The sequence below is a fragment of the Carcharodon carcharias genome, chromosome 25 (genome assembly GCF_017639515.1).
Source record: "Carcharodon carcharias isolate sCarCar2 chromosome 25, sCarCar2.pri, whole genome shotgun sequence".
In the NCBI taxonomy this organism is placed as follows: domain Eukaryota; kingdom Metazoa; phylum Chordata; class Chondrichthyes; order Lamniformes; family Lamnidae; genus Carcharodon; species Carcharodon carcharias.
Genome location: NC_054491.1, coordinates 10,241,799 through 10,530,156, shown reverse-complemented (window position 1 = coordinate 10,530,156; position 288,358 = coordinate 10,241,799). Strand labels below are relative to the sequence as shown.

At 42.9% G+C, this 288,358-nt stretch overlaps 3 protein-coding genes, 2 long non-coding RNA genes and 1 other non-coding gene across 12 annotated transcripts; 4 read left to right on the top strand and 2 right to left on the bottom strand.

Annotated features, from left to right (window-relative positions):
• Nucleotides 1–152,947: 152,947 nt before the first annotated feature.
• LOC121269556 lies at nt 152,948–218,272 on the bottom strand. Of its 3 annotated transcripts, XR_005941377.1 has the most exons (6): nt 218,008–218,272; nt 216,996–217,117; nt 205,218–205,323; nt 155,474–155,575; nt 153,902–153,968; nt 152,948–152,994 (listed from the first exon to the last, which is right to left on the bottom strand). It is a non-coding gene; the product is annotated as an uncharacterized LOC121269556 (long non-coding RNA). The 3 variants fall into 3 exon arrangements; XR_005941376.1 differs by lacking the exons at nt 152,948–152,994; nt 153,902–153,968; nt 155,474–155,575 and adding an exon at nt 201,766–205,114; XR_005941378.1 differs by lacking the exons at nt 152,948–152,994; nt 153,902–153,968; nt 155,474–155,575 and adding an exon at nt 201,766–203,633.
• Nucleotides 188,624–236,449, top strand: LOC121269554 (cytotoxic and regulatory T-cell molecule). Of its 4 annotated transcripts, none has more exons than XM_041174235.1 (17): nt 188,624–188,708; nt 196,393–196,539; nt 202,983–203,060; nt 203,242–203,382; nt 204,973–205,134; nt 205,515–205,559; nt 208,625–208,723; nt 211,139–211,237; nt 213,046–213,090; nt 217,018–217,119; nt 217,206–217,256; nt 227,357–227,461; nt 227,555–227,602; nt 231,493–231,594; nt 233,295–233,444; nt 233,882–233,971; nt 236,015–236,449. In XM_041174235.1, the coding sequence occupies exons 1-17, from the start codon at nt 188,660–188,662 to the stop codon at nt 236,128–236,130; spliced, it is 1,629 nt and encodes a 542-aa protein (XP_041030169.1). In that variant the 5' UTR covers nt 188,624–188,659; the 3' UTR covers nt 236,131–236,449. The 4 variants fall into 4 exon arrangements, with proteins under 4 accessions (XP_041030169.1, XP_041030168.1, XP_041030167.1 ...); XM_041174234.1 differs by having other exon boundaries at nt 202,908–203,060; nt 227,360–227,461; XM_041174233.1 differs by having other exon boundaries at nt 202,908–203,060.
• LOC121269555 lies at nt 224,878–239,723 on the bottom strand. Of its 2 annotated transcripts, XR_005941374.1 has the most exons (5): nt 239,651–239,682; nt 236,287–236,345; nt 232,293–232,804; nt 228,778–228,936; nt 224,878–226,449 (listed from the first exon to the last, which is right to left on the bottom strand). It is a non-coding gene; the product is annotated as an uncharacterized LOC121269555 (long non-coding RNA). The 2 variants fall into 2 exon arrangements; XR_005941375.1 differs by lacking the exons at nt 236,287–236,345; nt 239,651–239,682 and adding an exon at nt 239,706–239,723 and having other exon boundaries at nt 232,293–232,651.
• A 230-nt stretch (nt 239,724–239,953) lies between these two features.
• On the top strand, nt 239,954–258,670 carry LOC121269551 (heat shock cognate 71 kDa protein-like). Its single transcript, XM_041174231.1, is given in 10 exon segments — nt 239,954–240,019; nt 248,389–248,598; nt 249,191–249,396; nt 251,668–251,820; nt 253,311–253,866; nt 254,215–254,417; nt 255,503–255,701; nt 256,174–256,406; nt 258,295–258,398; nt 258,400–258,670. Coding segments are annotated over 9 exon segments (1,956 nt in total). The 5' UTR covers nt 239,954–240,019; nt 248,389–248,393; the 3' UTR covers nt 258,497–258,670.
• A 7,245-nt stretch (nt 258,671–265,915) lies between these two features.
• On the top strand, nt 265,916–271,541 carry hspa8 (heat shock protein 8). The gene is made up of 9 exons (XM_041174232.1): nt 265,916–265,997; nt 267,378–267,587; nt 268,037–268,242; nt 268,325–268,477; nt 269,191–269,746; nt 269,919–270,121; nt 270,327–270,525; nt 270,721–270,953; nt 271,182–271,541. The coding sequence occupies exons 2-9, from the start codon at nt 267,383–267,385 to the stop codon at nt 271,356–271,358; spliced, it is 1,932 nt and encodes a 643-aa protein (XP_041030166.1). The 5' UTR covers nt 265,916–265,997; nt 267,378–267,382; the 3' UTR covers nt 271,359–271,541.
• On the top strand, nt 270,560–270,655 carry LOC121269759. Its single transcript, XR_005941406.1, has one exon. It is a non-coding gene; the product is annotated as a small nucleolar RNA SNORD14 (small nucleolar RNA).
• Nucleotides 271,542–288,358: the final 16,817 nt, after the last annotated feature.

Genomic DNA, 288,358 nt, shown 5'->3' with positions numbered 1-288,358 from the left:
ATATGTTCATGGCTGATTCTCTATCTCAAGCCTACACTCCCGCTCCCTCCCCATACCTCTTGACGCCTTTAGAGTCCAGGGGTGGAATCGTCTCAGATTTGCACTTAGTGCGGTAGCGGGCAGGTAAAACAACGTTTTACCTGTCGGCCACAATGGCAGGTATTCATGTTGTCACCCCAAACCCGCCACATTAGTTATGCGTTCCGGGAAACACGATGTTCCGATGGTGGGCGGGCTCTCATTCGCCCTCCTCGCCACTTCATCACGCCGAGTGTCATATTTGAAGTCCAGCCGCGCGCACCATCTCAGTGCTTCCAGCCCACAACTACTGCAGGGAAGATATCCATGAAAGACAAAAAGACTGCAGCCCCCACATTTAGTGATGCCTTTTGGACACCATGGAGGCCCATTGCGATGTCCTCTACCCACACTCTGGCCGGAGGATGGGCAGCAGCGTAACTAACCAGGCTAGGGAGGCGGTGGTAGTGGTGATCAGTGCCAATGCTGCACAGAAGAGGTTGGCCATCCAATGCAGATAGGGGATAAATGATCTCACCTGTGCAGCCAGGGTAAGGCAACCATCTCATCACTCTAAACTCACACACTCAAGCCCATCACACACTCAAAGGCATCTCACTCACTGCTAGCTCAAGGGACATCTCCAGCCATTCTCACACACATTCCCTCACATGTTCATCTGACCTCACCTCACCTCACCTCCCCCCTGGAGGCTGCCTCCTCCGGCATCACCATTTGGAGGTCACTTGCACAGATGCTCCCACACATGCCCTGGGTTACCCTCCTTCCCCAGTACAGCCCACGCCCTGCAGCCTCTTTCCTTGCCTGAGGCCACTTCTCCCCCTTCACCAAGCAAGCCCTAGCCCTGCAGCCATTGAAAAGCCACTCACATATGGCTGATCTGGTGGATAGACGCCTGCTATATGTCTCCCAGAAAGTGAAGTGGTGCTGTCCGTGAAGCCTGGTGCTGATGACCGCAAGTGCTGACTGAAGCAATATAGGCAAACAAATCTTGAAGTCCCGAGCCAAGTGTACATCGCTTACGCGCTATTGTGAGACACGTCGGTGTGTTTTCCTGCCAGAGTGGGCTGACGATCCAGCGTGGGGGACGATCCAGAGTGGGCAGACGATCCAGCGTGGGGGACGATCCAGCGTGGGAGACGATCCAGCGTGGGAGACGATCCAGCGTGAGGGACGATCCAGCGTGGGGGATGATCCAGCGTGGGAGAGACAATCCAGCGTGGGAGACGATCCAGCGTGGGGGATGATCCAGTGTGGGAGACGATCCAGCGTGGGAGACGATCCAGCATGAGGGACGATCCAGCGTGGGGGATGATCCAGCGTGGGAGAGATGATCCAGCGTGAGGGACGATCCAGCGTGGGAGAGACGATCCAGCGTGGGAGACGATCCAGCGTGGGGGATGATCCAGCGTGGGAGACGATCCAGCGTGGGAGATGATCCAGCGTGGGAGACGATCCAGCGGGAGAGACGATCCAGCGTGAGGGACGATCCAGCGTGAGGGATGATCCAGTGTGGGAGAGACGATCCAGCGTGAGGGACGATCCAGAGTGGGAGAAACGATCCAGCGTGGGAGACGATCCAGCGTGGGGGATGATCCAGCGTGGGAGAGACGATCCAGCGTGGGAGATGATCCAGCGTGGGAGACGATCCAGAGTGAGGGATGATCCAGCGTGGGGGACGATCCAGCGTGGGGGACGATTCCAGCGTGAGAGAGACGATCCAGCATGGGAGTCGATCCAGCGTGGGAGACGATCCAGCATGGCAGACGATTCCGGTGGGCTGGCCTAATAATGATATGCAGTTATATTACAATGAGGTTCCTGATGTCCAATGACCTGCCACCGGTGGGCTGAGCAGACGATCGCCAACTGGATTAATGCCGTCGTGAAACTGATGACGTCATGTTGTCTGCTCACACCACCGAACATGCCCGACGCTGGCAGGCACGGAAAATCCTGGCCTATAAATCTATCTATTTCCTTCTTAAATATATTCAGTGACTTGGCCTCGACAGCTTTCTGTGCAAGAGAATTCCACAGGTTCACCACCTTCTGAGTGAAGAAATTTCTCCTCATCTTGGTCCTAAATGGCCTGCCCCTACTATCTCAGAGGTTTGTGAGGTTGGATGAGATCATGGAGATAGGGATGCCCTAAGCCATGGAGGAATTTAAAAATATGCTTGTGGATATTAAAGTCAATATGTTGCTTGACCGGGAACCAATGGGCGTCAGCAAGCACAGGGGAGATAGGAGAATGGGACTTGGTGCGAGTTAAGACATGGGGCAGCAGAATTTTGGATGACCACAAGTTTACAAAGGGTAGAAGACCAGCCAGGAGTGTATTGGAATAGTCAAGACTAGAGGTAATGAAAGAATGAATGAGGGTTTCAGCAGCCGACAAACTGCAGCGGGGAGAGGTTGGGGGAATTTACAGAGGTGGAAAAGGCCGTCTTAGGGATGCTACAAATATGAAGTCAGAAGTCATCTCGATATCACATGTGACACCAAGGTTGTGAACAAACTGGCTTAGTTCCAGGCTGTTGCCAAGGAGATGAATTGAGTCAGTAGCTAGGGAACAGAGTTTAGAGCAGGTTTAGTTACAAGGGTTTTTGGGGGGATTTTTCCAAAAAAAAAACTTAGTGACAGAAAATGTTTAGCCACCCATCCAGATATTTTGAAGGTATTTTATGTTTTATTTTGGAAAAGAGTCTGAACAGTAAGAGATGCAGATTCAATTCAGCTTTCAAAGTGACTCAATTTAACCATTAGCCAGCTGGTGTCAAATCTGACAGGCAGCTTGTGTAGGAACTCCAAGCAAAAGGCAACAGAAAAACCAAACTTATTCACCAACCGACTCCCCTCCTGAAGGCATTGCAGTTTACTGACGTCATGTTACAGATTATTCATACACTGTATCCCAAAATATTACTTGCTGAAATAAACCTATCTAACATGCATTTGAACGGATCAATACTAACTGCTTCCACCAGCTCCTTAGGGAGCCTGTTCCATAGATTTACTGCCTGCTCACAGGAATAATGTGCTACAGATTAAGTTTAAATTTACCCTTTGTTAATTGCAGGCCATGTCCTCTCTTTCTACTGTTCTTGACAAAAATGAAACAGCTCATCATGGTCAACATTATCCAGTCCCTTATGAAATGAAGTACACCTCTCAACCTTCTCTTTTCCAGTGAGGACAAGTCCAATTTATGTAATCGCTCCTCATACCCCAACCCCTCCATCCCACCTTTATTAAGTGGCAAGCTTCCCTCAATATTTTGGATCAATATTTATCTTTTAATATATGCCAACAGGCAAGCAGAGGTAGACCAGATACTAGGACTAGAATTTTTCTCAACATGCTCTACAAGCCCATATCCCAATGGTAGCTGAGTTAGACAAGGAGCAGAAGTTGATCAATACTGTAAGGTGGTTCACTGCACAATTTTAGCCAGTTGAACATCAGCAGTATCACTGAACACCTATTGTCCATAAGCCTTCACTCTTGCCAAACAATGGCTACATTTTTGGGACTTGGTTACATGGGCATGCACACCACCTCAAACAGAAGGAACCTCTTGTTCATGGATTTCTCAGCATGAGACCCTTAAACGTCGCACTTGGCTTGTGTGTGTCAGACACCCATCTGACCCCACTAAAAACGAATAATGCCAAGGGCAGAATTTTTAGCTCAGTATGCGGCCATGCACCTGACCTGCTCGAGGGTAAAATAGTGCGCAATATTTCAGTCGGCAGATGAGTGTGAAAGTCAGAAGCGCGTCCACCAACAACTAAGAGGACAATTAAACCCATTAAAGTTCCAACTGACTCCGATTTTTTTGTGATTCATCCAACCTTGTGGTTGAAGGACAGGTGGATCTGCCAGGTGGACTTTGTATTTTCGATGAAACCACATCCAAGGGCTGGATGAGGTTTCCGTTATTAATGAAAAAAAAACGTTTGGACAGTGTTTTCATCATCTATATGTTCAGGTGACTGATTCTAATGCGTGGATGTTTTTTCTGCATTTTAAAATCTTGATTCATTGCTTTTAAACTCTTCAGCTCCCTGAGGCAGCTCTCTGCCTTCAGGGAGCTTTCATTCTGCACTCCCCCCTCACCCCTGCACTTACGTCAGCTCCCACTCTCTTCCCACCCCCACCCCAGCAGTGCTGAGCGTTTCAGAATGCTTTTCTCACTGGCTGGCCGTTAATTGGTCAGCCAGTGTGAAATCATGGTCAGGGGCCAATCGCAGTGGGCGGTCCGTTCCCCGGTCACTCCTGGACCCACCAATCACGTGCGCCCACCAAACTAAAAATCCTGCCCCAGGTTTCTATGGAGAGATTACAGAGAAATCCTTATGTTTTTGATTGACTAGAATTTAAGCCAAACACAAAATAATTAACCTAAATCATCAACAAGCAAAATATAACCATAAGTCATAAAAACAAAAAGACTACGGATGCTGGAAATCCAAAACAAAAACAAGAACAGAATTACCTGGAAAAACTCAGCAGGTCTGGCAGCATCGGCGGAGAAGAAAAGGGTTGACGTTTCGAGTCCTCATGACCCTTCGACAGAACTTGAGTTCGAGTCCAAGAAAAAGTTGAAATAAGACTGTTCAGAGCCCACCATAAAGTCCTGGTATATTTTAAAAGCAGGACTCTGTGCTCTCTGCATTCTTGTGAACTGCCTGGAACTAAATAAGTGTTGACTTATTTGGACACCAAGAGAGATGTGCCAGTTCCTCTGACAAACTTGTCCATTGAGTAAGTGAATAACTTTGACATGTGTAGTGTTTCCTAGATGTAGTGAGATGGACTCATTAGCCATATTATAACAAACTCCGGTATCCACCTTGAGTTTAGATCGGGAGTTCAGAGCGTGGGAACTATATTTGTGGCGAGCCTCAGGACCTCTGCACATGCGCCAGCCGGGAAAGGGCTGCACATGTGCAGTTTGTCCATTTTCACGTCTTCAGGCCAGGAACTGGCCCTGTGCACATGCGCACAGGAGAAAGAAGAAAAGTGAAATGGCATGAAACAGCATGACCTGAACAGAACTGCCATTCAAAGGAAGGTGTCCCAAGGAACAGGACACAGGAGGGAGATAGGGAGAAGATCCCAAACAAGGGAGTGGGACAGAAAGAGGTTCCAGAAGAAGGTCCTAGGCAAGGGACAGGAAAAAGATCAGAAACAGGTCCACTTAAGTAAAGTTGAGAAAAAGGAGCAGAGCAATAGGCACCAAATGAAATTGAGAGAGCTGTGGGGAGCAGGCTTGAAGCAAAGTGGGCTTGAGAGAAGCCCTAAAGATCTGAGGAGGCAGCTGATGGTTGAGGACTCCTTACTGTGGGCATTTTGGAGCAATGGTGTTCTGTTTGGCACAGCCAAAGATCTGAAATTGTTCTTGGAGGAGGAAGCTCGAGTGAGCTTGAAGATTCAGGGGAAAGGAATCTTGGAAGGCGAGATGGAAACCCTGGAGGAGGATCCTTATTGGAGGCATCTGAATGGGAGCAATGTTGTGTGGGAATTCCAAGGTGAGCTCTTCGAATATGGAGATTGGAAACCCTCTGGAAAAGGACAGAGTTTCAGTAAAACCGGTTAGCCCACAGTGTAACAAGCATCTGGGTGGGTTGTTGAGAAATCCATAGTATCAGCTTTGGTCACATCTGTCATTTACTTTGGAGTGTGGTATGTCTGACCACAGCTCGGCAGTTGATTCACATGTACCACATAGTTACCCTGAATATTAGAGTATAAGATAGATATGATAAATTGTTTTATTTTCCTGAATTTAGCAGCAAAGATATAGCTCAGATAAAGGAATAATGAATATTTATATTGAGACCGTTCCTACTTTTTTATTTGGTGTAATATAGTTAATTTTTCTTGTTCAATAGATGTTTTATTCTTTGTATTAAAAGTTCATCAGCAGACTCCTGTGAATTTGTTCAGTAATTTATCTCCTCAGTTTCTAAAAATAAGTTAGGATCTATCAAGCCAGGTTTCACTCTGGGATATGACTTGTCCAATATTAACATCAGCTGAGATCGTAACAATATACTTTCCAATCTTCAAGAAATTAGTTATTGTGTACACATTGGCTACTGTGCATTAGTGGAAACACCTGTCAATATTGGCACTCATAGCATCCTATTCTTCTTTTGCATTATATTAAGACCCCTCTTCTAGCCTTTCCTCTAAGGTGCGTGTGGTGTCAGTATCCAAGCTGATCCTCATGAGGATGAAATCAAGTAATGCTATTTCTTCAGGATCGCTCAACTCCTCTTCTTTGATTGACAGAGATATCTTCACACCTTCAGCAACAGAGAGGAAAGAGAGGGCCAGGGGTTAGCTTTTATTGTGGAGGAAAAGCAGAGAGAGAGAAGTGGCTGAGCATCTGCATTGAATCATAAAATGTTACAGCACTGAAGGAGGCCATTCAACCCAACATGCCCATGTTGGCTCTCTGCAAGAGCAACTTGGATAGGCCCACGAACCCACCCTTTCCTCATAGCCCTGAATTTATTTTCCCTTCAGGTGCTTATCCCATTCCTTTCTGAGAGCCACAATTGAATCTGCCTCCACTACACTTCTAGTACATTCCAGGTCCTAATCACTCGCTGTGTAAAAAAGCTTTTCCTCATGTCGCCATTGGGTCTTTTGTCAATCACCTTAACTCAATGTCCTCTGGCTCTCAATCCTTCGGCCAATGGGAACAGTTTCTCTCTACCCACATTCTCTAAACTGCTCACGATTATGAACACTTCTATCAAATCTCGTCTCAAGCATCCCTTCTCGAAGAACAACCCCAGTTTCTCCAATCTATCCTCAAAACTGAAGTCTCTCATCCCTGAAACCATTCTCATTAATCTTTTCTGTACCCTCGTGCTTCCTAAAGTTTGCTGCCTAGAATTGGATGCAATGCTCCAGTTGAGGCTGAAGCAATGTTTTATACAGGTTCATCATAACTTCATTTTTGTATTCTCTGCCTCCGTTTATAAAGTCCAGCATCCCTTGGCCGGGATTTCCCGGCCCTGTTGTGGGTGGGACCCGCTGTGGGTGAGGTGACGCCTCAGCCAGAAGACCATTGACCCGGCGGCGGGCGGGTGCAGAAAATCCCACCCCTTACACCTTTTTAACCATCTTCTCAACCTGCCCTGCCACCTTCAATAATTTGTGCACATATAGCCTCAGGTCCCTCTGCTCATGCACCATCTTTAGAATTGTACCCTTTATTTGATATTGTCTCCCTTCATTCTTCCTCTATATCCACAGTTTGTGATGTGTTGGGTGAGTTAACCCAAATTAAACATTCACTCCCTCCCTGTGGCTGCAGTGAGTATTATATGCAAGATGCACTGCAGCACCTCATCTTCGACAGCACTTCCCTAACCCACAGCCTCTAACACCTAAAAGGATGAGAGCAGCAGATGCATAGGAACACCACCTCCTACAAGTTCCCTACCAATCCACACACTATCCTGACTTGGAACTGTATTGTCATTCCTTCACTGTTGCTGGGTAAAAATCCTGGAATTCCCTCCCTCACAGCACTGTGAGAGTACCGACACCAGATGGTACTGCAGCAGTTCAAGGAGGCAGCTCACCACCACCTTCCCAAGGCTAATTAAGGATGGGCAAAAAATGTTGGCCTTGCCAGTAACACCCACATCCCATGAAAGAGCTTTTTTAAAAAGTTAGAAGTAATGAGGGAAAAAGAGAAGATATGTTGTGTGAAGAAAACCTGTATAAGATTTCCTGCAGCACTGCCAGTTAGCACAGCCAAGACTGTTTCCCTGCCCCTGGAGGCCAGATCACTTGCGATGAGGAAAGGCAGAGAGCTCAGCCGTCAGCTGGCAGCCTCATAACTGGAAGCAAGAAAGGGGTATGTTAATGTCAGTCTTGTGAGGTACTTAGAGAATGTGCCCATCATTGTACAATAACCAATAGCTAGTATATAGTATGTCAGGTGTGAAGGATAAGGAAGCATTGCAATACTGGTGATTGGGGAGGTGTAGTGAACTGTGGTGCAGTGATTGTATGCAGTGTCAAAGGAAACAACCTTGGGGTGGGGTGGGGGGGGAGGGGTTTCGTGGTTGCAGGGGGGTGGAGTATTAAAGGTTGTGAGGCTGGAGGTTGTAGAGGTGTGGCCAGAGAGTAAAAGTACAATATTGTTACCTTGACAACTCCAGCAAGGTTGTTGAACTTTTTTTCTGCATCACAGCCATTTCCATGGAAATAAGTTCCCGGCATTAAGCTCCCCAGTCACCACTTCACACTGACAGAGGAGACACTGCCAGGAGGGATGTCTGAGGAGAGGGCTGGGTGCTGGAGGGGGAGAGAAAAAGAACTGCCTTCAATAGGGCCTCTGAGAACTTGGGGCTTGATCTGCATATCTCTCTTGCAGCCATTTCTCAGGGTACAAGCTTTCGCTGTTGGCTGCGGCCAGAGTGCACTTCTCATGCTACTGGCTCCTTTAAGTGGCATCAAGGATACCAAATCTCCTAAGCAGATGTGCAGCCATCCAGGCACAAGCATCCTGCCGCATGTTAAGGCAATAAATGGAGGCCATATTTTAAGCCACCTAGAGCAGTGCTTGAACCTTTCAGTTTCTGACTCAGAGTTTGGAAATATTATCACTCATCCAAATGCTCACTCCCTTTATTCACACTCAGCAACAATAGTGTCTCATTTCGATGCTTGAAATGTTGCACTCTTGAAAAGAGTTGTGGCTTTAGTAAAACTCTAGAGACATTTTATATAATAGCAGATTATTTGTAAAGGGCCGCTGGCGTACCATTCCATTTAGAATACATGTTTTAACTGTTTGAAGAACTGCATTAAATTGGAATTTTGTGCGATTTTGAGTTAAGAAATGTCATTTGAAGAGTTCGGTGCAAAAACCCACCGAGTCACACTTTTGTTTAGCTTAATGAAATTTGGTCGGGATGTGACAACTCCTCTACAAACACTAATAATGATGGTCTATGTCTGTGGGCCCCAGTCTGAAAGCCTATGTTTTAGGTGTACCTTAAGTATTGTCACGCTCATCATGACTAGCCAGCAAATCATCAGCATGAATAAGCACCAGAAAAGAAAGTAACCCTTGAACTCATCCCTTGTTGCTGTTTTTCTATGTTGTTACAAAACCACAGATGAAGATTACTTCCTACACACCCAACATGGTAAATTATTTTGAAGTAAACGGCCTTGGACTAAAAATCACCATCATTATTAGTGTTTGTAGAGGAGGTGTCACATCCCGAACAAATTTCATTAAGCTAACCAAAAGTGTGACTCGGTGGGTATTTGCACTGAACTCTTCAGATGATATTTCTTAACTTAAAATCGCACAAAATTCCAATTTAATGCAGTTATTCAAACTGTTAAAACATGTATTCTAAATGGAATGGTACGCCAGCGGCCCTTTACAAATAATCTGCTATTATATAAAATGTCTCTAGAGTTTTACTGAAGCCACAACTCTTTCCAAGAGTGCAAATTTCAAGCATCGCAATGAGAAAAAAACAATGCATGATGCTGCATGTGATGATGATGCAAGGCAGTTGAGGATGATAATGGAACGATAAAGCAATAAGAAGGAGGGCTGGAGGAGCTGAAAATGACAAAAGCAGAATCCGTCCCAATGAAAGGTCATTGACCTGAAACATTAACTCTATTTCTCTTTCCATGAAAGCAGACCTGCTGAGCATTTCCAGCATTTTCTGTTTTATTTACAAACAGTGAGTGCTCTTGAGAACACAAAATGTCTTTTTTTCAGCTCCCCATTATAGAAGGGAATGTATTATTGATATTGCGTCAATCAGCCTCATTTCTGCTCATGGAGTTAGGGATGACATTGCTGAAGGACATTTTTTTATCCTCCCTGCACCTGTGACATTCGATAGTCAGGTCTGGGAGGGAAATGAGCTGAGTTGGACTTCAACAACCTTATTCGACTGCAAGGGGGAACCATCTGGACCTTTGTTGCCATTCTTCTGGCAACAGGTTTCTTATTTAAGACATCAGTTTTCTACACCATCAGATTTGCTGTGACATTTGCAAGACTGGAGCACAAGTTCAAAGAAGGAGCTGAAAAATGTGTGAATCTGGCTCGAAAAGGAATGGAACACTTCATTCTTTTAAAGCCCATCGCCACACCCCAAATTTAGCCAATAATGCAACTTCATCCCAAACTCAAGAAACATTTCAGCTGCTCCATGGCCTCTATGTCCTCTAGTTTCAGTGCCAAAGCTGACAGCTCAGGTTAATTGAGGTTTCACTTTATTCTTTTGCACATAATGCTGTATCTTCAGCGGGCACCAATCTGAGCATTTACCTCCTTTGCGATCTTACAATTAGCATTCCGATCTCACAACTTCCTAATTACATCAAAAGCAACTTAACTGCCTTCAATGTTTCATTGTTTCCAGATGCAGTATATGAATTATTTAAATATATTGCATAATTTCTGATTTCAGGGGAAACCCAGGGCTGGGGAAGCCCAGTGATTAGCGTTATGTGTAACATCATCAGACCATGGTGGAATCGTCTCGGATTTGGACAAAATGCGGTAGTGGGCAGGAAAAATGACGTTTTGCACACCAGCCACAATGGTGGCATTTCAACACGTATCCCCCCCCCATTCTCGACGCATTCCGCCTTATTAATTATGCATTCCCGGGGAATACACAGCCTCGTTGGCAGGTGGTCTCGGATTTGGCTGCCCCGTCGTGATGTCAGTGCTGCCTCGCTCCGGGCGCCATACTTAAAGTGCACCAGGGCGCAGCCCACTTCATGTCTACAGACCAGGACTGCTCCAGGCGACGGATTGTCCCGAAAGCAAAGAAGACGGCAGCTCCCAAATTTAGTGATGCCTCTCTCGGGCACCTGGAAGGCCATCGTGATGTCCGCTACCCCTGCTCTGGCCGCAGGAGGTCCGCTAGAGTCACCAATCCAGCCTGGGAGGCAGTGGCAGTGACGGTCAGTGCCTCCAGAGCACAGAGGATGTCAGCCATCCAGTGCAGGAAGAGGGTGAATGCTCTCATCCATTCCGCCAGGGTAAGTCAACCACCTCATTGCTCTCAACTCCCAAACACTCCCAAACCCATCACACATCCACAGGGATCTCACACCTCAAGGGACAACACCACTAACTCTCACACAGACCCTCGCATCTCCATCAGGCCCATACCCTCTCAAGCACGTGTCCTCATCCTGTCCACGACTCCACTCATCACACAAACATTCCACGCAGTGCCATATGTCCTGCTCACACACACTCCATCTGTTTTCATGCAGGAGAAGCTGGCTCAAAACAGCAGGGAGAGGTCCCAGACGCGGGGTAGAGTGGCCCACATTAGGCTCCTCACTCACTTTGAGGAGTGTGCCATCATGCGGACTACTGAGGACATGGACCATGCCTGAAGCAACTGTGAGTTCGAAGACAAACACCCAATTGAGGATCATGCACCACCTCTCTCTCAATGCAACTGTGAGTGGCTCTCTCTCCTGTTTTTGATGCTGCTGCCATGCATTAATTATCTCTACCTTGGTTCACAGGGAACTCTGCCAAGTGACCAACACCCTCAGGCAGCCAGGCCCTCAGCTCCGGCCAAGAAGACACCTCCTCCATCGAAGAAGCTGGAAATAAGCGCTTACCCACACCCTCCACCAGCACAGAAACACACTCCTCGGTGGGGACTAGATCTAAAACAGGCTCAGGCTCACAATCTGCTGGTCACCGCACGGACACGTGTCCCCAGCAGGAGGAGGCGGATTCAGCCGAACTCCCCGGCACTCGGAGGACTGCTGGGGAAGAGGCATCTGTAAGGTCCAAGTCAGATGACGAGCCTCTGGATTCAGCCTTGCAACTGTAAAGAAGATATAATAATTCTCATAATGTTATTGGAAGTAGAGTAATAATGGGAGGTGTCTATGTGGGCGAGCGTCCCAACATCATTGCTCACTCGCACGATGTTTTGGCCGATGGGCACACGTGGGAGGTGGCAGCAAACTGCCGGCAACTAATAGGCCTATGAAGGCCCTTAAAGATCCAACTGAGTTAAACTTTCCGCTGCCGATCCAGCCTTACAGTTGGCGGGCGGGCAATTATTTCTGTCACGACAAAAAAAATTTTCAAACTGATTTCTAATGGGTTTTTTTAACATTTTTAAACTCTCTCCTTTTTATTTTCACAAATCTGCGTCCGCCTGAGGCAGCTCTGTGCCCGAGGGAGCTTGCCCTGCGCTCACTTTGCGCACACGGTGCGAACCTCCGGGTGAAATCGCGATCGCGGCCCAATCGTGAGCGGCAGTTAAGCTTCCCGACCGCTCCCGCTCACCCCCGCCGAGCCCGCCGGACGAGGGCAAAAATCCTGGCCAAACACTTTAGTAAAAGTTTTTAAACCCGATATCAGACCTCGTCCCGCCACTGGATGAGGTTTGCGGGAAAAAAAAATCAGCTACCCGCTTTTTTATACTTGTAATGCTCACCCTGACACACAGCCTTTGCTCCTTTATACATATTTTTCCCCTTTGAACGTAAATACCCATGGGGCAGAATTTTGCCCTTGACCGGCGGGCAGGCCTGACTGACTCAGCGGTGGGAGGGCAGCCGATCGCCGCCGCTGAAACGGGCCCCGCCGCCATTTTAAGTGGGCAGGCCACCGGACAGGAAGCGCTATGCGCTCCCCTTGTGCCGGCGCGGGGTGGGGTATTCCCCAACTGCCAGAGTGCACACTCCTTCACGCATGGGCACGAAAGAGCGCGCATCTCCCCGAGGCAAAGTGCCTCTAATTCATGGCGGGCGCGCGTCCCGCTGCATAGCGTCCCCGCCGACCGGAATATCGCGGTGCCATGTCCGCTGACGCTCGCGTGACATTTTAAGCGCTGGTGTGCGGACTCTGTCACCCGCACTCCAGCCAGAAGATTCAGCCCTTTGTGTTCTTCACTTACATGTCCCATTTCGCGTGAAATTTTCCACATGAGGGGGGACATGTTAATGATTTTTTTTTTTAAATTTTTCTATTTTTAGGCTTTCGCGGGGTTTCAGCGATCTCCCTGATGCAGCACTTTGCCTCAGGGAGATGCGCGCTCGTTCGTGCCCATGCGTGAAGGAGTGCGCACTCTGGCAGTTGGGGAATACCCCACCCCGCGCCAGCACAAGGGGAGCGCATAGCGCTTCCTGTCGGGTGGCCCGCCCACTTAAAATGGCGGCGGGGCCCATTTCAGCGGCGGCGATCGGTTCCCCCCCCGCCGCTGAGTCGGTCGGGCCCGCCCGCCCATCAAGGGCAAAATTCTGCCCCATGGGTATTTGCGTTCAAAGGGGAAAAATATGTATAAAGGAGCAAAGGCTGTGTGTCAGGGGGAGCATTACAACTATGAAAAAGCCTTCAGCATCTATGCCACAAGCTGTTGGCCTCAAAGGACTGAAGTTAAGAAAACTCACTTGGAATTTAGCTTACTCAGGGTGTCACGTTTCTTTGCCAGGGTCTTTAAAATCTGTGTGTCTTATAGTTGCCTTAACAAAAGTGTAACTGGGAGTTAGATTGGTTAGGGGATTTAGAAGTTATCACAGTAATAATTTGTAGATCTATGTATGTATTTAAAAATGATTTCTCTTATTAATAAATGTTAATCTAGTTTTGTAAAACCTAGAAGACTTGGGGGTCTTATTACTACTGAATTCAAGGCACCCATCTCGAAATTTATTCAAATTGAAAATTACTTGTGACAGTTGTTTCAAGTTTCCTTCTGGGATTTGAACAGCTCAGCATTTACCATCAGCTATGTCATGACAGAACTCACTCTCGTGGCGAGTCAGCAGAAGGTGGGGGACCGTCACGCAGAGCTGCTGGAAGCCCTCAATGGAGTGGCTCATGAGTAGAGGAGTGCATCCGCCTGCTCTCTGATGAAGTGATGCCCACGTGCCTGCGTATAGAGGTCTCCATGGGGAGGATGGTGGACACCATGGAGACCCTGGTCCGGCAGAACGCAGAGATGCGGGCAGACCTGCTCTCTGTCGTGGTAGCCATGGGTGAGTTCCTGCAGTGGCAACTTGAGAAGGAAACAGAGCACATCCCTCCAGTCGCTCCTTCCTCTCAAGGAGTCTGGCCGGAGCTCTCGGGCACCCGAAGGGAGGAGGAGTGGCAGCTGGACATCCCTAGGTCATCCACTCAGGAATCCCAGAGGCTGCCCTGTCCCTCCAAGTCCCCTTTGCTTGTGACCCCACTCAGCTTCATCCTGTATCACTGCAGAGGGAGCAGCTGGCCCACAGGAGGACAGCCAAAGTAAGCCGGGGCCCTCAAGGCCTCAGGTGTCCAGACGATGCACGCCAAAGTCATCAGAGGTAACAGGGCCAACCATTGCACAGGCTCTATCCCTCCTGCAAATATCAGGGAAGCACAGAGAAGAAGTGGTAGGCCTAGAAAAGTTGAGAGTTTCTGATCACAGGTGGTTGCACGGGTGAACACATTTTGTCACTTCATAATCTGAAAATATATTCCCTTTCACTGAATAAATTGTAATGGTGTTTTGTAGCTTCATATACAGGCTTCACGAGTCCTCCCCCTGCATCCGCCCCCCACTAGCAGTTCAGCTGCACGCACAAGTGAGTCTGGAGGGAGAACTCTGTGTGTGTCAGAGCCTTTCAAAGCCTCATGTAAACATTCTCCATGAGGAGAATGAGGAGCATGAGGAGTCTTCCTCCATTACATTCATTTCAATGTCCCGAGCATTTTCAATGCTGCCTGCTGGGGTTCTCTTTCAGTTGTCTATCGGAGCTGAGCTGCATCTCCACCTACCCGCTGGTCACACCCCCATGCAGCACCTGTGCCCGTCCAACATGGGACTCCACGCATTTTTGATTTCGACGACCATGGTAGTCATCGTTTCTTCTCAGCTGTCCTGCCCTTCCCTCCAAGCCAAGGCACTCATGTCCTTGCCCCCATCACTTTTGACCCTCCGGCATCATCTTCCACCTTCCAACATCACCCACTAACCTAAACCTTTTTCTTTCCAGGATGTTCAGTGAACATGTATGTTCCCTCCCTTCCTGAGAATCCCACCCCAGAGTCCACATTGACCTCTTTGACCTCCTCCCTCCCACTCCCAGGTCCCTGTCTGCCTCTGAATCCCCATCAACCACCCTCACCGCTCCTTCTACAGATATGATCAAATCACCAGCCTCCCGTCCTTCGGGATCACTCTGCCCCCGTCATACTCATTATTCCCTCCTGCCACGTCCACCTTCAGTTTGCCCCCAAGAGGTGGTCATTGACACTACAGCCATCTCCCTTGCACATTTACCTAGACATCCTCCTGCCTTACTTCTTCCTGGACTCCTTATTTCACCCCCCCGCCCCCACCTCCCCCTGAACCCCAACTCCTTCCCCCACCCCAAATTCTTTCATCCTCCTCCACCCTGGACTCCTTCACCAACCGTCCCCCCCAACCTTGGACTCCTTTGCACCACCCTCCCCCGACTCTCCTTTGCCCCGGACCCCCACCAGATTCTCTTGACACACAACCCTCCAGACTCCCTCTCCTGGACTCCTACCCACCTAGCCCCTGCCCCTCCCTGGACTCCTTCAACCCCACCTTCCCTCCTGGACTCCTTGCAGACCGTGCCCATCCTGGACTCCTTCATTGCCCCCACCCCTGCCCCAGGACTCCTTCACTCTCCCCCACCCCTGGACTGCTTCCTCCCCCCGGATTCTTTCTCCCCACTGAACTCCTTCCTTCTTCTGAACTCCTTCCTCCCCCAGATTCTTTCTTCCTCCGAAGTCTTTCCTGCCTTGAACTACTTCCCCCCTCTGAACTACAGCCCCCTCCGAACTACTTCCCCCCTCCAAACTCCTTCTCTTACACCTTCCAACCCCCTTACAGCTACCTCCCCAGTTCCTGCATTTTCCCTCCAGTACACCCTCCTCCCCACCATACTCCCTCCCTCCCAACCTCATCCCTCTGGTACCTTTGTTTCCCCCGGCTCCCAACATCACCACACCCCTCCCTCACCCCCGGAAATTTTCACTCCTCACCTCCCAATCTTACCCTCCCCCCCGGTACACCTTCCTCTCCCAGTCAAACATAGACCTTCCCTTCCCGCCAACCCGTTACACCTTCCTCTCCCATTCACAGCTGGCCTTCCTCTCCCCCACCCCATTGCCGACCATCCGTAAGAGTCCACGGCCAAGACCGTGATGTCCCGAAGCAGGCCCCAGACGTCAACAGAGACATCCCGCCTTCCGTGAGCTGCTTCATGACAGACGTATGTCCATGACATTCCACCCAGCATGTGATGTACATGTTCCTCCAGGGTCCAGTAGCTGTAGGGCTCCAGTACCTTCTGCTCCTCGGATGTCCACGAGGTGAGCAAGGCGCTGACGGTAAGTCCCGACTCCTGCATGTCACACTTGTCCAGACGTGTTTTGGGCCAACGTGGGCGGTCAATTTTATGTGAGGGGATGATTCCGGAGGGCAGGCAAGATGATGAGCTGCAAATTAAGTTCCCGATGTTGGACGGTGGGAATGGCCATTGACGGGCAGAGCGGACGTTTGCAAACTGGTTTCAAGACAACATAAAACCAATTTTTGGCCTTCTTGCCATATTGTCTGTCCATGCCCGTCATGACACCTACTCCAACAGGGATGGAAAATTCCGTGACTTTGCTTCCACAATTAGGCCCGACACTTCATCCTGATGCCAGAAAATTACCCACCAAAATGGGACACATTGTGAATGGTTCAGGAATGATGTGGGGAGCCTCCAAATTTAATTTTAACCCCTTACTCCTTTTAGCTCCAGGGCACTGAGCTGAGTTAAAATCAAGTGTAAAGAGACAACAAGAGAAAATATGCGAAAGACAGAGGGAGGAGACAGAAAATGTGGAGGTAAAAACGAAAGAGAAAAAGGACAAAAATATTTAGGGGCGGAACTTTCCATTCCCACCAGCAGCTAGAATTGTGACGCACAGGGATAAATAATTTGGCTGAAGGCAAAAAATCTATTTACCGATGGCAGGATAAACTGTTGGAATTCTGTTCTCCCGACTTTTAAGGCAGATTAAAGGTCGGTGGAGGTTCCCAATAGGCAATATCAGGAACCCCATTTGTATTTATTGGCATCTCAGTGAGTTGGATGCCTCCAAGAGGCACCGCTGGTGGAGGGCAGCCAACTCGCAACTCCAAAGTACATGCTCACTTAATATGCCACTTCAATTCATTCACATATCCACTGAGGTATCGCTGATGCAGATGAGGAAAGGACCCATCCCAGTTTGGCGCAGGGCCATGAGGAGCAAGGGCGTGAGCAGCGGGAGGCACTGGGACCTCATGAATGTCAAAATGCTGGCGAACAGGGTCCACTGCAACAGCGAGCATTAGCCTGAACATGCGTGTATCACAGGTGGTGCTCCTACCTCCAGATGAGCAAAAGGCACTGCCACAGAGCCTTCATATGCCCCAGGATGTGGTTGCTCACATGCGCCAGCTTCTCCAGACCGCGGCCCGCAAGGACTCTGGGAGAATAAGGCAGGCAGCTTCCTGAGCGCCCCGCCACGGGATTCACCGAGCTCCTTGCTGATGCATAATTAATGAGCTAAACAGCGGAGGATCACGCGTGTTCAGCCACCCTGCCGTCCAGCGGGAATCATGCCGACTTTCCCACCCGCCACCGGATTTAGGCTCCAGAATGGAAAATTCCGCCCTTCGAGTTGGCAAAGAGTTTAGAGAGAGTAAGGGAAAGAGTGACAACTGTTTTCTTATTTTTCTATTGGAAATAATATCAAGGGAGATCAACTAGTAAATGAATAAAGCTTTCTGATAAATATTACTCATAGTAATGAGTAATTTTGAGTAATACTTGGCAGAAAGCTTTATTCATTTACTACTTGATCTCCCTTGATATTATCTTCAATAAAAAAAAGAAAACAATTGTCACTCTTTATCTCCCTCCTATTATCAATTGAATGATTAACCAGACACCAACACAAACACTTATATCCAACCATATACGAATCTGCTGAATGCCAACAATAGAAATTTCTAAGAGCGAAATACTAACTCTAATATCTATCGCATTTCTTCCAGAACAGTGCCATACGTGAGAAACCGATTATAAAAGCAAGTTGTCCATTGTTCCATTTCTACCGAGGTGTGATTCAAGGATTGTTATTGTGAATTGAATAATAAAGTACAAACCAAGAAATGGAAAATTTCTTAATAAGATCATTTGTTTAGCAGGAACATTTGCTCCGCTGCTGATTCAACTCTGTGTGCTTTGGTTAAATAGGTATTGAATAAAGAAAATGCTCACTGCTTGCTGCAGGAATGCCTAATTAATGAGGCTTCAAAAGATGCAAACAGCACTCCAAAGAAAGGTTGTGAATAGATTCCAAATATTCTGTCATTCAGAGTGGCAGGACATGGGCTTGCATTTGAAATTCTGCAGGAGAAGACAGCAAATGCAGATCATTGGGAGAGAAGGAAAAATCCCTGGGGTAATCGCTTTGGGGTATTCTTTGTAAAGAACTACAAAATGTATCAAATAATTGTCCAAGTGTACTTTTAAAAAATTTTCATGGGATATAGGTGTTACTGGCAAGGCCAGCACTTTTTGCCCATCCCTAATTGCCCTTCAACTAATTGGCTTGTTAGGCCATTTCAGAGGGCAGTTAAGAGTCAACTACGTTACTGAGTATCTAGAGTCACCTATAGGCCAGACAGGGTGAGAATGGCAGATTTCCTTCCCAAAAGGATATTAGTGAACTAGATGGGTTTCTACAACAATTGGTGATCGTTTTCATGGTTACCATTACTGAGTCTAGTTTTCAATCAATTCCAGATTTATTGAATTTAAATTCTAGCAGCTGCCATGATCTGATTTGAAACCCAAAAAGTTAGCCTGGGTCACTGGATTACGAGTCCAGTGATACCATTATCTCCCTCATGTTTATATGTTTATACAAGATGTAAAGGCAGGAAATCATATCTTTGATAATTTAATAATTATCCTAATAATTGACTCAATTGATTATTTCTGCCCAACTGATATTCCATCAGATATGTGGTGGAATACTCCCCACTTGCCTGGATGAGTGAAGCTCCCACAACACTGAACAAGCTTGACACCATCCAGGACAAAGCAACCCCGCTTGATTGGCACCTCACCCAAAAGCATTCACCCATCCACCACCAACACTCAGCGGCAGCGGTGTACTATCTACAAGATGCACTGCAGGAATTCACCAAGGCTCCATTGACAGCACCTTCCAAACCCACCACCACTACCATCTAGAAGGACAAGAGCAACAGATAGATGGGAACACCTCCACCCAGATGTTCCCCTCCAAGTCACTCACCATCCTGACTTGGAAATATATCTCAGTACCTTCATTGTCACTGGGTGAAAATCCTGGAACTCCCTTCCTAACAGCACTGTGGGTGTACCACATGGGCTGCAGCAGTTCAAGAAAGCAGCTCACCACCACTTTCTCAAGGGCAATTAGGGATGGGCAATAAATGCTGGCCCAGCCAGTGAAGCCCACATCCCATGAAAGAATAAACAAAATAAACATGATTTTAAAAAGGCCTGAAGTAATTGTAATTACTAAAGGGTCTTGAAATTACATTACAGGACAAACAATCCACCTGAATATCTGAAATTCTGCTCCTCTCCTTTAATATCAATGTTAATATACCAGCAAGGGGAGGTGGTGTCTTAGTGGTATTGGCACTGGATTCCAGAGGTCCAGGGTAATGCTCTGGGGGCCTGGGTTCAATTCCCACCGCAGCAGATGATGAAATTTGAATTCAATAAAAAAAATCTAGATTTTAAAAGTCTAATGATCACCATGAAAACCCATCTGATTCACTAATGCCCTTCAGGGAAGGAAATCTGCTCTCCTTACCTAGCCTGGGCTACATGTGACTCCAGACCCACAGCAATGTGATTGACTCTTAAAATACCCTCTGAACAAGGGCAATTAGGGATGGGCAATGCCCACATCCCATGAAAAAATAATTTAGAATTAAAATAACAAAGGAAGAAATTTCAGATAACTGTAATAAACATCTTGTGTCTTTGTAGTCTTCAGTGTCATTTCAAGGTCAATGATTACCATTTCCCACTTGGGAGGAAGTGAGATGAACAAACAAATGGCTCATGATCTTCATGGGGTTGTGATGTTTGTTAGAGCATGATAACACTCATGTTAATATTTAACTATATTGATCTGTCTTCCATATTTCAAATAACAAACCCCTTCCTTCATACTGACGAAGTTAACTTGAGCATTTTTCTGGTTTTTGAAAACTAATCAAAAGCCTGAGCAAAGTAATGAACTCCTACAGGACAAAAAGGTCTAAGGACCTTTTATAATAACAAGGCCAACAGTACAAGATGTCAGGCAATTAGTTAGGTCATTGTTTGTACGCCCCTAATGCTTCACATCCTAGATAAAACAGGGTGGAATTAATGCGTCAACCGGACCTTCTGAAGAAACGGCCAGAACGAGGTAGGGACAGAAGGAAACAATATGTTTTAGCAGACAGTGGGATAAGGAGACTATCTTGTTCATGTAATAGCTCATTGAGTCCCAGAGCATTGCAATTATGTTGAGGAAAAGGTCACAGATTTCAGCTGATGCACATTGAGGCATGACAGGAGCCTACTGAGACTGTTGTAAAGTTGGTATTTCCACCAATTTTGCAGAATAGTTGTGACCTTATAATGATCCTTAGATGCAAACATAGTGAGCCTTTTTGGATGCAACAAATGGCATTTGATGTGTGTCCCCTGTGCCAGGTAGCCATGGTTGTCTCACAAGGCTACTTCACAAATGCAGCAGGCAGGTTACTGGGAGTATCCTCAAGAGATCAGACTTTATTCCAGTCATGCCAACTCTGCAAACCTGTATTGTACACTGAACCAATCCTTACTCATAACTAGTTATATTGTAGAAAATGGTGCAGTATTGGGTGTGCAGTGCATCATGATTCATGCCCTCCATCATCTCACCAGCGGCACCAACTTTTTGCAAGTGTGTCTCAACAGTGAATAGAGTGTGAGTAGTTTCAAGTTGATGGTGAAAGATATGGGCTTCAATGTGTACAGGTCGCTAAAAGCTGGTGAACAAACGCTAACTTTGTTGGTCTTTTTCTCAAGAGGATTGGAATACAAAAGTGAGGAAGTGATACTTCAATTGTTTAGAGCTTTGGTCAGATTCCATCTGGTGAACTGTGTTCGGTTTTGTGAAGCAAGCTTCGGGAAAGATTTATTGACTTTGAGGGTGTGCAGCACAGATTCACCATAATTAATCCAGGATAAATGTATGAGGACAGATAGATTTGGTTAAATTTGGTTAGTATTACCTTTCGGTTAGAAGGATGATGGTGGATCTAATTGAGGTACTATTAAGGGATTTAACAGTTTTGCTGTATGCACCTTATTTCCTCCGATTGAGGAAGCCAGAATAAAGAGGCATAACCCTAAAATTAGAGCTATTTAGGAGCGAACTCAAGCAGTACTTTTTAACACAAAAGAGTAGTGGAATGTGGAACTTACTTCACCCCAAAGGCTGTAAATGCTGAATCAATTAACGTTTTCAAAATTAGTTTATTTTTATTGGGTAAGAGTGCCAGAGATATGAAACAAATGCACAGATCAGCAATGATTAAAGAGAACAGACCGAAGGGGTTGAATGACTTACTGCTGTTTATGTTCCAGCCTAAACCTATTCTCCCAATTGCCCACACACAGATGCCCTCTCTGAGGGGTCATTCAATTCTGCAGAACAAGAATCTTTTCTGATTATCTTGACTTCCCCAGCCCAAGGGTGTGGAAGTCAACTGTAGTATGGTTGCCATGGTGCTGTCCTGGCCATTGGAGCTGGCAGCCATATTTATATTGCTTACTACTACTGCAGGAGTGCAGGTTTGGCAGAAAACCGGCAGTTCAGATCTGATCATGAGCTTTGGGGAACACGCTGGCATGGACCTGATAGGCCAAATGACACCTTCAGTCCCAGACTCCACCATTGCCATCCCTGGGTATGTCCTGTCCCACTGGCAGGACAGACCCAGCAGAGGTGGTGGCACAGTGGTATACAGTCAGGAGGGACTTTCCCTGGGAGTCCTCAATATCAACTCCAGACCCCATGAAGTCTCATGGCATCAGGTCAAACATGGGCAAGGAAACTTCCTGCTGATTACCACATACCGCCCTCCATCAGCTGATGAACCAGTGCTCCTCCATGTTGAACATCACTTGGAGGAAGCACTGAGGGTGGCAAGGGCACAGAATGTACTCTGGGTGGGGGACATCAATGTCCATCACCAAGAGTGGCTCAGTAGCACCACTAGTGACCGAGCTGGCCGTGTCCTAAATGACAACGCTGCTAGACTGGGTCTGTGGCAGGTGATGAGGGAACCAACAAGAGGGAAAAACATACTTGACCTCATCCTCACCAACCTGCCTGCCGCAGATGCATCTGTCCATGATAGTGTCAGTACGAGTAACCACTGTACAGTCATTGTGGAGACGAAGTCTTGCCTTCACATTGAGGATACCCTCCATCGTGTTGTGTGGTACTACCACTGTGCTAAATGGGATAGATTTCAAACAGATCTAGCAACTCAAGACTGGGTATCCATGAGGTGCTGTGGGCCATCAGCAGCTGCAGAATTGTATTCGAACACAATCTGTAACCCCATGGTCTAGTATATCCCCCACTCTACCATTACCATCAAGCCAGGGGATCAACCCTGGTTCAATGAAGAGTGCAGTAGGGCATGCCAGGAGCAGCACCAGGCATACCTAAAAATGACATGTCAATCTGGTGAAGCTACAACTTAGGACTACTTGCATGCCAAACAGCATAAGCAGCAAGTGATAGACAGAACTAAGTGATCCCACAATCAATGGATCAGATCTAAGCTGTGCAGTCCTGCCACATCCAGTCATGAATGATGGTGGACAATCAGACAACTCTCTGGAGGAGTAGGCTCCGCAAATATTTCCATCCTCAATGATGGAGGAGCCCAGCACAACAAAAGATAAGGCTGAAGCATTCACCAGAAGTGCCAAATGGATAATCCACCTCGGCCTCCTCCAGAGGTCGCCAGCATCACAGATGTCTGTCTTCAGCCAATTCAATTCACTCCACGTGATATGAAGAAATGGCTGAAGACACTGGATGCTGCAAAGGCTATGGGCCCTGAAAATATTCCGGCAATAGTACTGAAGACTTGTGCTCCCCTAGCCAAGATGTTCCAGTACAGCTTCAACACTGGCATCTACCTGGCTATGTGGAAAATTGCCCAGGTATGTCCTGTGCACAAAAAGCAGGACAAATCCAACCCAGCCAATTCCCACCCCTCAGTCTAATCTCAATCATCAGTAAAGTAATGGAAGGGGTCATCAACAGTGCTATCAAGCGACACTTGCTTAGCAATAACCTGCTCATTGATGCCCAGTTTGGGTTCCGCCAGGGCCACTCAGCTCCTGACCTCGTTACAGCCTTGGTTCAAACATGGACTAAAGAGCTGAACTCCCGAGGTGAGGTGAGAGTGACCGCCCTTGACATCAAGGCAGCATTTGACTGAGTGTGGCATTAAGGAGCCCTAGCAAAACTGGAGTCAATGGGAAACAGGGGGAAAACTCTCCGCTGGTTAGAGTCATAGCTAGCACAAAGGAAGATGTTTGTGGGTGTCGGAGGTCAGTCATCTCAGCTCCAGGGACATCACTTCAGGAGTTCCTCAGGGTAGTGTCCTGGGCCCAACAGTTCAAGAGGGCAGCTCACCACCACCTTCTCAAGGGCAGCTAGGGATGGGCAATAAATGCTGGCCCAGCCAGCAAAGCCCACATCCCGTGAATGAATAAAAAAAATACTCTATGATTCTATGTTTCAGCCACTCAAGCTACACTCACTAGTTTAAAATATAACCTGAATCTTGCACTTAAATCCCTCTTTTCAGCCCATATAAAATCTTGGGTCCTATTCGACCCAGGCCTGATCTTTAAACACCACATCCTTCCCATCACCATGACTACTTACTTCCAACTCTGCCTACCTCAGCTCCCTCACTGCTGACACCCTTACCCATGCCTCGGTCACCTCTAGGCTCAATTACTTTAATGCCCCCCTTGCTTTTCATTTATTCTTCCTCTTCCATGAACTTCAACATGTTCACAATGCAGCCTTCCACATCCTGTCCCACACTAAATCCTACTCTCCCATTGATCCTGCTTTCACTAATTGTCCCCCAACACACATTTTAAGATCTTGGTACTTCTATTCAAACCTCTCCATGACCTCATATGCCTCAGTCTCCAACATTTTCGAGCCTTACATATAACCTTTTGTACTTTCCCCTCTGCGTATCATCAATTGTGCCAGAGGCTTCAGATTCCTCAACCCAACTCCCTAAGTCTCTCCAACCTCTTCACCTTAAAAAACTTCCTCATAATCAATCCATCTAACTCTCAGGTCATGATTTATCCATTCTTTCATTGCTTTTATATCTATTCTCTTCTCCTCTTATATACAAGCCCTTGGAATGCTTTCAATGTTAAATGTCCTATATAAGTGTGAGTTGTTTAATTACTGAGTTCTAATTATCCTGCACGGATCCATTTTTTATGCAGCTGTTCTCCCTTTAGTGATGATGATCTTCTGCTCCATGTTTTCAGAATGGACACAGCAGTGAGTTATTTTCTGTATCTATTCGCATCAAACAACAAATTGTCCAAGATTCAATTACAAATGTGCAGAAGATCCTTGCTTGATTCCACGCTTCAAGATTCATCTACAGCTGGCCAGAAGCAGCTCGGGACATTCTTAATTCATGCCGACTCTTCAGTACTCTGTCAATCATGCTTTAGATGAGGGGATGGGTGCAGAATTATTTATAATGTGTTGAACTTAAATGGATTTTACCCACCTTGAGCTTGATAGACCTTCATCCCAAATGCTAAACATTTCCTTTGAGGTGATAAAAATTAAGCTGGTACCTGAATTAACGGACTGATTTAAGCTAAAGAGAAGGTTGTTTGTTAAGAGTGTTTACAGAATTGATTGAAAATCTTTGAAGGCATTCCCTGATGCGCTGCATTATTCAGTAGCACTTAGAACAGCAGCAGCAAACTAATAAAACAAAGCTGCTGGGCAGGATGCGAGTATTGGCTCTGACTGTAGCTGAGACCAATGAAGACTGGATCCAGCCTCTGGTGAGAGTTTACATCACTTCAAGTATTAAACCACGTTACGTTACAAATTGAAAAACGGTACAATATCTCCCTCCAGATAAAGGAATGGTACACTACAAGCTGAGGATTCCATTATAAACTGAAGGCCAAAAAGTTCAGTGTTTACATCTCATCTGCTCATTGAAAAACTCAAACTTTTCTTACGTATTTTTCTTTACAACAGGAATGCTGAATTAATGGAGACTGGAAGTAGACCAAGGTGCATACCTTCCACAGTTTACTTATGTGAGCAGTGAGGCACACTTAAAGAAATTAGGTATCTTTTTTAAGTGAAATTCAGCACTCCTGGCAATGGATCCTTTTTGACTATCCATCACATTACATTGGGAGGGTGGGAAAGGGATGGAGGAGAGGGGGGTGAAGTGCTGGCATGTTTTCAGGTAAGAGGCGTGTCAACCAAATGCTGAAAGGACGGGATGTTACCAATTGGATGAGGATTCAGGGATCTTTGGCATTCAAGTAAACCACAGACACAAATTCTTAATATATCCTGTTTGGTACAGTCGTATCTTATAGTTAGCATAGTCATACACAGCTTGAATGTGTAACAGAAAAATACAGATGTTGTTCACAATCAGGACGATGTCACCAGAAGAAGTGAATTGGAAGGTTTGGATTCACTAGCTGATTCTCTGTCTTCCCTTCCCACAATCTTCAGCCTTTAAAACCCAAGACTGCTATCACTCAATTCTTACATTCAAATTTTACTTTGCCCTTTTATTCTTTGTTTGTGTCTTCCAAAATGGACCTTGACCATCCAGCCTTCAACAAAAATTTTAAAAATTCTACTTAAGGCAAGAAATGAGACCCGTACTGGCTTGACGCTGCTAAAATTTGAAAGTCAGTTGATGGCAGCCTAGGTTGCCAAATGTGTTTCTGGAGGTTTCATCACATGACTTGCCCAAAGCTCCAGCCGTTAGTTAAGCAACACATCCATCCTGGTTATGCATTGCCTTCCTACGCCAATTGGATTCATTACCTAATTGGATGATGCTTGACTGTCAGCCAAACAGCCTTTTCTCCCCCATTTTCAATATTTTTATCTGGTAAAGTAGAATGTTCAAAGAAAATGACAGCAAAACAATCCTTTTTAATGTCCCTATGATTTTTCTCCAGGGTTGCACGGACTGTGTCCTGGAGATTGATCTTCGATTCCTGGAGACTCCAGGCCAATCCTGGGGGGGTTGACAACGCTATGGCAGCCAGTAATTTGAGCCTTTAGATGATTTAGAGTTTGCTTGTTTGTAAGCCTGCATAAAGAGATTAGTGAGTTCATGAACTCTTAAGTGCAAGACTCAAATGACATTGATCACCATCAGACTCCAGGATTATGTAGCCTCTAAAATATTTTCAGACATCTGTTGACTACTACAGGTATAAGAAACACTGCTTCTTTTCAACCGAATACAATATTCATATCATTTGAAGGCAGAAAGAATGGTATAATGAGATGTAATAAAGATCCATTGGATCAGTTACAACAATTATACTTGGGAATAGCAACTACAAATATGTACAGAGACAGGTTCTGTTGATCACTACTCCATTAGATACTGGTTAGTTTCTATGCAACAACAAAAAAAAAAAATCCCATGTAAATTATAACACAACAAAAGCTCCTCCTTCATCTGCATTCATAGGTCAAAACATACATGCATTTTTCATGAGACATCTGGAGACACAAATGATGCCAACTGCGCTGTTAAAAATTGTTACATGCGTAAGTAATAAATGGATCATGTTTGCAGTTGGCTCAGATCTCCAGCATCTGCAATATTTTGCTTTTATCAACATTAGGCTATTTTGGTTCACATTTATTCCTCTTTCCTGGCTCAATACCATTTCAAACTTATCTTTATTTTTCATGGAGATACTGGGACATTACCAGCAGTCCATTTTTGGGTCTCTCAATCACAAGAACTGATCACAACCTCCGATGTCCATAAAAAATGGCAGCTTTCTACCTATGGGGGTGGGAGAATGGTTCACGTGCCCTAGAATCTAACACTTGTAAAGAAAATCAGGCACCGTTTTTATTCCTTGTGTATACACTTCTCAAGCCACACAACAGCATCAATTTATAGCAAATGGTTTGCCATGAATAAAGTATGACAAGTTTTGCAAGGAATGTGTACTTCAGTGAAATAATACTGCTTTCATAGGAACAGTAATAGTCAATTCTTCAGCCTGCTTCAATTAAACCATGGCTGACCTCTACCTCAACTCTATTTATCTACCTTTGACCATAATCCCCTGGTACACTGACCCACTAAATGTCTATTCAATTGACTCAACATCCACAGCTTTAGGAACTGTAATGCTGAGCAACAGTAGTTCCGGATTTTCACCACACATTGTGTGGAAAAAATGCATCTCCAAATGACCTCGTTCTAATTTGAAGATTCAGTCCTCTTGCTCAGGGTTTCCTCAGCATGGAAAATAGTTGCTCAGTATCTACTTATTCAATCCCATAGCCATTCTAAATACCCTGACTAAACCATCCCTTAACCTTCTAAACTCAAGGAAATGCGAGCTATGTTTATGCAACCTGTCCTCCTAATTTAACCCTTTCAACCCTGATCTTATTCCAGTGAATCTGCGCTGTACCCTTTCCAAGGACAATTTATCTTTTCCTGAGGTTTTGTGTCCAAAACTGAATACAGTTTTCCAGATAGGGTATGACCAAGGCTCTGTACAACTGAAGCCTCACTTCCAACTTCAATTCGAATCCTCTTGAGATAAAAGCCAACATTTCATTAAACTTTTTGGCTCCTTTCTGTACCTGTGCACTAGATTTTAGTGCTTAGTGAAATGGACATCTAAATCCCATCGCTCCATTACAGCTCTGTGACACTCACCATTAGGAAAATAACTTCCAATGCCAGAACATTTTATACAAGACTCAACACTTGGGCTGCAAAGTAAACCATACACATCAAGTGTAGAAATTTTCAGCAACTTATGTGCCAGTGATAAATCAGTCTCCACTCGCCAGGTTGGCCAGATAGCAAGCAGTCAGCTGCGACCTACATGAATTATGGTTACTTTGATCTGAATAAGGGAGTAAGTTGCTAAGAAGAACTTGCAAATCTTTCATCCAAAAGCAAATAAATCATTTTAATGAATTGTTTTAGTCTGAGGAAATTGCTTGGCAATGTTACTTTGTCCTATTTTGTTGTGTTAGCAGAAATGCGCTTTGCGTCACTTCTGCACAACTGTGATAATGAACAATGAACAGAAATGAAATTTCTTCTGGCAAGTCAGCACTTAAAGTGTTACACTTTATTGCTTATCCATTGATTTCAATATCATGAACAGACAAAAGAGCTCCAGTAGATCATCAGGAAAAAAATATCACAGCTTACCAATTATATTCAGGTAAACAATGATGATCCAATGTCCCAGCTGCTTGAATTCTAATTGCTTTGCATGACAAATGTTGGCCCACTTAACAAGATGAACACGCGAATAACTCTACAGGCCTCATCTGGACAACAATGCATACATCACAGTTAGAACACTGTCATTTCCACTTAAGTAGTAACTCATACTGGATTGAAAGCTATAATTAAAGTAGCATCAAGGGAAACTAGGACCTTTGTGCTAGCTAAAGTGCCATAGGTGACATTGTCCAGGTAAAGTAAGTCCCTTGAAGCCATATGTGTTGCTACTGTTGGAGACTGAGCTGAGCATTACTGTTCCTAAAGAGATTAAAAAAATGTTATGTTTATGTCCAAAGAGAGGTTTTACTCATTGGCAAGTCTATGAAAATAATACATTTCTAAAAGGTTGACAAATCCAAGTTTACATTTTGATTTCAACCAATCTTGATTACTTCAGTTCTCCTATAAGCCATGTTGATCTTTCCTGAATACAAAGCATAAAAAAGACACATGGATGAATCCTGTTCTTAAGATTAAGAGCTCTTGAAACAGTATTTTGTTGGGTAGCACCATTCTGTTGTGCAGAAAAGACCTATTAAAGTCTTAATGTTAAAGCTTGCTGACAGATATATTGAATGGCTTGGATCTGGCATCCCTTTGTTACTATGCAACAACAGCCATTTGATTTGCCCAAACAAACAACATCCATTGCTTAGATAAATGTGAGAAAACAAAGAAGTTTGAATTGATAGACTTGAGGGAAGAATATCAAAAAGTTGATGCAATGCTTTAACAGAGAATTGACCAAAGAAATCAAAGCAAGCTTCAGTTTGCCAGCAAGTGAATCAAATCTCCTTCTTCGTGGAGTGCACTATAACTTTGGTCATTTGATGTTTAAGGTTAAAGTGAATCAATTCAAAATGTAGAATATAACTGTGACTATCTTGCTAAATGTACCACATAAACTTATATTATTATAATATTGTCATGGAACAATAGATGTCTACAGCATCAATTGAACTAATGTCAGCTGTCAATTATGGTGCATTAATAATACTCTTGCCTCTGTATGAAAGGACTGTGGCTTCCAAGACTTACTCTAGAGGAAAAAAATCTAGGCTGATACTCCAGTGCAGTACTGAGGGAATGTTGCTCAGTCACAGACACTGTTTTTCAGATGGTACATGAAACCATAGCTCTGTCTACTCTCTCTCTCGGGTGGGCATAAAAGAACACAATTATTTTGAAGAAGAGCAGGGGAATTATCCCTGGTGTCTTGGTCATTATTAAGCATTGTTAAAAATAGGCTGTCTAGCCATTACCAAGTTCCTGATGACGTTTTGTGTCCGTATGGCTCTTCATCAAAACAGGAGAGTCATAGGGACTCGAAATGTTAACTGTCTTCCTCTCCGCAGATGCTGTCAGACTTGCTGAGTTCTTCCAGGTATTTTTTGTTTTTGTTTCCGATTTCCAGCATCCGCAGTATTTCGCTTTTACCCAAGCTCCTGTTTGTGGGTAAAAGCAAAATACTGCGGATGCTGGAAATCTGAACCAAGAACAGAAAATGCTGAAAAAAACACAGCAGATCTGACAGCATCTGTGGAGAGAGAAACAGTTAACGTTTCAAGTCCATATGACCCTTCTTCAGAGACTCAAAACATTAACTCTGTTTTTCTCTCTCCACAAACGCTGTCAGACCTGCTGTGTTTTTCCAGCAATTTCTATTTTTGTTCCTGTTTGTGGGATCTTGCTGTGTGCAAAATTGACTGCTGTGTTTACTACATTGCAACAGTGACAATACTTCAAAAGTACTTCATTGGCTGCAAAGTGCTTTGGGATGGCTAGTGATTGCAAAATTCACTATATAAATCCAAGTCTTTCTTTTCAGACAAAGAACATTCAACTTTTCTGCCCCAATATTTAGAGGGAGGCAGGAAGGGTGCTAGCGAGGCTAAAAATAGCCAAACAACTTGTCAAAGCCAAAAACATAGAGGTCTTTTCAAAATTAACAACAGAACCTAATTAGTATCTTTTAGCTCCATCTCGCACCCAGCACCTAGCTAAAATTCTTCCTTAGTTCTGTTGAAGAGTCATATGGACTCGAAACGTTAACTGTGTTCCTCTCCACAGATGCTGTCAGACCTGCTGAGTTTTTCCAGGTATTTTTGTTTTTGTTTTGGATCTTCAGCATCCGCAGTTTTTTTGCTTTTAGCTAAATGGAAAGCCTGGCTGGCAACTGGGGGGGGAATACCAGGAGCTCGCAAACTGGTATGGTCCCTGGCAATTGGTAGGGCTCTGGGGGAGTGTGGGCAGTTAGCCTAATTGGTTTTTAGGGCTGAAGAGAGGTTGTGATCGGGAGGGGTAGGGAGGCCGGGAATCGGGATGGGGGGAGAGGCGGAAATCAGAAGGAAGTTGCCAAATCAAGAGAGCTGGGAGAAACAGGGAGACTGATAGTCAGGGCTGGAGAAGGCTTTGAGAGGCTGAGGGGGAGCACTGATGCACTTCCTGGCCCACAATTTGTGCTGAAGAAAGATACTTACCTCATGGAGTCAATAGCTCCTCCCTCCCTTTCTCTGTCAGATTTCTCAACCCTTGGAAAACAAATAGAGCAATTTTAAATTTTGTCATGAAATCACAGTTTTTTTTGTAAAATGTTTTTTTTTCAAAAAAACTTCAATTGCAGTTCTGTAATTTGAAATGAAAAAGCAGGAACTGCCACCTTCCAAGATGAAGGGGAGAAAAGCAAACACGACCCCACCAAGGAATCGTGAAGTGAGAGAGAGAGACTTCTGGTGATCTACAAGCATCAAAACCCAACACTAAGTAGGATATTAAAAATGCAAATTGCTGGCCATTAATCAACTGTAATACTATCAAGATAATGGGAAACTGCTAGCCAGCCAGGGTATATAACCAACAGACACTCAAACCCTCCTGCGGAAGATGAAAGATCCTTATCTTCTAAGATAAGAGCAAAAAACTGCAGATGCTAGAAATCCAAAACAAAAATAAAAATACCTAGAAAAACTCAGCAGGTCTGGCAGCATCTGCGGAGAGGAACACAGTTAACGTTTCGAGTCTGTATGACTCTACAACAGAACTAAATAAAAATAGAGAAGAGGTGAAATATAAGCTGGTTTAAGTGGGGGAGGTGGTGGGACAGGTAGAGCTGGATAGAGGGCCAGTGATAGGTGGAGATAGCCAAAAGATGTCATAGACTAAAGGACAAAGAGGTGTTGAAGGTGGTGATATTATCTAAGGAATGTGCTAATTAAGGGTAGAAAGCAGGACAAGCAAAGTACAGATAGCCCTAGTGGGGGTGGGGTGAAGGGAAGGGATCGAAATAGGCTAAAAGGTAGAGATAAAACAATGGATGGAAATACATTTAAAAATAATGGAAGTAGGTGGGTAAAGAAAAATCTATATAAATTATTGGAAAAAAAGAGGGGGTCGGAAAGGGGGTGGGGATGGAGGAGAGAGTTCATGATCTAAAATTGTTGAACTCAATATTCAGTCCAGAAGGCTGTAAAGTGCCTAGTCGGAAGATGAGGTGCTGTTCCTCCAGTTTGTGTTGGGCTTCACTGGAACAATGCAGTAGGCCAAGGATGGACATGTGGGCATAAGGGCAGGGTGGAGTGTTGAAATTGCAAGTGACAGGGAAGTCTGGGTCATGCTTGCGGACAGACTGAAGGTGTTCTGCAAAATGGTCATCCAGTCTGCATTTGGTCTCTCCAATGTAGAGGAAACCGCATTGGGAGCAACGAATGCAGTAGACTAAATTGAGGGAAGTGCAAGTGAAATGCTGCTTCACTTGAAAGGAGTGTTTGGGCCCTTGGACGGTGAGGAGGGGGGAAGTAAAGGGGCAGGTGTTGCACCTTCTGCTGTTGCATGGAAAGATGCCTTGGGAGGGGGTTGAGGTTTAAGGGGTGATGGAGGAGTGGACCAGGGTATCACGGAGGGAACGTGACGAAGGCGAAGGAACTGAGAGAATGGGATGGAGTCCTTACAGGGAGCGGGGTGTGAGAAGCTGTAGTTGAAGTAGCTGTGGGAGTCGGTAGGCTTGTAATGGATATTGGTGGACAGTCTAGCACCAGCAATTGAGACAGAGAGGTCAAGGAAGGGAAGGGTCTTCGTCGCATCTGTTCTGATGATGCCACTTTCAAAAACAGTTCCTCTGACATGTCTTCCTTTTTCCTTAACCGAAATTTTCCACCCACGGTGGTTGACAGGGCCCTCAACCGTGTCCGGCCCATTTCCCGTGCATCCGCCCTCACACCTTCCTCTCCCTCCCAGAACCATGATAGGGTCCCCCTTGTCCTCACTTATCACCCCACCAGCCTCCACATTCAAAGGATCATCCTCTGCCATTTCCACCAACTCCAGCATGATGCCACCACCAAACACATCTTCCCTTCACACCCCCGGCGGCATTCCACAGGGATCGTTCCCTCCAGGTCACCCTGGTCCACTCCTCCATCATCCCTTACATCTCAACCCCCTCCCAAGGCATCTTCCCATGCAACTGCAGAAGGTGCAACACCTGCTCCTTTACTTCTCCTCTCCTCATCATCCAAGGGCCCAAACATTCCTTTCAAGTGAAGCAGCATTTCACTTGCACTTCCCTCAATTTAGTCTACTGCATTCGTTGCTCCCAATGCGGTTTCCTCTACATTGGAGAGACCAAACGCAGACTGAGTGACCGCTTTGCAGAACACCTTCAGTCTGTCCGCAAGCATGACCCAGACCTCCCTGTCGCTTGCCATTTCAACACTCCACCCTGCCCTTATGCCCAAATGTCCATCCTTGGCCTGCTACATTGTTCTAGTGAAGCTCAACACAAACTGGAGGAACAGCACCTCATCTTCCGACTAGGCACTTTACAGCCTTCCGGACTGAATATTGAGTTCAACAATTTTAGATTATGAACTCTCTCCTCCATCCCCACCCCCTTTCCCATCCACCTTTTTTCCAATAATTTATATAGATTTTTCTTTTCCCACCTATTTCCATTATTTTTAAATGTATTTCCATCCATTGTTTTATCTCTACCTTTTAGCCTACTTCGATCCCTTCCCAGCACTCCATCCCACCCCCACTAGGGCTATCTGTACCTTGCTTGTCCTGCTTTCTACCCTTAATTAGCACATTCCTTAGATAATATCACCACCTTCAACACCTCTTTGTCCTTTTGTCTGTGACATATTTTGGCAATCTCCACCTATCACTGGCCCTCTACCCAGCTCTACCTGTCCCACCCACCCCTTAAACCAGCTAATATTTCACCTCTTTTCTATTTTTACTTAGTTCTGTTGTAGAGTCATATGGACTCAAAACGTTAACGGTGTTCCTCTCTGCAGATAATCCCTATCTTCTGTTGGTTTTTGCTATCTTAAAATGTGTCAAAAGTTTCTGAAATGAAACATCAAAATGTGATTACTTGTTTCTACAATAATGACTACAGCAGACATAGTAAACAATTTCCTTTGGAATATCCAATGAGCAGGACTTTAAGAACTGGGTTTCCAAGCAGAAAGAGAGTAATCTGGAGAAGCTGCTAATGGAACAGTAAGAAATCTCTCTCAAAACAGGTAGAATGTGCCTTTGCAAAGATGGTCTGGAGAAAGATACAGTGGATTTTGTCGAGGTTCATCCCGAGCTCTATGCTCTATGGGCTGTTCCCAGGGACACACACTGAGACAAACATCAACTGCAGCTGGAGGATCATCAACTTGGTGAAAGACACTCTTTGGTCTGCCCGAAATCTATTGGTCTTCCAGCACAAAGAGTTGTCCCCGACTGAGTGTTGCAGACTGGCATATTCCAAGGTCCAGGACTACATGCTGAGGGACGCACTAAATCTTGGGGCAGCTGCCGCAAAGGCACAATGGGGAAAGGTCGCTATCTAATTCCTTTCTGCCATACTGCACCAGAGAGGATGGGAATGGTACAGACCATTCAGGCTGTAAGACTCACAATGAATGTAAGCATCGAAAACTAGAGTCATAGTCATAGAGTCATAGAGGTCTACAGCACAGAAAAAGGTCCTTCAGACCATTGAGTCTGCCCCAGTCAAACAAATACCTAACTATTCTCTTCCCATTTTCCAGCACTAGGTCCATAACCTTGTATGCCATGGCATTGCAAGTGCACATCCAAGTACTCCTTAAATGTTATGAGGGTTTCTGCCTCTACCACCCTCTCAGGCAGTGAGTTCAAGATTCCCACCACCCTCTGGATGAAAAAATATTTCCTCACATCCCTTCTAAACCTTCTGCCCCTTACCTTAAATCTATGCCCCCTGATTATTGATCCCTCCACCAAGGGGAAAAGTTCCTTCTTGTCTACCCTATCTATGCCCCTCATAATTTTATATACCTCAATCATGTCCCCCCCACCCCAATCTCCTCTGCTCCAGGGAAAATAACCCCAGCCTATCCAATCTCTCCTCATAACTAAAACTCTCCAGCCCAGGCAACACCTGGTAAATCTCCTCTGAAATCTCTCTAGTGCAATCACATCCTTCCTATAATGCGGATTCCAGAACTGCACGCAATACTCTAACTGTGGCCTAACCAGCATTTCATACAGTTCCAGCATAACCTCCCTGCTCTCATATTCTATGCCTCGGCTAATAAAGGCAAGTATCCCATATGCCTTCTTAACCACCTTATCTACCTGTCCCGCTACCTTAAGGGACATGCACACCAAGTCCCTCTGAACCTCAGTATTCCCAAGGGTCCTACCATTCATCGTGTATTCCCGTGCCTTGTTTGTCCTGTTCATACCATCACCTCATGCTTAGTTCCATTTGCCACTGATCAGCCCATCTAACCAGCCCCTCCCGAAATCTAAGGCTACCCTCCTCACTATTTACCACACCACCAATTTTCATGTCATCCGCGAACTTATTGATCATCCCTCCCACATTCAAGTCTAAATCATTTATATGTACCACAAACAGCAAAGGACCCAACAACAATCCCTGTGAAACCCCACTGGACACAGGCATCCAGTCACAAAAACACCCCTCGACCATCACCCTCTGCTTCCTGCCACTCAGCCAATTCTGGATCCAAGTTGCCAAATTGCCTTGGACCCCATGGGCTCTTACCTTCGTTCCATCTCCCATGCGGGACCTTATCAAAAGCCTTGCTGAAGTACAGGTGGACTACATCAAACGGATCGCCCTCATCTACACACCTGGTCATCTCTTCGAAAAATTCAATCGAATTGGTCAGACATGACCTCCCCTTAACAAAACCATGCTGACTGTCCTTGATTAATCCCTGCCTCTCCAAGTGTAGATTAATTCTGTCCCTCAGAACTGTCACCCTCAGAATTGTTTCCACCACTGAAGTTAGACTGACTGGCCTGTAGTTCCCTGGTTCATGCCTTCTTCCCTTCTTGAATAACAGTACCACATTGGCTGTCCTCCAGTCCACTGGCACCTCTCCTGTGGCCAGAGAGGTGTTGAAAAGTATTGTCAGCACCCTTGCTATCTCCTCCCTTGCCTCATTCAACAACCTGGGTGCATTTCATTGGGGCCTAGAGATTTATCTACTTTTAAGCCTGCCAGACCACTTAGAACCTCCTTCCTTTCTATGCTAATTTCTTTAATTATATCACAGTCCTTTTGCCTGATTTCCATGCCCACGTCACCCCTCTCAATTGTGAACACCAACACAAAGTATTCATTTGGAACCCTACCTACGTCTTCTGGCTCCAAACACAATTTACCACTACGATCCTTAATGGGCCCTGCTCTTTCCCTAGTTATCCTCTTACTCTTAACGTACTTGTAATTGTATTGAAGCATCTCAGAGTGCAACATGATTTATGTCGATAACTCCAATCCCATTGCACTGTTTGACTGTCTGTAATGACCATGTTGAAATGATTGTAATATTCATTGATTGTATTGAAGCACCTCGTGATCCATGTGTAAAAGTTGAATATGATTGCACTTTTTGTGATGGCCATTTGGACATGTTTTGTAATGTTCTTTCAGGTATTTTTCCAGAAAAAATCTCTCTCCCTCCCTGTCTCTCCCTCTTAAATAAAGCCTAATCTCCACAATCTAAAAATCCAGCACAAGAGATAGCGAACACCCATCGAAAAGAACCTCAGGAGAAACTCATCGATTTCTGAAAGATGGATTACGTATTTTAATAAAGGAAATTGTCTCCAGCAAATGCAGTTACATTGACTTCAATTCAACTCTAAAAGCACCGGCTAACTGAAAACAATCTGCGCCTCAAGGACAAGCAAAGTACTTAAATGTATTTCTTTGAACTTTTTATTTGGACTCCAACTTTCTTCACTTCTGAACGTGTGTGTATGTGTATGTGTGTGGTTTGTGTGTGTGTGTGTGTGTGTGTGTGTGTTGGTGTGTGTGTTGGTATGTTTTATATTATTTTTTCCCCTCAGGTTTAGTGTCGAATAAACTCGCTCTTTAACTCAAGAAAACCTCAGTTATTGGTTTACTGCATAGATAGCCAAAAAGATACATTTGGATTTTGAAAAGTCATTCGCAGAGAAAAGAAGTTTAAAAACCTTTATTGTGACCAACCAAGGAGGCTGAATAGAGCGGAACCAGTTCACTCCTTCTCACCTGGTTGTAACAATTAGGTTCCCACTTGCACTGTGAGAGGCTGATTTAAAAATGTGAATTAAATGCCCTCACCCGTGGACTCCAAGACACTCAAGATGGCTTGATATCGCAAAAAAGGCAGTGGCCATGTGTGGCCATGGGTGCATTACCCAAAATTAAATCCTTAAACTCTCCCTGATCCTCACGTGCCTGATCTGGGGGTAATGGGATGGATTAATATTGAGGCCTGCACTTGCTCTTTGCTGCAGTCATCAGAAACTAAGCCAGCTTCCTGACTTTCACCCTCTGCTGCTTCAAATAGTTCTCCAATTTTCCTTTAAAATTAGCCCCCATTCTCCTTTCCTTCAATCCCCAACAATTATCAGCAGCCACGTCTCCTACCTGTGAACCATTCCTTTTTCCAAGGATGGACTAGAAAACGTTAAAGAAACTTGGCACTCTCTCTGTAGCCTAATCAATCTTTTGTATAAATTTTCCAATATGTTCGTCTTTCATTCTTCTGGAGTTCAAATCCATTTGGGTCAATTTTTGCACACAGAATGGGAATCTGCACAGAAACAGAGCCTCAGGGTTCACTGGGGGAACATTATTCAGACGAATTGGCAGCTCACCCATTTTAAGAAGATGAAGGGCATTACATTTTCCTCACTGGCAGCCACGTCCCAGGAAGGAGAGTGGATGGAGGAGCCTAAAACAGGGATGAGTCCTTGCACACATTCTCCTTTTCCTTAGGCAGTCCCTGGGTATCGAGGATAACTTGCTTCCCTCCAGTTCAGTTGTTTCTGAGACGGTTGATAAGACCAGTGCTCAATCTGCAGACTCTGCCACAGGTAGGGCAGGTGCTGTTTGAAGGCTTGAGCAGATGAAGTGCTTGGAGGTTTGTGCGCTCTCTCTGACACTTCAACTTCACCTCTGCACGTTCCCGAAGAAGACTGTCCATGTGCTCGGTTCTTTCTAAAAATGAACCTTTTCCATGTTGGTCGGTCTCAGGCCAGGGACTCTCATAGGCCTCTTCGGGGATACCTTGAGGACATCCCTAAAGTCTTTCCACTATCCTCCTGGGAGTCTTTAGCCACAGCCGAGTTCCAAGTACAACAGTTACTTCACGTCTAGTGACATGGCCTGCCCAGTGGAGCTGTTTTTGAGTGATTAGCACCTCGACATTAGGCTTGGCAGCCTGAGAGAGGACACTGCTGTTGGACCACCTTCCTTCCACTGGATTTGGGAGATCACGCAAAGGCAGGATCTTACATATGCAAACGTAATCATACAAATATACTTAGAGCAGAAATGCTCACAGCACTGTCCTCAAAAGTATACAATTTGCACCCTATCTCAAATCTGGTTAACAGTCAAAATTTGGAAGCATTGTAAGCTGTGAGGAGGATAATGTAGAACTGCAAAAGGACTTAGACAAGTTGGTGGAATGGGCAGATAGGTGGCAGATGAAGTTCAATGAAGAGAAATGTGAAGTGATTCATTTTGGTGGGAAGAACATGGAGAGGCAATATAAAATAAAGGATACACCTCCGAAGGGGCGAAGAAGCAGAGGGGCCTGGGTGTATATGTGCATAAGTCATTGAAGGTGGCAGGACAGGTGACAGGATGGGAAATAAAGCACACAGTATCCTAAGCTTTATTAAGAGGGACATAGAGCACAAGAGCAAGGAGGTTATGTTGAATTTGTGTAAAACACTTTTTTGGCCTCAGCTGGAGTGTTGTATCCAATTCTGTGCACCACACTTTAGGAAGGCTGTGAATGCATTGGAGAGAGTGCAAAAAAGATTCATGAACATGGTTCCACGGATGAGGAACTTTAGTTATGAATTTAGATTAGAGAGGGTGTAACTGTTTTCCATGGAGAAGAGAAGGATGACAGGAGATCTGATAGAGGTTATCAAAATCATGAGGTGTCAGGACAGAGTAGATAGGGAGAAACTGTTCCCTCTCATGAAAGGATCGTGAACAAGAGGGCACAGATTTAAAATAGTTGGCAAAAGAAGCAAAAGTGACATGAGGGAAACCATTTTCACGCAGCGAGTAGTTGGGGTCTGGAATGCACTGCCTGAGAGTCTGTGGGGGCAGGTTCAATCTAGGCATTCAAAAGGGAATTAGACTGTTATCTGAAAAGGAAAAATGTGCAAAATTTCAAGGAGAAGGTGGAGGAATGAGACCAGGTGAATTGTTCATTCAGAGAGGAGATGCAGAGATGACGGGCTGACTGGCGTCTTTCTACACTGTAACTATTCCGTGATCCTGTCCCTTTTCCTAACTCTTTGTTTCACATCCATTATCCAACTTTATATCACTGTTGCAATATTTTCTTTCATACCTTACACCTGAAATCTTCCAACAAGCTTCTTGTAAGGCATCTAATCAAATGCCTCCTGAAAACCATTCTCACCTTTATCTACTCATTTCTTCAAAAGAACTTCATGAGGTGTGACTTTCTTTGAACAAGTCCATGCCAACTGTCCTTGATTAAGCACATGCAATGATCTCAAGCCCATTGCCTTTGTACATTGACACCATCAGATCCAAAATACGCTGCCAGCTGCTACCTCGCTCTCTGCCCAAGATTAAGAGATTTCTTCACAGGCCGATTTGCACAAGTGCATAACTCATCAACAGATAACTGCTAGTTGAATGTCAATGTTGGGCAAAGCTGATTTATCACATTGACTGTTTGCTAACACTAAAAGGTTACACCAGGTGGTTCACTGAACCGCCTGGGCACACTCTAAAGTTGGCCTTTCAACAAGCTACAGTTCAGTTAGAAAGCCAAACTGTGTGAGACTATTTCTTAGCGGTGGCCCTGCACCTTTTCCCTCAAGTGTGACTTCACACCCGAATTACACTCTGCAGTTTGCATTGATGTGAAACTAAAACAGCTCAGCATCCATGTAAACTGCAGCATGATTGGCCCATTGCACACATGGCAATGCTGTCTCCACCATTCTTCTTAAGGAAGAAAGGCTTATAAATATTGTAGCTGGGGAGTCCACAGGCTCACTCCCTCAGCTTCCAGTCACCTGTCATTTTAATGTTCCACCTCATTCTAAATCTGACCTTTCTGTCATTGGCCTGCTGCAGTGTTCCAATAAAGCTCAACACAAGCTTGTGGAACAGCACCTCATCTTTTGACTGGGCACTTTACGGCACTTTTGACTCAACCATGAGTTCAATAATTTTAGATTCTAACCCCTGACCCCATTTTGTTTCATTTATCTTTGCAGGGTTGGATTTTTCTTTTTGGGTTCTCGCTTATTTTCTTATTCTTTGATTTCAGACGGCAGCTATTCAGGATCATACAATTCAAACTCCCTTCAGACACATCTTTTATTTCTTTACTCATCACATTAGCACTCCCTTTGTCCTTGCACTATGAAATCTTTTGTTATTTAATCTCTCCTGCCCTCCATAGACCTTCCCTTTTGCTCTTCCCATTCTCCCCCATTTCGCATGCCCAAAACCTTTCTAACATTTCCCAGTTCTGATGAAATGTCATAAACCAGAAACATTCATTTAGGGCAGAATTTTGCCAATACCCTGGAGGCGGGAAGGGAGACGGTGTGGGGAAGTTCGGGGACAGGTAAAATCTCAGGAAGCCCGGGTCAGATTGTCACCCCAAACATGTCCTGCTGATAGCAGAAATGGGATTGGACCGACTGTCTGCCCAGAGAAGGCGGTGGGGGGGGGGTATCCAATTTACATGGATAAAGGCAAATTAAGGGTCATTTTACTGAGCCTTTGGCATTTTATCGAAAGTGGATTGACCCCACCCTCTCCCCTACCCCACCATCTGAGATGGCCACCAACTAAAGAGAAACAGCCTCCCAGGGGCAATCCAGAGGGGCTTGTTTTTTCTTAAAGCATTGAAGGGGCGGCGGGTAGGGAAAGCAGCCTCCGCAGTTCCAGTGATTTCTTCAGAGGGGTTTCCCTTTCATCACTTGTATATTTATACTTTTTTTATTCTTTTAGGCTAGCCCTCTGTAGCGTGTAGGGTTTCCTACCTGCTTCAGAAGCTACCACCATTCCTGGTGGCGCTGTTGAGGCTCCTGAGCTTCCCTTCCTCTGATTGGCTTGGGGGTTCTTGGGGGGCAGGAAGCTGTCCTCAACAGTCCCACTGGCAGCTACTTAATTGGCAGCTGCCCATAAAACTGAGTGGGAAGCCCCGACTCCCATCCAGCTTGCCAGTGAACAATTTTCTGGCCAATATTGGGTCATCCATCCAATTAACAAAATTCAGCCCATTGGTCCTCTCTCCACAGATGCTGCCAGATCTGTTGCACATTTCAAACATGTTCAATTTAAGGCTCGTTATAATTTTGCTGTCATGAGGTGCTACTTTATATTCTGGTCTCAATATTTCACCATTTGCTTGCTCTGCAAGAAAAGACTCTATCTAAGCATGCTTCATCTCAACAAACAAGGTCATGAAAACTCTCCAGTCAAATAATCTTTTCCAGGTCCCACCTGCAATGTATTCTGACTCGGACAAAATCAATTTGGGATGCGCATACTCTAAATCTGCAGCAGAATTTTGGGCCTCATGAGAAGGTAATTAAAGCTTTAGAGTGCAAGTAAAATAGAATAAAAGTACTGTACTCAAAAGACATTGGAGGAAACTGTGCTGTCTCACCAAAACGATGTACACTTTAGTGTTTTTTTCTTCCCATTATTATACATCTGATGGAATATTAGGAATATTATCAGTTTTATTACAACAAGTTCATATCCCATTGTGTTCAACTGTAATGACTTTTCTGGTCATATGTGAGGTTGCTGAGTTTCAGTTTTCATAGGAAGAGGAACTGATTTACACATTGTTGTCCCAAACATTAATTAAAGTCCTGGTATCCAATGTAATGTGAAAAAAAAATAGCTTATTTTGTTGACTAAAAGAAGTGACCTTGGTGATGTGAATTTATTCAGGACCGTTTCTCAGTTGTAATTGATTTTTTGAGTGGTTGGTTTTATAACGGCTGCTTCAAGTTTTTTTTTGGAAGATTTTTGCCAGTTTTGTATGCTGGCATGTATGCATTTGTTTCTTCCTCTTCAGGTCTTCTCCCATAATTTTAACACCATTCTTTATCTGCCTTTCAACAGTGCAGTATGAAAATCACTTTTCACTAATGCAAAATTTACAGCATATAGGCACTAAGTTTCATATTTATAATGTGGCTATAATTGCACTTCATGTATTAGCTAGGTGCTAATGGTTCAGTTACCCCTTGGCTGTTAATCTCCAATATTTAGCCCTAAATTGCCACTGATTGGAAGCTGAGCCATGCAATTTAAAGTTACTTAAAATAATTGAAGTTTGCTGTGCGCACCAAAAAATACTGCAAGTTTTTCCCAAAGAGCTCAGTCAGGCCAATGCACTTACATTAGGGAAAGCCAAGTGGTTTCTTATACACATTGCACAATGAGAAATGTACCTATCCCCATATCAATCCCAACATATTAACTGAGGATCAAATCAATTTAGTTCTAAATGACTGTGGAAGGCCGCTTTCACCATAAATATTTTGCTGTATTTGGAGTTTTATAATTCTAGAATCATTACAAATAATATTTAAAGCATATATTTCAAGAACACATAAATAATGGAAATCTAAATGAGCACATTTCTCAACTGCAAAATAGCTATTGGGAGACATGGGAATATTTTATATTGTGTCTTTATGACCACTATGAAATTGGACTAGCAAGCTGACATAAAGAGGGAACTATCTGTCCAGAAGGAACACTAATCAAATTGCAGATCATTACATTTACTTTATGGCGTAAGGCAGCAATGAGATTTGAACCCAAACCAGAAGTCATGAAAATGGCTCTCTCGCGTGTTATCTAGCATAGAAATGAGCTGTTGCTTTTTTGCTTGAAGCAAGCTGCAGGCTTGTAAAGCATCCATTTAATTTCTGTTGCAATCCTGGTTTAATTCTACTGGAAAAATATGGGAGCAATCAAGCTCGATAATTAAACAGGAGCATAACAATACAAGTAAAGAAGTAAAGAAACACTTCATGCTGGCAAAAGGCAATGTACAACTTCATGTTTAAAAAGTTAACACCCAATAACCTTGCTAGATATTGATTGTTCCTTTCCTTCCTAATCAGACTGAATCTTAATTGCCTTATTATTTAGGGTAATGCAGTACTTTACTTGGCTTGTGACCCACAGCAGTTCCTGAACAGTCTCAAGTTTATCCCCTGATACTATCTGAAGTTTTAATTGCATGACATCTGCTCACACATTCATAAATAGGGACAGATTAATGAGATTTGTCATATCTGAGCATTTGCTAAGGGGAGATACACAGAATATTCCACATCTTGCATGTCTCAAAATGAATGATTTCTATTTTCTCCCAAATTAGTTGGCATCTTAATGTTTTAAAAAGCTTCTTTCATTGTACTTTGAGCTCAGTGGGAGAGCTCATTTTTTTTTCTATAATTGTAACAAAGTTAATTTATTAAATTTCAATGTAGTCACTAAAGCTGTATGCATACATAAGCTGTGGACCCTTCCTGCTGTCCTCACCTAGCTGTCAATCAAACTGTACATTAATGATTGAGTGAAATATTACCCAGTGTACACTGTCAGCATGTTCAGTGAGTACTTCTGCCTTCCTGAAGTAACTCATTTTTCTTGTTCTGAGCTCATGCACTTTAAAGTTGAAAATAATATTATAATAAAGACATTGGGAATAGCTTCATTGCTTAAATATTAGCCTTACCACATGAAAAAAAATTGAAATACAATTGCATTTAAAATACAGCACAGTCAGAAACATTCAGGCTTGCAGTGACCCCAATTTAGCAGCTTTACTGGAAGGGTGAAATTGGAAAAGTAAGTTGCTGCTTTTAAAAAAACTCTTTTGCTTTAAATGAGATCTAAGGAAGCAAAGTGGACAGAAGGAGAAGGCAACAGAAATAAGGTTGTTCAGGTAAGAAGTCCCAGAGGGTTACTTCAGTAACAAACTATTCACATTCCAATAACATTGGGGCTAAGGATAAACAACCCATTTTAGACTCAATGTGGAAAAGTTTATGTGTGCTTGTCAATGATGCAACATGTGTTTTTAAAAGCTTGGCAAATTAGAATTTGGATTACATTGCATTTTGTTTGTATTAAACGTGATTATATTTTTTAACACACACAAAGCTGTTCAGTGGTAAAGAGACAAAGTGAAAAAAAATGCACAGCTGAAACAAAAACTGAAAATATTGTTAGAACGCTGCAGGATTGTACCTGAAATGTAAACCCATCTTTTCCCTTTCCACACCAATAGCTGCTGTGTACTTCAACAGGTCTGTTTGTATTTTACATTATAAAAGCCAACTGCAAGCGAAGTGCAGCTCCAGCAACATTCAAGAAGCTGGACATCATCCAGGACAAAGCAGCCCGCTTGATTGGACCCTCCCACAAACATTCACTCCCTCCACCACCGACACAGTAGCGGCAGAGTGTACCATCTACAAGGCACACTGCAGAAACTCACCAAGGCTCCTTAGGCAGCACCTTCCAAACCCATGACCACTACCATCTAGAAGGGCGAGGGCAGCAAATACATGGGAATGCCACCAGCTACAAGTTCCCCTCCATGCCACTCACCATACTGACTTGGAAATACATCGTCGTTCCTTCACTGTCGCTTGGTCAAAATCCTGGAACTCCCTCCCTAACAGCACTGTGGCTGTACCTACAACACCTGGACTGCAGCGGTTCGAAAAGACAGCTCACCACCACCTTCTCAAGGGCAATTAGGGATGGGCAATAAATGCTGGCCTGGTCAGCAATGCCAACATCCCACAAATGAATAATAAATAAAAACTTCTGATAAAATGTAACTGATTGCCTTTCTAATCCCGCTGGAAAAGCATTTATTTTATGCTTTCTTTTTATAAATATGCAATACTACAATTTTTTTAAATGTTATTGATATTTCAGCATCAACCCAAAACAGAAAAAGGAACGAACATACAAACAAGGAGCAGGAATAGGCTATTCAGCCGCTCACCCCTGCTCTGCCATTTAATAAGATCATGGCTGATCTGATAGTAACCTGAAATGTGCATCCCACCTACCGCCGATAACTTATCACCCACAGTGTACCAGGTGAGTCAGAAAGTAAATTTTAGTTTTCCCCAATAGCCAAATGAGCTATTGGATGGATGATAATAATAATTCACAACATGTAAAATTGGGCAAAAGTAAACAAAATGATTAAAGCCTTTTAAAAGAGAATTAAAGTGCTCTTTTAAATTATCCATGTTCAGGCTGGATATTGTTTTACTTATCATGATGTATTTTTTTCTTTGTTTGCCTGCCTTCTTCATGGCAGTTTATTGATTTTGTTGCCAGAAGGTATGTAAGTGAAAGTATCATTATCTTCAAGGGTTGATGTGAGAAATTCAAGATCAGACCACCCAAAGTCCTGTATCCACATTTTACCTTGAACCAGCTCAGACCATGCCTGAGAGGAGCAAGATAGAAAGGGATGGGAACATGTAGAGAATGAGCTCTTATTATTTTGACAAGAACTGGAACTCCTTTGTTGAGTCCATTTGGGACCCTGCAGCTTACGAAATGACTCTAAATTGCCCTTTAGCCTCAAAACTAGACACTCATAGTCAATTGCCGCCAAAGCAAAAGGCCACCAGCTGTCAAGGGTAATTGTCTTGTGTGTTTCCCAGTAGCTACCTGGAGAGACACTCACAATTGTCAGGTTTTAGATGAGTTTCAGATGTCAAGCACAGCAGTGCCTTTCTAAAAGTGTATCACACAGCCAAGTGATTTTTTTCAAAGTATTTTTGGTCCCTTTTGACTGCCCTTCATGTGAAACCATGCTGTAGAAATATCCTTATGGTGTGCAGTCAAAGGCAAGTCTAAAATGCAAGTTCACCCATAATGTTTTCAAACTATATTGCACAGTGATGTATCCACTGTCAGAGCAAATATGAAATTGTTAGTGTGTGGTCAATGTGGATAATTGTTTAATGTATTCCAATATATTGCTAGCACAATTAGTCACTTCACCAGAGCTCTATCACATACACTTGTATAATGGATGGCATATGTAAGAATACAAATGCAACATGCATGTAGGTCAGAATAGTTGCTATGGGAGTAGCGCAAAATTTCATAGAACATTTAGAACACAGAAGGGGAACACAGGAGGAGGCCATTCAGTTCGTCATGTCAGCTACAGCTGTTTGTTAGAGCAAATCAAAACTAACCCCACTGCGATGCTTCCTCCCTGTGTACCCATATCTCACTCTGCTCCAAATCATTATTCACTTTCTGTTCAATTGATGAAAAGGTCTCTCTCTCTCTCTAATTCCCACCCTGTGGAAAGGCATTTAAAATCTTGCTGCAAAGATATTAAGATGTTCATATGTTCATAGGATTTTCAGTAAGTTTAAACCATCAACAAAGTGAACGTCAGAGCTCGAATCTCAGCCCTATTCCGACTGTCAATCTCCCTTCATACTTTGGGAAAGACACCAATGATATTACAGAGCTGCACTATTGCATCAGACAACAACCATTGAACTGAACTGAACCATTGAGAAATTCATATGTTAGCATCAAATTCAGAACTCTTGAAGATGAAGTTCCTAATTAAATGGGGTTCAACATCTTTCTAAGCTTAAAGTCCCAATCCCTTCTAGGACTGCTCCTTCTTGTCCATGCAACTCTTGACCTTTCTAAAAAATTCAGCAAGAGCCATGCTCAGCTAATTCAATATTTAAGTTTGGCTATGTTATCACCATTGGGCACTAGTTCTATTTCTCCAGAACTAACATACATTCTTTTTTATTCATTCATGAGATGTGAGCACCGTTGGCAAGGCCATCAATTGCTGCCCGTCACTAATTGCCCTTGAGAAGGTGGTGGTGAACCACCTTCTTGAACCACTGCAGTCCATGTGGTGTAGGTGCACTCACAGTGCTGTGTGGAAGGCTGTTCCAGGATTTTGACTCAGTGATAGTGAAGGAACAGCGATGTTACTCAAAGTCAGGATGGTGTGTGGCTTGGAGGCGAACTTGCCGGTGGGTGTGTTCCCATGGGCAGAATATTTCCCTTGCCGAGCGGGCACGCGCCCAACCTGAATGGGAGTAAAATAGTCATGATGGCATCAGAACGCCCTCCAACGTCATCCCACGCTCTCACGATATTTCGCTCAGCGGGCGTGCATGAGAGGCGGCAGTGCACCTGCCAACAATTAAGAGGCCCATTGAGGCCCTTAGTCAATTAATTAAATTGAATTTTTCGCTGCCCATCCAACCATTTGGTTGGCAGGCCCAGCAAATAGGCCCAGGTAGCCTTTGCATTTTTAACGAAACCTCATCCACCGGCGGGATGAGGTTTCGGACAGTAAATTAAAAACCAAAAAACAATTTTATTACTCATTTTTAACATGTCCTTGCTCATGTGACAAAATCACACGAGGGGAACATGCTTTCCTTATTTTTGAAATCTCTCTTTTTAATGTTAAAAATCTTCAGCTCCCTGAGGCAGCCCTGTCCCTTCAGGGAGCTTTCACTGAGTGCACCCCTGTGCATGCGCACACCTCAGCACTCATGCTCCTTCTGCCCCTACCCCAGCAGCGCTGAGGCTTTGAGCACCCCTTTCACGCTGGCTGGCCATTAATTGGCCAGCCAGCATGAAATCACAGTTGGGGCCCAGATAGCGGTTGCCTGTCCTATGAGGTAAAAATTTTGCCCCATGTGTCTGCAGCCCTTATCGTTCTTGGTGGCAGAGGTCACAGGTTTGGAAGGTGCTGTTGAAGGAAGCTTGGTGAGTTACTACATTGCATCTTGTAGATACTGCATACTGCTGCCACTGTGCTTTGGTAGTGGGGAGAGTGAATTTTCAAGATGGTGGATGTGGTGGTGGATGGGGTGCCTAACAAGCAGACTGCTTTGTCCTGGATGGTGTTGAGTTTCTTGAGTGTTGTTGGATCTGCCCTCAGCCAGGCAAGTGGGGAGTATTCCATAACACTCCTGACTTGTGCCGTGTGGTTGGAGAACAGGCTTTGGGTAGGTAGCATGTAGGAGGATGTATATAGTTGAGATAAAGACTTCGGGGACATGTAGAGTAAAGGGTTAACATCAGGGGCACCTGACATTGATCTGGCAATGATGCAATGGCACATGACTAAGAGACTGAGATCTGATGGGAAGTATAGATCTGTAAATAAACAAGAATGGTTTTTACGAATAACAGTTATGGTAGAATCCTTAGGGTAACAAGTAAACCCTAAAGAAACCCCATCTAGACTCTGAACTCAAGACTAAGCAGAGAGTATTCCATTACACTTCTGACTCGTGCCTGGTAAATGGTGGGCAGGCTTTGGGGAGTCAGGAGGCGAGTTACTCACCACAGAATGTCCAGTCTCCAACCTGCTCTTGTAGCCACAGTACTTATATAGCTGACCCAATCCAGTTTCAGATCAATGGTAACCCCCAGGATGTTGATGGTGGGGGATTCAGCAATGGTAATGCAGTTGAACATCAAGGGAGATGGTTAGCTTCTCTGTTTTCAGACATGGTCACTGCAAGGCACTTGTGTGGCATGAATGTTGCTTGTCATCAGCCCAAGCCTGAATATTGTCCAGGTCTTGCTGCATGCCGGTACAGACTGCTTCAGTATTTGAGGAATCGTGAATGGTACTGAACACTATGCAAGCATAAACAAGCACCCTTGCTTTTGACCTTATGTTGGAGAGAAGGTAATTGATGAAGCAGCTGAAGATGGTTGGACACTGCCCTGTGGAATTCCAACAGCGATATCCTGGGGCTAAGATGATTGGCTGCCAACAACCACAACCATTTTCCTTTATGCTCCAATGATCCAACCAGTGGCAAGTTTTCCCCCTGAATCCCATCGATCAGGATTTTGTGCGGGTTCCTTGATGCCACATTTGATCGAATGCTGCCTTGGTGTCGAGGGCAGTCACTCCCACCTCACCTCTGGAATTCAGCTCTCTTATCCATGTTTATAGAAAAAATTGTAATGAGGTCTGGAGCCAAGAGCCCCTGGTGAAACAAAACTGAGTATTGGTGAGCAGGTTATTGCTGAGTAAGTGCCACTTGACAGAACTGTCAATGATATCTTCCATCACTTTGCTGAATTGAGAGGAGACTGATGGGGCAGCAATTGGCCAGATTGCATTTGTCCTTTGTTTCTAAAATAATGTGATACCAAAAATAATGAATACCTGTAAAAATCAGTACAATAGATTTTTTTTTTAATGAAAAAGTAACATTTATTTTGCTTTTCTGATTGATATTTGAATGCTATGTTGTATTCAAATTGTGGGTCTATTTATAAGACAGTAACTTACTACATCCAAACAGTGAAATAAGTGTATTCAGGGTCAATACTCTGCTTAATAGTATAGCCAGGAGCAGAAGTGCCAACTTTAGAATATACTTTACAACAAACATTACAGCATGTTAAATATTAAAATGGACCAAATACTGGGGTAGAAGAAACTGAATATGCAAACACGATGAGACATTAATCCATAAAAACACATAAATGGTTTGTGAAACAATTATACAGTAAATACCTCTGTCAGTCCTCCACAACATCCAGTCCCCAAGAAGCAGGAGGAAAATAATATTACACAGGTATAGAATAACTGAGATTCCCCCCCTTTTTTTCCAATAATTTATATAGATTTTTCCTTTCCCACCTATTTCCATTATTTTTAAATGTATTTCCATCCATTGTTTTATCTCTACCTTTTAGCCTTTTTCGATTCCTTCACCCCACCCCACCCCCACTAGGGCTATCTGTACCTTGCTTGTCCTGCTTTCTACCCTTAATTAGCACATTCCTTAGATATCACCACCTTCAACACCTCTTTGTCCTTTTGTCTGTGACATCTTTTGGTTATCTCCACCTATCACTGGCCCTCTATCCGGCTCTACTTGTCCCACCCCTCTACCCCCCAACTTAAACCAGCTTGTATTTCACCTCTCTTGTATTTTTACTTAGTTCTGTTGAAGGATCACTCGGACTCGAAATGTTAACTGTGTTCCTCTCCGCAGATGCTGCCAGACCTGCTGAGTTTTTCCAGGTATTTTTGTTTTTGTTTTGGATTTCCAGCATCCGCAGTTTTTTGCTTTTATTTTAGAATAACTGAGAGATGGTTCAGGTGATGGGGGAGATCCCAGAGTCAACCCCTAATATTAAATTAGCTGGTTCTAGCGGTGGAGGCTGCAACCAATGCCAACTTGCCTGGGCGAGGATGGAGGGATAAATCAGCCGGGTCACAACATTCACCAGTTTGTCAGTGCATTTGGTGGTGAAGTTCCACACCGGTGGGGGTTGGCAGGGAGATGAAATGGATGGTAGAGAATCAGCTGTCATTACAAACCCATCCGATTTTCCTTTCCATTGACTCTGGCAACTGACAGAACAATCGCAAGCTTTTCAAAAAAAATGAAGAAATACTGTTTCTTACAGTGGCCCAAGAGGCACATGAGAGTCAATGAGAAAAATCTCAAAGATAGATTTTCCAAAAAAAATATCTGCGTAGGTCCTCTCTGGTTGCCACTTGGTTCTGTTCTCTACGCCATCTGAGTTTTAACCTAGTTAATTTCCACAGAATCTTCCATTTAATGGGAAAGTAGAAACAGGCATAGGCCATTCAGCCCCTCAAGCCTGTTTTGCTATTCAATTAGATCATGGCTGATCTGTAACTTAACTTCATTTATTTGCCTTTATATCTTCGGGCACACAGGTGGAATGTACAAACAGCAGTGGTGGAAAAACTTCAACAGGAAAGCTCACTAATGTATATCTTTTTTTAACCGTTAAAAAAAAAAGCTTGCTACATTAGGTACAATAAAAACTGGAAGGTTCCAGGTCATAAATGAAATTGTCTGCAGAGTACGTACAGTAGCACAATACACAGACAAATCCTGGAGATAATCAACACAATAGATGATATCAGTACCTGCTCGGGTAAAAAAAAGCCTTTCAGATTTATAACTGAGTCACCTGAAAACATTCGGCGGCATAGGTGATGTTTTTTCCAGCGCTGTTTTCAAAAGCATTGGCCTGGAAAGTGCCCTGCCCACAGTACTGGTCATGCCTGCAAGTCACGTCATGGTAACTTTCTGCAAATTGTGCCCATTTGCAGGAATTTGAGGAGGTTCCTAGGGCAGCATTTTCCCGTCGGCGAGCGGAGGGCGGGGCCCGATTCCCCACGTGTGAAACGACGTCAGTGACGTTGGGCGTGCGGTCCCGACATCGCCACGGGTCATTTAGACTGTCAGTCTGGTGGGCCCGCAGCCGCCAGCCGACCTGTCGAAGGCCTGTTAAAAACTTAATTAAGACAATTAAATGAGCTGCCCGTCCAACCTCAAGGCAGGCGAAGAGCCCAGGCGGCCTTCGCATATTTCCTGGAACCTCATCCACGGGCGGGATGAGGTTTCGTGAAGTGTTTATAAAAAAATCAGTGAAGTTTTTTCCACGATTTTATTAACATGTCCCAGCTCACTGGCAGAATTTTCAGTCTGGCGTATGGGGGGTGGTGGGGGGGGGGCGGGGGGGGGGTGGCGGGGGGCTGTGGGACCCGCACATCCATGTGTAAAATTACGGGCAAGCATCCCAAAGTCACCGCACACCGCCATCACGATATTTTGCTGGGCAGGCTCGCGATGAAGTTTGACGCGCGCCCGCCATTAATTACCAGGCAGGTTAACACCCTTAATCCGTCAATCGACGCCGATTTTTCGGCACCCGTGAGATCTTCGGCTCGGCGCACGGGCGCAACGGGCAGGCGGGTGAGACTTTTTTATGAACCTCATCCACGGGCGGGATACGTGGGCTCAGTGGGGTTGTCGATCTGCTTTGTGGAGTCTTTATTGCAGAAAGTGTTTTAAACTTGCCTGTGTGACCTGTAGCAGTTCAGGACAAATTCCAGCAGCTTTCTCTGTACTTTGAACCTTCAGGTCAGCTCTCTGCTGTCAGGAATCTTTATCGGGCCTGCAGCTTTCTGGAAGCCTCCATTTAGCCTGGGTATGGGTTCTGACATCTCCACTGGAGGCAGCTCCTCTGAGGAGGAAGGGAGGGCTAAAATAAGGAGGAGGCCAGGAGTGGACAATCAGCCTCCAGGGGAGCCACCTTTGGGAGGACAGGTGCAGGCACAAGAGGCGTTGGGCCAAGATGTTGTCCACGGTGGAAGGAACCACAGAAGATGCCACTATCCTGCTGCCAGGGTATACAGGCAGTGAAGCAGATACCTCAATATGACTGAGGTGCAGTGCCGAAGGAGGCTCTGTTTCTCAAGGGAGACTATATCTGTCAGATGATTGGGCCTGAGATCTCCCCTAACTGTGTGGGTGGACACCCCAGTCCGGTGGCTCTGAAGGTCGCAGCTGCCCTCAACTTCCATGCCTCTGGCTCCTTCCAGGGCTCGGTGGGTGATCTTTGCGGTGTGTCCCAATCAACTGTCCACACTTGTGTCAAGCAGATCACAGACGCTTTGTTCAGATGGGCATTGACCTTCATCCACTTCCGCTGGGACCAGGCAAGTCAGACACAGTGAGCCAGAGGCTTCGCAGCCATTGCTGGCTTCTCCCATTTCCATGCTGCAATAAACTGTACACATGTGGCCATCAAGGCACCTGCAGGTGAGCCCGGTGCCTTCGTCAACAGGAAGGGCTTCCACTCCATGGACGTGCAGATAGTGTGTGATCACAGGATGCTGATTCTTCAAGTCTGTGCAAGGTACCCAGGCAGCTCCCACGATGCTGACATCCTCAGACACTCCCAGGTGCCGGGGCTCTTCAGTGCTCCAGCCCGGCTGGATGGATGGCTGCTGGGTGACAAGGGCTATCCCCTCAGAAGGTGGCTCATCTCACCTCTCCGCCATCCAAGAACAGAGGCTGAGCAGCGGTACAATAGGAGCCACGTCTCCACAAGGGCTGTGGTGGAGAGAACCATCGGCCTTCTCAAGATGCGCTTCCGATGCCTGGACCGCTCAAGGGGCGCACTCCGGTACCCCCCCAGATCGTGTCTCGGTGATGGTGGTTGCATGCTGCACTCTCCACAATGTTGCGCTGGAAAGGGGGGACGCAGTGGACAGTGAAGACATCAATGCAGTGTCTGCAGCTGCACGCGATGAGCCCAGCAGTGAGTCTGAGGATGACAAAGCACATGGGGAATGATGAGAGGCTAAACGCTGACCCAGGACTGCACCAAGGAGGGGGAAGCTCTTAAACATACACATGCAGAACAAACGAGCCACCCTCAGCCACGGTAACACATCCGATTTTTGTTCTAAACATCGGCTGTTCTCACAATTCCAAAGCAATACTTTAAGCAAGCAAAAAAAAATTTATAAGGACCTAATCTCGGGCCAACATAAAAGCACCAGTGAGAAACCCGTGGTGTGGCCTAAGGTGCCTTATGCTTTTGTTTACGGGTGCTACGTCTTGGTGCTGCCCCATCGCTCGGAGCAGTTTCTGAGACAGCCTGCTGACTCTGCTGCCCTGTCGGCCTCGATGACCTTCGCAGTCGGCCTCTGGCCCATGGAGCCTGTGCTGGCCCCGCCTGGGAGGGAGTGGCCAGTTCCACAGCTGGCACCTCCCCAGTCGTCGCAGCCTCACCCGATGAAGTGGTCACTGGGAGGGGTGGGGGGTGCGGAGCAGCTGGTGCCCTCATCCCGAGCGCCGTGGGAGCCCGCAGATACGACCGGCAGCTGCTGCGCTGACGTGAGGTCACCTTGGGCATCCCTGCTCACCGTGGATGGATGGGCAACGAGCTGGGAAGCTTGAAGACCCACACCATCTCCTACATTGGCACTGACCAGCTGTGGCCACCGGCACTGTGAGGGCCTGCAGGTCCGAACATAATGCCAGGAGGACCTGATTGTTCTCCTGGAGGCGCCTCTCCATGAGACTCACCACTCTCCCTGTGGAGGAAGCATGACGCTCTGCCATGAGGCTCATTGCATCACTGATGCTCCGTGTGGACTCCTCCACCTCAGACACCAAGTGACGCACAGCCTCATGTGTCACTCCCAGATGCTCCCACACACCCGGCCACATTTCCTGCAGCTGCTGTGTCACGGACGACTCCAGAGGCACATCATCAGGCACCGACTGAGCATGTTCCTGGTCCCCTGCAGTCCTCTGGCTGCTGGCACCATGGGCACTCTCTGTCTCTGCCAGCTCCTCCAGCGATTGTGAAATGCCCTCTCCACTGTGCCCCGGGACACTGGCTGATGTTACAATGCTTACCAATGTGATAGTATCTGCGCTGGTGCCTGCCTCACTGAAATGGTGTGATGCAGGTGACAGTTGAGGGCCCTCAGGTGTGAGGGGGGCATCTGCAACTCCTCCTGGTGGCCTTGCTCTGATGATGCTGAAATGAACAACAAGGACAGTGGATCAGTTAGTGTGCACACAGTGACACACTTCATCCCTTTCCCCCTGGCTCATTTTGCGCTCAACCTTCCAGAAGCAATGGACACAAACACTGGTGCGGTGGCGCATAGTAAGGAGGATATCCTTACGTTACAGGCAGATATAGACGGGCTGGTCAGATGGGTTGATGAATGCCAAATGGAATGTAATTTGGACAAGTGTCAGGTTATGCACTTGGGCAGGACAAACAAGGCACAGGAAAACACGATGAACGGTAGGACTGTGGGAAGTAACGAGGATCAGAGGGACCTTGGTGTGCATGTTGACTGGCCCCTTAAGGTAGCAGGACAGGTATATAAGGTGTTTAAGAAAGCATATGCCATACTTGCCTTTATTAGCCAAGGCATAGAATATAGGAGCAGGGGGTTAATGTTCCAAGTGCAGAAAATGCTGCCTAGGCCAAAGCTATGGTTCTGCATGCAATTCTGAAATGTGCTTTACAGGAGAGATGTGATTGGAGTGGAGAGAGTGCAGAGGACATTTACCAGGATGTTGGCTGGCCTGGAGAGTTTGCTTTATGAGGATAGCATAGACTGGGGTTATTTCCCCTGGACCAGACGAGATTGAGGGGTGACATGACTGAGATGTATAAGCTTATGAGGGGCATAGATAGGGTCGACAGAAAGGAACGTTTCCTCTTGGTGGAGGGATCAGTAACCAGGTAGCATAGATTTAAGCTAAGGGGCAAGAGGTTTACAGGGAATGTGACAAGCAACTTTTGCACACAGAGGGTTTTGGGAATGTGGAATGTACTACCTGAAAGGGTGGTAGACGCAGAAACCCTCCTGACATGTAACAAGTATTTGGATGTGCAGTTGCGATGCCATGGCATACAAGGCCATGAGCATAGTGCTGGGAAAGACTTAGGAACGTGTTTGACCTGCATATCCTCGAAGGACCGAAGGATCTTTTTCTGTGATCCACACCTCTGAATCTATCAGTCTGTGACCGAGCAATGTTGCAACAATAACAAATTAAACAATCGTCAGTGCTATGGATGTTGGGAGGACATTGTTGGCCTCAAATATCTGGCCTTGCCACCCCAGCCTCACCGACACCAGTTGACCAGGGTGTATGGTGCCTCTCAACTCAAGGGCCTCCTGTTCCAAGCAGCTTAACATGAGGAGGTGAGCCTGGCTGCCTCCAGCCCTTTAATGCTCCAACACATTATGAGCATTCTTCTCCTGAGAAAGAGAGAACACCATTCATTGCGGCAATTTGCACATGGACTCTGCACGCGCACGCTGCACCCCAACCACAGTGGCCCATATCAGGCCTGCAGTGTCTCCTCTCCCCACTACTGCTGGTCATTCACACAAAGATAGTACGCCTGCTCCCAGCCACCTTGGACACATGCTTCTTACATCACTTCAGGAACCACATGGTCTTTGCTCCCATAGCAAGGAGGCGCAGCTAGTGCAGCGTCGACGGCAGCAGATGGTTCTTGGCCACGACACCTTGAGGCTCCCCTTCCACCATCTCATCAGCGTAAATAGGACATGTGTTGGAGTTCTGAGTATGCGCCTGGCTGCATCTCCTGCAGGTTGCCCCCAGACTAGTCATGTGCGACTAAGAGCAACACATGGTGTGGGGGAGAACTCATCTCCTCATGAATCACTCAGGCTGATCTAAGCATGGGCTCTATCTGCTTGGCCACCCAGCGTAGGAAAAATACTCTACATGATTTAATGCAGTCATGACAGTAAGACTTGGGTGGGGCCTTAAAGGCTAAGGCTACCTGTTGGGTTAAATGCCCAATGCCAACGTGGTACTCACCCTTCCAGAGCACAACAAATCCTTAAAGCGCTTACAGCACTAGATCCAGGTGCGCCACAGCACATCACGGGAGCTCACCACCTCCACCACCTCCTCCCAGGCATGTTTGATCTTTTGGGGGGGACCTCCTCATCCCATCCTGGGGGACTAACACCTCCCGCCGTGCTGCTACCTCCTCGAGGAGGGCAGCAAGGCAGCTATCAGAAGAGCAAGGAGTGCATTGCACCCCCCCCCCCGCTAGCCTACCCTGCAGCCTGCCCTGCTCCTGTGGCAGACCCTGCAGCCTGCCCTGCTTCTCTGCCCTTCCCTTCAGCCTGGCCTGCTTAGCTGACCCCCTGTGGTGCACCCTTGAATTGGCCATTGTCATCAGTCTACAGGAGGCTGCCAGGCTTTCCTTTAATCAGACAGCCAGGTCGCCATTGGACCCGGCTGTCTGTGCACGCCCACTGCTGCCCACACACACTCCTGCTATCCAGGGGACTTGGCAAATACGCTGGGCGGGCCTTAATTGGCCCACCCACGTAAAATGGCGGCATGGACCCAATCAGATTCGCGCTGCCCCCCACCAGCACACCAAGTACTGTTTTGTGCTCTTCAGTTAACATGCTAAATATTATGAACGCAAAGGAAAAACTTAAGTGCTTCAAGCGTTTACTATATACCTGTTAAAGAAATGCATTGGTTAATCTATGACCGATTTTCCATGCATCAATTTTTAATCCCGAGTTAAAATCAGATTTATGGATGTTATGACGAACAGACCATTTTTTCACTGAATGTCAATCAGTCAGCATTGACCATTCAGATGTGAATTCAGATTTGGCAGTTTTATACAGCAGTAGACAACCCTAATTATCCCAAAGGGGGGAAATTTCTGGCCTTAAAATTAAGCTTTTTTTTTAGACATGAGGCCACTAAAAAGCACATTTTAAAAGCTTTTAAACATGAAAAAAGTCAATGAATGTACTATGAAACTATACTGCTGAAATACATAAAAGTTTCCTATAGTTTTTTAAAGTAATTTCCAATTATTTAAAAAATCAGGTTACTCACAGGCGTTGGACAAGGCAGACTATAAAAACTGCTTATCCTTTGTGATAAACCCATTTTCAGCTGTATTGGTAGAACTGCACCAGGTTAACATTCCTAAATATATCAAGGAATATTTTTACTGCAAAAAAGATTGCATTCAAAATTGCACTGGATCATGGAAGATTTTACATTCAATAATATGCAAATGAGTTTGAGGGGAAGCTTGAGCAAAAATTTTAATTCAGAAAAACTGGCGCAATTTTGAATGCAATTTGCAACCAGATTGCTAATTGTGCCCAAAGCAGAAACTTTACCCATTGGTTATAAATAGGACCCATTAAAAATCTCAAAACGTTCAATATAATGTCAAAACTCCAAAAAGAAAATCTTTAAACTGAACACCAAAATCTATGTTCTCATCAGCAGTTTATTCACAGGATCCATTTAATCCCTTGTAAACAGAGTGTTTCTTAAATTGATCCTTTAACAGACTCATCATAATACTAAACTCTTATAATTTATATCGATATGGCAAATCTGCTGGTAGGTAACAATTCTGGCTGCCATTTATTTAAAGCACATTCACATGGCAAACTGTTGCACAAATATTGTTTCACCCATGCTATCTCATTATTAATGCATGCATTAATTCTTTGGTATAAGTAGGATTTCCCACCAAATAAACTTCATCTTAACTGGACTTGTCCTTGTGAGGATGTAAGATAGATTAAGACTGGGATTTTAAGTTGCCATTCTATTGAACAATGGATACTTCGGGCTAAGTGTATTTAAGAAATTGCTGGTCACAGCTTGCTGTTAAAGTGGGATAGATTATATTGATAAGTTCTCAACTCTTTTCCAATACAGCGAATAACATATACTGGCAACCACACTGTGGTAAAGTGAGGGTACCCTGTCCCTTTAAGAAAATGTAAGTGCGACAGCACTGACGAATCACGGTATAGCGCGGGCAACTGGGAACTGTAAGTCCAGTTCTGGAGGTTTCTGAGTGAGCAAGTATGATCTGGTGCTCTGCCCTATGTCTCAATAGACCATCACTGTTTATTCTTACATCAATCTCCCCGTTATGGTTTGCAAGCAGCAATTGATGAGAACATAGGAAGGTGTGCAGTTGGAGCTCTGTTGGCCACCAAGCTCATTTACCCAAGACATAAAACGCACCCTGGTATTTTATTGGCATCTTGGGTATTTCCACACCCTCCTGTACTTGTAAGATTCATTGCATTTCTACAATATGCAACAAATTCCTGATTGCAATATATTTTGGTTCATGAACAGGCTGGGGCTCTTTCTTCCAGAAAGGAGAAGACTGAGGGGTGACCTGATAAATGTCTTTAAACTGGGTTTAAAGGGTTTGATGGGGTAAAAGTAGAGACAATGTTTCCACTTGCGGGTGAGGCCAGAACTAGGGGCCATCAATATAAGATAGCCAGTGATAAATCCAATTGGGAATTCAGGAGAAAGTTCTTTATCCATAGAGTGAGGAGAATGTGGAAGTTGCTACCACAGGGAGTTCTTGAAGTGGATAGTATAGATATATTTAAGGGGGAAAGCTGGATAAACACAAGAGGGAGAAAGGAATAGGAGGACATGCTGATAGGGTGAGATGAAGAGAGCTGGGAGGAGACCCGTATGGAGCATAAACAATGGCACAGAGGAGATGAGCCAAATACCCTGTGTTTCTGTGCTGTAACTTCGAGGTAGTTGGACAGCATTGGAGTAAATAAGCACTCTTGTATGAATGCTTAATTTTCTACTTGGCAAATCTCATAAAACTATGTAAAAACAAAATACAGCAGAAGCTGGAAATGTTTATCTCCCCACAGATACTGCCTGACCTGCTGGGTGTTTCCAGCATTTTCTGAGATTATTTCAAATTTCCAGTGAGGAAAGTCATCGGCCCAAAACATTAACTCCACAGGTGCTGCCTGACTTGCTGAGTGTCTCCTGCATTATTGTTTTTTACTTTGAGAAATTTATGCCCCAAATATACTTTTCCTCTAAAGTCACACAGACACCCAGACTAATGGGTTTTTTTTTTATTTGTTCATGCCATGTGGGTGTCGCTGGCTAGGCCAACATTTACTGCCCATCTCTAATTGCCCTTGAAAAAGTGGTGGTGAGCTGCCTTCTTGAACCGCTGCAGTGCCTGTGCTGTTAGGGAGGGAGTTGCAGGATTTTGACTCAGTGACAGTGAGGCAACGGTGATATGTTTCCAAGTCAGGATGGTGTGTTGCTTGGAGGGAAACTTGTAGGTGATCGTATTTCCCATGTGTCAGCTGTCCTTGTCCTTCTAGGTGGTAGAGGTCATGAGTTTGGAAGCTGCTGTCAAAGGAGCCTTGGTAAGTTGCTGCAATTCATCTTCTAGATGGTACACACTGCTACCATTATGCATCGGTGGTGGAGGGGGTGAATGTTTAAGGTGGTGGATGGGGTGCTAAGCAAACGGGCTGCTTTGTCCTGGATGGTGTCGAGCTTCTTCAGTGTTGTTGAAGCTGCACTCATCCAGGCAAGTGGAAAGTATTGCATCACACTCCTGACTTGTGCCTTGTAGACGGTGGACAGGCTTTGGGGAGTCAGTAGGTGTGTTACTCTCTGCAGAATTCCCAGCCTCTGACCTGTTCTTGTAGCCATAGTATTTATATGGCTAGTCCAGTTCAATTCCTGGTAAATTGTAACCCTCCAGGGTTTTGATAGTGGGGGATTTAGTGATGGTAATGCCATTGAATGTCAATGGCAATGGTTACATTCTCTCTTGTTGGAATGCTCATTGCCTGGCACTTGTGTGGCGTGAATGTTATTGGGACCTTATCAGCTCAAGCCTGAATATTGTTCAGGTCTTGCTGCATATGGGCACGGACTGCGTCAGTATCTGAGTCATCGTGAATGGTGTTGAACATTGTGCAATCATCTGCAAACATCCTCACTTGTGACATAATGATGGAGGGAAGGACGTTAATGAAACAGCTAAAGTGGGTTTGGACTAGGTCGCTAACCTGAAGAACTCCTGGAGTGATGTCCCAGGACAACTTTCTCAATGTAGTTTGTGAGTGGGTTAACTGAACATGTTGCTCACCATCCCAGCCTCAAAAGGAAGGTGGTCTTCCCCAACTCTTTTAGCAATATTGCTTTGAAACTAGGTAGGTGGTGCACAAAGCAGCTTGGGCATGGCTGTTCCTCAGCTATTCCTTCCCTATTTGTAGGAAGGAGTCTGGTCTCCCTTCAATGGCTCAGCTAGTATCAGAATTCCGAAGGCTGTGGTGAGTACAAGAGTTGAGGCATGAAACAACATTACACAAGGTCCCCGCTCTCCCTGAGATTTTACAGATTTCCATCATCAAGAAGTCATGTTGAGCATTTGAACACACACAAGTCAATATTTCTGAATTGTAAACTATCATTTTGATCTTTCCTCTGCTGTTATCTTCTTGGGCGGCAACCACAAAGATTACAAAGAAGAGGGAGCACTGCTGTGGCTTGTGGAGATTGAGGGATCTTTTCCTATACACAGTGCAAATTAGGAGGATCAGAAGAGAGGTCTGAATGGAAGAATGCTACAGTTTAATCCACATTTACACCGAAGACTAAGATTTTAGTTTGGGGCAGTCTTACACCCAGATTTTCACCACGACAGAGACACTCTCCATCATGGTGAAAATGGCAGATGAGTCCAGAAATCCTAAGTCCCGTCCCCAAACATGGCACTTCCTATTTTCATGGTGGGGGGGGGGTACAGGCATGGTTCCTGTGTGTGCATTTTACATAGGCAAATGGCCATTTAAATCACCAGCTGCCTCCACTGAAGTGGGATTTTGGTAGGTCAGGAGTGTGAAACCTGACATGTGCAGATTAGGCCAGGTAAGAGCTAATCTGAGTTTGATGGCTTCATTTGGATAGCCAGGGTAGCCTTTTGGAGAGGTAAGGTACCCCTTTGGATATGATTCTGGGACACCTTTGGCAGAGATAAAGCACCTTTTGGGAGATATTAGGCACCCTCTGGGATTGTTAAAAATAGAAATGATTGTGCATAAAAAGTACATAAACACAACTGAACTGTCAAAGCTGTCAAAAAACTGTCAAAGCTCATTGGAACTGTCAAAGCTGTCAATGGATTTAATTCTTTAAAAAAAAACAGTCCAGAGTTCAAAACAAATCAGTGCTTAATATGTTATCTTGTCTGTTGATATAAGCCTGAGGGTCATCATTATAGGCTCTGTGCTGCAATTACTGAATTTACAAACCAACAATATCAGTGAGATGCCTGTTAAGTGAGCCATTTGACTGACAGCCCCAAATGGTTATAGAATAGAAATATTTGTTTTCATAAGAGATCAGTTGAAGGAATTTCTATGTATTGAATTGTTTTTTGACCAAAGAGCATTTTTAACTCATGACATCTTCAAAAGACACATAATTTTATTTTCTGTCAGCATGGTTCCTGAGGATTGCCCATGATGGATACTCGGTGAGTTGGCAGAGAGGGCGTAAAGGCAAAGAGTGGTGGGTGGGGCACATGGTTGCCATGAGTTGGCACTAAGTTGGCATCAGGACTATAAAGCCAAAATATTTGGGGAAGTGGGGGGCATAGGAGTGTGAGGCCCATGGGAGTGGGTAAAGCAGCATGGGCTGGCATTGGGGATATGGGGGATTGGGGGTCATGATGTGGCAAAGATTGACATGGATGGGGCATGGGGAGTGTATGAGGGAATGTGGGGGTGAGGGTTGGGAGGGCTGTTTCTTGTTTCCAGTTGTTGTTTTTTGATTAAATTCAACAAAGTGCCAGAGCATAGAGGCAGGCCTTCCGCAAAGCCCGTCTCCATTCCTGGCAGCTGCCACTTTTGTTCTGGGGGGCCCTGAGCCTGACTTGTAATCCAGCACACACTCCTGGAACGAAAGTCAGAACTGTGGGCCGCCATTTTTAAAGTTTGCTTCGCAGAGTCGGAAATTCTCCCATCTCTACACGCCCAATCCAGAAGTGAAAATTTGAGGCTTAATCAACATAAAGATGCATATACTACATGTAGCATGGACACAGGCCATTCAGCCCAACCAATTCATATCACCAGTCACTCTCCTCATGAGTAAATATTTCTAATTGAATTTACCCACTTGTTCCCATATTCCTTTAACCACTGTCCTTCACGCACCTATCCAACGCAATCTTGAATGTTGACATAGGGCAGGGTTTTTCAGATGGCAGTGTTTCCCTCCGTGCCACCAGAAATGCCAGCGGGAAACACACCCCCACCAAAGTTGGCAATCCAGCAGCCATTTAACACTCGTGGCTGGAGGTGGGACTTCTGCCTCTCACTCTGGAGTAAGTCCTGCCTCAGAGAACTGCTGGTCAGTCAAATAGGTCTGCAGCTCTGTAGTGCCAACAGCGCCACAGGGAGGAGTGGCCACTGCTGGGAAGTTTTTTTTAATTCTATCATGGGATGTGGGCGTCACTGGCAAGAACAGCATTTGTTGCCTATCCCTAGTTGCCCTTGAGAAGGTGGTGGTGAACCATCTTCTTGATAGCGATTCATAGCAGTTTGACACAACCGAGTGACTTGCTAGGACATTTCAGAGGGCAGTTAAAAGTTAACCACATTGCTGTGGGTCTGGAGTCACATGCAGGCCAGAATAGGCAAGGAGGGTAGACTCCAATCGGGAAAGGGGTCTAGTAATGGAGGCGCCTCCCACCTTTCCCAATTTGGTCTGAGTTGGATAAACTGTCGGGCTTCCCCATTATCCCTGACCTCGTTCCGTCAGCCAAAAAATTGTTGCCAGGTGGGAAGCGGCCCTTAATCGGCCCTAAAATGCTAATGGAATGCTATCCTTTATTACGAGAGGGATTGACATAAAACTAAGTTATAAAGGGCATTGGTGAGATTGCACCTCGAATACTGTGTGCAATTTTGGTCTCCTTATTTAAGGAAGGCTATAAATGCATTGGAGGCGGTTCAAAGGCGGTTTAGTAGATTGATACCTGGAATGAGTGGGTTGTATGAGGAAAGATTGGACAGGTTGAGCTTGTTTCCACTCGAGTTTAGAAGAGTGAGGGGTGATTTGATTGAAGTATACAAGATCCTGAACCGCTTTGACAAGATGGACATTGAAAGGATGTCTCCTCTTGTGGGTGAGTCTAGAACTAGGAGGCACTGCTTTAAAATTAGGGGTTCCCCTTTTAGGACAGAGATGAGGAAAAAATTTTTCTCTCAGAGGGATATGCAACTTTGGAACTCTCTGCCTCAGAAGGTGGCGGAGGCGGAGCCATTGAATATTTATAAGGCGGGGTAGATAGGTCAAACGGATTCGAGACATCAACTGTATCCCTCTCCGCTGATGCTGTCAGGCCTGCTGAGTTTTTCCAAGTATTATTGTTTTTGTTGAAGATAGATTCTTATTAGGCAAGGGAATTAAAGATTGGGGTTAGATGGGAATGTGGAAATCGAAACACAAGTTCATCAGTCATGATCTTGTTGAATGGCAGAGCAAGCTTGAGGATCTGAATTGTCTACTCCTGTTCCTATTTCTTATGTTCACTTAAGGACCTTAATTGGAGCAAGTGCATTTGGACTGCCCTAGACCTTTCCCCCTCCCTGTAAAATTTCTGACAGGTCAGGAGCAGGCAGGAAGACAGCAGTGAAGTCACCATGAGAATTATATGAGGCTCCTCTGCCTGCAAACCTACTGGTAGGAGTCAAAAAATTTATCCCATAGTTTCCACCTCAACCTCTAAGTCCGGAAGTGAATTTACACTGTGTATAAAGCAGTTTCTCCTGCCCTCTGTTCTAATTCACTTGTGCTTAACATTATATACAAGGCCGTTTTCTCTTGACCTCTCAACTGCTTTCTGCTTCTATCCACCCTGTCCCAACCTTTCATAATTTTAAACATTTACATCATTTCAGCTCATAATTTTCATTTTTCTATTGAAAAAAGATCCCATTTTTCTTCGCACTTGTAATTTCTCATGCTTTCTATGGAATCTGGAAGTGTCCTCTCAAAAGCTTCGATACCCTACCTTTTGTGTGAAGACCAATACTGCGCATAGTATTTTAAGTTGAGATGTATAGGCTCACCATGATCACTTGTTTTTCTATTTTATAACTCTTGTGACACCATAGAATTTGCTTATTTTTCCAGCCTTTAATATTTTGTGTCCCTCTGCTCTTGCACAACACTGAGAAAAACATAATTATCACTGTTAGTTTCTTAACCGAAATGTCATACCTCACACTGACTTTGAAATTCATCTGCCACTTTTCAGCCTATTCAGTCTCTCAATGTTTCATTCCAGTTTCCTTTAGTTTTCCAAATAATTAACAATAGCCTCTGACTTGATATTATCTGCAATTTTCAGCACCATTCACATTAGACCTATATCCGAATGATTGATACGCACATCAAACAGAAGTGGAGCAAGAGACAAGTCCTGTGGGGCACCACTACTACTACCAACAATCTGAAAAATTGCCCTTAACTTCTACTGTCCATTTTTTTCCTTTCTAACCAATTTTTTAATTGTTTGCTATTCTCCTCCTTAGTATACACTACTTGATCTTTGTTCATAGTCTCCCCTGTGGCAGCCTGCCAAAGACTTTCCTAAAGACCACTATATCCACTGAATGCACCACCCACCCCATTTACCATGTTTGTTACCTTCTCAAAGAATTCTATAAGGATTGTTAAGCATGATCATTCCCTTCAAAATTGGTGCTGGCTCTACTTCAAACTATTCTGCCTTTGTCAAGACACATGATTATTTCATTCTTTAATTAGAGTCTAAAATTTGCCCTAGCAGAGATGTTAAGTGAACTGGTCTGTAATTACTTGGATTAGTTCTGCTTCCCATGTCCAATAGGCAAAATGGCATAATTTAGCTATAATTGATAATTTAATTCAGATGAGACACACATAAGACCAATGCAAGAAATAGACATATCATGACAATGGTAAGTGCTTATTTGAGAGTGATGTTAAAGCTCATTTGTCAACAATTCCCTTTCAACTGTAAACATAACCACAAGAGTAGGCCTTGAGCCCTTCAACCCTGTTTCGCCAGTCAATTAGATGATGGCTGATTTTGTACCTTAACTCCACTTTAGTTCCTTAACCTTTAAAACCTGTGATTGACCTATAACCTTGTAAATTCTAGAATGGCTGGATGTTAATTGAGAGCACAGGAGTTGGATAAGTGGAACAATATTAATGTTCTTCACCTTGAAGAAGACACTTCCAACTATGATATTTAAAAGGAAAGAGGGGGGTTTAGGATGAGGGGAAAAACTAAAATGCTGACAGGAAGAAGTCTGTGTGCTGAAGAGTAGGAGACATTTTATAAAACCACATCATCAGAAGGTGAACAGGCGGATACATCACAGAAATGTCGACACGTGTCCAAGTTGTGACAAATATCTAGTTCATGGTTTATGTTAATACTTTAGAGGTAATGTTTAGTTCTAGGAAGATTTATTGTTGTGAAAGTAAAGTAACTGAAATGCTAGGCTTTAGAGAGTGCCAGAATACTTAAACGACAGTTCAGAAGGTTACCCTATTTATTTAATAGAGTCAGAATAGAAGAGATGGAGCCATAAAACAGCAGATGGGCTTATTTAGCTGGAGAATTGGAGATGTGATGTCTACAATGCTTGCAAAGAAGTGCAGTCCAAAGGGATGTTTTGTTTTGGGAGTTAGAGCCAAATTAGTGTAAAAGCATTCAGTGAACACTGAAAGGCTACATCCTGGAGACCATGGCTGAGCTTAAGAAGCTTCACTGGTTTCAATCTATCTGTGTGTTATCTGGGAGAGAGGTTTGGCTGCAGTTTGGACCTCATGTGGTTTTTACCTCGCAGAGAAACCCTGGGAGCCTTTTGGTGCAGTTAGGGCTCAGGAGAAGTCCAAGGTAGCTGACAAGATGGCAAAGGTCACTGGTTCCATGCTGGAGAGGGTTAGGGTTCAGAAAAGCCCTGGGAGCCATTTATAGCTCAGCGCAGCTGGGAAAATAGAATTCAGAGAAACCCCAGGAGCAGTGCCAGCTTAGTGAAACTAGTTGGACTGCAAAAGAGCTAGAATTATGCTGTTAATGAGAGACAGGGAGTGCAACTTTGTGAATTCTGTGGAATGAAATCTCAGGAGGAGATTGAACAATCAGGAGGTTAGCAGTCATTGAGGCAGTCCAAGTCAAAGCAGCTTTTGAGGGAATTCAGAGGCTAGGTCTTCAAAATTCAAAAGCTGAGAGGAGTGAGGGAGACAGAGTTTTAATAGGTTTTGCGCCTCTTACTGGTCACTGACATATGGGTGGGTTGCTGATTAAATTCATGGGATCTGTCTTGGTCACATCTGCCATTTAATGTGCAATGGGATGTGTTTGACCACAGTTTGCCTGTCAATTCATATTTACCTCATGTTAATTCTGAATGTTAGAGTATAAGAAAGATATGGTAGATCATTTACTTCTCGGTATTGATATGGTAGATTGTTTTACTTTTTTGACTTTGTATAGTAAAGTTTATTAAGTTTGTTTAAAACCGTGGAATCTTGTAGCTTTATTCTTATGGTGGGTAACTGGGATTTCAAACTTTGTCTGCTTTAAACAAAAAGTTACTGATCCCTAACTGGATCATAACAGAGTACAAAGTATTTTTAAAATCCTGAGGGATCAGGTAGATAACTTCTTAATACACAGACATAGATTGATGCTTCCACTTTACATAGTGTGACAGATTTTCAAACTCACTGAAGTCTGTCAAAATCCAATGAGACTGCACTCACTGTCAATTAAGGTGTTCCATGTATCCTTGCTCCCAGTACTCCCTCTCACTGGTCATATAACGCATGCGATTTTATCCACTCCTCTCCTGAAGCTGCTGACCCATGCTGAACTGTATGCCAATTGTCCAGTACCTCATCCAAGCGGGGTGTACTTTATATGAGTAATCCCTAACAGTGAGCATCAGAAGGCTGTCAGAAAGCAGAAGGCATCATAACCAAGCTGCTCTTGGCTGCAATCCACACATGGAGCTTTACAGCTCACAGGGTCACTGGGAAACAATCAGGGCCAGAAACCCTGGCTGTGTTTCCAATAATCTCAGTGCTGACTGGTCTGCATGGCTTATCACTACAATAGATGGTGCCTTTATGCAGTAGGCTCATTTTCACAAACTGAAAAAAATAGAAATATATTGCTTGGAATAGATGGAGCTTGTAAATAGCCTCCAAGATTACATTCACAAATTTGCTGACAGTGTAGGAGAATGGCAGTAAGTTTAAAAGAGTGAATAGAATCCATTACACAGGAAGATAATCATCCCACAGCTGAATGATGTCCATTAGAAAACATTTTTATGACATTGATAGTCATTTTTCATTAACTTCTGCAGTATTATATCCCAGGTTACTCAACTATATTGCTTTTCATCACTCATATACTGATTGTTGGCTCCTCCAGGAAGCCTAGTTTGCACTTTCGGTTTCTCTTCTGCTGGGACATCTTTCCACCTGATTTTCACAGAAATATGTCCTAAACAGCTTAGAAAATGAAGGGTTTACGTCAGTAATGTGCAAATGCTTTTTAAATGGCTTTCATGATTTCCCCTTATCTTTCTGAATTCTCTCATCACCTGAAATACCAGTAATCACATACTTCTTGTATCCCAGCCCATTATCACAAATCTTATACCAAGCCTACACAGATTTTTTTCACTAGGGGCTATTTTGTTCAAACCTAAATATGTATCTATGCCAATGGAAGGTTAATCATTGAAAAGGCACAGGATTACATAAGTATTAAGAGAGTAAATGTGGGCTCAATGGTATGGCATCATGCTGGGTAAAAACAGAATATGCAAATCTTCAGATTATTAACTGATCTTTTCTGTACAACCGCTCTGCAAGTTTGCTGTGACACAGAACATTAAGCTGATGTACAGCAAATAACACTTCACCTCCAAGTGCTGCGCAGTGAGCACTGTAGGAGCGGAAATAAAGAGCGGTGTTCTGATTAACTCTTCCGCCATCAACAGTTGGTGAATCTTCTGCTGATCCCTCAAGTTGCTTTCTCATTTTCTACTCTCCTTTGCTGTTTTGAAGGCACTGAATTTTGTAAGGACGCTGCAACTGTCTAAAACCCACCTGTTTTTTAGGAACACAGGAGCAGGAGTAGGCCATTCAGCCCTTCAAGCCTGCTCCTCCATTCAATAAAATCACAGCTGATCTTGTTGTAGTCTCAATTCCACTTTCCGGTCTGCCTCCCATAGCCCTTGACTCCTTTGTCTATCAAAAATCTGTCTAACTCTGCCTTTGTTTAAGTTAAATTCAATTCGATTATTTTTCTCCCCCTCTCCTTGCTGGAATATAACTCCATTTGCAGCCCACTAGGTTCAAACATGAAAGTGGTTATTCTTAACAGGTGAGCAGAGACAGTGAGTTCTGGTAGCTCATTCAACTACATAAGGTACTGCACCTGAGTCCATATCTGCTCTCAAATAATCATCAACCTCGTGCCCCATGATGAATTGTGTTGCAGACTGGAGAGGTGTATGGTTTATCTTGGTCGCCTCCTTTAAAGGATACATCTAGAACAGAGTTCGCAAAATGGTCCTCCCATAGGACAATTGTCCATCCTTATGGCCAACTGCACTGTTTCAGATGGTGTTGGGTGAGGGTGGGTGGATGAATATAAAAAGTAAAATTGCTCCGTTGATTCCTGAGTCAGGAGTGCCTGGGTTCTGTAAATGAGATTTGTTATGGACTGGGGAGGAGAGAAAAATTGGAACCCCTGATTACTTCCCTTCTGTCTGCAATCGATGTGGTTTCTTTTTGAAAGCGTAGGTGTGCATATTTCTAAACCCCTGTTAGAATGTGGTCAATTTTTAAAAGTGCCAGCAGCAGACTTTCATGGGTTTAAACAAAGAGGATTATTTATTCAAACACTCACCTCAAAAGTTCTGAACACTACATTAATCACATATCACAGACTCAAGAAAGATACAATCAAAGAAGGTAGTGCACTTCTACAAATATAAACCAAAAGAATAGTTGACATGTCTTTGGGGGACCAGTAAAGAAGGAAGTTTTTCCCACTCTTGAATTGTAGTTCAGGTAATTTCAGATGGCTGGGGGTTGGTTATCAGGATTGGTTTGAAGAGCAGAATGTTCAACAGGTCATGAAGTCAAGCACCCATGGCTGTTGTATCAGGAGTTCCAATTTCTTTACAGGTGATCTCAAAGCCTTGGAATCAGGCTGGGAGGCTTTTTAAAAGACTTTTAAGCCCCTTGTTTCTTAAAAGGAAAAGGTGAAATAGCCTTTCTCTGCAGCTGTTGTCTTGCCAGTGTTATTCTGCAGGTCCCTTTTGAGTTTTGGAATAAAAGGATTTCAGTATCAGAGGACCAGTATCGGTCACATGGTCAATGGCCATTGATATACAAGAGAAGATAGATGGTGACCTTTCACACTTAACTTGTGGATAACTGGTCTCGTCAGTTTTCCTTTGTTACATTGCAAACCTGGAGACATAGGGCAGAATTTTCTGCCCACCAGGTGGGCCGACCCGACCCAATCTCTGGTGGGCAGGGAGCTGATCCCCGCCAGAGAAGCGGGCCCTGCCACTAATTTAAGTGGGTGGGCCAATTCAGGCCCGTCCAGCATGATGCCCGACGGGAAGCGCTATGCGCTTCCTGTGTGGATGAGAGGGGATTCTCCAAATGCGAAAGTGCACTCTTTCCCTGCCTCAGAGAGATCGCTTACACTTGTACAAACATTAAAAATAGAAAAATAAAATAATCCTTAGCATGTCTCCCTCACGTGACAATTTCACACGAGATGGGACATGTTAATAAATTTCACTCAAACTTTATTGAAGTTTTTTAAACCCTACATGAAGCCTCATCCCACCGGTGGATGAGGTTTCATGTTTTTCAGAAGCCCCTGGGGCTCCTGGCCTGCCCACCAGCCTTAAGGTTGGATGGGCAGGTCCTTTAATTGTTTTAATTATCCTGTCAATGGCCTCAATTGGCCATTGACAGGTCAGCGGGTGCACAGCCGATTTGGCTGTGCCCCCGCCTTCCTGAAAATTTAAATGGGGTGGGGTGACATTGAGAGTTCTGCCCGACATCATCCCACATCATTTTGCGCGTTGGTGAGCAGGCCCCACCCACTGCTCGCCAATGGCAAAATTCAGCCCATAGAGTCTAGGAGTCCATTGACTGTGTTTTGGAGTGAGCTTCGAATAATGGAAGGTGTGACTCTCACAAAGGAGTGCTGTCTAGGCATGTCTATTCAAGGGGAAGACCCTACAATCTATGATTCAATTCAGAACTTTCCAGAAGCTTAATAGTCTGGATTGAAAATGCAAAGGTCACCTGACCCCCTTGGCAGCCATCTTAACAGTTCGTTAGTGTCCATTTTTAAATAAATAAAGGCAGTTCCAGAATCTTCCATACAAGCACAGTCAATGTCTAAATTTATGAATATGACATGCCTGTTACTGAGCATGACTGTTTGCTTTCAAGTCTTCCTGGTCTGGTGGATGCAAATGATCCCATCACATCATACCATACCTTGGACTTGCATCACTGTTCCTTCATTGTCCCCGAGGCAATATCCTGGAGTTTCTCCTTAATATAACTTTGGGAGCACCATCATCATAAGAAGTGCAGCAGTTCAAGGAAAGGACCCACAGCCACCTTCACAGGGCAAATAGGGATGGTTTATAAATTCAGCTTTGTCCGTATCATTCATACCCCGAGAATCAATTAAAGAGCAGGAATGCATCCCAAAGTCTTGGCCAACATTCGTCCCTCGAAACCTACAAAAAACAATTCACCAGATTCACCTCATTTGCTGTTTGTGAAACCTTGGTGTGCAAATTAAGCTGCCATGCTTTATATATATTTCATTAATTAATGCAAAATGCATTTAATCAATTCCAATACTTTGTACATATTAATATCTTTTCATTTAAATAAGGAAATTTCTTTGTGACTCCATGTCTATAGCAATAACATTTTTCCAAAACATAACAGTACAATCATACAACACCTGTAATGCAGGCACCACCTTGGAATCTGGCCTGATTTTTAAGAGGGGCTATAATTGATCTTTCAATCCCAGCAACCTAAAGAATCTAAAAGTTTTCAGTACAAAGCTTTATCTCTTTCACTTATTTGATTGGTTGACTATGTTGCTGTTGACATCAATGCACCATGGTTAATAGCAAGAAGAACTGCTTGACAACAGGAGAATCATTGATGCTAACTTAATGCTCTTCACAGCTGGTCTTTCTGGCAAGAACAGACTGAAGCGACAGGGCTGTGCTTTCTCCACACTGCACTGTAGAAAATGAAAAATTGAAACTGCGTTTTTATATTGCTTGTGGTGCAGAAATAATACTGCAGCTCTCAAAAGGAGGATTGCCATTTTATCTCGACTTGATTACTGTTCAAGTTGAAACAAAGTTATGTGTATTTGATGCAGAACAATAGCATCCAAATTATAATATATGAACAAAGCATAAGGCAGTGTCAAAATATTTTATGAAAAGGCTCCCTCGAAGGACATGGCAAGACTATTTAAATGAGTATGATGAAGAACTTTATAGAACTTTATATAAAATGACAAAGAGTAGATTGATTGTGGGGGTGGGTAGGGGAGGGCCATAGTAGTTGCCCACCATCCTCTTCTTTCAGACTAGATGTTAAAACCATGCCTTGTCTGCCTATCCAGTTTGAGGTAAAATATTCCACAACACTCATAGGAAAAAGAGCAGGGGAGTCCTTTCATTGTCCTAGTCGACATTCAGCCCTCACCAGTTTCACCAAAATAGACTAAATTGATCAATTCTTTTACTTGCTCTTTGTGGGATCTCGCTGTGCAACACAGCAACAGTGACTATATTTTGAAAATCACTTCAACATTAATGAAGAGCTTTAGGGCGTTGTGCTGCTGTGAAAGGCGATATAGACGTGCAAACCCATTTGTTCTTTCCTTGCCCACTCCAGTATTACTAATGTTCCCATTTGGAAAATCTAGGTGGAATGGAAAATGCAAAATTAATCAGTCAACAAGCCTTGGGTGCAGCAACTGCTGTTAAATACTATTTACACCATTATGATTTTTTTCTTATCTTTCCACTTTATTTTCCTTCAAACTTAATTATGAGCACGAATCTCCGAACTGCCATTAAAACTACATTAGGATATGTGCTACATATTCATGATCACAGATCTACATTACACAGTGGTTTGCTCAATTGTTTAACATGCAAGTTTACACAAATTCCAAATGAATAGAATATAGGAATATTTAATACGAGCACCTGAATACAATATTCTAAAAGTTGAAAGTATTGAATTTTACATGGCTATGTGCAGACACACACTGTTTGCTTTTTCTGAAGGATTCTTTGAATTAATTCAAAATTGGAACATTTTTAGCATAAATACGAATGAATCTTTCATGCTGATATTCATGGCAAGCCAGATAATATACAGTTTAATAACAGATGGAGCCTTATGCAACTTAGCTCACTGCACATAAAGTGAAGATGTGTTTAGTATGGCATGCCATTTCAGTGCAGCAATGTCTCCACTGTAAACATCTGATTGATCAGTTCATTTATATTTGTGGAGGAACTTGAGTTCTGTCGAAGGGTCATGAGGACTCGAAACATCAACTCTTTTCTTCTCCGCCGATGCTGCCAGACCTGCTGAGTTTTTCCAGGTAATTCTGTTTTTGTTGTGGGAGGGATAGGATGTCTTTGTATGGGAGAATCTATTGGAGGTGGGGCTTGGGTGGTCCAGACGAAGCACTCCTATTCCTTCTGGCCCATAAACAGTGCTGGAAAGGTGCTTGCCTTCTCTTCAAAACTTCCTCAAGGCTGGGAAACCTGGCCAGCCACTGTTAAAACTAAAAAAAAAGGGTTAAATCAGAGACTGCAAACCTCAATAGAATATTTCAATTGCCAACCTGCCACCTGGAAGCTGGAAAGCTGCCTTTTCCTTGTCCCACCTCCTTAAACTCAGAAGGGGACAGGTTGTGATCGAGTTTCATACTTATAAAATTTTAAAATCTGATCTGACCCCAACCAACCCATTTTTGAGGGTTAAAATAATGCACTTCCATCTGTAATTTCCATAATTTTATGGTTTTTTTATAATTATCGCAAATTCCTAGAGTAAAATAACTAATAAAATGACCCATCTATCAAGTTCAAACTTTTGCCATTTTTGATTCATCATTTCTATCAAAGAAGCATTTGATTGTAATGCTGACTTATTAAGTATCTTTAGTGAGCCAATCGTTTACATTAAAATCCTAACATTTGCAGCCAGTGTAGCAGTGACCTAAGAATCCCAAAAGAAGGACACAAAGCTGTTAGCTTTCCCTCTTCAGTAATAGATGAGAATGCTAAATATGCTGGCCAGTTTATGAAGTTAATTAATTCCTTCAAGCCTTAGCTTGGAATATAGTTGACAAAGAAAGGAATAACCAGACATCCAGGCCTCCTTTCACAGAGAAAGCAAATTCTTCGGAATAAAAGCAGAATGTGCCTTTAAGCAGTGAACCACAAATAGCCCACAATTATTGATTTGATCATCGCTCCATTTTGATTTTTTTTTATTTCTTCCATATCACCACTCCCAAGGATCTGCTTATTCACTTTTACAATACCTTGTGTCCCCAGCCACTGCTGGTTCATACCTGTACCTCTTCCCTCCTCCTACTCCTGGCCTCTGATTTGTACACTCTAACTTCCTTTCACCCATGTAAGACACAGCTAAACTCATTGCAAAGTGCGGTCAATGGAACTACAAAACTAGAGACAGAAAGAGATACACCAGCACTGGAACGATGTGCCAGATGTTTGTGCTAATCTTTATACCACATAAAGACCTGCAGAGGTTAAGAAATTAAAAGAGTACCTGAAGTATCCACAACAAAGTAAAGGAAGTAAAATAGGGAGGAAATAGCTAAATGTTAAATTTAGTATTTTCTAGCTTTAGGATTGCCATGCTGAATAAAAAATATATTCTGTGAAGTCAAGCTCTTGATGGGGCCATTTTCTTATTGAAATGTTTTATTGCAGCGTAGTGTTGTGGGGTGGTCTAACTGACCAGTTGACAGAAGGTAAATTAGAGTTTTACATAACACAGTGAGTTACTTTTGCCAGCAGTGTGGAAACTAAGGACAATTTTGCCTCTGTACTGGGTTGAGAAGAGAACTGGGCAGGTGTGTAATTTCCCACCACTGGCTGGGGTACCAGCACCATCCCGCTCTTGGGCCATTTTCCCAAAGGCAGAATGTGGGTAGAGGGGGAGGGCTATCCACCCACAAGAAGCGGCTAGTCAATGAAGGTGAGATGATCGCCAGTTAAGACTGATTATCAAAGATCAACCTTGCATTCAGTCGCCCAGCAGTGATTTTCCCTGAATTAGCCATTAGTGGCCAAAAGGCACAATTCCACCTATTGTGACACAGCCGATGGTGAAGGCTGAGTTGCTCAAATCCCAGAGGGAAACTTGAAACAACTATCACAACCCATTGTTGAAATGTGTATGTTTTGAGATGCAGGCTTTGAATTCAGTAGTAATAAGACCACCAAGTCTCAAGAAGATTTTTTATTAAACTAAATTAAACATTTATTAATACAAGAAAGATTATAAGCATGTACACATGCCTAAAAAATTACTACTATAATAACTACAAAATTCCCCTAATTATTCTGACTCTCAGTTAGACCCCTGGTAAGATAACAGTAAAACACATAGATTTAAACAGACCCCTGGCAAAACACACCCTGGACAGTCACATTCGAAATGAGTTTCTTTCAGCTCTGGGTCCTTGCAGATAGACTTGAGGCTTAAAGGTGGGAAGCTTTAGATCTTAGAATCCCTTCTCCTTTTGCCAACACTCTTCCTTTATACATATTTTCCTCTTTGAAAACAAATTCTCATTGTCACTAGGTTTTTTTTAACTTTAAATCTTCGAAAAATAAAACCCTTTCATAATACCCACTTTACTAGTAGCTTTTTTAAAAAAATAAACACATTGGAGGGGAAATTCAGGAGAGGGTGTATACGGGTGCACCTCCGATTGGCGCCTCCGATCAGTGGGTGCGCCGCCATTTTACGTGGGTGGGCGAATTAAGGCCCGCCCAGTGTGATGTCCGCCAGGAAGGGCTATGTGCTCCCTGTGGGGCGGAGGGGGGGGGGGGTGGATTCCCTTATGCATGCGTGCGAAAGAGCGCACTCATCTCCCTGAGGGAAAGTGCTGCCTCAAGGAGATCAGCGCCAAATTTAAAAAAAGGTAACTGTAGAGAAACAACATTCCCATGAAATGTCCCCTCATGTCACATGAGTTGGGAGATGTCCATCACTTTTAATTTAGCTTTTATTAAATTTTTAAAAACCTACATGAAACCTTATCCCACCCATGGATGAGGTTTCATGCTTTTTCTGAAGCCCATTGGGGCTTCCAGCCTGCCCACCAACCCTAAGGTTGGACAGGTAGATCCGTTAAAGAGTTGAATTAGTTTTCCAATGTCCTCAGTTGACTGTTGACAGGTCGGCGGGCACACAGCTGATTCAGCTGCGCCCCCATTGGCCTGAAAAATGAAATGACGCAGGGTGACATCAGAAGTTGCATCCGATATCATCCCGCGTCATTTCACACGTCAGTGAGTGGGCCCCGCCTCCCCGCTCGCCGACCTCAATATCCTGGCCGTTATTTCTAATACAGTGTAGGATATATTTCCAACTGTTCATGCATTAGAGATTGGCCCACTATACTGGACCTTTCTGCATCATTTTCCACCTGGAGAACAAAGGCCAATTTCACCTACTCTGTCATATTTGAGCTTAGTATGCATCATAGCTCAGCATTGTTGTAACAGGCCCTCATTTCTTTACAGAATTTGAGAAACTCAAGCCTGAGGTAAGTCTTTCCATAGTTCCTCTCCTCAGGAATTTAGAGTAAGCAGGTTTGTCTAGTTTCACATTCGTTATATCAAAGAGAGATTGCTTTGTTCTCGTTCTATATCATAACTCTGAGATTTGTTACAGCCTTGATGTATTCCCACCTTTTACCTTCATGCAAAATATCGTTTTATGAAAGGCATGATGCCAAATATGCTCCTTTCCTAAAAGATGTATAAAAAAGATTGGTCTTGAGGGCCTGAAATGCTCACAGAATTCTTCAATTATGTATCAAGTTCTCATTCACTGCAGGTATTTACTTGCTGGGCATGTATTCACTGGGCTATTGAGCCCATAGATAGAAGGGTGGCTAGACAGCTGCAGTAATATCTTCAGATATAATGGCTAAAAATATTCAACATGCAGATGACAAGAAGCAAGGCGTTATGCCGGATGTGCTGTAAAGATGTGCAAAAGGATTTTTATTTCCACGTTGGTAACCCATATCTTATACTTAGTGACTTACATAGTATTGTACTTTGTATATTCAGAAATCAAAACCTTGTTCTAGACTCCCTTACTACAAACATCTTATTGTAAAAGGCCTTTGTATTTTTACAGAAGCCCTATTATGAACAGTGGAGAAGCTTAAGCCTTGAGGTGAACCTGTTTAATAATTTTTCCTCCTTTCAAGAATTAAAAACAAGCAGGTTTGACTCACTCCACATTCATTTTATTAAAGAAACTTTGCTCTGTTTTCAGTTTATATCATAACCCTAATATTAGTTACAATCTTGATGTGTGTTTCCACCTGTTATTATTTATGATACACCATACATTAAGAGCTTCTTTCATTTCAAACTTTTTTCTTTAGAACTCTTTCATTTCGAATGCTGTCCCCACAACAATTGGACTTTTGCTTGGATAGAATTCCAAGACATCAACCACCTTCAATTAACTAACCTCAATAAGCTATTGCTCAAATATGAGCCTTGGTGTCAAGTGTTACTACAGTTTTTTGAGCCTAATCCCATTCTCACCTGCAGATGATTCCAAATCTGGCCTCAAAGGAGACAGAAGGAGAAACATTCAAGCCAGCAGTGACCTTGACTGGCAGTGCCATCCTTTTGGTGCATGCCAGATATCCTTTTACGCATGCCCTTTCCAGCTGAGGTCACTGAATTCCAATCAGGAAGAACGTAGCTAACCATGGAACAGTTTCTACCCCTTTGCTCTCACAGCCCTGTACCTCTGGCAACCAAGAGCAAACAGCAACTGTGCACACATTGCAGTATATATCCAATTCTCTCAATCAGTGTAAGCAAAATGAAGACAGGGCATGTGACACTCTAAATCCCTCTCTACCACTGCTAAACCAATGTACACACAAAAGCAAAACAACTTCTACACCCATGATCTGGATTGGAAACCTGGACAGATTGTTCTCTTCTTCAGCTAGTGTATAAAAGCTATTGAAGCACTCTGCAGCAGACCTGACTCAGCTTATTCAGTAAAATCCTTGCTGGTATACTTTGTACCTTCCATACACCAATAGCAAGTAGCAGCAAAGCGTTTCAACTGAAAAATTGTTAGGGTGATTTTTCCAGCCAGCAGGATCAGTCCCTTCAGAGAAAGAATAAGCAAAGTCTGGGAAATTGCACATCAGAGAATCACAAAATTGTTAGGGTGTAGAAGGAGGCCATTCGGCCCATCATGTCTGCACCGGCTCTCTCAGCATTTTAACTGAAGTGCCAATCTCCTGCCTTTTCCCTGTAACCCTGCACATTGTTTCTGTTTAGATAATCATCCAATGCTCACTTGAATGCCTCCATTCACATTCACAATCACATTCTCTGTAAAAGCGCCACTTTAATATATTGTTCAATTATGTCCCCTTCCCATCAATGGATTGAGCTGCAGGCTCTGCTTGTATGATGCAAAGTTAAAGTCCATTCCCAAAGGAGCTCCTAAAGGGGGATGTAATATGAAAGTTTGGATTTTAATTTTATTAGTTGCTTCAAAGGGCTGAGTTTTTTGGGGGTTGTATTCCATTTGCTGTCAATATTTAGCAACATTTGTTTAGAAAACAAAGAAAGCTTGATGTTTTCTTCAAAAATGACCACAAGAGAAGCATTTAGAAAAATTCACTGGAGCAGTAAAAGCATAACAAGACAAGGGGATGTCAAAGGGCACTTGTACAATACAAACTTACCTTACCCTCAGGGAGTGATGTGCGCTTTAATTGAAAACTACAAAGTCCCATATCTGTTAGTGTTTAAAGTTAACATTAACATGGGGAAATAAAAAATATATATTCTAACCCAGAAATTCTTCCAACAGCTTAACCAGTAAGTTACATGAAAATTTACATTTCTTACGGTTTCTAAACCAATCTTGCTGAGTGGTACTTACAACAAAATGTCCTACTAATCCCATTAGCTTGTAATGCAACACAAAAAGCAGCATTATCAAGGGGAGCCCAAGGAAAGTGCAAAACATATGCCCTATTCTTCATTTAAATCCTTCTTTACGTACGAAAATTAAAGTTTGAAGCCATCGAGTCATCATTTATGCACACTAGGTTCAGCATATTTAAGCAAATGCAATCATGGAAGCTTTTAATGTTCAATATTCATTTAGATGCCTTAAAAATGGATTCAAAAATACAGAAAATACAGTGCAGGTCTCAGTGAGAATGTATTAAAAGATCATTGAAAAACATCATAAGACACCAGAAATTACAGTCCATCCTGCTGCACCTAATATTTTGGATGTAAATTTACTGTTCAGAAATAGCAGGAAACTATCATTCTCTATCCCTTCGAATGCAGGGGGGTTGGGTTGAGGGGATACGGTCTATGCTGATGAGTGACAGAGAACTTCAGTCAACCACGGGTGCAAAAGATCAGGGAAAATCAGGCACTTTACTTCTGCGCAAATTTCCTCAGCATTTTGTGCTGAAATAATTGCATTACTTACACCATTAATTCCATGAAATTCCAGCCCATTATCTTGTGGTTGACATGGCGCAGGATATAAGAAGACATGCTGGAGAGATCAGTACTCCACCGAGATGCCATTCTGTAAATACAAGCAAGGTCTGGCCCATTTACCTGGCGATAATAGGACTTTCATTGGGTCTAAATGACATAAAGCCTGTTCCATAACTTTGCCATTTGCTGCAAGGTTACCTGCATTTATTAAGACTAACATTGCCAGTGGCAGTCAAGGTCATCACTATCTTGGATTTTTCTGCCCTGATTTCCTTCCTGGTACCTGCAGTATCAGCCAATATGCTGGCAGGCAGTACTTTACACATTTAGGCTACCTACATGGTACATAATACTGTTGTACAGCCTATCTTGACAGTGTTCTCAAGTGTACAGCACAGGCAATCATTCATTTATTTCATATCTTCACACACTCATTTTTCCCATTGGGGAAAAAGCGGTGGGGGGGGGGAAGTGTTGGAAAAATTTAGCAGGCTGACTACCAACCTGTTCAACTGGGTTATGAACGCGTCTTCCGTGGCCAACAAAGCCTGGAGTAGGACTTGCACCCAGAACTTCTGGCTCAGAGGCAGAGGCGCTACCTACTGCACCACAAGAACTCCTGTCAGCGTAGGCAATGGCATCACCAATTTCTACAGCAGGCAATGCTCTCGGATACATACTTTAACCTCACTCCACCAGCCATCAATTAGGGAAGGTGGGTGCTGCACTGGTTCGTCACTTGCCCATAGATTCAGTTCCCTGCCTTCATGTTTGTTTTGTTCTTCCTTAGCTTGTGTCAACCATCTATCTTGCCCCACCCAACTTTCTTCTCCCCACAGGCAGCCACTTATCTATAAGAAGTCACGTTCCTTCAAATCATAGCTGCAGCTCTTTAAGAGTTATTGACATGTCAGACATTCTATGCCCTTTTGTTTGTCAGCTACCAGTCTGAGGCCAATCTAAGTCACATGCTTGAATTTGAACAGAGGAATACCAACATCAGGAAAACTAACAAAGTCAACCATTTTTGTTCAGACGAGCAGAAAGTTCACTGTGCACCATTCAAACAACCTGAGCAATGGAACCTGGACATCTATCCCATTTTTGTCATATTTCACTGATTTTAGGATTTATTTCACTGATTGTTACAGGGGGGTAAAATACATTCTACTTTATAGGGCAGATAGCGAACTATTGCCAAAGGTGAGCGGAGAGTCTGGCAAGAATTCTTATGTCATAAGTCAGATTTTATGAGATCCAACATTTCAGAGCACTGCTTTAGGAAAGACACATTGCCATGAAACAAACTGTTTGCCACCAATACAATTTATTCCTAATACACATGTCTTAAAACCCGCTATTCAATAAATGTGAGAATTAATGTAATAAAGTTATCAGTAAATGCAAAATAGTAAATTACAGTAAGTGGCAGATTACCCAAACACCTGGATTAGATAATCATCTTGTAATTCACTGCAAATCATATATTCTGCTGTTTAATAAAACCATATTTGTAGAAAAAATTGTTTTCCACCTTTTCTTCTGTGTACACATATGTATGTACATTACTGTCACTTGGAAAAATTCAACATGATGGTGGATTTTCATCACAGTTCAGATAGCCTCCTTGATAAAATATTTATTGGCAGATGGGGAGTTTATTTTGGTGCTGCTTCTTCTTGCTCCACCCACAATGCAACTCCCCATTAAGGGATGCAGGCTACCTTTAGCAGTGCATGCTAGATAGCCACTAATGATATTGGTCCCCCACTCAGGTTTCCAGCCAAGCAACAGCATGGTTAGTGCTGGAATCATTTAAAACAGTAGATTGCATGAAGTTGTGTGCTGCCTGCATTGCAGTCTGCAGGTCAATTGCACTTTGTGATCCCCAGATCCTGTTTCGAGGTCTATCAAAATTAGTCCCCCAACCCCCACCCAGTGTCTGACATACTCATGTATTATTCTAACAGTATTTTGGGCTATCAAATTTTCAGCTGGGGAAAAGGGAGAGATAGGGTGTGAGTCTTTGGAGCTCTCTTCCTGAAAAGGCAGTGGAAGCAGAATCTTTGAATATTTTTTAAGGCAGAAGTGGATAGATTCTTGGTAAGCAAGGGAGTGATAGGTTATCGGGGGTAGGCGGGATGCAGATTTGAGACTACTGTCAGGTCAGCCATTGTCTTATTAAATGGCGGAACAGGCTCAAGGTGCCGAATGGCCTTCTCTTGCTCCTTGTTCATATGTATGTTCGTATGTTCTTTAGTTAAGATCATTACCACCGCTTTAGAAGGAGGAGCTTTTTGATGGTGGTGCTCAAACCAAGGCCGGCCTGGATTGAGTTACGAAATGAAAAGGGACCCATTACTTTATTGTAAGTATACTATAGAGCACCAGAGTGGGCAATAAAACTGAGAATGTGATTCACAGGCAACTCAAAGTGATCTGCAGCAGCGAAACACCTTGAATAACAGAAGACTCTAACTGTGTAAATATGGATTGGGATAAGGCAAAAGTTTGTGGTCAAAAACAGGAGGAGTTCTGAGAATCTCAGGATAGTGTGTTTAACGTACGACTATGAAGGGTGCAGTTTTTTTTATCCATTCATGGGATGTGGGCATCGCTGATTAGGCCAGCGTTTATTGGCCATCCCTATTTGCCCTTGAGAAGGTGGTGGTGAGCTGCCTTCTTAAACCGCTGCTGTCTACATGGTGTAGGTACACCCACAGTGCTGTTAGGAAGGGAGTTCCAGGATTTTGATCCAGTGGCAGTGAAAAAACGGAGATATATTTCCAACCCAGGATGGTGGGTGGCTTGGAGGGGAACTTGCAGGTAGTGGTGTTCCCATGTATCTGCTGCCCATGTCCTTCTAGATGGTAGTAGTCGTGGATTTGGAAGGTGCTGTCGAAGGAGCCATGGTGGGTTCCTACAGTGCATCTTGTAGATGGTACACACTGCTGCACCGTTGGTGGAGGAAGTGAATATTTGTGGATGTGGTGCCAATCAAGTGGGCTGCTTTGTCCTGGGTGGTGTCGAGCTTCTTGAGTGTTATGGGAGCTGCACTCCTCCAGGGAAGTGGGGAGCATTCCATCACACTCCTCACTTGTGCCTTGGGGAGTCAGGAGGTGAGTTACTCACTGCAGAATTCCAGCCTCTGACCTGCTCTTGTAACCATGGTATTTATATGGCTGGTCCTGTTCAGTTTCTGGTCAATGGTAACCCCCAGGATGTTGATGGTGGAGGATTCAGTGATGGTAATGCCATTGAATGTCAAAGGGTGATGGTTAGGTTCTCTCTTGTTGGAGATGGTCATTGCCTGGCGCTTGAGTGGCACGAATGTTATTTGTTACTTGTCAGCCCAAGTCTGGATATTGTCCAGGTCTTGCTGCACTTGGGCATGGACTGCTTCAGTATCTGAGGAGTTGCAAATGGTGCTGAACATTGTACAATCATCAGCGAACATCCCCATTTCTGACCTTATGATGGAAGGAAGGTCATTGATGAAGCAGCTGAAGATGGTTGGGTCTAGGACACTATCCTGAGGAACTCCTGCAGTGATGTCCTGGAACTGAGATGATTGACCTCCAACAACCACAACCATCTTCCTTTGTGCTAGGTATGACTCCAACCAGCGGAGAGTTTTCCCCCTAATTCCCAGTTTTGCTTGGGCTCCTTGATGCCACACTCGAGCTTGCCAAGGGCAGTCACTCTCACCTGGTTAATGGAGAACAAATTAACAACCTGAAGGAAGGTGAATATGTGTAAATAATGATAATATTAGCATTTTGAGAATAGATAAAGAAAAAAGAGGGATTAAAGTTTAAACTAGATGTTAGCTCATTTCATTAGGATGGAAAGAAACCAAGGCCCGATTAATTGGTTGGAAAAATTGTAAATTAAAAGAGTGAGCCAGCAGTGGGAAGTATTTAAATTTAAGATGGATAAGGTTCAAATACATTCCAAAGTAAAGAGAATACATCAATGATTAATTTCCATAGATAAATAGATTAAATACATAAATTATTGGAGGCTTATAAAAGAGGAAAACTGAGAAAAATATCAAAAGAGAATGAGGCAAAAGGGGAAATAGAGAAAGCCAACACAGTATGTGAAAGAAGACTAGTGAGCAACATAAAGGGGCATAAGAAGAATCTTTGTAAACATCTATTAACCAAAAGGCTAATCAATGAAGGAGTTTGCCCGCTTGGAGATGAATAAAGTCAACTTGTCTTTGTAAGTGAGAAAAAGGAAGAGATGCTTCATGAGTCTTTCAGCCTCACTTTTTAACGGAGAAAAATTGAAATAAAAGCGTAGGATGAGAGGATGTGCTTGAATCAATAATTGAGAAAAATCTTCAAAAGAAAATTTTATTGAAAAAGTTCTTGCAAGTTAAAATATAAAAGTCCCCAAACCCATATGGTATGCATCTTGGGAGAGAGGGAACTAACATCCTTTTCACAATTACCTCAGGCTGCACCACTTCCACTTCAGGAGTCATCAATCAAGTGAGTTGAGGGCAGCTCCATCACTTGTCTTCAGAATTAAGTCTGCACCTTAGATTTCTTTTCCCTTTGTTTCATGTTGCTGATTACTCCCTCCCCTTCCATCCTTGGTAAATGCTGCTAATGGGTTGGGATGGCTTTCAAGCCTTTCCAAAGACTTCGATTGAATCTTCTCTCCCACTTGTCTTTAATTTCCCCTATCCCTTTAAATTTCTCGTATGTACAATCTTCCTCTCCCACCACTGGAATTAAAGGCATTTAAATAGACTCAAATGGAATGAAAATTGGCTTAATTTCTGATCCATTCAGATTTCATTGTAACTTTGAGCATCATCCTTTTTTTTTGAGTTATGAGCCTTTCATGCTCATGAGAGCGTATTGATGGAATGCTCCATATTTATTGTGTACTTTGTTTATTGTGAAAATGTCAAATAATGCACTTTTAATTTCTACTCAGATTAATGGTCTATGGAGTCAGCTCCTTGGCATTTTGATTTGTTTTCAGACCTTTATCAAGCGGACGTGCTTGAAATGAAAATGCATTGTTCATAGAAAATAGGAAGGGTTTTAAAGCGCCTAGAAAGTGAAAATTAACACTTCCCACTCAAGAAAATTAGACCTTAAATTTGGAAAAATTGCTGATGAAAACAAGGATAGTGGTTTTGTTTGGAGTATTTGGCATTTACCATTATATCAAAGGCATTTTGTCAGTCACGGCGAAAAAAAAACTGAACTACATAAACCACGAAGGCACAAATATATTGAAAACTCATCCAAACTAAAATTATACTCGTGCATTTAATTATTTTTCCACATTCCATGCTTAAACACTTAAAACCCAATTGTATCATACATGCTATACAATCGTGTGCAATGTAAAATGGGTGTAAAGCTGACAAACGTCAAGAAATTATAACTTCTCCTGCGGCACTTGGGCTTCATTTCTAATGTCATGTACAATGTCGCACAAGCGTAAAGGCAGCTACAGAAAGTTCCTTAGCAATCAATTGACTGCTGGCAGAGAGCTGACTGTGCCACCAGCTCCGTTTGAATATGGGGACAATGGAGACAGCTGGGATTCCTCTATCTACCAGTTGTAACGCAATCACAAATGCATTTATAAAGAACAGTTACAATTTAACTACGCTTAATGCACAAAGGAAAATCTTCACCTAAGAAAATCCATCCAGCTGCCGGTTACCACAGGACAGAACCATGCAGGAATGTGCAGATAGGTCACCATCAGCTAATATGAAACCTACAGCAGAAGGTTATAAATGTAGAAGGAAAGTGGGAGGCTGAGTTGAGCAGTCATTTCAAAGGTGTAACAGACGCCTGGGTAATGTTAGTCTTAAAAAGGTTGTGTTTTATTGTTCAGCTCAATTATGTGGCCTTATATGAAGAAATTTAATACAGAAGTCACAGTTTAGGAGCAGAGTCATAGGCCTGAATTATCCCCCTTTGTGGGGGGGTTGTGCGGGGGTGGGTGGGAGCGAGCGTGAACCTGATCGGTGCCCCCGATCGGTCGGCGCCGCGATTTTACATGGGTGGGCGAATTAAGGCCCACCCAGCGTGACGCTCGCCCAGAAGCACTGAGCGCTCCCTGTGCAGGCGGGGGCCGGGGGGGGATTCCCTGAGTCCAGGCCTGCTCTTTTTTGTGCATGTACGTGAATAAAGTAATTAAAAACTTATAAAACATGTCCCCTCGTGTGACGGTGTCATCTGAGCTGAGACATGTCAATGAATTTTTTAAATAATTTTTATTGAATTTTTAAACACTTCGTGAAACCTCATCCCTCCCCTGGATGAGGTTCCATGAAAAATGCGAAGGCCGCCTGGTCTCTTTGCTGGTGGGCGGCCTCCGATTTGCCCACCATGCAGTTACCTTGCTGCTTCCTCACGCTGGGCGCCATAGTTAAACTGCAGCCACGCGCACGGTTCTCAATACTTGCAGCCTAGGACTGCTCCGGTGAAGACATGGTTCAGCGGTTCCCCTGCTTCAGTGAAGCATCCCTGCGATAGCCTTCTGGACTCCGTGGAGGTCCACTGCGATGCCCTCCCCCCCACTCTGGCTGCAGGAAGCCCATCAGTCTCACCACTCCGGCTTGGGAGGTGGTGGCAGAGATGGTCAATGCCAGTGCTGCTCACAAGGGGTCAGCCATCCACTGAAGAAAATGGATGGACGATCTCATCCATGCCGCCAGGATAAGGCAGCCATCTTATCATTCTAAAATCACACACTCACAAGGCCATCACACATTCACTGGCATCTCACTCACTGCCAGCTCAAGGGACATTGCCACTCACTCTCTCACACACACCTTCACATCTCCACTTGGCCTCATCTCCTCTGCAGGTTGTCTCCTCAGCCCTCACCATCCTGAGGCCACTAGCACAGATCAACATGTGTCCCACACACATCCTGTGTTACCCACTTCTCCCCCTTCCCCAAGCAAGCCCTAGCCCTTCGCCTTATGCTGGTCTGGTAAGACGACACCTGACCGTGGGCCCTCTAAAAGTGATGTGGTGCTGCCCGTGAAGCCTGGCGCTGATGATTGCAAGTGCTGCCTGAAGCAAGGTAGGCAAACAAACCTTACCAATTCTCAGCAAAGTGCAGCTCGCCAGGTGCACACCGCTTAAGTACAGCTGTGAAACACGCCGGCATGCCGGGATGATCCAGCATGGGGGGGATGAGTCCGGCAAGCGGGGCTTATAATAAGATGCCAAATTATTGAAATTGAAAGGCAGCCCGCCATTGATGGATGGAGTGGACAGTCGCAAACTGGTTTCACAATGGCGAGAAACCGATTCAGCCCAACCGAAAGACTTTTCACCATATTGTCATTCCCCCCACCCTCTCCGCCACCCACCCTGCCATGACACCTGATGCCAGCAGGGCCAGAGAATTCCAGTCAAGAGCAGCAGACATATGAAAACACCACCACCCATGAGTTCTTCTTCAAGCCACACAACTTCCTGACTTGGAAATATATCACTGTCCCTTCACTGTCACTGGGTCAAAATCCTGGAACTCCTCTCCTAATTACTACACGGATGGACTGCAGCGGTTCAAAAGGTAACTCATCACTACCTTCTCAAGGGCAATTAAGGATAAGCAACTAACATTGGCTTTGCCAGCAATGCTCACCTTCCATAAAAGCATAAAATAGTCCCTGCCTTTGCTCTTCATCCTTCACTCTGGTAGGATTTTGGTACCTTGACCAAGCAGGCATTCTTCACATGTTAGCCCAGACAGCAAGACTATTCCCTCCTGAGGCATTCTTCACATGTTAGCCCAGACAGCAAGACTATTCCCTCCTGAGGCATTCTTCACATGTTAGCCCAGACAGCAAGACTATTCCCTCCTGAGGCATTCTTCACATGTTAGCCCAGACAGCAAGACTATTCCCTCCTGAGGCATTCTTCACATGTTAGCCCAGACAGCAAGACTATTCCCTCCTGAACAACATCAAGCTGAGTCCACAACTATATTCATACAATCCCCAGCAAGGGTGGGAGAGGGGTAACTGGATGGTGATCAGGAGCAAACCACCTGAGCAACTACTGCCCTTCCTGAGACTCTCAAACCATCCGGAGCTCACATGGCTATTTTGGCTGAAGCCAGTTAGGTCAGCACAGACAAGGTATGAGTACAAATACATTCTCTGTCAACATGAAAGAGAAAAGTTGCAAAGAGAACTTTTGAACAGCCAGAAAGTAATGCTAGAGTGAGAGTAGTTCAGCAAACAGACTATGCCAGCTGGTGAATCGGTAAACAAGTCATGAATAATTTGCTCTTGCACAGAATTACAAGAACAGATCAAGGCTGTAATAACTATCCAGCAATATCTCTGTGGGGGTTGTACCTTGCACCTGGACAAAATGAATAATCAAAGCCTACAAAAAAATTAATTCTTATAACCACAAAGAAAACATTGTGCATTGAGGCACTAATAATTTAAAGTGAGTTGCGAGGATAAAGGGTATTGGTAATTTGGATTTCAAAATAGAAAGGTTGCCACTGAATGTAAATAAACCCAGAGCAACTCATTTTTTTAATATTAGGCTTCAGAAATGTAAATCTTCTGGTAAATGAGCACAGCAACACAATAAGCAATTCATTTGCATAAAGGAAAAGTGTTGTGATTAATTAAATTGTGTATAAAGCAATTAAATAATGGCAGCAGATTGTAAAACAAATTACTTCAATTTAACATTTTGTCAATGATTCAAATGGATTACGTAGATTTTAGTGTGCAGCTTTCCATCCAATTTCTACAGTCATTCCTCCTTTATTTTGTATATTTGTTTAGGCACATGAAGAGTAAGTCCCATTAAATAGACTGGATACAAAAAGTAACTTATATAAAATATAAAAGCAAAATACTGCAGATGCTGGATCTCTGAAATAAAAATGAAAATACTTGAAATATTCAGTAGGTTTAGCCACGTTTGTGAGAAGAGAAAGAGTTAGCAGGCTGAATTTTCCCAATCCCAACGAGGCAGGTTAGGGCGGGAATAGTCCAGCCCCATTGGCAGTGGGCATCATGGTGGGTGGGGATGGACAATATGGCCAGAAGACCAAAAATCGGCTCCCACCAGCATGAAAGCACAGCAGGATCACCCGATAGTGTCCGCCATGGTGGAACACAAATCTCGCTGGTGGCCAGTGTGAACCCAAATTGCACCCCGGTAATGAGGTACAAAGTAAAGCCCGCCCAGGATTGATCCCCTCCGCGCCAGATTTACCATTACGCTAGCAGGAAAACACGCCAGCCTAGAAAACGTCTGGACAAGTGCGATGTGCAGAAGTCAGGACTTACTGTTAGGGCCTTGCTCCGGTCATGGACATCCGAGGAGCAGAAGATGCTGGAGCCCTACAGCTGCTGGACCCTGGAGGAACACACGCATTGCATGCTGGCCAGATTCCCATGGACATGGCTCTGCGATGAAGCAGCTCTCAGAAGGTGGGAGGTCAGCACTGATGCCTCGGGCCTGCTTCGGAACATAATGGTCTTGGCCATGGGTTGCCACAGATGAACAGCGGAGTGGGGGGAGAGGAAGTTCTAGCTGCGAGTGGGAGAGAATGTGTACCTGGGGGGGTGGGGGTGAGGTTGGGAGGGCGGGGGGAGTGAAGGTGGCAGTGGGGTGAGGTTGGGAGGGGGGGCAGAAGGACTACGGGGAGAATACAGCAAGCAGGGAGGATTTTTGAGGGAGGAAGGTATAAGGGAGGGAGTTTGAATGGGGGAAGGAGTTTGGAGGAGAGAAGGAGTTTGGAGGCAGGAAAGAGTTTGGAGGGGGGAAGGTGTCCGGGGGGAGGAGGGAGTTCAGAGGGAGAGTGTCCAGGGCGGGAGGAAAGTATCCGGTGGGAGAAGGGAATAAGGGCTTGGGGGGAACGTCCAGGTGAACATACAAAGAACGAGTCTGTGGAGTCAATGACTGACTCCTGGGAAGTGAACTGAGTGTGGGCGTGGTAGGAGAGGGAGCAGAGGGAGGCAGTAAGGTGGGAGGGTGAGGGTGCATTAGTCACAGTAGAAGGGACCCAGAGGCAGACATGGACCCTGGGGGTGTGAAGGAGGTGGTTAGGGAAGTCACTGTGGATGGGGGTGGGACCCTAAGGCAGGTAGGGAATGTGCATGATCACCCGGACATTCTAGAAAGACAAAGGTTCGGGTTGGTAGGTGGCGGTGGGTAGGTGCAAGGTGATGCCAGGGGGTGGTCAACAGTGATGGGGGAAAGGACATGTGAGACAGGGGGAGGGGAAAGGATGGGGGAGTTAACAATAAACTTCACTCCTACCATGGCTGTCAAAACTGAAAGTGAGAGGAGCCTCATGCTGGACGGGCACAGGTGCTGCATGGGAGTGTGACCAGTGGGTGGGCGGAGATGCAGCTCAGCTCAGAGGGACAACTGAAAGAGAACCCCAGCAGGCAGCATTGAAAATGCTGGGGACAGTGAGCTGTGTGTGATGGATGAAAGCTCCGTGTGCGTGGGAGAGTGCTTGTACGAGGCTCTGAAAGGCCCTGCCACACACACACTTCTCCAGAATCACTCATGGTCCGGCTGGGTGCAGCTGAACAGCAAGTAGGTGGGGAGAGGAGCAGGGGGTGGTGGGAGGGCTCGCAACGTCATTCATTGAAGCTGAAAGAAAACGCTCCACATTAATATTTGACAGTGAATATATTTTCATATTATTAAATGACAAAATATGTTCACCCATGCAGCCACTTGCAATCAGAATTTCTTAACTTTTCTACGCAAAGTACTTCTAGTTGCTGCCCTCACATCTGCAGCAAGGATGGAGACAGACCTTGCTATGGTTGGCCTTGTTGCCTCTGATGACTTTGACATGCATCCTCTGGACAGCCAGCTTGCTTGGCTGTCCTCCAATGGGCCAGCTGCTCCCTCTGCGCTGACTGGGGATGGGGTTGAGGGGTGGCGGGGTTGGGGTCGGTGGTGGCTGGGGGAGATCATAGGCAAAGGGGACTCAGAGGGATCGGACAGCCTCTGAGATTTCTGAGTGAATGATTCAGGGATGTCCAGCTACCGCTCCTCCTCCCCTTGGGTGCCTAAAGGCCCCAGCCTGACTCCTTGACAGGAAAGAGAACCTAGAGGGATGTCAAGGTGTCTTGTTTCCCTCTTGCGTTGCCACTGCAGAACCGTACCCATGGCTGCCGCAATGGAGAGCAGATCTGTGCACATCTCCATGTTCTGCTGGACCAGGGTCTCCATGACGTTCGCCATCCTTCCCATGCAAACCTCCATATATGCACACGTGGGCACCACTTCATCAAAGAGCAGGCAGACACACTCCTCCAATTCGCAGGCCACTCTGTTAAGGGCTTCCAACAGCTCTGCGTGATGTTCCCCCGCCTTTTGCTGACTCTTCACAATGTGTTGGAAGGCTGAATCCACACACTCGTCATATGATTTGGACCTCACCGATGTCTATTCCCCAGCATAGATGCCTATCGCCGGGGAGCTCGGCTGAACCTGCCTCTTCCTACTGCGGACACGTTTGTTATGACTTGGCAGATGATGTGTGTCAGGTGGACCAAATCCACAAGGGAAACTTGGCCATGCTATCACAATGGTTTTGCAATTTGTATTTATTACGAGAAGATGTGTGCTCTGAATTCAGAAGTAATGAGTCCCTAAGACGTTTAGAGATTTTGAAAATTAAATTAAAATATTTATTAACAAAAGAAAAGGTTTCAAGCACATACATAAGTCTACAATTACTTAATACCAAAACAAGTCCTAACATTCCTTATTAACCTGAGTCTAAATTACACACCCTCTTTAAGGCAACAGTCCAAAATAGACTTTAAATTTAAAAAAACAAGCCAGCTACTTACCACAGTACCCACTTGGCAGAGGAATTCCAAAAAGCTTGTCTCCAACTTTAATTACTAGACACAACAGAATTGTGCACAAATGGCCGGAGGCTTCCTGAAGGCTGTTTTACACATTCCTGTTAGATCTTACGTGGCCCCTCCAACTTAGCATTTCATTCTCCTTTAGCTATGTTTCTCTCTCTTTAATATGTAAATTCCATTGTTCCATATGTCTTTCGAGCTTTACCTTTCCCATAATGTAAAAAATCTTTCATGTTGCTAATATTGTCAGTAGCCTTTGGGAAAAATAAACACACTGCTTAGCCTTGCTTATCTGGCTAGTTATAAACAGCCTAACATCCCCTTGAAATTCAAACAACCCCTTCACTTATCTAAAAACACAAATTCCCTTTACACTTTACATTAGCATTTCAAGCAGCCTTCCACTGCATCTAGCAGACACCCCAGAAAGGCGTCACCAAATTTAGAGGCTACTTTCTTCTTTGCTTTCAGGGCCATCTGTCACCTGGAGCAGTCCTGGTCTGTAGACATGAAGTAGGCTGCGCTCTGATGCAGTTTAAATATGGCGCCAGGAGCGAGGAAACGCCGAGGTCATGGCGGGGCAGCCAAATCCGAACCTACCCACCAGCAATCCGGAGTGTTTCCCGTGAATGCATCATTAATGAGGCTCCGAGAAGGGGACAATATGGCATGAAAGCCCACCATTGCAGCCAGTGAGTAAGACAACTTTTTTTCATGCCTGCTACCACACAGCGCAAATCTAGGACGATTCCACCCTCGGATGCAGGAGTGGGAGAAAAGTTGTAAAATAGCTAGTCGGGTCAGCCACTTGACAAGTTCCTGCTGCTTGCTGGAGGCAGGGTCAACAAGGCAGGCGCTACCCACCCAGCAGTGGAGGATGATCAATTAAGCCCATCAAGGGCAAGGCATTGCTGTCACCGGGCTCTTCCCCTCAGTAGATGAGCCACCCTCACCCCTCCACTGAGGCCGAAACCCAGCATTTAACTGGAGGCTAGCTCTCAGCAGCAAGCCAGGGGGCCATCAATGCCTCCTCTCACCCCAGCCCTGATGCTCTGGAACGCGACAGCCACAGCTGCAGCCACGAGCTATCCTATAGAGGGGTTTCCCCTCCACACTGATAGCCCGACAGCAGTTGCCATTATGTGAGTTTGATTTATCGCAATTCTGCGGAGAGTGCCTCCATTTTGAGGCAACCTCACCGCTTCTCGCCTGCTTCAGCCACGCCCATCTCTCCCACTGGTCTCTCGGTCACACATCGCTGTGAGCCATCCCATTGGACCTTCTGCTCCCCTGACCCGCCCTCTTATCCTTAATTGGACAGGTCTCCCAAAGGCGGCCCCTTAATTGGCCCTCTTTGGGAAAGTGGCACCCAATATCCCACCACAACCAATTCCAGGTTCGTGACCTGGAATTGAAGCCGATGGTTAAGTCCATGGCCCAATCGGGAAAATCCAGTTCAAAATTTCAGGTTGATGATGTTGCATCAGAACTGTTCTGGCTAGCTGAGTATTTCCAGCAATTTCTAGTTTTATTACACAAAAAGAAAGGGTAATAAATCCTTGCCTGTCCAGCAACGCCCACATCCCATGAATGAATAAGTAAAGCTTTGCAATAATACATCACTGTGTGATTGAGAAACAACTTGAAGTATAGCTATAATGGGAAGCAAGTAAACAATAAGGAATCACGCAATAAACAAAATAGCGTTTATAGAAGTGAAAATGTGGGTTATTAATTAACCAGAAAAGCTTCAATGCCCCAGTGCAATATATATGAGGTGTACATGTATATACAGAGGATTTACTGGTGACCAATTCCAAAAAGTATTTGGTGACAAATGTACACTAAGGACATAACACATCAGCTATTCTGGTGCTGCTGGACAGGCTGTCAAAGCAATCAGGGTGAACAGATGGCTGCTGTGTCTCCAGAACCAGAGTTAGTCCAAACGCTAGGTATAATAGTAAATTTGTTTTACTGAAAACAGAACTGTGAAAAAACAGCGAACAATGGGTAGCTGGGAGTGATTAGTAAATTCAGCAAGGAGTTTAAATCATGCCCGGGCCCTCGGATGAGATTACAGCTCTGAATTTCACTCGAGAGCATATTGCTTTTTGTGATTTGCACGACGAAGTCCATGGGATGTTTTTAGTCAGTTCTGTATCTTTTGTTTTTTTGCTGACAGCAGCAGTCAATGTCACTGCTGTCAGTCAGACCGCTCTATATGTTGTTGATCTGTAACGACATTGAGAGATCGACAAATGATGTCAGCATCATTGCTCGGCTATACATAAAAGCAATACTGATGTTATCTGCAGTTTTAGCCAACTATTTCCGTTTGCATCTTACTGAATTCCCTTCCCACTAAGCTTATTTCTGTCTGTCAATTATGGCTGAATATCCATACATCATTCCAAGGTCAATCATAAACAGATTGACTCAGTGCTACAAGACCTCGTTATCATGCTCAGCCCTCTTCCATTTCCTGCAACTGCCTGCCTGAGTCAGAAGGCTGTAGGTTCAAGACCACCTCCAGGATTTAAGAACATAATCTCGGCTCACGCTGCAAGAGACTGGACTGAGGGACTACTTCATTTTCAGATTCTGACCTGTGCATTAGAGGTGAAGCAGAGACTCGTTTTTGTTGGTTTAAGTGGGCAACTCAAAGTTCCCCTGGGGCGGGATTTTACGTTCCCCTGCTGGCAGGTTTCTAGGCAAGGTTGGGACTGTAAAATTTCTCGGACGGTTTTCCTACCAAGTTTCCACCCACCCTGACCTCTCCACAATTTTACACTTCAATGGACGAGGCCTATGCCGGACCATTCACCCCTTACATCAAATGAAGCCCTTAAGTGGCCAATTATTGACCACTTAGGGACCATTTCCCACCTGGCCTCAATTTTCAGGCTGGCGGATGGAGTTCAGGGGTTGGGGGGGTGGGTAGTGGGGGGCAGCACCCGAAAATGAATCATGTTCAAGCCTCGGGTGGGAAGTGGAGGGGTGGGGGGATCCTCCAACAGCAGACCCCTTTTAACATCGGCCGCCATCCCCCCTCCCCCTCAACACAAAAGGTCTGACCTCTATGGGAGCTCCCTCACCAACCCTCCCCGGCCTCTCTACCAACACCCACAACCCCTTCTGCGCTCCCCTGGACCTCACATCCCCTCCCCGCCCAGAGACCCCCCACACTCACCTGGTTCTGGAGTCCCGGGGCTTAGCCGGGATTTTCCAGTCCTGCCAGCGGTGGGAATCATTACAGGTGGGATTGAAAATTTGGAGAGCAGCCAAAAATCCTTTGACTTTGGGTGGGAATTTCCAGTTCCGCCCACACTCTGACTCCAGGGATTGCATGCAGTCCCAGTCCTGTCCACTGCAGCTTCTGGCGCTGCAGGGACTAGAGAGCTGCTGGCCAGTCAGATTGGCCGGCAGCTTTCTGAAGCAGGACTTCCTCCCAAATGAGCAATGGAAGCCCCACCTCCAGCCAATTAACGCTTGTCGGGGCGTGAAATGGCTGCGGGGCAAGCAGTCTCGGCAGGGATCTGTTCTCTGCTGGCTTTTCAGATGGCAGGGAGGGAAACCCCGCCATCCTAAAAATCCTGGCCCTGGTGTCAGGTCAATATTCCTCTTTTAACCAACGCGACCACAACCAGATTAACTGGCCATTCATCTACTGCAGATGGTGAGACCGAGCTCTCTTCAAATTAGCTGTTACAGGACAACAGACGCTGCACCTACAAAAATAATTAATTGTGGAGTTCTTCGACAAGCTTGTGCAGGATGGTATCAAATGTTCCAACTCTTTCCTTTGTTGGGACACATTGAAGCAAATCTTCATCCGTCAGACTGGTTGTCTAAGAAATCAGTGCCATCTGCATCTGAAGTGGTAAAGAAGGACCATGCTTGCTCCAATCACCTTGTACATGCACCACCTCCACTTCACTAACCATCAAACAGGTGGTGGGCCACTCACGCTCGCCTACAGACTCATGATACCACATTGGCTTTCCTTTTTCTTCATTATTACTCTCCCTTCTTAACCATTCCCCCTTCAGCGGGGTCAAAATGCTTTTTGAGCCTTTCCAAATTATGGATAGATTCAGGTTTTCTCTGATGCTGACCAAATGGTTACTTTGGCGGGGTTGTTTTGCCTCTCCCAGACTGTGTAGGAAGCGGAAGGGACTCCTCGAGGACAAAATAGCACAGACTTAGATCATCTTGCTTACTCTTTCTCATGTATTTTTATTGTACCAAAATACGTTAAGACATCACCTATTCAGATTTTTCTGGTCACACTGCTAGACTACTTCACTGCACATATCCAAATCTTCAGTCAGAGCGCTGAATAATTATGAGAACGAGCTGATCCCAGAATATTGAATGTTAGAGCATGAGTACTGTGACTGGATCTTAACGATGCTGAACTGAATCATGTCAATAAGCAATAATCTCTGCATTTCTTACACACCATTCTACACAGCTCCATATAATCATCAAACACATCTAGATTCATGTGTTTTTCTGATATTATTGATATTGAATGGTAATCAATTAAAAATCCTCAAGGATATTTGTCAGCCAATTCCGGGTTGGCCAAAGATCACATAATATTGGTGCATGACACCAAACAGCAACAGCCTGTGAACACGATTCTCCATGTAGCAACATAATAGACACTGACTCGAAAAAAGATGAGATGTTTCTTAACAGCGAAGATAAAAATTAAAAGCCAACTCAAACCCTGGTTCACTCGTACCACAAAAATCATTGCAAAAGCTACATTGGCTCAAGGACCAAACACAAGGTACATATCCGTCTCTCAGACAGATTGGATAACTTAATAGATGTCACAGTATCTCTACAGTGCAGAAGGAGGCCATTCGGCCCATTGAGTCTGCACTCGCTCCCCGAAAGAGCATTCCACCTAGTCCCACTCCCCTGCCTTATCCCCATAACCTTGCACATTCTCTCTTTTCAGGTAGCAATCCAATTCCCTTTTGAATAGCTCTATCGAAATTGCCTCCACCACCCTTTCAGGAAGTTTGTTCCAGACTCCAACCACTCTCTGGATGAAAAAAATTTTTCCTCACATCGCATTCACTTCTTTTGCCAATTATTTTGAATCTGTGCCCTCTAGTACTTGATGTTCTCTTGATTGGGAACAGTTTCTCACTATTTACCCTGTCCATAACTCTCAGGATCTTGAATACCTCTATCAAGTCACCTCTGAGCCTTCTTTCCTCCAAGGAAAACGGTCCCAAACTTTCCAATCACTCCTCATAGCTACAGTTCTTCATCCCAGGAATCGTTCTTGTGAATCTCCTCTGTAGTCTCTCAAAGCCTCTCCAATGCCTTCATTAAGATTATGAAAGGTTATTGTGAAGAAGGCTCTACTTGCAAGTGAGAACAAAACAAAGGGCCCTAAACATAAGGTGGTCACTAATAAATCCAATAAGGTATTCAGGAGAAACTTCTTTATCCAGAGATTTGTTAGAATGTGGAACTCACTACCTTTAGAAGTAGTTGAGGCAAATAGCATAGATGCATTTAAGGGGAATCTGAAAGGGGGGAGGAACAGAAGAATATATTGATGGTTTTAGATGAAGGAGGGTGGGCGGAGGCTTGTGTGGAACATTAACATTCGCCTGATCCAAATGGCCTGTAAATGTGCTATAAATACTACATAACTATATTACAAATAAGACATTATGAAACTTCATGAAAATAAGATAGCAAAAAAAGTGAAACCACAGAATATGGAGACGCTAACAATGAAAGGTGTCACCCAACATTCCATGTTTCTGTTATCAATTTTATCATGTCCAGTTTGACATTCTACATTCTGCAGTTTGTGTAGTTTTAGATAATGTCCTCCTGCAGCTGAAATACGAGCATTACAATTTATTCATGCTTTCCTCCTGTTTATCGAAGCCTGCAATAAATTTACTTCATCATTCCAGTGTCTGACTTTCTAATGAGGCATTGCAGGCTACAGTGATTCTGAGTGATTCACCCCGGATGTGATAGACCTCATGCTGCATGTACTCCATCTTTGGCAGTGAGTGATGTAGACTTCCAGCATAACCAGAAGGACAGGCAGTTACAAATGCATGTTCTGCAAGAAGTTATTTAGGATCTGTCAGGGCTGCAAGGAACCGTGTGGCAATTGTACCTAAGTTTATTCTGCATTCACTGATCCATCAGTCCACTCTTTGGCTTTCAACTCTATGATACTGAAGTATTCTCAAAGCATCGGTGTTTCCGTGAAAGTAAAGCAGCTGCATGTAAAAGGGGTTTTACATATTCTGAAACACCGTGACTAAGAAATATTAACATACTTTTATTATGCTTTTCTATTTCTGAGAAGGAATGACAGTCAGGAGAGGTAGTATGAGGCAAGCGAAACTCAGACACACAGGTTTTAGGAAATTAGGAAGGCTGTCAGCAGAACCAAAGTCCCTTTCTTGCTCCTCCTATGCTCCATTTCTTCCTCTGCATCCTCACTGCACTGAAATCAAAGCCCTCATCATTGTGCCAACAACAACTTACATTTACACAGCATCTTTAAAGTAATAGAGCATCCGAAGGCACTTAAAAAGAGCATTATAAAATGAAGTATGACATTGAGCCACATAAGGAGATATTAGGTCAGATGACTAAAAGCTTGGTCAAAGAGTTGGCTTTTAAGGAGTGTCTTAAAGGCAAAGGAGGAAAAGGAGGTGGAATGCCTGAGAGGCATATGGAGAGTATTCCAGAGTTTGCGACCCAGGCAGCATTGCCACCAATGATGCTGCAATTAAAAGCAGGTATGCAGAGGAGGCCAGAATTAGAGGACCACAGATATCATAGAGATTATTGAGATAGGGAGAGGAAAGACCATGGAGGGATTTGAAAACAAGGATAAAATTTTAAAATCAAAAAGTTGCTTGTCTGGGAGCAAATGTAAGTCAGCGAGTACAGGGTTGTTAGGGGTATAGGACTTGGTGCGAGTTAAGACATGGGCAGCAGAGTTTAGGATGGCCTCAAGTTTACAGAGGGTAAAACTTGGTAGACCACCCAGGAGTGCATTGGAAGGGTCAAGTCTACAGGTAACAAAGACATGAATGGGAGTTTCAGCAGTAGATGAGCTGAGACGGGGCGAAGTCGGAAGATATTACCGAGATGGAAGTAGCTGGTCTTAGTGATGGCACAGATGTGAGGTCAAAAGAGCAACTGGGGTCAAATGTGACACCAAGGTTACAAACAGACTGATCTAATCTCAGACTGTTGCCAGGGGAGTTCTCTCCCATGGGTGAAACTGCTCTCTGCCAGCGGCACAAAACGGTCTCTTGGCAAATCAGCGGTCAATTTCCATTGTGTCAGTTCAGCCTTGGGAGATATTGCCAAGACTTTTAATTTCTAACCAAGTAAAATGTAACAATGAGGCTAGGAAACGAGTCTCCAAAAAGGTTTGAACTGTTGCTCTATGAACTTCAGTGGTAAGAAGATCAGGCATGATGAGAAATTGACAACTGATTTGTTATGAGTCCATTTCGCACAGCAGGTGCAGACCAAATTCACCCCTGCATTTGTTATCTGAGCAGGGTTTAAATCTTCATCTTTGTGAAAACCAGCACGAGATGATGATAGGCTCTGATTCAACTCCTCACAGCAGGCTGTATTACCTCGAGCACAACTGGCACCCAGATTGTTGCATTAATCTATTTACTGTCATAAATCTAGATAGATTTGACCACAATGCCTCCAGGATGGCATTAATTTATTTAAATTTGTGCTGTTGTTTTCCTTTATGGGGCTCTGATCACATTTTAACAGCTGTGTGCCATTCTGTGACTGAAAAACACATGTAACAGATGTAGCTGAGTGAAAGATTATTGAAGTACAATTTTAAATATTCATTGGTACAAACAAAGATGAACTTCAAACAGCCTCACAGGGTGGCCTGCTGGTTCATCCAGTCAAGACGCTGCCTAATGCTGTGGAGACCCATAAGTATCAAGGCTTGAATTCCAGGCTGTACACAGTTAGCCAACTCCTACAGTGCTGCCAGAAGCTACATAATCTCAGTGTTCCTGACCTAGCAGAGCAAGTAACTATTACCCAGAGTTCTCGCTGTCAATTGCTTTCCAATAAATCTTGCCAGAAATCTAGGCGAGCGTGGGCAACAGGTAAGAGCCATTCGACTCTGGAGCTCCAACTCTGTACAGCAGGAGTTTAAGCCTCCACAAGCAAATCACTAGCTGCCATGTCACATCTGGCACGTGGGGTCTCCAATTATGCCTAAAATCGCCACCCACTTTAAAGTGGACTACAAAGTTGCAGGACTGTTTTCCAAGGCTGTGTGAATTCAGCACTGGTGCTACTCTATGACGAGGGTTTTATGGCCCCAGCGTGACATATCGCGCGCCTCCCCCTCCCCCCGGCAGTTGCAGTGAGCCATTTAAATCTTTGTTTAGTTCGACGGGACTGTAATATCCTGCCAGGCTGGAGGGGCCATAAAATCCTGGCCTATAAGAGCTACTATCTGCAACATGCTGCTTAACATGGTCCCCAGTTACTGCATCAATGCATGATGCTTAGAAACCATCCTCCCCCCTCCTTCCCACTGCCCCTCCGCCATCCACCTTTATTTGAAAATGAACCAATGAGGTTTAGATCCTTAGGCTTAAGTCAAGGAAAAATGTGACATCGCTCTCCAAACACCAAGCTCCGTTCCTCCATCACCCACAGCAGTTATTCATTCTGGATCTCATCCAGTGCGTTTTACTATCTCAACCCACAGGATTAGATGCACTTATGTGGGCACTTGGCAAGGTTAAAGTGATGATGCATAGTGTGAAATGTTGCAGATTTATGTCAATGGGGACTAGCTCAGATTTCTTTGTTGGGTCTAACTTTCTATACTTTCACACATAAAGGCCAATTCCACAGACCTGTAATCTCAGGCAGGAAAGGCCTTCCCAGAGCATAGACGGCAAGAAATCACAAATATAAAGAGTATGCCTTTCACTCATGAATCATGATGTAGAAACTGATGGACTGTGCATCTGAAATTTCATGCGATGCACTGCCTTTTGATCATCACTCATTGCTGAGAGTGTAGGGGTGTGGAATTATCTCCATCGTCTCCAACAGAAAGAATGATGTGTTAAAATACTTCAAAATATATGGTTCATAATCAGTGAGTGAAGGATGATGACAGGAGGGCTGATGGTCATAAGCACAGACACACGCATACGTACGCACACATGCACAAAAGCATTGCAAGTTATTGAGGACAGTGTGGGAGATGGTAACTGTAAGCGTAAAGGTGCTTTGTACATGGAATTAATGAGAGGTTCTCTTACCTTGATTGTCTCGGTAAGATCATGATGTGTGGGGGTGGGTGAGATGGCAGAGGATGGTGGGTGGGGTGGGGTGGGGTGGGGGGCAATGAGGGTCATTTTTAAGGTTTAGTACCATGGAATTAAATAACGTACACTTCTCAAAGCTCTCTTTTGAATTTAAACCAGAATATAAACAGCTGTCTAAACTTTCATTATGTCCTAAAGTAGACACAATTCAGGTGAAATGCTGTGCTGATGTACCAGAGACTTGAAAATCTTGGGCCTCATCAAAATAAATATAAGAAACTAAAACAGGAGTGATGCAAAACAGGATGTTGATTCACTAGCGCCCATTTTATTACTCTTGCAAAGTCTGGGAATGAAATCCCTATTTGTCATGAGGAGATTACTTAAAGAAAGGGTTTACAAATCTCAACTCCATCCTAGGCTCATCCCCGATAGTCTTCAAATTCACATTATACAATACAATTTGTATGACAGCTTCTGGGGGAAGGGGAAACAATCCAATTCTTGAGTTAAGGCTATACTGAATTTATGTACCATGTTTCATTCTTCTCTGAAAAATTCAGAACAACAATACAATCTACATTTTTCCTGAGCTGCTTCTAGATGTCTGACAAATCCTGGGTATAGTGTCATTAGCGTAAAAGGGGCAGATGCCTTGGCATCCTGGCAAATTCTGGGTTGGGGCCAGAGAAGTTAGCATGATAAGGTCGTATTAGCTACAGAGTTAAGTTGTTTTGTCAATGTGGTGATTTCTTTGTAACCACTTTCATAACACCAGTTGATTGCTCTGTGATTAATTATCCTTAGAGAATCAACATTGGGCCTCCAATTTTGCCATTGCTGCAGTCACTCTGCCCACTGCATGCAGGTGTAATGCAAGAAAGAAAAAACCTACATTTATACAGCACTTTTCATTATGTTCAAAATCGCTTTATAACCAATTAAGTACGTTTGAGTTGTGGTCACTGGTATAATGTAGGCAATCTTATCAAATGGCAGAGCTGGCTCAACCAAGGCTAGGAAGAATAATCATGGGTCTTAGTGCTTCTGCTGTTTCCGGCCTCCTTATTCCCCATGCCCCCCAATACCTCCCTCTCAATCATGCATGATATTTTCTCCCCTTTTAAGATTCACTAATCAATTCACCAAACAATCACAGAAACGTCCTAGTAAAGTAATAACGCCCATTGTTCCATTGTTGGCATCTGGTTACAAATATCATCCGATTACATATGCAACATCGGTCATTAAAATTAAGAGTAGCAACAATATAATGCAATATTAGTTTGTGTGTACTCTATAGGTGATCCAACCGCGACTATTAAACACAAGAGTAAAAATGTTACTTTAACAGTGTTGTGCAATGTTGCTAATATGACAGGAAAATATTCCATTAGCTATTTATAACACTGTGCAGACAAACTGTGGTTTTGGTGACTGCCTCATCCCTCATTAACATGTTCTGCACATTGCACCATAGGGACACGGTGACAGTAAATTCATATTTGGGGGAAGGATTCAATACTTGCAACCCAGATAAACTGCACAAGATCTTTTCCATTCTGTAGAAGAATTAGAAGATTTTCTCATGCCTGGGTGTATGATATTATTCAATACAATTATTTCATAGAAGTGGTGTAATTGGATTTTATTTTATCAGTAATCTCACAGGGTAGAAAGATCAAATGACTCCTGAGCACCAAAGTGGAATGATTGAGCAACATAGGTCTCCACGGTCAGCGAGAATACAACATATTTGCAAAATCTACCATGCAACACACCTTCATCATGATATTTCAATACGTCAAAAACCTCATAAAAGCATCAAGATAGAGTTGGGTAATAGATAAGTAGACAAAAAGACAAGATTGAAGTCAATGGAAAAGACTCTTGAGAATCGTGTGCAGCTGTAAAATAGATTGCTGATTCACCATGAGCCCATTACGTACTCCAGTCCTGGTATTACCTGGAGTGAATCTAGGATAGAGTAGAGATTGGTAAAAGCTGTCTTTAAGCAATCTCCTAATGACAAGTAGGGATTTCATTCCCAGACTTGGCAAGAGTAATAAAACAGGCAATAGTGAGTCAAAACGCTCTGCTGCATCACTCCCAGCTTTTATTTTCTTACATTTATTTTTGCAAGGCCCAAGATCCTCAAGCCTCTGGTACATCAACGCAGCATGTCATCAGAATTGTGTTTAACTTAGATCATAATGAAAGTTTAAACTGCCATTTATATGCTGGTTTAAATTCAGAAGAGAATTTTGAGACATGTACAGTTTTTAATTTTGGTACTAAACCTTAAAAGTGACCCTCCTAAACCCCCTCCCCACCCTAACCCCCTCACCCCTCCCACCACCCCCATCCCCCACACATCTGCCAAAGCCCTCACCCCAAGTCTCACCATACCCCCTCATCCCAGCCCCATCCCACCACCCCACAAATCCCCAACCCCCACCCCTGCACACCCCCAACCCAGTCCCCAAGCCCCCACCCCACAACCCCCTGACCCCACCTCGTCAACCCAACCCCAGCACCTCCCCAACCCAGAACCCCGCCCTATCCTACCCCTTCAGCCCCTGGCCCCCAGTGTTTGGCATTATCTGCACCCCTTCTCCTGAACCTTGGGCTTGAGGGGCCAAATAGCTTACTTCTGCTCCTAATATATATGTTCATATGTTATTTTGATGGATTTTTTTATTTTGAATGGAATGTGGGCCTCACTGGCTAGGCCAGCATTTATTGCCCAACCCTAATTGCCTTTGAGAAGGGTGGAGGTGAGCTGCCTTCTTGAACTGCTGCAATCCATGTGGTGTAGGTACACCCACAGTTCTTTTAGGTAGGGAGTTCCAGGATTTTGACCCAGCAACAGTGAAGGATGAGATGAGCTGGGCTAGATGGTCTTTTTCATCTATGATTATCTTGCAAACAGAGGGTGGAATCATGGCTGGAGTTCTGTTTATTTTGTCACTAATGGAAGTTTACTCAGTAGGCTTTATGGGGTGAAATTGCCAGGACAGGTATATGTAATGGGCTCATAAGGAATCAGTAACCCTTATTACAACATGATTCTCAAGCATCTTTTCCATTTATTTCAATCTTGTCCTTTTGTCTACTTATCTATTATTCCATTCTTTCTTGGTGCTTTTAGGAGGGTTTTCAGGTTTCGAAATATTGTGATAAAGTTTTGTTACATAGTAGACATTGCAAATATATTGTAGTGAGAAGCAGCAATCAGCAGAATCTTCAGACTTGCTGATCAAGAAAACACAGATAACACTTGTGAACCATTCAAGCTTTGTCCTCCAGCCTCTTAAAAGTTGTTTTGGACAGAGACACCTGAGGACCCAATGCTTCTCACTGACAGGGAAGACCGATGTTGTTCAATCATTCCACTTCATTGCTCAGGGGTCATTTGATCTTTCTATCCTATGAGATTACTGATAAAATAGAATGCAATTACACCACTTCTCTAAAATAAGTATATGGAATAATATCATGCACCCAGGCAGGAGAAATTCTTCTAATTCTTCTACAGAATGGAAAAGATCTTGTGCAATCTATCTGCGTTGCAAGTATTGAATCCTTCCTCCAAATATGAATTTACTGTCACCGTGTCCATGTGCAGTGCAATGTGCAGAACATGTTAATAAGGGCTGAGGCAGTCACCGAAATCAATGTTATCATCTGCACAGTGTTATAAATAAGTAACAGGATATTTTCCTGTCAAATTAACAATAATGCACAACACTGTTAAAGTAAAATTTATAATCATTTGTTTGTCAAATAGTCATGGTGGATTCACCTATAGGGCACACACAAACTAATACTGCATTATGTCTTCACTGCTCTTAATATTAACGACCCATGCTACATATATAACGAGATGATATTTGTAACCAGGTGCCAACACTGGGTGTTTTCATTTTACTAGGATCTTCCTGTGTTTGGTGAATTTATTGCTGAATTCTGAAAGGGGAAAAATATCATGAATGGTTGAGGGTTGGGGGTGGGGGGGGGTGGGGGGTGGGGTGGTGGTTAAAGGGGAAAGTGGGAGAAATAAGGAGCCTAGAAACATGAGAAGCATCAGGGACCATGATTTTTCTCCGTGGCCCTGGTGTTAAGTTTGTGCTACTTGCTTTTACACAGCAAAAGTTCTTGTTTAAAACATGAAACCTTGTGGTGTAATTTTTTCAGTTAATAACTGGGAGTTTGAATTTCTTTTTACAAGTTACTGGTCTCCCTTGAGATCATAACACATGCATGTCTGGATCTGGGTCTGAATTGGATGCCAGAGGTCAGTTGGGAGCACTTTCGGCCAATCAAAAAATCTATCATTTGGAACATAAGAAATGGAAGCAGAAGTAGGCCATTCAGCCCCTCAAGCCTGTTCCACCATTCAATTAGATCATGGCTGATCATCCACCTTAATGCCATTTTCCCACGCTATCTTCATGTCCCTTAATGTCTTTATCATCTAGAAATCTATTGATATCTGCTTTGAGTGTATTCAACGGCTGAGCCTCCACAGCCCTCTGGCATAGAGAATTCCAAAGATTTACCACCCTCTGAGTGAAGGAATTCCTCCTCATCTCAGTCCTCAATGGCCTACCTCTTGTTCTGAGACTGTGCTCCCAATTCTAGACCCCCACCACCTTCCCCCACCAAGTGCAGGGAAACATTCTTCCTTGTCGAGCCCTGTAAGATTTATAGACATTATGGACGTATATTTCTTCACATTTATTTATCGATAAATCAGCAAAAGTCTTTGCCTATAGCAGAAAGTTTGAGGACAGGAAATAGAAGAAATTGTGCCATAGGTTTGCCAGTTCATAGATCCTTTACATTGGACCCAAACAGTTAACTGGTGAATTTGTTAAAGTTTGAGGATGAACTTTTTCACAAATTGTTTAGTTCGATCAATCAACCTGCATCAGCTAAAAAAAATGTTCCTTTCTACTTTTGGTCCAGGAATGAATCCTCAGTTTTGACAACCAATTTAGGTTTCACCCCTTTACCTTCTACTTCACCCATTTCCCTTGGGATTCGAAGTAATTCCAAATACATTTCAGTAACTACACCCACTTCTTCTGTCCTCTTTTGCAGTGCCTGCAAACCTGAAGCCTTGTGAGCTATAAAGACACAATCACAAGGAGGCATCAATCTCTTTTGCTGTCCTTGAGCTCTCCCCTGGTCCAATTACTTCTTTCATCAGTTGGCATAGGCCCAGTGAACTGCTATAACCAGATGCTTCATACCCTGAAGCAGACAATGAGAAAACCCATCAAACAGCAGATGTACCCTGGAGAACTAACACTCAAATGTTGTCTTTTTCCAAATGGTCCACCATTAGCTCACAGAATTAAAATTCTTACATATAATAAGCCTTGAGAAACAACTCAGATGTTATATTCAATTTAATTTACCATTCAATGCTATTTTAACACCAATGTTGATTTGTACGTGAAAACCAACACTGAATATTATCAATCAGGAATTCAAGGCTAAACTTGGGCATCCCAGAGTTGAATGCTGAGCTGAATCACCTCTTATCATTGAATGGTTTAGCCTAGAAAGGAGAATTACCTCCAAACTCAATGGCACAAGAATGTAACCTTGGATTGCTCAATGGGCTAATTGTTAGAGTGCTTCAACTGAATGTCCTGTGACAATCCAGGATTCACTCAATTCAGGTACATCCCTTTAGACTTGGTAGGTTCGCAAAGGAAATAGCTCAGTTATGGCTGGAACAATGCTCACTGTGTGGTATCTCTCCATTTCTTTCCTATGCATTTAAAGTATACATTGTTTGTAAAGGAAGGTAAATACTTTTTGTCTGGCTTGTTCTATAAAGAATATTACAGAAGCTCCTGGTTTGGATTCTTTTCTATCAATATTCTCCAATGCACAATCTCCTGTTGCACTGTTTTTCCTTCAAAAGCTTGATAAGTATCTATCTAAAAGTGCAACCATTATGGAAAAATAATGAGCAAAAAGTCTCAAATTGCTGTCTGTGCCACTTCATTTTCTTCTACACTTTGTATAGCAGATTATGCCTCAATTTTTTTTATTGTTCACCATGTCATCTTATATCTGCATACCTTTGTGTTATAAAAGAATCTATACAGCTGAAATAAAAACCAGACACTGAAAACCTTGGGTTCTGAGAAGCAACACCTTTCATGTCAAAATGCCACACAAAACTAGATTTCGGACTATGTAGTCCATCTTTCTGAGAAAAGATTACATTTTGTTTGTGATGTTTCTTTTTGTGAAGTCTGTGAGGACAGTGCCAGAGATATAAATTTTCCAATCAATATGTAAAGCCAGGCATTCCACAACAAATCTTTCAGGTATGGTCCCATGGGGATCGCATTGGAAGTTTTGGCAAGCAGGTCAATGGATTCTCTTTCCTTAGAGACAGTTATGTCAGTGTGTGTCGAGTAGCTATTTACACCAGATGGGCTGAAGTGGCTCTAGAAGGTGGCTCAGCACCACTTTCTCAAGGTTAATTAAGGATGAGCAACAAATGCTGTGAATCCAGAGAGAAAGAGAAAGATACAGAAACATGTGTAAGAGAGAGACAGAACAAGAAGGAGATGGAAAGTGGGAGAGAGAGAGAGGAAAAAAGGGAGAGAGACAAAGATTTTACCAGTATCTTTACCATCTGACTTTCATTAGCATGGAAATAGCAAAATTTATAGAAACATACTGAGAGAGAGGAAGATCTCTACATTTATACATGGACGGACGCTCCTGAATCCAGGTTGTTTACAATTTTCAAGGGGTTTCCTCCTCTAGAATTCAGGTTAAGAATACAGTGTGACCCAGACATGGTAGAGAAACAAAGTGCACTTCTACAGTCAACACAGCTTTCTTACAAACTGCTATAAGCAGATATATAACAAAAAAACTTTCCCAGAAGTAATATAAATTACTCTCCTGTCTTCTCTACCTTTTCAAGTCCAATTTCAATAAATGCAACAGTAGAGGAAGATTTACACAATGCCTGAAATAGTCTTTCTCCTACCTAGTGTACCCAATTGTGTTGCGGGAAACAACATTATGCTCTGTAATCTTAAGAGCTATAGTGACATTTTTGCATTAAAGTGCACCCAAAACCATTTTGCATCAATGCAAAAATGACAGTATAAATGCACCCTTATGGAATCCGATAGGCATTATTAGAACAAATCCTGCGCATGACTGGATAAGTCATAATTCATCGGAGGATCTGAATTGTATTTTAGATGTTCAATCTAACAATTTAATCATAGAACATAGTTCAGTTTTTCTTTCCTGTGGTTTTATTATAGTCACACAAAAAAAAAACAACTTAGAGCTGGTACTAACCAGTTAGGTGCCTGCCTTCAAAAAGAAAAGAGAGATTTGCATTGAAATAATGGCTTTCATGATCACAGGAATTGCCAAAGCATTTCACAGCCAATGAAGTAATTCTTAAAATATGGTCACTATGGCAGCTAATTTGTGCACAGAAAGCTCCCACAAACATCTATGTGATTATGACCAAATAATCCATAATTGTTATTGATGTCGGTTGTGTGTTAAATGGACAATGAGAATTATTCTCCGACTCTTCTTCTAAAAGTATCATAGGATCTTTTATGCCCATCAGGGAGGGCAGATCAGGCCTCAGACTAACATCTCATCCAAAAGGCAGCACTTCTACCAATGCAGCACACCCTCAGTACTTCACTGTTGTGTCAGCCACTGAATTGGGAATTGAATACCCAACCTTCTGGCTTTGAAGCAACAGCGCTAGCAACTGAAGCACAGCAGACATGAATAATTTAACACAGACAGACTCTCTTGAAGAAAATAACAATGGTGCCATTATCACAGATCTCTACTCCCTCATCCGAGGGAGCACCATATGGTTGAATTACTTAGGGGATCCCATTTCCCCACATGCTTTCAATGGCATTCTCAGCCATGACACTTTGTTCAACACTCACTCGCACCCAATGCTATTAAATTCCCTGACCCAGCTGCTCTGCCTGACCTCCGCTCTCTTCCATGAATCCATTTCATTCCCTCCTGGAATGACCCAGCAGATATTTAGTGAACTATGTGTTATTGCTAGTTGAGACTAGGAATTGAACTTTCAGTGATCCTGATGTGAACAATCAATACTCAGTTCTGAAAAAATAGGAGGAGAACCATACAAGATCTTCAGTGTGACTGTACATACGTGTATAATACCTCACTCAAGCTTTACCAGATAAAGCCTGTACCTTAAAAAAAATTCATTGCTAATTTCCACTCTCACCCCACACCCCCATTATACAAAGAACCTAAAGCTGCTAATTATGTTTGCGCTCAAGTTGGGAAATTCACCAAATTTTAAAGTTGCTGAAATCCAGCGTATGTCTAATTATGAAATGCTGCTGCCACAACAAAGACAATAATATAACTCAACATCTACAGCACAAAAGTGTCAGGCTATCAGTGAAAAGATCAGATTTCAAAGTTCAAATCCCTGTCTAAATTGACATTGTCAGAGGGGTTTCTTGAAGAGGAGCGTCGTTGACAATTTTAAGCAGAGGTCATTTCAGGAGGGAAAGAAACTGGTTCACAGGAACACAAAAAAAAAAGAAGAGAAAGAAAAGCCTGTTGGACCTATCAATGCTCGCTCTACCACCTTCTACCAGTAACACCTTCACCTTAGCTACTGAACCTTTTCCACTCAAGCTTACATGTTAGATTGTAACATAGCCTCCATTAAGGGAGATGTCCATGCACCAAACAACCGCCTGGTGAAGAGCAATAATAAATTGAGGTGGTTGAGGAGGAGAGAAAAAGGCAGGTGCTAATTTGAGGGGATTAAAATGTGGAAGACAGAGAGAAGAAACAATTTAGCTGTGAATTCATGAGGAAGCTCAGAACAGTGAGATTAATGAACCTGCCAGAATACTTTCCAATAACCATATGGCAATTCTGCTGTCAACTCTGGAGAATATCCTAGCATTATTACTTCCTGTTGCACACAACAGGCAGAGCCCCTGACAGCCAATGGATATTGTTTCCATGGCGGAAAATAATCACACAGTGAACAGGGATGAAAATGCCAGGATTTATTAATTACTTAAGCTCAAATTGAAATAGTTCTTTTTCTCTTGCATCGGGAATAAATCATTCACCCTTTAATTAATGTTCTAATCCATAAATGCTTGAAGAGATGCTATCAGAGTTCAGGACCAGGAGGCCATTTTCATTTTTTAATCTGGATATGAAAACATGGAACAGCTGAACATTTATGTTTATGAGGGTTACACTCTAGTATCCAATGGAATGGCAGGTTCTGCTGAAAGCCACTTGAATACCAGCCAACCCTAACAAAAAGGAACAAAGGAAAAAATGTTGAAAAGACGTGAACCTTTTTTAAAAGATCTATAATTGATATAACCAGATGTGGGAATGAATGGAACATGGTTTGAAAAAAGGAAAAGGATAAAATGAGCATAAACAAACAATTGTTATATGTTAGAACATTGTGGTAGCCTCTGGTTTTTCCGATTTTTCATGCCTCATTTAATATTCCCACCTTGGCTAACATAACCCAGGATGTGTACACCAAACATATTCATGAATAACAATCTATAAAAAAATCAGAAAAAGAAATGAACCAACAGTTTCATGAGGTCAAATGGAGATACGGGGTGCAATTTAATATACTCCCCAGAAGCGAGTTTGGTAGCTGGGATGCATTTAATCACAGTGAAGGTGGTAGGTGGGGTCACTGCCACCTCTGGTCCCATTAAGTCCGGGTGGGGAAGTTTGTGAACAGCCTTCCTGCCCTGCCACCAATTGAGGCCCTTAAATGGACAATTAATGCCCACTTAAGGGCTTCATCCCACTGCCACAGGTATTCACCCAGCGGCGGGCAGGGAACTCGCCCTGAGGGAAGCCCAAAAAACAAAACCTATTGGTGTTGTTTACGGGCTTCCGGGGTGGGGGGGGGGGGGGGTCCCGCAACAGTGCCCCATGGAAGGACCCAGCATTAGGAAGGGCAGGCCTACTGAGAGCCATCCATCCCCCACACTTGCTGCCAATCACCCCCCCACCCCCACCACCGCCTCCCCAGGAAATTGCATCCTGCGATTACCCCACCCCTGCCAACACTCACCTGTGGCCTGGGTCCCTCAGCGATCGTGAACCTCAGGTAGGTGCATTATCGTCAGCAGCTACCGGGTCCCCAGTCGTGGTGCCAAGAAATGCACAGCTGCCGGCTTCTGATTGGCTCACAGCTCTCGGGAGACAGGATTTTTGCCCTGGTGATCATGGATCCCAGTGAAGGCAAGCCGCTGCCCAGCTAAGTGCCTCATTGGTACTTCAATAAGCAGGCCTTCCAGAAAGTATGCAATGTGGGACTCCTGTCAGTTCATTAGCCGGCAGACAAGAACCCTATCACCTGCTCTAAGTACCACCAGTGGTCTTGATCATAATGTTTTGATGTAGGAAAACAGGTAGTTCCAAGGATTTCATATATTCAGCTGTAAACTCTGCAACTGTAAACTCAGCCCAAACTTTGGACAGAAAAAACATGAATTGAAGGAAGCCCGAAAGGGGAATTTTAAAATGAGATGGCACTAAATTGTTGGTGTGTTTCTACAGGCCACCCCAAAATTTAGACTTTTTTATGAAAAGTGGCTTTTGTATTTTTTTAAGTACTTTTTTTACTTTGAATTGTTTGCTTTTTCCTTTATTTGAGATTCCAACTCAAAGTGGCAGTTAGATTTTGAGCAGACCAATTACAGCAAATTCCTCTTGCATACACCTCCTTTTTCACCTCTTGCATACACCTCCTTTTTCACCCCACTTCAGTTCACAGGGGTGCTCTATTCACTCAAGAACTAGTCCCAGTTGTCAAGAATATTTAATAATGTTATTGGAAATTATTTTAAAATAAGAGTTTTAGTGGGATCTGTGTCTATGTGTGTGTATGTGTATCTGTCATAACTGGATTAAAGCCAGCTAGTCTGGGTGTTTTGATGTATAGTAGTTTCGAGCTGTTAATTAGGTAAACGTAAGGGGGGGTAGAAGGTAAAGTGTAAATTTGCATTTGTTAAAAGAAACCATTCAAGGCTGTGGGTGAAATCTTACACCTAACTAGAAGAAACCAAGCAATGTGTTTATTTTTTTCAGCTTTCAAATCAAATTGGTCAGATGAAACAATGTTATTGTTAAAAGAGGTAAAGTTAAAAGCCTCGTGATAAAATGGAAAATTTACATTCAAAGAGAAAGATATGTATAAAGGAGAAAGGAGATTGTGTGTAAGGTGGGGGCATATTGAGATCCAACAAGTGTGAGCAGCCTCCACTCTGTAAGCCTCAAGCTGCTGTCAACAAGAACCTAAAGCTGAAAGAAACTCATTTTGAATGCGACTGGTCAGGGTGTGCTTTGCCAAGTGTCTGTTTAAATCTATGAGATTTACTGTTGTCTTAACGGGGGTGTAACTGAGAGTCAGATTAATTACGGGATTTTTGTAGTTATAATAGTAGCAGTTTTGTAGACGTATGTATATGTTTACAATCTTTCTTGTATTAATAAATGTTTAATTTAGTTTTATAAAAAACCTCTTGAGACTCGGTGGTTTTATTACTACTGAATTCAAAACCTGCATCTCAAAACATACAAATTGCAAAAATGAGTTATGACGGTTGTTTCAAGTTTCCTTCTGGGATTTAAACAACTCAACCTTTACCATCGGCTGTGTCATAATACAATCAGCAATCCCACTTCCTTCACTTTTACACAACCCTCTGCTCCTCCAAACTTCCCAGTTCTTCTGTCATCTCTGTGAGCCTGGCACTTCAAAAGAATTACAGAACTGTTGCAGCATAGAAGGGAACCATTCAGCCCATTCTGTCTGTGCCAGCTCTCCAAATGTGTACCAAGTGCCATTCCCCCAACTTCTCTCCATAACCCTGAACATTCTTCCTTTTCAGATAATAATCAAATGCCCTCTTGAATGCCTTGAATGCCACAATCTCAGGCAGTGCATTTCAGAACATAACCACTCACTGTGTGAAAAAGTTTATTTTCATGTCTCCATTTTTTTTTTGCAATTACCTCAAATCTATTGTCAAAAAGCAAGCTAAGACACCGGCTTAAGATACCTGCCACAATTCACTTGACATCTGGTATTACAAATCGACCAGATTTCGGAAGGTTCCAATGTGAATTACAATTAAGACATGACAAGATAATCTCCTACAGAATTTCTCATCTGCTGATGTCAAGAACTACTTCAAAAGATTTACTGAAACTGCACTGGACCTCACCATTTGTATTTCTATAAAGCTACCTTTCAAGTCTACCAGGGCAACAGTTATATGGAAGGTGTCCTTTCTATCTCACCAAGATGAATGATGGATCATTCAGGAACTAAGGGCTGGGACATTACAAAATCTAATCTCCAAGGCCTTGAAACAATAGTTACGATCTGTCCAGACATGAGCTAATCAATTACCTTCTGAAGTCATTATGGGGAGAGAGGCCATGTGACTAGATTAACTATTTTCAAATGTTTTTATTACAATACCCAAGCTGCCAAGCAGAAGTCTGGAAGAACTCTGTCAATGAAGCAGCATCACCATTTCTCTCGCACTTCTCCCTCTCAAGTTCAAGACCTTGGGCAGGATTTTCCACGCCCGCCCACTGCTAGGGTCTTCCAGTCCCGCTGCAAGTCAATGGACTTTTGGCTCACCCACGCTAGGTCCCACCTGCACTGGGGCCAGAAAATCCCAGCCCTTATCTCTATGACAGTTTGAAATCCAGCACAGGGATAGAGAATTTTCAAACAAAAGGGACAACAGGTTCAAAAATCATCAAATTTGGACAAGACGGATGGCATTTAAAAACGAGACTGGGCGGAATCATCTGGTCCCCTTGGTGTCAGGTAGGGTGGCGGGGGGGTGGGGGGGTGGGGTGTACAATTCAATGTAAGGGGCAGAAATCGGTTTTATGCTGGCATGAAAGCACCGTAGGATCATCGATGGTGTCCACCATGGCGGAACGTAAATCCCACTGGAGGCTGGCATGAACCCAATTTGCATCTCAATAATGGGATGCAAAGTAAGGCCCGACCATCCCCCATGGCAGATTTCACCGCTACACCAGTGGGAAAACATGCCAGCTCAGAACACGTCGGGAGAAGTGTGACGTGCAGAAGTCAGGACTTACCATTAGAGCCTTGCTCAATTTGCGGACATCTGAGGAGAAGATGATGCTGGAGCCCTACAGCTATCAGACCCTGGAGGAACACACGCATCACATGCTAGGTACATTCGCATAGATGTGGCTCTGCCATGAAGAAGCTCACAGAAGGTGGGAGGCTTCTGTTGATGTCTCAGGCCTGCTTCAGAACATCACGGTCTTAACTATGGGCTGCTGTGGGTGATCAGTGAGGTGGGAGGTGGGGGGTAGAGGAAGGTCTAGCTGTGAGTGGGAGCGGAAGGAGGACTGGGGATGTGGGTGGGGTGGGAGGTCTAGGTTTGACTGAGAGAGGAAGGTGTACTGGGCAGGGGTGTGTGAGGTTGGGGGTGGGGGGAGCAAAGGTGTCAGACGGGTGAGGTTGGGATGGGGAGGACGGAGTATAAGGGAAGGAGGGTGTAATGGGGAGAATGTGACAAGTGGGAGGTAGGTGTAAGGGGGAGGAAGGTGTAAGGGAGGAAGTTCAGGTTGGGGGAAGGAGTTCAGAGGAGGGGGTAGTTCATGGGGAATAGAGTTTGGTGGGAGGGAGGTGTCTGGAGTATGGAGGGCCTAAGGGTGGAGGAGGGAGTAAGGGGGAATTTGCAAGGGAGTAGTCTGTGAAGTCAGTGATTGCCTCCTGGGGAGCGAACTGAGAGTGGGAGTGGTAGCAGGGAATTGTGAATATGAGAGGGGGTAAAGGGACCCGGTAGGGTGGAGGGTAAGGGTGCGTTGGAAACGGTAGAAGGGATGGCAAGGGTGGTTGGTGGGGACTCGGATGCAGACACAGACCCTGGAGGTGGAAAGGAGGACATTGGGGAGGTCAAGGTGGATGGGGGTAGGATTCTCAGGAAGGTAGGGAACATGCACGTTCACCTGGACATCCTGGGAAGATGAGAGTTCAGGATGGTAGGTGATGGTGGGAAGGTGGAAGGTAATGCCAGGGAGGTTGACAGTGATGGGGGAAAGGATATGGGTGACTGTGGAAGGGGAAAGGACAGGAGAGCTACTTCACTACTGCCAAGTGAGCAGATCCACATGTTGGATAGGCACAGATTCTGCGTGAGACTACAGTCAGTGGGTGGGTGGAGCCGTAAGTCAGCTCAGATGGACAACTAAAAGACAACCCCATCAGTCAGCATTGAAGATGCTCGGGACAACAAGATGAGTGTAATGGATGAAGCTTCTACATGCGTTAGAGACAGCTTGCACGAGGCTCCGGAAGACACCTCTCCCTCCAGAATTACTTGTGGTCCAGCTGTGTGCAACTGCAGTGTTAATTGGGGAGGGGGGTTGCAGTGGGAGGGCTTGCAACGCCTGTCAATGAAGCTGAAAGACAACATTACACATAACTCAGTGAAAGCGAATACATTTTCAGATTGTAAAGTGACAAAATGTGTCCTCCCATTCAACCACTTGCGATGAGAATTCCTTAACTTTTCTAGGTCTATCATTTCTTCCAGGTGCTGCCCTGTCTTCCACAGCAGGGGTGGAGACAGCTAATGCAATGGTTGGCCCTCTTGCCTCTGATAAGATGAGCGTGATTCCTCTGGAGAGGGGAGGCCTTGAGGGCCCCGGTTTGCTTTAGTTGTCCTCTTGTGGGTCAGCTGCTGCTCCCTCTGCGGTGACAAGGCTGAGGGGGTCATAGCAAAGGGGACTCAGAGGGAGCAGACAGCCTCTCCCTTTCAAATGGGTGTTGTCACTACCTTGAGGCAAACTACTTGCTCTGTAGTTCACTTTCTGTGGAACTGTGTTTGAGCTTCACCTGTCGCTGAGATTGAAAAAGTTTCAACAAGTCAGCAGAAATCCGATCTCCCTGCTACGGGTGGGAATATTCCTGAGATTCCTGAGTCGATGACCCCAGGGTGTCCAGCCGCTGCTGCTCCTCCTCGCTTCAGGTGCCCGAGGACCCCAGCCTGGCTCCTTGAGGAGAATGAGCACCTGGAGGGACGTCAAGGTGCCCCACTTCCCTCTCATGTTGCTACTGCAGGAACTCACACATGGCTACCGCAATGGAGTACAGGTCCCCACACATCTCCCCACACATCTCCACGTTCTGCTGGATCATGATCGCCATGGCGTCTGCCATCCCTCCCATGGGCACCTCCATATATGCACATGTGGGCATCACTTCATTAGAGAGCAGGCAGACGCACTTCTCCTACTCAGGTGCCACTCTGTTGAGGGCATCCAATAGCTCTGTGTGATGTTCCCCCACCTTCTGCTGACATCTCCACAATGAGTTGGAAGGCCGAATACAGAGGCTCATCATCTGACTTGAACCTCACAGATGCCGCTTCCCCAGTAGTCCTCCGAGTGCAGGGAGTTTGGTGGAACCTGTCTCCTCCTGCTGTGCACGTGTGTCTGTGCTGTGACTACCAGATTGTGAACACAAGCCTGCGCTAGATCTAAGACCCACCGGGGTGTGTGTGTCTCTGGCGGAGGGTGTGGGTAAGCGCTGTGACGGGTCTTCCAGGCTGCTTATTTCCAGCCCTTCAGTGGAGGGGGTATACTCTTGGCTGGAGGTGAGGATGTGGAGGGAGCTGAGGGACTGGCTGGCTGAGGGTGCCGGTCGCTTGGCAGAGCTCCCTGTGAACCAAAGTAGAGATAATCAGTGCATGGCAGCAGAGTCAAAAGCAGGAGAGAGAGAACACTCACAGTTGCGTTGGGAGAGGGATGATGTGGTGCAGGATCCTCATGTGGGTGTCCGCCGTTGACCTCACCGTCACCGCAGGCACGGTCCACATCCTCCGCAGTCAGTGCAATGGTAAGCTCCTCAAAGTGAGTGAGGGGCCCTAATGTGGGCCACTCCACCCTCAGCCTGGGACCTCTCCCTGAAGTTGAGAGCCATCTCTCCTGCATGAAAACACATGGAGAGAGTGTGAGCAGGACGCATGGCATTGCGTGGAATGCTTATGTGGTGAGCGGAGCCATGGACAGGGTGAGGACGTGAGCTCCAGAGGATCTGAGCCCGATGGAGATGTGAGGGTGTGTGTGAGAGTTAGTGGTGTTGTCCCTTGAGGTGTGAGATCCCTGTGGATGTGTGATGGGTTTGTGAGTGTGTGAGTTGAGAGTGACAAGGTGGCTGAATTACCCTGATGTGACAGATGAGAGCATTCATCCTCTTCCTGCACTGGATGGCTGACTTGCTGTGTGCTCCAGAGGCGCTGACCGCTGCGGCCTCGGCCTCCTAGACTGGATTGGTGACTCTGGTGGACCTCCTGTGGCCAGAGCGGGGGTAGGGAACATTGCAGCAGCCTTCCACTGTGTCCATCAGGCACTCCAGAGAGACATCACTAAATTTGGGGGCTGAATTGGGGGTGGGGTGGAATAAGAAAGCCAAGTTGAATTAGATAGTGGAGAAGTGGAGTTAAATGCTGCACGGCTGCTGTCTTCTTTGCTTTCAGGGCCATCTATCACCTGAAGCAGTCCTGGTCTGTAGACATGAAGTAGGCTGCGCACTGGTGCACTTGAAATATGGTGCCCAGAGTGAGGAAGCGCTGATGTCCCGTCATGGTGACCAAATCCAAGCCCACCTGCCCGTGACCTGGATTGTTTCCTATGAATGCATTATTAATGAGGCAGGACATGCCATGAATGAACCGATATGGTGTGAAAACCCACCATTGCAGCCGGTAGGTAAAACAATATTTTTCATGCCCGCTACCGCACTTGCCGCAAATTTGGGACGATTCTGCCCACTGCCTCCAGAAGTTGCAGTTTAGATCAGCTTCAACTCCACTGAAATTTCAAGACAGCTGTGGAAAAGTTCTCCCACAGCCACAGATACAAACGAAGGACTCAGAAACAGTGAACCCTCCTTTTTTACATTTTATCAGTGACTAACCTTCTACTGTATAACTTGTTATTTTGCATGTGTGTGTGTGTGTGTGTGTGTCATGAAGTTCAGGATGTGGTTTTACCTTTTTTAATTATCTTTATATCTTTACCGGGTGAGTTTTTGGCTCAATAAGGAACTTATCGCTTTGTGTTTTAAACTCAAGGTGTCTGTCACACTGGTTTTTTGGCAATCAGCACATAAACACGACATTGAATTAGTGCCTTCATCCTTATAAATTCACAAAAACAAACCCTGTTACAGTTAGACTTGGAGTGGTAGAATGGGGAGTCTTTTCACCCCTCCTCACTTGTTTGTATCACACATGCCCTCTCATTCCCGATCCTTCCACCAGTGGGACCAGTTTTTCCACATCTACTCTGTCCAGACCTCTCATGATTTTGAATACCTCATGAGGTATTTAACTCCACTCCTCCATTATCCAATTTAACTTGGCCTTCTTATTCCACCCCAACCCCAATTCAGATTAGCTTTCTTCTCACCCACCTGAATTCATGCCACTCCACCTCCATGGCCTTCTGTTATAGTTGGGTACTTTTTTCTCTCTTTTTCAATTCAATGTCCAAGATAAAATTTAACCATTTCCTCTAGCCACTCAATGGTATTGCCATTGCTGATCCCCCACTATCAACATCCTGAGGATTACCATTGGCCACAAACTGCCATATAAATACTGCAGCTACAAAAGCAGGTCAGAAGCTGGGAATTCTGCGGCAAGTAACACATCTCCTGACTCCCCAAAGCCTGCCCACCATCTACAAAGGCACAAGTCAGGAGTGTGATGGAATACTCTCCACTTGCCTGGATGAATGTGGCTCCAACAACACTCCAGAAGTTCAACATCACCCAGGACCAAGTAGCTCGCTTGATCTGCACCCCATCCACCGCCTTAAATATTCACTGCCTGCACCACCAGTGTATAATGGCAGCATTGTATATAATATAGAAAATGAACTGCAGCAACTCGCCAGCACCTTCCAAACATGTGACTTCAACCACTAAGGGAGGACAAGGATGTTTAAGAGGTGGATATCCATTTACCGAATCAGGCAGCAGAAGACATCCTGTTAATTACAACTGTTTATTGCTGAACTATAGTTCAGTACAAATACCAGTTTCCATCTTCCCTTTTGGGTCCTCTCCCCATCTAGAAGCAAAAACCTCCCCTACTGGGGAAAAACCTAGCTCTTAAGTACAGGCTTCAATGAGCATCACCTGCTCTCAATTCACTCTGAAGCTTGCCCTGGTTTACTCTTAAAAGAACCTGCATTTCTAGCATTGTCAAAGGGCAACAGACACCAACATGGGAACACCAACAACTGCAATTTCCCCTCCAAACATGCATTATCCTGAGTTGGAACTATATCGACACTCCTTTCCTGTTGCTGGACCAAAATCCTGGAACTCTTTGACAGCACTGTGGGTGTACCTACACTAAATGGACTTCCTGAAAGTAGCTTACCACAAGCTTCTCAAGAGAAATTAGGGATGGGCAACAAATGCTGGTCTTGACAGCCATGACCACGTCTCAAGAAAGAATAAAAAAAATGTTGGCATTCTCCCTCTTGCTCACTCTGGAGCAGCAAATCTGGCTTTGGCCTTCTTCCCCCTCACATACCTCATTCCCACCACTGCCCAACAACTTCCTTTCCAGCCCTTCACCTTCTTACCTGCCCCCATCCTCGATGTCACTTCTACCAGGGGTTCTGTTGAAAAGTCACAGACCTGAAAAGTTACATCTGCTTCTCTCTCTACATCTGCTTCTAGACTTGCTGAGTATTTCCAGCATTTTCTGTTTTTATTTCTACCAGAGTCTTGTTGCTGCCTGAGTGATTCAAATCAGTTCATAAAATGAGGAGAGGGATATCTGTTTTCACTGAGGATGTGTACCCACCAGTAATTGGCCAGGTTGGATTTGTGAGCAGGCTGGGCAATTTCCACATTGCCGGATAGATGCCAGTGTTGTAGCTGAACTGGAACAGCTTGGCTGGGGGGCGCGGCTAATTCTGTAGCACAAGTCTTCAGTACTATTGCCAGAATGTTGTCAGTGCCCATAGCCTTTCCAGTATCTAGTGCCATCAGCTGTTTCTTGATATCATGAGGAGTGAATCAAATTGGCTGAAGACTGGCGTCTGTGATGCTGGGCACCTCAGGAGGAGGCCAAGATGGATAATCCACTTGGCACCTCTGGCTGAAGATAGTTGCAGATGCTTCAGCCTTGTCTTTTGCACTGATCTGCTGTGCCCCTCCATCACTGAGGGTGGGGATATTTGTGGAGCCTCCTCCTCCTGTTAATTGTTGAATTGTCCACCACCATTCACGACTGGGTGCGGCAGGAATGCGGAGCCTATGTTGATTCCATCGGTTGTGGGATCGCTTAGCTCCGTCTATCGCATATTACTTCCACTGTTTGGCATGCAAGTAGTCCTACGCTTTAGCTTCACCAGCTTAATACTTCATTTTTAGGTATGCCTGGTGCTAATCCTGGCATGCCCGTCTGCACTCTTCATTGAACCAGGATTGGTCCCCCCGGCTTGATGGTAATGGTAGAGTGGGGGATATGCTGGGCCATGAGGATTGTTGTTGTATGCAATTCTGCTGCTGCTGATGGCCCAGAGCGCCTCATGGATGCCCAGTTTTCAGTTATTAGGTATGTTTGAAATCTAACCCATTTAGCACAGTGGTTGTACCACACAACATAATGGAAGGTTTCTTCAGTGTGAAGATGGGACTTTGTCTCCACAAGGACTGTGTTCTGGTAACCCCTTCCAATACTGCCAGGAAAAAATGCATCTGATGACAGGTATATTTGTGAGACTGAGATCAAGTAGGTTTTTCCCTCTTGTTGGTACCCTCACCATCTGCACCATCTGCCACAGACCCACTCTAGCAGCTATGTCCTTTTTGGGTTCAGGCAGCTCAGTCTGTAGTGGTGATACTGAGCCACTCTTGGTGTTGAACATTGAAGCCTCCCACCCAGATACATTCTGTGCCCTTGCCACCCTCAGTGCTTCTTTTAAGTGGTGTCCAACAAGGAGGAGTACTGATTCATCAGCTGAGAGAACACGGTGGGCACGGTAACCAGCAAGATGTTTCCTTATCCATGTTTGACCTGATGCCATGAGACTTAATGGGGTCCAAGGTCTATGTTGAGGTCTTCCAGGGCAAGTCCATTATGACTGTATACCATGGTGCCAACACGTCTCATGGGTCTGTCCTGTCAGTGGAACAGGACATACCCAGGGATGGTGATGGCGGTGTCTGGGACATTATCTGTAACATATGATTCTGTTAGTATGTCAGTCTGTTGCTAGAATAGTCTATGAGACAGCTCGGCTAATTTTGGCACAAGCCCTGAGAAGTTAGTAAGGAGAACTTCGCAGGGTCGACAGGACAGAGATTGCCAATGCCATTGCCTAGGTCTGGTCCATCCGGTTTCATTCTTTTCAGGCTTCACTGCAGTTTGATACAACCGAGTGACTTGCTAGGGAATTTCAGAGGGCAGTTAAGAGTCTACCACAATGCTGCGGGTCTGGAGTCAAGTGTAGACCAGACCAAGTAAGGATGGCAGATTTCCTTCCCTGATGGGATATTAGTGAACCAGATGCATTTTTGCGACAATCAACAATGGTTCCACGGTCACTATTACCAAGATTGAAGCAAAATGCTGCAGATGCTGGAAATCGGAGACAAAAACAGAAAATGCTGGAAAAGTTCAGCAGGCCTGACAGCATCTGTGGAGAGGGAAAAGCAAAGGGCCTGTCGGGTGAGTCGTGCGGGAGTGGGCACAGGTGGGCACACCTGAACTTGTCCGCACCACCATTTTATGTGGGCGGACCAATTAAGACCCACCCAGCATAACATGCGCTCGGAAGCGTATCTCCAGAGGTGCCTCAGGGAGACTAGTTTTAAGTCCAAAGAGTGTAATAAAGTGGTGAGAAAATTTTTCCGACATGTCCCCGCATGTGAAACTGTCACTAGCTGAGACATGTGCATTAATTTTAATTTAAAAATCTCTGAAAATTTTAAATCATTCATGAAACCTCATCCCGCCCGTGGATGAGGTTCCATGAAAAATGCGAAGGCCGCCTGGGCCCTTCGTCTGCCCCCCCGACAACCTTAAGGTTGGAGGGGCAGCTCAGATGATTGCCTTAATTGGTTTTTAACAGGCCTTAATAGGCCTTTGACAGTTCGGTGGGCACACAGCCGACTCCAGTGCGTGCCCGCCGAACTGAAAATCTAAATGACGAGCGGTGATGTCAGGACGCACGCCCAACGTCACCCCGCGTCATTTTACGCCTCGGTGAGCAGGCCCTGCCCCCGCCACCGCTCGCTGAGCCGAAGATTATGCCCAAAGTTAACGCTTCAAATCCACATGACCCTTCTTCAGATTACCAAGATTAAACTTAATTAAAAAGCCTGGAATTTTAAAAAAGGTTAAATTCCACCAGCTTCTGTGGTGGGGTTTGAGCCCATGTCTCAAGAGCCTGGGCCTCTGGATTACTAGTCCAGTGACATTCTGACTACACCATTGCCTTCCCTTTAAGTACTTATGCTGTAAAAAAAAGCACTCTCATCTGAATCAGAAAGTTGTGAGTTCAAACCCCACTCCAGAGACTTGAAAACATAATCTAGGCTGACATTTCAGTGCACCACACTGGGAGTGCTGCCTTTTACGTGAGATGTTAAACAAAGGGCCTGCCTACCCTTTCAGGTGGAAGTAAAAGATCCTGTGGAAATATTTGAAGAAGAGCAGGGGCACTCTCTCAGTGAGCTGGCCAGCATTTATTCCTCAACTAGCACCATCAATGAAAAAAAAAACCTGATCTTTTATCTTATCGCTGTTTGTGGGATCTTGCTGTGCACTAATTGAATGCTGAATTTCTCATACCACATAGTGACTACACTTTAAGAGGTAGTTCATTGGCTGTAGAAGCACTTTGGTCCGGAAGTGCACTACGAAAATGCAAGTCTTTCCATCTTTTTTCCTTATATGGCATCTATAATACATTCACATACTTTTCCCATTACCATTGGATGCATTGTTTAATTCTTGCTCATATATATTCTGCACTTTCATGACATAATTTTTCCCCTTCATAAATTTAATTATTGAGAGCTGATAAGAAATCCCTAACCTACTATTAAATGAATAATTATGAATGGTTTATGGCGCATGAACATAAATTGATTTATCCCCACCTATCGCTCAGACCTCAATCTAGTTGATGACTCAGTTACATCTCATCTTTGACTGTATTCATCTTCCTTTAAAGGCAAGGCTTTCATTATTTAAGGTACACACGTTACTCAGGGAACTCATCAATCAAATTTTAATTTTGATTGAAGCCACCCCTCCTTTGACATTTGATTCATTTTACACACTGCATTATTGAGTTCAGGTAATATAATTATGAATAATTGCAAAACGAAGTACAGAATAATTAGGAAATAATTAAGCATAAAGAAAAGAAAACTGCACTTAAATTTAGTAATATATATTCTTAACGCTAATTCACTGAAAGAATGATAATGTATAAGTAGGGTAAGTTTCATCATTAATCGATTTTTGGCTCAGATGGAAGACAGTTTTACACTGGGAAATGTCAGAATCGGCATTTACTCACAGACTGATTTGCTCAGCCAGGAATATCAATTATTTTACTAACTTAGCGTAAACCTACTTTTGTATCATGATGTGATATTTTTATGGGGCAGTTAGTAAAAGCTAGTATTAGAAGTAAAATATCAAAATTGTTACCAATAATTTGGCAACCAAGGACCTACAAAAAAGGCTGGGTGGCATCTGTACATGGGCAGATCATTGGCAGATGAATCCAGTACCATTATGAAGAAAAATAAGTCGATGAAAGTTATGAAGATATACAGTTTCATAGCAGTTTTCCACATCATCAGGATGTTTTCAATGTACTTCACATTCAATGAATTTGTTACAAGGTGTTTCTTGAGCAAGTAAACACAATGACCCGGATATTATGCTCGCCATTGGCCATAAAGTAAGTCTCGCTGCAATCTTTCTGGTGAGAATTTCAGCTCTAGTATTGTGCAATGGTGCTGCAGCTGATTGCAGCATTCTATACTGGATAGTCACAGCATCAAGCAGCAGTAATGTCATCATGTGGTCCATGCAGCCAATCACATTAAAAGATTTTAACAGGCACTCAAAATAGAACCTAAGATTTGTAAAGTAAAGTCACTCTGGGAAACATTTACAACAGCAAATTAAAGATCAAAACATGCACACGGGGTGAAAGTAGAAGCTAGAATATTCTGAAAAACATTTTTCAAATTATTATTTGAAAGAATTAGCTTAAAAATCTATCATTATTCATTTAGCAGAACTTCACAATTATAATTTTTTTAAGAGTCCCTTCTGTTGTTCATCAAAGTTCATCAGTCACATCACCTTTAAGAACCCTGATTGAATAAGGTGTAACTTTTTAAGGGGTTTTGAATAACAATGCGGAGGTAGGAAAGTTGAAATACTCAATGGTTGGCTCTTCAGGGAGTCCACAACGTGGCCTGTGTCAGAGGCTTAAGTGACAAACCACAAATTCAGTACTTTTGATCTAATTTGTGCATTCCTGACATTGTGAAGTGGCATTTATTTTCAGAGAGGTAATGAAAGTGAACACCAACGGTGGTGGTGATGATGGTGGGGAAGGAATGTCTTCAAAAGTTACAATCGATTCAAGTCCTGACTTCCCAATAGTTGTTCCAAAAAGCGTTTTCAGCACAAATAGTTTGGGATGAGGCAGCAATATTTAGTTGGAAGAGCAGAAAATGGATTCCAAATGCATTAATCTTGCATCTGATGAGTGAAACTTGACAAGTATGCTGACTTTGCAAAATGTCAGCTGTAAGCATGATGCATTTTATCAGTCTTTACTTGAGTCACATGGCCTAGCATTCTACAATAGGATAAGATTACCAATTTGACTATCTCTCCTCTTGGAGATCCTGCTCATGAACAGTGTTTGCAGGGCAATGGCCTGCTTACCTATTTTGTTGAGAGAATACTGGCATAAATATTTAGGGGTATAAAAGGCTATACAGAAGGAACACTCATGATGCATGTGCTTAAGCTTTTGATTGCCATCAATCTAGGTGGCAAAATAGTTTAAGAAAAGATTCCAGGAGCAGTAGTTAGTCAGTTATATCAAGTTAACAATTTGAGAAGTTTTCATTCACATACAGTGGCACTCTTGACCCCTTCTCCCGTTCTTTTCCAGTTTGACATGGCCTGTTTTTGACTTGTCAACTAGATTAATCAGCAAAGGGATTTGCAACTCAGCCAACGCTGAGCTGTGCTCAACGTTGAAGCATCAAAAGGTGGAGAATGGAGCAGCAATTAAATACTAACTTTAAAAACAAAGCAATAAGACCACAAATACATCAAAATCCACTGCAGGGAAAGCTATGGATAAACAAAAAAGAGAGAATACCAGGATAAGGACACATTTATAGATAATAATGGCAATGATAGTATCACTTTATTTGAGCATTTTGGTCATTACTGATCCCGAAGTGCTCATAATAAACACCCCAGTGCCAGTAATGAGCATAATACCCAGCCAAATTATGTTAGTTACAGTATTCATTTTTCATTAAGCTAGCTTCTTTGAAGTAATATTGAAAAGTATATTAGTAATGAAAACCAACTGCCAGTACATAATGCAGAACAAGTCATAAAAAGATATAAATATATCTAAATATCTACAGAACTTCAGGTATTTAACATGCAGGTTGCAATAATGAGGATTCAAAAGACATTATAATATTTTACAGCTGACATTTTGTAACATTAACCAGGATTCCATTAATGGAAAGCACATCATATTCGCATAACATATAATTTATAATCCTTTTAAAATGTGAAACATTTGTGTAGTTATAGCAAGAAATCACAGAGGATAAATGTATTTTCCTTGGTACAACACATTAATATAACGGAATGAACAAGCATGCAAGACAATTGATTACAGCTAGTGTCATTTCATGAATGGGCCAAAATAACATTGTGTTGTCACCGTTGTCACCTTAAAGCTGTAAGATAGGATGGTTAAATGCCAAATAATTGAACTGCATCACCCTTTGAGGGCTGGGATAGCAATTGCATGATAACATTAAAATGCAATTAAAACGTTGCTTGTTTATTTGCCTAATGAATCAGTGTGCTTTATATAGCTGCACACATAGCAGGCCCACTTAACAACCTCAGATGCTTCATTAACAAGGCAGAAAGAGATGTGGGTGCCTTGCAGGTTTGTGCCCACAATTCTGAATTTTGACATCAGGAGGGAAGAAAATGTCAGCATATATCTCACACCAGTAGCAGAGAAATGGCCAGTTGTGTGGTCAAAGATGCTGTGGGGCACTGAAGAGAAGAACAATCTTTCCCAAAAAAGGGGGAGTTTTTAAATGAAAGGGAAAATGGTCAAAGTCACACTTGTTGCGCCATCAGAGCATTCCTTCCACTAACAATGGAAGTTAATACAGAATTATGGATTAATCCTGCCCACTACGAGATGGGCTTGGATTGATCCACCTCATTTTAATTATTAGAGTGGGAAAAATTCTGTTCTGGGTGCCATACTTGAGGAAAGATATGAAGGCATTAGAGGGAGTACAAAGGAGATTCACAAGAATGATTCCATGGACAAAGAACAGTAGCTATAAGGTTAGGTTAGAGAGGTGGGGACTGTTGGAAAAAAGAAGGCTGAGAGGAGACATAATAGAGGTATTCAAGATTCTGAGGGGCATGGACAGGGTTAATAGTGAGAAACTGTTCACACTAAAGGGAGCATCAAAAACCAGAGGGCATAGATTCAAAATAGCTGGCAAAAGGAGTAAAGTTGATGTGAGGAAAAAAAATTTCACCCAGAGGGTGCTTGGAGCCTGGAACGAGCTTCCTGAGAGGGTGTTGGAGGCAGGTTCAAGCGAGGTATTCAAAAGGGAATTGGATTGCTATCTAAAAAGAATGTGCGGGTTATGGGGATAAGGCTGGGGTGTGGGACTAGGTAGAATGCTCTTTCAAAGAGCCAGTGCAGACTCGATGAGCCGAATGGCCTCCTTCTGCACTGTAAAAATCCCATGAAAGACTTTCATGCTATTAGACTGGAGTTTTGAACCAAGGCCCCCCAGACAGCAACCTAACCTACCTGGTGTTGGAAAGCATTGAAATACAGGGAAAGATTTGAATAAGGTAAAACCACACGATTAGCAGCGCAAAGACTTTACGCTAATTATTTTTGTGAGGAAAACTGTCCCTACAAATCTTGTGATCTGACAGTTCCCATTGGTTAAAGAGAAGTTCCAAATTCCATTGCTTCTTCCTGTAATTTAATTTCTGTAGCCATGATTCCAGAACACCCAAGCTATCAAATAAAACACTGGAGCTCAATGTAAATTATTCCCAAAGAATTATCAACTCACCTGCCTCCCTGTGCAGACTGCAGAATGGTTTGCAGTAGTACACTCATTCCTTAGAGATTTTGAACATTGAGCCCCCCCATTCCCATACCCCATCCACCCCGCCATTAATTCTTTTTGTTTACTGTTTAGATATGCCATTGAGTAGTTAACTGATTGTGACTTACGGTTGTTCTGTGATTTCAAACTGATGTTTTAACACTTCCCTATTTTACAGTGTCCTGCAGCTGTGCTAAAACATTCAGTTTATCACCCACACAGCAGTCTATCCAGTAATGCAGCTGAAGAAATCATCCTGACAATCAGCTGTGAACTGCAATTAGGAGCCATTTAAAGAACTGAAATAGCACTGGGAAGCCAGGGTAGCTGTTTATTACTGAAGACTTGAATGTTGCACAGTAAGGGGAGGCAGGATTACCGATCACACAGTCACCTCCGCTCTCGCACAGGGCTGTGGAGATGTTGAGCAATTGCCCAGCAGAAATGGCATGCCTGGAGTGGTCATTGATCACATTGGCTGGCTGGCCATCATGACAATCAAACATCCTTACACAAGTGACAGTCAAAGTCGCAGAAAACAGGAAGGGTCAGACTAGACTGGGCAGGGTTCAATGTGCTCCCCCATGGCAAGTTTGGTGGTTGGAGGGGGGGAGGGGCATTTAATCAGGAATTAATACCCACTTAGGGGTCTCATCCAGACACTGCTGGTACTCACCCAGTGGCGAGTGGAGGGCTCGCATCGCAGGAAGCCAATCCCTTTCAGGGCTGCTTGCAGACTTCCGAGGGGCCTCAGTGCCTGATCGAGGGAACCCAGCATCGGGAAGGACAGGGAGAATCCCGCTGACAGCCATTCCCTTCCCTTGCTGCCGACCCCCCCCGCCTCCTATTCCTCATGACCCCCAACACCGTAATCCTCCTCCCGTCATCATTCACCTGTGGCCTAGATCTGTCGGCGATCCTGGGCCTTGGGTGAGTCCATTACCAGCAGCAGCCACTGCCTCCCCAGTGGCACGGTCGAGCAATGAAGAGCTGCTGGCCTCTGACCTGGCTGTCAGTTCTTGGCGAGCGGGACTTCCACTCCAGGGTCTTTGATTTCAGGGCAGTCCCGCTGCTGCCCATTGGCATTTAATGTGGCAGGCTTTCCTGAAAAATGGCAATGCAGGCTCTCGCCAGCTCTCCAGGCAATGGGCGAGATCCCTGTGGCCAAATTAAATCCTACCCATAGGGCCCTCCCAATGCACATCATCACAGAGGTCGCGACTCTACGTGGAACCTTCAGCCAGTCAAACTGCTGCCAAGGAAGCTCAGAATGCTGCTATGGACCATGGTATCCTAGCTCACACCTAGTCTCATTCATCCATCATCCCTGCGCTCACTGAATTACATTGGCTACCGGTTCTGCAACTCTTCACGTTTATATCCCTTCATTGTCTCCTCCCTCCCTAACTCTGTAACCCCCTCCAGCCCTACAAACCCCTGGGAATTCTGCTGTCCTTCAATTCTGGCCATTTGCACATCCCCAATTTCTAGAGTTCCCTCTGTTGGATCCAAATGGCATGAAAAGAAATCCAAAACTTTACTCTTGTATGATGTTTAAAAAGTTGAGTTTCTGCTGAAGCAAAAAAAGATGACTGCCAGAAGTCACACGACAACAGGACTGGCCCTTTGTTCAGGGAGCTACCACCAGGATTTACAAGAATAAAAGAATTCCTCTCCCAGCCTGTGGAATCTCAAAACTCATTGTACAGACCCCTTGTAATGAAGGAAAGGAGAAGAAGTGCAGATGAACTGGCTCCCCAACCTGAACTATCACAAGGAGAGAGATTGAAACTTATTATACCGGAAGAGATAATAGCCACCTCATCTCTCTCCTAAGGGGAACAATGGAATCCTGGCCAGAAGCACAGAAACTAATTGTTAAACTGCAATTAACCCTTAATGGGCCATGTTACATGACCCAAGCCTCTAGCCTTTTGGACAGTTTTAAAATTACACCTTTGGCCTCAAAGGGAAGCTGTTGGTTTATTATCAACTGGAAAGGACGCCAACAACCCAGCTGAGCAAGGAGCTGATTACAATCTCTCAAATCCTTGAAGCCTGCTTGATTTTTAAAAGTCTCTGATCAAGCCCTGCCAAGCAGTCTATGCACGAAAGTGCATCATGTTGTAGCACCATTCATTTCAAAGATTTTTGTGTTGTTGTCTCCAACCAGAAACTCATTGGGACTGAAAGTATCAGGTTGGAACTTAACCACTGGGACTTACATGCACTAATATTCATTTATGTGGTTCTTGTACTGTTGCTATCCACAGTTGTTAAACCCCTTTTTCTATCCCCCCCACCTTTAGATTGTGTGGTGGAAAGTTGCGAACACACTTCCCGTTGGTTTTGAATGTGAAATAAACTAACATTCTGAGTTAATCATAAAGTGAGTTTGTTGCGCGTTATTAGCAAATTGGATCACACAAACTTAGGGTTTGGGAAAACATGCCACAGGATACTAAAAATAATTCAAAACACCTTCTGCTGATGGAAAATTGGTGACAAGAAGTAAGTACAGGTTGCCTGTCTCTCTCCTATCCATAACACCTCTCTAGATGTCTCTGCCATTACCTGTCTCTCCTCAAAGCCTACATCCTGCACAAAGCTCTATGTGGTTTGGTGTCAAATTCTATTTGACAATGCTCCTGTGAAGCTTCTTGGGATGTTTGATGACATTGAAAGGCATCGTATAGATGCAGGTTTTCTTGTTCTCACCATGGAGGCTCATAGGACTAGTACGGCAGCTCATTCTTCCATTGAAGATCAGACAGTTATCATTCAGACACCATAGAAGTTCTTTTGGATGAGTTGCTTTCTAAGAGCTCTGGCAGTTAGAGGTTAAGGCTGTTCCTGCTCTTCTTCCTCTTTGAGCTGCTCCTCCTTTTGTCCCTTCTGCTGTACTTGTTGCTGTCCAGGTGGTGGAAAGAGCTGGTCCCTCATCATGGCAAAATTATGCAGCATATAGCTGCACGAATTATTTATGACTTTAACATCTCACACGTTGGGTGTTAGAGTGAAGTTCATGGACTTGACCCTGCCTTAACAGAAACACACAAATACACTATCTCTCAAAGAGATCTTTTATTTAACCATTAACACAGGGATTACATATGAAACGCAATTGGACACGTCTCAGAAAAGCTGTCAATCTCTCCAAGCCTATTGAATCTTTAGACATTTTCTCTCCATTAGACCAGGACACTTCCAACTTAGCTGACTGCAATGAAAATGCTATATATTGTATTAGCTCTTAAATTCTTTGTGTCTACGCTTTCCTGTGATTCTCATACGTACATCTCAATGATTGGTTCCTTCGGGCACATATATATGCCTTGTTGCTCATGGTTGGTTCAAGGTTTAGTAGGGTTATTTCATCATCCATGTCACTTGTGGCAATTTAAAGGCATTTTATCTCAAGGCATTTTGCTAGTCCCATAGCAACCCAAGATTTGCCCTTAGTTACCAGCTGCCTTTGCCTGACAAATAAATGTCTGCTAAATGTTCCTCTGTATTCCAGTTTGTCAGCTTGCAATTTAATGCAATTTAAAGTTCTCTTTTGTTTTAAAGTTCCCCTTGTTGTTAATGATGTTTAAACCAGATTTTTTTCCTTCACAGCAGACTGCTACCAATATCGTTACATAATCATGGCTGTGCTGCAAAGCTCCTCGCTAATAATCCAAGCAATGGAAGTGTTGCATGAGCAAGTTGACTGGCTGCTCAACAAGGCTTTTGGTAGCAGTATGTCTCTCATTGCATGCCACCTCTTGCATGCAAGCTACTATACCATCCTTAATGTGCCTAAGATATTGCTTCTCTACAAAGAAGGTCAGATAAGAGTCAGACTCATTGAAGACCCATTGTGGATTTGACCTCCTGCACAAGTGATCTCCTCCTCATCTTCTCTCATGGACTCTTGCTCTCTCATAATTTATTGGCTGCTCCCCCTCATCTGCCAGTGAGAGATGGTAGATTAATCTACCATTAGATTAATGTTAAACTATTTTGTAACCCAGAAAAAAGCAGTCAGGCAAAAGAAAAAACTTCTTATTAGAAGGCAGTCAGCAGCTTTAAAGAACAAACCAAGAGCTAACTTGTATGTTGTGGATGAGTCCTTTAAGTAATGCTGCTGGATTTTTTTCCTTTATTCATTCCTGGGATGTGGGCAACAGTGGCTAGGCCAGCATTTATTGCCCATCCTTAATTGCACTTGTTCAGAGGGCATTTAAGAGTCAACCACATTGCTGTGGGTCTGGAGTCACATTTAGGCCAGACCAAGTAAGGACAGCAAATTTCCTAACCGAAAGGATATTAGTAAACCAGGTGGGTTTTTACAACAATCAGCAATGGTTTCATGGTCCTCATCAGACTTTTAATTCCAGATTTTTATCTAACTCAAACTTCAACATCTGCTGTGGTGGGATTCCCAGAACATTACCCTGGGTCTTTGGGCTAGCAGTCGGCGACAATACCACTCTGCCACCCATATATGGGTTCTTAGCAATTCCTGGTAAGTCAAGCACTGGGGAAGACCAATTTCACAGAAGGCCTTATAACCACTGTCAGACTATTATTTAAACATTTATAATAAACTCCTTGAGTTGTCTGACATGCACTCTGGATACTTATGAAGCAGCCCAATCCAATGTGCCAGGCAGCACATTTGCAGCTAGGGGCAGATACACTTGTAAAATAGGTCAATGAGTGTCCACACCTATATGTTCAGGTTTGGCTGAGGCCAATCAGGTGCAATAGAACTTACCTTCACAAAAGATAAGCTGATGTCTAAAGGGTGTCAGTCAACCACAACTGCTTCAGAATGTCAGTCCTGTTGTTTGACTTTGATTTTAAAAGCAAGTTAAAGGGGTCCAAGAAACAAGGTTTTGAGTGAAATAGTGATTGAATACCAACCATGGAGTCTACCAGAAATAGGCTGAGGAACTGAAAATAACAAACCAATCAAAATATTCAGTCTGTAGCCTCATTCATCTGTTTGGCATGCTTGTCAGTACAAGCAGTTGTCCATTATATTACTTGGGTAAATAGAAGCTACTTTTAACATGACATCTTTAACATAGTCCAGAGGCCATAGAGAATAATAAGAGCAAGACACAGTTTATTAATTATTTTAAATTGGAGAAGTCTTGAGTAGACATTAGAATTGATACTCCCTGCACTATTCCATATAAATATCTACAGCACTTATGCTCAAAGATAGGGGGAGCATTGGCTTCAGAGGATGCTACCTCCGGATAGTAGACAAGTTCTTGTACAAATTGTGGCTTCCAAGATATAATCCATGGGGATGGAAAAGGAAAAGGAGCATAATATTCTGAGTCTGGTCAATAACAAGTACAGGTGATTAGCATTTTAAAATAATTTTACAGTGCACACTGCGTAATTATTATTTCCTGGGAACATTGATTGAGTACTGTTATGTATCAATCAGTAGGTGGAATTCTACTTGGACTGAAACATGTAAATTATATAACCTACAAATCATAATTGCAATATTAGCAAATGAATGCTTAACCCATTCAAATGTCATGTTTTCTTAATAGACTATTTAAATTAAAATGGGTTTAGACCCCCAATAAAACAGATGTCAAAGGAATAGCAAACAAAACCATTAGGCATTATCTGCTAATCTTGTGAAATTGTTTTTAGCCATATTAACTTTTTAAGATATCCTCAGAACTAACTGAAATATTATCATTCTAAATATCCTTTATAGCTCAATAGCATTGAAATTATGGTGTTGCAGTGCCCTCTAAAGGATAACCACTGAATACAAGACCCGAAAACGGTTCAAACTTTGTGGCATATAGAAAAGAGGCACTTTTAGGAATTATTCTACATTCTTGAATAAATGATAATCAAGTGATTAAAATCAGAACCATTTGAACAGTGTGATTATAATATATCCTTCACATCACTTACATAACTTATGCAAAAATTTAGATCCAATGTTTTTTACATGCTTGCAGCATAATAGCTAACTTCAAGTAAATTGTAAAGCAGTAAGTGAGCCAAATCAGGGATTTGCATTCAGTTAGATGAACCTTAAACAGTTTACAAACATTATAATTAATATGTATGCTTCAAATTTACTTTGAAATAGTGTATTTGGGTCAAAATCCTGGAACTCCGTCCCTAAGAGCACTGTGGGTCTACCTACACCACATGGACTGCAGCGGTTCAAGAAGACAGCTCACCACCACCTTCTCAAGGCCAAATAGGAATGGGTAATAAAAATGCTGGCCCAGCCAGGGATGCCCATGTCCTATGAAAGAACAAAACAAAAAAAATTAAGTAGTTGAAAATTTTGTTGACATCTACTATTAATTTTAAATTATTCTCCTTCCCTTGAATCAGTACAACCGTCCATTTATAAATCATGGAGGGGGGGGGGGCGGAGTCCTGCTGATAGTTGAAGGAGACGGTAGTAACATGTAATACAGGTTAAAGGGCATTAATGGCATTGAACCTGAAAGAAGAACAATGTACATTTATAAAATGCTCCAAGTTGCTTCACATTAGATAATAAAATGGGGACTCTCTGGGTATTATCAATAAATGCAGAAAAAAAAATCAACTTACATACATCATAGCATAATTCATGCACAAATGACAAAAGAAATCATGTCATGGTCACAATGACAGGAAAGTGATAAAGCTGAACAAATTTGGATAGAAAGACAATAACATGAGAAAGATCAAAAGGCCTTTAAGCCCATTAAGCTCATTTTACCAAAGAGCATGAACAATCTGTCCAATTATGAATTCTATCCAATTTATTTACCTGAGGGAATATATCACAAGTTTTTTTTTCTGAGCTCTAAAATTTAATTGAGCAAAATCCAGGAACATCTATCTAATCTTAAAACCTCCATTATATAACCCTGGCCTGATGCTTGCCAGAGATGTTATTTTCAGGTAGTAGAGAAACCATTGTTCCACGGAGTGTTTGATCCTCTGTGCCTTACATAATGCAGAAGGACAGGAACAGATGTTGTTTACCTCACAATAAACACATACGAGAAATCACCTCTGACAAAATTAACTGATAATTCTATATAATAGCACAGTGATTAAATTTTCAACCCAAGTAAAAAGCATCAGCTGCCTTGGTGATCAGAAATGCCTATTTTACAGTCAGGTATTTCCAATGGATGGCCAAATTTACGATAGAATGATTATTAAAAGTCCATTATCATGTAGTAAAGTGGTTCAACAGAAAATTCATCAGAACAGTCAATGGCAAGGCACACTGCAGTCATCACTCAAACAACTAAGATAATGATGTAAATCTTAAAATCACTCTGGGCTCTCAGTTGGTAAGTGGAACAGTCAGTGTGAAATAAAAGCAGGCAGAATAAGATGGTCCTGGGTAAAATCCCTAATTTACCCTTAAATGTCTGATCCCTGCTCAGGTAATGGTCAAAGTAGCCCTAGCATTCTAGGACTAGTCAGGAGAGGGAGAAAATGGGCCAGTGTTCAAATTAGCCATTGCTGAGCAATTTATACCTAAACAAAATTGAGTGAAAAGAACCTTACAAAAGATATCGCAATACAAGGAACACAGTGGGAGAGACAGCTTTCTAAACTCGAGGATACTGATTGATTCAGGACAATATGCTCCTGCAAATGCTCCTGGGAGACATTGTTATCCAAGAGATGACCCTGTGCTTTATGATGTAGAAATGATACTACTAATGACAGGACTTGACACTCCTCAGTTTTCCAACACTATCTCAGCACCAAGGCCTGCCTGAATAAACAAGCATGAGTTGTTAAATTGCCCAGCTGCATGTGCATTTTAACATCCTTCCACAAAAGGTAACAAATCCCGACACCAATGATTAAAATTGACTAAGACTGAGAGAATCTACACAAATTCAAAGCATGTGAGAAGGATTTGTTCCAAAATGCCACAAATTACCAGCAATTGATGGTGGGTATCCATGTCCACTTTGTCAGGGAATTGAGGATAGACAGACAAATTGGGGAACTTGGTTGATGGCCTTCCCTTTCATTCACTCAGTCTCCTACCTCTAATTCCCCTGTCCACAAAATGTCATTGTTGTCCAGAAATGTTATTCCCATTCGCATACTTTGAGCAATAATGGAATGAAAAATAGACTTGCGCTCAACATCCCATTTAAAGATTGTGATGACTGCACAATGAAATATGAACCCTCAACACAATGCATAAGCAATTTATTCTCCATTCCCATTGGGTGGTGTGTAATCGTTCTTTTCCTGTGCTCTCTCAAACACAACTTCTGACAGTAATTAATAATTTTTACTTGGAAGTAATTGCTGTTTGGATGTTTTGCACCAACCCCTCGGAGAGTTGGCAGATTTGCCGTTATGTTGGCAATCGAAGCATTTCATTAGAATGGGAATCATTTATTCTAATAATGCTAATTGATGCCATGATTAGCAGCACTTGGGATTTGGAGAAACACATAAAAAGCATGAATACATTTCAAAACATGACCATAAAATTGAACTAAAGCTATACCATTCTTTTATAGTTATATAATGGAAGGGAGATTAGTCCCCTGACTGAAATATGCTTATTTTGATCTAAAATGTTTTTCATTTTAAAAATTATTTAGTTCATATTGTCAATTCGTTTATAAATGGTCCCAATTACCAACTCAGTGGAGGGAACAAAAATTACATAATCAATTAATATAAAATTGACCTGAAAAACAGCAATATATTATTGGTGAGTGAATACTGAAGGAAGGAATTTGGAATTTTTTCTCAAACTGGGTATCTCTATAGTAGCATTTTGGTAAATAATGCATGTTCTGCAAAGTTAGTAAGCCATAGTTGCAATAACCAGAGACATGCTATGGGATGAATGGGGTATCAAACAAGGAAGTACTCTTACATTGGGAGCAAGGAAGTACTCTTATATTGGGATCCTTAATGTAGACCAGTGAGCTCTCGATGTCCCGTGAGTGTCCCTCAGAGTCATAGTAACACTACAGAACAATTCAGTCTCTCACTCCAACCAAGAACCTTATAATATTATTCAGCTAATCAGCTGATCGGAATGCTATGTTACTTCAGAAGGACTCAAGACAGGCCAGGCCTCAAGATTTTGCTAAATGGATACACCAGCTTAACCTCCAGAGAACTGGAGAGGGATGTAAATCTTATATTATTATTGAAAATTGGATGAGTTGGGGAAAGTCCTATACATTCCTTTAAAGGGGAAAATGTTACTTTTCTACAAATCAGCTGAAAGGTAGATGAACAAGGTCTAAATGGCCATCTTTATGTGGGGAATAAAAATTGATCGATGAGTTGTAACCAATATGCTATATCGTCTCACACATTCCTGCGAGCGCCATTAATATACAGATGATTCTGCAGTATCTGGTCCCTGGAATTGTGTGGCGCTACACGACAAGTAAATAAAATCCACATATTATTCAAAGTGGTAAATAGGCAGTTAGTATAGGTGACAACAAAATCTAGTAGTTCACAGTTCATTCAATTTATTTTTGCCATCCTAGACTGATCTTGAGATCTGGGTTTGGTGACATTTTTGTCTCACATCAATGAAGACTCATCTTCCCAGGTTGTTACTGCTCGTCACATCGATCTTCTCATCTGTCATACTACATTTGGCTCTTTCAAAAATGCTGGCTTTGGAAGCAAGGTAGCACAGTTATAAAATTTGTAATATTTCTTAATTCGTGAAGTTATAAGGAGTTTGTATTTCAGTTCGTTGACAGTTGAGTCCAAGCAAGCACATTTTTGATCCAAACATTGAATTCTCTTGCACCCCATCACTTTGCCTTAGGATTATTCAAGTGCAACTTTGTATCTGAAATATTTGTCTTGTTTATTTTGCAATGAGTGGGTGGGTGCAGTTAATTTTTTTTTCAATTGAGTGTATCCGAATACAAAATGAAACACAGCAAAAAGAGGACTATGTTAAAAGGAGAAAAGTCCTGACAGGAGCAATCAGGATTTCAGGAAGGACAGCAGTTTTGGATGAAATGTTTTAATGTTGCAGCATTGGTACCAAGCTCTGCTGCAGAAATGCTTGGCAAAATATGCAATTTAATTTAATCTTTTTTGTTTCACTTTAAAAACCTCAACTCCCTAGATGGAACAGTACTCTTATTTAAACTGCAGGTTATCTCCCCTCCTGCTAATCTGTAAAATGCATTGTAATTTGTATTAATCGTGTACCTCTGGCTTTGCCAAAAACACAAAAAGAGCTGTAAGGCAGATCATTTAACATCTTGAGAGTTTTGGTTTCCTGGAGAAATTTCTAATTTCTTAGCAGATTGCTTATTCAATATCAGCAGTGATGCTCATTTAATATACCTTCTGTGATAGGTGAAAGTTGTTTTTAGCTACATCCAGCTGATTTGCAGATCTAGGTAGAAAGACCCTTTGACATCTTGCAGCCCACCACTTTATTTACCCTTGCCACTTAGAAGCAGAGTAAGATTAGGATGCAGTTCACCTGTCACTATGGGGAAGCCCCAGGATCAAAAAACGCTCAGACTGAGGTAGAGATAGATGGAGATAGGGATCAATGCATTAAAAAAGGATAATAACATAGTTGGAAAAGCAGAATGCAACTGAACCCTGGGGAACACCACTGTCTACCATTCTCCAGTCTGATAAACAACCATTTACTCGCTGTTTTCTGTCCTTAAGCTATTTTCTTTTAATCCAAAGCTCTCAGTGAACCTCCTATTCCACAAGGCCTAATTTTGTTAACCAGCCGCTGATATGGTACTTTGTCAAATATTTTCTTAAAATCTGAATACACAACATCCATTAATTCCCCTTCGACTTTCTTTTGCTTCGTTAAAAATTCCATTAAATTGGTCTATCACAGTCGGACTTTTATAAATCCATGTTGCATCCCCTTAATTACTCAAGTCCCTCCAAGTGCCTGTTGATCTTATCCCGATTATCGTTTGTAAAATTTTACCCACCACCCATGCTAAACTGGCAAGCCTGTATTTACTAGGAATGCCTTTGCACCCTTTCTTAAATAAGGGTGTCATATTTTCCGCTATCCAATCCTTTGGCACCCCTCCCCCACCACCCCGAACCCCACAGCCCCATGTCTAGGGAAAATTGGAAAATTATGACAAGCCCTTCCACAATTTCGGCTCCCACTTCCCTTAGCACCCTGGGATGCGAGCTATCTGGACCAGCCAACTTATCCACACCAAGCATAGTTAGCCTGTCTAGTATATCCTGCCTATAATTTTTACCCCATTCGTTAGTTCCACCATCTCCATTTCTACTGATATTTGTCAGCATTATCGTTCTAAGTAAACACCACTACAAATGATTTATTAAGTGCTTAGCCTTGCCCTGCACATCTAGGCATATAATCTCCCCATTTGTTCCTAATACACCCCACCCTCCCTCTTACTAACCATTTACTATTTATATGCTGAGAGAAGATTTTGGGGTTCCCTTTTGTTAACTCCCATTCAATTCTCATATTCCAGTGGTGTGGATTTTCCTAACATTAACTCTAGGCCCGGTGCACAGAGTCAGGACATTTCCCGGCTCTTTGAACCCAACCCAGACAAAGAGGCCCAGAAGTCTGGATTTTCATTCTGGTGGAGTGTTGGGTGGGCGCGGTGGTGAGATGGATTAGAAATCTAGCCTATTCCCACCCCTGAGCAAGTGCAGGGGCTGTCGGATGCATAGGTGGTCTGGCTAGAAGGCCTCTCTCTGTGAACCAGCACTGAGTGACTGGTCGAAAGAAAAACAATAAAACAAAAAACATCCCTCCAGGCCTTCACCCCTCACCTCCATTGCCCCACCCCCACACACTCCTCATGCTCCATCCATGCCAAACCATGCTACCTCATGCCCCTGTGCTCCTCCATGGACCCCTTACCCTCCATGCTAACATATGTCCATGTACCCACCCACATGGATCCCCATACCCTCTATGCCAACCTATGTGCCTGTACCCATCCCAACACCCCTCACACTCCCCCATGCCACTATATGCCCTCGACCCAACTCTCATATCTTCTCATACCTCTAACGCCAACCCATAATCCCCAATCATCACTTTATAGCCTCTATGTCAACTTAGTGCCTACTATGCCAATGGATGCCCCACACCACCCTTTGTACTTATCCCCTCCAAGCCAACTCAATGAGTACACACATGGGCGAACCTCAGGAGCTATGCTGATGAAAAATAAAGTTATGTGTTGATTGGTGACATTACTATTAAAAATAAAACACTCTTTGTGATCAAGAAACATTCAATATTTAGAAATTCCTTCAACTAATCTCTTTTTTTTATTCATTCATGGGATTTGGGCATCACTGGCTAGGCCAGCATTTATTGCTTATCCCTAATTTCCCTTGAGTAGGTGGTAGTAAGTGACATTCTTGAACTGCTAAAGTCCAGGTGGTGTAGTTATACCCACAGTGCTGTTAGGAAGGGAGTTCCAGGATTTTGACCCAGTGACAGTGAAGGAACATCGATATATTTCCAAATCAGGATGGAGAGAGGCTTGGCAGGGAACTTCCAGTTGGTGGTGTTCCCATGCATCTCCCTGCCCTTGTCCTTCTAGATGGCAGCAGTTGTAGACTTGGAAGGTGCTGTCTAAGGAATCTTGGTGACTTGCTGCAATGCATCTTGTAGATGGTACACACTGCTGCCATTGTGAGTCAGTGGTGGAGGGAATGCATGTTTGTGGATAAGGTGCCAAGCAAGTGGGCTGCTTTGTCTCGGATGGTGTCGAGCTTCTTCAGTGTTGTTGGAGCTGCACTCATCCAGGCAGGTGAATACAAACATTTCAATTAAATACTTAATGTCTTATGAAAACAAACATCTCTATTCTAAAACCACTTGGAGCTGTAAATCAAACTGCTGCACTTAACATTGTGATAATCTTAGGTTGTAAAATCAGTCATGCAGCACAAATCCTATGATGATAACCCTCAGACTTGCCTCAACAGACAGAATAAAATCGCCAACACTGATTTTTCTAACTCCATTTTTTAAAATTTAAAAGTGAGCACAGATAAATCACTTGACAGCTTTGACAATTCCAATGCATTTTGATAATCCTTTGACAGCTTTCACAGTTCTGTAACAGCTTGACAGTTCTCTGGCAACTTTGACAATTCCAATGAGATTATGCACTTTTTATGCACATTCATGACTAATTTTAACAATCCCAAAGGGTACCTGACCTCCTCCAAATGAACCCATAAGGGTCAGACCCGCTCTTACGTGATCTCATCTGCACACTTTGGGCTTCAGGCACCACCTCACCAAAATCACACAAGTGGAGACATGTGCTGATTTATATGGGCAGCTGCCTCTGGGAACCATGGATGTGCAATTTTGAATTCGCCCCCATTCTCCACCCTGTGAAAATGGTAGAGGCCAGGTTTTGGGACAGGGCTTCTGGATTCAGCCCTCTGCTGGCATTTTCACGTAGATGGAAAGCTCTAGGTCGGCATGAAAGTTCAGACCCTAATCTCAAAATAGTGATTTTTGAAGTGAGTCAATAAAGGAATTGCCAATGACAGCATGTTGGCATGCTACAGTCACTTTTTATTTTTAGGTTGCAGGCAGGAGGGACAGATGGTGGAATTTGAATTCAATGAATAAAAATTTTGAATTAAAAGTCTAATGATGACCGTGAAACCATTGTGGTTTTTCATTTTAAAAATCCATCTGGTTCATTAATGTCCTTTAGGAAAGGGAATCTGCTGTCCTTACTTAATCTGGCATACATGTAACTCCAGACCCATATAACAGCAAAGTGGTTGACTCTTAAACGCCCTCTGAAATGGCCAAGCAAATCACTCAGCCATTTCAAACTGCTAGAAAGTCAATAAGGAATGAAATCAGATGGACCACCTGGCATTGACCCGGGCAGTGGAAACAACAACAGCAAACTCAACCCTGTCAGCCCTGCAGAGTCCTCCTTACTAACATCTAGGGGCTTGTGCCAAAATTGGGAGAGCTGTCTCACTGACCAGTCAAGCTACAGCCTGACTCACGGAATCATACCCTACAGACAATGTCCCAGACCACCATCATCACCATCCCTGGGTCTGTCCTGTCCCACACACAGGAGGGACCCAGCAGAGGTTGTGGGACAGTGGTATATAGTCAGGAGGGATTTGCCCTGCTAGTCCTCAACATTGACCCCGGACTCAATGAGGTTTCATGGCATCAGGTCAAATATGGGCAAGGAAACCTGCCAATTACCATGTACTGACCACCACCACCCCCCCAAAACACCCCCACCCCCACCCCCCACCCACCTGATGAAGCAGTACTCCTCCATGTCGTACATCACTTGGAGGAACCACTGGGTGGCAAGGGTACAGAATGTACTCTGGGTGGGGGACTTCAATGTCCTTTACCAAGTGTGGCTCGGTAGCACCACTACTAGCTGAGCTGGCCAGGTCCTAAAAAACATAGCTGCTAGACTGTGTCTGCGGAAGACGGTGAGTGAATCAACAAGAGGTAAAAACATACTTTAACTCATCCTCACCAAGCTGCCTGCTGGAGACTTTTCACACTTGTGAGGTCTTAGAATTTCTTCCTCCCACACACAATCTCATCTTCTTTATACAGATTGCTCCCTTTTAATGTAAATCCCATTGTTCCAACTTTTCAACTCTACTTTTCTAATAATAAAAATCTTTCATAGTGCCAATTTTATCACTAAACTTCGGGAAAAATAAACACACTGTTTGGTTTCTTCTGGCTAAGTGTAACATTTCACCACCTCTTTTCAAATTCAAATTACTCTCGTTTATCTAAAAATACAAATTTTTCCTTTAAACCTCACATTCTAAAACTTCAGCTATGTTTACCTATTTAACAAAATGGACATGTTCACATTTTTCCCACATTATACTCAATTTGCCAGATCTTTGCCCGCTCACTTAACCTATCTATAACCCCTCGCAGCCTCCTTACATCCTGTTTCCTACCTATCTTTGTATCATCTGCAAATTTAGCAACCATACCTTCAGTTCCTTTATCCAAGTCATTTATGTAAATTGTGATAGGATGAAAATCCAGCAGGCTTTGCCAGATTACCAGCCAGGCTGTAAAGGCAAAAATTTATTTGAACATAAATCCAAGCCTTTACAAAATTACCCAACCTCAATCAGGACAGAAATTCAGGCACATATAAAAAAAGCTGAATTCCTATTATAGACTGCTATCTAGTGCCCTCCACTGGAAAGTATGCATTGTTTGTGGAAATCAGAACACTGTACTCCCTCCCCATAGAATGAAATAGCCCGCTGAACATTTACACACACATGAAGAATGGTCACTCAGCCGAGGGATCAGAAGACAACTACACCCCTGCAAGAGTCGGCAAAAAGGGGACAAGATCTACAGGTGAAATGTAAATGAATGTGGAGGCAGGGTGCAAGTGTTCCTATTCAACTAGACATTGACATTTAAAGCTTTATAAAACATTGGGCATGTTGGCATATGCAGACACAGTTCAGAAAAAAATATAATCGCCAGTTAATTTGCAACAAATTAACTGCCGGCTTTCAGCCAACACATTACTGTAACTGGTATGGTAATAAAATTATAATGATGTCAAATTAAGTATGTTAAAAATCCCAAGGAAAAGGGATGACAAGAGCAAACAATGGATCTGCCATATCTATTCAGGATTCTTTTATTCTTGATCTTGCAATATTTTACATAGAACACATCATGTACAAAAAAATCTAACTGCACGCTGTGTGAAACTAAATTGTGCTGGACACTCTGTTTAATGAAGTCATTATAATTTTATAAAGTATAAGTAATAAAATTTTGCACCATATAATGAAGTCTTCCAAATGACACACTATTAACAAAAAGTCTTCCAAGAGCCGTCACTGGATTTCAGAACTCTCACAAAGCGGAAAGACACCAGCTGTTCAGTCAAGCAATTGACAAAAGCTGACAGGCAGGGAATCAGGTGGTGGGATGTGTTCTTAAGTTTGGATTTACGAAGGTCATCGAGCATGCACCTGTACATCACATCAAGTAACAACACATGATAGATTTATTGGGGGCACCTCGTCACCACAGCTTCTGACAGTTTATCAACTGATGGAGTGCATTATGCCTTGGTGTGCAAATGAGCTTAGAGTCCCTGTTGCCCTCGGTGAACAGTCCTCTCTTATCGGAGTGCCTGAATGGACAGTGGTGCGTTAAGTTCAAATCAACATAACCTTTTTATGTTAATTAGAGAATTACTGATGAGCTCATCTCACAAGAAAAGTCTAATTATTATGTGAAGTCTAATTCCTCTCCCCTACATAAATAATGCGGATTGTTGCCTTATTATATTTTCTGAGAAAGCTTGGCTTAATCACTTGCTGACAGAAGTAAAAAGGAATTGGAAAATAAGAGGGGGCTGCTGCTCAATTAACTGAACAATGTGATAGATCAATATGTTTGAATCTGGATGTGCATTGTGCATCATTTTAAAAAATATGTGGTTTGGCTAATTACAGTTGAAAAGAATGAAAATTAATCTGGTTGTAGATAAACTGGAATAGCAATTCTTGAAGGATTGAGATTGATTCATTCAAGCTCTTTCTTTCCAGAGAAAATAATTGGCTTGTCTTAACCCTTTCAGTAGCATTAACCTCTGTTTGAACTGTTCTACAGAAAACATTTACCCTTTTTTAAAAAAACTATTTTCTCCCTTTCAACTGCTTTGATTTCCGCATTCTGCGCATAATTGCAGTAAGGAGGCTATTTCTATAACATTGCTCCAAGGTCTCTGCCAACACCACTGCAAATCCACTCATGAAGAGTTACGTGAAAGCAGGCCTAAGTGGCAGCCTCCCTCCATTTTTCTTCCCTCCCTCCCCATGCGATAACTCAAGGTTACACCAGTCTTTGTTGCTGATCTTAACATGGTGCCTGTAGCAGGGGTTTAACGGGTGGTATAACATCATGAGTCACGTAAAATCATTTTAACCTTTCAGAGTTAGTGGAATGAATGAGCTGTACTTACTATACTGCAGGAAGCAGAGGAGCAAAATGAAAATCAGCCTTACTTCATGGCTCAAAACATTTTTTTCTCTTTATTCTTTTATGGCATGTGAGCATCACTGACAAGGCAAGCATTTGTTACTCATTCCCATTTGCTCATGAACCAATTGGCTTGCTAGGCCATTTTGGGGGACAGTTAAGAGTCAACCACATTGCTGTGGGTATGGAGTCACATGTAGGCCAGGTTAGGTAAGGCTAGCAGATTTCCTTCCCTAAAGGACATTGATGAGCCAGATGAGGGTTTACAACAATCAAAGATAGTTGCTATGATCAGCATGACTAAGATTAGCTTCCAATCCCAGATTTATTCATTAATTTTAAATTCTACAAGCTGCCACGATGGGATTTGCACCTATGCCCCTAGGGTACTAGCCTGGGCATCTGGATTATTACTTCAGTGACATTACCACAATGCCACCATCTCCCCTTGTTCTGGAAACTAGGAGATAATGTAGTTCATGGAGTTACGTAACAAGTATCATAAAAATTAATGGGGCAGAATCTTCGGCTCGGCGAACGAGGTGGGCCCCGCTCGCCGAGGCATAAAATGACATTCGGTGAAGTTGGGCATGCGTCCCAACGTCACCGCGCGTCATTCAGGTTTTCAGTTCGGCGGGCACGCTACCAAGTCGGCTGCACACCCGCCAAACTGTCAAAAGCCTATTACGTCCAGTTAACTATCAATTGGAACAATTAACAGAGCTGCCCGTACAACCTTAAGGCTGAAGGGCAGGCGCAGAGCCCAGGCGGCCTTCGTATTTATCTTGAAACCCCATCCAGGGGCGAGATGAGATTTCATGAAGGTTCTTAAAGTCTTGTAAAAAAAATTTAATAAAATTAATAGACATGTCCCAGCTCAGGTGACAGTTTCACATGTGGGGACACTTCTTAAAATATGTTTTATCCTTTATTAAACTTTTTTGTACTTAAACTAACCTCCCTGAGGCAGCTCTGTGCCTCAGAGCACCGAGAGTTCTGTGCCTCAGGGAGATTTCTGCGCTCTTTCACCTGCATGCGCGATAGAGCACAGGCCCTGACTCAGGCCACCTCCCCACCGCCTGCACAGGGAGCGCTCAGCACTTCCGGGTGCACGTCACACTGGGTAGGCCTTAATTGGCCTGCCCATGTAAAATGGCAGCGTCAAAAATATAAATTGGCCACAGCTGCCAGCCTATCATTGAGCAGGGGGCTGTCCCTCCACAGGGCAGTGGGTTGCAGCCCCAGCGGGAGGTCCACATGCCAACTGGAACATTCCATTCAGCATCAGGAGAGTGGCCTTAATTGGCCCTTTAATTGGCTAAAGTGGCTGGTCGCCATTTCTGGATGAGGAGCTGTCAACCGCTCCCCCAGTGAAGCGGCCTGTTCCAAAATGGTCAAGAGGCAGAAACATGTCAGACAATTGGAACACCAGCTAGTAGTGGCCCGCCCGCTTGCCCTGCAGCCAAATCAAAATTCGGTCTTCTGATTCACAAGAAAATCAAAAATTATCACCCTCCATCCCCAATCTGCATCTTGTTGCTGCTCCTGACCCCAGGGCTTAGAGGGTTAAATTGTGGGAATCAGTGGCATGAGCTTGTCTTGTATTGCCTTGAGTATAGATCGAGGGGTGATCTTTATTCTTTTATGGCATGTGGGCATCACTGACAAGGCAAGCATTTGTTACTCATCCCCATTTGTTCATGAACCAATTGGCTTGCTAGGCCATTTTGGGGGACAGTTAAGAGTCAACCACATTGCTGTGGGTATGGAGTCACATGTAGGCCAGATTAGGTAAGGCTAGCAGATTTCCTTCCCTAAAGGACATAATTGAACCAGAATGAGTGTTTAAAATGTTAAAAGGGCAGATAAAATGTTTAAAGGATTCAATAGGGTAGGTGCAGTAGAAAGGTTATTTTCTCTGATGAGTAAGTAAGAATGAGGGGATGTCATTTTGAAATTAGAACTAGGTCATCCAGGATAGAATTCAGTAAACGCTTTTTCCACCCAAAGTGTATTAGAATTCTGGAATTCTCTCAGCCAAAAGGCTGCACGTGCACGTGAGCCTTTGAAAATTGGTAAGGGTTTCGAGGGAAATGGAGCAATGGCAGGTAAATGGAGATGAGGTATATCAGCCCTGCTGTAAGTGAACCGAGAGGCAAACATGAAGGGCTGAATGATCTAATCCTGCTCCTATGTCCCAGCCCTGCTTCTGCTTTGTTTGGGGATCCAGTCTACAAGCATAGCATGCAATCAGGATCTTCTAGAAATAATGCTGAATGTACAAACTATTAAATAGTTAGCTTCAGCAACCCCCATAGCCTGGAATCTCTCTACAAGAAATGAGGAAAATCCTTGCAGCTTTTGCCATGATTTTCCAGATGGTGAAAAGAATCTTGGGAGGGCTGATTTTAACTTTCTCCATCGGATCAAGTCCCCTGTTGGGTCAAAATCCTGGAACTCCCTTCCTTTCAGCACTGGGGGTGTTCCTACAATGCATGGACTGCAGCAGTTCAAGAAGGCAGCTCACTACCACCTTCTCAAGGGCAACCAAGGATGGTAATAAATACTGGCCCAGTCAGCGATGCCCACATCCCATGAACAAATTTTAAAAAAGATATTAAACAGGGTTTTCGAGGTGTGAAAACAGTATGAGGTCACTTACGGCCCTGTTTACGCTGGTGCTATGGCCACTGCCATCTTGGATAAGAACCAAGAGACCACTTGGGAAACACTCCTTCTCCCCTCCCCCACCACCATGTAGTTAAAATCAGCCTTGGAATGTTGTCATTCTTCCCCATTACAATCACTTTGAAATATTTGAGGTCCACAGAAAATTAAATTACATGTGCATGTGAATGCCTCATTCTGGCAAATTATTAATTCTCAGTCACAGCGCTAAAGCTAAAGGCAATTTCTAGTGAGCCAATTTATTTTAGGGCACAGGCTGTGAAAATGGAGACAACTGCCATTTTGGATCTTGCTCTGCTGAAGTCAATCGATCAAATGCATTCATGCCAGACATCAAAATCTCCATTGTTCCACTCTTCTAGATGAACAACAATGAGGAATGACCTGAGGTCCTATTAGGGAAAGGGAAAACATGGGTGAATTCATGAAGTGTACGTCTTTTTTTCCTATGAATACACATTTAATGGCACAATAACAGTCAGCATATCGAAATGCTTAACTCAGAAATATTGTAACCAATTTCATCCCATAGGATATTATTTCAACCATCCTTCATCACTTCCCTACCAGTACCTGGAATGCATTGCAGTGCTATTATTCATCACTGTTAGGTCATTCATCATCATTTGAAGGAGCGATTTCTGTATCACAGGATTGGGCCTTGTAAGAGGATGACAACAATGAGCTCTCCAAGCATGCTTGCCTATTCAGTAGCACAAAGCAAATCTGGGTTAGCAACAGGGTGGGGAGGTGATGTAAATTATGATTTCCCCCCTATCACCAACTCCCAACACCCACACCCCACCCCCCAATTTTCTTCTGAATAAACGAACCCTGGTCAGGGTACAGCTCCACAGGTACCAACAGCCTACCAGTACATTGCCAATGAGCTGAGAAAGATTGCAATTAAGGGTTATAGAACATAAGCATTATAGGGATATCATTGAGCTACATAGCATAAACAAGTGAAGACGGCACTTAATTGTGTGCATTCTTCCACCACTCCCTGCTAATCCAACATTATTACAATTACACAGCTCTTCTCTGCCTGGTTGGTGTTCTGTTGCTACAAAGCTGGAAAAAGAAATATTTTTCTGAAGTGCTTCCATCTCACTGGACAGACTTCAAGCCTAGCCGGTGACACCCACATCCCGTAAATGAATTTTAAAAAAATCTTCATCCAACAAACTGCTCTGAAAACTCTGCTAAAATTTTAATAGCTGTGACAAATTCCATCACAGCAGCTGAGACAATCCACAACATTCTAAAACAATCAAAAACATTCTAAATAAAACAACATTCTAAAAGAAAAAGTCAGTTTGCCCTCTCTCCCAATGTTAACAGGTCATTTAAAAACATTCCAGAATCTGGATCTGGATATGGATCTGCATCTTTGGCAAAAACTAATCAGTTCTTCCTTGGGCCATACCCTATCTGTGTACCAAGTTTTGTTGAAATCCATCCATTAGTTTTTGAGATACATTGTTTACAGGCACAGACTAACAAACGGGCAAAATAATTACTCCATCTGCCTTCAGTGGCAGAAGTAAAGATCACAGAAACAGATAGTGTACAAAACTTCTTTTTAGTGTAAGTAGATTTTGATTTGTATTGTATGTAAGGGTAAGTAAAGCAAATTGTTTCTCTTTAGTGATCAATCTTCACATGTAAGCCTGGTCTATGTGCTTAAAAGATCTATTCAGCTCTGGAGACATTAACAAGATATGATTCTGTTCTCCCCTACAAGTTTACATCCGCTCTTTCCAGCAGAAGTCACTAGAGAGCAATAAAAACCTAGGGCGGATTTTGATGAAGGATGAAAGGGTTGTCTTATGAGGAAAGGTTGAGCAGGCTGGGCCTACACTCATTGGTGTTTAGAAGAATGAGAGGTGATCCTATTGAAACATGTATGATTTGGAAGGGGCTTGACAGATGCTGAGTAGATGTTTCAGCTTGCGGGGAGATCTAGAACTATGGGGCACAGTTTCAAAATAAGGGGCCTCCATTAGGAAATGTGGAGGAATTTCTTATCTCAGAGAATCATTAACCTTTGGAATTCTCTTCCACAGTGAGCAGTGGAGGCTGGGTCATTGAATATATTCAATGCTGAGTTAGACAGACATTTGATCTACAAGGAAGTCAACGGTTATGAGAGGCAGACAGGAAAGTGGAATTAAGGCCAAAATCAGATCGGCCATGATCTCACTGAATGGCAGAGCATTCTCGAGAGGCCTACTGGCCTACTCCTGCTCCTGTTTCTAATGTTCCTAATTTATGTTCTCACCTGAGTCTATTTTTCGGCCAGCATGTGCCAAAACTGAGAATCAAAGGAGATTGGCCTTCGGGCCACCAGCGCTCATCACACATCCACAGACAGCTTGACCAGGCAGAAAGATCAACATTGGGCTGCCAGCCTCCCCAGCAGTGGTCCTTATAGTCCTGGGAAGAGGCGAAGGTTAGAGTGGGCTATTGACGGACAGGGCACGGATGCAGTCATGGCTGCTGTGGAACTGGAAAAGCATACCTGCTCCTCCTGACTTCAACCAGTATTTCTAAAATCACAATTTCGCTCACCTCTTGTTGATGGCCCTGGAAAATGCGGAATGTGCTAGGACTAGGGCCTAGGGCTTCTTTGTACACCAGCAACAAATTTCAACAGGTGTTAGGCCCCTAACATGCATATTGAGGGGCTATAATTATTGTTTTTGGTGTCCATCTAGGGCACTTACAAAAGGTTCCTAAAAATTTAGCAATGGGAGCAATTGCTGCCTAAATTGAGTGCGGCAATCACACTGCAAAGTGGACTTGTTTTTCATCCATTTTATGCCTGGAAAATGGGCGCAACGCACACCAATTCCTACCCTGGGGAAAATGGCTTGTTTTTCCCCTCCATAGCCCAAAGGTGCTCCAAATGCCAATCAGACAGCCTTGAATCCCAATCCTAAAATTGCAATGGTACACCCTTACTGGAGGCAAGTCCTGGCTAATTGCACACATGTGTATGTCGGCAAATTTTCACTTAACAGATGGCTCACCCTTTGTAACATCTGAATGTCACTGGAGCGGGACAAATGAAATGAGTGCTTCATAAATTCCCAAATGTCACTTAGAATTACCAATCTGCTACAAATAGTGGCTACCCACTTACAAGTCACCCGTGGTCCATCTTTCAATGTATGTACAGTTAAAAGCATGACACCAACTTTCTGGTAGTGCAGAATTACAGGAATCAGGATTCAACACTGGACAATTAATTGTTGGACTGCTTTCCTCATTCTTCTTCTTCTTCATATTACTATTTGCATGTCCTAGAGATCACAGTTCTACTAATCCCTGTAAATTTTATAAGTGTACACCACTATTAATTTTGCAGAACGGAAAAATCATGAGGGGAGGGAAATCATGAATGTAAATTCTATATTTGCTCCCAATGAGGCTCAACAACAAGAATAAAAATTCATAAAAAAGAGGATACATTTTCGAGAAAGTTCTAACATCTCTTTTATAATCTTAAGGTGCTGTAACTACTAAGTTCAAATTGGCAGCTATAGTATCCATTTTTACTCAGTAATGCCGATTTATACAGCTTCGCTACAATTTGGAGTATTAAATGCAGACATGAGCTCTGCACTCATACACATGTATGTTGACATACATGCACTTCAGGTCATTTGGGTTTAAAAGTATTAAGAGCACAAAGAGGAACATCTACATGTTTAATACATTGATATAAATTCTGAATAAGTTTTAAAGGCGTAGACTGGATCCAAAGAACCCGCCCATGAACACTTTGTGAACCCTGACACCATACTCAAGTTGTACTCCTCCAAATGTGAAGTTCTGCATGTGTGAGATTATCTTCTCCAGAGAAGTATCGTAACACACTGGTAGGTCAGAATCAGACTCCTGAATTACAATGCAATTTTAGTATACCTGTAAGGCTAATGTTGCATTATAAATCCACCCTCTGATGTGTTCGCATTGAAATAAAACACCTAGCTAGCTTCTTTTTAAGGGTGTGAAGGATCATGTGTCATTTTCATAATGGTATGTGCAGTGATGCAATTCCACTTAGTTCAAGGTCAAGATTGTAAAATTATAACTAAAGGATCACTGAGCACTTTTTCGTGAAAAATTGATGTTTTAATAAGTGAACATGAAGGAGGTTTGGGATGTCAAGATTAACTCATTTGTGAAGGTTAGTAAATACCATCCAGCAAATTTTAATCATTGATTACAGCGTAACATTGAATCCAGATGAATGAAACTTTAGTTAGTAAAGTGCTTCCAATTCCAGTGTTGATTGCCACCTTCGTATAACAGATTCCAGGTTTTAGCTTATGCCAACATGAAGACAGTTGAGTCATTTTTTCCTTTATCAAAAACATGTTCCTACCACTTTCTCCCCTTTTTAAAAATATGCTAGCACATATCTGCAAATGGAGTTAACAATTCAGTTATTTTTATTCATTCACGGGATGCGGGCATCGCTGTCTAGGCCAGCATTTATTGACCAGCCCTAATTGCCCTTGAGAAGGTGGTGGTGAGCTGCCTTCTTGAACTGCTGCAGTCCATGTGGTGTAGGTACACCCACAGTGCTGTTAGGAAGGAAGTTCCAGGATTTTGACCTAGCAACAGTGAAGGAACGGTGATATATTTCCAAGTCAGAATGGTAAATGGCTTAGAGGGGAACTTTCAGAACTGTGTCTACTGCCCTTGTCCTTCTAGATGGTAGTGGTCATGGATTTGGAAGGTGCTTGTCTAAGGAGGCTTGATGAGTTGCTGCAGTGCATCTTGTAGATGGTACACACTGTTACTGTCCGCCAGTGGCGGAGGGTGTAAATGTTTGTGGATGGGTTGCCAATCAAGTGGGCTGCTTTGTCCTGGATGATGTCAAGTTTCTTGAGTGTTGTTTTTGCTGCACTCATCCAAGTAATTGGAGAGTATTCCATCACGCTCCTGACTTGTGCCTTGTAGATGGTGGACAGGTTTTGTGGAATCGGGAGGTGAGTTACTCACCACAAGATTCCCAGCCTCTGACCTGCTCTTGTAACCACAGTATTTAAATGGCTAGTGCAGTTCAGTTTCTGGTCAATGGTAACCCCCTGGATGTTGATAGTGGGGCATTCAGTGATGGTAATGCCACTGAATGTCAAGGGACGATGCTTAAATTCCCTCTTGTTGGAGATGGTCATTGCCTGACACTTGTGTGGAGCAAATATTACTTGCCACTGTCAGCCCAAGCCTGGATATTATCCAGGTCTTGCTGCATTTGGACCTGGGATGCTTCGGTATCTGTAGTGTCACAAATGGTGCTGAACATCAGCGAACATTCCTGCTTCTGACCTTATGTTATGTTCCTTCTGTTGGGTTGTTTTGCTCAGCGAACACGGTTGCACGCCTATCTACCAGTGAGTGAGTTGGTAAACAAGATACCACAGGCACAGAGACCACTGTAAGATGAAGCACATACTGTTTATTAACACAAGTAACAGAGCACTAACACATGTGTGCTTCTCCAACCAGACCTTATTCTAAACCACTAATTAACATTGTAGCCCATGCTACACAGCAATTGAGTAATACAGTCACATGGTCAATCTACTCACATTCTCTTAAAGCTGTATTGCGCCTCAGATTACCACATCTTATGATGGAAGGAAGGTCACTGATGAAGCAGCTGAAGATGTTTGGGCCTAGGACACTATCCTGAGGAACTCCTGCAGTGATGTCCTGGAACTGAGATGATTGACCACCAACAACCACAACCATCTTCCTTTGTGCTAGGTATGACTCCAACCAATGGAGAGTTTTCCCCCTGATTCCCATTGAATCCTGTTTTGCTAGGGCTCCTTGATGCCACACTCGGTCAAATGCTGCTTTGATGTCAAGGGCAGTCACTCTCATCTCATCTCGGGAGTTCAGGTCTTTTGTCCATATTTGAACCAAAGCTGTAATGAGGTCAGGAGCTGAGTGGCCCTGGCAAAACCCAAACTACCATCAGTAAGCAAGTTAATGCTAAGCAAGTGCCACTTGATAGCACAGTTGATAACCCTTTTACTGATGATGGACAGTAGTCTGCTGGAGTGGTAATTGGACAGGTTGGATTTGTCCTGCTTTTTGTGTACAGGATGTACTTGGGCAATTTTTGACATTTCTGAATAGATGCCAGTGTTGTAGCTGTAGTGGAACAGCTTGGCTATGGGTGCGGCAAGTCCTGGAGCACAAGTCTTCAGTAGAATTGCCGGGATGTTGTCAGCGCTCATAGCCTTTTTAGTATCCAGTGCCTGCAGCTGCTTCTTGATAGCATGTGGAGTGAAACAAATTGGCTGAAGACTGGCATCTGTGATGCTGGGGGCTCCTGAGGAGGATGAGAAGGATCATCCAATCAACAATTCTGGCTGAAGACTATTGTGAATGCTTCAGCCTTATCTTTTAAGGATTTAAGGGTATTTTCAATTAAATGATTAATTGAAGGGAGAGGAAGAGAAAAAGGTCAGTCTCTTTCTCTATTGAATTGATTTGGTAAAACAAACTGGTCAAAAGCTTCAGCAAAGATTAACATCTGAATATTTTCATCAAATTAAAATCAATGAATTTGATATGGGCTAAACGGGCTCAACATAGCTCAATCCCCAGAGTGCTGGGGATTTTTGCGACTAGATTTTTTAAGTCACTATCAATCATAATGAAAGGGACACTGGACACTACTAAAATAATGTTAGACTGGACAAATGCTAAAATAGTTCCCACAGTCAAAAATGGGGAGTTCAACACTGATGCAGGCAGCCTACTTGCTTTGCTTCTACTCTTATGTAAAACAATGGAATCAATTATTAGGAATAAACTTCAGAAATATCCGCACAGTATTAATATCTATACCTACCAAACAGCAGTCAACATTCACAGCATAAGCCTTGGTTCAGCAATTCTTGAACAATCAAGGATGATGCCTGGAAAAGAAAATCCAATTCCTGATAAAAGTTATGATGTTGCATATATTTTTATAAGTTCCAAATAGATTCAGCATGGGTTAGCATAGGTTTTGAAATTAGGGCAAGCCATTTAACCAAGACCTGACTAATTTGCAAAATGAAATAGAGACATAATGAATTATGTATAATACAATATGGAGAAAAAGTATAATTATATCCCTTCTAATAATACTGATTCTCATGGGCTTCATTTTACCATACAAAGAAATCTGCATAGGCATTGTCAGCCTCAAATTAATATTCAAGCATTTATGTGCATATAAACTAGAGAATAACTGATGCCTCTTTTAATCTACCCCTAAGGAGGCCAGCAAATGGCTGATCGAATCAGGCCAGATTGAAGTATCTTCTCCTAGGCGTGGGATTATCAACATGTAAACACTAGAGGGCAAGGGAGATCGATTTTCAGATTTATTCAGATAGCACAATTTTGAAAATAAAAGTCACAAAAGCTCCTTTAATTTTTCAGAATATAGAGTCTGAAAGTTTTGGAAGATTGTTTGCACCTATGTCTGTTTTGGCATTAGAAATATTCAGACTTGCTAATTGGACTGCTCCCACATACACTGATATCTAAATATAGGACAGAAAACCCCATAATCAATTCTGTCAAAACATGAATAATTGACATCTTCGTATTGCATCATATTAAATTTCTCAGCACCTGCTACAACCACAATTTGCATCTACATAGCACCTTTGAAGAGGCATTTGTCCCAAGGTGCTTGACGAGCATTATCAATTAAAATATTTTTATGCCTCATAAGGAGATATCATGACAGATGTCTAAAAGCTTTGTCAATGAAGTTTGCTTTAACAAGCATCTTAAAGGAGAAAACAGAGTTGGAGAGGTGTATAGCTTTAGAGAGTGCACTCCAGAACTTAGGGCCTAGGCAGATGAAAGCACAGCTACCAATAATAAAGCACTTAAAATTGGGGTGCTCAAGGGGCCAGAACTGGAGGAATGCAGATATCACAGTGGGTTGTATCAGGTTGGAGGATGTTACAGAGATATGGAACTAGGAGTGCTATTTGCAAACAAGAGTGAGGATTTAAAAATTAAGGTATTGTTATATCTCATAGCACTTTGCATTCAATTCTTTGAAGTTATTGCTGTTGTTAAATCGGCAGATGTGGTGACCAAGATTTGCACAGCAGGTTCCCATGAGCAGCAATGTCAATCAGGACAACTTCGCATCCAGCTAAACCATTGGAACAGGCAGGCAGGACTTCAGTTTAAACTTCATTCAAATAATGCAGCACTTTCTCAGTACTGCACTGGAGTCTCAACCTAAACTGCACGGCAAATTGAACAATCTCACGGTCCCAGTGAGGAGCCACACCAAGAGGATGCACATAATCATATCCTGGGATCACTGCACCACAATCGCCAGTTCCATGTCCCTGTATATGGGAGCTCTGTTTTGCTGAATTTCTCCTTATGTATTCAAGTCCCGTGATACCTGTCTTTCTTCTTTTCGAAGTTGTTCAATCTCTTCAGTTACTGCTTCTCTTCCAATTTCCAGCATTTGCAGTTTATTTTGTTTCAAAAACAAGTAACCTACCTACAATGGGAGAGAGGGAGATACATGAAAAAATATGTAATCTGCCCATGATCTGAAAATGATGCTGCATATTAACTTTCTTTCATTTTATCTAACATTCAATTGTTCCCATACTATTGCTCTCTTAGTATTTGCATGAGTATATATAGGAAGAGAAAACACTAATTCTGATTAGGACAGTAATTAAAGCAAATATCACCGCTGCCCATTTTACACAAAACAATGAAGTCAGCATCAACAAAACAAGTCAAGTTGAATAAGACATTAGGTAATTATTGACAAGATAAAATATGAATATGGCAAGCTGACATTGTCCCACTTTTTCTGGAATGCCAAAAATGTGCTAATTCCAATTCAAAATTATGTTTAATACATAGCATTGATCCTTGCTCTTTAATGACACGACATGTGGCATTTGCCAGGCTGACCAAATCCACAAGGGAAACTTGGCCACATGATCACGACGGTTTTGCAATTTGTATTTATTACAAGAAGGTCTGTACACTGAATTCAGAAGTAATAAGCCCACCAACGCCTTCAGGGATTTTTAAAATTAAATTAGAACAGTTATTAATAAAAGAATAAAACACACACACACAAGGTCACAGTTACAGTTATTTAATATTATAACAATTCCCAAAATCCCTAATTAACTGGGCTCCCAACTACACACCCCCTTTACGGCAATAGTCCAAAATAGATTTTAAATTTATAGAGGCAGTTCAGCAAGGTTACCACAACCACCCACTTGACAGTAGAATTCCAAAAGCTTTTGACACAACTTTGGTTACTGGAACAGCAGACTTCTGCAAAGTGGCTAGAGGCTTTTTCCCAAGTCTGTTTCACATGGTGTACCTTTCAGACCTCACACGGCCATCCTTCATACTGCCTTCCATCCTTTTTTACTTACCACTGATTTTTCCTGCTTCACCTTAATACAAACCATTGCTTTTTCATACCTTTGGATCTCAAAACCCACATTTCTCTTATTTCCAGAACTTTTCAGTGTTCCAACTACTACAATAGGATTTCCCTGTAACCACCAACACGTTGGCTTTGTGTGCCCCACCTTATTACAATGAAAACACCTAAGTTTTTGAGTGTCACTTCTACCCTCAGCACCTTCCTTTCTGGTCTGAAGAGAAACTTCCTGAAGATTTCCAAATGCTCCTTCTCTTTCCTGACTCCCTGCCCTCCTTTCAACTCCGCAGTTCCTATCCTTCTTGGATTTAAAAGGGTGATCTATGGACTAACTCATAATCATCAACTATCTCTGCTGCTTGCTTAGCTGTTTTAACCCTCTGATCTTCCACATGAGTTCTAATTCTTACAAAAAATTACTTCTCTAAGAGCTGCATATGTTGTCTCTACCTTTAATGCCCATATCCACCAGTCAAAATTACTTTGTTTTACTCTCTCAAATTGAATATAAGGCTGACAAGTCTGCTTCCTTACATTCCTAAAGTTCTGCCTGTATGCCTCCGGAACCAATTCATAAGCTCTCAAAAAAGCCTATTTTACTACCTCATAATCCACTGATACTTCTTCTGACAGCAATGCATATACCTCATAAGCTCTACCTACCAACCTAGACTGTAAAAGCAGTGTCCAAATTTCTTGTGGCAATTTCATCTGCTTAGCTATCTTCTCAAATGAATTAAATAATGCATCTACATCCCTTTCCTCAAACTTTGGAAGGGTCTTCACAAACTTAAACATCTCCCCACTGGGTTGTATTTGAAAGTGGTCATTTCTACATTCGAACCTTCCTCAGCATCTGAGACCTATCTTTTAACTTCCATCCTTTTAATCTGATATTCTCTTCCTCATTCCTTTTCTCTTTCCTCCACTTCCCTTTTAAATACTCGTTCTCTTTCCTTTTCCTTGAGCCTTTTTAATTCCAATTCTTTTTCTTTTGCCTCTAATTCAAGTATTTTTCATTTGCAGCTGAATCTTAGTCAATTCAACTGACTCACTAGCTTCAGGTATCCCTTCCAGTTTCAAATGCTGTGTTATGACTTCAATTATGTCCACTTTCTTTGCCCCTGTGGTTAATCCTAGCTGAAACTTATCTACCAATTCTGTTAACTGATCCTTAATTACTTTTTTGTAAACCAATCAGGGTGAGATATTCTACTCCCCGAAAAGTCTTAACAATGGTTAAAGCCATATTTACAGTCTCACTGATTTAAAATCCCTTAACACCAGCCCCTAAGTTCAATGTTCTTCTTGTATTCACCGACTCCAAGCCAATCGAGCAATTTCAAATATCCCACAAAGAGCCCCCAATTTTGTTACAATACAGTAGGTGGTATTTGCCAGGCTGACCAAATCCACAAGGGAAACTTAGCCACGCTATCACAATGGTTTTGAAATTTGTATTTATTATGAGAAGGTTTGTGCACTGAATTCAAAAGTAATGAGCCCACTTACACCTTTAGAGATTTAAAAAAATAAATTAGAACATTTATTAACAAAAGAAAAGGTTAAAGCACATATACAAGACTATACAGTTACTTAATATTATGACAATTCCCAAAATTCTTAATTAACCAGACTCCCAACTACACACTCCCTTTAAGGCAACAATCCAAAATAGATTTTAAATTTATAGAGACAATCCAGCAACGTTATCACAAACACCCACTCAACAGTGGAATTCCAAAGACTTTTAGCACAAGTTTGGTTCTGGAGCCGCAGACTTCTGCAAAGTGGCTAGAAGCTTTTCCCCAAGTCTGTTTCACATGGTGTACCTCACAGACCTCACACGGCCACACACCACACAGCCTTCCATCCTCCTTTAAATATATTTCTTACTCTTTAATCTTTAAATCCCATTGTTCCCCCATGTCTTTGAAATTTACTTTTCCATAATATAAATATCTTTTATGTTGCCATTATGGTCAGCACTTTTGGGAAAAATCAAGTTAATAATCTTGCCCTATTTATCTTGCTAATCATAAAACCCTTATCATGTCTCTTTGAAAATAAAACAACTCTCCACTTAAAATGCAAATTTCATTCACACTGCACCTGCTGACTTTATGCTAGCTTACTCCTTAGTATTTCAAATGCCTTTTTAACACCTAACTCATTTGATAATTTAAACCTTTCAGTCTAATTGTCTCTAATTCAATTAAATCAGCCACGCACAGAACTACACACTTACACACACACACCTAACCTATTTTACATTATCCCACAACAATATTATGAAAAATATGATAGTTTCATGACACATCACATTCATCCAAAATTTCATTTCACTACAGTTTTACTATTGTATCCGGTGCTTGTTGAGGCTTAATTTCATTTGCATCCAATTTTGCTTGTTTACTTGCACACAGCAAACTAATAGCCCATTGCTGATAAATGTGGGCAAAACACAGGTTGATGAAATGAAAACAGAAAATGCTGGAAAAACTCAGCAGGTCTGGCAGCATCTGTGGAGAGAAGAATACAGTTAGTGTTTCAAGCCCGTAGCTCTGCGTCAGAGCTAAAGAGAGGTTGAAATGTGATGGGATTTATGTGATTAAAAAGGGGGTAGGGGGTGGTGGTGGAGCAAAATAGAAGGTCAGGAGAGATTAAATAGCAAAGATGTCATGGACATAAAAAACAAAACAAAATGGAGGACAGAGTTCCTGGTCTGATGTTGTTGAACTCAGTGTTAAATCCAGAAGGCTGTAAAGTGCCTAGTCAGAAGATGAGGTGCTGTTCTAGTTTGCATTGGGCTTCTGGAACATTGTAGCAGGCCAATAACAGAAATATGAGCATTGGAGCAAGTCTTTAAAGCTATCATTATCACTCCCTTTGTCTGGGTGTCCAGATAAAATCACTCCATCAACTCTGTTTCTCTCTCCACATTTCTCCTGAGCTTTTCCAGCATTATTTTTATTTCAGATTTCCAGCATGCACAATATTTTGCTTTTATCTTACAATATGATGAAAACTTTCTTCAGGGTAGAGAATCTTGATAGGAAAGAAAGTGATATGACTCCTGTGTAGTTGGATTGACCATGAGACCATAAGAATATGAGAAGTAGGCCATTCGGCCCATCGAGTCTGCTCTGCCATTCAATGAGATCATGGCTGATCTGATAATCCTCAATTCCACATTCCTGTCTTTTCCCCATAGCCCTTGACTCTCATAAAAATTAAAAATCTGTGTACCTCAGCCTTGAATATACTTAACCAGCCAGCCTCTACAGCCCTCTGCGGTAAAGAATTCCAAATATTCACTACCCACTGAGAGAAGAAATTCCTCCTCATCTCTGTCTTAAATGGGTGACCCCTTACTCTGAGATTATGTCCTCTGGTCCTAGACTCTCCCACAAGGGGAAATAACCTCTCAGCATCTACCCTGTCAAGCCCCCTGAGAATCTTACATGTTTCAACAAGGTCGCCCCTCATTCGTCTAAACTCCTGAGAGTACAGGCCCAAAACACATCAAGAACTGTTTCAAAAAAAAGGAGCAAACATTCTTGACACATTTGGTTTTCAGGCCCACAAGCTGATTGATCTGCATAAACTAGTACCTCATCTTTGCCATGTCTCTATATCCTATATCACAACTAAGGAAAACTTCCAATTTCAATTGGGTTTAATGCAATAGTATTGCTGCGTGTGTCATGTTTAAGCCATGGATTTATCAGTCTCCACAAAATAGAAATAGGGGGTAGAATCTTTCCTATGGCAGGCAGGCTGGGCAGGAGTGGGTGGGGCCAGGCACAGAGCCAATCACCGCCCGCAATCGGCTGCGCGCTGCCGTTTTATGTGGGTGGGCCAATCTAGGCCTGCCCAGCGTAACACGCGGCCAGTAGCACTCAACGCTACCTGTGCAGGCGGGGGGAGGAGGGCGAGTCGGGGGCCTGCACTCTTTCTCACATGCACGCGAAAGAGCACAGCAATCTCTGAGGCACAGATCTGCCTCGGGGAGATTAAGGTGATAATAAAACTTTTCAATAAATGAGGTAGAATATAATTTAAACATGTTCCCTCATGTGACAGTGCATCAAAGTATGGAAAATTGCTGGCCTTAAATTCCTTTGCTGTGTAGAAACTAGTCTTCCTAATAATTTCCACATGTACCAATACATATCATCAAAACTACTTCAGTACAGCTACTTGCATAAAGCAAATTATCACTCGTAAACAAAGAGTGTGTAACGCCCACCCTAGGCACAAACAGGCAAAATGTGACATCTGGACCACAATTATCTGATGACAGCATGGAGCAAATTACACTCCCAACCTACCTTCCTTCTCAAAACTACCTACCTAAATAGAGGAAAATGTTTATTTTGTTGTCTCAGTTGAATTGCCTACACTTGGACCCTAGAGAGGAATAATTATATGTAAATATTGTTAGGTCTAGTGATGCAGAAGTGATAACTGCCTGTCTCAATTCTTTATATTTTCAATCTTTGTCTTGTGTCAGAACATGTATAGTTTGGCAAGTAAAGCACCACAGGAAGTGATGTGGCATTATTATTCTTCTGAGTTATCATATTGTGATTTCCTGTTTGCAGTCTGATAGTATAAGAGGTTGTCTTTGATAGGTGAATCCTCATTTACATAGAGCCAGCAACTTGCGTACACTTTTCCTTCGTCGTGCACCCTCACTGAACTTAAATCTTAAGTCATGGTAGCAATCAGCCTCAAAGGGATCAAATCCAACAACAGCAGCCTGCATTTATAAAGTGCCTTTAATGTAATAAGCCACTTCACATGAGTAATTATCAAACAAAATTTGACACCAAGAAGGGGATGTTAAGATAGATGACCAAAGGTTTGGTCAAAGAGGTGGGTTTAAAGGAACGTTTTAAAGCAGAAGAGAGAGCTAAAGACATTTAGTGATGCAACTTCATAGTTTAGTGTCTAGGCAGCTAAAGGCACAGCCATCAATGATAGAGTAATTAAAATCAGGGATGCGCAAGATGCTAAAATTGGAGTGGTGCACATATTTTCAGAGAGTTGTGGGCCTGAAGAAAATTTCATAGATATTTCTTTATTCTTTCATGGGATGCAGGCAGCATCGCTGGCAATGCCTGCATTTGTTCCTCATCCTTAGTTGCCCTTGGACTGAGTGGCAGCTTGTTAGGCCACTTCACAAGGCAGTTAAGAGTAAACCACATTGCTGTAGGTCTGGAGTCATATGTAGGCCAGACCAGGTAAGGATGGCAGATTTCCTTCCCTAAAGGACTTTAGTGAACCAGATGGGTTTTTACAACAATTGATGATAGTTGTCAATGAGGCTGGCTTAATATTCCAGATTTATTAATAGATTTCCAATTCCAGCAGCTGCCATGTTGGGATTTGAACCCATGTCCCTAGTGCCCAACCTGGGTTGCTAGTCCAGTGGCATTGCTATGTCACCATCACCACCCACAGAGATAGGGAAGGGCAAGGCCATGGAAGGATTTGCAAGCAAAATGAGAATTTTAACATCAAGGTGTTGCCAGAGGAGAAACAAATTGAAGTCAGTGAGCACAGATGTAATAGGTAAATGGGACTGTTGCAACCTAGGATACGAGCAGCAGAGTTTTGAATTAACTCAAGTGTTACGGCACGGCCGATATAAATGCTGAGTTGTTCAAATCCCAAAGGGAAACTTGAAACAACTGCCACAACTTGTTTTGCAATTTGTATAACTTTTGAAATGCATACTTTGAATTCAGTAGTAATAAGACCATCAAGTCTTTTAGGTTTTTACAAAACTAGATTAAACATTTATTAATAAGAGAAATGATCTTAAATACATACATGGACCTATAAATTACTATGATAAATTCTAAATCCCCTACTTAATCTGACTCCCAGTTACACTTTCATTAAGGCAACAGTAAGGCACATGGATTTTAAAAGACCCAGACAAAGAAACAGGATACCCCAAAACAGTCAAATTCAAAGTGAGTTTTCTTAACTTCAGTTCTTTGAAAACAACAGCTTGAGGCATTGGTGCTGAAGGCTTTTCACACTTGTAAGAACTTAAAACGCCTTCCCCTACACACAACCTTTGCTTTTTTATACATATTTTCTCTTTTGAATGCAAATTCCCATTGTTACAGTATGTCTTTGGACCTTATCTTTCTGATAATAAAAATTTCTCAAAGCACTAAGTTTTACCAGTAATCTTTGGGAAAAATAAATACTCTGGGCAGGTTTTTATGTGTCGGCAAGCAGGCCCTGCTTGCCGACACATAAAATGACATGCCACGACACCCAGGGGAACTCCCAATGTCACCGCACCCCATTTAAATTTTCAGGAAGGTGGGGGCACAGCAAAATCAGCTGCACACCCGCCGACCTGTCAATGGCCAATTGAGGCCATTGATAGAGGAAATTAAGTAATTAAAGGACCTGCCCATCCAACCTTAAGATTGGTGGGCAGGCCAGGAGCCCTGGTACAAATCAGAAAAAGCATGAAACCTCATCCACCAGCGGGGATGAGGTTGCATGTAGCTTTTTAAAAATTTTAATAAAGTTTTTGTGAAAATTATGGACATGTCCCAACTCATGTGACATTGTCACATGAGAGGACATTTTAGCAATTTTATTTTTCTATTTTTAGGTTTTTGAAATTTACAGTCAAGCTCTGATTAGTCTCTTTGAAGAATATTAAGTTGGCTAAGTCCCCAGGGCCAGATGGGATCTACCCCAGAGTACTGAGGGAGGCAAGGGAGGAGATTGCTGGGGCCTTGACAGAAATCTTTGTATCCTCAATGGCTACAGGTGAGGTCCCAGAGGACTGGAGAATGGCCAATGTTGTTCCATTGTTTAAGAAGGGTAGCAGGGATAATCCTGGAAATTACAGGCCAGTCAGTCTTACGTCAGTGGTAGGGAAATTATTGGAGAAGATTCTTCATGACAGGATTTACTACCATTTGGAAGCAAATGGGCGTATTAGTGAGAGGCAGCATGGTTTTGTGAAGGGGAGGTCATTTCTCACTGACTTGATTGAGTTTTTCAAGGAAGTGACAAAGATGATCGGCGATGGGAGGGCAGGGGATGTTTTCTACGTGGATTTCAGTAAGGCCTTTGACAAGGTCCCTCATGGCAGTCTGGTACAGAAGGTAAAGTCACATGGGATCAGAGGTGAGCTGGCAAGATGGATACAGAATTGGCTTGGTCATAGAAGACAGAGGATAGCAATGGAAGGGTGCCTTTCTGAATGGAGAGCTGTGATTAGTGGTGTTTCGCAGGGATCAGTGCTGGGACCTTTGCTGTTTGTAGTATACGTAAATGATTTGGAGGAAAATGTAACTGGGCTAATTAATAAGTTTGCAGACGACACTAAGGTTGGAGGAGTTGCAGATAGTGAAGAGGATTGTCAAAGGATACAGCGGGATATAGACCGGTTGGAGACTTGGGCAGAGAAATGGCAGATGGCATTTAATCTGGACAAATGCGAGGTAATGCATTTTGGAAGGTCTAATACAGGTAGGAATTATACAGTAAATGGCAGAACCCTTAAGTGCATTGATGGGCAGAGGGATCTGGGTGTACAGGTCCACAGGTCACTGAAAGAGGCAACACAGGTGGATAAGGTAGTCAGGAAGGCATATGGCATGCTTGCCTTCATCGGCAGGGGTATTGAGTATAAAAGAAGTCATGCTACAGCTGTATAGAACCTTGATTAGGCCACACTTGAAATATTGCGTGCAATTCTGGTCACCACATTACCAGGAGGATATGGAGGCATTGAAGAGGGTGCAGAGGAGGTTCACCAGGATGCTGTCTAGTCTGGAGTTTATTAGCTATGAGGAGAGGTTGGAGAAACTTGGATTGTTCTCACTAGAACGACAGAGATTGAGGGGTGACCTGGTAGAAGTTTACAAAATTATGAGTGGCATGGACAGAGTAGATAGACAGAAGCTTTTTCCCAGGGTGGAAGAGTCAATTACTTGGGGATATAATTTAAGGTGAGAGGAGAAAACTTTAGAGGAGATGTGCGGTGCAAGTTTTTTACGCAGAGGATAGTGAGTGTCTGGAATTTGCTGCCAGAGGAGGTGGTGGAAGCAGGTACGATAGTGGTGTTTAAGAGGCAGCTTGACAAATACATGAATAGGACGAGTATAGAGGGATACGGACCCCGGAAGTGCGAAATGTTTTAGTTTGACAGGCAATATGATCGGCGCAGGCTTGGAGAGCCGAAGGGCCTGTTCCTGTGCTGTACTTTTCTTTGTTCTTTGTTCTTTGTTCTTTGTTCCCTGAGGCTGCACTTAGCCTCAGGGAGATGAGTGCGCTCTTTCATGCACATGCACGAAAGAGCACACTCTCGATTTTAGGATTCTGCACCGCCCCCCCCCCTCCGGCCCCCCGCCCGCACAGGAAGCGCATAATGCTTCTGTGTGGACGTCACGCTGGGCGGGCCTTAATTGCCGATTGGGGGCGCTGATCGGAAGCGCACCTGTACACGCCCACCATTCAACATCCCCCCTGACCAGGGGGGAAAATTCAGCCCGCTGTTTCTAAACTTCACCTGGCTAGGTGACACATTACACTCCTCCTTTGAAAACAATCTAGTCTGGTTCATTTAAAAATGCAAATGTCCTTTTACATCTTACATTCTAAACATCCCCCATATTTACTATGTTTATATCAAAGCCTTCAGACCACCTGCCTTTAATCCAATTAAGTCTCTTTCTCTCTCACACACACACACATTTAGACACAGATACCACAACTTTACAATAAATTCCAATAACATTATGAGAATTATTATAGCTTCCTGACACACCCCTCCTTACGAACTGTCACAATTTAAAAAGACGGCTGCATTTTTATTAACCCAACTTATACTATCTCCTATACTCAACTATATACTTACATATTACATTACCTGATGCATACATTAACATAACAATATACATACAAATCCTTCATATCAACGGAAATCATTTCAGTTCAGTGTCCAGGGCCTGAATTTTTCCCACATCGGTCGGGCTCAGCGGCAGCACGCGGGTCAGTGGGGAAGCCGACCGCCAGCCGTAATCGGCACCAAACCGCTATTTCACGCTGGCGGGTCAATTAAGGCCTACCTTGCATGGATCACGAGCAGTAGCATGAGCACTACCTGTGCAGGCAGGGAGAAGAGGGAGCGCGGGCCTAGCACGCAGCTCACTCCCTTGTGCAAAAGAGCGTTTCAATCTCCCTGAGGCCTGCAGCTTGAAGCGCTTTTTGAAAAAAATTAATAAATGCAATAAAAATTCAATGAACCACGTCCCCTCGTGTGACAGTGTCACGTGAAATGGGACATATTATTAAGTTCAAAAGAAAGTTTTTACTTAATTTGTAATAGCTTTAGGAAACATTATCCCGCTCGTGAATGAGTTTTCCTAATAAATGTAAAGGCCACTTGGCCTTTTCGCCCGCCTGCCAAACGTGAGGTTGGATGGGCAGCTTAAGCTTCAACTTAATTACCTTCTTAATGGCCTGAATCGGCCTCTCGATTATCAGTGGCCCACAGCCGACTATGGCACGCGCCCACCGAACGAAATATCGCGACAGTGCACGGTGACATTGGGACACATGCCCGACGTCATCATGCATCATTTTACGTTCCAGCTTGTTGGGCACATGCCCGCTCGCCGAAGGAAAAATTCTGGCCCAGGTTTTAAATGTCAAAGTTTCCCTTTAAGCTTCAAACTCTTGTAATGCATCGGCAGTCAGATTTTCTCAACCCACTACATGTATCATCTGTAGATCAGATGGTTGCAGTAATAAACTCCATCAGAATAGCCTTGCACTTCTGTCTCGAGATTTGTCCAGAAACTTTAAAGGATTGTGGTCTGTATAAACAATTGTTTCTGACGAATTGTTTACAACATAAATTCCAAAATGCTGCAATGCTAAGGCCAAACCCATTGAATATCTTCTCTGTTGTACATTCAGCTTCCGTGAAAAATACCCTGTCGGTTTTCAATTCCACTTTCATCTTCTTGTAACAGTACGGCTCCAATGCCTATATCACTTGCATCAACGGCCAACTTAAATTGCTTGGGGTAATTGGGTACTGCCAAAACTGGAGTCATAGTTAATACAGTTTTCAAATTGTCAAATGCCTTCTGACACTCCTGTGTCCATTGAAACTATTTGTTCTTTTTTAATAGTTCAGTCAGTGGAGTAAGCATGCTGCTAAAGTTTGGTACAAATTTCCAATAAAACCCACTCAGGCCCAGAAATCATAAAATTTCTCGTTTTGTTGTAGGTATTGGGAAATCCACGATAGCCTTGACTTTCACATAATTATTCCAGATGCTGTAAATGCTCCTCCCATGTCTGACTGAAAACTATTAAGTCATCAATATAAACAGCACAATTGCTCAGACCTGCAATTACTTTGTTTGTCAGTCTTTGAAATCTTGCAAGGGCATTTTTCATATCAAATGGCATGACTTTAAACTGATATTGTCTATCTGGCATCACAAAAGCTGATATCTCCTTTGCTCTCTCCAAATATAATACATGCCAATATCCTCTTGGCAAGTCAATTTTTGTGATAAATTTGATTGTGCTACTTTTTCAATACAATCTCCCAACCATGGTGTAAGATATGAATCTGCTTTTGTCATCGCATTCACCTTTTGATAGTCCACGCACAGTCTTTGTGTTCAATCTGGTTTCAGTACCAGCACAATAGGCGAATTCCAGTTACTGCAACTAGACTCAATGATATTATTTTGAAGTATAAAATCAATTTCTTTCTGTACTTGTGATAACTTTGCCAGATTTAATCTATAATAATGTTGCCTTAGCAAAGATGAAACTTCTACAGACACATCATATATTGCTAAATTTTTCCTTCCCAGATTATTTCCACAAATATCTTTGTGTGACAGCAATAGCTTTTCCAAATCACTTTGATACTTGTCTGGAAGATTACTCAATATTACATTTAAATTTTCAAGTATCCCTCATTAACCAATTTAATTAGAGGAAAATCAATTTCAGAATCCTGCATTTCTACTTCTGCCTCATTATCTACCACCACTAACATCTCCTTTTGGTCCTCTTCCCTGTCAAAGTACTTTTTAAGCATATTTACATGACACACCCTCTGCTTCTTTCTTCTATCTGGAGTATTTATTAAGTAATTCCCTTCACTCAGCTTCTTTTCAATCCTGTAAGGCACACTAAACAGTGCTTTTAATGAGTCACCCAGGACTAGTAACAGAGCTAGCACTTTTTCCCCAGCAACAAAACTACAAGCTGTAGCTTTGCTGTCTGCTTTCACTTTCATCACTTGCTATGATATTTTTAACTGTTCCCTAGCCAACTCACATACTCTGTCCAATCTCTCTCTGAAATTTGATACATAATCCAGGAGAGTAGTTTCTGAATTTTGACCCACCAATTTCTCATGAATCTATTTCAGTGGTCTTCTCACCTCATGGTCATAAACTAGTTCAAAAGGACTAAAATCAATCGATGCATTAGGAGTGTCCATAATAGCAAACAACAAGGATGGAATTCCCCTATTCCAATCCTGTAGATAATTCTGACTATACACTCTCATGATAGTTTATAGAGTTTGATGCCATCTTTCCAAAGCCCCTTGTGACTCTGGATGATAAACTGTTGACTTAAGCTGTTTATCCCCAAACTGTTCATTACCTCCTTAAACAGCTGTGACATGAAATTTGAACCCTGATCTGATTGTATTACTTTAGGTAAGCCATATCTTGCAAAAAAAATTAGTTAACTCTTCCACAATTTTCTTTGTTGTAATGTTCCTCAAAGGTATTGCTTCAAGAAACCTGATATACATATCCATTGTTGTCAGTAAGTACTGATTTCCACTTTTAGTCTGAGGGAGGAGTCCTACACAATCAATCATGGCCATAGTAAAAGGTTCTTCAAATGCTGGAATTGGAATTAAAGGTGCAGGTTTAATCACTGCTTGTGGTTTCCCTATCACCTGACTTGTGTGACACGTTCTACAGAATTTGACTACATCCCTATTCAATCCAGGCCAATGAAAATGTTTTTGTATCTTCGTCCATGTCTTTCTAATTCTTAAATGCACCCCCCACCCCCACTGAAATTTCATGAGCTATCCTCAGAATCTCAATTCTACATCTAAATTGTAGTGCAATCTGATGTAGCTCCCTCCAGCTTTCATTTGCTGAGGCATGATAAGGCCTCTATTTTCTCATTAAAACATTACCCTTAAGGTAATAACATTCTGGAATACATTTTGCCTCTGTTTCTGAGTAAACTATCTGATATAAATATTTTATTTGCAAATCCTTTCTCTGTAACTCCACTAAACTCCTTGAGTTAAACACTTCAGCTAAATTGTCCTCCAGTCTTTCTTCCTGAATAACCTTATCAAACACAGTGCCAGCTGATTGGATTTCCACACCTACCCCCTGCCTTTGAACTTCCTATTTTTCTTGTTTCAACCTATGAGCCTGAAATCTCGTTGTCACACAATCTGGAAATAATACAGGATGCTCTCTCTGCAACACTTCTGTTGAAAACATTTCTAGAGGTTGCTCAACAACCATAGGCATCATCCACATTTGTGATCCAGTTATATCATTACCCTGAATAAACTAAACCTCGGCAATGGGCAATTTTTCCACTACTCCAACAGTCACCTCACCTGTTTTCCATTTACGCTTTAAATTTACCTCCCACAATGGAATAGGTTTAGCATCTCCATCAACCCTACTTATTATCACCTGTTCCTGCAATACTCCCTCTGAACAACAAATGTCACTATCCCACAACATTAAGGGTTGACCAGCCCTTGTGTCTCTTAAAATTTTAACATCTTTACTTACTTCACCCTGTACACATGGAAAGACTTTCGCTTCATGCACAAAATCTTTAAATATTTCTACAACCTTCTCCTCCGCATTCTCTTGGGTAAATAGTGGACACGTTCCCACTTCTTTACTTATCACTGATTTACTTGTACACAAAGCACTGGCTTTTCTTGTGCCTGAACCTCAGAACCCAGAGTACTTTTACTTCCAGAACTTTTATGCACCCCTATAATTCCAACAGATGTTCCCTTCAGTTTCCAGCACACATATTTCATATGTCCAACTTTATTACAATAAAACACCTCAATTTTTGAATGTCACTTCTACCTTCAGCACCTTCCATTTTATTCTGAAAAAAAACTTTCTGTGAATTTCCACCTACTTCTTCTCTTTCCTAACTACCCACCTTCCTTTCATATTCCCACTTTCTACCCTTTTCTGATTTAAAGGGGTAACAAAAAAAGGTTTAGCTCTGTGAACTAACTCATAATTATCAGCTATCTCTGCTGCTTGTCTTACTGTTTGAATCCTTTGTTCCTCCACATGAATTCTCACTACCGAAGGGATTGAATCTTTAAATTCTTCCAAAAGAATTACTTCTTTAAAAGCTGCATATGCTGTCTCTATCTTTAATGCCCATATCCACCGGTCAAAATTACTTTGTTTTACTCTTTCAAACTCAATATAAGTTTTCCCAGGCTGATTTCTCATATTCCTAAATTTCTGCCAGTATGCCTCAGGAACCAATTCTTATACACTCAAAATAGCCTTTTTTTAACCACATTATAGTTCACTGACATTTCTTCTGACAGTGAAGTATAAACCTCATGTGCTCTACAATCTGGGTTGTAACAACAATGTCCAGTTATCCTGTGGCCATTTCACTTGTTTTGCTTTCTTCTCAAATGAAATAAAGACTGCTTTCACATCTCTTTTAGAAGCGCTTATATGAATTTAAACATCTCCCCACTGGGTTTTAGGTTAAAGTATTTTTTCATCATTAGAACTTTCCTCAAAAAATCTGAGATCTCTTTTTTAGCTTCCGGTCTTTTAAGCTGGTGTGCCCTGTCTCTTTCCTTCATTCTTTCTTCCATTGTTGACTTCTCCCCCTGGAGATCAAGTTTTCGCATTTCCATTTCTTTTTGAAATACTCTCTCTTTTTCCCTTTCTTTTTCTGCTGCCTCTAGTTCCAGTTTTCTTCATTTCTAATTATTTTTCCTTTTCATTTGCCTCCAATTCAAGTTTTCTCAGTTCCTTTGCTTGTTCAAATTCAATCCCCTTCATTTCTAACTGAAGTCTCACTACCTCCAGCTGTAACTCACTAGTGTCTTCCAAATCTAAAAGCTGTGCTACACCTTCAATTGTATCTGCTTTCTTAGCCCCTGCAGGTAACCCCAATTGTTATTTACTTAACTTAATTTTAGTTACCTTTTGTAAACCAGCCAAAGTTATAACTTCAGCTCCTAGGCAAGTCTGAGCAACTGCCAAAGCCATATTGCAGTCTCACCACTTAAAAAAAACCTCACACCAACTCCTAAATTCAAAGTGCTTCTCATACTCGTAACCCTAAGATTCACCAACTCCAGTACAATCAAGGAATTTCAAACATATCCCACAAAGAGCCCCTAACTATGTTATGGCACAGCTGATGGTGAATGCTGAGTTGTTCAAATCCCAAAGAGAAACTTGAAACAACTGTCACAAATTGTTTAGCAATTTGTATAAATTTCGAGACACTTGCCTTGAATTCAGTAGTAATAAGACCACCAAGTCTTACAGAGTTTTACAAAACTAGATTAAACATTTATTAATAAGAGAAATGTTTTTAAATACATGCGTAGATCTACAAATTACTACCATGATAAATTCTAAATTCCCTACTTAACCTGGGTCCTAGTTACACTTCTGTTAATGCAATAGTAAAACACATGGATTTTCAAAGACCCGGGCAAAGAAACGTGATATCCTGAACCAGTCGAATTCAAAGTTAGTTTTTTTAACTTGAGTTCTTTGAAAATAGCAGCTAGAGGGATAAATGCTGAAGCCTTCTCACACTTGTTAGATCTTAAAATGCCTTCCCCTTCATACAACCTTTGCTCCTTTATACATATTTTCCACTTGGAATGCAAATACCCATTGTTTCCTTATGGGCAGAACTTTCCCATTGTCATATGGGGAGCAGGCCCCACATGTCCACACGTAAAATGATGCACGGTGATGTCGGGCGAGCGTCCCGACATCACCACACGCCATCGTGAAATTTCGCTGGCTGGGTGCGCGATGATGTCCAACGCGCACCCACCATTAATTAACGGGCCACTTAAGGCCTTTGATTGTTCCATCGATGCTGATTTTTTGGTGCCTGTGCAATCTACAGGTCAACGCACGGGCACAACGGGCAGGCGGGTAGAACACATTTATATTAACCTCATCCACGGATGGGATAAGAGGGCTCACTGGGGTCGTGGATGTGCACAGTCAAGTAATTATTTTTGAAGGTTTTTCAAACTTGCCTGTGTGATCTGCAGTACTTTAAAACGTATACCAGCTGCTTTGTCTACACTCTTAGCCCTCAGGTCAGCGCTCTGCAGTGAGGAATCTTTTCAGGACCTGCATGTTTCGGGAAACCTTCCCTTAGCCTGGGAATAGGAGCTGAACACTCCACTGGAGGCAGCTCGTCTGAGGAGGAAGGGAGGGCTAGAAGGGGGAGGAGGCCAGGAGTGAACATTCAGCCTCCAGGGGAGCCACTTTTGGGAGAACAGGCGCGGGCACAAGGGGCACAGGGCCAAGAGGAAATCCAAGGCAGAAGGGGCCACAGGCGGTGAAGCAGCTACCTCAATATGTCTGAGGCGCAGTACCAAAGGAAACTCCGTCTCTCAACTATATCTGTCAGATGATTGGCCCTGAGATCTCCCCTAATTGTGTGGGTGGACAACCTATGCCAGTGGCTCTGAAGGTCACAGCTGCCCTCAACTTCTATGCATCTGGCTCCTTCCAGAGCTCAGTGGGTGATCTTTGTGGTGTGTCCCAATCAACAGTCCACAATTGTGCCAAGTAGGTCACAGACGCTCTGTTCAGGTGTGCATTGACCTTCATCCACTTCTGTTGGGACCAGGCAAGCCAGACACAGTGAGCCAGAAGCTCCGTGCCATTGCTGGCTTCCCCCATGTCCAGGGTGCTATAGACTGTACACATGTGGCCTTCAAGGTGCCAACTGGTGAGCCCGGTGCCTTCGTCAACTGGAAGGGCTTCCACTCCATGAACGTGCAGATAGTGTATGATCACAGGATGCTGATATTACAAGTCTGTGCAAGGTACCCATGCAACTCTCACATCTCCTCCACCATGGAGACCAAGCCAAGCACAGCCTCATGTACCTCCCCCAGATGCACCCGCACACCCGGCTGCATTTCCTGCAGCTGCTGCGTCGCGGACAACTCCAAAGGCACATCGTCAGGCACCGACTGAGCATGTGCCTGGTCCCCTGCAATCCTCCAACTGCTGGCACCATAGGCACTCTCTGTCTCTGCCAGCTCCTCCAGTGACTGTGAAGTGCCCTCGCCGCTGTGCCCCGGGACACTAGACGTTGTTCGAGTTCCCACCGAGATGCTAGTATCTATGCTGGTGCCTGCCTTGCAGAAATGGTGTGACGCTGGTGAGACCTCAGGCCCCTCAGGTGTGAGAGGTGGCCTCTGCTGATCCTCCTCCCGGCTCTGCTCCGATGATGCTGAAAGGAAGAACAAGGACAGTGGATCACTTAGCGTGGAGACAATGACAAAGTCCATCCCTGTCCCCCCGGATCATTATTTGCTCAACTTTCTATAACCAATTGTCAAGCCATGTTGCAAAATTAAATCATTTTACATTCAGCAGTGCTATGACTGTTGGTAGGACAATGCTGACCTCACTGTTGGGCATAAACACCCGGCTGTGGCACCCCAGCCTCACCGACACCAGTGGACCTGGGAGCATGGAGCCTCTCCAGATCCAGGGCCTCCTGCTCAAAACAGCTTGGAATGGTGATCTGCGCCTGGCCGCCGCCAGTCCTCACACGTCCGGCCGAGTTATGAGCATTCATCTCCTGAAAATGAGACGAGAGCATTGATTAGTGCAAATTGGCCCACCCCAACTAGAGTGGGACATATCAGGGCTCCAGTGCTTCCTCACCTCGCTGCCTCTGAGCACTCACGCAAAGATGCCAGACCTGCTCCCCACCCCCCACCTCCCCCCTTGGACACATGCAGCCTGCATCACATTAGGCACCATACGTTACATCCTTTCATAGCAAGGAGGCGCAAGCACGTGGAGCGCAGAGGGCAGCAGATGGTTTGTTGCCACACCACCTTGAAGCTCCCCTCCCACCATCTCATTGCCCTAACTAGGACATGTCCTGGAGTTCTAATACAATGCCCAGGTGCAGCTCCTCCAGGTTGCCCCCACACCAGTCATGTGGGACACATGCTGCGGAGCAAAACACACCTCCTCATCACCCTCTCAGGCTGACCTCAGCATGGGCAGTATCTGCTGGCCCACCCAGCAAAGGACAAATGCCGTCAATGATCCAATGCAGTCACTACACTCAGACTTGCGACACTGGATCCAGGTGTGCTGCACCACATTGCGGGAGCTCACCACCTCTGCCACCTCTTCCCAGGCACGTTTCATCATGTTGGTGGCCGGTGGGGGGGGCCTCTTCCTCCCATCCTGGGGGACCAGCACCTCCTGCCGTGCTTCCACCTCCTCGAGGAGGGCAGGGAGGCAGTCATCGGAAAAACGAGGGGCATACTGGCCAACAACCCCCCCCACCCCCTCCCCCGCTGGCCTACCCTGCGGCCTGCCCTGTCCCGCTGGCCTCCGGATTGGCCTGCTCACCAGGGGCCCTCTGCTGTGGCCTTGCACTTGCCCATTGTGAGCAGCCTAGAAAAGGCTGCCTGGTCGCCATTGGACCCGGCGGTCTATGCGCGCCTGCCCATTCCCGCTACCCTTGGGAGTCGAGAAATACGCCGGGAGGGCCTTAATTGGTCCACCTCCATAAAATGGCAGCCGGAACTCGATCACTGGTGGCGATCAAATCCGCGCCCACCCACACCTGCTCCCACTCCTGCTCCACCGCCCCCCCGCTCCACCCCACCCCACGCACCACCACCCCCCCCCCCGCCTCTCGCCCACCCATTCCCCTGGACAACCGGAAAATTCAGGCCCATGTCTTTAGGCTTTATAGGCAGAACCTTCTGTTCGGCAAGCGAGGGGTGGGACCTGCTCGCCGACACGTAAAATGATGCAGGGTGACTCTTAGATTTTAGATTTAGATTTATTTCATTTAGATTTTCATTTCATCGATTTCCGAATCGGCTGCGCGCCCGCTGAACTGTCAAAGGCCACTTAAGGCCATTAAAAAAGTAATTAATATGATGAATGGACCTGCCCGTCCGACCTTAAGGTTGGCGGACAGACTGGGAGACCAGGCGGGCTTCAGGAAAAAACATGAAACCTCATCCATGGGCAGGATGGAGTTTCAAGGGGGTATTAAAATTTTTATGAAACCTTCAAATAAAAGAAATGGAAATGTCCCAGCTCATGTGACAGTGGCACATGAGTGAACATGTCAGTAATGTTTTTCCCCTTCTTTATTGAAACTGAGCCAATCTCCCTGAGGCAGCACTTTGCCTCAGGGAGATCTAGTCCCGGCTCAGGGAATCTCCCCACCGCCCTCACAGGAGGGCACAGCGCTTCCTGGCAGACATCACACTGGGCGGACCTTAATTGGCCCACCCACGTAAAATGGCAGCACGCCCCCGATCAGGGGTGCCGATCGGAAACCCGCCCGCTTGAGCCTGGTCCCGCACAACCACCCCACCCCGCCGCCCCACACACTCCCACAACGGGGTGGGGGGTGGGGGGGAGGGGGGGGGGGAAGATCCTGCCCTATCTTTCTGACAATAAAAATCTCTCATAGCACTAAGTTTTACCAGTAATCTTTGGGAAAAATAAACACTCTGGGCAGAATTTTGCTGTCAGCGAGCAGGGGACGGGGTCCGCTCGCCGACGCGTAAAATGACACAGGATGACATCGGGCAGAACCCCTAACATCCATAAGACAATAAGACCATAAGACATGGGAGCAGAAATTAGGCCATTCAGCCCATCGAGTCTGCTCCGCTATTTAATCATGGCTGATAAGTTTCTCAACCCCATTCTCCCGCCTTCTCCCCATAACCTTTGACCCCCTTACCAATCAAGAACCTATCTATCTCGGTCTTAAATACATTCAATGACCTGGCCTCCACAGCCTTCTGTGGCAATGAATTCCATAGATTCACCACTCTCTGGCTAAAGAAGTTTCTCCTCATCTCTATTCTAAAAGGTCTTCCCTTTACTCTGAGGCTGTGCCCTCGGGTCCTAGTCTCTCCTACTAATGGAAACATCTTCCCCATGTCCACTCTATCCAGGCCTTTCAGTATTCTGTAAGTTTCAGTCAGATCCCCCCTCATCCTTCTAAACTCCATCGAGCATAGACCCAGAGTCCTCAAATGGTCCTCATATGTTAAGTCTTTCATTCCTGGGATTGTTCTCGTGAACCTCCTCTGGACCCTCTCCAGGGCCAGCACATCCTTCCTGAGATACGGGGCCCAAAATTGCTCACAATATTCTAAATGTGGTCTGACCAAAGCCTTATAAAGCCTCAGCAGCACATCCCTGTTTTTATATTCTAGTCCTCTCGAAATAAATACCAACATTGCACTTGCCTTCCTAACTACCACGTCAACCTGCAAGTTAACCTTAAGAGAATCCTGGACTAGGACTCCTAAGTCTGTTTGCACTCCAGATTTCTGAATTCTCACCCCATTTAGTAAATAGTCTATGCCTCTATTCTTCCTACCTAAGTGCATGACGTCACACTTCCCCAGAGAGAGGGAGACAGCGAGTGACAGAGAGAGAGAGAGAGACAGAGAAAGGCAGAGAGATACAGAGAGAGGGAGACAGTGAGTGACAGGGAGAGAGAGAGAGACAGAGAAAGGCAGAGAGAGAGATACAGAGAGAGAGGGAGTTGGAGAGAGAGAGTGACTGACAAAGAGAGAGATACAATGAGTGACAGAGGGAAAGAGAGAGATAGAGAGACAGAGAGGCAGAGAGAGAGAGAGAGAGATAAAGAGAGAGAGTGAAATAGAGAATGAGAGAGACAGCGAGAGGCAGAGAGAGTCACAGTGACAGAAGTAGAGAGGAAGTGCCAGGTAAAGAGAGAGGCAGAGATAGAGAGCGATAGAGAGAGAGACAGAGATAGGGAGGGAGAGACAGAGAGTTAGAGAGGCAGAGAGAGGGAGAGACAGAGAGAGAGAGAGAGAAAGAGAGAGAGATGCAAAGAGAGACAGAGTCCAACCAGAGATCCCACCCCACTTAAATTTTCAGGTCGGCGGGCCCGCAGCTGATTTTGCTGTGCGCCCGCCGACCTGCAATCGAGGCCATTGACAGGATCAAATATACATTTAAGGACCTGCCCGTCCAACCTTATGGTTAGCGGGCAGGCCAGGAGCCCCAGAGGCAAATAGATAAAACATGAAACCTCATCCACCAGCGGGATGAGGTTTCATGTCGGGTTTTAAAAGTTTAATAAAGTTATTATGTAAATTATGAACATGTCCCATCTCATATGACAGGAGGGGGACATGTTAGGAAATTTTTTTTTCTATTTTTAATCTTTTTCAAAGTGTGAGCGATCTCCCTGAGGCAGCACTTAGCCTCAGGGAGATGTGTGCTCTTTCATGCGCATGCACGAAACAGCGCACTCTCACTTTTGGGGAATTCCCCCCTCCCCCGCCTGCACAGGAAGGGCACAGCGCTTCCCGCCAGACGTCATGATTAAGGCCCGCCCACATAAAATGGCGGCAGGGCCCACTTCTCCGGCGAGGATTGGCTCCCCGCCCGCCGGAGATTGGGTCAGGCCCACCCACCCAGAAGGCAGAAAATTCTACCCACTGTTTCTAAACTTCACCTGGCTAGGTGACACAATTCACTTCTCCTTGGAAAACAATCTAGTCTGGTTCATTTAAAAATGCAAATGGCCTTTCACATCTTACATTCTAAACATCCCCCATGTTTACATCAAAGCCTTCAGACTAGCTGCCTTTAATCCAATTAAGTCTCACACACACACACACACACACACACACACACATACACACACACATGCCACTATATCACAATATATTGCAATAACATTATGAGAGTTATTATGTCTTCCTGACACAAGTTTATGGAGGGTGTCAAGTGGGAGGCTGGCCAGCAATACCTCAGAATGCACACCTTAGTTTCTCTGTAATTCTACTCTTTTCCTCATTAAGGACTGACCCCTCCCCACTGAAATATTAAAATGCCCTCATCCTAGGGTTTGGAATGGGGTTAGCATCTTCCCCAAGCAGCAGATAAAAGTTCCAACCCACTAGACTTTCAGAATCACCACGAGATCTAAGTAATTTTGGCTCTTGTTGTACAACCAAAAGTATCAGGCTAAAAATTATTGGTGAATAATAACTAACTAAAATTGATCCACCGTAGTAGGCCTAAAGGAACTTTCATGTGAGATGGCGGTGTGAAAAGTTTTTCTGCAATTCTTTAGAGTTAGTTTTGACATTAATTTTGTTGGCACTTTTATGCAAAAATTAACTTTTTTTATGAATGCTGAATAGAAAATGATTTTAAGGAAGAGCAGGAAGGGTCCAGGATGGGGAGATAACCCCCCCATAGAGAGTTGAATTTGAGTCCGTGGGTGAAGGTCTCATTAGAATGCGGCTTAGCTGTCTCCTGATCAGAGTGATGCCAGTGTAAGAAGGAATTGGGAAAGGGGCATGAAGATACAGGTACCTACAGCATGATGTTAAAGCTGGGGAGTGGCGCTTGATTGGCGATGCCGCTTTTGAGAGGGAGATAAGCCGGGTCTGTGGAGGCCTGGGATAATTGGTCTCCTCTGGCTACTCAAGGTGACTGCCACCAGGTGTTCTTGTCAGGTTTGGTCCTATGCCGGCTTCCCAAATTTTTAGTTAAAACGGTTACAGCACTATATGATGTCATCAGACTGCAACTATTCAATGTAAAGTAGGTCCCCAGTTACCTGAGGCAGGTACCCCTTCCATGCCCACTTTGCAGTGGGGGTGCATAGCAACCACAAACACCTCAGGAACAAGGTACAAACCCCCTCCAGTATCTTAATGATCTGTTCATGCTGAGCAAGTAGGGTTATAAAATTTACCCCAGAGGTTAGAACACTGTTCCTTTTCCCTCTACAACCCAGGGTTTGAGTCCAGTTCTGACTAATGGAATGAAAACCTACTTTCTTTGTTGGCTGTAAGAGTTCCAAGTGAAATGCATTATATATTTTCAAGCGAGCATGAATCTACCCGTAGATATGGAACATTTAAGGAATGGAGACTTCATAGTGCAGAAGGAAGATGCAGTTATCTTACAGTGCCCATCCTCTTGGTGAGCATAAAGCTCACTGCAAAGATTTAAAACAGAAAATGGCTGGTATAAAATATAGATTACTACTCAGTTAATAGCTTCTTATCACAAAACATTAACTTTACGAACTTCAAAAATAATTTTTTTGGAAACCAGTGAGAATGGGGAATTACATTCTCTTGTGCATCAGTTATTTCCCTCAGTTAGATTCAGTTTTGGGCACTCCTATCCAAATTTTCACACCATCTAATTATAACTTCTTCCTTATAGAAACTAAACATTGTCCTATTGGGGATTTCCAAAGAAGTAGTGAGAAACATGTACCATAAGATTCCAAGTTTAAAACAAAAAACTTAATGATCCTGGTTTTGTGTATCAGAGTTTTCATAGGCGAGCACTAGCTAAGAGTGTATTCAAAATATTCATTGGTCACTGCAACAACTTGCATTTATATAGCATCTTTGATGTAATAAAACATCCCACAGGAGAATAAAATTCAACACTGAGCCACATAAGCTCATCAATAGATTTGACAGGGCAGTAGGTTCTAAAAATAGAGGGGAGGGGATGCCAGCACTTAGAGCTCAGGCAGCTTAAGGTATGATGTGATGGAGGAAATCAAGGCTTCATAGAATGCAGAGTCCTCATAGGGTTGTAAGGCTGGAGGAGATTACCAAGATAAGGAAGGGAAGACCATGGAAGGATTTGAACTCAAGCGGGAGAATTTTCTCCTTGTCATGGGTGTTGGGCGGGAGTGGAAGCTGGCGGGTGCACAGCATCGGCCGCCTGCGATCGGCTGGGCGCCACCATTTTGCGTGGGCGGGCCAATTAAAGCCCGCCCGATATGACGCGCACCCGGGAGCGCTGAGCGCTCCCTGTGCGTGCGGTGGGAGTAGGCTGAGTTGGGGCTTGCGCTCTTTCACGCATGCATGTGAAACAGTGCAGAAATCTCCCTGAGGCACACAGTGTCACATGAGCTGGGACATGTCGATGAATTTTAATTTAAAAATTTATCTAATTTATAAACCCTTCATGAAATCTCATCCCGCCCAATGGATGAGGTTTCATGATAAATGCGAAAGCCGCCTGGGCTCTTCACCTGCCCGACAACCTTAAGGTTGGATGGGCAGCTCATTAATTGGAATCTAAATGGCCTTAATAGGCCTTTGACAGTTCGGCGGGCACGCAGCCGACTCTGTTGCACGCCTGCCGAACAGAGGATCTGAATGACACGTGGTGTTGTCGGGACACATGCCTGATGTCACCACTCTTCACTTTATGCGTCAGTGAGCCAGGCCCCTGCTCGCCAACCTAAAGGTTCTGCCCAAGGATGAGAATTTTAAATGTGAGGCATTGCTGGACTAGGAGCCAGTATTTTCTCAGGGGTGATGGATGAATAGAATGGAGCAAGATATGGGCAGCTAAGTTTTGGAGGAGCTTGAGTTTGATGTGAAAAGCATGAGGCTAGCCCCAGACAGCACAGGAAAAGTCAAGTCTGAGGGTCACAGAAGCATGGATGAGGATTTTAAAAGTAGACGGGCTGAGGCAAGAGTGGCAAAGCAGTTGGAGGTAGGTGGGATTGGTGGCATAGAGCCCATCTCAGGGTTGAATATGATACCAACGTTGCAAACGGTCTCACTCACACAGCCTCAGACAAGAGAAAGAATCAATGGCTAGTGAACAGAGCTCATGGCAGGGCTCAAACACAATGGCTTCAATCTTCTCAATATTTAATCTCTGTTCATCCTATACCGGGTGTCGGACAAGCAAGCGTAACTAATCATTGATGGTGAAGGGGTTCAGGGAGGTTGTTGTGAGATAGAGCTGGGTGTCACGAGCGTACTTGTGAAATTGGACATTGTATTTTCAGATGATATCAGACAGGGGCAGCATACAGATTAGAAATCAGAAGGGGTGAAGGATAGTTCTTTTGGGGACTCCAGATGGTGCAGGAGCAGGAAAAGAAGTTGTGGTCAGTGGCAGGTTTCTCCTCTCTCTCTATTTAACTGCATTATTTCTGAAGTGCTTAAACAACATATTCCACCCTAAACATTTAAGGCATTGGAAGGATTGCCAAGGATTCCCACAATTGAGGTAGTTCTAATAAGTTACCAATAAATTACAATTCCTTTCAAGCAGAATGTGCAGCTAATCCGAACATCAGTCACTTTTTACTTCCTGCTTTTAAATATTTGAGCTCAGCAACAAACGTGTGAAATGAACATCATATAGTGGCCTGTTTTTATTGTGCCAATCACAATAGAACTTTAGCAAATGATAAAGTAAATGTACACTGAGGCTGATTTGAACATTCAGACAAGGGGCAATTTTAACCCTGTCCGCCCAGTGGAAACCAATTCAAATATGCTTGGTCGCTTACCTGCTAATGTCTCACAACAATCCCACTGTTTTCTATTTTAACCTACTATCCTGAACAGGTAAATCCAGAAGAGTCCTTCATTAAATATGCAGGTTGCTGTATATTTTATATCTAGGATCTGAGATCAGAGATCTGAGCCCTTAAGGAAAGTTTAGGACTTCCCCTGCTTGAAGCCCACCCGCTATCACTTACTCGACAGTCACTGTTCCCTTAATGTCAACTGGTGACCTTTTGTTGTCCCAAATTCTACTACATCCATTTGCTAGCTGCCACTTCCTACCCATTTTGGCTGAGCAGCTGCCTGCAAATGAGGTCCAGAAATGAATATTACCTGGGCCACATGCTGCCAAGGTCCAGGGGCTTGCCACTCACCTCCCCGCCACCCCCCCCCCCACCCCATACCCACCATCACCATATTGCCTACTTAATGCCACCTAATGCAACTCCTGATTAGAGTTGGGTCTCAAATCTTTTACTGGGCTGAAGGCTTGTTTTCTGCTTGATAAAATCGAGTTAACTGGAAGGATTACAGCTGAATCACACCAGCCCACTAGAATTCAGTTATCTGGGGAACAAAAAAAACCTCGAGACTATAAACCAAATATACTGGACTGCTCTGTAACTCCTGAAGGCAATGCTAAATTTCTAGTCAATCACAAGAGATTGAGATTGTCCTTGTCAAGCTAAGAGCTGTAATGAAAAAGTATTTACTTTTACTAAAGAAGGAATTTTAACTTCTCCCATCAGGTGGAAAGTGGGATGAGGGGCAGTTAATATACAGTGGGTGAAACACTCCATTCATTCTTGCCTGCAATTTAAACATTTGTTTCAGGCATACATGGTGCTAGGTAGGAGCCCTCTACGTTGATGAAAGTTGGGTTCCTACCAGGTCAGTGGGACCCTGCCACAATCTTTACTTGAAAGTAAAAGGAGTGTCTGCAGTGGCAGTTCTGATGGTTGAAACTTGTAAGCCAGCCAAAGAAACCAATCCAAAGGCAGCCATTCTGCCCACTGTGTCTATGCTGCCTCTCTTCAAGAGCAACTCACCTAGTCCAACCACTTGCATTTTCCTGACTCTTTACCTATTTCTGTACACTTTCTCTATGCTTTCACATTCTTTTCAAATATATATTAATTTCCCTTTTAAAGTATGTTATAAACTCTGCCTCAATAGCCAGTTGTGGTAAGGTATTCTACGTCCTAATAACTTTCTGAGAAACAATCTTACTTGCCCCTTCATTCTTCTACTGTTAATACTAAACCTATGCCACTTGTTATTGATTTACCATCCAGTGGAAACAATCTTCCATTATTTATCTTTTTATAATTTTGAAAATTTCTATTAAATCTTTTCTTCATTAACGCAATAAAAATCCCCAATATTTTTGATTCTTTGTTCTGAAATGTAGCCTCTCATCGATGGTATGGTTCAAATTTGTAATAATACGTGCCTTTGTGAGTTAATGATTTTCAACATTTGGAGAACAGTGCTATTTATTGGCTCTATTTAAATTCTCAATTTATTCTACAGAGGTAAACATCAGATAATTAACATTCCAGTCCAGAATACTTCTCAAATTCAATATCTATCCGTTGGAAAATGAAATCAGTTAAATCATGATTATTTGTCACACATCTACTTATTTCTCATTAGCTATACGTTAATATTTAAGCTTCCCCTTTCCATGTTTCTAATTGAATTTCACATCACAAGGCTGTACATTTCCTCAAAACACACACCCAGTTGTCATAAGCTTATCCTAACAGATTTGCCCCACCATACTGAGTTCCCTCAAGTTTTTAATGTTACTGACATTGAAATTCTCAAAAGTTGCACTGATACTTTTCATTCTTACAGTGATACCTACAAAGATTTCTTTTTATTCTTAAGAGAACTTTGCTCTTCACAGACTTGTATTTTATCACCCATGAAGAACAGATTCGGGTTATTCTCTGTGGATGTTCAACAAAGGCCATGAAAGTAACAGAGAAGAAGAAAATTCCCTGTGTGACTACTTCAAAGAGATATAAGCTTGTGATCAGTAGTCATTAAGAAGATGTTTTGTTCCCAATGTGTAATTCCAGACCTGTACTTGAACATTTACTTGACAAGTTTTATAGAGAGAATGTCAGAGAATTTGGTAGTTTACGTTAAGTACAATCCTGCTCAATTCTTAATGTCAAAATACTATAAAGACATAACAATGATTCAGAATTAAAGTTGATACATTCATGGCTGGAATTTCATGCTTTATTACATTGGGACACCACAGTGTAGCAACTGGACCATTTTATGGGGATAAAATGTTCTGAAGAAGGGTCACATGAACTCGAAACATTAACTCTGTTTCTCTCTCCAGATGCTGCTAGACCTGCTGAGTTTTTCCAGCATTTTCTGTTTTTGTCCCACTATCCCCTGGTCTGGTGAACCTTTGTTGCACTCCCTCAGTGGCCAGTATATCCTTCCTTAGGTAAGAAGAGCAAAACTGCACACAATACTCTAGGTGTGGGCTCACCAAGGCTCTATACAATGAAATAAGGCATATATAAAAGATACCTACAATCAGACTTATACTTAAACATTACTTATCAAATGAGTCAGTCACTTATTAATCAAACTGATTGCCATTTTTTTGGAAAGTATTCATTATGCTGTTATTTCTTAAAAACTAATCAAACACATTTTATGTATAATTAAGCTGTAGAACAGGAAGTAGTCTGCTCTAGAGAAGTTACCCGCACTCATGAGTAACCCTGCAGCTACTTGGCTGTGTATTTTTTTCCTTGTGGGTTAGAAGATCTTACAGTGAGAACCAGTAGGAGGATGTGAAGCTTTATTCCACTCTTGATTATAAACTGCCGCAACTCAACTCTGACTCTTTTGCTTGTGGGTACATCTTAAGGTCACTGATGGGCAATGGTTAACACCGCCAACACTTACATTAGTTTCAAAATCATTGTGCACGGTCCGTCATGTTTTCTGGTTTTTCCAGACCACAGCCATGACCTAAGTACAGTGTGGTCAATTCACTTCAGACCAGTTTCCATCCAACTTGTGGGAAATTCAGCAGAAAGCAGATATCTATACTGAGTAGCCACTAATTTTACTTAGCCCTAAAAATAATTTTATTCCTGCTTTGTTTCAAATATTGAAAACTCAAAACATAATGCCCATAGCAGGACCCCACTGCAAACCAAGCATGTAGCACTGGGGTGGCATTCTTAGAAAGGAGACCCCCTGAAGGGGCTTTATATGGTAAGCACTGGGAGGTTGTTTCCACTGGTCAGGGAATCGAAAACAGTGCAATCACAGGATGAGAGGTCTATCATTTAGAAGAAAGACGAGGAGAAATTCCCTCAAGAAATTACTCAGAGTTGTGAATCTTTGGAAATCTCTACCCCTAGGGTTATGGATGCTCCATCATTGAATACCTTTAAGGAAAACAGATTTTTCGTTTCTCAGGAAATCAAGGGATATAGGGAGCAGGCAGGAAAGTGGAATTGAAATCCAAGATCTGCTATTATTGTATTGAATGGCAGAGTCGGCTCGGTGGACCATATGGTCTACTCCTCCTTCCATTTCTTGTGTTCTTGTGAAGCAGTCCACTGATCCAGGGAGTGCAAAATCCAGGGCTCTTTTGCTGAACCAAGGCAGAAGGAGAGTAGGTACTCTCTAAGGTGGCAATGAAAGAACCACCAGCATATCCAACAATTTTTCTGGGGCCAGGACCAGTATTCTTTTCTAGGGATCTGTGAGCAGCTTGCACTGCTGGTTAGGCTGCTCTATGCCAAATACCAATGGCATATGCTGCACCCATTGGTACCTGAAAATAATGTTGATGTCTGCTGAATGTCAGTAAAATGGTAGGATCTAAACCAGGGCAGAGCAGTAAATTTATCAGCACGATTTTTGGAACTAACTGCCATTTCCACCCACCTGTGGCAGTAATAATTGGTTCTTTATATAGAATATAAAAGATATAAATATAAAATATCTGGTAAACTTGTAACCGGAAAGTTATGCCAGAAATTATGGCAAAGCTTTCAGCAAACTTGACAATGACAACTTGGACTGAAATTCTCTTGAGAGTCTAATTAACATACGCCAGCACATAAAAACTGAAGTAAATAAAACGGCTATCAATGAACTTGATAGAAACAGAACATGCCCAATAATTTAGTTTAAATCCTTTTTTATATAGGAAAACTAAAATATTAAGGCAGTTGTACAAATTCGGCACAGGATGTTTAAGAAAACATGGAAATTTTTCAATTGTTAGTGTAATTCATTCTGAATTTGCATTTATAGAAACAGAAGATATAGGAAGTGTAGGATTCAGTGAGGCAAAATTTTAAAATCCTTTAAAAAAAATTCACCGTACAGTATGAGAAATATGACTTTGGATCCTGCTGTACCTAAAATTTCAGGTATACATTGACAGCCTATTCGGAACTTGTAAAGATGCAGGGAAATAGCATTCTCTGATCTGTTGTGTTGGGGCATGGCTATGGCAATGATAGTAGCAAAGTAAGTTGTCAAGAGGAGGTAAAGAGACTAATAAAGGATATGGGCAGATTAAGTGAGTGGGCAAAAATTTGGCAGATGGGAGTACAACGTGGGAAAATGTAAACTTGTCCACTTTGGCAGGAAGAATAGAAAAGCAGTATAGTATGAAAATTGAGGGAGATTGGAAACCCGGTGGTACTGAGGGATCTGGATGTCCTGGTGCATGAATCACAAAGTTAGTATTCAGGTACAGCAAGAGATAAGGATGGTAAATGGAATGCTGGTATTTATTGCAAGGGAAATGGAATATAAAAGTACGGAAGTTTTACTGGAGCTGTACAGTTGTTGGTGAGAACATATCTGGAATATTGTGTACAGTTTTGGTCTCCTTATTTGAAAAGGACATAATTACATTAGAAGCAGTTTAGAGAATGTTCATGTGACTCATTCCTGGGATGAAGGGCTTAGGTCATGAAGAAAGGTTAACATAAAAACATATGAATTGGGAGTAGGAGGCCACTCAGCCCCTCAAGCCTGCTCTACCATTCAATAAGATCATGCATGATCTAATTTTAACCTCACATTCCCACCTACTCCAGTAGCCTTTCACGTCCTTGCTTATCAAGAAGCTATCTATCTCTGCCTTAAAGGTATTCAAGGACTCTACATCAACCATCTTTGAGGAAGAGAATTTCAAAGCCTCACAACCCTCTAAGAAAATTTTTTTCCTCATCACTGTCTTAAATGGAGAACTCTTATTTTGAAACAGTGACCCTGAATTCTTGATTCTCCCACAAGAGGAAACATCCTTTCCACATCCAATCTGTCAATTCCCCTCAGGATCTTACATGTTTCAATCAAGTCGCCTCTTAGTTTTCTAAACTCCAGCGGATACAAGCCAAATCTGTCCAGCCTTTCCTCATAAGACAACCCGCCCATTCCATGTATTAATCTAGTAAACCTTCTCTGAACTGCTTCTAGAGCATTTACATCTTTCCTTAAATAAGGAGGCCAATACTGTACACAGTACTCCAGATGTCTCACCAATGCCCTGTATAATTGAAGCATAACCTCGCTACTCTTGTACTCAATTCCCCTTGCAATAAACGATAACATTCTCTTAGATTTCATAATTACTTGCTGAACCTGCATACTAACTTTTTGCGATTCATGACAAGGCCAACCAGATCCCTCTGCATCTCTGGGCTCTGCAATCTCTCACTGTTTAGATAATATGCCTCTTTTGTATTCATCCTGTCAAAATGGACAATCTCACATTTTTCTACATTATACTCCATTTGCTAGATTTTTCCCACTCATCTAACCTATCTATATCCTTTTGTAGTCTCTTTATGTCTTCTTGACAACTTTCCTAGCTATCTTTGTGTCATCAGCAAATTTAGCAACCATACCATCGGTCCCTTCATCTAAATATTTATATAAGTTGTAAAGAGTTGAGGCCCCAGCACTGAGCCCTGTAGCACACCAATTGCCACGTCCTGCCAACCAGAAAATTAGCCATTTATGTCTACTCTTTGTTTCCTGTTAACTAGCCAATCTTCTATTTATCCCAATATGTTACCCTCTACACCATGAGCTTTTATTTTCTGCAATAATCTCTGATGTGGCACCTTATCAAATGCCTTCTGAAAATCTAAGTACAGTACATCCACCAGTTCCCCTTTATCAACAGCATCTGTTGCTTCTTCAAAGAGCTCCAATAAATTGGGTAAACATGATTTCCCTTTCATAAAGCCATGTTGACTCTATCTGATTACCTTGAATGTATCTAAGTGCCCTGTCTTTAATAATACCTTCTAACATTTTCCCTATGACAGATGTTAGGCTAACTGGTCTGTAGTTCCCTGCTTTCTGTCTCTCTCCCTTTTGAATAGAGGAGTTATATTTGCTATTTTCCAATCTAATGGAACCTTCCCCCAGTCTAATGAATTTTGGAAAATTAAACCAACACATCAACTATTTCACTAGCCACTTCTTTTAAGACCCTAGGATGAAATCCATCAGGACCCAGGGACTTGTCAACCTGCAACAATTTGCTAGGTATCATCTCCCTGGTGATTGTAGTTTTCTTGAGTTCCTCCCTCCCTTCCAATTCCTGATCTACAGCTGTTTCTGGGATGTTACTTGTATCCTGGGATGTTATGTTGAACAGGTCAGGCTTATACCCATTGGAGTTTAGAATAATGAGGGGAAATCTTATTGAAACTTATAAGATCCTGAGGGGGCTTGACAAAGTGGATAATGGGAGGATGTTTCCTCTTCTTGGGGAGACTAGACATTTTAAAAATAAGAGGTCTCCCTTTTAAGATGGAGATGAGGACTAAATCTTTCTCTCAGAGGGTCACTAATCTGTGGAATGCTCTGTCGCAGAAAGCAGTGGAGGCTGGGTCACTCAATTAATTCAAGGCTGAGTTGAATAGATAGAAGGGAGTCAAAGGTTATGGGGGCAGACAGAAAAGTGAAGTTCAGATCACAGTCAGATCATCCATGATCTCATCAAATGGTAGAGTAGATGTGAAGGGCTGAATGGCCCACACCTGCTCCTAAGCCCTATATTTCTTTAATAGCCAAAGGCTGCATTCAAGGTCCATGGAGGAAACTTGGGTGCAGTGTAACAATGGGCTTAAATTAGTTACACCCAAATTTCCTCAATCGCCATTCTTGCAAAGGAAATTTGTACAATATGAGGAAATTTGCAGTCTTTCTTTGAAGCTATTTGGCAATGTGGAATATCATGTTCTTTTTGAAAAAAAAGCAGCATTGAAACATTGTAATGTTTTCCCAGGCTGATGTCTGTGCTATCTAGAGAGTTAACCGGGTGGAAGTCCATTACCATTTATGGCTTTGTGATGTCACAGGAACCCACGTCCTGTCTTCTACTAGGGTGCTTTACTAAATACAGTAGTAGAGGAAGAGACCAGAGAGTGTACAGCTTGTGAAAGGATACCATGGCTATTCAACTAATGCTGCATTTTCTAGCATTTTTAGTGCTGCAAGGTAAGTCAAAAAGTTTACTTGTCAAAAGTAAAACTAAAATAATTTTATTTTTAATTATGCTGGAAAACCACAGCAGCATAATGTGTATCATGAGACTGAGGCGTGGATGTCGTTAACTGGCATCCTGTTTATAGAACTTTAATATTAAGTTTTTTCAATAAGAACTAATATTTGATTTTGAATATAGAAAGAGGTTTTTTGAGGTACAGGCACTTATCTGTGAAAGTGCAATATGGTTAATATTGATATTTTATTAATTGCATGTTCATATCAATTATATTTATTGATAATTGAAAGTGGTGGATTCACCCTGGTTTTAACAGCCAAAGTATTTGAATGACATCCTATGCTGAAAAAATTATCCTCAGAGGAATAATATAAATATTTATGAACTCTCTCAGACAGCACGATGAGTTTTTACCGTGAATAACCCATATGCACCAGGAAGCTCAATATTTAGCCTATGCTGAATTGGTTTATTTCAGCCAGAACGGCACTAATGCTGTTTTAATTGGTGTTCATGCCCAAGTTAGGGCAGAGAAAAATCAGCAAGTGTTCTCCTAGTGAGTAGAACCTACTGTGTATGTGCACATCAGGTGAGCCCAGGATCAAGCTCAGGCTTAGCCATGATGCTGCCAGGAGAAAACATCCCACTGTCATTCACAGTTAGGGCTCACCATTGAATATTGGCTCCCTGAATGAGGTTTCCAAACTAACCAACTATCCATGGAATGGCACCCCAGGAAGAATGAACACCTTCAGGAAATGGCCAGAGAAAATAGCTGAATCTAAAACTCTAAAACTTTTCTTTAAGCAGCATGTTATAAGATCTAAATTTGAGGGTATTTTTCTTAACCACATTGGCATTGTTTCCATCTGATATTCTCATAAAACAAATATTGTTTGCCTTCAGTGCTGGTAATTTATCTGAAGTGTGCACTCTTGTGTTGTGGAAACATTTGTAACATTGGCATTATTGGCAAACAATTCAGAAAGCTGAGAGGTATCAGGGAGTATCATTGAATAAACTATGACTTTTTTAAAATTATGGCAATAATTCATGTTGTACTGCAATTATTTTAATTGATGTAAAGTTATAGTAACAGTGATCTTTGTTAAAAGTCTTGTATATTTTGCAATTCCTGTGCATATCACATTTACCTCTTGATCTTTCTCATTACATTTTCCCCAACATACTCTTCCATGAGCATGAGATCATCTGCCATATTTAAAAGGTTGAAACAGGTGTCTCTCATATTATCTCAACTGAGTTTATCCAGTGCATAGTTGGATCCTTCAGAAATGTCAGCTTCGATCCCTTTGTTAAATTAGCTTAATTGGTAAATTATCCTCAGAGGAATAAGTATAAATATTTATGAACTCTCTCAGACAGCACGATGAGTTTTTACCGTGAATAACCCATAAGCACCAGGAAGCTCAATATTTAGCCTATGCTGAATTGGTTTATTTCAGCCAGAACGGCACGAATGCTGTTTTAATTGGTGTTCATGCCCAAGTTAGGGCAGAGAAAAATCAGCTTGGTAGGAGTACTATAATTGAGCTCAACACTCTTGGGTTAGGATGAAACAATCAAATGGATTTCTTATTATTAATTATTGTTCTGCAGTGCCTAAAGAAAGTTGTCATGTGTGAATAAAGGCAAAATACTGTGGGTGCTGGAAATTTTAAACAAAAATTTTGAGTCCGTATGACTCTTCTTCAGAGCAGAAGAAGAGTCATACAGACTTGAAACGTTAACTCTGTCTTTCTCTCCACAGATGCGGTCAGACCTGCTGGGTTTTTCCAGCATTTTTTGTTTCTGTTTTTGTGTCATGTGTGAATGATGGGTGAACTGTCTTGCCCCTCGTATTTAAACAGCCTTTTGACACTCATTGTCAAAGCTCACACAGGAATAATGGCCATTTGCTCATGGTATCTGAGGGCATCCAATGCTTGTGAAGCTGTGACTCAACAAGGAAACAGAACATTCCAAAAAATTTCACAGCCTATGAAGTACTTCTGAAGTCCTGTTCTAATACATGGCATATGCCAGCCAAGGTCCCAGAGACAGCAATGAGGTAAATGGCCATTGTAATCTGTTTTAGTGATGTAGACCGAAGGATAAATATTAGCCGGAACACCAGGGAGAATTCCCCTGTCCTTCTTCCAATTGTGGCATGGGAGCTTTTATGACCACCTGACAGACAGGGCCTCATTCTGGAATCCAGACACCTAATCCGGAAGAGAGCATCAGTACTGCACTTAATTAGCAGATTAGATCTTGTGCTCTTAACTCTGCAGTGGAGCTTAAATTCACAACCTTCTGAGAGTGCCAATCACTGAGTCACTGCTGACACAGAGGGATAAAAAAAAATGACGAGGGAAAGAAGTATTTTATTTTACTGATAGTTTTCTATCTGGTTAAAAGTGTTAAACTTCAGGAGGGGACCAAAATGGACAGTAGCAAATTGGAAAAAAAGACAATCAGACAGGCTGTTTAATGGACATGCAATTTGCTTTATGCACAATTGAAGTTGAATTTTGCCTATAAAGTGCGTTTACAGGAGTGACCAACATTGGTGTGCTGAACAGTTGCTAAAAAAAATGAACTTAAGAAGGCCTTGAATCAACCCTGATTTCTTTCATTAAAGCTGATCATCTGGACATAGATTAAATAAAATCTGATTGGTTTTTATGAAGCCACAATATACAAACTTTTATAGAAGTACATTTAAATATATCGTAAGTACATCTTATTAGCGACATTATCACTCTGTCATTTAGAAATATGTTTTGCATAAAATATGGCATTTCAAATTGTAACAGTAAATAACAGAGAAGATGCCTAATATGCTATGTCCAGTTTATTCTACTAATGGGAAAGACATTATTGTAACACATGAGTGACAAAGGTCTTCCTCCCTTATTCATTATTTATATAATAAACAGCAGACCATGTCACTTACCTTAAAATAATGAAATAAAGTTTACTGATGTTTTGTTTAATTGTAAGATGGATTATATAGTGAAAATGTTGCAAAACTTGCCATGAGGGAAACAAGCTTCAAAATTAAAGCCATATAGCTTAGACTTGAACTGTCATACCATTCCTTGGTGGTTCAATTGACAATGTCCAAAGTGAAACAGACACACAGAAACAGTATTAAAGTCTGACTTTGGTCTCAGTTGCTGTTAGCTAATAAGGCTTGGGTGTGAAGTCCCCCAGGTCAGAAGAGCTTTTTAACACTCATTTTCCCCTTTTATTTTCCTTTGAAAATATAGTTGGTACATTTGAAATAAAATTTGGAGATTCTGTGAAAACAACTGAAGGTTGTAAATCAGTAACATATTTTCAAATTGTTTTTTTTTACACTATTCATAGCTTTTGCACGGGTTCAGAATTATTCAAAACACATCTTATGTATGAGAATGGGCAAGTTCAGATTTTCTTCTCCCCTGCTCTTGGATTGGATTTTGTTTCTACTGAGGGTTCATTTTGGGACATGGATAGGAATTGACAGGAGTTCAACATAACCAAGGCAGTGTGACAAATTATGCAAAAAAATTCATACAGCAGCCAATTAAGAATATTGGGATAAAATTCCATCGGTCAATGTGTAATGACACTGTAAATGTGTTTGTGAAGAATTTCTTCTTTTTAGTATTTGAAGCAAGATCATGAGATACTCTAAATGATCACATTTATGATTTCATTGGAAATATCTGAGGAAATCATCAAGAACATATTTTATGATATTGCTACAATATTGTAACCCTATTTCCGATCCATGCTGCCTTCACGCATGGGGCTAGTGAATTTATCATACTGAGATCTTGAGAACTCTTCAATATTTCCTATATTTTTTCATGACCATAAAGACTTAGCACTGTCATTAACACTGTTGCTAAATGCTATTGTTTTAATGTAAGAGGAACTTAAAAATGCAAACATATTTACTTTATTTCCATACCCGTGGTTTACTAATTAATGATGGTTATAGTGTGCCATAAAGTTTCCAACATCATTAAAGAATTTAATTTATTAAAGTCATTTAAAACTCAAGAATATACTACAGCTTTGTACCAAACTGTGACAAACTAGCTATTGTGAATTATAATAAAAATAGTATATTCAAACTTATTTGTTGTAGGGTTTCTCAAATCTTGATTTTGATTCTTATCTTGTGACAATTCACATTTTACTATGCCTATTCATACTCATGCAGCATGACAGGAAGAGAGGCTACAGCAGACAGTTATTTTTACCTTCCTTCGCGTAACGGGAAAACAATGTTATCTTACATTTTAACTTGCTCACTTGCACCTGCTCAATTATCAATACTGCTAGATACAAATACTCAATTTCCACATTGTAAAAATATTTTAATAGCACTTTCCCTCAGGTTTATAGTGTCAAATTCAAACACCATTTCCCACATTCCAATAACCCACTAATGGCTGCAGGATCAAAGTAATCATCATACAGGAAGCTGGCATTGCACATTAAGGTGAACCAGTCAAATTCTGAGAAGACAACCTTGTTGGTTTTGTAGTTAACAAGCTCACATTTATATCGAGCCTGCTCACATCTCTCAAACATTTCACAAATAATGAATTGCCTCACAATGCGGTATTTGTTAAGGCAACCAATTTGTACACAAGTTCCTACAAGCAGAAACAGGTGGAATAACCAGGTAATCTGTTTGTGGTGGTGTTGGTTTTAAATCTTGTTCAAAAACATGCTGTAGGTACAAGTATTAAAATTAATTGGTTTAGAGGCCAAAGTAGAAGCATTATGACACCCTAAACAAATAAGTACAGTTGATTTTGATTAATAGAAACATCCAACAGCTGTCATTTTATTTGCATCAATTATTCCAGTAAATGGACCTCAACTGGAACCTACAAAAACCAGATTTATACTGTAAACAGATGCATTTCACTATAAATTGATAACGTCGTATTGACATAGGGAAAAGGGCTGTTGGCAGGCTTCCATGGCTCAGCAGAAAAGGCTCCAGATTTCAATCCAAAACCATTTATATCTTCTTCATAATGTTAAGGTTTTGGTGAATCTCAAGTGCTTAGCCAATATTTGAATAATGGCCTTGATTCTGTTTCTCTGCAGTTGAATCTGTCCAGAAAACACAAACAAACCTAACAACTCCTTCAGAGTGCTCCAGCATGCATCTGGTATTGAGGGATTCAAATAATGAGGCTATGTTGAAAAATTATAGTGTTCTGTAATATTTTCAATTAGTTACTGGCAAGTAATTTCCTCCTATTTCTCAGCCCTTGAAACTGTTCTCTAGATCATTTTCATGCGGCAACATTTACGATGTCAGCTAGGTCTCTAAAGGGTCAAAGGTCAGGTCCTCTTCCAGTGACACTAGTGGTCAGTTGGCTTATGGCATGTACTGTCTCTCAGGGCAAGTTGAGTATTGTCAGCGGTAAATGGTTCCAACCTTCCATTAAGAATTGTATCAGGGTTCCATAGATCCCATTGTTCCATTTTCCATCATTTGAGGAAGCCAAAAAGGCTTTTATTTTACCAAGTATGGAGAACACAGTCCTTGCTGTCAGAACCATTGTTTGGGATATCCTATGTGGTAAAGTGATATTACCACTAATGTATTTAAAAAGCAACAAATATAAATCCAGTGAAATTGGGATTGAGTAATTCGAGTTATGCTTATCACTGGTTCAATCCATGAAGTTACAGTATGGCTTGTGGTTAAACCTACATCATTGACACATTTGTCTTTAACTCGGGTGAATCATTGAAAAATGAAAATAGTCTGCCTCCTAATGTGTTTAAAATAGAATTGTGAATAATTCAAGGTTTATAGCCTACATAGCTTTGACAAACTCATAGAATAACCTCTATATAACTTTCCAGAGGGGGCTTTTTAAGTGTTAACAATGAATCATATCATGTGATTGCCTTCACACCAGAAAGACTATTGTGGTCACTGAGTCTAAGTACAGGAGGGTGGGTTGGGGGTAGGGAAGGGTACAGTATAGCAACTATTTTTTTTAAGAAAACATCAAAGCATTAAATGCCAGAATCTTCAAATTATTTAACATTTCCTTCTCCCTTTCACATTTTGTCATGTCAATTAGAACAATATACACAAAATCTTCTTAAATGTCTTTTTCTTTTGGTTCTGCAGACAAGATGGCTGTTGAAAAGTCACAATTTGCACACTGGTCATATTACAAACTTTCTACATGTGATCTCCCCTAAATACTTGCATGAGCATAAACAGTCTGCTCTTTTCTCTCACTTCCTCTCATCATACTGCACAGTTTGTATCTTAGTTGTCAAATTAGAATTTCTGCAATCTTCTAAATTCACAGAATTTTGGTACGCCAGATGAAGTTGGGAAAGCACAGTTTGGGAATTCCAAAATTAACCAAGAAGAGTCTTAATTTAAATGGCTTCTCACAATTATGGACATATATAACACACAGGAATAGATTGTATACTGTCAAATCTTATTTAAGTATATCAATATTGATTTTTCCAAAAATGTGCAACTCATCTCTTCTGCAAACAATTACAAATAAAGTAGTCATGTTACTTTCCCAATGGTTTAACTGTATAAAGCAGGAAGGCTCCTAGGTTCAATTCCCTGCGTGCACTGAATTAATTGGTAAGGCTCAGCTGCAAAACCGACAAGATCAAATACCTTGTCGGTACTCACCTTTGTGTCACACATGAAGAATGATCACTTGGGAAACACGTGGCAGCTGTAAAGCTGCATCTAGCAGGAATCATTGTGTTGAAGAGAGGAGAGGAAAACATGTTGTAGGTTCTGCAAAGGGTGAAAAATGATAGTCATGCAAATACATGTGCATTTGTTGCCCTTCATCTCCACATGGCATATGGTTACTGAAGAGTCTGGCTTGAAACTTTTACATAGTTAGCAATAGTTACCCTGATTGTAAAGTGCCTCCATTTTTCCTTCACTAGACAATAAAGTATGTCTATCATGATCTCTTTGGCAATTAATTTCAAGTTGTTAAAGGACTAAAGGTGATTGTTGCTGTAATTAGTAACAAAACAATATTCAGAAATACCTCAGATCTGTAAAGAATGAAATTGTGAAGCCCTTTTACAATTCTTCGTGATGTGAGGAATTGCTGAATATTGAAGGATGTACAGGGAAAGATATGGTTATTTAGCACCTTCAGTATGTATTATAAAAACAAAAATAGCTGATCTTTCAAAATTGGGACTATTGTTAAAGGGATATTTGTCAGCCAGAAAGTATTGTAATCCTGATTAACTCAAAACAGTAGCACAGTGGACTATGACTGACGCAGAAGGGGAATTTTATCTTTTGGCAAAATATCTTATACAATGTAAAATGCACAATATCAAATCAAACACCCATTAAAACCCTCTCTTCCATTGAGCTTAATAAAATAACACTCAATATTTTTGAAAATCCTCAAAGAGCAACAATCCAGATTGCTTGCACACTGACAATTACAACACCTTGTTTAGCTATTGAATAAATCTCTGGTTCTCAAGCTTTTCTAAAGGACCTTGGAATAATCAGTTAGGAGTTGTCAAAGAGCTTGATTCTTCACATAGTAGGATTGTAAGGAATCACATTTCCAATGAAACGCATGTAACCCAAAAGCCGGTTTGAAAAAATATCTTCTACATTTTCAGCAAACTTGGCCATTCTGCAGAGGGAGAACATCACCGTGCTCGAGGGACAATCAGTTGTTCTCAATTGTACGATGAATAGAAGTGAGAACGAATCTATAGATTGGACAAATCCACAGCGGCATATTACATATTTTAACAATGTCCAAGGTAAGCAAGAGTATTATTGTTCATAGTAACAGAAGGAGACTATTCAGCCCCTCAAGCCTATTCCACTATTTATCTGGATCATTGATTCTGGGAACATAGGAACACAGGGGGAGGAGTAAGCCACACGGCCTGTCGATCCTGCTCCACCATTCAATTAGACCATGGCTGATCTACCCTAATGCCACTTTCCTGCACTATCCCCATATCTCGTGATATCATTAGTATCCAGGAATTTATCAATTTCTGTCTTGAACATGCTCAATGATTGAGCTTACACAGCCCTGTGGGGTAGAGAATTCTATAGATTCACCACCCTCTGAGTGAAGAAATTCCTCCACAATTCAGTCCTAAATGACCTGCTCCTTATTCTGAGATGTGGTGGGGTGGTGGGGGAGGGTGGAAACATCCTATCTACATCCACCCTGTCACTGCCTATAAGAATTTTGTAAGTTTCAATGAGATCACCTCTCATTCTTTGAAACTCTAGAGAATAAGGCCCAATTTCCTCAATGTCGCCTTATACAACATACCAGGGATCCATCTGGTGAACCTCTGTTGCACTACCTCCATGGCAAGTATCTCCTTCCTTAGATAAGGAGACCAAAACTGTACATAATACTCCAGGTGTGGTCTCATCAAGGCTCTATCCAATTGCAGCAAGATATTGTTACCTCTGTACTCAAACCCCCATTTGTCTTGCTAATTGCTTGCTGCACCTGTATGCTAGCTTTCTAGCATGCTAGTGACTCATGAACAAGGACACCCAGTCTCTTTGGACATCAACACTTCCCAACATCCCACCATTTAAGAAGTATTCTGCCTTTCTATTTTTTATACCACACACTTATTCACATTGTATTCCATCTGCCATGTTCTTGCCCATTCACTTAAACTGTCCAAGTCCCCTTGAAGCCTCCTTGCACCTTCCTCACAACTTACATTCCCACCTAGTTTTGTGTCATCAGCAAATTTGGAAATATTAGCTTTGGTCCCCACATCCAAATCAGTTATGGAGACTGTGAACAGCTGTGGCCCCAGCACAGATCCTTGTGGTACCCCACTAGTAACAACCTGCCATCCTGAGAAGGACCCGTTTATTCCTACTCATTGTTTTCTGTCTATTAACCAATTCTCAATCCATACCGGTATATTACCCCCAATCCCAAATGTTCTGATTTTGTTTACTAATCTCCTATGTGGGATCTTATCAAAAGCCTTCTGAAAATCCAAATGAACCACATCCACTGCTTCTCCTTTATCTATACAACAGGTAACATCCTCGAAAAACTCAAACAGTTTATCAAACATGATTTCCCTTTCATAAATCCATGTTCACTCTGCCCAATCATATCATTATTTTCCAAATGTCTAGTTATCATGTCTTTCATAATAGATTCTAACATTTTCCCGACTACTGATGTCAAACTAACAGGTCTGTAGCTTTCCATTTTCTCTCTCCCTCCCTTCTTAAATAGTGGGGTTACATGTGCTATTTTCCAGTCTGCATGAACTTTCCAGAATATATAGAATTTTGCAAGATAACTGCTAATGCATCCATTGTCTCTATAGCCACCTTCTTCAACACTCTGGATGTATCACATCAGGTCCAGGGGATTTATCAACCTTCAATCCAATTAATTTTTCAAGTGCTACCTCTTTATTAATACTAATTTCTTTCAGTTCCCTTTTTTCACAAGCCCCCTGGTACCCTAGTATTTCTGGGAGATTTTCTGTACCTTCCTCCTTGAAGAGAGACACGTAGCAATTGTTTAGTTTCTCCACCATTTCCCTATTCTCCATTATAAATTCTCTAATTCTCACCTGTAATGGACCCACATTAGTCTTTGCTAATCTTTTCATTTTCACATACTTAAAGTAGCTTTTACATAAAGTCCACCTTTATGTTTCTCACTAGCTTGCATTCATATTCTCTTTTCCCTTTCTTTATCAGTTTCTAAGTTCTCCTTTGCTGGATTTCAAACTGCTCCAAATCCTCGGACTTACCACTTTTTCTGGCAACCTTATAAACCAATTCCTTCGATCTAATGCAATCTTTAAATTATTTTGTTAGCCATGGTTGATTCACATTTCCTGTTGGTTTTTTGTGTCATAAAGGAATGTATATTTGTTGTCCATCATGTAGTACTTCTCTAAATACTAGCCATTGCCTGTCTACCATAACATTTTTTAGTGTGTTTTCTCAATCTGCTATAGCCAACTTGCCCCTCATACCTTCACAGTTTCCTTTGTTCAGATTTAAGAACCTAGTTCCAAAATGAACTATATCACTTTCAAACTTAATGTAAAATTCTATCATATTATGGTCACTATTTCCGAAAGGCAAGGTTATTAATTAGCCCTTTCTCGTTACATAATGCTAAATCTAAACTAGCCCAATCTCTAATTCAATGTACTGCTCCAGAAACTCATCTTATTCACATTCCAGGAATTCATCCTCCACAGAATTAGTGCTTATTAGGTTTACCTGGTCTATATGTAAATTGAAGTCACCCATTCTTACTTTATTTCCCATGTTTCAGGCAGTTCTAAATTCCTGATTTATATTGTGCCCAATGTTACTACAATCTGGTGGCCCATAAATAATTCCCACCAATGTTTGCTGCCCCTTGCCATTTCTCAGCTCCCCCCAAAATAATTCTGCATATTGATCCTTTGATCTAAGATCCTCTCTCACTAATGGACTCATCTCGTCCTTATTAATAGAGCTACCCCACCTCCTTTTCGTTTTTGCCTATCCTTTCTAAATGATGAATATCCTTGAATATTCAGTTCTCAGTCTCAGTCACCTTGTAACCACATCTCCGTAATGGCAATTAAATCATACCAATTTGCCTCTATTTGTGCCTTCAAATCATTTACCTTATTGCGAATGCTGTGTGCATTCAGATAGAGTGCCCTTAACTTTGTCTTTTTAACAGTATTCCGCATTCTGATCCTATTTGATGCTTTCCTTCACTTTATCTGCCTTCTAATGTTGCTTACTACTTTTCTACTTCCTTCCCTCCAATCTCAGCTCTCTCTCAGATCCCTATCCCCTTGTCGGTCTTGTTTAAACCCTCCCCAACTGGAAAATTTGTTAGTCCCAGTCCAGGTAAGTTGCAACCCGTCTATCTCGCACAGGTCCCACCTGCCTCAGAGCTGATCCCAATGACTCAGAAATCTAATGTCCTCACTCCTACACCAGCTCTCTAGCCACGTGTTCAATCGATCAAACCTCCTACTCCTATGCTCACCAGCATGTGGCACTGGGATTAATCCTGAGAGTATTGCTTTTGAGGTCCTGCTTTTTAATTTATTTCCTAACTCCCTAAAATATGCTTTCAGGACCTCCTCCCTCTTCCGAGCTATGTCATTGATACCAACGTGGACCACAAGCTCTGGCTGCTCACCCTCCCCCAGAATAACATACTGCAGCCACTCTGTGACGCTATCCACGTAGTTCTCTGCCTTACAGATGCATCACAGTGACTCCAACTACTGCTCGAGTTCCAAAACCTGGGGCTCAAGCTTCTAAAGCCGGTGACACTTCCTTCAGGCGTGTCTGTCTGGGACACATGGTGCTTCCATGACTTTCCACATTCCACAGGATGCACATTCCACTTAATCGAGCTGCCTTGCCAGTCCTTAACTTTTACAAATTATTTATCATAAGTAGAATAACTTACCAATAGCTTACTCAGCAAATAGCTTCTTCCTCTGTACTGAAGTAAGAACAAAATACTGGAGGTAGAAAAAGTAAAGAGCACCTCCTTGCCCTCTTCCCCAACTCCCTCAGTCACCAAACTCCCAGCTACTCACTGTATAAAGTCACGCTCCATGCAAGTCGCACTGCGAGTCCTGTTTCCATACTAGCTGAGACTGTTTTACTAAAAAGCAGGATAAGCTAGTTACCTAATTAACTAAATACAGCTGGTCTCTAGTAGAGAACTTGTTTATCCATGCTTAAAATTGGATATAGAAATTTAAACTTAACTTAAACAGTAATTTTAGTTAAATGTTAAATGTAAACAAAATTAGAATAAACACCTCTCACTCACCAAACTCCCAGCTGCTCACACTAAAGTCACACACCTGTACCTCAACCCCATTTATCTGCCTTTGAGTTCTATCCTTTGATTTCCTTACCTCACAAAAATCTATGGAGTTCAGTCTTGAAAGTATCAACAGACCCAATAGCTTTGCGGGGAGAAATTCCACAAGATTCTTCATTGTAACCTATTGTGGGGTGCCTTTTCAAAGGTTTTCTATTAGTTCAGGTGGACTACTGGCTTGCCTTCATCCACTCCTTCAACAAATTCCATCAAATGTGTATAATAAAAATTTATTTTCCAGATGTTGTGTGTCCTAGATACTGTTTCTCAGTCTTGGTGATCAGCAGTAGCATCTCTAATTATCCCTCTGCAATCAAACCATTGGTTCTGCTGGTTCCAGAGCAATTTACAAAGATTTTCTATCTATGAGGGAAAATTAGATAAACTGGGGTTCCTTTCACTAGAGCAGAGATAGAAATTTTAAAAATTATAACGGGTTTTAAGAAGGTTATTGGGGAAAAAAGATTTCCACATCAGTAGATTAAAGTCAGCAACAAAACAATGAAGGGAGCAGTTTGGAGTTTTGTTCAACACAGAAAATTATTAGGGCATGAAATATATATAGAGAGCAAGAAACTTCCAGGTTCAATTCTTGGTCTGTGCTGAATTAATCGATCAGGTTACAACAAAAAACTGCATGTAAATCACACCTTTAACATCGCAAAGCATCTTTAGGTTGGAGCATTATCTGATACAATTTAACACCAAACCACATACTAGGACATATTAGGGCAAGAGACCAAAAGCTTGGCCAAAGAGATAGGTCAAGGTCATGTGGAAGTGTTACATTAGATATTTTTGATGTGATATTGCAACCAGAACTTTAGTTTGCACGCTTTGCATACAGACAGCGAACACAGTGTCTGCTTGGTTAAGCTTTTCCTGTTTGACAGCCTGTGAAACTAATGTCCAGACTTCATTGTGGTCTGACACAATTTAGCTTACTCTATCTAGATACAGTTAAATTATTATCTGCTTTATCTTTTATGCCATATTCGCCATTTCTCCTCCATTTGTTATTAGTATTACCTCCTCTACAATTCCTATGTACTACATACTAATAGCAAGATAATGTTTGCCATGAAATTTATATTTAGCATGCAACATAAATATAAGCCGGAAATCAAGTTATATTTATTCTTAGAAGTTACATACATTAAAAGTGGTTATTTTACAAATCAACACCAGTTCGAACAGAGGTCTCTGAGACCAACATGGTTCTCTTATTTTCTGAATTTCTCTTTCCTTCATCGATGTCTATTGTGATCCAATGAAATAAAGTGGGTACTTGAATTCACATTGCTACCCCACAAAAAAATGCTTCACTAATTCAGTCTTTTTAGAATTTTTAGAAGTTACTCACTAATGTGACACCTATTATAAAGGATTTTTTTCTTGAAAGCACCATTACAGAAATCTATATTGTACTTGATGATACTTCTTCTATTTGAGTGACATTGTTATGAAACATTGTTAATAATGTTTGAAGTACAGACATTCTAAACCCTTGTCTATAATGATTGTAACAAAAACAGAAAATGTTAGAAACACTCAGCAGGTTATCCAACACCTTTGGAGGGAGCAGACAAGTTTATGTTTCAGATGTGGACCCTTCATCATTCTGGAGAAGGGTCTATATCTGAGGTGTCTTTTCACTCCACTGATTTTGACTGAGCTGCTGAGTGTTTCCGGTATTTATGTTTTCTTTTTCAGATTTCCACCATCCACAGGACCAATATTTGATTCATCAATGATTGTAATAGTGTAAACACAGTTCATCTGGAGGGCCACTAATATACAATATATCTTCCTGTTGCTGTTTCTCATGATTTTGCAGGCAAACCTAACCTGGCACCAGTCATAAGTTTACTAGTAGTTATTGTTAAAACATAGCATGCTGCAATTAGTTAAATAACTGATCTTGGAGTATGAATAGACTTATGAATGTGTTTTGCAGCACATAATATAGCTACACTTTTAGAAAAATAGATTATCGCTATATTCTTAATCTGTATCTTCACATAAATCAGCCACCATTTTTAAACGTTATTTTCACTTCTATTGATGCCCTCAAAGAAGAAGATGAACAAACATAATTCAAAAATAACAAAATCTTCTATACAAATAAATTTCTCCCACTTTATAATGTTCAAATTTCATCTTTCAATGGAGGCAAGTGGTTCTTATTCTCAGATATATGTATGATTGTCTGGATGTTAATAACAAAGGTTATGAAGAAATTATTTTTTCCAACAGGGCTAAGGGACAGAAGATACAAATTAGTGCATTACTCAGGCACAAAATTAATTATCACTCTGCTCAATACTACAGTGCAAGATGACGGCATGTACACCTGTACATATTATGGCCACCAACCAGTGACCAAACAAGTGTACCTCACCGTTTTAGGTATGTATATTGGAAGGATAAGAACGCGGTAATATTATTTCATCATTTGATTGAAAGAAGTAAAAGCCAGTGTTGAGGAAAACACAAAATTGTTTTCAGATTTTTTTTTTTCATTTTATATGACATTTAGTTTGCATGGAAGCATTTCAAAGCAATTGTGAACCTTTTCTTATCTCCCTAGCACCACCATCTCCTCCTGTCCTGAACATCACCAAACATTTGCTGAAGGGAAGAGAAGAAAAGGTGATCAGATGTATCACCACTGGAAGCAAGCCAAAGCCCCAAATAACCTGGCTCTTAAATAACAAATTGGAGTTACATGGTAAGCAAGTGTTTAAATAGAGTCAGGCATTCGAATCCCATTTATTATATATTTATTTTTCTTTCCATGCTCTCGCTTTTTTCCAATCCCATCATGCTTGCACACATCGTTCTCCCATCGGCAATGAAACGATGTGGTGGCAGACTTCATCACAGTTGTATGTTCTGTGTCTTACCCATAATACACATTTTAGGCAGTTATCCAAATTACCTGAACTAAGTCAATTTTTTAAAAATGCAAATGCAGGAAATCTGAAATAAAATCAAAACAAAAAGTTGCAATATGCTACTCCATCAGCATCTGTAAGGATATTCACCCACAAGTGGAAGCAGCTTTTTCACAATCACCCCACCACAATTTTAAAGATATCTACCACATTTCCTCTTAGTCTTTTCTTATCCAAAGGATTCTAGAGTGCTCAATATTTCCTGATAGTTATATCTACAATCTTCTGTCTCAGAGGAAAGAGCGTGGTCACTGAGTCCAGGATGGTATCTCAACCTCAGTTGACAGGATAATTAGAATAAATATGTATTTAAATAGTTTCAATTATATAGGGCTGAATTCTACAAGGGATGGGGGAGGCTTATTGCTCACCACCACCACCACCCCCCCACCACAATCCCCACCATCCCAGAAGGAGAGTCAGGGCTGCACTGACTGACGGCCAATAATAACCTGCAGGTGGCCTTAAGTAGGTGAGGTTTAGAATTCTGCCCCTCAGTGGGAGGAAGTTCTGCTCACAAGAACTCCTGAACAATCTGATTGGCTGACAGCTCCAGCAGCGCCAGAGCTCAGTAATGGGTATTGCTGGGACTGCAAGTAGGCCCACAATGAATATCGATGGATTCCGAACTAAAATAGTCCCGGGCTTTTAGAGCGGGAAGAGTTTGGGGAGCCTAAGGAGGTAGGCGAGGCCTCCCTCAAGGCCAGGCAAGGAGGAACAAAGGGTTGAGTAACATCTTGGGAGGAGGGGGCACTCTGATGCACACAGGAAACCCCCCAGGAAATACACCCCATTCCTTCATGCCTTTACCACGATTATTTTAAAAATGACCTCTGAATCTCACCCCCTTGCCCCACAACCATATTATGGCATGGGCAGCATCATATTTGGGTCAATTGCCTTGATGACAAGCTTAATTGCCTGTCAATTATTTGTTTAAAATGATGGGTAGGTTGCCGATTTCAGTGTCCACCTGCCTACTATATTACAGGTACTGGGTTGGGGATATCGGGAAGACAGTGAGCTAATCATATTTTACGCCCAGTGGGGGTCTGTAAAATCGAGCCCATAACCTTTATGCAGGCCCATTTTTGACTACTCGGAAACATATGTATGCACTATAAAAGCTTCTGTTGATTTATATGTCTGTATGTGACTTTCATTTTCCAACTAACGTTAGCCACAATTTCCTGTTGATAAAATAAAAAACAAATATAAAGAACATTACAGCAGGGGGTGCTGTAGGTCCAGCACAAGTGCTGCAAAGAAATAGTGTCTAGGTGGAGTATTTAATGGTTAAATTTCTTAACATGGAAACCTCTTAATGTTCTGTAATTTCACAAAACTATTTTTTTTAAACATAGAACACACAGAATATATTCCAGAAAACAAAGGGGCAAAGTTTACAACAATCAGTATGTTGAAAATCAAAGCACACGACCAGGAATCCAGAGTTGACTGTTTGGTTCGTCATGAAAGTCTAATGAACAAGGTTCTTAGAGTATCCTACAGATTTGATAACAACTGTGAGTAGAATCTTCATCATCATCATTATATTAACTGAGCATGAATTTATGTGTACATAAACATAAAAATAGGCAATTTTTACCATTCGATGCAGAGTAAGTGAGGCAACTGGTGAGGGACCGGATTCACTCTGTTTTTTTCAGGCCATGTTGACACAGCTTCCTTCACAGCTACATATACATCAACACCTGTAATGGGTGAAATTAGCAAAAGCATTGTGAAACTCAAGAAAACTGTTTCAAATGTCAGACACCAACACTAATGAAAACATCAACTCTGTCACTTGTTACTTAAATATTTACCAAATGTAATTTTTTAAAAAATCATTGGACATTTTATCTCTATAACCTGTATTTAATTACTATTTTGTTTTTAACAGACAATTCCCTTGGACTATACGAATCATATACTCAAAATGCAAATGGTGAGCTTTTGTTTCAAATTGAATGACGAGTATACAAAAACTTCAGTGCAATGATTTTTTTTCCCCCACCATCCCCCACCCTTCAATTTAACTGATTTGCACACCTCCTCCTCCACCTGTGGTAATGTGGGTGCAGACTGAAGATACATGCCTGCAACCCTCTACTGCATCTAGCCCACTGAGCTCAGTTGCTCGGAGGCAAAGGCTGCAAGAGTGACGCAGGGGAAAAGTCAAGTGAGACAATCCACTCCTATGTTGTAATCTTTGCAAAATCCACATAAACTAAAAAAAACACTTCATGTACACGCTGAAGGGTGTGGAAGAAAATGTGACTTTTTTTTTTCAAATACTAGATGATCTTATGGGATCTCATGGCTAAGACCAAGTGCACTTCAGGACAAGCCGAGGATAACTGGATCCAGACAGTGGTGGGAGGGGTAGAAGAAAGGAGGTAGGTAGGTAGCCGGCAGGTAGCTCTAAACAGCTGGGGACCCCGGAGGAAGACAATCGACTTTGTCACTGCTGCAAATTGTGTAAATGGAAGAAAATGTGACTTTTTTTTTTCAAATACTAGATGATCTTATGGGATCTCATGGTTAAGACCAAGTGCACTTCAGGACAAGCCGAGGATAACTGGATCCAGACAGTGGTGGGAGGGGTAGAAGAAAGGAGGTAGGTAGGTAGCCGGCAGGTAGCTCTAAACAGCTGGGGACCCCGGAGGAAGACAATCGACTTTGTCACTGCTGCAAATTGTGTAAATGGCAATATAAGGTGGGGGGGGGAATGGAGATGGAGACAGGAGGGCAGTCAGTGAAGGACACAGAGAGAAGGAAGAGGGAAAGAGCGAGAAGGTGAGAGATCAGGGTAGAGATCCAAAAGGTGGATAGGGAGGTGGATGTGGAGAGGGACAGGGAAGGGGCTTTTGGTAAGGTAAATAGGAAAAAACTATTTCCACTGTGAGTTAATGAGTAGAAAGTATAAATTTAAGACTGAGAAGGACAACAAAAAGGGAAGATAGGAGAATGTTTAATTCAGTGTTTTTAAGACAGAATGCCCTACAGTTATGAAGCAGAATCCATAATATTTTTCAAAAATAATTTGGATAGCCATTTTGAAAAGTCAAAATTGGAAACAAAATGAGGAAAGGAATTGAGCTAAATAAGCTCTTTCAAAGAACAGTTAGGCAAATTGTCTCTTCCTGCTCCAAGATCTATAGTGATACTCTTGTGTGAATAACCAAAAGCACAATTATAGATCTTAGAGCAGAAATTCTGACAACAGGGTAAACTCAGGAACAATCTGCGGCAAAGCCTGGATTCTCCAGATTTCTCCATTCAATTTGCATTCCAGGGCATGAAGGCATTCCTTAAACCTACCCCATGAGATCATGGGTTTTGTGGGGTGTTCCCAGACTATCCTAGTAACTCCACCAAGTTTGCCCTGTTAGACCTTTTTTTCCCAATGTGTTGCTGTGATATGGGCAGCACTAGCAAGGCAGCATTTATTGTCTATCCCTGGTCACTCTTAGGGAATTGAATGAACCACAGAGTGTAAGGTTGAGAGACTTGGCTCATTGGTAGCATTCCTGCCTCCAAGTCAGCACATTATGGATTTGAGGACCATTCCAGAAAGCACAGTGAATGGAAATAAGGGGTTCAATTTCTGAATACTGGGTTGACATCCAGCAATGTGCTGACATAAAATGAAACTGTAGTGGCAATGCCCCTCCCCACCCTACATCAGATCTAGCTAGTTTTCTTGGTTATATATTTTGAGTCAGGCTAATGGCCTGTCCACATAACAGGGGCCTTTGTTATGAAATGACCCACAGCCATATTTAAAGCAACAGAAGAAATATGTTACCTCACTAGGCATGGAAGAGAAGAAGAAAATGACAATGTAGTGTAGGACTGAAGTCACATTGTCAGCCCAGTTAGGGATGGTAGTTTCTCTTTTCTGAAGGACTTTAGCAAACCATTGAGCTTTTATAACCATCCAACAGCTTCCATGGTCATTTTTCCTGGCACCAGCCCAAAGGGCACTGAATTCAGTTTCACAATTTGCCAAGGTGCAATCTGAACTCCCAACCTGTGTCTTGCTAGTCCAATACCTTAACCGCTAGACTACCAGAACTTACAAGGTAACAGATATAGGGAAAGAGTTGACGTTTCGAGTCCTCATGACCCTTCGACAGAACTCAAGTTCTGTCGAAGGGTCATGAGGACTCGAAACGTCAACTCTTTTCTTCTCCGCCGATGCTGCCAGACCTGCTGAGTTTTTCCAGGTAATTCTGTTTTTGTTTTTGTTTTGGATTTCCAGCATCCGCAGTTTTTTTGTTTTTAACAGATATAGGGTCCTGTAGTGGGTTTTACAGAAGTTCCTTGAATGAAAAAATACAAAGTAATCAATCCCAAATGATTGTTTCTGTGATGTTCCTCTACTCCCTGGAAGATAGAGACTTCTGCTGTCCTTCAACAGTGAGGGCACCTATCCTGAATATTTAAATGATCTTATCCCATTGGCAGATCACAGTTCAAACCTTCTGCTTCAAAGGGGCAGCAGAATAGCTAGGCCCGTGTCGTCCCAAACTTTGATTGTGTCTTAAGAAATAATTTTGAGCTATCAAACGTGGTGAAATAATTATGATTATAGATCTGTCACTATGGAGGAGCAGTTTGACATGACCATACTTAAGAGATAGATGATGGATTTAAACTAGTAACAATGTACTATTTTTTTAATCAGCTCAAAGTGAACAATTTGGCCCTGGCAGGAATCATTTGCAGATTTAAAATAAACTTAAGTCAAATCTAAGTAAAATATATTTTCTGCTGGAACTTTAAAAGTGCAATCACATCACCTGCACTTGCTTTGTTGATTGATTCCCTTTGCAGTGTATTCTGTAATCCCAGCAGTTGAACTGTTGTTTTTTGACCAGTTAAAGGAATGGGATATTATGTTGGTGCAATTTTTTTCTGCAGACTTTATTCTTTGTTTATGTCTAATTTTAGTGATGGGCAACTAAACATTAATTTCTTAACCACCAATTTTGCTTTTATGATCAGAAACAAGCACAACCTCCATGCCAGAATCTACAAGCAACAGTGAATCATTTGAATCAATCACTCAGGAAAACAACACAGAAAATATTCCTACAGTCAACTGTGAGTTTACAGTTTTGTAAAAGCAAAATGTGTTTACATTAATTCACCTTTGTTCCAACTGGATATTGTGCCAATAGCACAATCTACGCCTTAATTGGCACTAACTGCCGACCTTGCTCAAAAATATTTACTTCCATGTAACATCTCTGCCTGACTTCAAAATACTTGAAGCTGATGCAGGATAAAAAAGTGGAAAATGTCCCAATTCTCAATTATAAGGGCAGCATTTTCCCATTGGCGGTGGGGCCTGCTCACCGACACATAAAATGATGCATGATGACATCAGGCGGGCGTCCCGACATCACCGCACGACATTCAGATATTCAGTCCAGCGCACCGCAACCGAGTCAGCTGTGTGCCCGCCGACCTGTCAAAGTCCTATTAAAGCCTGTTAGAAACTAATTAAAACAGTTAAATAAGCTACCCGTCCAACATTAAGGTGGGCGGGCAGGCGAAGAGCCCAGGCGGCCTTCGCCTTTTTCATTAAACCACATCCACAGGTGGGATGAGGTTTCACGAAGGGTTTATTACTTAAATAAAAATTCTTGAAATAAATAGTGGACGTGCCCCAGCTCATGTGACAGTTTCACCTGTGGGGACATGTCCTTAAGTTTTTTTCCCACTTTTATTCAAATTTCCATGCCTCGGGGAGACCTCTGTGCTGTTTCGTGCAAATGCGTGAAAGAACGCAGGGAACCACTCAGGGAATTCCCCCTCCGCCCGCACAGGAAGTGCTTAGCGCTTCTGGGCGCACATCACGATGGGCAGGCCTTAATTGGCCTGCCCAGGTAAAATGGCGGCGCGGACCCGATCGGGGGCACCGATCGGGTTCACGCCTGCCCCCGCCCAAACCCCCCCCAACAGGGGGATATTTCTGGCCTAACACCACTTTGAGCATAAAACTTACAACAAAGAAAACAAAAAGAGACAGAAGGGATTTTTTTTTAAATGTCCACACAAGTATTTTTCTTTTGCTATTGATTTTACAAATGACAGATGGTAATTCATTGTCTCATTAAAAATGACTGATGGTGAATGTATACTGATGCTTTTCTCCATACCACACCAATAGGAAATAGAGGTTCAGTAACTAGGAATCTGAAATCCTGTTATTTGTCAAGACAATTTAATCTATTGCTACCAAAATCAATGTCAGAACCAGCTCATAAAACAATATTTTACCTAATTTTTGAAAAAAGGTTCCAACATGGCAACAACCTGATGATCAACCACTTTTTAGCTCAGAGAATGGGAGAATGGCAAACTCTATTCTGATTTTCAGCACTCACAAGATTGCACGGACAGATGCTTTTAACCACTGTATTTTCTGAGTTGAGACATTTGCCTCAGGTATTCCACCTAATGGTTGAGGAAAGAGAAAGTCAATACCATTTGATGTTCAATAAAAGCAATGGGAGGTCAGATTCAATCTGTTTCAATATGTAATTTCATATTGTCACCTCTTGTCTCAGACATCTGCACACGCCTAGAAATGATGCAAGTGGTTGAAAGCATCACCTCTTTTACTTGTGAACTAAATATATTTTTCAAATACCATTAAATTGGCTCTTCAGCCTTCATATATTCACAACATATGCTCCAGTGTAAACAATTCCATTGGATCAAGCGAATCATTAAAATAACTTTTTTTAAAAAAACATTTTTTTCCCCTTATGTCAATGTGGCTGAATTGCAAATAGCCCAGTCCATATGTGTTAACGTGACCTGTACACTCATTTCTCTAGCATTTGACCTACTCTGGACTGATTACTGTCTGCAAGCATGACGCAGGCAAAACAAGAAATCTTACTCCCACTTGCCATGAGATTTTGTTCTCAGCCCACCACTACATGTACTATATTTTCCTGAGCTGAAACCATCCCTTCTCCCAAGATGCTCCACCTAGTGGTTAAATAGAGTTAATCAACATAATCACAGTAGCAACAGAAAGGAACTACCCACATTCTGCTCATTAATTGTCAATCCATAATCGCCAAGATTTATATCAACATTTTCTCTTTAAAAAATAATTTTAGCCCATTTAAAGTCTTTCATTTCCCCAAACCTTGACATCCTATCATTTCACAATAGAGAGTGACAGACAATTTGTAAAAGGTCTCAGCCACTGATGTTTTGGATATGCCATAGGGCAGTGTTCCAGGACCTGTTGGTAAATTTTCTTTCTGATCACTTTCTTCCTTGGGAACTGCCTTCATCTCACTTGGCTTTTCCCCCAAAATTAGATTGTGGAATTGCAGGAATCAAGAGCCAGAATACTTTGGCATGACAATATACTAGTTCAGCAACTCACCGTGCTAGCAAGCAACTGCTGCACCTTTTTAAATAAACTATGAATGATGCTGCTTTATGCTTATTCAGTTTTCATCAACTTTTAATCCATTTTTCTATGATCAGACACTACCACAACTTTCATCCCAGAATCAACAGCTGACACAGAGCAACCTGAACCAGACAAGGTGGAGAATAGCACCCAAGATACTCCTAAAACCAACTGTGAGTGTTTTCCTTGTTTAAAAAATAACTGAACTTACCTATGGCACTAGCCATTCACTATTAGCATAAGAGGCAACTAAAAATACCCCAATTATAACACGGAAGAATCCAAATCAAATAAAAGTTATTCATCAATGCATTGAATAAGAAATTTAACGGAAACCTAATTATGCAAAGAGTGATAAGAATCTGGTACGTTCTACCACATGACGATGAATTTAAGAGGAGCTAGATAAATATATAAAGGAGAAAGAAACAGAAGGATACGTTGTTAGGATGAGACGAAGTAAGGTGACAAGAGGCTGATGTAGAGCATAAACACTGTCATAGGCCCAAGGAGACGAATGTTATTTGTAATTTTGTGTATTTAGCACACTGGACTATTTTGGGCAACGAAATAAATACTTGCTTTGTATTTACCAATTTAAAAAGCTCTGCTGATTTCAGGAAAAATCAAGTTTCCAACCAGTATCAGTTATTTGTGCCTCATTATATTGTGATTACCCGGAGATGAGATTCTGATTGTGACTACTAACAATTAGGAGAGGCAGTTGCTACATGGAGGTTTCTGCTTTTTAAAGTATGTTAGTTACTTAGCTTTTTCGTTTTACTGTACACTGATAATAATGTACAAATCTGTTGACACCAGTTATAAGCAATTTACCTGTGTATATAAATAAATAAATGATTTTATTGTTGTGAGCATATGCAACATCAAGAATTCAGACCTCAGGTGTTGAATACAATTGACAAAATCAAACTTGGTCCACTCTAAAGATTTACTCTTGTCACACTAGGGCTGATAATATTTATGTACTTGAACAAGTCAAATTTATTGAAACCAATTAGTTGATAATAGAATAATACTCAGAAACCAGAATAACAACAATAATGTACTCCAAAACGGAGACACACGTAAATAATCAGATATATATATATATATATATATATATATACTTTTGGAAAATGCTCACAAAAGGAAACATACAGTAATGTACTCAACGGTCAGAATTTTCAGGACCCCTGCCATCCAAAGAGTTGGCGGAGAACACATCCCCACCAACTCCAGCAGCCCCAATGCTACTTCACACTCTAATGAGTGTTGATTGGCAGAAGGCAGGACTTCCACCCATCATCAGAAGTCCAGCCTTTGAGAGCTGCCAGCCAATCAGATTGGCTGGCAGCTCTCCAGTCATTCCAGGAACAACGCTGCAGTGGCTAGATGAGGCACTGCAGCTAGTCACCTGGAACCAGAGAATAGGTCAGTGGCAGGGGTCGAGGGGGTAGGGAAGGCATGGGGGTTTGCGAGGGGGTGATCAGGGTCTCAGGCATAGGTCGGGGGAGGGGGTGGGGAGGGAGGTCCTGAGGTCACCATGCCATAACAGGAGGGTGCCTCCAGTGAAGGGGGCTTCTGTTGGCAGCGACCCCCACCATTCCCACCCGAGATGGAACTTTTTTCAATTTTGGGTTTCCCACCCTGATCTATCATTCACCCACCAACCTAAAAATTGAGGCAGGGTGGGAAAAGGCCCTTAAGTGGCCATTAAGTGGTCACTTAAGAGCTTTAATTGGGGCAAGATTGGGCTTCCCAGTGTATAATCCCAACCAGGTTGGGGTGAGCGAGATCCCAGAGGAATCCCATCCTTGCAATTTCATGCTCCCCATGCCTCAGAACCCACTGGGGTAGGGGAGCGTAAAACTCTGGCCAATGCGTCTAACTTGTAGGTTGGTAATACAAAATTTAAATAGAAATAGAAATTTATTGAAAAAAGTGTGTAAAAGTATTCATTTTCCTTCTAATTTAACAGATGATTTTGTCACATCAAGAGAAGATTCTACGCTGCTTACGAGTGGTAATTACTTGTGATTAAGTTTAGCGGTTAGCAGTAATTGTGCTGGAGCAAATTTTTCAGATTTCCCTAAAAGAATGTTTTTATTAATTAATAAGATGTAGGCATCTCTGGCAAAGCCAGCATTTATTGTTCATCCCTAACTGCCCTTGAGAAGGTGGCAAAGAGCCACCTCCTTGAACCACTGCAGTTCTTGTAGTGCAGGTACAGCACTTTCAGGTTAGGAGTTCTGGCATTTTGATCCAGCGTTGATGAAGGAATGGCAATATATAACCAAGCTGGGATTGTTTGGTTTGTGAGTTGGAGAGGAATTTATAGATGGTGGTGTTCCTATGTGCCTTGGAGGCCTTGTTCTTCCCAGGTGTAGAGGCCATGGGTTTGGAAAGTGCTTTCAAAGAAGCCTTGGTGAGTTGCTGCAAATGCATCATTTCTAGAAAAATGTCATCAATTTATTCTTTCCACACTGAAAACAAGGTTAACCCATTTAGCCTCAGGTCCAAACCTGTAACGTCACCTGTAAATGGAGTGAGGTCACTGTTCAGGCTTGATCTCATTGAATGGTGGACCAGCTGGAGGGGCTAAATGGCTCACCCCTGTTCCCATATTGTCAGAAACTGTCTGATTCCAATACATCTTCTAAAATCATTAGAAATGCCTTTCAATTTTTGGTGACCTTCCTTTTTCTGAATTTGTTACAAATTATACCAATTGACTTATGGTTTGAAGTGAGTGTCCAGTCCAAAACATGTTTTACATCTAATGTAATTAAATATAAAGACTTCTACCAAAAATATATCATTACTATATATTACTACATTTGTTCCTGTCTACATGTTCTGCAAAGATAATCTTCTTCTTCTTGAGTTCTCTGCCTAAAAGCAGGTCCAACCCACAATGCCACAACCTCCACCACGGGTAAAGGGCAAGGAGGCAGGTCCCAAACCCACCCCAGCTGAAGTGGCACCAAACTGATCCACAGTGGCTCTCCAGCCAAATGAGCCAACCAGCCCTCCAAGGGGTCTGAGTTGCTGTGCTTTACATGCATGTTGTAGCTTGGAGCTATGGATAGTGATGGTAGGGGCTCCAATTTCTTTCCATCACATGGCTGACCAGGAATCTCTCTCACTCTTACCTCCTGCTATTAGTTTATGTTGGAAGGATTTACAAGTTGATAGTCAAGCTTTGTGGCTATGTTTCAAATGCACATTCCTTGGCCATCAAGTCCTAGAGTGGTACTTGAACCCACATCTTCTGGTTCAGAGACAGGGATGCTACCCACTATACCACAAGACCTTCCAAGATAATTTTACTGTTCAGTAAAGCAAGTTAATTACGGTGTTAATATTATCAAATGGGTTTTTTATTTGTTCATGGAATATTAGCATCACTGGCAAGGACAGCATGTATTGCCAATCTCTGATTACCCTTGAGAAGGTGCTGGTGAGCCGCCTTCTTTAAACACTGCAGTCCAGTATAAATTATACCAATTGATTTATGGTCTGAAGTGAATATTCAGCTCAAACCTAATGAAATTAAATAAAAAGAATTGTACCAAAAAGTTAATTTAAAAAGTTACATTTGTTTAATCCCATTCTGTTTGATTATATTGACACTGCCACATTGACAAACAAAGCAGTTATTCAGCGCCTGCAAAATCCATTCAGCGCCTGCAAAATCCCACAAAAAGACAATAAGATAAATTTGGAGAGACCAAACGTAAACTGGGTGACCGCTGTGCAGAACACCTGCGGTCTGTCCGCAAGAATGACCCAAACCTCCCTGTCGCTTGCCATTTTAACACTCCACCCTGCTCCCTTGCCCACATGTCTGTCCTTGGCTTACTGCATTGTTCCAGTGAAGCCCAACGCAAACTGGAGGAACAACACCTCATCTTCCGACTAGGGACTTTACAGCCTTCCGGACTGAATATTGAATTCAACAACTTTAGGTCGTGAGCTCCCTCCCCCATCCCCACCCCCTTTCTGTTTCCCCCTCCCCTTTTTTTTCCAATAAATTATAAAGATTTTCCTTTTCCCACCTATTTCCATTATAAAAAAAAACAAACCCCACTAGAGCTATACCTTGAGTGCCCTACCATCCATTCTTAATTAGCACATTCGTTTAGATAATATCACCAACTTTAACTTTAACACCTATGTGTTCTATTGTACTATTGTCGTTGACATCTTTTGATGATCTGCTTCTATCACTGCTTGTTTGTCCCTACAACCACACCCACCACCCCCCCTCCACCTCTCTGTCTCTCTATCTCTCCGCCCCCCACACACACACCTTAAACCAGCTTATATTTCTATAATAATAAAAACAAAAAAACTGCGGATGCTGGAAATCCAAAACAAAAACAGAATTACCTGGAAAAACTCAGCAGGTCTGGCAGCATCGGCGGAGAATAAAAGAGTTGACGTTTCGAGTCCTCATGACCCTTCGACAGAACTTGAGTTCGAGTCCAGGAAAGAGCTGAAATATAAGCTGGTTTAAGGTGTGTGTGTGGGGGGGCGGAGAGATAGAGAGACAGAGAGGTGGGGGGGGGGTGTGGTTGTAGGGACAAACAAGCAGTGATAGAAGCAGATCATCAAAAGATGTCAATGACAATAGTACAATAGAACACATAGGTGTTAAAGTTAAAGTTGGTGATATTATCTAAACGAATGTGCTAATTAAGAATGGATGGTAGGGCACTCAAGGTATAGCTCTAGTGGGGTTTTTTTTTTAATAATGGCTCTCTTGCCCACATGTCTGTCCTTGGCTTGCTGCATTGTTCCAGTGAAGCCCAACGCAAACTGGAGGAACAACACCTCATCTTCCGACTAGGGACTTTACAGCCTTCCGGACTGAATATTGAATTCAACAACTTTAGGTCGTGAGCTCCCTCCCCCATCCCCACCCCCTTTCTGTTTCCCCCTTCCTTTTTTTTTCCAATAAATTATAAAGATTTTCCTTTTCCCATCTATTTCCATTATTAAAAAAACCCCACTAGAGCTATACCTTGAGTGCCCTACCATCCATTCTTAATTAGCACATTCGTTTAGATAATATCACCAACTTTAACACCTATGTGTTCTATTGTACTATTGTCATTGACATCTTTTGATGATCTGCTTCTATCACTGCTTGTTTGTCCCTACAACCACACCAACCCCCTCCACCTCTCTGTCTCTCTATCTCTCCGCCCCCCACACACACACCTTAAACCAGCTTATATTTCAGCTCTTTCCTGGACTCAAACTCAAGTTCTGTCGAAGGGTCATGAGGACTCGAAACGTCAACTCTTTTCTTCTCCGCCGATGCTGCCAGACCTGCTAAGTTTTTCCAGGTAATTCAGCTTATATTTCAACTCTTTCTTGGACTCAAACTCAAGTTCTGTCGAAGGGTCATGAGGACTCGAAACGTCAACTCTTTTCTTCTCCACCGATGCTGCCAGACCTGCTGAGTTTTTCCAGGTAATTCTGTTTTTGTTTTGGATTTCCAGCATCCGCAGTTTTTTTGTTTTTATAAGATAAATTTCCAATTCATCTAGGTTTCCTGGCTGTTTAGATTAAGAGAAGAATATTGACTAGGTGAAATTGCTGATTAAAGAAAGGAAGGTTTTTTGCTTCACTTTCCTGCCAATTTTCAAACACTGCTATGGGACACTGAGCATCCATCTGAACTAAGAGGCAGTGCCTCAGATTCATATTTCATTCAAGATTAGCACTTCTAACAGTGAAGCACTCCCTTGATTCCTGCACAGGATTGTTAGGCTAGATTATGAGCTTCAACCTATAGCTTTCAGATGTAGAGGCAGGAGTACTCCTAAGTAAGCCAAGCCAATAGATAATATCAGTTTATACAAAATAAGATTAATATTTGTTAAAAGAATGCAAGATCCTTTAATTAATTTCTAATACCTGACTTTTTCTCCGCCAACAGAAAGTGAAACAGAATCCAGTCTAAACTCAATATCCAGCACAGATATACCTACAACAGAAACAGGGCAAAGCGCTTTCCAGATTACAGAAGACTCATCAACCTGTAAGTGAAAATATTTTAGTTAGAAAGAATTGCTGTGACATCTTATTGCTCTGACATTTCCTTAACCTGATTTTCTTATCTTTCAGCTCATAAAAGCAATCCCCAAAATTTGACTGAAGATACCACAGAGTCATATGGTATGTAATTATTTTAATCTCCATGTTGACCAAACATGCTATCTCAATATTTAAAAAGACAATGCATTTTGTGCAAAGGCAGCTGAATATTAATACAAATTATAAATAGTGTGCACTGTCATATTTAGCACATGGATAACAGTAAGCTTGTTTAACATCTACTTATGCATTCAACTCCACTTAAATGTGTAGCTGATATATTATTTATATAAGCAACTATTATGTTCACCTAGTTTTACTACATGTACTTGTCTGAGACTATTACTATTTTTCAAGTGCTGCAGAGCAGACAGACCAAAAGATGCTTTTATTTGGCCTAATTATTTCCTTCTGGAAAGAGTGACCTCCATGTGTTACTTTCTTCCCTTTATTTTTAAAGACAGATTTTGGTCATGCTGGATTCTTCTGCAATATAAGGACCTAGTTGTTATATCAATGAAAATGCAATGGACACTAAGGTCAATCTGATGGCACATCCATAGATGTCCATGGGCTGCCAATGCTGCCAGTTCACCTGTCATTCTGTCAATACTGTCATTCAAGGGGCCTCTCTATTATGAAGTGCAACCTGCACATCTCCCATCATCTGTACTACTCTAGTATAAAAGCCCTGTACTATCAAGGAAAACAGAACTCCAGCACTTCGGTACCTCCAAAAACATTAGCCCAAATTCTGCAGTTGTAACGACAGTGAAACTGTCAGTTCTGCAAAATTATAGGCATTTGCTGTCATTACAACTATGAAACTGACCGCAACTTCCAGAATCCTCACTTGCACGGATAAATGCAGAAATCCACAAGTTGCTGTCAGTGACTTTCTGCTCCACTGTAAGGTGTGCTTTTGACGTCCCTGCAAATAGAAATCTTCTGAAATCACCTAATTTGACAGGAACTTACACTTTCAAACAGTTAGTCTCACGATAAAACCCTTGTTGAATGATGTGAAACTCTGTTTTTAATGGCATACTAAGTTCATAATCACCGCTTAGAAACCCTCTCAGGCACTGAAAAACTAATTTTATATTCCATTATGATAAAAATATTATTTTTAAAGTTTGTTTATGATATTTTAACTTCAACCTTAATCATGTGTGTTAGTCCTAATCTTTATCTTTCACTTTTTAATCATTTTATGGACAGTGAAATAATCAGAGCTTTTTAACTTCCTGGTTTTCTGGCTGTGAGAATTCTTCAATGTGATTAGCTGCTTAGCCTGCTTGAAAGTATCAGTGTTGCCGGATGCCAGGAACCCTGATATCTGGTGCCAGAATGAAATGAACATCAGGAGGTGAAAATCTGTGCGATAGAGATTGTTAGATCTTTGTAGGCAGCTTTCTTCTAACTCTGCTGCAAGCACCACTGCTTCACTGCAAAATCTGGACCAATAAGACATGAGAATTCACAGGAAAGCAATTCTGCCCACAGAAAGTTATATTTTTTTCCACCTTCCAATTAGAAGATGTTACTCAGTAGTAATGTGTGAGGGAATATGCTATTAATGAGTTTGTCATCACTATGCAGGTTTTGCAAAGCAACTACTAAAGACAGGAATTTGAACCAGTAATAGCCTGCATCAAATCCACTACCGGTTTTCTGTTACCTTTTTCCCATTCCCACATAAGCATGGATCATGCCAAATTTAATTGAGCCAGTAGAGATGGCACTGGGAACTTCTGTGTCACTAGCCAGGAATCATTACTACGAGTGTCTCTCTCAGAAAAGCACCACTAAAAACAACATACGAACAAGGAGCTGGAGTAGGCCATTCGGCCCCTCAACCCTGCTCCACAATTTAATAAGATCATGTCTGATCTGATAATAACCTCAAATCGCCTACCCCTGATAATCGATCACCCCCTTGCACACCAAGAATCTATTCACCTCTGCCTTAAAAATATTTCAAAGATTCTGCTTTCACCACCTTTTCGGGAAGAGTTCCAAAGACTCACAACTCTCTGAGATAAAAAAAATTACCTCATCTCCGTTTTAAATGGATGACCCCTTATTGTTAAACTGTGACCCCCTAGTTCTAGATTCTCTGACAAGAGGAAACGTTCTCTCCACATCCACCCTGTCAAGGCATCTCAGGTTTCAATCTGGTTGCCTCTTACTCTTCTAAACTCCAGCAGAAACAAGCTCAGCCTGTCCAACCTTTCCTCATAAGACAATCCATCCATTCCAGGTATTAGTCTGGTAAACCTTCTCTGAACTGCTTCCCAACACATTTACATCCTTCTTTAAATAAGGTGACCAATACTGTACACAGTACTCCAGATGTGGTCTCACTAGAGCTCTGCATCACTGAAGCATAACCTCCCTACTTTTGTATTCAATTCCCCTCACAATAAATTTTAACATTCTATTAGCTTTCCTGATTACTTGCTGTAGCTGCATACTAGCCTTTTGCGATTCATGCACAGACACCCAGATCCCTCTGCATCTCAGAGCTCTGCAATCTCTCATCATTTAGATAATATGCCTCTCATTTGTTCTTCCTGCAAAAATGGACAATTTCACATTTTCTCACTTTATACTCCATTTGCCAGATCTTTGCCCACTCACTTAACCTATCTATGTCTTTTTGTAGCCCCCTTATGTCCTTTTTGCAAATTACTTTCCTACTTATCTTTGTGTCACCAGCAAATTTGGCAACTAGCCATCCCTTCATCCAAGTCATTTATATAACTTGTAAACAGATGAGATCCCAGCACTGATCCCTGTGGCACACCATGCGTTACATATTGCAACCTGAAAAAGACCCACTTATGCCTACTTTCTGCTTTCTGTTAGCCAGCCAATCTTCTATCCATGCCAATATGTTACCCCCTATACCATGAGCTTTTATTTTCTGCAATAACCTTTGATTTGGAACATTATCAAATCCTTTCTGGAGATCTAAGTACAGTACACCCACCGGTTCCCCTTTATCCACAGCACATGTTACTTCCGCAAATAACTCCAATAATTTGGTTAAACATGATTTCCCTTTCTCAAAACCATGTTGGCTCTTCCTGATTACCTTGATCCAAGTACCCTGATATAGCTTCTTTAATAATAGCTGCTAACATTTTCTCTTTGGCAGATGTTAAGCTAACTGGCCTGTAGTGTCCAACTTTCTGTCTCCCTCCCTTTCTGAATAATGGAGTTATATTTGCTATCTTCCAATCTAATGGAACCTTTCCTGAATCTTGGGGGTTTTGGAAAATTAAAACTAATGCATCAAATATCTCGCTAACCACTTCTTTTAAGACCCTAGGATGAAGTCCCTCAGGACCTGGACATTTGTCAGCTTGCAGTTCCAACAATTTACTCAGTACTAATTCTCTGGTGACTGTAATTTTCCTGAGTTTCTCCCTTCCATTTCCTGATTTATAGCTGCTTCTGTGATGTTACTTGTATCCTCTATCATGAAGACTAATGCAAAATACCTGTTCGATTCATCTGCCATTTCTTTGTTTTCTATTATCAATTCTCCAGACTCACTTTTGAGAGGTCCAATGCTCACTTTGTTAACTCATTTCTTTTAAATATCGATAGAAATTCCTACTATCTGTTTTTATTTTTCTGACTAGCTTTCTCTCTTACTTATTCTTCCCTCCTTATTAAACTTTTACTCATTCCTTGCTGTTCCTTATATTCTGTCCAACCTTCTGGCTTTCCACCTGTCTTTGCACAATTATATACTTTTTCTTTAAGTTTACCTTTAACCTTTCTAATTAACCATGGATGGTGTATCCATCCCTTGGACTTTTTCTCACTCATTGGAATGTATCTATTCTATCCATTCTGAAATATCCCCTTAAATGTTTGCCACTGCATCTCTATTGACCTATCCCTTAACCTTATTTGCCAATTCACTTTAGCCAGCTCTGCTTTCATGCCCACATAATTTCCCTTATTTAAGGTTAAAAACATAGTCTCGGACCCACTCATCTCTCCCTCAAACTAAATGTAAAATTCAAGCGTGTTATGGTCGCTGCAACCTAGGGGTGCCTTCACTATGAGATCATTAATTAATCCCATCTCGTTGCGCAATACCAGATCTGGTGTAGCCTGCTCTCCGGTTGGCTCCAGAACATGCTGTTCTAAGAAACTATCCCAGAATCATTTTATGAACTCCTCAACTAGGCTACCTTTGCCCATCTAACTTTTCCAGTCTATATGTGGATTAAAATCTCCTATGATTATCGCCGTGCCTTTCTAACAAACTCCCTTTACTTCCTTTTGTGCTCCATTCTACCATGTGGTTACTATTAGGGGGCCTGTACATGAATCGCACAAGTGGCTTCTTGCCTTTACCATTTCTCGTCTCCACCCAAACCATTTCCACATCCCGGTTTCCTTAGGTCAACCCTCTCTATTGTGCTAATACCATCATTGACTAATAAGGCCGCCCCTCCACTGTCCTTCCTAAGTGTCTTATACCCTTTAATATTCAGGTCCCAATCCATATCCTCCTGCAGCCAAGTCTCTGTAATGGCTATCAAATCGTACTTATTTATTTCGATGTGCACTCTCACGTTCATCTGTTTTGTTTCAAATGCTTCATACATTCAGATACAAAGCCTTTAGGTTTATCCTTTTTACAGACTCTAGTCTCATCTGTTGAGTTACTGTTAGATTTGTACTTTCTATCCCTTCCTGTCATGGTCTGTTTTTCATTTTCTGTAATCATACCTTTCTCTTTTGCCTTGTCTCTACTCTTTGATTTACCACATCTTTCCAAATTTGTACCCTTGCCCCCGCTACTTATTTTAAAACCCTCTCTACTTCCCTAGTTATACAGCTCGCAAGAACACCAGCCCCAGTGCATTTCAGGTGTAGACCGTCCTAACAGTACAGATCCCACTTTCCCCAATATTAGTGCCAGTGCCTCACGATCTGGAACCCACTTCCCCCACACCAGGCTTTGAGCCACGCATTCATCTCCCTAATCTGATTTGTCCTGTGCCAATCTGCACTTGGCTCAGGTAATAATCCAGAGATTATGACCTTTAAAGTTCTGTTTCTTAATTGGTACCGAGCTCCTCATATTGACTATACAAAATGTCCTTCTTTGTCCTTTCTGTCATTGGTACCAACATGGGCCATGATGACTGCGTCCTCCCCCTCCCACTACAAGTTTCTCTCTAGCCCCGAGCAGATGTCCCGAACCCTGGCACTGAGCAGGCAACACAGCCATCAGGCCTCAAGATCTTTGCTGCAGAGAACGTTGTCAATCCCTCTGGCTCTACTGTCCCCTACTGCCACTACATTCCTTGTAACTCCCCCCCGCTTGAATGGCTTCCTGTACTACGATGCCATGCAGTTAGCTCATCCACTCTGAAGCCCCCACTCTCATCCAAACAAGCTGAAAAAAACCTCAAACCTGTTGGACAATTGCAAGGGCCTCTGGGTGCCCTTACATGCCTCACTTGCAGTCACACTCTCCTGTCCCTGATCACTGACCAAGTCAGAAGACTCCATCCTAAGGGGTGTGACTGCCTCCTGGAATAAAGTGTCCAGGTTACTTTCCCCTCTTCTGATATGCCGCAGTGCCTGCAGCTCCACCTCCAGCTCAAAAACTTGGAGCTGAAGTTCCTGCAGCTGCGAACACCTACTGCAGATGTGTTTGTCCTGGATCACACCAGTAGCCAGAAACTCCTACAACCTATCACCAGCTCTGCCATCTCCAACATGTGTTAATTAATTAATTGCTAATTAATTAATTATAATTAATAAAGCTTACACTTCCCAATAGATTTTGTCACTGCCAGTAAACTTTACAATACTGATAAAACAATATAGTATTTACAATACTCATAAAACTAATAATGCCAGTTACTAGTTTACCTGTTCCTTCTGCTGCACCAAAGTGGAAATCAAATGTTGGAGGCTGAAAAAAAGAGTAGAAGAGAAAAAAAAGCACCTCCTCCCTGTCTTCACTGAACTCCCCACTCAGTACACTTTACTTCTTGCAGTAAACCTTACCTAAAGCACCTCTTTCCCCCTATGCACCAAATTCCCACTTTGAATCAAATTCCCAAATATACTCACTCAGTCTCTGCCTCATTCAGGCCGAAGTCTGCCCCCGTGACCATGCACATCTTACTGATCCTAACTGGCATATTCAGTTTAAGATTTTTCTCAAGGTAAATTCTGTTACTCGAACAGAATCAAAGACAATGGTTATATCTAAATTGAGTTGACGTTGTCCATAAATGGGTAAAACACTGCTCTGAAAATAGACCAATTTCTGTGAAAATATTCCCAAAACAGGTATTTTGATTATGTCTTTAAAATGATCCTGGTAGAAATTTTGACCATTAAACTGTATATTCATCAAACCCATTAATCCATGGAGCATTAATGAAATGTGATTCAGGGTTAAAATTGAGTAGATGAAAGGTTCATAATAGATTTAAGAGGAGGAAAGTGGCAGACTTCAGGAAATATAGAAAATAGTGAAATGGGCTGACATGTGGCAGATAAATTTAATGCAGAGAAATTATGCATTTTGGAAATGAAAATAGACGAGGCAAAATCAATGAAATGGTCCAATTTTAAAGGGAGTGCAGGAACAGAGAGATCTGTTACATCTTTGAAGGTGGTAGGGCAAGCTGATTAGGCTGTTAGAAGTATATTTTATAGATAAAGGTGTAGAGTACAAAAGCAGGAAAGTTATTGTAAACCTTTGTAAGTCACTGATTATGTCACAGCTAGTGCATATTTTATGGGCACTATGCTTAGGAAGGATGTCAAAGCCTTGGTGAAGGTGCAAAGGCAATGTACCAGAATGATGATCAGTCATAGAATATGACCTCATCCCGATTATTTTTCTCAGGCTAAGGGGCTTCCTATCAGGAGGAAACAGTGTGGAAAACTGTCCCTAGCCACAGAAACTGGGAAAAAAAATCAGAGGGTGAACCATTATGGATAAGCACATACACCGCCTGGTGTCATCTGCAAACTTCGAAATTATGCCCTATAGATCAAAAAGAGCAGTGGTCCCATGATGCCTTCCTGGGGGACAAACACTGCGTTTTCCTCCAGTCTGATATCTGTTTACTAATGCTCTCTATTTTCTGTCTCCTGGCCAATTTTGTATATTTGCTGCCATTACCTCTTTAAATTATTTTGTATTTTTTCTGTGCCATTCCTATTAGAAACAACATGTTACCAGGCTTCTATATGGTTACTCAATAACTGGCCACTAGGCGGTGCATGAGCTATCTCTGGTGGTTCCAGCCTATTTTTTTCCCTTTTTACTGTGGCTGGTGATAGTTCTCTACACTACCTCTTTTTGACTGCAAACCACTTATCATGTGAAAAATAATAAGGATGAGGCCATATCCTATGACTTGATTCCATTTCACAATTCCATAATTTTAAGACAAACAGTTCTGATAGTTTGAAATTGCATCCTCAACACTCATTAATGATAAAGTACATATGTGGATTGAATTATACTTGTAGTGGAAAGGTGACTTGAAGTGATACAGCTATCAGAGGATCGTGACTGATTCATAAACTAAACTGAAACGAGAAAATTAAGGCATCGGCCACATAGAAAGCAGACAGCTCAAGAATGGCAATGTCATTTCACCTCGTATGTAAACAAATAAAAGGAGCACAAGATTTGTTCGTGTAGAGTATTTTTCATTCAGGTCTGGATTAAAGTGCTTTTACATACAAATATTTTATTTTTAAATTACGGTTCAATTACAGGGAGCAGCACGTGGCACAGTGGTTAGCGCTGCTGCCTCACAGCTTCAGGGACCTGGGTTCGATTCTGACCTCGGGTGTCTGTCTGGGTGTGGAGATTGCACGTTCTTTCCATATCTGTGTGGGTTTCCTCCTGGTGCTCCAGTTTCTTCCCACCATCCAAAGATATGCTGGTTAGATGGATTGGCTACAAAAAATTACCCCTTAGTGCGCGTGCGAGTGTGTGCCCTGTGATGGACTGGCATCCTGTCCTGGGTGTACTCCACCTAGTGCCCTTTGCCAGTTGGGATAGGCTCCGACTCCCTGGCCCTGAATTGGATGAGGTGGTTCTGGGGAAGTGATTGAGTGAGTTAAATCAGGAACAAATTATATTCTGGGATGTAGAACAAATTAAGTGTTTTATTCGGTCATAGAATGTGGGTTTCAATGACAATATCAGCATTTATTGCCCACCCCTAATTGCCTTGGAAAATTTGGTGGTGAGCTGCCTTCTTGAACTGGGCAATCTGTGAGTTTTGTTTTGCAGCAAATTGTTACAAATGAGTGGCTTGCTAGGCCATTTTAAAGGGCAGTTAAGAGTCACATAAGAGCCACATTCCTGATAGCTAAGGTGACAGATTTCCTTCCTTCAAGTACATTAGTGAACCAGATGGATTTTAACCACAATCTAAAAGTTTCATGCTAACCATTACTGTTACTGGATTTTTATCCCAGACTTATTTACTTAACTGAATTTAAATTCCCCAACTGCAATGTTGGGATTGAACTCATGTCTGCAGTTGATTAGCCCAGGCTTCTAGGTTACTGGTCCTGTAACAAATGCACTATACTACAGCATCCCTAGAAATTCGAAAACAGTTGTGACATTTGAAATACTATTGTTATAGAATACCATCTGCCAACTGCAATAGTTACCATGCTTTTATTCCGACCTGAATGAAGTCTTCATATCTAAGCTGGGGCTCTCTTGAGCTTGCAAATGGAAAACGAATCACAGATCTGGTTATTTTTTGCATTATCTGCAACACCCCTGTTAATTAATGCCCAAATTACAATGACCTATATATAAATATAAAATTAAAGGCTCAATGAGTGATGTTACTTGTTTAATGCAGAAAAGCAGAATTCCTGCTTTTTTCCTTATAACTAATGGCCCAACAGAAATTGTACTTTTCAAAATTGTACACTCTTGTAATTTTAAGGGGCTATTACTTAGTGAGAAAAGCAGAAATTTTCTATTCTCTGTTTTTAAAAAATCTGCCATTTTTCATTAAAAGAGGAATTTATTGGTTTTGAAGTTGAAGCTTTTGGTTAAGAAAAATTGCCTATTTCTTGTGTGATAATCATATTTTGGGTTTATTTGTAACTGTTATGCAGTATTGTATGTTCAATGCACTATCTCTTCTAATGTCAGAATAATGTAATATTGATTAAATGTTCCAGTTTACAGTGTTAGGGACTGCATCTTTTCACTGTACTGGAGCTGCAGCTGAAACAAGAGGAAAAACAGTTCAATAGTATTAAATAATGATATTTGCATTTCTGCTTAACATCTCAAATCACTTACCACTTAAAATGTGGTAACTATTGTTACATAGGCACACAACGCAGCCATTCTTCATAAGGATGATTCATGAATATTAATGAATAAACTCCCAGTAAATCTGTCCTTTTCTGGGGTTGATTGAGGAATGAATGCTGGGAAAACTCTGCTTTGCTTTGCTTTGCTTTGAATAGGCCAATGAGATCTTAACATTCACCTGAACTTTCAGAAAGGGTAGTTAGTTACCTCGTTAAAAGTACAGTAGTTCCAACAACGCAGCATTCCCTCAGCATTGCACTAAAGTATCATTCTAAATTTAGGCAAGAAAGGCTTGTATTCATATAGCACCATATATATCTTTAAGACTTCTCAAAGTATTCCACGGCCAATTGTTTACTTCTAGAAATATTGTTGTTGTCATGTAGACAATATGCAGCTAATTTGTGCCAAGCAAGATCCCACAAACAAAATGAAATGAATGGCAAATAATCTGCTTTAAACTATGTTGGCTGAGGGATTAATGTTAGTCAGGGTACCAGAAGACCCAGATCTTCTTTGCAAAGGTCCAATAGGCCCTCTTAAGTCCATCTGAACAAACTTTGGTTTTGGTTTAACATCTACAAGATGGTATATTTGACAACACAGAACTCCGTCAGTAAAACACATTTCACATATTGTGAGGTGAAAGCTGGTATTAGGTATGAACCCACAACTTTTAATGCCCGAGTGAAGGTGCTAAAAATTGACCAAAACTAACATTTATTTAAGTTCATTACAGGAAGAAATTATTTGTTTATGAACATCATTTGCCACTTCTTTTTGGGTTGAACTCTGATTTTTTTTTTCCCACCAGTAGTAACTGAGACAGAATCGAGTCTAAGCCCAACACCCAGCATGGAGTTACCTATCACAGAGATTCAACAAAACACCTCCCAGAATAAAGCAGACTCATTCACCTGTAAGTTAGCTGTTTATTAAACAAAAATATTTTATTTTTAAAAGTATAATTATTATGGCCATGATATTTTAACTCAATTTTTGAATTTTTCAGCAAGTTACAGCAATCCCCACAATTCAACTGAAAACACAGGGACAAACGGTATGTTGATAAAAATATATTTCCTGAATATTCATAAATGTGAATGATAAGCAACACAGGTCACTACCTTACATATACTTTTACATTCTGAACAATAGGAGTAACCAATCAATTCAGAGGGATGAGAACGATGTGTTTATATGGATTATGTCTACCTCTCTAAATCTCAATATTATTCCTAATATACCTCCCAAGTTTCTGCTCTTCTCTATTTCATAGAAAAATACATTGCAGAAGGAGGCCGTTTAGCCCACTGATTTTATGCCAGCTCTTTCAAAGAGCAATCTAGTTAGTCCCACTGCTCTTTCTCCATATCTCTGTTTTATTATCGTTCAAGTATATGTTCAATTCCCTTTAGAAGTCTATTGTTGAATATTTATCTGCCACCTTATCAGGCAGTGCATTTCAAATCATAACCATTCATTCTGCTAAAAATAAAATCCTCTTTCACCTGTTCTTTTTTTCGTCAATCATCTTAAGTCTGTTCCCCTAGTTATTGACTCTTCAGTCACTGGAAATAGTTTATCCTTATTTACTCTACCTAAACCCTTCATGCTTGTAAGCACATTCAGCCTTCTCTGCTCTCAGGAAAACCCCAGCTGTCAAAGTAAATCTTCATCCCTGGAACCATCCTAGTAAATCTCTTTTATACCCTCTCCAAAGCACTCACAATCTTCCTAATGTGTGGTACCCAGAATTGGATACAAAATTCCATCTGGGACATGGCTGACTGAGGTACTAAATGAGAACTTTGCATCAGTGTTTACCCAGGAAGAGGGCTTTGACAAGGCTACAGTAAATGGGGAGATTGTGAGAATGGTGGATTAGATAAAAATAAACAGAGAATGTATTAGAGAGGCTGGTAATACTTAAAATGGGTAAGTCACCTGGTCTGGATAGGATGTGTACTATGTTGCTAAGGAAGGTCAGGGTACAAATTGCAGAGGTGCTGACTGCAATCTTCCAATCCTCCTTGGGTACAAGCATCATGCCAGAAGACTGGGAATTGTAAATTTTACACCTTTGTTTAAAAAAGTGGAGAAGGCTAAACCTGGCAACAACAGATCAATCAGTTTAATTATTGAGATGAGGATGCTTTTAGAAACAATAATCCAAGAGAAAATTAACAGCCACGTGGGTAAGCATAAGCTAATAAAGGAGACTGAAATATGTACCTGTTATATATATATATTATTCTTGAGATTCCAGAGTTTTCCCAATCTCCTTCCAGAGATTTAATAGAAAATCAGCATGCAAGCTGCCTCCTCCAAATCTGCAGGGCAGTGGCTAAATGCTCGTGTCCAGTCTCTTCCTCAACCGGCTGGATTCTTCTACTGAGAGTGTAAACAAATTCAACTATTTGAATGCTTTCCTGGCCGATCTTCCATTCCCCATTCTGCTGCTTCTATCTTATCTCACACTAAGACCCACACACCCATCACCCCTGTCATGAATGAGCTACGATGGTTACCTTCCCCATTCCTGCACCCCCACCAAACACCACAAATTTAAAATGTTAATCTTAGTGCTTATAACCCATGATGGCTTTGTACCACACCACCCCCTGCCCCCCAACCCTACTTCCAAATCTCTGTTTCACCAACTAGACTTTTGTGCATTCCTCCCTCTTTCACCCCCAACACTGACACAGCTTCAACCATCTAGACCATGTGGAAATCCCTTCCTTAATTCCCACTTCTCTAGTTTCTTTCAAGGTTCCCTTCAAAACCCACTTCTTTCACCAACCTCCCCCTAATCTCTTTGGTCAGGATTTCCCGGTCGGCGAGCGGGGGACCGGACCCAATAACCAAAACGTAAAGTAACGCGGGATGAAGTCAGGTGGAACTCCTGACGTCACCCCGCCTCATTTCAACTTTCAGGTTGGCGGGGGCTCAGCTAAATCAGGCCCGCCAACATGTCAATGGCCTATTGAGGCCATTGACAGAGTAATTAATGTAATTAGTGGACCTGCCTGTCCAACCTTAAGGTTGGTGGGCTGGCCGGGAGTCCTGGAGGGCATTGGATAAAGCATGAAACCTCATCCACTGGCGGGATGATGTTTCATGTATGTTTACAAATTTTTAATAAAAGTGAAACTGAAAGTGATGGCCATGTCCCAACTCATGTGACAGTGTCACATGAGGGGACATGTCAGGGAAATTTTTTCTTTCTGTTTTTAACATTTTTTAATATGTAGTCATTCTCCCTGAGGCAGCACTTAGCCTCAGGTAGGTGAATGCGCTCTTTCGGAGGCGTGCGCAAAAGAGCGCACTCTTGGCTCAGGGAAACCACCCCCCTCCCTGCCCAGACAAGGATCGCATAGCGCTTCCTTGCGGACGTCACGCTGGGCGGGCCTTAATTGGCCTGCCCATGTAAAATGGCGGTGCACCCCCGATCGATGGCGCCAATCGGAGGTACACCTCCATGTGCCAGCTCATGAGGTTCCCCCCGCAACGGGAGGAAAATTCTGCCCTTTGTTTCTGCGTCCATTTTCATCTGAGTACACCTCTGAAATGCTTTTGAATAAATATGCAAGTTGTTGTGGTACTACATCTACTGGACTGACATTGGTAGCTTTTCCGCAATGATATTACTGTTGTTCTTTGAGGAGCTGATATTACCTTTCAGAAATTAGGACCTGTGGTCTTTGGGGATATATCAATATTTTCATGGGATACTACATACGGAAAAGTTTGAAAACCATTACATTACATAGAGTTTATTTGCATTTGCTTTTGAATATATAAATTCTTCAAACAATATCAAATAAAATATTTAAGAAAGTTGCAGTTAATAGTATTAAGGGACTGACCACTTTCGGAAAACTCTTCAACTTTAAATGCTGAATGCAATTTACTCATAGTTAACTGGTCACCACCAGGAAATCCGAATGATAGGTCACAGTTGTAATACTCTTGTATAAATGATCAGCACGTATCACATAGCAAACAAACCTCATTGATATTGCCTGACAATCCCATGTAACACATTAAGGACTAGGGATAAAATTGGTCATGGGTGATAGCGAGTAGACCCTGATTTTATTGAAGTTAATGGGAAATAAAATTGGACTGGTTGTAAAGCACATTAAAGTTTACTCCTCAACCTTGAATTTTTTTCATTCAAAATATCTATTGCTTAAATAGAAACTGTGCAAAAAATGTCTCCTGTGCTGTTTTATGAAAATGCTCAATTCCAGCTAGTGGATAATCAACAAAAATGAGATGCAAAAATTACTTTAAATTAACTGGCATAGACTGTAACTACAAACACATAGGGCAGAATTTCCCCATTTGTCGGGCAGGCAGGCCTGACCCAATCGCGGGCGGGTGCAGAGCCAATCGCCACAATGTCACATGAGTTGGGACATGTTCATAATTTCCAGAACAACTTTATTACAATTTTTAAAACCCTACATGAAACCTCGTCCCGCCAGTGGATGAGGTTTCACGTTTTTTCTAGTTGCCGCTGGGGCTTCTGGCCAACCCGCCAACCTTAAGGTTGGACAGGCAGGTCCTTTAATTGGTTAATTGATCCTGTCAATGGCCTCAAGTGGCCACTGACAGGTGCTGCGGGCCTGCCTTCCTGAAAATTTAAATGGGGCAGGGTGACATCAGGGGTTCCGCCCAATGTCATCACGTGTCATTTTATGTGTCGGCGAGCGGGCCCCGCCCCCCGCCCATATAAAATTAAACTCTTTGCATCTTATGAAAACAATTCCGTGGGGTGACAAGAGTTTAACCTTGTATGCCACATCATCATTCAGCATAACATGAACATTCTTTCCTTAGAACAACACCTTTATATTTATTCTAAGTCTCTATTAATCAAAAATTATTTTACTTGGTTCTGTGCAATAATGAAAATACAATTTTGCATTTATTTTTCAGAAGAGACCATAAACTCTACAACGGTCTGGGGTGTAACAAACAATTCATCATTGGAACAAGAGAATCCAATTTCCACAGCAAAATGTGAAGACAATCAAACCAGTAAGTCAGTCTGAAAACTACTTTTTATATTATTATAAAATCCACAGTCATAGGTGTGAAATAGGCAAAAATACGCTTGAATAAAAGATTAAAATCAAGAAAGAACTATTAATTGTAATGAGTAATACCTCAGAACGGCTTAACATCTCTAACAGCAGATACGAGTTCCATTTCAGAGAGAATTTAACATGCTCAAGTAACATTGAATGTGGTACTTGTCCTGGTAGATGGCATTAAAAATGCAATAGTGTATCCGCAGTCAGATTTACAGCCAGTCCATGCTTGATTAATTCACAGATTTTCTTTTCCATTAATTTCAATAAAATCAGGGTATAAGACATGCCTTCTACTCGCTATCACCCATGGTCAATTTTATCCCAAGTCCGTCATTACTACCCTGAATGGATGAGTTTCAGCACTGCCCACACAGGCTGCTAAGCCAAGCCTTGACAAGAGTCACAAGTTCACTGGATAAATTTGGGCAGGGAAAGCCTTTCAGTACACTGTAACTTATCCATCAGAACTAATCTTCTCATAATAGTATTCAACTCTAGCTTAAGCTGCTTTTCTATTGGGTTTAATGAGGTGCTAAAAACACCAGCCCCAACATGCATGTCTGACTCAACTAGATGTCAACAATCACGAATCTACCCCAATGAATGCAATATAAAAGCAGCTTTTTATTTTGTCTCACCTACCTTATCTAGAATTTCATTTCGTATGTTGATCACAATTTATATGAACAAAAATGTGTTGCCTTTCACAATGGAGAACTTCCTCTTGAGGAATCAAAGATAGAAAACTGGTGGGAGTCTTGTCCAGCATTAATAAATATCATATTCTGTCACCAATATTTTTAGTATTAATGGAATTAACAAAGAAGTTTACAGCACAGAGGATATTGATCACTCGTTATGTGCCCTAGCACTAATTTCAATGCTGAATATTGGTGCTGTGCTGTAACAGTTGGAAAAAGCAATTACACCTGTTTTGCATCTAAGCCAAGTACAATTTCATCTCCACCTTGTCTGTCCCTCCTAGATGGAAAGCAGTAGTCCTATGAGAGTGATAAAAAGAATTAATACAGATCTTACAGAAGGAATATATAAATATATATGAAATATATAAAAATATAGAAAATGCTGGAAAATACAGGCCTGTTAGCACTGGTAAAACACAGGTTACTGCTTCAGGAAAGCCTCCATTGGAGCTGAAAACCGAAAGTTAAGGAATTTCCTAGCAGAGTTTGAAAAGACAGGTGAATGATGATAGGCCAGCAGTGTATGCCTGTTTTTTCTTCAGTATTTGTATATTTTTTCGATCTACACAATGCAAGAACATGTTCATAACTATTTGGCGAATTAATCAAGCATGGTTCTAAACAAAATCAAAATATGCAAATAAAATCTGAAGTAAAATTTTAAAGTATATTAATCAATCCAACAAATATGTTTTTTGGAAATGTAAAATCTGAATTTTTAAAAAATAATTTCATACAGCCCTAGAAGTGGTACCCAAATGCAAGTACACTGCATTTACGCTCGTGGAGGGATATACTGTATATATAAAAGAGAACTCAACGTTGGATTATTGGATTATTTACTGCAATTGACTGTATTATAATGACTAGGCACAAAAGGATTCTTCTATGTTTTCTAATCGCAGGCAGTCATTATTAACTGTGTTTCTATCCTTTGCAGTGAAAAATCATGAAAAACCACAGAAATTACAAATGAAACAGAGTAGTGCCCTATTACTGATACTCGTAGCTTTCCTGATCTGTGCCCTTCTTATTGTGTTCCAAATGTTCGTGCTAAAAATAAGGAAGGAGCATTTGAAGTGGAGAAAACGTGAGTCTACTTTTAATACAATTCTTAACTTTGAAAATTTCCAGCTATACTCCATCACCACAATAAATCCTGCCTTCTTTGCTGAAAAACCTGTAGTTGCCCTCCAATGACTCACCCTGGTGCCCATTATATAGGTGTGAGCTTTGACAGCGAGAGTTGGCAGGCTATCAAACTGTTTGACTATGACAGCCAAAGCTCAATACAATCGATATGAGTAGATTATTTCCATTCCCTGTACTGCCAATGCACAATCTTATTCAAATGGCTGAGATTCGCCACGACTGCAGCTTTGCTCCCACCTCTGCTTTTTGTAAGTGTGGCCCCCCCACTCAGACCACAGGATAGGTTAGTTTACTCTATAGGGATTAATGCATGGTAGAATAAAAGGAATCTTGAAGAATTTGTCATTGCTTATAATTTGCTTTCACTCATTTCAGAAAAAGATGACTCTGATTTAACAGTGGAAAGTAACAGATCAAACAGATCAAGTAATGAAGAAAATGTTCGACCTGAAAACAATAATCGAGGTAAGATAGGGAAGATTATCTCCTGAGCACGTTAGTGGAATTTCAAATCTAACATAATATAGGACTTATTCTAATGAAAACTATGAACTGACTCTCCTGTTCCAAAAGATCAATTCTGCTTTGAAGCATTATTCTTTGATATTCATCAAAAAAATAGTATTAAAAAAGAAATGAGCTTTATTAAATTCACACTTAACATTTTCCTAATTGCTGAAATATGAGAAAAACCAAGGCCCACAGCATGAAACATCACCAAGGTTGAAAGAAGTTATAATGTAAAGACACAACAAAGCAAGGATCAGTGTCTTAGAGATGACAAACTTGGATTTCAGTGGCCGAAGAAAGGAATGGGCCTGATTTTTTGTAAACTTAATACTGGTATGATAGATAATAAAGGAGAAAGAGAGGGACAGGAGATGCGAGAGGGGAGGGACAGGTTGGAAAGTACTGATAAGAGGGTGATTGCCTCTCAGATGACTAGCTTTTCATCTTCAAAGGGTTTAGAGAGACTTGATGCAGTCCATATGTTATATACAACATTAAGGTTAGAATATCCCTTTATGGGTGCAAAAATTAATTTCCATAAATTTCTAACTCTGAAAGATTTTAACTTTAATGTTATCCAATAAGATTAAAATAAATCAGTTTTCAAAATTGTTAGGCAGTGAATGTTGTAAATGTAAATGATGTTGGTGCTTCCATATTTAGGGTACTTACATCTAATAGCCAATTTCAGAAGAGCTACTTATCATCTATACAAATTATTTTTGCAAGAGTAATCATAATGCTGGTATACTTATGGCATAATTGAACTGGTTACAATAGTCAGTGTTCTTCACAAAACAATTATTCATCTGTTCATAATCTATTACTTAAATACAGCAGTTCTTTTCAACTTGCAGAAATTGTCCTTGCTGTTTTTCCAAAAACAATGTTCTGTTTACAATTATCTTTACTAATGACACTGAAGCACTAGTGAAAATTCAACACCTCTTTCCCCAAGTTCTATAAATGATAGAACTTCAGATCACTTTTTTTCACAACAACGCACCTCAATTTGAATTTTCTAAACTATTGATTACCATCCTCTTTGCCTGTTCAGAACTGAACAGTAATTCAATGAAGCTTAATGATAGCTGTTTGGTAGTACAGAACTTGAGTATTGCTGAAAAAAAGAAACATGTTGAAGCCTTTTGTCTTGCACTCATCAGGACACTTTACAAGAATACCAATATAAGGGGAAAATGACAATTTTTAATGTATGTGAAGAGAGTGCTGATTTGTTGGCAAGTGGACTCTGATTGGTAGAGGCTTTGCTATGGAGAATGCACCACTGATGGTGACTGACAGTTAACTGCCATGCATTGTTTGAAATTTAAAGCAGGCAGCTTTACCCTAATTGGTCAAGGAATTGTCCTGAGGAATGAGTCAGCGAATGGCTGTCACTTATTTTGTTTAGCTGAAACAGGTGCCATGTGTGTACATGTTCTTTCTGTCTGCAAAGAACAGGGCCCTGTGTATTAATATATGTAGCTTCCAGAGTCCACTTACCAACCAATCAGCGCTCTCTTCACATACAGTATAAATTGTTGTTTTCCCTTTATTTTTGCGAAATGGCCTGATGAGTGCAAGATGAAAAGCTTCGACATGTCTCTTTTTTCAGCAATACTGTCTGTGAAACATGCCAGCATTGTTGTTATAAACTAGTTTTTTTTTTGCTGGAGACAGCATCTTGAGCTGCTGTGTAACACTCAGGTGATTACAAATCAGCCACTGGTAGTGATAGTGATGGGACCAAGATCAGATAATGAGTTCAAATTATCATAAGAACAGAAAATGAATGCTTGTAGGCCAAATGAAAGTTTTGCCTAAGTTTAACAGTACTAATATTCTCAATAAGTTTCATAAAAGCACTGCATTAAATTTGATAAATTGTAATTTGCTTGATAAGAGCGATGAGTGCTAAAATTATTACTGTTAAATGCGAGTTAAGTTTTGAAAATTTGAAGTTAAAACTATTTCTATGTTTTTGCTTCTGTACAGATCCCAATTTTGGTACACCTTACACCATTCACATACATTCAGAGGAACAAATGAAGCAATATACTAACTTCACTGAAGATCAAATAAATACATTGGACAAGGAGAGCACAGTATAAGTTACTGCTATCACAACAACTTATATTTGCATTAGATTTTAATGCAAAACGTGTTTCTATTTTGGAATTCTTTAAAGCATTTTTGCAAATAGTTGCCTTTGTTGCACTTATTTCAAAGTATATGTTGGAGAAAATTATAATTTATGAAAAAGATACTGCAACAGTTGACTAAATGTGAATCAGAAATGCATCTTCTTTAAAGTTTTGTTTCCAAACTGTAAAATGTAAATGTTTTAAGTGTTTTTATTGTATGTAACAATTGCACTTATATTTATTGCTATTTGCACATTAAATACAAGTTTTTATACTTTTTAGAAAACATTTTGATTTTTTTTTTGTCCTCATTTCAGTATTTGATGTAAGTGCTGGGAAATGTAACATTTACTTGGTTCTTTACCGGGTAATTCGTTGGACTCCGGCAATGGTCTTGTTGATGGGACTATGAGTGGGAGAGCAAAATCACTACACCGAGTTTATGCTAGCACCTTCCCCTTCTAGTTCACCTTTCACTGCATTTTAATTAATGCTTCCTACATCTCTCACCTCCAAATTGTCACTCTCATCACTTCCAGCATCCTACCTAACAAAGCACTATCATGGTTTGCCTCCTTCTTTCTCCTCCTCATTGCTTTCTGATCTTTCAAGTTCTTCCTATCCTTCATTGGTATTCATTTCCTCTACCTTTTAGACAGTTTCTACCTCACTGCTGGGATTAATGGATGGGAGCAGGATACTTTGCCTCAGCACTTCTGCTGATGAAAGGAACTCCTGTATCTGAGATGATGGCTCTTCTTCTTGCAAGAATTCACACTCTCAGCTGACAGAAGTGAGAAACTCTTCCATTAGCAGCAGCCATAACAGGAGAGTGGCAGGACCGATGCATGAAGAGTCAGTCTATTGGAAGCAACAGTACCCAGGTGCTAAAGAGAGAAAATCTACCACAAGGCCTGCTTCTTTTGTAAAAGTAAAAGCATATGCACATCATGGCCTACAAATTAGGTTGCACCAATTTCTGGGTATATAGGGCACAGGTAATGATCCTTGCACATGAATAGTGAGATAAAAGAAGCTATCAATATTGGGCCTCAGGCTGAATGGACTCCTTTTATTATGCAATTTTTATTGAGCTGGTGACCTGCAGAGAGAAACAGGCAGCTTGCATGATTGGACATTGGGCCAATGATGTTGCAGTGGCCCTCAGATATGTGAAGAAGTGGGTGACTGGGAAAAGGAAATATTGCGTTGGGAGAATCACGTGGAACACTTGTCCTTCTCTCAACTCTCACGTCACCTATGACTCACTGGTAGCACTTCACCTCTCAGAAGGTGATAGGCTCAAATCCCTAGAGACTTATGTACAAAATTTAGATTGACACTGTAGTGCGGTATTGAGGTGGTGTTGGAGCTGCTGTCTTTCAGATGGGACATCAAGCTGACACTCTGTCTAATCTCTAGGATAAATGGAAAATACTGTGCTGTATATCACATGAAAATTAAAAGAGGCTTTGAAACACAAGGTGATTAAGATGCTAAAAAGACAGCTGTGTGTTAATGAGCAAAGCAGTTAAATGGTGTTGAGGTATAGATCAGTCATGAAGTAAATGAATTTTGGGCTGAATGACATCCTAGGTTCCTTACAGACTGTAAATAATATGTAATTGTTTCATATAGCTTGGCAATTAAAAAACACCTCAAACCCACACATGTTGGAAAGCCTTTGATTCCTTGTTAGCTATGATCAACAGGAAATTTAAAAACAGAGAGAAGAACAAGAAGTTTTATCAGGTTTCTAAAGAGAAAACTGCAAGGTCTTTCATTGAAACTAAGATAGAATTGCTGGGAGACCGTTAAGCACCATCTTGCATTGCATAGTCTTTATTTTATGTTATTACATTAAAATATGGTGTACTGATTAAATTAACTGAGTTTGATCATAACTGTAATTCTATACGTTCAACTCTCAAGAATTAAAGCAACAGATCTGTTCATTCCTGGTTTCCTCTCATCAAGTGATTAATATACTTGATCCACCTTCCAAGGTTCAAGAAGCACAAATTCAAAAAAAATCAATGTACGGTTCAAGCAATAAAATGGGTGTTATTTTTAGGTTTCTGAGTTACACTATTTTACAAGCAAATAAAGGACAATGAGGATCATGTTGCATAAAAGAAGGATGTCAGGGTACTTATGGGAGTGATTGCTATCACCAAACTCAAATTTTTGACAATGAGGAAAGGCAAGAAAAATTCTTAGATTTTTCAGCTTAAAGAGGATGTGAATGTGATCTTATAGAAGTACATAAATACTAAGTAGAATAGAAAGAAATAACAGTATATGTAGACATTGAATGAGAACTGCATTGGGTTGAACTGTGGTCTGCACCATCTTTGAGGAGCTTGTACCATTCAAAGTAAAGACTCAATCGCAAACTGTAGGTACCTGGGGGAGGGAGATCCAGATGGAACTGTATTCCTGTCTTAAATCAGCACATTTTTGGAAATAAAAGAATTTGTTAGAAGCAAAGAAAGAGAAATATATTAAAAACAAAATTATGGTAGAGATTTATGCTGGAGCATTCCAGCTGCTTAATGGCATTTGCAAATTCATTTTTTCATTACAGTAAGAGGCAAGTAACAGCTGCCCTTCTCAGAATTTAAGACGAATGTAAGCGTTTTAGTTCTCACAGCCCGATGGGATGAAGGGCCATCCACAATGTCAATTCGCTGACTGGTCTAGATGGTAGGGGGGGGGGGTGGGGTGCCAGCATCCACTGCATTTTTTCTGTGCTGACGTTCTATTCTATGTATTCTGTTCTCCACGTTAAAACAAAGGATCCATCTGTAGTTGCTAGTGGACTTAGAATAGCTTTGACGCTGGAGTGGACCTTGGGCTTCATATGCTAATCACATTTCACAGGCTCTGAAACTGCAACCCAAAAATAATCTCGAGCATTCATCCCTGTTAATGACATTATGCACCCAGGACGAATGCCATCACCTTGAAGAGCGGTCCAGCTCTACCTTATTGTGGCTTGGACGTTGTCCCAGCTCCAAGCAGACCTGAGGCACATTTTTTTTTAAAAAAAAAAAAATTTTTTTTTAAATAAAGTGGTGCAACAAGCAAATGCAAAGTGATGTAGATCACAGAAGGAGAAAACCAGCATGATTTCAACTGAGAACGAAGAGAAGAAATTAAAACTGCACAGATGGAGCTGGGGAAGTTTCGAATCATGAATGTCCAACCATTGTTCAGACTCAGATGAAAACCTAACCTGGCAAACGTGTTCACTGTTGGAGGTTTGGGTGAAGAATGATTCCAATTTTAAAATGAGATAATGAGGTGTTTTTTTTTGGGAGGGGGGGGAGGGGGAAGGTGGGGGGAGGGGGCGGTAAGTGCGTCAAATTTATAGGCGAAGAAATCTTTCAGTTTGTTTTAAAAGACTTACAACAACAACAACAACAACACCTTCCTCCCCACCCCCCACCACCTTGCAAGCGGAAGCCATTCAATGGACGGTAACCTAGAAACGTCGAAGCTCTTTCCAGATTGTTCTACCGAAGGGTTTAAAAACTCACCTCCTTCCGGAAATTGGGGGGGGGGGGGGTGTGAGTGTGTGTGTGTGTGTGTGCGGGGGGTGGAGAGGGGGCGGGGCAGAGGGTGGAGGGTGGGGGGGGGGGGCGGGGAAAAGACCGGCGGCTCCTTCCTATTGGTCACCTGGGCGCCCCTGAGGAGCGCAGAGGAGAGGTGGGGGCGGGAGCGTGTGACGTAACGCGAGAGGACGCGCTCCTGATTGGTTAGAAGGTTCCAGTTCTTTCCAGAAGCTTCTGTGGTGATTGGCAAAAGCGCTTTGAGCCGCAGTGCGAGTTGGCAGAGCAGCGGGGCGCATCTGGTAGCTTCCTTTTTGTCATTTAAAGAGCCGGTTGTAGATTATTGTTCTTGACTTCCCTCTTTCCACCACCCCCCCCCCCCCCCCCCCCAACCCCTCACCCCCTCACCCCTAAATTTATAAAGGAGAAAGTAAGTATTGTTTTATCGCCGAGAGGAGAGAGGGGGGAAAATCCGCACTGAGGCTCTTGTACGGTTTTTTTTTTTCCCTTCCCTTGAATTAATTTTCATGTAATGAAGCATCCCGGTGAGATCTTGTGCATCTCTTATTTTAAATTCGCAAATTAGCGGGCGGAACGGATTTATTTCACCGGAGAGGGTTTAAATAATTCAACCTCCCGCAATTGCGGGCGGACGGGTGAAGGTGAGGAGGTGATTTTTCTGCAGAGAAATCCCTATCTCGGCACCTTTTGCATCTTCCCCACTTCCCCACCCCCCCCCCCCCCACCCTTTTAAAAAAAATAATTGATTTATACACATCCCCTCCTATGGTTTTATTTTCATTCGCACTAGATGTGAAGCTCAGAATAGATTATGGATTTCCTTCCCCCAACCCCCCATCTCCTCCTCCTCCTCTCCCCCCAACCCCCCATCTCCTCCTCCTCCTCTCCCCCCAACCCCCCGTCTCCTCCTCCTCCTCTCCCCCCAACCCCCCGTCTCCTCCTCCTCCTCTCCCCCCAACCCCCCATCTCCTCCTCCTCCTCTCCCCCCAACCCCCCGTCTCCTCCTCCTCCTCTCCCCCCAACCCCCCGTCTCCTCCTCCTCCTCTCCCCCCAACCCCCCATCTCCTCCTCCTCCTCTCCCCCCAACCCCCCATCTCCTCCTCCTCCTCCTCTCCCCCCAACCCCCCATCTCCTCCTCCTCCTCCTCTCCCCCCAACCCCCCATCTCCTCCTCCTCCTCCTCTCCCCCCAACCCCCCATCTCCTCCTCCTCCTCCTCTCCCCCCAACCCCCCATCTCCTCCTCCTCCTCCTCTCCCCCCAACCCCCCATCTCCTCCTCCTCCTCCTCTCCCCCCAACCCCCCATCTCCTCCTCCTCCTCCTCTCCCCCCAACCCCCCATCTCCTCCTCCTCCTCCTCTCCCCCCAACCCCCCATCTCCTCCTCCTCCTCCTCTCCCCCCAACCCCCCATCTCCTCCTCCTCCTCTCCCCCCAACCCCCCATCTCCTCCTCCTCCTCCTCTCCCCCCAACCCCCCATCTCCTCCTCCTCCTCTCCCCCCAACCCCCCATCTCCTCCTCCTCCTCTCCCCCCAACCCCCGTCTCCTCCTCCTCCTCTCCCCCCAACCCCCCGTCTCCTCCTCCTCCTCTCCCCCCAACCCCCCGTCTCCTCCTCCTCCTCTCCCCCCAACCCCCCGTCTCCTCCTCCTCCTCTCCCCCCAACCCCCCGTCTCCTCCTCCTCCTCTCCCCCCAACCCCCCGTCTCCTCCTCCTCCTCTCCCCCCAACCCCCCGTCTCCTCCTCCTCCTCTCCCCCCAACCCCCCGTCTCCTCCTCCTCCTCTCCCCCCAACCCCCCGTCTCCTCCTCCTCCTCTCCCCCCAACCCCCCGTCTCCTCCTCCTCCTCTCCCCCCAACCCCCCGTCTCCTCCTCCTCCTCTCCCCCCAACCCCCCGTCTCCTCCTCCTCCTCTCCCCCCAACCCCCCGTCTCCTCCTCCTCCTCTCCCCCCAACCCCCCGTCTCCTCCTCCTCCTCTCCCCCCAACCCCCCGTCTCCTCCTCCTCCTCTCCCCCCAACCCCCCGTCTCCTCCTCCTCCTCTCCCCCCAACCCCCCGTCTCCTCCTCCTCCTCTCCCCCCAACCCCCCGTCTCCTCCTCCTCCTCTCCCCCCAACCCCCCGTCTCCTCCTCCTCCTCTCCCCCCAACCCCCCGTCTCCTCCTCCTCCTCTCCCCCCAACCCCCCGTCTCCTCCTCCTCCTCTCCCCCCAACCCCCCGTCTCCTCCTCCTCCTCTCCCCCCAACCCCCCGTCTCCTCCTCCTCCTCTCCCCCCAACCCCCCGTCTCCTCCTCCTCCTCTCTCCCCCAACCCCCCGTCTCCTCCTCCTCCTCTCCCCCCAACCCCCCGTCTCCTCCTCCTCCTCTCCCCCCAACCCCCCGTCTCCTCCTCCTCCTCTCCCCCCAACCCCCCGTCTCCTCCTCCTCCTCTCCCCCCAACCCCCCGTCTCCTCCTCCTCCTCTCCCCCCAACCCCCCGTCTCCTCCTCCTCCTCTCCCCCCAACCCCCCGTCTCCTCCTCCTCCTCTCCCCCCAACCCCCCGTCTCCTCCTCCTCCTCTCCCCCCAACCCCCCGTCTCCTCCTCCTCCTCTCCCCCCAACCCCCCGTCTCCTCCTCCTCCTCTCCCCCCAACCCCCCGTCTCCTCCTCCTCCTCTCCCCCCAACCCCCCGTCTCCTCCTCCTCCTCTCCCCCCAACCCCCCGTCTCCTCCTCCTCCTCTCCCCCCAACCCCCCGTCTCCTCCTCCTCCTCTCCCCCCAACCCCCCGTCTCCTCCTCCTCCTCTCCCCCCAACCCCCCGTCTCCTCCTCCTCCTCTCCCCCCAACCCCCCGTCTCCTCCTCCTCCTCTCCCCCCAACCCCCCGTCTCCTCCTCCTCCTCTCCCCCCAACCCCCCGTCTCCTCCTCCTCCTCCTCTCCCCCCAACCCCCCGTCTCCTCCTCCTCCTCTCCCCCCAACCCCCCGTCTCCTCCTCCTCCTCTCCCCCCAACCCCCCGTCTCCTCCTCCTCCTCCTCTCCCCCCAACCCCCCGTCTCCTCCTCCTCCTCTCTCCCCCCAACCCCCCGTCTCCTCCTCCTCCTCTCCCCCCAACCCCCCGTCTCCTCCTCCTCCTCCTCTCCCCCAACCCCCCGTCTCCTCCTCCTCCTCTCCCCCCAACCCCCCGTCTCCTCCTCCTCCTCTCCCCCCAACCCCCCGTCTCCTCCTCCTCCTCTCCCCCCAACCCCCCGTCTCCTCCTCCTCCTCTCCCCCCAACCCCCCGTCTCCTCCTCCTCCTCTCCCCCCAACCCCCCGTCTCCTCCTCCTCCTCTCCCCCCAACCCCCCGTCTCCTCCTCCTCCTCTCCCCCCAACCCCCCGTCTCCTCCTCCTCCTCTCCCCCCAACCCCCCGTCTCTCCCCCTCCTCCTCTCCCCCCAACCCCCCGTCTCCTCCTCCTCCTCTCCCCCCAACCCCCCGTCTCCTCCTCCTCCTCTCCCCCCAACCCCCCGTCTCCTCCTCCTCCTCTCCCCCCAACCCCCCGTCTCCTCCTCCTCCTCTCCCCCCAACCCCCCGTCTCCTCCTCCTCCTCTCCCCCCAACCCCCCGTCTCCTCCTCCTCCTCTCCCCCCAACCCCCCGTCTCCTCCTCCTCCTCTCCCCCCAACCCCCCGTCTCCTCCTCCTCCTCTCCCCCCAACCCCCCGTCTCCTCCTCCTCCTCTCCCCCCAACCCCCCGTCTCCTCCTCCTCCTCCTCTCCCCCCAACCCCCCGTCTCCTCCTCCTCCTCCTCTCCCCCCAACCCCCCGTCTCCTCCTCCTCCTCCTCTCCCCCCAACCCCCCGTCTCCTCCTCCTCCTCCTCTCCCCCCAACCCCCCGTCTCCTCCTCCTCCTCTCCCCCCAACCCCCCGTCTCCTCCTCCTCCTCCTCTCCCCCCAACCCCCCGTCTCCTCCTCCTCCTCCTCTCCCCCCAACCCCCCGTCTCCTCCTCCTCCTCCTCTCCCCCCAACCCCCCGTCTCCTCCTCCTCCTCTCCCCCCAACCCCCCGTCTCCTCCTCCTCCTCTCCCCCCAACCCCCCGTCTCCTCCTCCTCCTCCTCTCCCCCCAACCCCCCGTCTCCTCCTCCTCCTCCTCTCCCCCCAACCCCCCGTCTCCTCCTCCTCCTCTCCCCCCAACCCCCCGTCTCCTCCTCCTCCTCTCCCCCCAACCCCCCGTCTCCTCCTCCTCCTCCTCTCCCCCCAACCCCCCGTCTCCTCCTCCTCCTCTCCCCCCAACCCCCCGTCTCCTCCTCCTCCTCTCCCCCCAACCCCCCGTCTCCTCCTCCTCCTCTCCCCCCAACCCCCCGTCTCCTCCTCCTCCTCTCCCCCAACCCCCCGTCTCCTCCTCCTCCTCTCCCCCCAACCCCCCGTCTCCTCCTCCTCCTCTCCCCCCAACCCCCCGTCTCCTCCTCCTCCTCTCCCCCCAACCCCCCGTCTCCTCCTCCTCCTCTCCCCCCAACCCCCCGTCTCCTCCTCCTCCTCTCCCCCCAACCCCCCGTCTCCTCCTCCTCCTCCTCTCCCCCCAACCCCCCCGTCTCCTCCTCCTCCTCTCCCCCCAACCCCCCCGTCTCCTCCTCCTCCTCTCCCCCCAACCCCCCGTCTCCTCCTCCTCCTCTCCCCCCAACCCCCCGTCTCCTCCTCCTCCTCTCCCCCCAACCCCCCGTCTCCTCCTCCTCCTCTCCCCCCAACCCCCCGTCTCCTCCTCCTCCTCTCCCCCCAACCCCCCGTCTCCTCCTCCTCCTCTCCCCCCAACCCCCCGTCTCCTCCTCCTCCTCTCCCCCCAACCCCCCGTCTCCTCCTCCTCCTCTCCCCCCAACCCCCCGTCTCCTCCTCCTCCTCTCCCCCCAACCCCCCGTCTCCTCCTCCTCCTCTCCCCCCAACCCCCCGTCTCCTCCTCCTCCTCTCCCCCCAACCCCCCGTCTCCTCCTCCTCCTCTCCCCCCAACCCCCCGTCTCCTCCTCCTCCTCTCCCCCCAACCCCCCGTCTCCTCCTCCTCCTCTCTCCCCCCAACCCCCCGTCTCCTCCTCCTCCTCTCTCCCCCAACCCCCCGTCTCCTCCTCCTCCTCTCCCCCCAACCCCCCGTCTCCTCCTCCTCCTCTCCCCCCAACCCCCCGTCTCCTCCTCCTCCTCTCCCCCCAACCCCCCGTCTCCTCCTCCTCCTCTCCCCCCAACCCCCCGTCTCCTCCTCCTCCTCTCCCCCCAACCCCCCGTCTCCTCCTCCTCCTCTCTCCCCCCAACCCCCCGTCTCCTCCTCCTCCTCTCCCCCCAACCCCCCGTCTCCTCCTCCTCCTCTCCCCCCAACCCCCCGTCTCCTCCTCCTCCTCTCCCCCCAACCCCCCGTCTCCTCCTCCTCCTCTCCCCCCAACCCCCCGTCTCCTCCTCCTCCTCTCCCCCCAACCCCCCGTCTCCTCCTCCTCCTCTCCCCCCAACCCCCCGTCTCCTCCTCCTCCTCTCCCCCCAACCCCCCGTCTCCTCCTCCTCCTCTCCCCCCAACCCCCCGTCTCCTCCTCCTCCTCTCCCCCCAACCCCCCGTCTCCTCCTCCTCCTCTCCCCCCAACCCCCCGTCTCCTCCTCCTCCTCTCCCCCCAACCCCCCGTCTCCTCCTCCTCCTCTCCCCCCAACCCCCCGTCTCCTCCTCCTCCTCTCCCCCCAACCCCCCGTCTCCTCCTCCTCCTCTCCCCCCAACCCCCCGTCTCCTCCTCCTCCTCTCCCCCCAACCCCCCGTCTCCTCCTCCTCCTCTCCCCCCAACCCCCCGTCTCCTCCTCCTCCTCTCCCCCCAACCCCCCGTCTCCTCCTCCTCCTCTCCCCCCAACCCCCCGTCTCCTCCTCCTCCTCTCCCCCCAACCCCCCGTCTCCTCCTCCTCCTCTCCCCCCAACCCCCCGTCTCCTCCTCCTCCTCTCCCCCCAACCCCCCGTCTCCTCCTCCTCCTCTCCCCCCAACCCCCCGTCTCCTCCTCCTCCTCTCCCCCCAACCCCCCGTCTCCTCCTCCTCCTCTCCCCCCAACCCCCCGTCTCCTCCTCCTCCTCTCCCCCCAACCCCCCGTCTCCTCCTCCTCCTCTCCCCCCAACCCCCCGTCTCCTCCTCCTCCTCTCCCCCCAACCCCCCGTCTCCTCCTCCTCCTCTCCCCCCAACCCCCCCGTCTCCTCCTCCTCCTCTCCCCCCAACCCCCCGTCTCCTCCTCCTCCTCTCCCCCCCAACCCCCCGTCTCCTCCTCCTCCTCTCCCCCCAACCCCCCGTCTCCTCCTCCTCCTCTCCCCCCAACCCCCCCGTCTCCTCCTCCTCCTCTCCCCCCAACCCCCCGGTCTCCTCCTCCTCCTCTCCCCCCAAACCCCCCGTCTCCTCCTCCTCCCTCTCCCCCCCAACCCCCCGTCTCCTCCTCCTCCTCTCCCCCCAACCCCCCCGTCTCCTCCTCCTCCTCTCCCCCCAACCCCCCGTCTCCTCCTCTCCCCCCAACCCCCCGTCTCCTCCTCTCCCCCCAACCCCCCGTCTCCTCCTCTCCCCCCAACCCCCCGTCTCCTCCTCTCCCCCCAACCCCCCGTCTCTCCCCCTCCTCTCCCCCCAACCCCCCGTCTCTCCCCCTCCTCCTCTCCCCACCAAACCCCCCCGTCTCTCCCCCTCCTCCTCTCCCCACCAAACCCCCCCGTCTCTCCCCCTCCTCCTCTCCCCACCAAACCCCCCCGTCTCTCCCCCTCCTCCTCTCCCCACCAAACCCCCCCGTCTCTCCCCCTCCTCCTCTCCCCACCAAACCCCCCGTCTCTCTCCCTCCTCTCTCCTCCCCAAACCCCCCATCTCTCCTCCCCAAACCCCCCATCTCTCCTCCCCAAACCCCCCATCTCTCCTCCCCAAACCCCCCATCTCTCCTCCCCAAACCCCCCATCTCTCCTCCCCAAACCCCCCATCTCTCCTCCCCAAACCCCCCATCTCTCCTCCCCAAACCCCCCATCTCTCCTCCCCAAACCCCCCATCTCTCCTCCCCAAACCCCCCATCTCTCCTCCCCAAACCCCCCATCTCTCCTCCCCAAACCCCCCCCCCCATCTCTTTCTCCTCCCCTTCCCCAAACCCCCCCCCCCCATCCCCCCCATTTACAAGTTCCTGTAGAGAGTTGATGGTCAGCTGGTAGGTTTTTGTGCTGATTTTTTTTTATCTTTTTCGTCCTTCAGTAGCAAATAATGTTCAGTTTGGAGATCTTAAGCATGTGGTATGACTCCAAAAGCTTGGTTCTCACGGTTCATGAATCTTGTCGTCTTCTAAGCTTAAATCAAGTGGGGGTACAGAGAAATGGCATTTATGAAGCCCTCATCATTAACTGTTTCAACTCATTCGTTTGTCAGGTGGAAGGAGTTCTTGTTGCCGGACGCCTCCAGTTTGGTGTGGTAACTTGCCGAAGTTGTGACATTTGAAGAATATCTGTCTCTCTTTGATGTTCAAATAAGTAATTTTTTTTTTTTTACATCCCCCCTCTCCCTCCCCTTAGAAAATCCCACCTTTAATCAGCAGGAATGTGGCGTGTCTGAGGATTGGAGTTGTTACATTGCAAGTCAGAATGCCTCTGAATTATTACCCCAAAGAGATGGCAGCAGTTAGTCCAAGTTTCATGAAATGCATTTTGTGTTTTTAAAATTTATTCCATTCTGGACTTCAGATGTGTTCTAGTTCAGCTCCGTCCAATAGAAATTGCTGATGAGCGGCATGCATTAATGTGTATTGTCTGCACCGATGTACAGCTATGTTACTTACATCTCCATTCAATAATCGCAGAAGTAAAGTCCCATTCAGCCATGATCTTGTTGAATGGTGGAACAGGCTTGTGTTGAATGTCCTACTAATCAAAACACCTACATTCTGTTTTTTGTTGCTGATTTTAAATGTTAAAGCAATGAAAAGAAATTGAAATGCCAGTATGAAATTTCTGTTGCTCATTTCTTTTGAATTTAATGGATTAGAAATGCAATTTTCCACATCTGGATTCCCAGCTAGCTACATGTGGCTAATGTGGTGATCTCCATTAGAATGTTGTTCATCAGTGGTTTGCTCCTGGTTATTTCTTTGGCTGGGCAATGCCTGGATGAGGAGCCTGACTTGAGCTGACATGAATATATCTTGAGAGTTCATTTATTTTGTTACTAGGAGCAGGGAAGAGTTGAGATATATGTATCCTATTCTAAGTTATCTAGCATTATTAAATGTATAACACATTGTGACTTGATTAAAAATCGATATAACCTTGTAAACCAGAAGTTTTAATCTGTTAATGAATAGAATGGCTCGTCTGTGTTGGAACTCAGAAGCAATTCACCTAGTGTTCCACTCCCACCTTCTCCCCATTGCCCTGTGTGTTCCTTTTTTCAGATGATCCAATTCCCTCTTGAATGCATTGATTTGAATCTGCCTTCACCACAGTCTATGGCAGTGCATTCCAGATCCTAACCACTTTGTGCATGAAGATGTTTTTCCTTTTGTTGCCATTACTACTTTTTCCAGTTTCCTTAAATTTGCGCCCCACTTGTTTTTGGTCCTACCACCGGTAGGAACAGTTTTCCCTATATCTACTCTCTCTAGACCCCTCCATGATTTTGAATAAACTGAAAGCTGAAAAATCAAAACTGAACGTCTGATAGCTACAAAGAACCATAATTTTAATACTTTTTTGCAGGTAAAATGTCTAAGGGACCAGCTGTTGGTATTGATCTTGGGACAACCTACTCCTGTGTAGGTGTCTTCCAGCATGGAAAAGTTGAAATTATTGCCAATGACCAAGGCAACCGGACCACTCCAAGCTATGTTGCCTTCACTGATTCAGAGAGGCTCATTGGTGATGCAGCCAAGAACCAGGTGGCAATGAACCCAACCAACACTGTCTTTGGTGAGTTTCATAAAGTTCTATGCTGTGCAGATAACGAAGTTAGAATACTATTAAATACTTTCTCGTTTTCTTGCTCTGGTATTATAACATGATTCTGGTTTTGCAATACAATGTATGCTCCTAATTTTGTTTCTTCCAAAAATTAGGGTTTGTATATGCTTTTTAATTTTAGGTCCTTGTAAGATAACAGGGTGAACTTGAGTACACAGGCTTGTTAAACAAGTTATTACTATTTACTGTGGTATTTTATGCCATACAGATTTGGTAATTCCACCCATCCTTTAATTCCTTAACTCAGCTAATTTAATTGACTGCAGCCATTGGAGGATCACTGTCAGTGTCCCAGGCTGGGAGAAGGGGAACCTTATTGCAAATGGGTAGGAACAGATAAGATAGAAGTTGGCTACTCCACATCACATGATGGCTTGCTGGCATGGACCACTGTCCAAGTTGCATAGGGAAAAGTGGCACTGTGTATCATGGAATTGAACCCTAGTACAACATCGTCTTGTGGCAGATGAGATTTTTCTGTTTGTTTTCAATATTCTTACTGTTTGTTTAATTGAATTAAAATGTGTTTTGAATTTTGTAGATGCAAAGCGCCTCATTGGACGTAGATTTGAAGACACTGTGGTTCAGGCTGATTTGAAGCACTGGCCTTTTGATGTTGTAAATGATGGAGGTCGTCCCAAGGTTAAGGTGGAATACAAAGGAGAAAACAAGTCTTTTTACCCTGAAGAAATTTCTTCAATGGTGCTCACAAAAATGAAGGAAATTGCAGAAGCTTACCTTGGAAAGGTAAGGTGTAACATGTTTGCTTGTGATAAGCCCATACCCTAGGTAATATTTTTAACATCTTTAGTTAGCCTTTGCCTGATCTGCAAGATTCTGAATTTTTAAATGTTACTTTATTTCATGTGATTAAACTGTAGACTGGCGATTGGGAACAGGATTAAGCTAAAGCTAGTTAAGGCAGAATGTGTAATTTTGAAAATGGCAATTGAATTACATCTGAGTTTGTGATCCAAATATATCTAGTTTCTTTCCAGTCTACCCAAAGGCAATACTTTTTATGACTTTTTGCACAATATGGTAGGTTAACCAATGTTGTACTTGAGTGATGTTGCAGGCAAGTTTGATTAGGCTTTTCATAACCTCATTTTCCTAATGCCATGTTGCGATCAAAGCATTTTGTTAAGGTTGAAGTGGAATTTAGACAAATTTGAATGGGAGTACTTGGAATTTGGCCACTGAGCTGGAACATAGCACATTGGAGAAATGAGGGTAGAAGGATCAAGATTATTTGCTAAGAACAGCACTATATTCTGGACTATGGACAATGGGGGAAAGAAGCCATTGAGCACTGGGTTGATAGGGGTATAATGTTTTGTGTGGAAAATAAGCTTGAAGGCAAAGAACCTGGAGTTCATGTAGAGGAGTGGTAAAGGCTCAAAATCACTTTCTACTGAGCATCAACTCCTTGAGAAAAAGTAATTTTTGAAGCAAACAAGTCATGCAGTGAGCCCTAGCAAAACTAGAGTTGATGGAAATTGGGGCGAAAGAACACCTATGGTTGGAGTCATACTAGCACAAAGGAAGATGGTTGTGCCTGTTGGAGGTCCATCGTCTCAGTCCCAGGCCATCACTGCAGGAGTTCCTCAGTGTAGTGTCCTAAGCCCAACCTGCTTCATCAATGACCTTCTCTCCAAGTTCAGAATGTGCAATCCACATGTCCAAGTCACAACTCCTCATATACAGGCTTGGGCTGATATGGCAAGTAAAATTTGCACACAAGTGCCAGGCAATAACTATCTCCAACAATAGATTTCAACCATCACCCCTTGATATTCAATGGCTTACCATTGTTGAATCCCTCACTATCAACATTTTTTTTGGGGGGGGTGGCGGTTACCATTGATCAGAAACTGAACCAGACAGAAAAATACTGTGGCTACAAAAGCAGGCTGAGAATTCTGTAGAGAGCAACTCTCCTGACTCCCCAAGCTTGCCCACCATCTACAGGGCACAAGTCAGGAGTATGATGGAATACTTTCCACTTGCCTGGATGAGTACAGCTCCAATAACACAAGAAGCTGGGCACCTTGCAATTCAAAGCAGCCTGCTTGATTGGTACCCTGTCACTGCCTTCAACATCCAGTCCCTCCACAACCAATACTCAGTGGCAGCAGTGTACCATCTACAAGATGCATTGCAACAATTCATCCAAGTGTCTTTGACAGCATCTTCCAAATCTTTGATCTCTATCACCTAGAAGGACAAGGGCAGCTGATGCATAAGAATTTCCTCTGCAAGCTATATAACCATCCTAACTTGGAAATATGTCGCTGGGTCAAAATCCTGGAACTCCCTCCCACCCCTGACTGCTCTGGGTACACTTACACTACATGGACTCCAGTGGTTCAAGAAGGCAGCTAACTACCTTAAGGGCAATTAGGGATAGGCAATAAAAATGCAGAGATAAAAACAAAAAAACTGCGGATGCTGGAAATCCAAAACAAAAACAGAATTACCTGGAAAAACTCAGCAGGTCTGGCAGCATCGGCGGAGAAGAAAAGAGTTGACGTTTCGAGTCCTCATGACCCTTCGACAGAACTTGCAGGTCTGATGTCGATATCCCATGATAAAACAGAAGTATCTATTTTGGTTTTCATGTATAATGGAACATTTAACTGGATACAGTGGCCTCAATGAGAGGAAGACAGTTGTTGATTTTGAACCTTGGGAGGTGATTAGACTTGCTGAATTTGTTAATGAAGGCATTTCCTCATGTAGTAATCAATAAATTGAGTACTTTGGGTGGAATGTGTCCAGTAGGTTGGGCATGACCTAAGTTGGGAGGTGATGAACAGTGATCGAGGGCTGAGTGCAGAAGCCAATTGATTTAAGTAATTGGGTAGGATTGGTGGCAATATAGAATTTGTTTCCATGGCAGTGCTGAAAATGTAACCCAAAGTCATTTTAATGAGTGCATGGACAAACTACTTGCTTTGTGCAGACTATGACCAATATTTGAAGACATTTGTTAGATTTAAACATTCTCTCTTGCAGACTGTTACAAATGCTGTTATCACAGTACCTGCTTACTTTAATGACTCGCAACGCCAAGCAACTAAGGATGCTGGAACTATTTCTGGTCTTAATGTTCTTCGTATTATAAATGAACCAACAGCAGCTGCCATTGCTTATGGCTTGGATAAAAAGGTATAATCTATGACTAAATTATAAATACACACAGGCTTTCAGGGGTCCTTCTGCCATGAAGCATCTTGTAGCAAGTTTAGGTCCATCAGTGTTTTTGACAACAGCTTGTTAGCCACAGCTCAGTTGGTAGCACTCAACTCTCGAATCCGGTGTGTTCAAGTCTCACTTGGAACTTGAGCATCAGCCTTAGCCTTGATTTAAGTGCTGCACTATCATAGCTGCTATCTTTCAGGTGCAGTGTAAATCTAAGGGCCAGTTTGCCTTCATGGATGGATGAAAAATACCATGGCACAATTTTGAGGAAGAGCAGACGAACCTTTGTTCTGGCCAGTATTTAGTTATCCTTCAAACAATGGAGATCGAAACACAGAATCTGATCCTTATCATATTGCTGTTTGTGGGAGCTCGCTGTGTGCAAACTAGCTTCTGTGTTTCCTCCATTATAACAGACTACACTTCAAAAGTTCTTAGTGTGATTTGAGACACATGGTGGTTGTGAAAGGTGCTATATAAGTGCAAGTCGTCTTATTTCTGTTGCTGACTGCAATAATGTTTCGCTTTTGAGTATCCAACCTGCCTTTTCAGAAACTGGCATATTGCATTCCAGGAAATGCCAAAGATTGCAAAGAACCTCCTACAGACAAGTTTAAACACTTATTAATTAGCTGACTGTATTTATACCCCTTGCTGGAGTGAGAGATTGCACACACACAATCTTGGGGGAGTGAACACAAACACAATCTTGGGGGAGGACATAATCAACATTGACCACTCCAATGTGGAATGCTGAAGTACTGGAATTGCCATTGTTCAGACAAGACAAAACCAACAACCTTTTTTTGAGCAATTTGGAAAAATAGGTCAAAGCAAAAGGAATTTTGAAGAGTAGAGCATGAGGTAGCTGAATATCTATCTCCTCCATGCTGGAGGGTGATGCGTAAATAGGCCTAATCAAAGACTGAAATAGATGGGAGGAGATCCAAGGTTGGAGGCTTCTAAAATAGGGTGGGACTAAGTGAAAGGGTTTGAGAATTAAAGTTTTGAGGGTTAAGAAGCCTGATTGGTTGAAGACCTGGGTAAAGGATGACTGAGACTTGATATGTGATGAGCTACAGGTATTTAAATTGGGAAAGTTGTTCATGGAGGGTGGCAGTTGGAAGGCTAGCAAGAATCATTTTGGAGCCTAAAACAAGATAACATATGGATAAAGGTTCCTAAGGAAGGGAATGTTTAAGTGTTACTGAGAATCCATGAAACATGGAATCCATTGTATGGCAATTTTTGTTTTGTGGTGTGGGGGGGTGGCCTGAACAACGTTCATTCCCCTTTCCATCAGTGCCACCAAGAACATATTGACCATTTAGCTCATGCAGGTCATGGGATTTTATTGAATGCTAAATATTACAGAACTTGCCTATACAAGGAACAGTTTCCAAGTAATGCATTGGGTATTTGGGATGAAGCACCATAAAAACATTCTTTTTTTGCAGGTTGGTGCTGAAAGAAATGTACTGATTTTTGACCTGGGTGGTGGTACCTTTGATGTCTCCATCTTAACCATTGAAGATGGCATATTTGAAGTCAAATCTACAGCTGGTGACACCCACCTTGGTGGGGAGGACTTTGACAGCCGTATGGTCAACCATTTTATTGCTGAATTCAAACGAAAGTACAAGAAAGACATCACTGACAACAAGAGAGCTGTTCGCCGTCTCCGCACTGCTTGTGAACGTGCCAAGCGTACCCTGTCATCCAGTACGCAAGCTAGCATTGAAATTGACTCTCTGTATGAGGGTGTTGATTTCTACACTTCCATCACAAGGGCACGATTTGAAGAGCTCAATGCAGACCTCTTCCGAGGCACACTTGATCCTGTTGAGAAATCCTTACGAGATGCAAAGCTTGACAAGGCTCAAATCCATGACATTGTTCTGGTTGGTGGATCCACCCGCATTCCCAAAATCCAGAAGTTGCTGCAAGATTTCTTCAATGGCAAAGAGTTGAACAAGAGCATTAACCCTGATGAGGCTGTTGCATATGGTGCAGGTAGCCAAGTTTATCTTTGCAGAGGGGAAATTTTGATTCCTGAAGCAAAATCTCCTACTACAATTTAAATATTTGAATTTTAGACTATCAATGAGCATTGAAATTAATATGAATGGAAAATGTAGGTTCATTAGTCTCTTGCAACAACAGGTACCAGGAATTATTCACTTTTTTCCATTCTTTTGATCCTTATAAAGGGTAGGTCCAGCAGTGGGCTGGATATTTGATATTTATTAAAATTTATATATATATTATATTACATTTGATATTTAACATTTCTAATCATGTTTTTGTGGTCTAAACATTAATTTTAATGGATGCAAGTATAACTATTTGACAATTTTTCAGCTGTGCAGGCTGCTATCTTGGCGGGTGACAAGTCAGAGAATGTACAAGATTTGCTATTATTGGATGTCACTCCTCTCTCCCTGGGTATTGAGACAGCTGGAGGTGTAATGACTGTCCTAATCAAACGTAACACCACCATTCCTACAAAACAAACGCAGACCTTCACCACTTACTCTGACAATCAGCCTGGCGTGCTCATCCAGGTGCGAACCTAATTTGTTTTTGCCTTTTTAAGGTAGGTGTGACTATATTTGCCTAATATACTTGTACATATAAATGTGCAAGAAATATGCTTTCACTGTACTTTAGGATGAGAAAAAGTGAACATTTGAGGCAACGATGGAGTGACCAAAAGCTTGGTTAAAGAGGTGGGTTTTAAAGAGGTGCTTGGGAGGTAGCTGGTGAAGCTGAAGAATTTAGGAATGGTATGAGGGCCAGACAGTTTGAAGGCATAGCTGTTGATAGTGGGGTGAAGGGAGGTAGTTGGAGGAATGTACAAGAGGCCAGTATCTGAAGAATGTGGAGTGGGGAGATGGATGTTTCAAGGTTACAGGTAGTTGCAGATAAAAGGAATGAGCCCATGGAGGGATTGGGAATTTTAAATTTGAGGCATTGGGGATGTAATACAACCCTTGCTGACATAAATGCAAGATGCTTCAATACTTAATAGATGTGCTACTGGGAGAGCAGGACAGGATATAAGCAGCAGAATATGGATGAGTTTGTGACATAGACATGATATGACAAATAGTTGTTTCCAACAGCAGGTGTTGAGGGGTTAATTCCATAGAGATAGAGATGAGCATTTTTTTTATGGTGAGGCTATGGGGTCAAACGTTTAAGTTCAGCACAACTTGGAATTGTACGACTGCCAAGGTTGTGCAATGACTTGATGTCATACTTCCTGAACTGTGACTATTGTAGTTGAGGTTGGTATAGCACTGCAGTTGAACTGGAGTTTTCCTTATCTTAACAGTCACAGTTTCACTTTCCAAGAGGTTTACTAACAACTGAAAGCAGGCAGTCTGGTTACCCCTCCTGAGTTTGAGTGGTGCTAAATTTAACACTTCAGATGCAGTACAGGCTGTGAACCGGAGTTTCTGACAACCTGAGCATGGCTTACCAAGGTGCCTGTTACAGTGGGCCAAGTGACAATTCTACATTTTTTATAATGTAGCTGCTGAACAAACTAAAGGAAGATCTATATATCATGTGTACATGCAAGATTTGGAAGTGAATTTTAAAAGTGTGCTCATGTCTATAACTTTAAGATCTCTTTCTAATTTAGGTGTATGAGGGTGAAAGAGCCATGACTAAGGATAACAACTTGCTGGGCAAGTTTGAGCTGACTGGAATTCCACCTGCTCCACGGGGCGTGCCTCAAATTGAGGTGACATTTGATATTGATGCCAATGGTATCTTGAATGTGTCTGCAGTGGACAAGAGCACTGGAAAGGAAAATAAGATCACCATCACAAATGACAAAGGTGAATCACTGCTTTGCATGGTGGATTTTGATTTTTTTTGTGCCAAAGCTAGTTCCTCCCACACTGCGATTGATGGAAAACTACACAGCATTTTTCTTAGCTACAAGAGCTTTGTTCATTATATTGTAACTTCAATTTTTTTTGGTGTAAACTTGCTTTTACTGATCATTCAAATGTCTGCTGACATTTTGCAGCCAGAATTCTTAGTGTAAAAGTGCAACAGTGTCTACATGATATAGCACAGGAAGTGGGCCTGTGCTACTCTGAAAACCACTGACAAAAGGCCACTGCTTCTTTGAAGCACTAATTAACCCAAGCTGTTCTATAGTTCTTTCTGGAAACTGATTTATACAGTTGTTATATTGAGGCCTTAACTTAAAATAATTACTATAGGTGAACATAAACAGGGATTAAGTGTAGCTCAGCATTTATGAAAAGAATGATGTAAATAGCATTTGGATTATATCAACAGGTCGCTTGAGCAAAGAGGACATTGAACGTATGGTCCAGGAAGCTGAGAAGTACAAAGCAGAAGATGAACAACAGCGTGACAAAGTTTCATCAAAGAACTCTTTAGAGTCCTATGCTTTCAACATGAAGGCTACCATTGAAGATGAGAAACTAAAGGGCAAAATAAGTGATGATGATAAGCAGAAAGTTTTAGAAAAGTGCAATGAAGTTATCAGCTGGCTGGATAAGAACCAGGTAAATTATAATTAGTGAAGGTAATTCTGTTAAAGGATGATTATTGTAATCACATGGTAGTTATTATTGGCACAAGGGCTATTTGTCCCATAAGAGTTTATGATGGGCCTCCTGTAGAGCAATCCAATGGTCTCTTTCAATGCACTACCCATTTTAAACCTGTACACTTACTTTCCTCAAGTACCCATTCAATTGCTTCACTAGTCAAACCTCCCTCCTAGGCACAATGTTCCAGGCCATTACTAGCTATGTTTATATATTAAAATTCTTCACATACTGCTGCATCTCCTACTAAAACCTTACATCAGTGTCCCTAGTCCTTGGATTAAGGACTAGCCCAGTTGCACCATTTTTGATGTGGCACTGACCTGTAAACATCAAAAGGTTCCAAGTCTGTTAATACAATCGCTTTTTTTTTTTCTTGTCGAGCTTATCTAAACTTATCTCTAAAACCCTCCTGACTTGACTGCCTGTAGTTACTAGAATTGTCCTTCCATATTTGGGTGTTACATTTGCCACTCCAATGCTCTGTCACCTTTCCCTGTATCTAGGGAAGGTTGGAAGATTATTTTAAACTTGTCGTTATCTCCACCCCCAACTCCTATGCTTAGTGGAACATTTTTTTAAAAATCGAACAAGAAAATATTTGACCGTGGATGATGAATTAGCATTTCCATTGGCTTTCCCATATTAACTCAGTTTGTCTCCAGTTTTCTGAATCATGCTGAATTCCATTGGTGCCATTGCTCAGGTCAAAGTTAGTGATGATCTTTTTGGAAAAGAACTAAAGCAGCTATTCATCTTTGCTCAATTCAGTGCATGCATCCCCTGAATAGGAGCCAACCCCTGGGAATCCTGGCTTTACCATACCTGTCTAATCTAAGTATTTGAAACTAATTTGATTTGATTTATAGTGCTTATTTGGCAGGTACATGGCTCAAACTTGGAACTCTCTTGATGTTTGTCATGCCACATCAGATCATGCAATTGACTTGCAGGCTAGTTAGGAAAATTTCATTGTCTCGAAGTAAGTGCAAAATGAATGCAACTTCAGTAATTGCATAAGAGCAAAGTGATTTGGGTATCCAGGTACATGGTAGAAGCTGCTGCATTTGTACAAAATATTCAAATGCAAATCTTGGCTTTTATACCAAGAACATTGAAGTTCTGATGTGATACTTCAATTATGCAGGGGATTGGTTAGGCCTCATAAGGAATATTGCAATCTATTGTAGGAAATAAACATCAAGATGGATGCATTGACCTTAAGTACAGTAAAGGTTCACCAGAATACTAGGGTTTACAGGATTAAATGAGTACTAGCTGCATAAATTTAACTTGTATTAAGAATGTTAGCACTAAACCATATGGTGGGTTTAGAAAAAAAAGGAAGCATTTTATTAGTGGTATCACAATGCTTTGGGTGCTGGATGAATTCAATTTGGAGGATTGTTTTGGTAGGATTATCACAATGTGGAGGAAGGGTAGGTAAATGGAGTTGAGGTACATATCTGCCTTGAACTGATTTTGTTCCTAAGAGCACAAGATATTAAGCAATGAGAGCTGTAGCAACCTGTAGCCAGGGTTCCTTCCAAAAAGGCACTGAATAAGTGAGTCTTGACTCTTGCTTAGTTCATAATTTTTAGTGGAGAAGAGGAAGAAAGAAGGATTTAAATGAGGGAAGGACCAGAGGAGTCATGTAAGCCATTCTTGAAAGACTAACACTTGTGTTAACATTGCCTGGAAAGGATTTTCTATTCTGGAATCACAGATTTGACAGATCCTTAATGGAAGCCTGATATTAAGTTACAATTCAAGTAATATAACTAGCAGATAATATATACCTATGGTATTAGGTTGACTTGCCAAATGCTATTGTTTTTTCCAGACTGCAGAAAAAGATGAATATGAACATCAACTGAAAGAAATAGAGAAGATCTGCAATCCAATTGTTAGCAAGTTGTATCAGGGTGCTGGTGGCATGCCTGGTGGGATGCCAGAAGGTTTTCCTGGTACTGGTGCTGCTCCTGGAGGAGGATCTTCTGGACCAACCATTGAAGAAGTTGACTAAAAACATTAATGTACAGTAAGAATCAATGAGAATAGGAAACTGGATGTTTGTGTACTATGACTTAAGAATCCAAAATGTACTATTGCCCTGTAACTAAATATGGTGTAAAAGTTTAATGAGATTGAAAAGCATCTTGTTAATTTAAATTCTAGTTGAAAACTTCTCATCTTCTAATAAAAGAGCAATAAATATACCAAAAGTTGTTTTCCTTCGCTCCTAGCCTTGATACCCCGTCTGTTTAAAGGTGGTGGCTGGAATCATACTGCAGTGTGATTTAAGGCTTCCAGTACTTTGACCATTTTTCATGTTTTGAACTTGAATAACTGGCTTTGACAGAGCATTACACCTAAACCCAATCCCATATTCTCCTAATCTCCATAAATGCACTTGTAGTAAAATTTATTGAACCCAATCCAGGATAGGAACTCTGGACATGTTCTTCCTTTCTGGCTAGTAAAATAGAATTTATTGCACCCTATAAATTTATGTATAGTCTATTGCACCGTTGGCCTGATGCCCTTTTTTTTGCATTCAAGGATAAATTTGGAACATACCCTGTAACTAGGGTAGTGTGTTGCAAGTGTCTTTTGACTGGTAGAACCTGCATTCGAATCTTGTCCAGGAGGAGGAAGGGCTTTTCTGAATACAAGATTCATAAAAGGTTAAACACATTCTCCGTACCCCTTTCAACACCAAATTTTTTGGTGGGGGAAAAATAATTTGGAACTGCCCTTCTAAATAGCAAATGTACAGCTAAAAGTTAGGTATTTGCAACAATACTTTTTCAACTGCTGACTGGCTTAACCACTACCCCTATCCACTCCTTGTTGCAGTACAACCTTTACTATCTTGCTTACTATTTGCTATTCAGTATGGCCCATCTTTCCTGAGTTTGAGTGCTGACTTCAGCATATCTCATGCACAATTGATTTTACCCATCCATCAAATCTGGCTTGTTCATATCAAGAGCTCGTTGTCTCACTCCTTTCAACTACCCACTACTCCAGAATTATCTTGGAAAGCAGAGAGAACCCTCTACTTTTCTCCACCAACAACTTTGCTTTAAGTATTCTTCCCCCTCTACCCTTTCTGCTAACAAGTAAAAAGAGCTCATGGACTGTTTAAGATACAGACTTTGTTCAGTTGCCTGCATTGTTTCCTTGTGCTTTTGCCTACCAAGATGTAGCATCTCCCAACCCCAGGTCTTCAGTTTTTTTATCCCATCTTCCCTCATGATTGAGCTTGTTCCATTAACCAACATCATTGAAAATTCTGATCATTATCACATTACTGTTTTGCAGAGCCTTTATCTGTGTACAAATTGGTTGTTTCCTTTCACTAAACATTTTAATTGGCTGTAAATCACTTTGGGTCATCCTGAGATTGTGTGAAAGTTTATGAATACAGGTTTTTATCCTACCATTCCCACTACGCTGCCATCCAGTAATATTGGAGGTTGGGGGGGGGGGGGGTTCTACACCTGAACTTTTCAGCCCTATACCTATATAACTTGATTCCCTTAGTACCCAAAAATCTATTAACCTCAGTCATCAATATATTGAGCATACACAGCACTTGGCATTGAGAATTATCTTAATCCCAAATGGCTAACCCCTTATCCTGAGGCAATGATCCTTGGTTATATCCTCTCTAGTGAAGGAAATATCTTCTCCAAGATCTATTGTGTAAAGCCTTATGAAATGCATAACCTTGTTTTTAGAATATCTATCCATTCTTAACTCCTAGGGAGTAAAAACCTATTTTACTCAATCTCAACTCATTGTACAGCCACTCATTCCAGGAATGGATCTAGTGCACTTATGTTGCTCTCTTGCTACCACCCACTTCCAAAGGCAAGTATATCTTTCCTTGGGCAAGACCAAAACTATACAGCACTCCAGGTTTGATTTTTACCAAAGGCCTTAATTGCAGAAAAATGTCCTTGTTTTGAAAATGCAACCTTCTTGCAATCGAGGCTAACATACCATTTGCCTTCATAATTGTTTGCTTTTATCTACTATGTGGGGTGGGGGAGGAAAGGAAGTGTTTCATTGGGATGCTTCAGGTGTCATGATAGATTTGATGTGTAGCAAGTATCCTCAGGAAAGTACAAGGCCCCAATGAATCAAAACTCGAGAGGGACATTGAGCAGCGATTTGATACGTTCAAAATCTTTAATGGTAATGATAAGGGGAGGAAACTGCTTCCTATGGCAGAAGGGTCAGTAAACAGAAGACAGATTTTAAGGTAATTGTCAGAAGAACCAGAAAGAAGCAATGGTGAAAACTTCTTTTACACAAGTTGTTGGAATCTAGAATGCACTGCCTGAAAAGGCGGTGGAAGCAGATTCAATACATTTCAAAAATAGTTTGATAAATATTTGGAGAGAAAATTGCAGGCTATGGTAAAGAGCAGGTAAGTGGATAGATTTACCAAAGGGACAGCACAGGTACAAGGGGCTCATGGCCTCCTTTTGCATAGTATCCTATGGTGAACTAAAAATGCTAAAACAGATCATGTGAAAGCGCTGTAATTCTTAGTTAGATGTGGTTATTCCTTTTAGCCACCTCACGAATGGAAGGCATTGAACCCTGCCAACAGTGAATTATAATCTATTTTGTGACATACATTGGCCGAATGATGTCTCGTTTTTTCAGTATACTAACTTTGTACATACTGTCACATTTGAATGAAATGTCTCTTTCTGATCCTGGGTAATATTTTGGGAACTGTTCAAATTTGAAGGTTACGGTAGATTAGTTGTAACTGGACAAGTAATCTAGATCTTTATGCAATAATCTAGAGAATGCAAATTCAAATCTCCTCATAGTTTTAGAATGTAAAATCTGGAAATAAATAGTTGGTATTACTAAAGTGACCCTGAAGCTGCCAGATTAGTAATCTTAAGAAAACAATTTCTTTACCTGGTGTGGGTTGTGATTCCAGTCCCACAACCATGTGAGTTACTCTACTTGCCTCTGAAGCAGCTGAGCAAACTATTCAGAGATTCAAGAAAATGACCCATGATTGCTTTCTCAGGGTAGCTAGTTATGGACAAGAAATACCATGGCCTGCCAGCAACACGTGCTGAGAATGAAAATTTGTGGCTATATAGTGCCTTTAGGATACATTGGAACAGCATCAAACAAAATTTGACATCTAGCCACAGGAAGAGGTATTAGGAGAGGTGACCAAAAGTTTGGCCAAAGGTAGATTTTTAAGGATCATCTCAAAGGAGGAAAGAGAACCAGCATGGATAGGTTTCGGAAGGAAATTCCAGAGCCTAAGTCTCTTTGGTAGCTGAAAGCATATCCACCAATGGTGGAGGGATAAGCAGAATTGGAGGAGCATAGCTATTTGAGGGTTGTAGAACTGGAAGACATTGCTGAGATGGGGAGAGGTGAAGCCATAATAGGATTTGAAAACCAGAATGAGGGTTTTAAAATGCAGGTGTTGCCAGACTAGGATCCAATATCAAGGTAATGGGTGAACAGAACTTGTTGCATATTTTGTATGATGTGAGTTTGTGAAGGGTAGAATATGAAAGGCAGGTCAAAAGTACATTGGAATAGACAAGTCTAAAGGCAACAAAGGCCTGCTTTCAGCAGCAGATGGAGTAGAATTGGACAATGCCTTTCTCAACCTCCATTAACACTCTTGGTTATGAAGTGGAGATGTCATGGAAGCTCATCTTAGCATCAAGTAAGATGCCAAAGTTGAGAATGGACTCAAGACGCAGAGAGGGAGAAAGCCAGGGACTGAAGACAATTGCTTTGCTCTGCCCAATATGTAGTTGGAAGAATATTCTGCTCATCCAAAACTGGATGTTGAACAAGCAACATGACAAATAGATGGTGGATAGTTGAGAGTGGTGGTGGTGAGGTAGAGCTGGTGGCTGTTAGTGTACATATGGACCCTTTTCATTTTCAGATGAGATTGCTGAGGGGCAGCATGCAGATAAACAAGAGAGCCAAGGATAGATACCTGGAGGATCCAATGGTAATGGTATGAGGTGAGAAGAGAAAATAATGGTGAGGATTCCCTGGTGACAACTGGACATGTAAGTGTCTGATTAGGTGTGTACAGTCCCACTCAGCTGGAGAAGCATTGGATGAGGATGGTGTGGTCAACTTTGTCAAATACTGCAGTCAAGATGAATAAAGGATAGTTTATCACAGTCACTTGGATGTTATTTGTGATTTTGATTAGGGTTGCTTCAGCACTGTAAGCAAACAAAAATCTGTTTGGAGGGTTCAAATAGAGTTGCAGGTCAGCTAGACATGGATTGGTGACAATACCTTCAAGGGCTTGGGGAAAACAGAAGTAGAAGTGAAAGGTTCTGGTCTGGAGTAGCAATAAAATGTGGACTTGAATGCACTTGGGAGAATTCAACTTAAAGGTGTACATTGGAAGATATGGGTAGGTTTTGATTTTTTTTTTTCAAGGGATGTGGGTGTTTCTGACAAGGCCAGCTTTTGTTCCCCATCCCTAATGCCCATGAACTGAATGGCTTACTAGGTCATTTCAGAGGGAAGTTAATAGTCAACCACATTACTGTAGATCTGGAGTCACGTGTAGGCCAGGTAAGGATGGCAGATTTTATTCCCTAAAGGACATTAGTGAACAGATAGTTCCTGGTAATAAATTGGAAATGGAGGCAATAGGAGACAGTCCAGAATTGAAGTCAGAAGTCCTATGGTGGGATAAAGTTAACACATATGGTTGGAGTCAGCCAGGTTTACAGATACGTTTGGATGGCAAGTGAGTCCAGAGCTGTTTAAAAGGTAAGAGTATAGGATACTGCATTCCTGGATGTATTTAAATGAAAAAAGCCAGAAACTCTGCTGAATCAGTCATGGGGCAGAAAAACAATGGTGAAATGGAGGTCGTATAGGATCTAGAGTGGCCGAGAAATGGACTTTGGCCCAGAAACTGTACTTATGGCAAATAAAGCTGAAAAACCAGTAGCTCAGCAAGACACAGTGAGGGATGGTTTGAAGGTAGAGAAAGTTACCTTAACTTGAGTGACTCAATAGAAGATCAGTCATAGCAGATGAGTTTTACAGTGTCATCCAGTGGAGTAGCAAAGTCTTGATGGCAGCAAGGTAAAGAGATTTGGGAGCAAAGATCCAGTGCCCCCTGATGAAACGAAGAGAAGGCATAGTCGTAGGTTTGAAAATGGGACTAGATAACTTTAAACATGCAGCTTGAACTTAGGTCTTAAATGCACCCACTATTACAACCAGGGGTATTTAAATAATGAAAGTGAGGAGATTGGGGGAGAAAAGACAAAGAATGGTAACGAATGTCTAAGGATAGCAAGCTGCCAGCCCAGGAGTACAACGGGATATGTTTGCAGACACTTTTATCAATAGTTTCTATTTTTACAATCTACTGAAATATTAGTTATATTTAAAAGGAAGCAGGTCATATTATTTCATCGACCTGGAAAACTATACAATCCTCAGCATAGTATCCAGCTACTTTAAATAATTCCAAGGTTTTTGCAGCCATTATCCTACCTGGGAATCTGTTTTGAGTGTTGATCACTGTGTAAAAGCAGTTTCTGACAGTTCAAAATTTGTCTTCAGACAATCAATCAGTGCGCCCTTATCCGTCATGTTTTGTGCAGAGTAATGCAAAGGCTATCCCACTGAAACATCTACAAGAGGGTACTAGTATTATAAATGAAATGGGGTGGACTATGTAAACAAGTCAATAATGGGTAACTCAAATTAGAAAAACAAATTTGGATTGATAATGCATGTAATTACGTGTGTTCCCCATCTGCAGAAAGCTGCTCCTAACTTTGCGGAGACTAGCTATACACAGTTGCACACTAGAACTCTAAACCTGGCAGTCTTGTCCTACCATCATAATTTACCCTTAAGTAATATAACAGATTTATCTATTTCTATACAATTTAATAGATCCAAAAAATTTTCTTTTGTCACCTTTTAAGATTGAAAAGCTCCCTTTTCTCCAGCTTTTCCTCAGCCATAACTTAATAGTCGTCCAGAGAAGATGCGTCAAAGTACTTTAATGTTTATTTTGTTTTGGTAAGCAAATTTGATTGCAGTAAAAACAGGCAGTCTGGCCAGAGCCCTGTACAATTTCAGCATACTCTGATTTACACTATACTGATTAAGCAATAAAGCATCCTATTTGTTGTTGCTGTTGTTCAACGAATTACCATGTTACATACTGGGTATACAAACACCCCTAAAAAAGGAATTGCCTTTATATGCTTTTCACAACCACCAGACATCTCAGTGTTTTACTGGCAATGCATTGCTGCATTAAAGTATCATTTTAAATTATTGTGCATTTGTAGCATTGTTCTGAAATGTAACTTCTTTATTCTCAACTTTTCATGTGCAAAATTATTTCCTCACCTTACATAAATGTCATACTCCAGCACAAGTTTTTGCTGCCACTAATTCCTCTTCATTTGGGCCAAACAATGTCAAGAATTCAGAATGAGAGAAAATGTACACCACTTTGCTGCACACTTCAGCCATAAAATCAAGAGATAGCTAGCAATCAGCTTCTGTACGGAGTTATTATTTTATGTATTTCTTTCAGCATATGGGTGTTGCTGTCTAGGACAGCATCTATTGCCCATCACTAAATCGTCCTTGAGAAGGTGGTGGCATGCCATTTTCTTGAACTGCTGCAGTCCACGTGGTGTCATTATAGCGATAGTACTGTCAGGGAGTTCTAGGATTTTGACTCAGTGACAGTTAAGGAGCGATGATATTTGCAGATCAGGGTTGTGTGCAGCTGGTAGAGGAACTTGCATCTGCTGCCCTTGTCCTTCTAGGTGGTAGAGGTCGTGGATTTGGAAGGTGCTGATTAAGGAAACTTGGTGAGTTCCTGCAGTGCATCTGGTAGATGATACACGCTGCTGCTACTGTGCGTCGGTGGCGGAGGGAGTGAATGTTTAGGGAGCTGGATGGCTGCCAATCAAGCGGGCTGCTTTGTCCTGATCCATCTTCCAGCATGCACACAGGAGGTGTGGATTTGAAAATGATACCTGAACAATATTTGCCAAATAAGTTACAATGGAGATGAATCAAAATGTTTTCCCAACAATAGAGTTAATTTTTTTTGTGTGTGTGTGTGTGTGCTTATAAAAGTAGTTTTAAAAATACGCCACGAACTGTCCGGCCCTACAGTGCGATTTGTACTTAATCCACAACTATGCCGTGCCACCGACCGGATGAGGAGGAAGGAGGGAGGGGGAGAGGGGGGTGGGTGGGTGGGTGGGGAAATCCCCTGGAGCCTCGGCCAATGGGTGCCTCGCGCCGCTTCCCGCCACTCCCGCTGACGTGAGCGGCTGGGCGCGGCGCCGATTGGCCGGCGGGGAGGAGTGACGTCGTCCGCTTTCTAGAACTTTCTGTCGAGCTTTAAAAGGCGAGGCTGGGCGCGGCTCAGTCTCATTGCGGCGCTGCGGACATCGCGAACAGCTCTCTCTGTGTAACAACCCCCACCCCCCCCCCCACCGCAACAAACAGCAGGTAAAAGCTGCACGGCACCCCGGCCCCTCCGCTTTCCGTTTATGTAATTTGGAGTGAATTTGAGTTCTGGCTTCGCTGCTTGACGTCAAGTTTGTGTGTGTGTGTGTGTGTGTGTGTGTGCTTCCCCCCTCCCCCTCCCCCTCCCCCTCCCGCGTTTTTACTTGTCCGGGTTAGTGAGAGAGTGTTGACGGTCATATCGTTTGTGGTATCCAACAACCCCCCTCCCGTATATTCCCTTTAGGAAGTGTCTCCAGGGTCGGTCGAGGAGAGGGAAGAGATTCGAGGGTCACCTGAGCTCCGGCTGCACTCGATCGGTCTCTTTAATTTTGTTCAAACGGTTAATTTTTTTTTTTTAAAGCCCCGTTTAAACCCGTCTTTCGACCTAAAAGGGCAGCCTTCATTTTTTTTTTTATTCCTTCTTCTCTCTCTTCTCTCTTCTCTCTCCTTCCCCCCCCCCCCCCCCCCCGGTTTCTTTTACACGAGTACAGGCAGTGGTTGGGGGGTGGGGGGGGGGGGGGGTGAAAGAAGTTTCGGGAAGGTCCGAGGCCTGCCTTGAGACAGAGAGCGGAACCGGGGCCGCCTCCAAACAGCGAGGCCGGACGGCGGAAGCTGCCTCCTCGGCGAAATCGAAAGCTTCCCCCTCCCCTCCCCCCTTCCTTCCTTCCTGTGCGTCCGCTCGGATGCGCGCGAGCGCGTGTCCCCCCCTCCCCACCACCAGATGCGACTCCTTACTGAGACCACGTGTTGTCCTCAGACACGTGCTTCGCCTGGGGGTTTTTTTTTGCCCGTGTGGGGGAGGGGGAAGAGGAAGGGTGGGGGGGGGGGGGGAGGAGGATGTTGGTTCAACTTCCACTGCAATTGAACTGAATGTGCGACTTCAACATCCACGGAAGTTTCCAATCCTAATGCAATTATGTAGCCTGCACCTGGTCAAAACCCTGGTGGAAGGGTCATCTCCCTGAAACTCTTCTCCTTGGTGTTTTGTTTTTCTCCACAGACGTTATCTGACCTGAGTATTTTCCCAGCATTTTCTGTTTTTATTCAAATTTCCAACATTTGCAGTGGTTTTGCTTTTGTTGGCAGCATCTTGCAAGGCGTGGCTGTTTTAAGTCATGTTGCAACACGAGTTAATCTTAAATCATTATTCATCAAGATTTATTGTGAAAGCCGCCCTGATTATTGCACTGGAGCAGTAACTGAGTCACGGATGTAACTGATTCACCAAAATGAGACTTTTAATGTGATGCAAAGTCAAAGTACAGTAGATGCTGGAAGCAAGTGAATCCTTGGGTCAGGCCACATTTGGAGAAAACAATGTTTAAAGCTGACTAAGTTTACAGGGGGCTTACATATTGACTCTACAAGTAACATTTCTTACAGGCAAGATGTCCAAGGGACCAGCAATTGGTATTGATCTTGGGACAACCTACTCCTGTGTAGGTGTCTTCCAGCATGGAAAAGTTGAAATTATTGCCAATGACCAAGGCAACCGAACCACTCCAAGCTATGTTGCCTTCACTGATACAGAGAGGCTCATTGGTGATGCAGCCAAGAACCAGGTGGCAATGAACCCAACCAACACTGTCTTTGGTGAGTTGTTTAGCATTTAAGCTTTTAGCTTCTGCCCAGTTTTTGCAGTCTCATTCTAGTACTTGCTCATGTTTATATTGACATCCTGGAGGGGACATGCAAAACAAAGAGGAGCTTTGAACCCATTTAGTAAATGCTGGGTTTATTACTCTCAGACACCAAATAGCTAAGCTTGCAGAATATTCTAGTAATTGCGGTGTACTCACTGCTGCTATTCTAGTTGCAATTGAATAGCTGGCTGATTGAAAATTCAGCATTCTGTTAGCAAAGCAATTGCTGTGGGGTGGTGTGATGGGCAAGTGAGTAATCTTGATATGAGGAAGGCAAAAGACTAGAACTTCCTGCTCAATTGCAGGAGGGATTGCTCCCATGTGAATGCTTGTTGACAAATAGGCTTTGCTTTAATTGACTGTTTTTCCCCAGTGTATTGAATATAATTTTTATTTCAGATGCCAAACGCCTTATCGGCCGCAGGTTTGACGATGCCGTTGTTCAGTCTGACATGAAGCACTGGCCATTCTGTGTCATCAATGATAGTGGCCGTCCCAAGGTTGAAGTTGAATACAAAGCTGAAAAGAAATCCTTTTATCCAGAAGAAGTGTCTTCCATGGTGTTGACTAAAATGAAGGAGATTGCTGAGGCCTATCTTGGCAAGGTAAGGTATACTAAATTTTTCAATGATTTTAATGTTTCATGTTGTGACATTGATATCTAAATGCTGTTTCTGTCTAATCCAGACTATTACAAATGCAGTCATCACAGTACCAGCTTACTTCAATGATTCTCAAAGACAAGCAACAAAGGATGCTGGTACAATTTCTGGCCTCAATGTGCTGCGGATCATCAATGAACCAACTGCAGCAGCCATTGCTTATGGCTTGGACAAGAAGGTATGTGGTGAACAACTTGCAGTCACTGGTGTGCTAGTGGTGTGATGACTTTGTTTTGAGGCTTGGCGGCTAATAAATTTCCCTTTTTCACTAGACCACTACTCAATAGTCTTCCCCAGGGGAGACATCACTAATTTGGTATTTCCATTTCTTCTTAAGGTGCACACAACCTTGTGCTAGTTGGAATGTTTCATTAACATTATCAGATGCCTATTTTTAATACTCCATTAGGGCACCTTGACTTCTAGTGAAGAGCCCTGTCTTGTGCTTTTCACCTGTGGTGTCAATTTAATAAATCTTATCATATGACCAGGCACATTCAACAGGAATCTCAGTGGTGTGAACTGAACCCTCTGGTGTTTGGTTTCAAATTATCTCATGCTTTCATTGGCAGCTGTACCTTTGTCATGCTTCTAGAATGTTCTCAACATCTGTCCCTTGCTCCCTGCCTCAAGGACCAAGCATGTTGTCACTCCATACTTGACCCAATATTTATTTTAGTCCAGTTGCCCTAGGGAGTGCTATATAAATATTATATTACAGTGAAGCCAAATATAGATGCAATTCAGTGTTTCAAGTTTTAATTAGCCACAGTTGGTTGGTTCTCCTATATCAAACAATCAACCTTTCCACAGATTGCATAGCTTGTTTTTTTTACTCAATTACAAGTAACTTAAGGTATCATCTCTTACTACTGTTGCTTTCTACTGCAGGTTGGTGCTGAAAGAAATGTACTGATTTTTGACCTGGGTGGTGGTACCTTTGATGTCTCCATCTTAACCATCGAAGATGGCATATTTGAAGTCAAATCTACAGCTGGTGACACCCACCTTGGTGGGGAGGACTTTGACAGCCGTATGGTCAACCATTTTATTGCTGAATTCAAACGAAAGTACAAGAAAGACATCACTGACAACAAGAGAGCTGTTCGCCGTCTCCGCACTGCTTGTGAACGTGCCAAGCGTACCCTGTCATCCAGTACGCAAGCTAGCATTGAAATTGACTCTCTGTATGAGGGTGTTGATTTCTACACTTCCATCACAAGGGCACGATTTGAAGAGCTCAATGCAGACCTCTTCCGAGGCACACTTGATCCTGTTGAGAAATCCTTGCGAGATGCCAAGATTGACAAAGCTCAAATCCATGACATTGTTCTGGTTGGTGGATCCACCCGCATTCCCAAAATCCAGAAGTTGCTGCAAGATTTCTTCAATGGCAAAGAGTTGAACAAGAGCATCAACCCTGATGAGGCTGTTGCATATGGTGCAGGTAATTAAGTTTAATTTCTTGATTTGGTTGGAAATCATTTTGATGTCATAATCTAGTTTCTGCCCAGACATTTTCCCCTTTAATGTAACCATTTTGTTTCCAGCGCCCTGCATTGCCATGAGTTCTAATAGCAACATGGTGTCACTAAAATAGATGTATGCTTTCCTTTCAGCTGTGCAGGCTGCCATCTTGGCTGGTGACAAATCTGAGGCTGTGCAAGATCTACTGCTGTTGGATGTTACTCCTCTATCATTGGGTATTGAGACAGCTGGCGGTGTAATGACCACATTAATCAAGCGCAACACCACCATTCCAACAAAGCAAACTCAGACCTTTACTACCTATTCTGATAACCAACCTGGTGTGCTGATCCAGGTGAGGTCAATTTTTCAAACTTTTCCACTTGAATGGTTCTGATCTAGCAAATGCCATTTCTGTTCACTTTTAGAACTCAACATTTTAAATATGTCCTTTAAAATCAAATTTCCATATTCTGTACATGCAAGATTTGGAAGTGAATTTTAAGTGTGCTCATGTCTATAACTTGTTTCTATAACTTGATCTCTTGTTTCTAATTTAGGTGTATGAGGGTGAAAGAGCCATGACTAAGGATAACAACTTGCTGGGCAAGTTTGAGCTGACTGGAATTCCACCTGCTCCACGGGGTGTGCCTCAAATTGAGGTGACATTTGATATTGATGCCAATGGTATCTTGAATGTGTCTGCAGTGGACAAGAGCACTGGAAAGGAAAATAAGATCACCATCACAAATGACAAAGGTGAAGACATTTCTGTGCACTATTGTAATTAAACTCGCTGTGATGAAAGATGCCAAAAAATCATTCGTAGTTTCCACCAGAAGTCTTGAGACTAATGTTGGTTAAACACCTTCCTTGGATGTCTGAGCGATAACTTCAATTTGTGTCATAATAGGCTTGAGTTACACTGTACTAATAGTAAACTATCTTACTTAGGTCGCTTGAGCAAGGAAGATATTGAACGTATGGTCCAAGAAGCTGAAAAATACAAAACTGAAGATGACCAGCAGCGTGAAAAAGTTGCTGCCAAAAATGCTTTGGAATCTTACGCTTTCAACATGAAGGCTACAATTGAGGATGAGAAACTAAAAGGAAAAGTTGGGGATGATGATAAGCAGAAGATTTTGGACAAGTGTAATGAAGTTATCAGCTGGCTAGACAAGAACCAGGTAAATTGAAGGCAGTATTATTTTGGCATGTTACAGTATTTTCAACTTACAAAAAGTCTTGTTACGCTGTGATGAAGTAGATACCATAACCATTCGTAGTTTCCACTAGAATCCTGCCAAGGGTTATGATGGCAAATCTTCCTTGGATGTCTGAGCGTTCTTTCCTGCAAGGTGGTGATAAGCTTTGGCAAATCAAATGTGTGATTATTTTGTTTTTTTCCCCCTCAGACTGCTGAAAAGGATGAGTATGAACACCAACAGAAGGAGCTGGAGAAAATCTGCAATCCTATCATCACAAAGTTGTATCAGGGTGCTGGTGGACCACCAGGGGGCTTTCCTGGTGCTGGCAGTGCTCCTTCTGGTGCCGGTGCATCGTCTGGTCCAACAATTGAAGAGGTTGACTAAAGAAAACAGCATGTCTATTGGTCATTCGTGTTTGACTGGGATTGGCTAATAAGTGCACTTAGATCAGTTTACAAGACATGTATTTTAAGACTCATGGAACTGTTAAGTGCCAAAGTTTTTGGATGCACGTGAACATCAATATAAAGAATACTTGTCACTCTTAATAAAACCTTATGACCAGAACTTGCTATCTTTGCCTTTCTTGTGGAAATGTACTTTGGGCATCCAAACTAAGGATACAGTGCAGCAATTAGTCACTTACTTTGTGAGGTGTGGGTGTCACTGACAAGGCCAGTGGTTATTGTTTATCCCTAATTGCCTTAATGTCCCCTTAAGTATGCTGTGGGTCTAGTCATGTGTAGACCAGATAAGGATGGGCTTCCTTTCCTGATGGTCATTAATGGATGGATTTTTGTCACCATTAATGAAACCGTCAATTGTCATAATGAAACAAGCTAGCATTTCAAGATGTTAACCTGATTTTTTTTAAATTCCACCAGGTGCTATGGTGTGATTTGAATCTGCATCACCAGGGTATTAGCCTAGGCCTTGAGTGCTAGGCCAGTAACATGCAGTTGTAATAAAATGTCATGTAATACCATAATTGAGGTGTGTTCCCTAGCATTTAAAACATTGAAGGCTGCTTTTGAATCTTTCAAGTTTTAGCTAAATGGAGCCATGTTTTTCAGATGAGTCAATTGAGATCAGCTGTTTATTAAATAAGCTCAAGGTGTATGGCAATCATACAAAATGGTATCATTTGCCATTAATGTGACAAATAATGCTGTGATGCTAAATCTACAATAAAAGCATATTTTAGAATATGCATAGATAATAGTCAAGTACTGAAGTGGGAATAGAGGGCAAGTAGGTTTATTCAACCCCTGTTCATGGAACTGGTATCAGTTGCACTAGTGGACTTGGATGAAATACGGTAGGCTGCTAGAGCATGAACATGGTTTGACTAGCTTGTCTATGCCATACTGGCTGTTAGAATTGGAATGTAGTACCCATAAGACTATACCTATGCCTATTGGCATATGAAATCTAATACTTGGGATATCTGGAAATGTGTTGCATGGAAACAAATATTTGGGCCTTAGCAGGCTGATCATGTTCTGTCGAAGGGTCATGAGGACTCGAAACGTCAACTCTTCTCCGCCAGTGCTGCCAGACCTGAGTTTTTACAGGTAATTGTTTTTGTTTTGGATTTCCAGCATCCGCAGTTTGTTTTCACACTTGACCTGCTCTACACCACACTCAACTTGATCATGCTCTGTGCAAGATGTCGTCATCTGTACCCTTTAAGACTGGCTGTTGCTGCCAAAGACCAGCATTTATTGCCCATGTCTAGTTAACCTAGAGAAGGGGGTAATGAGCCTTAATCATTCAAGAAATCTGTACCTTGTAGGCTGAATTGCAGTGTAAGTTATATAAAATTCAGGTTATGAACAATATATCAAAATAGACAATCGGGTAGCAAGTGGATTGAATATTAACAAGGGTTGTGTTGAACAAACTCATACATGATTGCTTATGATATTGGTGACTTTGAAGTCATTTGCAACGTTCTCTGGAAAAGAAAGTTCAGCCACTAGCTCAAATGGACCATTCAGTGGCAGTTTCCTTCTTGGGTTGAAATACCTGGGCTGCTACTTGGGAAAGAGGAAGCAAGTGCTGCAGGTAATCAGGTTGAGAGCATTTTGTTGATAGGCCAGGCACAAGCAACTTGAAACTGGGCCTCCTTATCATAGGGAGGATGAAATGTGGACTTCATCTTCCTTCACCATGCCTCCTGGTATAGTGGATTTCCCAGCAAATACTAGGAGAATTGAAAAAGCAGATGTATATTTCTTGCTAACATTCTATGCTAAGTTTGTCTAGTTCTACAATTCTTCCTAAAACCAAATTGATCACATGATGAAATGGGCTTGCTTTAGCTCACTACTAGGATCTTCAACATTTTCTTGGATGCAAGTACAATTAAAGTGTTCCTCTCCACAGATGCTGTCAGACCTGCTGAGTTTTTCCAGATATTTTTACCTTTTTGGATATCCAGCATGTGCAGTTTTTTGCTTTTATCTGAAGGTAAATGAAATGTTGGCATTCATTACAAGAGGAATACAGTATAAAAGTAGGAAAGATTTGCTGCAGCTGTACAGGACTTTGGTGAGACCCCATCTAGAGTACTGTGTATAGATTTGATCTGAGTGGAAAGATTGGTTTAGAAGCAGTTCAGAGAATACCTTCTGTGGTATTTTCTGGTGGATTATGGGAAAAAGAAATTTGACCAGGTAGATTGGCAATGGTTATTGCAAGTGCTGGAGGTAATCAGTTGATGGAAAGATAAACAAATTGTTTCAGTTCTGTACATGGGACAATGCTACAGTTTGGACAGTACTTGATACAATGAACATGGTGTAATCAGGTGTGTGATGGAACAAGGTTGTACTATTATTGCTGTTTAACATCTATGTTAGAAGGCATGATAAGGAAGGTAAATGGAATCAAAACTAAAAATACCTGGAAAAACTCAGCAGGTCTGACAGCATCTGCGGAAAGGAGCACAATTAATGTTTTGAGTCCATATGACTTCAACAGAACTAAGGAAAAATAGAAGAGGTGAAATATAAGCTGGTTTAAGGGGGGAGGGGCTGGTTGGGACAAGTGGAGCTGGATAGAGGGCCAATGATAGGTGGAAATTGCCAAACGATGTCATAGACAAAAAGACAAGATGTGTTGAAGGTGGTGATATTAGCAAAGAAATGTGCTAATAGATGACAGTAAGGGTAGAAAGCAGGACAAGCAAGGTACAGATAGCCCTGGGGGGGTAGGGATCGAAATAGGCTAAAAGGTAGAGATAAAACAATGGATGGAAATACATTTTAAAATAATGGAAATAGGTGGGAAAAGAAAAGTCTATATAAATTATTGGAAAAAAGGGGTTGGGGATGGAGGAGAGTTCGTTTGTCCGCAAGCATGACCCAGACCGCCCTGTCACTTGCCATTTCAACACCACCCTGTTCTCATGCCCACATGTCCGTCCTTGGCTTGCTGCATTGTTCCAGTGAAACTCAACGCAAACTGGAGGAACAGCACCTCATCTTCCACCTAGGCACTTTACAGCCTTCTGGACTGAATATTAAGTTCAGCAATTTTAGATCATGAAGTCTCTCCTCCATCCCCACCCCCTTTCTGATTCCCCCACCCCCCCCCCCCCCCCTCTTTTTTCCCAATAACATATAGATTTTTCTTTTCCCACCTATTTCCATTATTTTCAAATGTATTTCCACCCATTGTTTTATCTCTACCTTTTAGCCTATTTCGATCCCTACCCCACCCCTACTAGGACTATCTGTACCTTGCTGGTCCTGCTTTCTACCCTTAATGTCACCTATTAGCATACTTCTTAGCTAATATCAGCACTGTCAACATCTCTTTGTCCTTTTGTCTATGACATCTTTTGGCAATCTCCACCTATCACTAGCCCTCTATCCAGCTCTACTCGTCTCACCCCACCTTAAACCAGCTTATATATTTCATCTCTCCTATTTTTCCTTAGTTCTGTTGAAGAGTCATACGGACTTGAAACGTTAACTGTGTTCCTCTCCACAGATGCTGTCAGACCTGCTGAGTTTTTCCAGATATTTTTACCTTTTTGGATATCCAGCATGTGCAGTTTTTTGCTTTTATCTGAAGGTAAATGAAATGTTGGCATTCATTACAAGAGGAATACAGTATAAAAGTAGGAAAGATTTGCTGCAGCTGTACAGGACTTTGGTGAGACCCCATCTAGAGTACTGTGTATAGATTTGATCTGAGTGGAAAGATTGGTTTAGAAGCAGTTCAGAGAAAGGTCACCTGACAAATTCCTAGGATGAAGGGCTCATGAAGAAAGGTTGAACAGGTTGGGTCTATACCCAATGGAGATTAGCAGAATGAGAGGTGAGCTTATTGAAATATATAAGACCTTGAGAGGACTTGATAGGGTGGATACCCAGAGGATGTTTCCTCTTGGGGAGACTAAAACTAGGGGAAATAATTTAAGAATATGAGATTTCCCTTTGAAGACAGATGAAATTGTTCTTTTTTCCCTGAGGATCATTAGTTTGTGGAAGTCTTCCCCAGAAAGTAGTGGAGGCTGGAGCTTTAAATTTATTCAAGGCTGAGTTAGATTTTTGTTAGATAAGGTAGTCAATGGTTATTGTGGGGGGGGGTGGGGGGCGGTGCAGACAGGAAAGTGGAGCTGAGACCACAAGCAGATCAGCCATGATCTTGTTGAATGGCAGAGCAGGCTTGAAGGGCCAAATGGTGTACTGCTCCCCAAGTCTTTTGTTCCTATAATAAAAGAAGCACAAAATGAATTATAGAAAAGTGTCAAAAAGTAGGTGGTCAATTGGCAAAAGTTGTGAGATTTGCAGATGTCTAGGATGCAATGGCTAACACAAGGAACATGAGCAATTAAACTATTGGGATGGTAGAGGAGGAAACATAATCAAGAAAAGGCAACAAGGTTGGACTGGCCATATTCAAAGGCTGAAGGAGGTGATGGAAGATTACATTGATGCAGCCCAAGAGGGAGAATGATGATGTCAGACAACTTGAAAATGGGAGACTACTATGAGCAACAACAGAGAAAAGGGTGAGGCTTGGAGAGATAAGCAGATTGCTTTATAGTGCCAGAATAAGGAAGACAGTAATTTTTTTAATTTATTCATGGGATGTGGGCATCATTGGTGAGGCCAGTACTTATTGCCCATCCCTAATTGCCCTAGAGAATTGGTAGTGTACTGCCTTCTTGAACCGGTGCAATCTATGGTGTAGGAACACCCATGGTGCTATTAGGAAAGAAGTTCCAGGATTTTGACTCAGCGACAGTGAAGCAATGTTGATATAGTTCCAAGTCAGGATGGTGTGTGACTTGGAGGGGAACTTGCAGGTAGTGGTGTTCCCATGCATCTGCTGCCTTTGTCCTTCTAGGTGGTAGAGGTCACAGGTTTCTAAGGTGCTGTTGAACGAACGTTCGTGAGTTGCAGTACATCTTGTACATGGTACACACTGCTGTCACTGTGTGTTGGCGGTGGACGGATTGAATGTTGAAGGTGGTGGATGGGGTGCCAATCAAGCAGGCTGCTTTGTCCGGGATGGTGTTGGGCTTTTTGAGTGTTAGAGCTGCACTCATCCAGGCAAGTGGAGAATATTCCATCATATTCCTGACTTTTGCCTTATCGTGGACAGACTTTGGGGAATCAGGAGAGGAGTTATTTTTCACAGAATTCCCAGCCTCTGACTTCTTGAAGCCACAATAGTTTTATGGCTAATCCAGGCCTGACAGCATCTGCAGAGAGGAATACAGTTAACGTTTCGAGTCCATATGACTCTTCAACAGAACAGTTCTCTGTTGAAGAGTCATACGGACTCGAAACGTTAACTGTATTCCTCTCTGCAGATGCTGTCAGACCTGCTGAGTTTTTCCAGGTATTTTTGTTTTTGTTTTGGATTTCCAGCATCTGCAGTTTTTTGCTTTTATCTTATGGCTAATCCAGTTCAGTTTCTGGTCACTGGTAACCCCCAGAATGTTGATAGTGCGGGTTTCAATGATGGTAATGCCATTGAATGTGAAGGGTTGATGGTTAGATTCTCTATTATTGGAGATGGTTAATGTCTGGCACTTGTGTGGCGTGATTGTTAGTTGCCACTTGTCAGCCCAAGTCTGGATTTTGTCCAGGTCTTGCTGCTTTTGGACATGGACTACTTCAGTATCTGAGGAGTCGTGAATGGTGCTGAACGTTGTGCAATCATCAATAAACATTCCCAGTTCTAACTTTATGATTGAGGAAAGGTCATTGGTGAAGCAGCTTAAGATGGTTGGGCCTAGGGCACCCTTCTGAAGAATTCCTGCAATGATGTCCAGGGACTGAGATGATTGACCTCCAACAACCACAGCCATCTTCCTTTGTGCAAGGTATGACTCCAACCAGTGAAGAGTTTTCCTCCTGATACCCATTGACTTCAGTTTTGCTAGGACTCTTTGATGCAATACTCGGTCCAATGCTGCCTTGAGGCCAAGGGCAGTCACTCACTTCCCCTCTGGAGTTCAGCTGTTTTGCCCATGTTTGGATCAAGGCTGCAATAAGGTCAGGAGCTGAGTGGCCCTGGTGGAACCCAAACTGTGCTAGTGAGCAGGTTATTGTTATGTAAGTGCCACTTGACAGCACTGTAGACGACACTTTGCTGATGATCGAGAGTAGGCTGATGGGGTGGTATCTGGCCAGGTTGGATTCGTCCTGCTTTTTATGGAAAGGATATACCTGGGCAATTTTCCACATTGCCAGGTAGGTGCTAGTGTTGTAACTGTCCTGGAACAACTTTGGCTAGGGACACGGCCATTTCTGGAGCAGAAGTTTTCAGTATTATTGCTGGAATGTTGTCAGGGACCATAGCCTTTGCAGTATCCAGTTCCTTCAGCCGTTTCTTGAAATGTCATGGAGTGAATCAAACTGGCTGCAGACTGGCATCTTGTGATGCCAGGAGGAGGCAGAGCTGGATCATCCATTCGACACTTCCAGCTGAAGATGGCTGCAAATGCTTCAGCCTTGTCATTTGCTGGGCTCCATCATTGAGGATGGGGATATTTGTGGAGCCTCCTCCTCCAGCAAGTTGTTTAATCGTCCACCACCATTCACGACTGGACGTGGCAGGACTGCAGAGCTTCGAACTGATCGTTGGTTGTGGGATCGCTTAGCTCTATCTCATGCTGTTCAGCATGCAAGTAGTCCTCTCGCAGCTTCACCAGATTGACACGTTCTTAGGTGCTCTTGGCATGCTTTCCTGCACTTTTCAAATAACCAGTGTAAACCACTAGATTTTGTGGAACCCAACCATTTTCAGGTTAAGTTACATTCATTCTAAAAAGCTGACAAGGTTAAACGCCATTTTGTGCTAACACTGAGATAAGAAGCCATTTTTGATATTGTTAACCTTTTACAACAAACTAACCCAAAACAAGATTACAAAAGCAGCCACTGACTAGCAACAGGTGATTGACCAAATAGTTTATCTCAATTAAATTACAATTGAAGGATAAGTAATTAATAATCAGTTAGTTAGAAGTTGCTTTATGTTATTTCTCCATTCGCTTTTCTTAAGAGAAGTTTAAAGTGCTGTAACAGCTGGGAAAGAAATGGCAAAAGCCTTAGCCTCCCTCTCTTTCAGGAACACACGCTGTCCTTGATTGCAGAGTCTGTCTTAATGAAAACAAAAACAGAATTACCTGGAAAAACTCAGCAGGTCTGGCAGCATCGGCGGAGAAGAAAAGAGTTGACGTTTCGAGTCCTCATGATCCTTCGACAGAACTCGAGTTCTGTCGAAGGGTCATGAGGACTCAAAACGTCAACTCTTTTCTTCTCCGCCGATGCTGCCAGACCTGCTGAGTTTTTCCAGGTAATTCTGTTTTCGTTTTTGTTTTGGATTTCCAGCATCCGCAGTTTTTTTGTTTTTATCTCTGTCTTAATGAATGGGACTCCGGTAAAGACATCAAGATAAGAGACATAGCTTAAAGGAAGGCATTGTCCTAAGTTTAAGACAAATGTGTGTGACTAGCGAGAACCAGTGGAGTTAACATTGTTGACAAATTATAGACCAATTAGTCATTTCCAACAATTTGGCTAGGGGGGCTTACAACATCTTTTGATTATAAAAAAAGGGGTTGCAGGAACAATATTTGTGTACATCAAGTGTGGAAAAACCAGTTTAGATCTTTGGGGATAGTTGAATATCCTATTGGCGCAAAGGTCATTTCCAATAAACTTCAGGGCAGTTGAGTAGTTAGTACTGGGACTGGATCAGTGACAGACTCCCTGCCAGTCGAAATCCCAGGAAGGTGTAGCGCTTCTTGGAGGCAGTGATTGTTTCTCTGTCGACGTGAGGCGTTTAAATTGTTGTCCACTTCTCTTGAGTTGATTACCCGTTTGAAAGTGTGGAGTTAGCAGAGTTTCACTGATAAGTATATTTTACCTACATTCTGCCTCAGTTAGTTGATAAGTTTCTAACACTTTATTGACTATAAGAAAGTTCAATACTATTTACTGATGTGGTGTCTGTAGTCTTTGCCTGATGGTTATATCTCTGTAGAATTCAGTTTAAGAGGGCAATTTGGGTTCCAGTATTAGGCAGTGCATAGCTAAATTGGAACAGTCCAAAATAATAAACGTCCCCTTTCTAACCTTGTAACACTGGGTTGAAACCACCCCCCCCCACCCCCCAGCCCGCTTGATGTTAATGGTATAGTCGGGAATATGCAAGCCCACGAGGTTACAGATTGTGGTTTTATACAATTTTGCTGCTGCTGATGACCCACAGTGCCTCATGGATATCTCATTTAGCATGATGGTAGTGCCACACAACACAATGGATATCCTCAATGTGAAGACGAGACTTTGCCTCCCCAGGACTGTGAGGTGGTCACTGTCAGGGACAGATGCATCAGCGACAGGTAGATTGGTGAGGACAAGGTCAAGTAAGTTTAGCAACTATGTCTTTTAGGACTTGGTCAGCTGTGGTGCTTCCGAACCAACCTTGGTGATGGTGAAGTTCACCAAGCAGAGTACATTCTGTGCCCTTGTCACCCTCAGACCTTCCTCCAAATGGTATTCAACATGAAGGAGCACTGATTCATCAGCTGAGGGGGGACAGTAGGTGGTAACCAGCAGGAGGTTTCCTTACCCATGTTTGACCTTGCCATGCAACAGGACATACGCAGGGATGGTGTCTGGGACATAGTCATACTCAAAGAATCATGCCTTATGAACAATGTCAGGTTGTTGCTTGACTAGTCTGTGGACAGCTCTTCCGATTTTTGCACAAGCCCCAAGATATTAGTAAGGAGGACTTTGCAAGGTTGACAGGGCTGGCTGTGCTGTTGTTGTTTCTGGTGCTAGGTGGACCATCTGGTTTTATTCCTTTTAGACTTTGCAGTGATTTGATACAACTGAGTGGCTGCTGTGGTGGGATTTGAACCCATGTCCCCAAAGCAGGGCCTCTGAATTAATAGTCAAGTGACATTAGCATGACGTTATCCCACCGCACAAGTATTTCCAGTGTTTGGGAGTAGTTTAATCCACAAGTATTGTTGTGATATGGCTGGTAATTTATTTCACGAATAAATCTATTAAGAAATTCAGGAGACACTTCAGTCATGAAGTAGTGAGAGCATGGAACTTGCTTAACAAGGAGTAGTTGATAAAAAAATGAGTATAAGGCTCACTTAGAACATAAACGCTAGAAAAAACTAGCTGGATGAATTGCCTGTTTTCTGTGCTGTAGGTTCCATGTTAAAAAAAGTTGCCACTCCTGATGACCAAGAAAGAAGTAACTAATCTTTTAACATATAGGTATGCTGACATTCAATGAAGATGGAATCAAGTTTAGTCGTACTGGCTCCCAAGGACAGGTAGCCTGCTAACACTTCCTCAGGGTTTCCTGATCCTGTGGTGCATATGATCAAGGAGCAGGAGTAGGCCATTCAGCCCCTTGAGCCTGCTCTGCTATTTAATAAGATCATGACTGATCTAATAGTAACCTGAAATGTGCATCCCACCTATCCCCGATAATCTATCACCCCCTTGCTTAGCAAGAATCTATCCATCTCTGCCTTAAAAATATTCAAAGACTCTGTTTCCACCACCTTTTCAGGAAGAGAGTTCCAAAGACTCACGACCCTCTGAGTGGAAAAATTTCACCTCATCTCTGTTTTAAACGGACGACCCCTTATTTTTAAACAGTGACCCCTGGGTGCTGAGTTTAAAAAAAAAATGTTTCCTGCTTTGCTTGGGCAATCGATCAAAAATGATTCTAGCCATGGGCAGGGCCAGAAAATCTCGGCTGTCTTATTTACTGACTTACTAATTTTGACTGGATCACTTGGGATAAGGAAGTACAACGTGGAGGCCAGACTGCGTCTGATACATTGTGGACTCAGTGTAACAGTTTGTTTCAGGCTTTCTGTCATAAATGAATCACAAAATACACTCTCAATATTTCATACACTCTTGATCCATAATTCCATATCCCTAGTCTTTCTACCCTTTCAATTTTGAGCTGCTTTGACAGTTCTAATGGTTGTTATAGGACAATTCTTGTACCATTTCATGTCCATTTCATTAAATCTGTGTTCTAATAACATGGTACATATATTGCCAAATTCTAAAGATCAAGGTTTCAAAGCTTCCACTGGTACAAATAACAAGAAACAATTGAAGGTCATATGATGAAAGCTTAGAATTGCTTTCCCACCTTATGTAAACAGGGTCTTTTGACATCTGCTGTGATTCTGCTTATTTTTAGCAACAATCATTCAAATTGTCTTCACAGCACATGCCGAAACTGAAAGTGTTAACTGTATACTTAATGAAAGCTATATGTAAAAGTCGAGAAAACATAAATCAGCTTGTTTATAATACAAAAACAGAATTACCTGGAAAAACTCAGCAGGTCTGGCAGCATCGGCGGAGAAGAAAAGAGTTGACAGCCATATCTCCTTTGTATCTCATTGTTGTTTATAATATTTACCTAATGGTGGATTGTACACATGTACAGGATTCTATTCATCCTTTGGATAAATACTGTATGTAATAGATCCCTGACATCTTTCCAAACAAAAACAGTTATAGAAATAATGGATTTGGTTATCGGAAAATAAGAATTAAACTTAAGTCAACCTGATATGATTTAAGCTGATATGATATATTATGGTGTTTCTTTCATTCATTCATGGGATGTGGGCATCGCTGGCTAGGCCAGCATTTATTGCCCATCTCTAATTGCCCTTGAGAAGGTCAGGGTGAGCTGCTGCAGTCCATGTGGTTTATATCCACAGTGCTGTTAGGGAGGGAGTTCCAGGATTTTCACCCAACGACAGTGAAGGAATAGTGATATATTTCCAAGTCAGAATGATAAGTAGTTTGGAGGGGAACTTCCAGGTGGTGGTATTCCATTGTGTTTGCAGCCCTTGTCCTTCTAGATGGTAGCAGTTGTGGATTTGGAAGGTGCTGTCTCAGGAGCCTTGGTGAATTCGTGCAGTGCATCTGAAGATGGTACACGCTGCCACCACTGTGTGTCGGTGGTGGAGGGTGTTTGTGGGTGTGGTGCCAATCAAGCGGGTGTTTTTTCCTGGATGGTGTCAAGGTTTTTGATTGTTGTTGCATTCATCCAGGCAAGTGGGGAGTATTCCATCACACTCCTGACTTGTGCCTTGTAGGTGCTGGACAGACTTTGGGGAGTCAGGAGGTAAATTACTTGCCTCAGGATTCCTAGTCTCTGACCTGCTCTTGTAGCCACAGTATTTATATGGCTAGTCCAGTTCAGTTTCTGGTCAATGGTAACACCCAGGATGTTGATAGTGGGGGATTCAGTGATAGTAATGCCATTGAATGCCAAGGGGTGATGGTTAGACTCTCTCTTGTTGGAGATGATCATTGCCTGTTATAACATAAGTAATGCGCCTTATCTTTGATTCTTTCTTATGTTTGCTTTGGCTGCAAGGGCTATTTTAATCGGTATACTTTCCTATTTTTTATAGTTTGTCAGCTTGTTGCTGGCAATTTTCTCCACCGCACGAATGTTGACAGTAGAACAGCGAGAATTTAATCTTTTGCACAAATCTGGACTAGAAGTACTAAAAAGTTCACTGGAGTCATAGTTCACGAGTGACACATCATATTCTTAACAATGCAGCATTCAACAACTGTTTTTACCATGTAGTCATTCACGTATATTGATAACGTTAAGTGTTTGGATAATGAGCATGACTATAACCAACACTTAGAAATTAGTTAATTCAAGATTACTTTATCCTGATATTAATGATTCATAACACAGCCCTGGTGCACTTTGAATTAGTGCATTGATGCATTTCAAGATGATACCATTGTTGACTCATTCTTGATCTTGGCCAGGTTGCTACAAAAGTGTCAAATTGAGCTCAGGAGCTGTTGCAGATGGTAGCTGGGAAATATGTGCCAAAGTATGAGTCAGCTCAACCTGTACTTCTATATGTGTCACCTCTGATCAATTATACAGTAGAATTATGGATACCTGACAGACAGCAAGATGTCCAGATGTCCTTTTAGCAGTGTAAAGCTGCATGATGTGTGTGAAACAAAAAGTTTTTAAAAAATCTTTCATACGAACATAAGAACAAGGAGCAGGACTAGATCATATGGCCCGCCGAGCTGCTCCACCATTCAATACGATCATGGCTGATCTTCGGATTCCTGCCCATTCCCCATATCACAGAATCACAGTGCAGAAGAGGCCCTTCGGCCCATTGAGTCTGCACCGACACGTGAGAAACACCTGACCCATCTACCTAATCCCATTTACCAGCACTTGGCCCATAGTCTTGAATGTTATGACTGCCAAGTGCTCATCCAGGTATTTTTTAAAGATGTGAGGCAACCCGCCTCCACCACCCTCCCAGGCAGCGCATTCCAGACCGTCACCACCCTCTGGGTAAAAAAGATTTTCCTCACATCCCCCCTAAACCTCTTGCCCCTCACTTTGAACTTATGCTCCCTTGTGACTAACCCTTAAACTAAGGGGAACAGCTGCTCCCTATCCACCCTGTCCATGCTTCTCGTAATCTTGTACACCTTGATCAGGTTGCCCCTCAGTCTTCGCTGTTCCAACTAAAACAAACCATGTCTATCCAACCTCTCTTCATAATTAAATGTTCCATCCCAGGCAACATCCAGGTGAATCTCCTCTGCACCCCCTCCAATGCAATCACATCCTTCCTATCATGTGGTGACCAGAACTACACAAAATACTCCCGCTGTGGCCTCACCAAGCTTCTATACAACTCCAACATGACCTCCCTACTTTTGTAATCGATACCTCGCTTGATAAAGGAAAGTAACCCATATGCCTTTTTCACCACCCCACCAACATGCCCCTCTGCCTTCAGAGATCTATGGACGCACACGTCAAGGTCCCTTTGTTCCTCAGAACTTCTGAGTGCCATGCCATTCACTGAATACTTCCTTGTCAAATTACTCCTTCCAAAGTGTATCACCTTACACTTTTCAGGGTTAAATTCCATCTGCTCATTTGACCATCTTGTCTATATCTTCCTGTAGCCCAAGACACTCAACCTCACTGTTAACCACCTGGCCAATCTTTGTGTCATCAGCAAACTTACTAATCCTACCCCCCACATAGTCATCCATGTCGTTTATATAAATGACAAATAATAGGGGACCGAGCACAGATCCCTGTAGACACTGGCTTCCAGTCATTAAAGCATCCTTCTGTCATCACCCTCTGCCTCCTACAACTAAGCCAATTTTGAATCCACCTGATCAAATTACCCTGTATCTCATGTGCCTTTTGCCTTCTTTATAAGTCTCCCATGTGGGACCTTGTCAAAGGCTTTGCTGAAATCCATATAAACTACATCAACTGCACTACCCTCATCTACACACCTGGTCACCTCCTCAAAACATTCAATCAAATTTGTTAGGCATGACCTCCCTCTGACAAAGCCATGCTGACTATCCCTGATCAAACCTTGCCTCTCCAAGTGGAGATAGATACTGTCCTTCAGAAATTTCTCCAATAGTTTCCCTACCACTGATGTGAGACTCACTGGCCTGTAGTTCCCTGGCTTATCCCTACAACCCTTCTTAAATAGCAGAACCACATTAGCTGTTCTCCAGTCCTCTGGCACCTCCCCGGTGGCCAGAGAGGAATTAAAAGTTCGGGTCAGAGCCCCTGCGATCTCCTCCCTTGCCTCCCTCAGCAGTCTGGGACACAAATCATTTGGACCTGGAGATTTGTCCACTTTTAAGCCTGCCAACACCCCCAGTGCCTTGTCACTTCCTATATCAATTTGCTTAAGAACCTTATAGTCTCTCTCCCCGAGTTCGATATCTTCATCCTCATTCTCTTGGGTGAAGACAGACGTGAAGTATTCATTCAACACTCCAGCGTTGTCCTCTGGCTCCACCCATAGATTGCCCCCTTGGTCCCTTATGGGCCCTACTCTTTCTCTGGTTATCTTCCTCCTATTGATATACTTATAGAATATCTTGGGATTTTCCCTACTTTTACCAGCCAGAGCTTTCTCATATCCCCTCTTTGCTCTCCTAATTGCTTTCTTAAGCTCCACTCTGCACTGTCTGTCCTCCACTAATGCCTCTGCTGATTTGCTTCTCTTGTACCTGCTAAAAGCCTCTCTTTTCCTTCTCATTGTAACCTGAATATTTTTGGTCATCCATGATTCTCTGGGCTTGTTACTCCTTCCTATTACCCTAGAGGGAACATGTTGAGCCTGTACCCTTTTTGAACACTCACCACTGTTTCTCTGTAGATTTCCCCACAAGTAACTGTTCCCAGTCTACCTTGGCCAGATCCTGCCTTATTTTACTAAAATCCGCTCTCCCCCAATCCAAAACATGTTTTTGCAACTTGTCAATTTCTTTGTCCATAACAAACTTAAACTGTACCATGGAAAAACTCAGCAGGTCTAGCAGCATCTGCGGAGAGGAACACAGTTAACGTTTCGAGTCCATATGACTCTTCAACAGAACTAAGTAAAAATAGAAAAGAGGTGAAATATAAGCTGGTTTAGGGGGTGGGGAGGGTAGAGCTGGATAGAGGGCCAGTGATAGGTGGAGATTGCCAGAAGATGTCATAGACAAAAGGACAAAGAGGCGTTGAAGGTGGTGATATTATCTAAGGAATGTGCTAATTTAAGGGTAGAAAGCAGGATGAGCAAGGTACAGATAGCTCTAGTGGGGGTGGGGTGGGATGAAGGAATCGAAATAGGCTAAAAGGTAGAGATAAAACAATGGATGGAAATACATTTAAAAATAATGGAAATAGGTGGGAAAAGAAAAATCTATATAAATTATTGGAAAAAAAGGGGGGGAAGTCAGAAAGGGGGTGGGGACGGAGGAGAGAGTTCATGATCGAAAATTGTTGAACTCAATATTCAGTCCGGAAGGCTGTAAAGTGCCTAGTCGGAAGATGAGGTTCTGTTCCTCCAGTTTGCATTGAGCTTCACTGGAACAATGCAACAGGCCAAGGACAGACATGTGGGCATGAGAGCAGGGTGGAGTGTTGAAATGGCAAGCGACAGGGAGGTCTGGGTCATGCTTGCAGACAAACTGAAGGTGTTCTGCAAAGCAGTCATCCAGTCTGCGTTTGGTCTCTCCAATGTAGAGGAAACCACATTGGGAGCAGCGAATGCAGTAGACTAAATTGAGGGAAGTGCAAGTGAAATGCTGCTTCACTTGAAAGGAGTGTTTAGGCCCTTGGATGGTGAGGAGAGGGAAGTAAAGGAGCAGGTGTTGCACCTTCTGTGGTTGCATGGGAAGGTACCATGGGAGGGGATTGATGTGTAGGAGGTGATGGAGGAGTGGACCAGGGTGTCCCGGAGGGAATGATCCCTGCGGAATGCCGCCGGAAGGTGGTGAAGGGAAGATTTGTTTGGTGGTGGCATCATGCTGGAGTTGGCGGAAATGGTGAAGGATGATCCTTTGAATGTGGAGGCTGGTGGGGTGATAAGTGAGTACAAGGGGGCATTATCATGGTTCTGGGAGGACGAGGAAGGTGTGAGGGCGGATGCATGGGAGATGGGCCGGTAGAGGGCCCTGTCAACCACCATGGGTGGAAAACCTCGGTTAAGGAAGGAGGAAGACATGTCAGAGGAACTTTTTGAAAGTGGCATCATCAGAACAGATGTGACAGAGGCGAAGGAACTGAGAGAATGGGATGAGTCCTTACAGGAAGTGCCATTTCAACACTCCACCCTGCTCTCATGCCCACGTGTCTGTCCTTGGCCTGCTGCATTGTTCCAGTGAAGCTCAACGCAAACTGGAGGAACAGCACCTCATCTTCCGCCTAGGCACTTCACAGCCATCCGGACTGAATATTGAGTTCAACAATTTTAGATCATGAACTCTCTCCTCCATCCCCACCCCCTTTTCGATTCCCCTTTTTCCAATAATTTATGTAGATTTTTCTTTTCCCACCTATTTCCATTATTTTTAAACGTATTTCCATTCTTTGTTTTATCTCTACCTTTTAGCCTATTTCGATTCCTTCACCTCACCCCACCCCCACTAGGGCTATCTGTACCTTGCTCGTCCTGCTTGCTACCCTTAATTAGCACATTCCTTAGATAATATCACCACCTTCAACACCTCTTTGTCCTTTTGGTTATCTCCACCTTTCACTGGCCCTCTATCCAGCTCCACCCTCCCCACCCCTTAAACCAGTTTATATTTCACCTCTTTTCTATTTTTCTTTAGTTCTGTTGAAGAGTCATGCGGACTCGAAACATTAACTGTGCTCCTCTCTGCAGGTGCTGCCAGACCTGCTGAGTTTTTCCAGGTATTTTTGTTTTTGTTCTGGATTTCCAGCATTCGCAGTTTTTTGCTTTTATATTAAACTGTACCATGTTGTGGTCGCTAACGATAAAATGCTCATCCACCTCCATCTCAGCCGCTTGTCCAGCTTCATTCCCCAGAATTAGGTCCAGCAATGCACCGTCCCTTGTTGGACCCTCTACACATTGACCTAAAAATTTCCCTGTACACATTTCAAGAAATCCACTCCATCCAAGCCCTTAACACTATGTCTATCCCAATTAATGTTGGGAAGGTTGAAATCGCCTATGATAATTACCCTATTGTTATTGTTTTTACACACCTCCACAATTTGTGCACATATATGCGCCTCAATTTCCTGCTGACTATCTGGGGGTCTATAATAAACACCTAATAATGTGGTTGCCCCTTTTTTATTCCTAAGCTCTACCCACAAATCTTCATTCGATGCCCTCTCCAAGATATCATCTCTCCTTACTGCAGTAACTGACTCCTTAACTAATAATGCAATGCCTCCTCCTCTTTTACCCCCTCCCCTGTCTCGCCTGAAGGTTCTATATCCCGGAATGTTGAGCTGCCCATCCCTCAACCACGTCTCAGTGATGGCTA

Coding starts and splice junctions, on each gene's coding strand:
- LOC121269554 (XM_041174233.1), top strand. CDS start 188,660: ATGGCTATTCAACTAATGCTGCATTTTCTAGCATTTTTAGTGCTGCAA. Junction 205,135..205,514: donor CTACAGATTTGATAACAACT/GTGAGTAGAATC, acceptor TGTTTTTAACAG/ACAATTCCCTTGGACTATAC. Junction 231,595..233,294: donor ATGTGAAGACAATCAAACCA/GTAAGTCAGTCT, acceptor TATCCTTTGCAG/TGAAAAATCATGAAAAACCA.
- hspa8 (XM_041174232.1), top strand. CDS start 267,383: ATGTCCAAGGGACCAGCAATTGGTATTGATCTTGGGACAACCTACTCC. Junction 267,588..268,036: donor CCCAACCAACACTGTCTTTG/GTGAGTTGTTTA, acceptor TTTTTATTTCAG/ATGCCAAACGCCTTATCGGC. Junction 270,122..270,326: donor AACCTGGTGTGCTGATCCAG/GTGAGGTCAATT, acceptor TTTCTAATTTAG/GTGTATGAGGGTGAAAGAGC.